General features: G+C 32.8%; 8 protein-coding genes and 1 long non-coding RNA gene across 12 annotated transcripts; 2 read left to right on the top strand and 7 right to left on the bottom strand.

The window, feature by feature from the left end:
• Positions 1-9,924: 9,924 nt before the first annotated feature.
• LOC108912520 (luciferin 4-monooxygenase-like) lies at positions 9,925-13,701 on the bottom strand. The gene is made up of 2 exons (XM_018717761.1): positions 13,108-13,701; positions 9,925-10,554 (listed from the first exon to the last, which is right to left on the bottom strand). Exons 1-2 carry the CDS (start codon positions 13,699-13,701, stop codon positions 10,039-10,041), a joined length of 1,110 nt encoding a protein of 369 aa, XP_018573277.1. The 3' UTR covers positions 9,925-10,038.
• Positions 13,702-37,404: 23,703 nt separating this feature from the next.
• On the top strand, positions 37,405-37,930 carry LOC108912526. The gene is made up of 3 exons (XR_001964551.1): positions 37,405-37,524; positions 37,642-37,730; positions 37,780-37,930. It is a non-coding gene; the product is annotated as an uncharacterized LOC108912526 (long non-coding RNA).
• Positions 37,931-42,774: 4,844 nt separating this feature from the next.
• Positions 42,775-61,953, bottom strand: LOC108912529 (4-coumarate--CoA ligase 1). 2 transcript variants are annotated; one of them, XM_018717772.1, is made up of 5 exons: positions 61,871-61,953; positions 55,446-55,589; positions 53,604-54,269; positions 51,277-51,573; positions 42,775-43,419 (listed from the first exon to the last, which is right to left on the bottom strand). In XM_018717772.1, exons 2-5 carry the CDS (start codon positions 55,563-55,565, stop codon positions 42,904-42,906), a joined length of 1,599 nt encoding a protein of 532 aa, XP_018573288.1. In that variant the 5' UTR covers positions 55,566-55,589; positions 61,871-61,953; the 3' UTR covers positions 42,775-42,903. The 2 variants fall into 2 exon arrangements, with proteins under 2 accessions (XP_018573288.1, XP_018573289.1); XM_018717773.2 differs by lacking the exon at positions 61,871-61,953 and adding an exon at positions 55,718-55,735.
• Positions 61,954-62,256: 303 nt separating this feature from the next.
• LOC108912522 (4-coumarate--CoA ligase 1-like) lies at positions 62,257-77,158 on the bottom strand. 2 transcript variants are annotated; one of them, XM_018717764.1, is made up of 5 exons: positions 76,895-77,158; positions 74,116-74,283; positions 68,236-68,904; positions 67,854-68,150; positions 62,257-62,882 (listed from the first exon to the last, which is right to left on the bottom strand). In XM_018717764.1, exons 2-5 carry the CDS (start codon positions 74,236-74,238, stop codon positions 62,367-62,369), a joined length of 1,605 nt encoding a protein of 534 aa, XP_018573280.1. In that variant the 5' UTR covers positions 74,239-74,283; positions 76,895-77,158; the 3' UTR covers positions 62,257-62,366. The 2 variants fall into 2 exon arrangements, with proteins under 2 accessions (XP_018573280.1, XP_018573279.1); XM_018717763.1 differs by having other exon boundaries at positions 74,116-74,289.
• Positions 77,159-81,536: 4,378 nt separating this feature from the next.
• On the bottom strand, positions 81,537-160,692 carry LOC108912527 (multidrug resistance protein 1-like). Of its 2 annotated transcripts, none has more exons than XM_018717768.2 (20): positions 160,653-160,692; positions 143,316-143,361; positions 131,262-131,558; positions 127,730-127,830; positions 121,343-121,514; positions 119,015-119,335; positions 118,328-118,552; positions 118,022-118,147; positions 114,896-115,270; positions 108,425-108,614; positions 108,280-108,368; positions 107,577-107,726; positions 101,857-101,961; positions 101,633-101,794; positions 95,625-95,828; positions 88,318-88,559; positions 87,811-87,970; positions 84,167-84,565; positions 81,958-82,104; positions 81,537-81,851 (listed from the first exon to the last, which is right to left on the bottom strand). In XM_018717768.2, exons 1-20 carry the CDS (start codon positions 160,667-160,669, stop codon positions 81,651-81,653), a joined length of 3,729 nt encoding a protein of 1,242 aa, XP_018573284.1. In that variant the 5' UTR covers positions 160,670-160,692; the 3' UTR covers positions 81,537-81,650. The 2 variants fall into 2 exon arrangements, with proteins under 2 accessions (XP_018573284.1, XP_018573283.1); XM_018717767.1 differs by lacking the exon at positions 160,653-160,692 and adding an exon at positions 151,237-151,440.
• A 4,173-nt stretch (positions 160,693-164,865) lies between these two features.
• On the bottom strand, positions 164,866-184,299 carry LOC108912528 (ubiquitin carboxyl-terminal hydrolase 5). The gene is made up of 10 exons (XM_018717771.1): positions 184,136-184,299; positions 183,957-184,082; positions 183,485-183,667; positions 182,999-183,413; positions 182,565-182,856; positions 176,207-176,561; positions 173,954-174,129; positions 173,029-173,267; positions 168,305-168,634; positions 164,866-165,100 (listed from the first exon to the last, which is right to left on the bottom strand). Exons 1-10 carry the CDS (start codon positions 184,229-184,231, stop codon positions 164,928-164,930), a joined length of 2,385 nt encoding a protein of 794 aa, XP_018573287.1. The 5' UTR covers positions 184,232-184,299; the 3' UTR covers positions 164,866-164,927.
• A 5,687-nt stretch (positions 184,300-189,986) lies between these two features.
• Positions 189,987-190,797, bottom strand: LOC108912523. Its single transcript, XM_018717765.1, has 3 exons — positions 190,652-190,797; positions 190,354-190,462; positions 189,987-190,173 (listed from the first exon to the last, which is right to left on the bottom strand). Exons 1-3 carry the CDS (start codon positions 190,744-190,746, stop codon positions 190,045-190,047), a joined length of 333 nt encoding a protein of 110 aa, XP_018573281.1. The 5' UTR covers positions 190,747-190,797; the 3' UTR covers positions 189,987-190,044.
• Positions 190,798-210,533: 19,736 nt separating this feature from the next.
• Positions 210,534-212,348, top strand: LOC108912525. Its single transcript, XM_018717766.1, has 3 exons — positions 210,534-210,676; positions 210,734-211,075; positions 211,331-212,348. The coding sequence occupies exons 2-3, from the start codon at positions 211,027-211,029 to the stop codon at positions 211,882-211,884; spliced, it is 603 nt and encodes a 200-aa protein (XP_018573282.1). The 5' UTR covers positions 210,534-210,676; positions 210,734-211,026; the 3' UTR covers positions 211,885-212,348.
• A 17,489-nt stretch (positions 212,349-229,837) lies between these two features.
• On the bottom strand, positions 229,838-230,623 carry LOC108912521. The gene is made up of 2 exons (XM_018717762.1): positions 230,603-230,623; positions 229,838-230,139 (listed from the first exon to the last, which is right to left on the bottom strand). Exons 1-2 carry the CDS (start codon positions 230,621-230,623, stop codon positions 229,840-229,842), a joined length of 321 nt encoding a protein of 106 aa, XP_018573278.1. The 3' UTR covers positions 229,838-229,839.
• Between the last annotated feature and the right edge of the window lie 40,187 nt (positions 230,624-270,810).

Raw genomic sequence — 270,810 nt, forward strand, 5'->3', positions numbered from 1 at the left:
TGATAATAAAATAAAATCCGCAATTCTTTGAAACGTATTATAATCTCACAGAAAAAGGACTAAATATTTCACTCATTTGAATGTTTATGTTTGTCTTGATCACAAACCGCTGTACTATAATGACAGATGAGTGCAATAAATATTTATTGCACTAGTGCAATAAAGATCCACTTTTTCTGGTAAATATAGTTCAATAAAGTTGTGTTTATTGCATGAACGTAGAAAAAAAATTTTTCCGGTGCCCTGGATAAAATAAAAATCGACGGGTCTCACCGTTTTTCAAAAAAAAAATTGTTTAACGAAAATATGAATTTTATGCAGAACTTTTTTGTCGTACTGATAAAAATTATGTAAATTCACATAGGTTTTTTATATATTTGTAATTATTTTTATACTCGAAAAATAGGGCGAGTGCGGCTTAGCGACATGACATTCATGTCATTGATAGAAAAATCAGGCAACGCGGCGGTTAGTACTTTGATGGGTGACGTGACCATCCTGGGAAGGCTCGCGATGCTCGTCCACCTTCTAATGGCCTGTATGTCGGTGTATTCACAGAAGCTATACAAATTTAGGCGAGATTTGTATAGGAAGACATACCATCCCTCGGAAAGAATGTAAAAACGTTGGTTCCTTGTCTAAACAATGTTAGGCAAGTAAAAGGTCATTACCCCACGACAAAGTGGGGGTGCGGCAAAGTTTCCAGATCGGGAGTTGCTCGTCTCCTTGCGTCGGTGTTTAGCCAAGGTAACAGAAATAGGCGGACGTAAAATAACCAGAAAGCTAAAGCTATACGCTAAAAATTGATATACATACTTGATATACTGTGTAGAATTATGGGTTTGAGTATACAGGGTGTTGAATCATTTATTTTAACAGCTGGTAGAATTCATGAAAAAAAGTCGATTTACCAAAAATCGTTTATATAAATGTTGTCAAATAAAGCGATTACTTATTAACAATTGTTTAAAAAAAATTAAATTTAAAAATTTTATAATACAAACCTGATTTATTGTCATTTTCGACCACTTCGTTGTAGAAACAGAAATTGTTTGCTTACTACTGATACTGGTTATGACTTTTTTTTTGTAGTTGAATACGCTTTTCAATTTGACAGTGCTAAATAATTCGTACAGTAGTGCGTGATATTATTTTTGATTTGTGGGTGTTTTGTGCAATAAAAATGGTACATGTTTTTGAAATAATATTAACTTACGGGGAGTGTCAACAAAATGCACCCGCAGCATGTCGCTTGTACGCGTAAAGGTTCCCTTTACGAAATCATCCGGGTCCGCGGATGTTTGTAAATTTACCGATATCATTATTTAATAAATTAAGCTGACTTCATAAAAATACATCCATTTTTGATTTCCGTTACGCCTATTTGCTTCAAAGCCTTGCCACACCACTGCGCTGTACAGTAGGTGTTTCTCTTCATTACACTTAAAGAACACAATGATTTATCGGTCGAATTTAATAGTTACACAGCCTTAAAAAAAAGTTCTGTACAAGAGGCATAAGTACATAGATCTTGTGTATTTAAAAAAAATATTTTTAGCATTGGAGAGAAATACAAGGTAGCCCATCGAAAACGTACCGCAAGGCATTACAGGGTAGTAAAGAACTTTCCGGAAAAATCCAAAAACAGGTCAAATTTGTTTCTGAGGGGGACAACTTTTGGCTCAAAAAGCATACCAAAATCTCCAACCCCCTAATTGGGGGTGCTATCTCCTAAATTTTTTCAAATGGGAATGGGGGTCAAGTGGGGGGTCATTAGAAAGGGCTTTTAATTCTCTATACATCGATTCTTACTTTTTGAAAATCGATTCATTATTTTAGAAAATATGCAGCTTTGAAAATACGAACAATATTTTTGACGAGAAATGCGAAAATCGATTTAATTTTACTTCAAAACTTACGGTATTAGTCAAGTAAATGCTGAAAATGTTGTCCGCCAACTTGCATACAATGATACAGGTTGTCTTCAAACCGTTGTCGAACATTCTGGAGCACTTGCGGTGTTACTTCGCGACATACATTAATGATTCGTCCTCGCAGATCTTCCAAGGTATCAGGTGGAGTGCTGTAAACTTTGCTTTTAATGTGCCCCCAGAGAAAGAAATCTAAAGGATTTAAGTCGGGTGACCGAGGGGGCCACTCAATTGCACCTCTTCGTCCTATCCAGCGTCCTGGAAACGTCTCATTTAGGTAATTGCGCACATTGAGCGAGTAATGTGGAGGAGCTCCGTCTTGCTGGAAAATCAGTTCGTGTTCATTGTAAGCAGGGTCGTCCTCTATGATATTTGTTAGAGCTGGGTCGATGACATTTTGTAGTAAATCCAAGTACATATCGCCTGTCAAATTTCCAGGAAGGAAAAAAGGACCTACAATGGAATTTCCAAAAATACCTGCCCATACATTCAACTTCTGGGGGTGTTGGGAGTGTGTCTCATGGAAAATCCTTGGATTGGTATCAGCCCAGTAACGACAATTATGGCGATTCACTAAACCATTCAAGAAGAACGTACACTCGTCCGAAAAACACACATTAAAGAGGAAATTATCGTTTATCGCTCGTTCAGTCATTATTTCGCAAAATTGCAAACGACGATCAAAATCGTCTTCATTTAGCTCTTGCACTAGCCGAATCTTATAAGGATGGAATTTGTATTTTTTTAATATTCGTTGGACACTTGTACGACTCACTCCTGTCGCAGTAGCCAATTGCATTGTACTCAGCGTACTATCCATTGCCACTTGCCCCAATACCGCTATTTCCGTAGGTTCATTTAGTACCGGATTTTCAACCTGCCTCTTTTTGTTATGAACGGAGCCAGTTTCGCGAAATTTGGCCACCAATTCGCGAACAATTTTTCCAGACGCATGTTTCTCAGGATGCCGTTGGTTGAACAGTTCGGCGACCCGATTTCCGCATTCATTGTTTTTGAAAAAAAGCTCAATAATTTCTACTCTTTCTGGAATTGAGTACACCATAATTAATCAATTTAAAAGACTCGGCAGTATTGGTACTCTTCAACTACAAGTCACAAGACAGTTATCTAGCAACTTCTTGTGGCCTATCTAAATACGAAACAAAAAGCGGACAATTTTTTGCTCACCAAAATCAGGCTAAAGAATTCGCAAATCAGAAAAAAAAAAGCGAATTCTTTTGAAGGAATTTACCAAGCTAATACCGTAAGTTTTGAAGTAAAATTAAATCGATTTTCGCATTTCTCGTCAAAAATATTGTTCGTATTTTCAAAGCTGCATATTTTCTAAAATAATGGATCGATTTTCAAAAAGTAAGAATCGATGCATAGAGAATTAAAAGCCCTTTCTAATGACCCCCCACTTGACCCCCATTCCCATTTAAAAAAATTTGGGGGATGGCACCCCCACTTAGGGGGTTGAAGATTTTGCTATGCTTTTTGTGCCAAAAGTTGTCCCCCTTAAAAGCAAACTTTACCTGTTTTTGGATTTTGCCGAAAAGTTCATTACTACCTTGTAATGCCTTGCGGTACGTTTTCGATGGGCTACCCTGTATATGCAAATTAAATCCATAGTGAATGTTAGTGCAAAACAATGTGAAACCCCCTACCAAAAAAATATAACATATCCAAAGGGTTGGAAACCACTTACAGACTAGGGTCCCACTAACCTCTTTAAATCACAAATTTTTCTATTCAATATTTTTGCCTGAATTTTGTTATCGCGAGTTCTTGGGATAGCTGATTACGAATCAGAGGTCCGAAACAGAAAATGTCTGATGAAAAGACGGGGGATCCAATATGGCGGTTGTAAAAACTGGAAAAGCTTTCAAAATTTGAGGGTTATGGCTGAAACTTGTTACTTGGTGGCTTTCAAAGTCACCAGTCACGAATATGGTTTTAATTCGAAAATTCTTAAAACAAAATAGCGGGCCCATTATAGCGGGTTAAAAAGTACCATAGAAATTAATATTTACCACTCGAAGAAATGCATTATGAATGTTTAAAATGTCTAAAAATTACTGAAATGTCTAACAAAGAATATAAATTAGATTTTCAGTGTGATGTCTTTTTCAAATACTTTTACCAATCCCAGCAGGGATAACATCATACGCTTAAATACGCTTAAATGGGAAATATATGACGCACAAAATGAGTAAGATTTTAGAGCTAAAATATAAATTTAATTATTCAAGTAGCAAATTGTCTCAACTAAATTGTAACTGACACTTGCAGGGATGACGCGCCTTTAGTTCCTCCATTCGTACTGCGCTGTATTTAGCTTTACTTTTTTTATTAGGGTTAAGGTGAAAAGCAGTTCTAGTGACACTTCGTACCATTTATTTGCTTTGTATTGTGTATTAAACAGTTCGTTGTTTGGAAATAAAGACAATGTATTATTATGATTATTCTTGTTGTTGGTGTTGTCATCGTTATAAATTTTTATTAGAAAACAATAATGTAGAGAAAAATACAAGCTACTTACGATTTTTTTATTTAAATGAAGGTAAGAAATAATATGTATGAGAAAATTTGAATTCTTGCAAATCTACACTAAAATGATAACTTTAACCAAGTATATAATATTGGTAAATACTCTTTGTGTATGTCATGGAGTAAATAAAGTAAATAAAAGAACAGAGTGTAAAGTATAATATTGCATTAAAAAATACATTAACTACTAATAAATCATAGCAGAAAAACAATCACGAAACGCTCAAAACATATGAATGCAAATATAAATTTTGAGGTATTCAAACTATTACTCAACTTTTAGAAGTAGTCAGTAATATAATTTCATTGTTGTAGAAAATTATTTCAATCCTACTCATATTTTTTAACGAAAGAAAACATCATTCATCCCCAATGTAAATTTTATTCTGTTGAAATCACATGGAAGTCAGAATAATTCATTGTTACTTTGCTATAGGTACACGTAGCATACGCCAAACAGTTTGCAATATGTTGGAAATATTTTTAGTACTGAGATTTTCAACACATGCATACAAAATTTAAGTAAAAAATAATATACTGACGAAACTGTCTTTTGTGCAATATCTGCCCCAGAAAAGTGTGTGTTTCTAGTTTGTCGTACAAAACAGTTTAACTAAAGGTGTCGATTTTAACAAAAAATATGAAGCGATATTATTTTGGCTAAAATGAGATAACAGGTACTAGTAGAATTATTTCCAGTGTATTTGAATTATTATCGATAGTTGTTGTCCCAGGTCGTGCGTAGCAAATAATTGCATAAACAGGCGATTAAATGGGGTATAAATATAGTTTTATTGATAGGAAAGGTTATGGTACCAACATGATTATATTTTCACGTAATAATATGATCATGACCAAGTAGAATTATCACTGATGATAACTTCTAGGTTACATTATTTCCCCATCTTCAAAAAAGATGGCATTTTCACGGTTACAATCAATAGTTTCCTAGTTGTGAGGTGGTATTTATTTTATATTGCAATGAAGCAGTGGTTTGTAGGATAATAATGCAAAAAATTATAACTTTCTTATAATGCTATTTCTTCAGAGCTAGCATTACGCTAGGTTATACAGGGTGTAACAAGTTTGACTGCCAATACTTTAGCATAATATAGAGTCACCATAAATGAACAAAAAGATGTATATTACAGGGGCGTAAGATTAATAGTTTTCAAAATATAGCGAGTATTAATATTGGGGAGTTTCATCACAACGTGCCAACAGTGCTTAACCTAACGCTACACAGCTGGTGCATACCACGTGTGCACGCGACAGACCTGTCCTATGGAAAAAATGTAAACAACTATTATTGTGAATCATTTCCAGTTTTTAAATAAATAAAATAAAAAGTATGAGTGTCTTAAAACAGGAACTTAACTTTTAATCAAATTATTAATTTGAAGAATATGTAATTAAAGTACCCAAAGATTCACGCCATCCAAATAATCATACGTATAAAAAATAATTTAGGTATTTACCAAAAAGCAAAATTCAGTAATTTTTAAACGCACAAGTACAAAACAAACTACAACATATGCTCAAAATGTCCATCACCGTTTTCATGCACGCACGACACCTTTTCCAATTTTCGCTGGAAAACAACTCAAGAAAATGAAACAGCGGTACGCAAAAAACACTCAGACACGGTCCAGTTCCAGATACCAACTGAACTGCGTATTGCTTGGCAGCTTAGTACCTCGTGTTATCCGCCGCGCCTTTGTCACATTGCTCGATATGAGTTTTATCGAATTTTAAATTTATTACAACGCTAATTATTTTTTTAGAATTAGGCATAAAAAAGTTCAAAAAAGTGATAAACATTGTATTTTATGGTATTCTATGCACGCAGTTATGTCAATATTCCTTAATTAATCGAACTTTTGTACGATCAAGTTGGAGATTTTGATAATTTTTTTCTCGGAAATGGTTGAGTTTAGGACCCATGTCATATAAGGTCTTTTTTGTTTATTTTAATGTATTCTATCGTCTGCTAAAATTAAGGCAGTCAAACTTCTAAAACCCTGTATACTGCTTGCATGGAGATCGACAAACGTGACGTTTATTCCTAAACCGAGGCGGTCTTCTTACGCCTAGGCAAAGGCATTACCGCCTGACAAGTTTAACGTGATTTCTCCTTAAAACGTTGAAGATAAAGTTGATAGGCATATTAGGGATGGGGTGCTGCGGTAAAATCCTCTACCAATATGCCTACCAGGCAGGCAGATCAGTCAACACAGCCCTTCATAACCTAGTCTCTACTATAGAGAAGACTATGGACAATAAAAAATCAGTTCTAGTCGCTTTTTTAGATATTAAAGGAGCATTTGATAATAACTCTTTGAATCTGTCAATTTGTCAGTTCACAGCAAGGGATTCGATGACACTCATTGAATAGATACCATGTTGAGAAATCGAACAGTAACAGCTACCCTTTCGGAAGAGACAACTGAGTGTAAGGTAAACTGGGGCTGCCCTCAGAGAAACATAGGTACTGTCTTCCTTATGATGGGGATTGGTGGTTAAAATATCTAGAAGTGACACTGGAATGTACACTTGAAAAAAGCAGTAAGTAAAGCAAAGCAAGGGATTGAAGCCAAATATGTCATACTGAATATGGTGGTAAAAAACACAAGATCACAGCGTGGGAAAAACCGAATAAAATCCAGAGGCTGTTCTGTTTGGGTATAACAGGTGCGATGGCATCGACCCCGACAGCTGCGCTAGAAATCATGCTAATTCTACCATTGCTTCATATAGTGGTGGAAAGAGGAAAGTGGTTAGTTGCATACTGACTCAGGAACAGTAACGACTGGAGAGGTAGTCTCTATTCCAGGATTATGGACACATCTATGGGGAACCAACTCTGGAGATGGGATCCGACCAGATGGTTCCAAGGTTTCACTTCCACAAGCTATTTGAGATTGGAATAAGGGATCAAAGCAAATAGGAGGAAAAGTTTGACACCCTGGAAAGATGGAGCCTGGTATGGTTATCGCACGGTTCCAAAATAGCCGGGGGAATGGGTGCAGGAATATATGCATTCAGATCCAGATGGAGTGCAAGCTACAATCTTGGGAGGTACTACTACTTGGCTACTATATTTCAACCAGAAATTTTCGCGGGTTTAGTAGAGAATATACGTAATGGTTATAAACATAGACTCATATATATGTATATTCTCCGACAGTCATGCTGCAATTAAGGCATTAGATACACACAAGGCAACTTTAAAACATGTGTGGGAATGTTTGCAAGTGCTCACTGAACCATCTACCGTTAATACAGCTAGACTGTGTTGAGTGCCAGGACGAGAAAGCGGATGAACCTGCTAGGACGGGATCTGAAACAAAGTTCAATGGTCCGGACACCTTCTATAGCACATCTTCCAGTGTGATCAGGGTGGCAAATGGACCAAGTCAGAACACAGAAAATACTGGGCTCCAAGGCTAGGGCAAAGTTACTGAGCTTGAAAGAAATTCGGCTCAGAAATGTAATGAGACTTATAACTGGACACTGTCACTTTAGGAAAGGAAGCTAAAGCTTGTAGACAGTCCGGTCTGCCGAGGATGCGACTCGGCGGATGAAACCTCTCTGCATATACTTGACGAGTGCCCAGTGCACGTAGTAGAATGACTCTCCTGGGAATTTGCTATCTTCGAACCCAAGGAGCTAAGAGAAAGTTTTTGGACTTTGTAAAAACACAAAACTACTTAGTGAATAGGATTGAGTAGTGGCACGCACAATATACCTGATAAGGCCCTGGTACTTTGGGACTTGATTAGAACCAACCACTACCAGAAGAAGAATAAGGAGAAGGTAATGCTATTTTGTCTATAGAAGAAAATAAACTGTCTGTTTATTTTACTTTGTAATAAAATAAAAAAATATATTATGTGTTCGCTTTCATAGTATTAATTTGCAATTTGTTCATTAACAAGTAAAGTTTGATAGTTTTCTTCTTTTAATAAAGTTCTAAAATAATTTCAACTAAAAAAGTATTTTTCGTAAGTATTGATCGTAATACAAATTGTATGTATTTGTTTAATATCAACAGTTCACTTTAATAAATATTAAAAAACTGTTTTATCTATTTATATCTGCAACTCCTTCAACGGATGGTTTTTATTTAACGCAATGTTGGTTGTCTATGTCCGACGGCCATGTAACATACATTGATGAAAGTTAGATATCAGTCTATTGAACTTTTATCTTAGTTTTTCAGATCAGCTGTTGCCTTTTGACAAACATTTCATTTATCATTTATGCCAATAGTATTGGTACTTTTTAGAACTGTTTTAAACTATTTCGCAGTGATTTAAATTAAAAAGAGAAGATAGGTACTGTAGTTGTAGCGGTACAATTACATTTAGTACCTACTCAATAAAATATATATTTTACTTTCTGGGCATTTACGAGCCATATGAAATTATACTTTGAATTATCCGAGATTGACCTAAATAAATGTATTTAGTAAATAAGTTTAAAATAAGTAGGCTATAAACATAGATTAGTTGTTGTTTATTAGGGTACATAAGCACAAACCGAGTAGGCAACGACCCGGATAAATGTTCCAGTATAGCTTCCTCAGTTTCAACAGTTTGGACATTACGCCTTCTTCCGGCACCCTCACGATTGGGCTGAATTTTAATAGTTCCGCGAAGCCTTCTTTCCACCGAGGCCAATGTTTGTCTATGAGGAATCGGTCGGTTTGGATATCTTTGGTGGTATAATCTTATTGCAGCGTTACTATTTTTTCTGGATTCGAAAAACACTTGGAGCTTGGAGCATGTCGACATATTCGTCATTGGTAGTCCTGTAGCCAGAGGGGTCCCAATTGCCTTTTTCATTTAGATGGAGTTACCCAAGTGTTTTTTATGTATTTTAAGCTGCAGAACACGAATTTTTTGGGTAGAATTTTGCCCGGATGTCGATAAGTTTTTTATTAACAAAAAACTTGCAAAATACTGAGAACTTTGTTTTGGCAAAATAAAAATATGTTCTTTGACCCATTTTAAGAAGAAAATGTCTCTTGCAATTTTTTTGTTAAACGCATAGTTTTAGAGATCAACACCGTTAAAAACTCGAAAAATGCAATTTTTGCGATTTTCAATTGTTAATAACTTTTGATTGAATAGGTATTTTGTAATTCTGATGGCGGCGTTTGAAAGTTCACGTTAAATACTACAAATAATTATGAATAATTGCAGTGTGAACGTTTGTTTTTTCCACTGTTATTTAAAGCTATAAACAAATAGCGATTGAGCGTTCAGAAGGGTGCGCCACCATGTATGTAAGAGAGCGGTTGCCTTCTTACAGGCGTTTAATACACGATCTTGACGCGTAGTCTTCATTTCTAGACCAAAGAAACGATGAAAACTGAACTAAACATTAACAATTTAATGAAAATTGCAATATTACAATAATTAAAAATTTTGTTTCTGCTACTTATGTAAATCTTGAAACTAAATATTTTTTCTTGTTTTGAAATACTAAAAATAAACAGAAATTAAATGGTAATAGTGTAGGTGGAAAATATTTCAACTGGGACTATATGGTTTTAAATTTTCCCAGTGAGAACCAGTTTCTTCAACAAATATCTTTTCACTTTCCTGGCACCTACAAAATACGAATCATCTATGAATTTTACACCTGCTTTTAAGTGAAATCGTTCTGGCATCCTTTCGGCTATGAATCTCTCCAAGTCTTTAGAAGTGACATTCTTAAAGTTGTCTTTTAGTACAATCAACGCCATGGGATGTTCTCCATCTACTTCATCGGGGATACCAATAACCGCTGCCCTTTTGACAGCAGGGTGAGTTAATAGCTCTTCCTCCAAAAAAGCTGGTGGTACGTGCCAACCTTGAAATGTTATCATGTCCTTAATTCTGTCAACAATAAAAAAACACAAATCTTCATCGTAAAACACTTCGTCACCAGTTTTGAACCAACCATCTTCATGGAACTGATCGCTGCTATCCATGTTGTGGTAGCCAGACATAACTATATCGCTTTTTACATGAAGCTCACCAGGTTTATTGGGACCTAAAGCTTCACCAGAATTTAGATCCACTACCTAAAATAATTGAAATTACAAAGATATATGTTCTGTAATAAAATTATTGGAAATAAATGTTGAAAAATTAGGAACCTAGCGAGTTTATTTATTTTAAGATTAGAAATGAAGCAAGGGTCAATAACAAAAAAACATCTGTAAAAATTCAGACATCTCTTGCAAATCATTCTTGAAACATTGGCAATAAATATAAATATAGTTTACCTTAAAGGAATTACCATAACCATTACAGGGTACACCTACACTACCAGGCTTTTTTCTGTTATATTCCCTATGCAAACCGCATTTACTAAACGCAGTAACGGGGCCAATTTCCGTTTGACCATATAGAAGGAAAACATCCACGCTGGGCAATAACTCTTGCAAATTTTGGTGATACTGTTTTGGTAATTTACATCCAGTAAGAATAATTGTTGTTAAGTTTGCCATGTCAAAATTTTTTGGTTTCCCAAAATAATACATTTCCATTATAAAATAAGGAATTAAACAAGCCACATTTACCTAAAAAAGGAGGAAAATATTTTTTAAGTATCTAAAGTTTCTAGATTGCAATGATCGTTTAATTATTACGATGCTATATTGTAGCAGTTACGTCTAACAGGTCGATGATGTCTAAGTTTAAAATAAAATTTTCAGAACATTTCAAGATCAACTTCGAGATAGCTTTCTATATAATTGTGAACAAAAATTTCACTGAATTTCGTTAAATAATTTACTGAGAGAATGTATAATTTTATTAACTGTTTATTATACTAAACGATAAAATAATATTTATCTGCTCCTACTATAGTAGACTATTAATAAATTGTTTTTAAAAAGGTAAGTGGATTTTACCGTAGAAGTGGAAGTTGCTATGGACAACGGGAGGTAAGTGAAGTAGGTAACTTACCCCCCTAGGGAAAAAGGCAATGTCGGGTTATATATGCATATTTTATGAATGAATATTCATAGTAGTTGTACAATTATTACATTTAGTAACATTTATAAAATCTGGATAATTATTCCTTTCGCGTTTACTAATTGTCACATTTTTCTCAAAATGATTTCTTTCATTTCAGTCACCGGGGGCTAATATTAACCGACTAATCCATTAAAACAGCATGATATGACGTACTACTAAAACCTGGAATTGAAGGGTCATTGTAAAGAATCCTGTTGGCTATTTCATTTTTGTTACTTAAACTGTCAGCAACATAACTCTGCAATTGTGGCTTATTTCTACCCACCAAGTCTCTTGATTGCTAATACATTAACTTTCGTATAAGCCAGTAACGTTGCCGATATTCTTCGGAATGTATGGCCTGTATATGCTTTAGGATGTTCTAGTTTAAAAAACTGTGCAATCTTATTAGGAATCATCTACCTGCATGATAGCGCATAAAAAAGCGTGAAATTTTAGTTTCGATTTCCAATCTTTATCGATTTAATCTTGATATATTTCTTGAGAATTTCTAGGTGAGAAACAGAACCCAGACGAGAAGTAATTGCAAATGTACGTGATATACCATTTTTAGAATCTAGAATTGTAACTACAATAATGTCAACGAAATTTTTGAAACTGAGGTTGTCCAAAGTAAGTTTGCACAACTCAACAGAACGGCATGCTCCTGCAATGCCTAAGGCCGTGACTACCTTCATTAGCAAATATATGTTATCGGGTGCCTGAACGAGAGAATCGTTGACTTGTTCTCTTATAAAAACGTTTGACTTTTTAGGTGTATAGCCGTCATTCTTATGTTTCAAAAATGCTCCCAGCTTGGGGTATTTTGATATATCCACGTTCTCCTCTGTGAAAATAGTTGACTTAATCATTGACTATTCACTCCACAAACTCGCCGGTGACTTTAAAGTTGGTGACTTCTCCATGAAATATGCTAGCAGTGATATTTCAGAAACGCCAGTATTTTTGTTCTGGCATCATTCTTTGAAATTTCTGTATGCTCGTCCGTAGCGCACTTTCGACTTCTCGGGCAATAAAAATTCGCATGCAGCATTTGCTGCACCTCACTCATCACTCATCAATCACTCATTTCGAAATAATAATAATTCAAAACCAGCAAAATTACAACTTTTATGTAGCTTTGTTTATAAACACCTTAGAAACGACAAAATCCAAACAACCAAGGCAACTTTGCAAACTTTTGTCAAAATTATTTTATAAAAATAGATAGATAAGAAATGTCAAAAAATCCATAAAACTTAATAGTTATTTTATGAACCATAAAGAACTGTGGGAGCAGATAAAATGTTATACACCACGCAGCAGTTAAGTATAATTTACCAGTCTCGGACTCTATTACCAGACTTCGCTACGCTCGGGCGCAAAATCGTCCTCGACTGGTAAATAATACTTATCTCCTTTATGGCGTAAATAACTATTTTAAAACTGACATTTAAATGTACTATTTTCTACCCTTGGTGTTAAAGTATTACTCTATCTATTCTCGCAGCTAAAATGCTACTTGATATGTCGATTTGAGTGTACACAGCATACTTGAATTTGCTATAAAAATTAATAACATATTCAGTTTATACGTCGACACCAATACGTACTTTGAACTTTTCTAGTAAATTCCAAGTCCTCTCTGCCTCGAACGGTTCAGGATCGATCAAGCGGCAAATTCCATCTCGAACTGAACATAGCAGGCGTACTGTTTCTATGCTCCAGTGGAAAGAGTCGTAACTGAATACTATTTTCGCTTGATCCGTTAGCCAAAGACGATCGTCGTTAATTATATTAGCACGTAGTAAGGCATAATGGCTTAGGCGTATTCCCTTCGGTAAACCTGTACTCCCGCTGCTAAAAGGAATCATTGCCGTTTCCTTTAAATCATTCACGTATATTGGTAGGAATTCTCTTTCATTTTCTTGTGGTTCATAAAATCCCTGATCGAAAACTAATATTTCGGTATTAACATGAATAACTTCTGTGTTAATAAGTTCTTTAACAGTTTCCAGCATTTCAGAAGTTGTTAGAATTAGTTTCGGATTTATTTGCTTGAGTATGTGAACAACCTCAAGTGAGGTCAATGCATCTTCCAAAAAAGTTGGAACAGCTCCAACAAAGAAGCACGATATTAACGGAACGCTTGCGTATAATTGGATCTTAGAATATATCGCTACCATGTCTCCTCTCTTTATACCCATATTTTGTAAGATTATACTTGTTCTTACGCACTTTTTTTAACAATAATTCATAAGTTTCTTCTTGTCCTGTAGATGCATCAATCTGAAATGTACAATTACATCAACTAAATCATACACGTATATTATTATTATAAATACGTTTAGTAAAAGTATGTGAAGACCCCAGGAGGTTGTTACTTAATACATTAAGGATTTAAAGCCAATATTTCGGAAGAACAGTTTAATTTATGACATATCCAGATTAATAAAACTTGACGCAGTGATTTTATTAGTTACAAGTAGAATTTCTCTAAATTAGGGTACAAAAATGTAAACAATTGTTAGAAATATCTGAAGTTAACGCCATTTTTCTTTGGGTAAAAATCATTATTTCCTGAACGGCATAAATTTTGGAAGTAAGTTATTCCATTTTATAGTCTTTATACAAAAGTGTCGTACAATATTACTGGCATCAGAAAAAAAAATTGGCCGTGAATAGAAAATATTGTCTATCATTTTTGCAATTTGGAAAATCCATTTAACACTACTATAGTACTATACAGGGTGTCCGGCAAGTCGTTACAATAATTTTAGGAGGTGATAGAATACATGATTTCGAGTCGATTAAAACAAACATATCTATATAGCAAGTGTTACAATACTTGTGATTAATAGTTTTTTAATATTTTTTAATTTAACCGCGCTTTTCTACAATTATTGAAGTGTAGAAGAAAAACAAACCTTTCTATAACAAAACTTTCTATACCTTTTTTAATGGAAATAAATGGATTATTTAATTTATTTAACCAATATAATCCAAAGTGGCTTCGTTACCTACCTAGAACTTCATAAACATGGTATTTCTACTTTGTAAAAGCGAAAAAAAGGAAAAGAAATGTTTCTATTAAATGGCTCGGTAGGCCATGATAAAACAATTGTCCTTAGTTTCCATAGCAACCGTAAATGTAGATTAACTGTCAAACTATACGTTCGAATCTCAGTTAAAGTGTAAGTACTATTCTTAGACGTTTATTAAAAACCTTTGATAATGACATCATTTTCAAATGCGGAGTATGCCGATGTTCTATTTATGTATGGAAGGGCTGATGGAAATGCTGCTGCTGCTCGTAGACTCTACCAAGACAGATTTCCTGAAAGAAGGCTTCCTAATATTCGAGTCTTCATGTACACATATCGTCGAATAAGTGAACATGGAAGTGTCACAATAAGTGAACACCACAGGCATTTCCTTGAAATTGACGAACAGGTATTGGACGCAATTGCAAAACATCATACATTAAGTATAAGGCAAGTCACCCGTCAGTTGAATTTATCTAAATGGAAAGTTTGGTCGGTATTAAGAAGCGAAAATAAATATCCATTTCATTATACACCCGTGCAGGGTTTAGAGGAAGGTGATCCTGCGCGAAGAATGAATTTTTTCGTTGTATCTTAAATGCTGATATGGAGGAGATACTTTTTTAAAAAACATATGAGTAATGAGTTCAAATTTTCTAGAGAGGGATTTACCAATTTCCACAATCTCCATTATTGGAGTAACATTGGAGAAAATCCTCATTTAAAACGAGAGACCAATTTTCAAAGAAAATTTAGCGTGAATGTTTGGGCAGCTGTTATAGGCAGAACGTTAATTGGACCGTATTACTTACCAGACCATTTAAATGGAGACAATTATTTGCATTTCTTAAGAACAACTCTTCCTGATATTTTAAACGAGATTCCGTTAAATGTTAGAAATAATATCATATTTCAAAATGATGGCTGCCCAGCACATTGTCGAATTACCGTAAGGGAGTTTCTAGATGAACAGTTTTCCAATCGTTGGATTGGGAGAAATGGACCAATTTTATGGCCCGCGAGATCTCCTGACTTAACTCCCCTCGATTATTATGTGTGGGAGACGAGCAAAGGAATTAGTCTATGCAGTACCAATTTTTACTCGGGAACAATTAATCGAAAAAATCAACGCTGCATTTACACAAATGAAACAAGAGATTTTATTAGGAGTTACTACAACTGAGATGAGAAGAAGAGCACGGCACTGTATTAGAAATAGAGGGTCACATTTTGAAAATGAAAGATAATTACAGTACTTATTATCTACATTAGACTTTTTTTCATTGTTTATAATCGTAAAATTAATAGGTACTCATAAATATTTCCTTTTTGCACTTTGAATTAGCTTTTAAGATTTGAGCAATTGAAATAAATATTTAGCTTTTTAAATCCTCCGGTATTTTAATAACTTCGATATTTTGTAAAGAGTTGCGTTCTTGTTAAATTAATTATCACAAATATTGTAACACTTGGTATATAGGTGTGTTTGTTTTAATCGACTTGAAATAACGTATTCTATCACCACCTAAAATTATTGTAACGACTTGCCGGACACCCTGTATATTTTCAATTTTATTACTGTGGATGCGGTCTATTTTTAATTTCAGGGTTTTCCATAATTAGTAGGGTTTTCCAAAGCATTTTCACTACATTATGAAATTATATATTCCTGTACGGTATTTACCCCATAACATGAACACCATCAAATGATAATAAAAAATTATATCGCCGTATATTTTTGGTGGAACATTCATCGAATGCTATAAAAAATATTTAAATAATTTAAAATTTAAATTTTACTATACTCAATAATTAACAATTCCTGTACGGCATTAATTGCAGATTATGAAGGGAGTTAAGTAATGATGAAAAATTATATTGCCGTTATATTTGCATGGAATATACAAATAATATAGGTATGCATAAATTGTATAAACAATAAAATCAAAAGATTCGTAAATTCCAAGTAGGTAGACCAATAAAGATGTAAAATTAAATTATGTTAATCAATATATCTGTACCTCAGAGCTAAACTGTATTAACTCCATTTTTTACGAAAATGGGATTATTTCACAGCCCAACACAGTTTCTTATGCTCTTTCACGTGCTAAATAGTAATAACTCCCACTGATGATACTTTCGAAGATAGACAGTGCTAAATAATAATAAGTCCCAACCTGTCTCCAAGCTAGACAATCGTATGTGTATTTAATATTAACCGTGTTTCATTACTACAGTATTAATTTCCTCGTTACATCAATTTAGTCCGAGCCAAACAGGTGTATATGGAGTTAATATTCTATTAGTTTGACTTCGGAGTATTAACTCCACAAATATCAAGATCATGTTGGTTTACTTTAGTATTATCTCCACATTCATCGTGTGTAGACGTGTTTTTGCAGTGTTGGTGATAACTGGTAAATTATTAGTTATTGAAAAAGTGACTCATGACATGTAAAGGCGACATTTCTGTTTAAAGAATAATAATTACATTTGTTTCTGTTTTTTCTATCCAGTTTATTAAAAATCAAAAGTGTTGTTGGTTTATTTAAACTTTAGTTTTTTTATGAATATTATCTGATGTTTATATTAAAATAGACGTATAACTTCACATCATACTAATTTTTTTTATCAAGGAGAAGTGAGAGTTCGAAGTTATGGAATGATAAGCAAAATTTAAATCTTTAAATCGCTCTCCTGTAAAATTTCATTTTTGGCACTTGATACAGTTTAGCTCTGAGATACAGATATGTTTTAGAATTTATCTTTTTCAATGCAAAAAATTTATAATAATTACCAAAAAATTGAACTGATATTTGAAAGAAAAAATTATTTTTAGAAAATTGTTTTATAAAATAGACTACTAAAATAATGAAATGAAAAGTTATGATATTTGATATATGATATTTTATTTTATTTGTTGTATTGGATTCAAAATATATACGCATAATTGAAAAATAAATAAATAAATTTTGTCAAAACAAACAAATTGAATTGTAGATGTGCATACACATATTAAAAGCTTTGGCATGGAAAAAATAAATTGCAGTTATATGCAAACGTTTTTTTGGAACTATGAGGCCTTTTTTCCCTTTAGTGCCACGATATTTATACGGCAATATTTTCTAAATAGTTAATTTTTAATGAATTCGAAAAGGGCACAAATGCCGTACAGGAACTTTTCACTAAAATATCCACCCCTTGAGCGGAAAATTAATTTCCCTACTGTGACCTCATGTGTCATAAAAAATGTACGGCATAATGACTTGAGGTATAGTTTTATATAGCGCTTTCTAAATTTTTTAATTTTAGGGTGCCTCTAATAATTTTCCTTATTCTACGTAAAAGGTTAGGGTTGAGCAAGGGTTAAAAGCCCTCAGAGCCAGTGCATTCGTACCGCATAGTAACTTTCAAATAAATTTTTATTTAAAATCAGGCACGCCGTACAGTTTTCTATAATTTTTACATTAGTGAAAATATTTGGAAAATAAAATTTTTTTATTCATTGTCTCCCTCTTCGTATTTCTTCTTAACATAAATTATTCCGGAAAATGTTTTCTTGGTCACGAATATTTAAAAAATATACCTATTAGTCGTCATCGTTAGCGATAATTTTCAAAATATTCGCTTCCTCAGAAAGATTTCGAATACAATTTAACTGATATTATAAGTAAAAGCAGTTCACATTCACATCTATCAAAAATGTGTGGAACATTATCGATATGAGACTTTGATTTTAGAGACAATTAATTAATTAATTTTACTCAATTATTTATTACGGTCCATTGAATATGTAGGCTCAAACTGATTGAAAATTCAAATCATAATTTTCTCTCATTTGTACAAAAAATGCATTACATAGGCAAGATGAAACAAGATTAATCCACTGCCTTTCTATTAGCACTGAAGTGGAGCTTTTCACATCCTTTTGTGTATTTATTTTGTTAAGAAATGGATATATGTATGTACGTAGTTACAAATTTTACAATCTATTAGTACTATGGTACTTACCTCAGCTATCTGATGACTGTGTCTTTTCATTGACTCAAAACAAAAATGTCCAACACCTCCTTCATACATTTGGTCTATAGCTACGTAATCAGTCGTAATTATATTATTCTCAACCTGCATTTTACTTATGTAAATGTTCTTTTCCTAATAAAACAAATTATAAAATTAAAGTGTAAATTAAAAAATGCACGGTGGATTTGATACACTACAGAATTGAATAATAAACGGTGTGTGATTAATGAACTGTAATTTTTATTATAGTTATACTTTCATCAAAAACAATAATTCAGTGTATTAAATTAAAAAGGTCGATGCTTTAAATAAACCCACCATACTCGTAGATTTTTCTGTGTTGAAATCAACAATTTCCAATTTACATAAGAACTGTTAACTTTGGGTATAGGGAACTATACAGAGATGGCCAGAAGTACGGAATAAAATTCATATCTTTTGAATGAGTTAATTTTTTTTAAAACGCCGAAACACGTTAACTGATTTTGATTTTCTCCCATCTTTCGGTTATATAATAATTAATTTTTCTTCAACCCCCTAAGCCCGAGCTACCCCAACTTTTTTTTTCAAATTGAAACATAAGGCATGAGGGGGCTCGTTGAAAAGCTTATAGAAAACCGATTCCAGCCATACCAAATAAACAAGTCTAATTTATTCAATAGCAAGGTTTTTAGGGTTGTATGAAACACCTACTTAACAAGTGAAATAAAATTTAATTATCTTCAGTGTTATCCTCCATGAATTTGCACAGAATAAAATAAAGAATTTGAAACTGTACCTATCGCTGCTAACGCAAAAAAGATATATTTTTTATGTTGCGTTTTTTGGCACCTCTTACTTGCCAGGCTTTCTGGTTAATTTGTCGCTTTAGTTGTAAATTGGAGTTCGAAACGTTACTATTGTGTCAAAATCAATTTATTTACTGAATTGCAATGGTATTGTTGGAAAGGCAACGCATCAAAATCTTGATATTGCTTGGATCTGGAGACAAAATAAGAAGTCAGGTTGAACTGCAATTCGAATGTTTCTGAAACAAGAGAAATACCACCCCTATAAGGTATGTTTTGTCCAACAGCTTTTGGAAGACGATTATGATAGGCGATTACAATTTTGTGAGGAAATGATGAGACGGTGTGACGACAATAATGGTTTTCAACGAGACGTACTTTATTCGGATGAAGCTACGTTTTATTTAAATGGAGTGGTTAACAGGCACAACTACCGCTTTTGGTCCCAGGAAAATCCACACTGGACATGCGAATCGCATACGCAGCATCCACAAAAAGTTAATGTATGGGCATCTTGGGCTCATTCTTTTTTGAAGAAAATCTTACTTCCGCACGCTACCTGGGACATTTGACCTGATACCTGCTCTAGCTGTGATTTTCCCTCATGAAATTGATCTAGAATCTAGATATACCGAATGAAAGAATTTGGTTCCAACAAGATGGCGCTCCCCCATATTTTGGGATTGATGATTGAAGATATTTAGATGAAATGTTTCCAAATCGCTGGATTGGTAGACGGGGTACAGTTGAATGGCCGCCAAGATCCCCCGATTTAACACCCCCGAATTATTTTCTTTGGGGATATATTTGAAAGAAAGAGTCTACCAGGACAGACCGGATAATATTGAGAATTTAAAGAACAAAATTAGGGCGGAGATGTATAATTGACCAGCTGAAGTCATTCAGAATGCTGTGGACAGCTTTTGCTATCGTCTTGGAGAATGCCAAATAGTGAATGGAATACATTTTCAGCATTTGAGACATTGAGTTTATTTTTGTTTTTTTATCTAGTTGTTTCAATTTCTAAATGAAAAAAAACTTGTTATTGAAAAAATAAAACTTGTTTATTTGATATGGCTGGATTCGGTTTTCTATAACCTTTTCAACGAGCCCCCTTATGTTTCCATTTGAAAAAAAAAGTTGGGGGTTAGGGGTTTGAAGAAAAATTAATTATTATATAACCGAAAGTTGGGAAAAAATCAAAATCAGTTAACGTGTTTCGGCGTTTTAAAAAAAATTAACTCATTCAAAAGATATGAATTTTATTCCGTACTTTTGGCCATCTCTGTAGTATAATTTTAAAGTAAATTTAATTCTGCATCCATGAATGTAATAATATACAGCGTGTACCATATGAAATTTTTGAGTAAATTCAACTTCAACGTCACATATTGGCCTCTTCTAGAGTACAATCCTGTTTCCTTATATCTTCTAATCATACGATTAATTGTGGAATGGTTAACATCTAACAGATTGGCCACATCATTCGTTAAATTACGTGGTCGATTCATGTTTCATTTTAAGGGTTTTAACTTAACTTATCTTACGATACTAATAAAGACTTCTGACTTTTCATTACCAGAAAAAGTTTTGAAACTGCCAAGCTTTAGTCCATCATGACATAAGCCATCTACGATTTGTTATAATATTGGAGTAAATCGGTCAATAATAAGGAAACTTGATTTAAACACGACTGTATGCGATAGCAAGATGAATAAAAACACATTGAGGTAAAAGGCGACGTATCTTCTTTAATAATAGAGATAATAAAGTGAATAAAAAAACAAAATGTTAAGGAAAGATGGGGCTACAATTTGATTTCAATTGTGATATGTCAGAGTTATTGGTATACCCCACAGGGTGTCACAAATTTGCGAAAAAAAAACACACTATTTTTATTACGCCGCCGCCGGTATAAACCGAAAATTAACGTTTTATCAAGAACAAGAAGTTTAGTGACATTGTCAAGAAATAAACCTACATTGCAAAAAAAAATCATTGACCCCAGGTTACGAAAAAAAAAGTAGCAACAAAATTTCGTTAAATTTATAGTGCAATCGTGCGTTAATGTTAACAGGAGTGTGTATCACTTTTGGCCAAAAATAGTTGATTTTTGGGATACGTACTTATTTCTAATGTGCAAAACAGCTGCCCATAACATATAAAGGGTGCACTAAATTTTAGAAAAAGGCCTCAGATTTTAAACAATGTTTACATGTGCCTAATTTCAAGTTATTTCACTTAACCTACCAGTTTATAAGTTATTTAAAACAGTTAAAAATATTCTGTTAAGTTTAACACCCCGTATCTTTTTAATGAAGTGTCCTAGATAAAAATTTTATACGAAAGACTCCCCTTAAAATTCACCAAAGAATACAAAGTCTCATTTTTGATCATCGTTTGTGAATCACCCTTTATAACATAGACAGATACTCTGTGTAAAAGTGTATTTACTATACCCTTTATAGTCTACATGTACGTAAATCTATACACGCAAAGTAAATTTTGAGGTATATTATGCAATAAGTGAGGTAAGTTGTCTATTGCCCACGAGAGCGGAGTTGAGCGCACGAACGAAGTGATTTTTTACTACGAATGTAATGAAATCTTCCAGTCCAGGCACAGACAAAATAGCTATCGCCACAGACCGCTACTGGAATAGGCCAGCAGTTTTAAATTTACAAATTGCCGATAGAGTACACCACCAGCAGAATTTTAGGAAGAATCAAATGCAGCGGCCCGCATTCCTACTCGTATCCTAGCAACATATAAACAAAACTTTGGTAATGTTGCCAGGTGTACTTACGGATTTCTTTTGTACACTTTTAATCATAATTTCGTTAATTAGCTACTATTTTCATTTTTTGGTATTGAAATACTGCAGAAAATATATTTCCAAATAAACAAAATTCATAATAATATTTTAAACAGCTTGTAATATAATTTTTTTAATATTTGATGATGATGATAAATTTATTTACTATCGGTGGGTTATTAGTACGTCGCGGAATGTAGGTACAGGTTTTTTTTCTGTATTTTGACATCCACTTATAGATAAAGATAGAAAAAAACTTTAAATATAAATGTACGACTTTTCCTTTATTTCTTTTGACATCAAAATCAGCTGGCATCATTAAAAAAAATTAAAATTCATCCTTATTGAAATAACAAACAACGATTTTTATAACTAACCTTTACAACAACACAAGGAGAATACCTAAAACCGAAATAACATTAAAATACCTACAATTTTTACAAATCAACATGCAAGTTCAGAATTATCAAACATTTTGTACTGTATTTTCTCTTTCAATACTTGCAAATTTTGACGTCTTTAATAATATATTTTGTTGAAGTGTCCTCACAAAAATATGTCTAATGGACTGAGATTGGGGCTGTTTTCTGGCCACATTTTTTACAGTGTTCGTTGACGGGATTCGTCCTCCAAAATAAACTTGCCGATATTCCTGAAGAACTTTTGCACATTATTGTTATTTGAATAGTACAGTTTAACTTTGTTTTATTTTTCATCATCAGAATAACCCATTTTATTTTTTTTTAAACTAAAAAGGATTATTCTGATAATGATAGATCTCATGTATTTTTAAAGGAAAGTTCGTTTCTGTTATTTTTGTCTGATTGTGTGTAAAAGAGATAGAGTTATACTGTGCGATAGATAGAGTGACTTTGTCCTCATAGAGGGCTTTTCTCTCTGTCTCTCTCTGCTGTCTTTAGAAGTCTCTGGGGCTTCCCCAGCATTTCAGGACACCTAGAGAGGCAGCGTAGGGTAGAGCGCGTGGTCTTTTAGCCTTCGTCATCAAGCTATGATGTTACAACGTATGAGAAAAAAAATGTTTTTGCTCGTAACTCGGAAATGGCTGGAAATATAAACAAATATCCCCTTGGTTGCTCTGAGGAGAGCACTCGGTGGGTGACACAAAGCGGGGTGTCACAATATATGAAAGAAAAAAAAAACAGTATTTGCTTGTACCTCGGAAATGACTCGAAGTATCAAAAAAACGGAAACGGTGCGTTGAATCGAAATAATAATTAAAAAAATCTCTACACCCCTGGTTCTGATTGTCCGTTTTGCGTTGAATGCAAAAGGTCCGAAGTCCGTATGTCGAAAATAAATTTTGGAATCAAGAGGTGTATGACGTCATATAGTAAAAAGGCCGTATAACTCAGAAACGGTGCGTTGAATCGAAAAAATAATTGAAGAAATCTCCCCTAGTTCTGATTGTCCCTTCTGCGTTGAATGTAAAAGGTCCGAAATCTGTATGTGGAAAATAAACGGAAACAAGAGGTGTGTGAGGTAATACAGTAAAACAAGTCTTATAACTCGGCAACGGTGCGTTGAATCGAAAAATTAATTAAAAAAATCTCCCCTCTGATTGTCCATTCTGCGTTGAATGGAAAAGGTCCGAAGTCCGTTTGTCGAAAAACAAAAAAGTTAGTCAAAAATTGCAATAGCAGTAGCGAATGCATTATCTTATCTCTCTGTAAGGGATCATTGATTGATGATTTGTTGTTTTTTTTAAATAAATTCCGTATTCCTTCCTACTCCTTAAGGTTCCAGCCATTCTACATTGTGTTAATTTTTTTAACACCTTGTGTCACAAATATGAGCACTACCAATGGCATCCATAATATGCAACACTTGTGTCAATAATTATTTTACCTATCTAGAGAAATAAGAGAGCGTTACCCATTTAAGGATAAACAACCTGTATAATGTATTTTTTTTAAACATAGGTGTTTTTATCGTACCAAACTGGAAGTCGACGCACAAATCCAAAAACATTAATTTCAAGTTTTTGAATTCTCCCATTCCAAGGTAATATAAAATAAATAATTAATTACGTAAATTCATAGTTTTAATTCTAACTTGATTTATTTCATTTAGCAGTTATCACAAATGTCATTTCCAAACAAAAGATAAGTTCCATATCTCTCAATATCTCTAATTACATAATGCATCAAATTTATTCGGCAGTTAATATTTGGCAACAAAGCTACCGCTCAAGCTGCCGCCTATTACCAAGTAGAAGAGTTACCGCTCCAAATTTTATAGCTGGACGTCGGCTAAGGAGAGCCTGCATCAATTTTAGGCTGCCAATTTCCAGCATTTAATACGCAGTCTGTGGCGATAAGCTATATTGTCTTTGGTCCAGGTGAGGTTCACATATTTTTATTCAGTTTAAGTTTACATAAACAACTGTCATTTAAATATCACTTTTTAAAAATAATATTATCGAGTGTGTAGGTATTTAAATTTTGCGTGTTTTATTGGCAACTCGCGTGCGACAAGTAAGATTACCGCACGCAAATATATGAAGTGGGCAAACAGCTAGTTACCGATCTAAAAAACATGCGAGAAGATAGGACTTATCCGTCTTGAGTAATAAAAAACATATTACTGACCTCTTAGAAGTAGTAATCTAATTTTATTATGGTAAAATATTATTGCAGCCTTGCTCACATTTTTTAGAGAAAGAAAACCTTATTCGACCACAACTAAATTTTATTCTGTTGAAAAAAAAATTAAACACAAAAGTCAAAACAGTTCATTGTTACTTTGCTGTAGGTATGCACGGTACACGCCGAACAGTTTGTCATACCGGGTGGATTAAAGTCTATTAGATTATTTCAAAACTTATTTCGACTTAAATTAAATAACAAATAAATTCATAGTAACTTCATGTCAGTTCAAATGTGTGTAATTGTTTTTATCCATTTTGTTTTAAACTTGACGACAAATAATGGTTGACCGCTTTGCCGTTTGTTTTGAAGTCGCGCTGAAATTTCCACAGCCACCCTCGCAGTTAAGTACGAATACGTAATAATAATATCAATCTATTTAAGTAGAGTACCCAAATAACTTCAAATAACACAAAAACCAGAACAGATAAATATAGGGAACCATAGTATTGATGGAAAGAGAATAAAATGACATCCAAATGTGAAAAAATATACGGGGTGTTCCATTACAAAAAATCAAGTTTAGATGGTTTCCAGTGGACCAAACTCGGTATTGAATTACCACCACCCTGTATAAGATTCGGTAACTCTGAAGATATGGTTATACAACTTATACAGGGTGGCCAGATGAAAACGAAACAGAGACATTTTCAGGAACTGCGTCAAGATTGTAGAAAAACGCTCAGACCCGTCGATTTTAGATTAAAGGGAGACATTCTTTGCTGGTATTTTTAACTCCGCCACTCTCACCCCCAATCAAGGGTAAGTATCGCCCCAATATATTTAAATAGCATTGGGGGTTGAGTAATATTTCATTTGAAAGCTCTTACAATTCTCTTTACAACAAACTTTCAATTTTATAATTCCACCAAAAAATAGGTACTTTAAAAATTTACATTTTAAAATTTAAATGATGTTTAGTTACTTACTTACTACTTAGTTGATTAAATGTTCAAACTGATGACCGCCCGCTTCCATACAAGAATAAAGATTTTGTTCGAAACGTTCGCGCACATTCCGAAGCATTTCCAGAGCGATTCGACGGCATTCGTCGACGATTCTTCGACCCAAGTCTTCCAGCGACGCTGGCTGTGTTTTATAGATTTTACTTTTTAGGTATCCTCACAAAAAGAAAGGCCACTCAATGCTGTCTCTTCTCCCAATCCAATTCCGTAGAAAACATTGGTCCAAATACTGACGGACAATTAACGCATAATGCGGAGGAGCACCGTCCTGTTGAAAAATCAAATGATCTTCATCATACTCTTTCAACAATATCAGTCAAGGCAGAGTCAATAGCCTCTTCCAGTAATTGCAAATACATTTGGCCAGTTAAATTACCAGGTAGAAAAAAAGGACCCACCAGCCGATCACCAAAAATTTCAGCCCATACATTTATTTTTTCCGGTTGCTGCGTATGCACCTCGTGAAAAACTCTTGGGTTTGAATCGGATCAATAGCGGCAATTGTGACGATTTACCGTCCCGTTCAAGAAAAAACTGCATTCATCAGAAAAACAGATGTTAAAAAGGAACTGTGGATCGTTCCCTGCTCGCTCACTCATTATTTCGCAAAATTGCAAACGGCGGTCATAATCATCCTCATGAAGTTCCTGGACTAAATGTATTTTGTATGGATGGAATTTATTCTTCTTCAAAATGGTTTGTATGCTAGTTCGATTGATCCCAGACACAGATGCCAGCTGCCTCGTACTTAATGTAGGATCAAGATGAACTTGTCCCAAAACTGCAACTTCACTAGCTTCATTAACTATAGGTTTTTCAATTTCTCGTTTTTTATTGGCTACGTTCCCTGTCTCTTGAAATTTTTTTACTAACTCTAGAACATACTTCCTCCTGACATGTCGATCTTGATGTTGTTCATTAAATAGCTGAGCTGTTCTATTCGCACATTTATTGTTCATAAAGTAAAGCGAAATGATATCTACCCTTTCCGCAATGGAATAAACCATAGTGTTTAATTTTCAAAAACACAATTAAATAAACTACCAACCAACGCTTCCAAATAATACTAGAAAATAATTTGGAATCCACTAATTTTACGTTCATTGTGTGTGTATAGCATTCATTTCTGTTTTTTACAATTGTGTTTTTTTTACGAAAGTGATAACAAATCGCCAAAAACCAATGTAACGCAAGAAATACTAAATTTATACCATTGGCGTACTTAACTCGAATGACTGACATTTTTACCGTTACTAATTGTTTGTACATAAGTTTCAACTTTAAAATCAAAATTCTTAATAAGTATTGGGCGGAATTATAAAATTTAAAGTCTGTTGTAAAGAGAATTGTAAGAGCTTTCAAAAGAAATATTACTCAACCCCCAATGCCATTTAAATATTTTGGGGTGATGCTTACCCTTGCTTGGGGGTGAAAGTGGCGGAGTCAAAAATACCAGCAAAGAATGTCCCCCTTTAATCTAAAATCGACGGGTCTGAGCGTTTTTCTACAATCTTGACGCAGTTCCTGAAAGTGGCTCTGTTTCGTTTTCATTTGGCCACCCTGTATATTTAGCTCCTGCTCCTGCAAATATTGTTGCTTTATCTGCCTAACTGTAGAATGCACACATCTTTAAAGTAGGTTCGGATTTTTTTTCCTAAAAAGATAAATAAAAAAACGGAAAATTTTAGGAATAGAGAAACTTGATAAAAATCACCTTAAAATGAAGCGTAGAATCCAAAAATGTAAAAATATACATAGTGTTCCATTTAAAATAACAAAGTTGACGACAAGTGTTACAGAAACAAAATTATTATATATTTGAAAAGAGCACACCCATAAACCCTAGTGTGCAAATTTTCAAAATTTAATTCGAAGTAGGTACTGAAATAATCTAATAGGCTGATCACTTGGAGCTATCCGGTATGTGGGAAATATTTTTTCTACTGAGATTTTCTGTACATTTTTTAACAAATTTAGGTAAAAAATAATAAACTGGCGAAGCTTTTTGTGGAATATCTCTCTCACAAAAGTTGGTGTTTCTATTGCGTCATTTAAAACAGTAAATAAATAAATAAATAAAGATAACTATTTTAACAAAAAATATTGAACCAATATTATTTTCGACAAATACTTAAATCAAAGGCGCTAATCAGGTGTGGCTAAAATTGATTTTTTTATATTAAATTAATGTACAGGGTGGGCAAATAAGCGAGGTAAGCGGCTGTATCTCAGAAACTAGTGATCGTAGAGAGCTACGGTAAAAAATTTTATAGGTAAAGTGGGCAAGGGAAAATGCTGGAAATTATTTTCAAGTTTCCAAGATGGCCGCCAGTGGGCGTTTCCACCATCTTGAATTACATAAAGTTACGTTTCTCGCGATTTTCCCCAATGAATGTAACAAAAAAGTATTTGCGTTTTAATGTTAACTTAAAGTCGAACATTTTTTGTAAAAACAATTTTTCTCTATCTTTCGAAATAAAGTGGTGGGGGGTATTTGAATGTTGTTTTAAATAAATGCCTGTAACTTCGAAACGGCTTAATGGATTTGGATAAATTTGGTATCATTGAAAAGAGCATTTCTTGGGCTTTTAGGTTTCTCGTAATCATGACAGTTGCGACCTACACGGCCGCCGATAGAGGGCGTTATTCGATATTATAACCAAAATATTGGATTTTCTCAAAAAATTTAAATGCGATGATATGACTTTTTTTAGACTAGAAAATAGACAAATGACCAACCAATAAGCCTGCGCAAACCGCATCTTAATATCTTTTTCCTAACTCAAATTATTAAAAAAAAATACTAAACCAGGAAAATTCATATATCCCCATTTAAAAATGCATCGGTTGCTTTCGATAAGAAGGCAAGTAGTAGGCCATGGAAATAAAAGACAAACTCCTCTCTAAAATATTCACAAGAAATGTCAGTTTATTTAGTGCTGTGATTTTAAGTCGCACGTTTTCGTATTTATAAGCGATTTTCCTTTTAAATAAAGTTGTGGTCCTGAAAAGGACCGATTTTGAAAAAAGATTAATGCCTTCTGTGTTCAAATTGCCTTCCGTCATATTCCACACATTGTTCCAGTCTTTCTTGAGTCGACAGAACCGCAGCCTCGATTTCTACCGCTGATAGTTGACGAATTGAGTTTCGAATTCTGTTTTCCATATCCATTCGTGTTGTTGGTGGAGTTTGAAAAACAATGTCTTTTAAGCGTCCCCACAAGTAAAAATCAAGACATGTCAAGTCCGGAGATCTTGCCGGCCAAGGAAATAGGCTTCCCCTTCCTATCCAGCGTTCTCGAAAGGTCCCGTTAATATGGTTTCGGACATTAATTGAATAATGTGCCGGACAACCATCTAATTGCAGAAACATAGTTCTCCTAGTTTCGAGTGGCACATCTTCCAACAAAATTGGCAAGTCGTTGATCAAAAACTCTAAGAAGCGGTTACCAGTTAAAGCTTGATCAAAAAAATAAGGTCCAATAATTCTGTCCCCAATGATACCGCACCACACATTTAGGCTCCAGCGTCCCTGGTGCTGCACTTCTCTTAACCAATGCGGATTTTCAGCGGACCAATAATGCATATTATGACGGTTTACTCTACCATCACTACTAAAGGTAGCCTCGTCGGTCCAGAGAATTTCCGTTAAGAAATTTCTGTTTTCCTCAAGCATGCCTAGCATCCATTGACAATAATTTAATCTATTATCGAAATCTTGTTCATTTAGCGCCTGGTGCAAAACTATGTGGTAAGGATGTAATCTAAAAGTAAAAAACAACATATGCGTAAAAATAATATAATCAGAATAACACTGAATTGTGTATTTGAGAGTATGTGCTAAGATACTTGGAATAAGATAAAATTATTTACCTATAATCTTTCAAAATATTTCTAACAGTTGTTCGTGCTATTCCCAAGTCTAGAGACAATGTTCTAGTTCCTACATGTCTATCAAATTCTATGTAAGCCAAGACATTGATAATGTTTTCTTCGGTCCTTCCATTGCGACGCCTGCGACGTTTAGGACGACGAAAACTTCCAGTATCGCGTAATCGCTGTACCAAGCGCGGAAACATTCTTCTCCCGTAATGACGGCGATCTGGATACCGTGCCGCGTACTGTCTTGCAGCTATAGCTGCATTTTGAAAACACTCGAAATAAATCGCAATCATGTCAACGGCTTCATTATTTGTGAGAGGCATTTTGATTAAAAAGTACTCAAATTATACGCAATCAACAATATTAGGCTGCGTGTGACAAAAGTTTGACGTTACTTGGCAATATTTTTGTTAGGCGATTGTCATGTCCATGGCCTACTACTTGCCTTCTTATCGAAAGCAACCGATGCATTTTTAAATGGGGATATATGAATTTTCCTGGTTTAGTATTTTTTTTAATAATTTGAGTTAGGAAAAAGATATTAAGATGCGGTTTGCGCAGGCTTATTGGTTGGTCATTTGTCTATTTTCTAGTCTAAAAAAAGTCATATCATCGCATTTAAATTTTTTGAGAAAATCCAATATTTTGGTTATAATATCGAATAACGCCCTCTATCGGCGGCCGTGTAGGTCGCAACTGTCATGATTACGAGAAACCTAAAAGCCCAAGAAATGCTCTTTTCAATGATACCAAATTTATCCAAATCCATTAAGCCGTTTCGAAGTTACAGGCATTTATTTAAAACAACATTCAAATACCCCCCACCACTTTATTTCGAAAGATAGAGAAAAATTGTTTTTACAAAAAATATTCGACTTTAAGTTAACATTAAAACGCAAATACTTTTTTGTTACATTCATTGGGGAAAATCGCGAGAAACGTAACTTTATGTAATTCAAGATGGTGGAAACGCCCACTGGCGGCCATCTTGGAAACTTGAAAATAATTTCCAGCATTTTCCCTTGCCCACTTTACCTATAAAATTTTTTACCGTAGCTCTCTACGATCATTAGTTTCTGAGATACAGCCGCTTACCTCGCTTATTTGCCCACCCTGTACATCAATTATGCGACTGTTAACTGAAAATAATGGGCTGGTACTTACTTGTATTTTTTGTATATAAATAAAACTTTTTGGTGTATATTATAAAATAGATATATCTACATAAATCAATTAACTTTTAACTTTTTTATTTTATTTTGTTTAATTACAGGTTAAGAAAAATAGATTTATACATACTACTAGAATTCTTTCACAGTGCCTCTGAATTATCAATGGTGAATGTCTCAACGAAGAACATGAAACAAAAAAAAAGTGTATTTATATCCCTATTTATACACTGATAATAATTCACCGTCATAATCTATGTCAACAAAGGTACGATATTTTTCCTTTAATGACTTTTATCAAACAATTGGAATAAACTTTTCATTGCAATTGTCTTAATGCACAGCTCAGGCAATAGGTATATTTGCCAATTAGGACATTAGTTGCTTTGTTAACCGTGTATATTTTTAACAAATAGGATTTAGCTCAATATCTGACGGTTTTTAGGTCCGAATTCTTGACACTTGCACCGATTGACGTGAAATTTTAACAGTAAGTAGAAAATTGCTCAAGAAACAAAAGTTGCATAGTGCCGATGTGTGCCTTCGCCCTGGGGGTGAATGCCACCCATTCACGGGGGTGGCAATGAAGGCATCCATTTTAATCGCAAAAATCAATAGAGGGATGAATTTTAAGCAAAAAATACTCTATAACGTTTTTTCCAAAAATTAATAGATTGAAAATGTTGATTTTTTATCTAAAAAGTGCATGTTTTTCAACCACTTTTGATAAATAACTCGAAAACCTTGCGTTTTATCGAAAAACCCATATAAAGCAAAAATAAAGATTTTGAAATAACGAATCGATTCATTATTGTTGATTACCGTAGATGTAATAATAGCTGAGTTATCACTCTCTAAAAGTGATTGTTTATTTTTCGAAATGTAAAATCGAATATTTTACCGTAAAATAATGGCGAAAGAACTAATTTTTCGAAGAAAATTAATATAACCTTTTTTAAAGTGCTTGGAAAAACCTTTAAAATGCTTTCTGAAAAAATTTCATTGCTCAAAAACTCGCGGAGTTATGACGAAAATAAAATGGTCATCTCATTTTTTCGGAGAAAAAATCAACAATAAAATCTATAGCTGAACCATAAAAATAGAAACTAAGCGTAATCCATGTTACAGTTGACTTTATTTAGGTACTAATAATAGGCTCTGCAAGTTTGACCGGTTTAGAATGACTAAATTTAAAAAAAGTTTGAAATAATGAACAATTTTTTTTTTTAATTTTTAAGAAATTTCCTTTTTTTTTCGAAATAACTCAAAAACTAAACAAGATACGTGAAAAATGCAAGGGTTCAAAATTAAAGGTCTTTTTTATAATATTTTTGTTCTCTTCCAATTTTTCTGTAGAGCAAAAATTAACTGAGATATTACGTTTTTAGTTTGCATTTGCGTGTAAGGACCACCTTCTTTCAGCCCTTAAAACCTAAAAATCTCGAAAACGAAGAGTTCAAGACCCTTCAACTATACAGGTTGATTTGTATATCTTGCAATTCCCTGCAAATTGTTTTTTGGAGCGATGAAAAATATTAAAAATTAAAAAAGTTACCATGAAAAAACGAATTGTATTATTCAGTGAAAATTGTCCGATCGTGTAAATGGCTTAATTTCTGATAGTTTCCGAGGCCAAACAAAGGAAGTCGACAGTGATGATAGTTCTTTAGATGATATGTAAATTTTTGATAATAAAGTATAATTGTATAATACACAAATAATTTTTATTTTTCTTTTCACTAATTACATAATTTAAGTTTCGAGATTTAAGTAATCTCGTTGAATTTAGTAATGTAGGTATCGTTGAGTGTTTTGAAACAGGTAAAAATTCTTCAATTCCTCATTATGGGTTGAAACGTTGCAATGAATCATCAGTAATATTTTAACCGGTGATGAGTCTTTCATTCATTATAAATGCTATGAAGATTTTTAAAGGTTGAAACGTTGCAATAAATAATGTATTATTTAATAAACAGTAAAAAATATTCAATTCTTCATTATTGCTCCGTCAAAATATTTCAGAGCCGCGAAAACTAATTTTTGTCTTTTGGAACACCCTGAATATTTTTGCGCAACCTGATGAACAATTTTGTTCTCCTTCGAATGATATAATGGTTCCCTATACCTTTATCTCCTGGTTTTTAAGGTATTTACTGTTTTCGTGTAGTCAACAGATATCGCATAATTTCTTGCGAGGATGGCTGTGAAATTTTTAGTGGAACTTCAAAACAAGAACTTAATCTGCCACCAGTTTATTGCTGTCGATTTAGCACATGCGGTGAATGTTTATTTGAGTATTATTTATTGTTAAAGAATGGAAAACGTTAACATTATGACGTTCCTACAGAATTACTCACCTAAGTATTACCACAGACAATATAGCTTGGTGATAGCTATTTTGTCTGTGGTATCACTAGTGTAGCCTGCCAGCTGCAGTGAAGACAAGCGGGGTGAAATAGGATAAATATTTGGAGCGCCACGTGGATTAGCAGTGCTGCTATACTATCCGGTTAAAACCAAGAAAACCCAGGGCGTCACTATTTTAAGGTAAGTAAATTATCAAATCAGTTCTTTTTTTTAAAGAAAAGTATCTCTTTATTTAGGTAAGTATCTATATATATAAGGTAATAAAATATATCCGTGTAGTATTATTTAGTATTTGGCGGGGGTTTTACCGACGACAGCGCACACTTATAACCGCTCTTATCAAAGTCAAGATAACATAGATATAAATTGTTCAACATAAATATAAATAAAAACTAATTATGTAAAAAAATGTGTCCTTGTGCAATTATACTTAAAATATATATATTGTTGTGTTGAATGTTGTTTTATGTGTTAGTTAAAATTTTATGTATGATTCTATCTTGGAAATTAATGTTTTGAGTAAGTAAATAAAAATTAATTATTTAAAAAAATGTGTCCTTGTGCGACTGGCAATTATACTTAAAAAATATATATATACTATACGAATTATAGGTAGTAAATTAAAATAAAATAAAACTAAGGAGACCTAAATCGGAATCCAAAAAAATATACTGCAGCAAATAAATACAATACTGACTTATTTACCTTGTTAAGCAAATACGTTTAAATTAATTATAGAGGCAAAGACGAATTTAAAGCTGTGACCAACTTAAAACTAAACGACTAAGTTAAACTAAGCAAATTAACTAAGGAAACTATGTCATACAACTAAGCTATTTATCTATTTATCCAACCTCAACTTAGCTTCCCCTAAAAACTAAACTTCGTAGCAGTTTTAATCTGCCTGGTGCATCCTGGTTTGATGATCTTAAGAATGAGAGGGATTATATTAGTTTCTTGAATGATATTTATAGTTTTGTCACTAATGATGTGATAAATTCCGTTAGGGGTAGATATAGCCGTGAAATTTCTAAAGCAAAAAAAAACTGCTAACGACTATTTTATCAATAATTCTAGTGATTCTCAGGCTGTCATGTGGAAAGTCATAAAAAACATGGTGCAAGTTATGAGGTGGAGTCACCTCCGGACCAAATTAATGCACATATATTTAATCAGTTCTTTGCTAATATTGCTCATAATATTATTAATAACCTGCCAAGTCCTAATGAGGATTATCTATGTCATGTTAATCCACGCATTAATTATTATTATGAAGTCATCTTCAATGAAATGAGAGACATTGTAAGTCAACTTAAAAACACGTCAAGTATGGATCCGTATAATATCAATACAAACATTATAAAAACTATTAAACATTTAATTGTTAGTCTCCTNTGTATGTCATGTTAATCCACGCATTAATTATTATTATGAAGTCATCTTCAATGAAATGAGAGACATTGTAAGTCAACTTAAAAACACGTCAAGTATGGATCCGTATAATATCAATACAAACATTATAAAAACTATTAAACATTTAATTGTTAGTCTCCTTACCTATTTAACTAACGAGTGTGTCAGGAATAATATGTTCCTTGGTGTTTTTAAACTTGCAAAAGTTATTCCTATTCATAAGAAGGGATCCATGGATGACCCGTCTAACTATAGACCCATCTCCTTAACTCCAATTATTTCCAAGATTTTGGAAAAGATCTTAAAGTATTAAATTAACTGTAACCTGAGGGATTATTTCTTCAATTATTTATCTACCGTTATGGCCAATATCATAACGAGTCTGGATTTCAAAAGAGTTTACTATTCAATTCTCGAAAGGGAGTTTATAATTATCATTATACTTTAATTAATACGTGGGAACTTAGAAATGTTGTAAGTTCAGAGAATAAATTTCAGGCCCTTACCATCTATTGCTTACGTAGAATGTAATCCAGTGGCTACAGGGTGACACTGAAGTTGAGAGAAACAAAAGGAAACACCAAAACTTCCAGGAAGGGTTTTAATAACAAAAAACAAAACAAACAAACAAAATAACAACACAACGGCTCGAACAACATTATTAATATATTTATTGACACGCGACAGCGTACCGAAATTCAGGGAATGCGAGATTCATAGCAAAATTTGGAAAAAATTGTATCCATTATTAAATTTAGTTAATTAGCCCGAGACTCAAAAACTTGATACCTAATATTCGTGATGATACCACGTCATATGCTGACGTCGGGTATTTGGCTAACTCAATGGAGAAGGGAGTGGTTCTAAATATTATAGGGCGCCAGACAATTTTCAATAGCCAGATAAATATCCTAATTAGTGGAAGTCAACTACCGAAAACAGTCAAAAGGACATTGACTACAAATAAAATAAAACAAATATAACACTAGATATATTCATATATTTACATTTATCATCATAGAACAATGGGCGCAATTAGTTGGAATATATTATTTATGAATCACCTGTAAATTATTAATTGATTAAGTCAACAGGATGTAACTCCATACACAAAACCAGAGATTAGGGGATATAGCAACAAATAATAAATAATAAGCAAGCCGGGGATAAGCAGTAAGCTCGAAATCGCAACGCTTGAGCTCAGGCGCATGCGCAGAGTACAGATAAGCGAGAGTAAGGTGTAAACCGTAAGCGAGTACCCTAGTTTCCGGAAGCGGCGTGCAATCTGCTGATGATAAATCGTAGTAACTAAGGCAATAGCACTATACTATCAGCAGCATTCATAAATAATCGAATACAAGTAACTTAGATTAACGAAATGGCGAGCAAATTAATATGCATGCATATGGCATAAGCCAGTCAGCTAAGCACATACTAAATAGTAGTTTGGTTTATGATTTAAGAACTAATTCTACTAAGCAGAGAAACAAGTATATACATATATACATATAAAAAAAACAGAAAAGAAAATGGTAAAGGGTTCAAAACTTGCGTGTTAATATCCTTGGACAGTGCAAGCAACTATTTCAAAGCAAGGAGCAAAATCAGGTCAGTGGTAGAGTTGTTGGACGCTCCGCCTCCAAGACGTGGACACGTTCAAATTGAAGTTGGCAACGGGAGTTTATCTGGCCAAGAACAGGTTCGTCCACAGTGCACCTAGCTTCGGTCAAAGGAAATTCGGCATTCAAAACGGAAAGCACAGCTTCCAGGAAATCACAGCACCGAACAAGTATGGTCCCAGTAAAAAAACCCTAATGGAAAATTAAAAAAGAACATTAATTTAATGCTATGATGGAATACATATGATATATATGGCCACAACGTGACGTATTATTTTAACAAATTAATATACCTAAATTTTTAGTAATAAAAATAAACTGGCAACGTCGTATGCCATTGCCTATATGGGTAAATTTTATTACAGCTACAAAAGTATAGAGCTTATTACAAAAGGCTAAATGTAAAACAAAAGAAAAATAACTATAATAAAAATACTTACCCTTAACTAAGGGGTTCTTTATAAAACTTGCCGCTTGTAGGCTATAGGCGTATGCGGACAGACGAATACGGACCTTATGGTACCTAATGATAAGGAAACAATTCTTACAATTTGCAATTTGAACTGAATTATTACTAAACATTATTGAATTACCGGTAAAAATAACTAATGACTAATGCCTACCTCAATTAGTTTTCCTGGGGATACGATTTTCACACGGCGTGGTGTCAGTGATCCTTCATAAGAAGTCAGAATAAGGGGTTTACACCAAAAATACTATAATCCACAGCACTATCTACCCCTAAATTCTTGATAAATGGCCACAAAAATTGCTCCTAGTTAAAGATGAGATCAGAAATCAAAGATTTTTTACTGGCCACTAATTCACACACACCCTCCAAAAAATCTAACCTTCTTCTGTTTTTCCACCCAGAAAGCGCGCGGAAAAACCCCCCTTGGAAACTAATCATAGTGTGATTGGACAATAGCTCTGCCAATCACAGTCAAGCATGTCGGAAATAATTGAAAATATTGGTTTTTCCTGATATAACAATGCAACGGAAGGCTGTAATACTATATTCTAAGTGTAAATTAAGTAACTAAAATGAGACGATGTCATAATCGGGAGTTTTCAACATTAAAAATGCTATGCACAATCGGGCAACATTGTAACGCGCAGACTCTACTTTACTTAATTTAAGTCGATCAATAATCACGGAAGAAGAAGGAGACAACATGGCGAGATGTCAAATTTGAATTAAAATAAACAAACAAGAAACAATGCCCAGTGGACTACATGAATTTTAAATTTAAGAAGCCTATAAGAGATACACTTTAAGGTAAGCTACGTTAGTTAATTGTTAGATACGTAAATAATCTCTAAAAACCATATCACGAAATGAATTAGGTTATACAAAACTTATATTTATAAACTATTATTTTAATCTTTATTTCAGGGTCCCAGCATTTTTGCGTTTCGAGATGCCACTTGCCGCCTACAAAACTCCAAGGAACGATAAACACTCCTGTCTACCGTTATAAAAAGGTACGTTTTTCAAAATGATATTTATTTTATTAATAAAATTACTTTTTAGCTAGGAATGCAAAGGGAATCTCTTCAAGGAAAACCCAATTGGTGGACTGAACGAATATCCTTTTCCTTTTAACATAAAAGATAAAATCTTATCTATACAGTGTGATGTTAATTTTAGAATGAAAATACCAATTTTAAATGGATAAAGATGTTTAAAGAAATAGCAAATAAAACCTTATAAATACTGGGTGTTTCAGTTTTCAGAATACGATACATGCCCTCGTTTAAGGTAAAAATTAAACGTTACAAACTAAGTACATTGCTCAATGTGAAACCCAAGGAAGAACTGACTTTTTTCGAATTTCTCCTGAATTCGACACTTCGCTTCGACACGCCCATTTCTTGGGTTCAGACGTTTCTGTTCTTATCTTACTGGCGGAAACCCTGGATACCGCGACGCTTTGGCATAACTATGCCATGTCAATAGTTATCTAATTGGCTGATTTTACATTTATCTAAATAATTTTTAGACTAAACTTACAAATAACCCTAGCCTTCCTCTAGTGACTCCGCATAGCAATACGGGACGGATTAGCCATCTCATTTAATATATTCTTAATAGCTTGGAAAATTCACCTAAAAACCAGCTACTTTACTTTCTTTTCCTCACAACATTCTAACAACTTATTCTTAGAATTCCTACGTTCTTTGGAATGCATTTCGCGCGTTATTTGAAATATCGATTCTTCTCTTTATACCTTCTGAATACATGGTTCCGACAGTTTAAGTAAACTTGTTAAAAAATATTGCTAAATTTCGTGAAGCCTTCCACGAAGGACGGTCTTGGCGACGTTAAGCCTACTTGAAAACCATTAACTTTCCGATAAATTAGTGTTGACTGAAATATTTTACTTTTTGGCCCATCCGTTCCGAGAACTAATAAATAATTACTACGCGTGCAGGCTTTTGTTACATAACGAATATTTTGAATCAAACAACTTATTTAACTCCTGCCAATTTGGCTTTTTTAATAAAAGGTCCACCTCACTAGCAATAAACAACTTAATGCACTCAGTTCTGAGTGGCTTTGAGAATAGAGACATTATTAATGGTACTTTATATGACCAAGGTTTTTGACTGCGTGAGCCACAACATTTTAATTCAAAATCCTTATTAAATCATCCCTGAGTGACAGATCTCAATTTGTCTCTTTTAATGGAAGTAAATCTTCATGCTTAACCATGAATCACGGAGTCCCACAAGGATCTGTCCTTGGGCCTGCACTATTTCTCATTTATATAAACGATCTACGCTACGCTAGTGATAGCATTTCCAAGTTTATCCTATTTGCGGATGATACTACGATCCTAAATAGTATAGGTCAAGCCAGCGTCCTTCGTAATAATGTTCAAACAACACAGGATAACGTTAAGCAGTGGTTTTTGGCAAATAAGATGTATCTCAATCAAGACAAAACAGTCTATTTTGTTTACTTTGCGTTATGTGCATGATGAGTTCACCAATTGCGCCTCGCAAGTGGAATTTCTCGAAGTGAACATTGATTGCCAAATGTCTTGGAAGCAACATATTGACGAGTTATCTAAAAAACTATCTAAAAAGATGTTCCTGATCAGAAGCCTTGTTAGTTCTGTTTCGATAAAAATATTGCTATCCGCCTATTATGTTTTTTTTTCACTCACATCTGTGTTAAGCTATTTTGAAATAGGGTCATTCTTCCCAAGGTGATAAAATTTTTAAATTACAACGCAAATGTATTCGCATTATTGCTGGGCTATGATATACTTCTTTATGTACTTTGTAATAATAGTGCCTCTTTTTGTATCTATAGATTTTATTTTTAGTATTTTTTTTATGATTTATCCACATATCTGTGCTTTAGTTTTGACCTATTTTTAATTACTGGTACAGGGTGATTCACTATATTTTGACCCCCCCTTTAACTTTACAAGATGAATTAATTTTTTTAATAAAAAAAACCTTTTCGTTTTTTAAAAGTATCTTACTTATTGTTAGAGATGGACCCAACAAACCCTATATGGCTATGCTCTACAGGGAACGTTCTATCCAAATATGTAAAAATATACGAGGTGTTCCATTTAACTTAACAAAGTTAACATCCGCGGCCATTTTGTTTGGACTTCGTTTGTTTTTCTATTATCATTTTCGAAAAATTCATAAAAAATCGTGCAACTTTTATATTTAATATTTTTAAAGTTAAAGGGGGGTCAAAATATAGTGAATCACCCTGTACTCTTGGTGTCATATTTCTTTTGTGACTTGTGTAAACATTTGTCTTATGTTCTGGCAGTAACCAAAAATATACAGATACATATATGTACACACCAAAATGAAAATACCAAATGAGGTAAGAAATTTTTAGCATGCAATTTAGCTGAAAATTGTATTTATAGGTGAGTCTCGGTCAAGCGGGCAAGTAGCCAAGTAAACAACAGGCGAGTGGGCAACCAGGTAAGGTAGATAGGCAAGCAGACAACTAAACAAGCAGGCAGGTAAGTAATTGCCACGTGGCAGTGTTGGGCATTAATCAATTAAATTTTCAATCAATTACTTAATTGATTAAAAAAGTAATTGCGATTAATTTAATTGCAGTCAAAATTAACTGCAATTGAACTATTAATTTGCACGTTGCAATTAATTTATTTTGAGTAATCTATACTAATTGCATCTTGCAACTAAATAAATTACAATTAACTTTTTCAATTGTTCTAAAAAACAATTAAATCTAACAATTATCCCGCACTATGTTAAATACCTCTGTTAAAAAATTACATTATACAGGTTGTGTAAAAATGTAGCGAATCACATATTTTTTTATTGAATATTGTGTTTAATAACGTAAAAGATTGCAATTTCTTGACACAAGTGTTGCATATAATGGATGCCATTGTCAGTGTTCATATTTGTGACAGGGTGTTCAAAAAAAGTTCCACAACATAAAATTTCTTTAAGAAAAGTTCCTTAATTTTGAATTTTCTTGAAAATTTAATAATTTTATAAAATTATTGGAACCTGCTGTTGCAATTTTTGACTAACTTTTTTGTTTTCCTACATATGGACTTTAGACTTTTTGAATTCAACGGAGAGCGGACAATCAGTACCAGGGGTGTTGGGGAGATTTTTTAAATTATTTTTTCGATTCAACGCACCGTTTCCGAATTATATGGCCTTTTTTACTGTATCACGTAATACATCTCTTGTTTTCAAAATTTTGCAAAGCGGACAATCAGGGCCTGGGGTGTGGGGAGATTTTTATAATTATTTTTTCGATTCAGCGCACCGTTTCCGATAACCACTATTTTATTCTATTTCTCACACCCTTGGTCCCGAATTTTTATTTTTTTTTTGAAATGTGGACTTCGGGCCTTTTGCACTCGATCACCAATCCCCACCATGGAAAATGTTCTGATATTTCGAGTCGCTTTTCTCATATGTTTTGACCCCTCGCCCTGCCTCACCTAATGAGCGCTCTACTCAGAAGCGGAAGGAATTTTTTTTTATATTTCCAACCAGTTCCGAGTTTCGAGCAAAAACTGTTTTTTTTCTCATACGTTGTGACGTCGGCGAAAAAAAGCCCTGCGCTCTACCTCACGCCCCCCTAGGTGTCTTGAAGATCCTGGGGAAGCCCCAAAAACTCCTGAAGACAACAAAGATAAAGAGTGACAGAAACCCTATAAGACGACACAACCACTCTATCTCTATCGCGCACTATAACTCGGTCTCTCTCGCACATCATCAGACAAAAATGACCGAAATAAACCTCCCTTTAAAAAAAGCTAGGATTTATCATTATCAGAATAACTCATTTTAATTAAAAAACCAACAAAATCGCTTACTACCAGACCAAAACTTCGTTAACTCCACAATAAAACCCTAAAAGTACGATGAGCAATCATACCGACCAACTTAGGTATAGAAAATGACTGGAATTATTCAGCGTCGAACCGTTAAGACACTTGATTGGATAATAAACAAGCCGTATTATAATGGAAAAACTGAATGAGTGTCTCTAAATTGTGTCGATTGGCATAATTTAGAGACATTGTTGGCGACAAAGAGGTTTCAGGAACTTGCTAACGCAACTCCAAAAATGTCCAAAAATAAATGCTAAAACGGGAACCACCAAACAGCAATGTGGAGACAATTCTCCCTTTGCTACGAAGAATGAGCAAACTCACTCACTATAAATACTTATTGGACCAGCACAAAGTTTACAACCCTTAGAAAATCCACGTGAGAATTACATTCCAATACGACTCGAAACTCTAGAAATTTCTTTTCTCTCCATTAAAAATGGATTTTTAACTTAATAAAAAAAAGCGTTAGAAAAAGTCACAAGCCACACCTTTCGATATTTAAAATACTTTTCAGAATAAGCCTTGAAAAAACGGACGCTAGATAAGAAATACAGAAAACTACCAAAAGATACGTGAAACGTCCGATAAAGCGGGCGATAAAACAACTACTGCAATACTGCCAGAATTAGTCAAAAACCTAGGAACAAACAAATTAAGGTAAGCACTACATTATTAAACTCTAGTTGGATTCCTAAATATTTAAGATACCTAAATCACAAAACAGAAGAATATAAAATCTTCGTTTACTCTAACAGTAATTCATTCTTTTCTTTTTCAGATACTAAGGACCTAAAGGATGTAACATGAAGTAGAGATAGTAAATCATCACCAATAATGCTGCGAAATTATAAACATGTTGCTTACCAAAATGAAATATAATAATACTAAAATAATTACGTTGTTTTAGAATATTTTGGTACATCACAAATATTTACTCAAATGCTATTCTAAATTTATTATTTATTCATGGAGAGTGTCACAATATAATAAATAGCAGAGTATTTAATGCACTCATTGACTACCAATCAGTGGGGACAAATTAAAAATAATTTTAATCAGATAACAGAATTAAACTACATAATACAAATAATTATTATTTTCAGAAATCTTATTAATTTGTTCCTTCTTCTTAAGATATTCGAAAATAATCGAAACCACAAAAATTTAAAATTTTATTACCACCAGTAATATATAAATCTTATAGCTAAATATTTTTTCTTGTCCTGAATAAGCAAAAATGAAAAAAAGTTAAATGGTAATAAGCCTCATGTAGATGAGAATATATAGTTTTAAATTTTCCCATTGAGGACCAATTTCTTCAACAAATATCTTTTCACTTTCCTGGCACCTGCAAAATACGAATCATCTATGAATTTTACACCTGCTTTTAAGTGAAATCGTTCTGGCATCCTTTCGGCTATGAATTTCTCTATGTCTTTAGAAGTGACATTCTTAATGTTGTCCTTTAGAACTACCAACGCCATGGGATGTTCTCCATCTGTTTCATGGGGAATACCAATAACCGCTGCTCTTTTGACAGCAGGGTGATTTAATAGCTCTTCCTCCAAAAAAGCTGGCGGTATATGCCAGCCTTTATGTATTATCATGTCCTTAATTCTGTCAATAATGAAAAAGCATAAATCTTCATCGTAAAGCACTTCATCGCCAGTCTTGAGCCAACCGTCCTCATCGAACTGATCGCTGCTATCCACGTTGTAATAGCCGGACATTACTGCATCGCTTTTTACATGAAGCTCACCAGGTTTATTGGGACCTAAAGCTTCGCCAGTATTTAGATCCACTACCTAAAGTAATTAAAAAAATATATTAATAAAATAAAATTAAAAAATAAAGTTTGGCGTAAATACAGGGTGTCATTAATAATGGTACACAGCTTAATGGCAGATTGTTAACGTGAAAATATAGCGATTGAGCCAAACATGACTTAATCAATTGTTGCTCCTTTTCGTTCTACAGGGTGTTAAAGTTGAAAAAATATTTTCTTTTTTTATCTATATTTTAAGTATGCATGGACCGATTGTTTTGAAAATTTGTAGTTTTACGTTTTTTGAGGTGGCAAATACGAATATACAAATAGTGTTGGGATCGCGTCTAGGGGGCACTAGTTGTACTGTCCTGTCAATATAAAAATATGTCCAACTTTTTATATTTTACAATTTTGAATTTTTTAACTACAAATTGTTGAACTACGTTCAATTATAAATAAAAAAGGTATACTTGTTACAAATCGATAAACTCAACTGTTTTCGAGATACAGACATTTGAAGTTTTTGAGATTCGACGGGAATTAAATTAGAAAATTATTTTTTCCAAAGTAGTTATAGCTGTGTTGACAATTTATTCATCAATAAATTGACGAAGTTCTTCATGAATCTTCATGAATTAATTCACGAATTTATTGGTAAACAGTGTGGTTTTACACTGCTACAGACTTTATCAAGTAAATCAGTTCTACCAATGAATCAAAGAAGCAAACAAATTTCAAAAATGTCACCTTTTCACTCATAATTGTATTGATACAACAGCGGTACCGTTCTGACACATATTATATAAATATTAGTTTTTGTAAAAACAATCCAAAACTACTACAACGCCACACAATTATTTACATATTCCAATAACATAACCTCATTACTGATCTGAGGCTGGAAATCTGTTGGGTTGGTACTTCTGAACTTCACGAAGAAATTGACGAAAATTAGAACATGCTCTAATTCGTCAAGAACTTGATGAATAAATTCATGAAGTTATTTGACAGCAGATTTGGTGCATTACACTTGTCCAATTTCTTGATGAAGCGACTTCATGAATTAATTGATCAATAAATTGTCAATGTAAAACAGCTATTAGGTACGNTACTTACTTACTTACTTACTTACTTACTTACTTACTTACTTACTTACTTACTTACTTACTTACTTACTTACTTACTTACTTACTTACTTACTTACTTACTTACTTACTTACTTACTTACTTACTTACTTACTTACTTACTTACTTACTTACTTACTTACTTACTTACTTACTTACTTACTTACTTACTTACTTACTTACTTACTTACTTACTTACTTACTTACTTACTTACTTACTTACTTACTTACTTACTTACTTACTTACTTACTTACTTACTTACTTACTTACTTACTTACTTACTTACTTACTTACTTACTTACTTACTTACTTACTTACTTACTTACTTACTTACTTACTTACTTACTTACTTACTTACTTACTTACTTACTTACTTACTTACTTACTTACTTACTTACTTACTTACTTACTTACTTACTTACTTACTTACTTACTTACTTACTTACTTACTTACTTACTTACTTACTTACTTACTTACTTACTTACTTACTTACTTACTTACTTACTTACTTACTTACTTACTTACTTACTTACTTACTTACTTACTTACTTACTTACTTACTTACTTACTTACTTACTTACTTACTTACTTACTTACTTACTTACTTACTTACTTACTTACTTACTTACTTACTTACTTACTTACTTACTTACTTACTTACTTACTTACTTACTTACTTACTTACTTACTTACTTACTTACTTACTTACTTACTTACTTACTTACTTACTTACTTACTTACTTACTTACTTACTTACTTACTTACTTACTTACTTACTTACTTACTTACTTACTTACTTACTTACTTACTTACTTACTTACTTACTTACTTACTTACTTACTTACTTACTTACTTACTTACTTACTTACTTACTTACTTACTTACTTACTTACTTACTTACTTACTTACTTACTTACTTACTTACTTACTTACTTACTTACTTACTTACTTACTTACTTACTTACTTACTTACTTACTTACTTACTTACTTACTTACTTACTTACTTACTTACTTACTTACTTACTTACTTACTTACTTACTTACTTACTTACTTACTTACTTACTTACTTACTTACTTACTTACTTACTTACTTACTTACTTACTTACTTACTTACTTACTTACTTACTTACTTACTTACTTACTTACTTACTTACTTACTTACTTACTTACTTACTTACTTACTTACTTACTTACTTACTTACTTACTTACTTACTTACTTACTTACTTACTTACTTACTTACTTACTTACTTACTTACTTACTTACTTACTTACTTACTTACTTACTTACTTACTTACTTACTTACTTACTTACTTACTTACTTACTTACTTACTTACTTACTTACTTACTTACTTACTTACTTACTTACTTACTTACTTACTTACTTACTTACTTACTTACTTACTTACTTACTTACTTACTTACTTACTTACTTACTTACTTACTTACTTACTTACTTACTTACTTACTTACTTACTTACTTACTTACTTACTTACTTACTTACTTACTTACTTACTTACTTACTTACTTACTTACTTACTTACTTACTTACTTACTTACTTACTTACTTACTTACTTACTTACTTACTTACTTACTTACTTACTTACTTACTTACTTACTTACTTACTTACTTACTTACTTACTTACTTACTTACTTACTTACTTACTTACTTACTTACTTACTTACTTACTTACTTACTTACTTACTTACTTACTTACTTACTTACTTACTTACTTACTTACTTACTTACTTACTTACTTACTTACTTACTTACTTACTTACTTACTTACTTACTTACTTACTTACTTACTTACTTACTTACTTACTTACTTACTTACTTACTTACTTACTTACTTACTTACTTACTTACTTACTTACTTACTTACTTACTTACTTACTTACTTACTTACTTACTTACTTACTTACTTACTTACTTACTTACTTACTTACTTACTTACTTACTTACTTACTTACTTACTTACTTACTTACTTACTTACTTACTTACTTACTTACTTACTTACTTACTTACTTACTTACTTACTTACTTACTTACTTACTTACTTACTTACTTACTTACTTACTTACTTACTTACTTACTTACTTACTTACTTACTTACTTACTTACTTACTTACTTACTTACTTACTTACTTACTTACTTACTTACTTACTTACTTACTTACTTACTTACTTACTTACTTACTTACTTACTTACTTACTTACTTACTTACTTACTTACTTACTTACTTACTTACTTACTTACTTACTTACTTACTTACTTACTTACTTACTTATGATGTGCTTCTCTTTGAATTGTATTTTAATTGTATGCTTTGGCCATGTTTTTCTTTGACGTGTGTAAACATTTTTCTTATGTAATAACACCAATAAATGCTTACTTACTTACTTACTTACTTACTTACTTACTTACTTACTTACTTACTTACTTAATTCTTAATTCAGGCTTGGTATCTTAAGACCTGCTGATTTTCTAATTTAATTCCCGGCGAATATCAAAAACTTTAAACGTCTGTATCTTGAAAACGGTTTAGTTTATCGATTTGTAACTAGTACACCTTTTTTATTTAGAATTGAACGTAGTTCAATAATTTGTAGTTAAAAAAATTCAAATTTGTAAAATACAAAAAGTTACAGATTTTTACATTGATAGGTATAGTATAGTATAACTAGCGCCCTCTAGACGTGACCTCAACACTGTTTGCATATTCGTATTTGCCTCCTCAAAAAACGTAAAACTACAAATTTTTAAAACAATCGGTCCATATATACTTAAAATATAGATAAAAAAAGAAAATATTTTTTCAACTTTAACACCCTGTAGAACGAAAAGGAGCAATAATTGATTAAGGCATGTTTGGCTCTATCACTATATTTTGACGTTAACAATAACCCAGTAAGATGTGTACCATTATTAATGACTCACCCTGTATAAATCTACAATAACATTGATTAGCATTTAAAAATTATCACAATTCAATAGTCAGTGATCTGTCCCAAAATCCTAAAATATTTTGGTCCCATATTAATTCAAGATCTAATTCTACCTCTATTTTGTCCTGTATGGGTTATAATAGTATTCAGTTAAATAATCGTTCTGATATTGTCAATGCTTTTGCCAATTATTTTTCTGATTCATTTTTACCTAATCACAGTCTTAACAGTTGTACGCCCACATTTCCCTCTGTTGGCTCTAATACTCTTTGTGTTTTTCTGACGTTACCGAAGATGACATAATAAATGCAATTAAGAGAATGAAGGGTAATTTTACAATGGGGCCTGATTTAATTCCTGCATTTTTAATAAAAGACTGTAAAACAATTTTTGCAAAACCTTTAAAAATCATATTTAAATCTATAATTAAGTATAAAGAATATCCACAAGTATGGCGAATATGCCGCGTTTGTAAAAAATGTACTAAGAACGACATAACTAACTACCGGTCCATAGCTATTATAAGTAACTTCTCAAAAATCCTAGAAATAATTTTACAATATATCCAACCATGGATTTATGAGTGGTCTTCCAACTACCTCAAATCTAGTTGAGAAAATCCAATTTATTACTGTAGCTTGAGATGCTGGCAGTCAGGTTGATGTTGTGTATACTGATTTTTCCAAAGCTTTCGATCGGCTTCATCATAATTTATTAACATTGAAATTGGAGTCATTTGGAATATAGGTACCAATTTGTGCCGTACCGGCAATCAGTCTTCAGGAGTTCCACAAGGGTCAATCCTGGGGCCACTGTTGTGTTAATTTTATTAATGACGTAGGTTACTGAATGCCTTGATGTCAACTATTTACTGTATGCGGACAACCTGAAATTGTTCTTGGAAGTTAAATCTTCTACTGATTGTAACATATTGCAAGATAATCTTGACAGATTACACAGTTGGTGTTTATATAATAATCTACCTCTGATTGTAAGCAAATGTAAAATTATGTCTTACGGTGGACTCAAAACTAATCTAGATTTTGATTATAAAATTGGTGAATCTTTTTTAAGTAGAATTACACAATTTACTGACCTTGGTGTTACATTTGATAGTAGATTATCGTTTGACGAGCACAATAGTTTAGTAACCAAATCTGCTTATAAGAATTTAGGCTTTATTTTGTGTAATTCTTAGGACTTTCAGAAGGTGAAGGTTCTAAATATATTGTATGCAGCATTTGTGCGTTGCAAACTTGAATATGTATCGGTTGTTTGGAGTCCAATTTACAATATTTATAATATTCGATTAGAGAAAGTACAACGGAGAGTTTTCAAGACTATTCCTTTTATTAGTTATGGATTTTATCCTCCTCGTAGTACACCTCAAGAAGTATTACTTTCTTGTTTTAATTTTAATAGTCTCTGTCGTAGGCTAATTATGTTTTCAATTATATTCCATTTTAAAATTATAAATAACACTTTAAATGCAGACTCGACTCTCAACGATTTATTATTATGTTCCTAGACTTAATTCTAGATTTCACTCTGCTTTACAATTACCCACACCTCGTACCAATTTACTAACAGTATCTCCCCTACATCTAATAAAATTTCCAGTTATCAAAAGTATGAAGATCGACTTCATATATTTTTTCATTCTATGAATGACATAAAAAATTGTTTGTCTAGCAAATGTAATCCTTATCTTATATATGTTAGTTAGCTTATTTGTTTTATTTGTCTGTTGTTTATAATTAAGTTCTATTGTCTGGATTTTATATTTTGATTGCTCTATTTTGTGTAGTAGGTACTTATATTTTTATATTTAATGTTAGTTTGTTTTTAAATTTAGTTAAGGTTTCCTGTTTTACCTTATCCTGTAATTGGGGCTTTGTCCCATTAGATGTTGTAATTCCTAAATAAATAAATAGTAACAAGGTTTTATTTGTTCAACTTAACTTACTTAAGTTACATAATAAAATTGACAGAATTAAGTGGTGAAAGATTAGAGACCTATACTCGACGGCCAAAATTATAGATAGTGATTCATCGCTAGCTCTTGNAGAAGGTGAAGGTTCTAAATATATTGTATGCAGCATTTGTGCGTTGCAAACTTGAATATGTATCGGTTGTTTGGAGTCCAATTTACAATATTTATAATATTCGATTAGAGAAAGTACAACGGAGAGTTTTCAAGACTATTCCTTTTATTAGTTATGGATTTTATCCTCCTCGTAGTACACCTCAAGAAGTATTACTTTCTTGTTTTAATTTTAATAGTCTCTGTCGTAGGCTAATTATGTTTTCAATTATATTCCATTTTAAAATTATAAATAACACTTTAAATGCAGACTCGACTCTCAACGATTTATTATTATGTTCCTAGACTTAATTCTAGATTTCACTCTGCTTTACAATTACCCACACCTCGTACCAATTTACTAACAGTATCTCCCCTACATCTAATAAAATTTCCAGTTATCAAAAGTATGAAGATCGACTTCATATATTTTTTCATTCTATGAATGACATAAAAAATTGTTTGTCTAGCAAATGTAATCCTTATCTTATATATGTTAGTTAGCTTATTTGTTTTATTTGTCTGTTGTTTATAATTAAGTTCTATTGTCTGGATTTTATATTTTGATTGCTCTATTTTGTGTAGTAGGTACTTATATTTTTATATTTAATGTTAGTTTGTTTTTAAATTTAGTTAAGGTTTCCTGTTTTACCTTATCCTGTAATTGGGGCTTTGTCCCATTAGATGTTGTAATTCCTAAATAAATAAATAGTAACAAGGTTTTATTTGTTCAACTTAACTTACTTAAGTTACATAATAAAATTGACAGAATTAAGTGGTGAAAGATTAGAGACCTATACTCGACGGCCAAAATTATAGATAGTGATTCATCGCTAGCTCTTGGACTAGTAAGGGGGATGAAGCGTGCCGGGAACGAAAATCCATTGGCGTGTCTGCGTAAAAGGCAACAAGATACAGAAAATATTGAAAAAACATAATAAAACATAACATCTAATATTTTTTACGGTTTGCTATAACCGGCACTTTGATCAATTTTAATTATTACAGCGTTTTAAAACGTCCCAGTTGTGTTTTTTTAATTTATAAATTTATTATAGCCATGAAATTAGACCCCTCGTCTACGCTTATGCTATGACGTTTCTCAGGTCGGACAAATCAAGTCCGTTTACCCCCACTAAAAAAGCATTTCCCTATTCCCTACCAAGTGCAAAAGACAGAGATAAAATATAGATCGACGTTCAGTGTAACTCAGTCTATACACGATTATAGATTCTACTGATGTGCATGGCGAGCGGCACAAAGATAAATAATACTGAACCGTATAGAAATCATTTTATATTTTATACGTGTTATGGTAATAGTGTTTTTATATTATGTATTAGTCACTCTTTATAATTTCGGCCGCCGAGTATAGGAAGTTTGTTTATTTAAGAATAGGTTACTGGAGACAAAACAGTCTCAGTAACTCCTAGAGACGACTCCAAAATGGCCAGGGGGAAGGGTGCTGGAATATATGGACATAGACCCGGATGGAGTGCAAGCTTATCAACGGTCAATACAAACAGTATTGTATTGACCGTTGCTAGGCGGTTGCTAGGAAAACTGTACTATTTTTTTACCGTACGTAATAGGAATCTTACATTGATCGCAGACGGTGTGTTTTAAGTATTTACTGTAGTGGTCGTAGGTAAAGGTTCATATTTATTGTCGGATGCAAATCATTTGTAAAAGTTAAACATTCGTAATAAATAAATTATATAGTTACTTTATAAGAATTACCAGAGCCACTGTAGGGTACACCTATACTACCAAGCTTTTTTCTGTTATATTCTCTATGTAAATCGCATTTACTAAATGCTGTGAGGGGACCAACCTCCGTTTGACCATATAGAAGGAAAACATCCACGCTGGGCAGTAACTCTTGAACATTTTGGTGATACTGTTTAGGTAGTTTACAGCCAGGAACAATAATTGTTGTTAAGTTCATCAAATCAAGATTTTTTGGTTTCCCAACATTATACATTTCCATTACGGCATAAGGAATTAAAAATACTACATTTACCTAAAAAAATAACAATTAAAACTATCTAGAATTCAATGCTTATTATTTAACGATTACGATGCTACATCGTAGCAGTTTTATCTAACACGATACAAAGGCATTGACGGAAACGAGAAATAGAATGAACTTGCTAGGAAGAGATCCATAATAGAATTAATTGGTCCGGAACCCTTCTGTGGCATATCTCTCGGTGTGCTCGGGGGGTTCTGGGTAAGTGAACTGAATTAGAACACAGAAACTGCTGGCCTTCAAGGCCAGGACATAGCCGTTCTAAGGAGGTCATGGTGTATCCTTTGAAGGAAACAGCACACAATCTACTGTGCTTGAATAAAATCCGGCTCAGGAGAGTGACGGGATTCATAACGGGACACTGTCACTTATTAGGAAGCTAAGGCTTGCAGACATTCCGGTCTATCGAAGATGTGTGTCGGTCGATGAAACTTCTCTGCAGGGGCAAGTGCCCAGGATTTACACTTAGTAGAATGATGCACCTGGGTAAAACCCCTTCTTGGAACCCAGGGAGCTGAGTGAGAAGTGTCGGCAAGGCAGTTTTTGAACTTTGTAAATAGGACAAAACTACTTACTGAATAGAATTGAGCAGTGGGATGCATAATAGGCCTGATAAGGCCGCGGTGGTACGGGACTTGAATAGAACGAACCACAGATAGTAGAAGAAGAAGAAGAACTGGTCGATATTTTCTCGTCAATATAGGGGAAGTAGGTCACAGATTAATGAGAATTTTTTGTGGGAAAAGTAGGTCAAATATCTTTTAATTGAGTGTTGCCCTTCTTCAGGTGATGTCAACATTTAAGAGGGGTTTTGGAAATATTTCAAGATTCATTCCAATAATTGATTTTTGGATTATTTGAAGTTGCAAAACTGAATTTATTTTGTGGTTTTAGAATATATTGCAAAATACAACTTGTTTGTGGCTTTAATGTTTTTTTCACAATTAAAAGTATTCGAAGAAGAAAAACCTTCTTCAGTCGTGGAAAAAAAATTATCAATGTTCCTGATAAATAAAAATTGTTCCATCAAATAACACTTCATAATGTTTTCAGATACAGCAAACTGACTTCATTGCTTATAAAATTAACTGATGGTTACAAACCAAAAAAACTGAAATCTCGGAACCAGATCAAGTTGTGAGATTTTTAAGAGATGCTTCAATGGTATTGCTTGGGACGTGACGGCCCAGTGAATTATGCAAGTTAAAAACTTCCAATGTTGATTATCGAAAACACAGCCCCACAAAATAAAAAAGTGGGAGGTTCGAAAGACAAGACCATTTTAGCTATATATTTTTGGGGTCGCTGAATCCGAACCCGGTGTCCGTTTGATCCCAAAGCATATAGATATGTAGGTTCACTTTGTTGGCAATTGATTCTCTACATTTGACCTTGAACTGACCTTCAACCAGAGCTAATCGGGTCAAACGGACACCGGATTCGTATTCAGCGACCCAAAAAACATATAAATACCATGGTCTTGCCTTTCGGACCTCCTGCTTTTTTGTTGTGGGGCTAAAAACGCGCCTCACAAGAAGTTCTTTATCAACTATCGACAAGAAAAGTGTACCATCTAATCTGTAGAAATAAATATCTTGTATAATATTCAGAAAAATGTAAGAAAATTTGCGATATTTTTAATTTACCGAGTTCAGAAATGTATATAACCTTTGTTTCCGTCGCTCTTCAAATATAATTCAGATTCGGTAGCAAGAAAGGTTGAAGCATTGCAGAAAATATTTAATGATAGTATAGACATTTGTTGCAACTCTACGCCTTGATTTGTTTCAACAATGAAATTCTGTTCCAAGATTAGAAATAGGTATCTGGAAATGTTATTTGTGCAATTAAAGATAATATTAATTTTAATGAAAAAATTCACTAAAAAAGTTGTATATAAATAAATGACAACAAAAACAGTACTTTATCTACCCTATGGCTAAAAATAGTTGAGTTTGAAGCACTGTAGCATTTGCTATAGCTAAAAATAACTTATACAATACACCAAAACTGATACCTACTTTGAACTTTTCTAGTAAATACCAAACTTTCTTGGCCTCAAACGGTTCAGGATCGATCAAGCGGCAAATTCCACTTCGAATTGAACATAGCAGGCGTGCTGCTTGTATGAGCCAGTGGAAAGAGCCGTAACTGAATAATACTTTCGTTTTATCTGCTGGGCAAAGACCATCGTAGTTACGACGTAATAAGGCATAATGACTTATGCATATTCCTTTCGGAAAACCTGTGGTTCCGCTACTGAAGGGAATCATTACCGTTTCCTTTAAATCATTCACGTATATGGGTTGGAATTCACCTTCATTTTCTTGTGGTTCATAAAATCCCTGGTCGAAAATTAATATTTCAGTATTAACATGATTACCTTCAGTTTTAATAAACTTTTGAATAGTTTCCAGCTTTTCAGATGTTGTTAGAATTAGTTTCGGATCTAGTTGTTTGAGTACATTAACAACTTCAATTGAAGTCAGTAAATCATCCAAATAGGTTGGAATAGCTCCGAGAAAAAAGCACGATATCAACGGAACGCATGCGTACAATTGGTTCTTAGAATATATCACTATCGTGTCTCCTTTCTGTACACCCTTATTTTGTAAGATTATACTTGTTCTTATGCTCTTTTTTAATAATGATTCATAAGTTTCTTCTTGTCCTGTGCGTGCATCAAGCTGGAATGTATAATTACTTTACCTAAATTATACACATTATAGGGGGTGCTAATGAACTTTTGTCAAAAATTTAAAGGGGTAAAAAAGGATCCAAAACTTAGTTAGCTGATGTCACAAACTTGTATAGGAAATTTAAGGTCATAGAAAAAAGCTTATTAAAAATGTGTTTAAAACTGTTTTGGTACTGCTGAAATAATGTATTTTATCGCAGCGAGTACTTACGAAAAATTCTGTAATACTCTTTACGAGTTTGTAGGTTTCTTATGAAGCCGGACTGTATTCGAAAGTTAGTTTGTAATACATTGTTGTAGTGATTGTTGTGCTGTTTTTGCGTGTACATTTAATGGCCATATTTCCAAGTTTTCGTTTGGAAATGGCGCATTTATTTAGCAAACGCGAATATTATGATATGCTCATAATTTATGGCGAAGCAAAAGAAAATGCCCACAGAGCTTGTCATGTGTAACGTGCGAAATATACTGAACGACAGCTCTCAGAAGGTGACTCCTTACAATCGTTAAGTTAAGGCAGATTTTAAAATTACGTTTCACTCACAACACAAATCCGTGTATTTACCTCATTGTGATATAACGGACATGTGGTTAAAATATTTGACATAAGTTCATTAACACCCTGTATATTATAGTTTTACAGTGTTTTTTCTATGTACAGTCTGTAACTTCAGGACACAATTTCTTATGGTATTTCAAGACAAAAAAGTTCTTATAAACATGTGAAGTTACGAACCGTATTTAGGAAAAGCGCTGTATATTGTTATAAATACGTTTATTATACGAAGGAATATACGAAGGATATGGTAATTTTTTATTTAGATTAATAAGACTTGATGAAGTGATTTAATAACTTACGAAACTTCTCTAAATGTGAGTAATATGTAAACTAGTGTTAGAAATAAAAAGTAACTAAGAATCTCCGCGCGCCATTGATTTTTCTTAAATTCTCTGACTTTAGCGATACTGAATATGTAGGCTCAAAATTATTAAAAATTTTAATATCAAAAGTTCTCTGTCATTTGTACAAATGCTTTACATAGGCAAGATAAAACAAAATAATCTTTCTGTTAGCACTGAAGTAGAGCTCCTCACATTCTTTTAAGGTTATTTTGTTAAGAAACGGATAAGATTGCAGTTTTTAAAATCTAACAATACTACTTACCTCGGCTATCTTGGGACTATGTCTTTTCATCAATTCAAAACAAAAATATCCAACACCTCCTTTATAAATATCGTCTAGAGGTGCGCCATCAGTCGTAATGATATTATTCTCCACCTGCATTTTTCTTATGATAGTATGATTTTCCTAATAACACAAATTATAAAAATAACGAACACATTTAGGTATGTACAGTACAGAACGAGTATTTAAATACGATCCGTTAACTTTTACGTTTTATTCTGTTGAATTATAAATTAGGAAAAACAACCTACTACTAGAATTCTTTCATAGTGATTGTCCCAACGAAGAACATTAAACACAAACAAGTATGATAATAGGTATACTTATACCCCTATTTACACTACTGATAATTCAGTACGTGTCAACAAAAGTGCTATACTTTTTGCTTTAAAATTTTTATCTAACTGCTGGGATAAAATTTTTATTGTAATTGCCTTAATATGGGGATCAGGCAACAGGTATATTTTTGCAAAATAGGGCATTAATTACATATTCAGCATGTATATATTTAACAAATAGGATTATGGCTCATATGGAACGATATTTAAAATACAAAAATAGAATTTTGATTAATATCTACTCTATACTTTTAATTCGTTTGGTAGTAGGCGTTAAGCAAATATTTTTAATTCTAAAAATTTTCCTAAATACTCATCAAATAAGTACCCTCAGTATTCGAATGCTAGTAATAAACAGGGTTTAGCTTTGCATGGAAGTAATATTTATACAGCGCCTAGCTTTAATCTTTAGAGAGTCCCTTACATAAGTTCGTTTTTTAAAATTCAGCGGTGAAAACTGATTTTTTTTTCATCTCTTCTCGTAATTTTCATACTCTGCCGCTGGACCAGTTAGTCTGATGTCAAACATCGGAGCGCGTTATTTTTTTTATATTTTTTCACATTGTGTGACATTGATCCTCCTCCATTTTTATAACTTGTTTGAATGTAAAATTGTTTTAAAAAAAGTGACAATACTAAGATGGTAAACTTCAAAAAATATATATATTTTTTTAAATAATTTAAAAACTAATCAGTGAAATAATTTGAAATTAGGCACATGTATTTATGTAAACATTGTCTACAGGGTATCGGTGACATATTTTTCTAAATTAAATAGTACGCCACTGCTTTACGGTGATATTTTCGAATTCATCTTTCAATTTTCTACAAATTACTACTCATGTTTTTCGAAAAAAGCCTGATTTTCGAGAAAAATTTTAAAAACCATCTGAAAACACTTACTTAAATTACATGACAAGCACAAGCACAAGCATCATTCGGTTATTTATTCGAATAATAGTCCATTGAAAAGTTACATTTGAGGTTGCAAAAGTCGGAGCACGCAATTTTATTTTTTGGATGTCAAGAGGGGGTTAGTGTAAAGTTAAATCCAGGTTTGTGGGGTCGCAACCCTAGAGCGTCGGCCGCAATCTTGTAAAAAGGGCTGCGAATGGTTTTTATACTACTACTTACTATATCGGGCAAACTATTCCTCGCACAGAAAATTTGTAAATACATTTCTGGTTGCAAATTAAATTCTCTACAACTTTAGTTCCGTAACTTTTAGTCGTAGAACCAAAAATAACAAAGTTATTAACGAAAATAGATAAAAATTTGGGAAGAAATTTTGTCTTGGTCGTTATAACTTTTTTTCTGGTCAGTTTACAAAAAAATACATGAGAGTATTTTGATAGAGGGGTTTTCAAGGAATAATTTCCATTACAAACTTTTTTCAAATTTTATTCATTTATTAGGATTTTATAGTGATGCGAAACTTACACTATTCTCCAGTACTAGTAAGTATACATTAATATGAATGATTAGGCATAGGAGGCGTCCTTCAAAGTTTTCTTGATAATGAGAAGAACAAGGCTAAGTTCATTGAACTTCTCAAAACTTCATTGTCGGAGGTGGGTTTCAGTGTCGACCAAGCAGAATCAGATGCAGATACCCTCATCGTTCGCTCCGCTCTTGCTGCATCCCAATCGTTCGACTCAGTCACTATTGTCGCCGAAGATATCGACATTCTTGTCTTGCTCGCGGCATTTGGAAGAACACATTCAAATATATATTTTTTTAAACCATCGAAAGGACGTACAGCCGAACAATTATAATGTCCGTCAAGTTTTATGTACGGAGAAGTCATTGCGGATAATCTGTTGTTTCTCCATGCCTTCTCAGGATGTGACACAACTTCAGCAGCTTACAACATCGGTAAAATGAAATTTCTCGCAACACTGGAGACACGTCCTGAGTTAGCTAGTGGAACAGCGTTATTCCTCAATGAGAGAGTCGACCCAACTTTGCTCACTGCCGTTGGTGAACGTTTTTTCATCTCTTTATATGGTGGCAATAAAGATGATGATTCTCTGGACAGTCTTAGATATAAACGATTCGCCAAGTCAGTGACAAAGAATACATTTAATTTGTCTTCACTTCCTCCAACACAAGACACAGCCCGCTTGCACAACCTCCGAGTCTATTGTCAGGTCCAGTCGTGGCTCGGGAATTACAACGACCCTCAAGACTGGGGCTGGAAAAAGTATGGACAAATATTGATGCCTATTCAAAGTTCAAAACCTCCAGCACCCCCTGAGCTTCTAAAGTTGATATTCTGCCGATGCAAAGGAAACTGTGGAGCAACGAGTGGATGTCGGAAGGCAGGCCTCAAATGTTCTGCAGTATGCCTGAATTGTTCTGGGGAGACATGCAGCAACATAATGGAGATATCAAAATTGATCGAGGAAAATTATTTTGAAGATGAACTGCCAACAATGACGCCACATCATTATCCATCCTTCCTCGACAATTCAATATCGGAAGCTCCACCAGATCCTGAGTCGCAGCCTGGCACATCAAAGAGACTGAGGACACAGTAGATTGGGAAATACATACTAGGGATACGACGTAAAAAAAAAACGCGCCACCAGACTCTACCCCTTAGGGGGTGGAGAAAAGAGTCAATAACTAATTAACAACATTGCAATATAAATCATTAAAATGTTTCTTATAAAAATAATGGAAAAATGAGAGAAAACTATGCCTAATCATTCTTATTAATGTATGTATACTTACTAGTACTGAAGAATAGTGGAAGTTTCGCATCGCTGTAAAACCCTAATTAATAAATAAAATTTGAAAAAAGTATGTAATGGAAATTATTCCTTGAAAACCCCTCTATCAAAATGCTCTGACGTAATTTTTTGTAAAATGACCAGAAAAAAGTTATAACGACCAAAAGAAAATTTCTTCCCAAATTATATGTTTTTGTTAATAACTTTGCTAATTTTGGTTCTACGACTAAAAGTTATGGAACTAAATTTGTAGAGAATTTAATTCGCAACAAGAAATGTGTTTACAAATTTTCTCTGCGAGGAATAGTTTGGCCGATATAGTAAGTACTAGTATAAAAACCATTCGCAGCCCTTTTTACAGATGGCGGCCGACGCTCAAGGGTTGCGACCCCACAAACATGGATTTAACTTTACACTAACCCCCTCTTGATATCCAAAAAATAAAATTGCGTGCTCTGACTTTTGCACGCTAAGCCCAAAAAAATGTAACATTTCAATGGACTATAAAGAAATTAATAACATTAGTCATCATTTAGTGATTTTATTTGAGTAAATGATCAAATATACCTCCATTTCCATGAAAATAAGCCCGACATCTTTTTTGTAACGAAAATTAATTTGTTCGAAAATTATTGTTGCTTGAATCTTATGAAAAGTATTATTTATTCTTTCTTTTAACTGCTCAGAATGTCAAAGTTGCTATCGCAGCCCACTATGTAATTTTAAAAGGCATTATATTCGAATATCAAAGTGTGCTCTCAGTTCGTTTTTTAAGTTGTACTCGAAAATCAGACTTTTTTCGAAAAACATAAGAGAGTAATAATTTGTAGAAAATTGAAAGACGAATTCGAAAATATTGTTACCATAAAGCAGTGGCGTACAATTTTATTTAACAAAATATACCCTGTATCTCCGCCACTGGAGCATGTAAATTTTAGGAAGAGCCCTCAGATTTTGGACAATGTTTACATAAATACATGTGCCCAATTTCAAATTATTTTACTAACTAGTTTTTAAATAGCCGAAGTTTAACAACCTATATCTTTTTAACGAAGTGTCCTAGATCAAAACTTTATAGGAGACTCCCCTTAAAATTCACCAAAGAATACGAGGTTTCATTTTTGGTCACCATTTGTGAATCACCCTGTATAATTGTTTTTTCTTGACTGGTCAGTCAGACTACCCTTTCCTGTTCCTGTTTTATATACAGGGTGCCCCAGAAAACGTGTACAATGAAAGGCCACAGACTCGTGGACTCAAAATAGGTAAATTTAGGCTAATTCATCTATATCCAAAATCGCTTCGTTTGGCCGCTAGATGGCCTCAAAATTTTTTGAACTTTGTAAATAACTGGAATATGTATTAATCGATTCTGATTATTTTTGGGTTGTTGACTTTTTCTTTCAATCTACAAATTATAATGTTGTACAGAGTATTTTTTAAAACGTAGAGTTACATAAATTATTAAATCGGCAAAATTGTGAAGAATGTGAGCATATTCTGGTATGGGAATATGGGATTTGGTGTTGTATGGGATAGCAGGATTACAGACGTATAAAAAGACAATCAAAGTTTCGATTATGTGGGTTTTGAAGCTTATGTGACTGTATGGTTATGGGGTTATGGGGCTTTGAGGGTTATAAGGTAAAGGGGTCATGGGTTTAATAGTTGATGAGGCTTTTAGGGCCAAACAGCTCAATTCAAGCGATTATTGACACGAGACAAGTCGTAGAAATCGTATTGTGAGACCACTTCATCAGGTTTTTGGGTTATTTTGCTAAAAGGAGTTTTTCAAAAAGACCATTCGAATTTCGAAAGTACTCATTTATACGAACATTTTAAGCCCAAACTCAATATTTTAAGTCGCTTCAATTTTTGGACATATACAGGGTGTTAATGAACCTATGTCAAAGATTTAAAGGGGTGAAAAAGGAGAAAAAACTGAGTTAAATGATGTCGCAAACTTGTATCGGAAGTTTAAGGTCATAGAGAAAAAGGCTAATTAAAAATATGTTTAAAACTGTTTTGGAACTGCTTAAATACATGTATTTTATCGTGGCGAGTATTTACTAAACATTCTGTAACGTTTTTTACGAGTTTGTAGGTTTCTTATGAAGCCGGACTGTATTCGAAAGTCAGTTTGTAATACATTGTTGGAGTGATTGCTGTGCTATTTTTCGAGAGTACCTACCTACATTTAATAGCCATATTTCCAAGTTTTCGTTTGAAAATGGCGCATTTATTTAGCAATCGCGAATATTATGATATGCTCATAATTTATGGCGAAGGGACGATGGCTCAGGGCGACCACTAAAAATCTTAAATGTCGAAGAGATGATTTCAGATCTCGTCGAAGAAGATCCGCATCGTAGCACCAGAAATATCGCAATGCGACAGTTTTCAGTGAACATGTGGGCCGATGCAAGCGAATTGGATACGTCGCGCTGAAGCTTGTGTGCAAGCAAATAGTGGATACGTCGAACATCTTCTATGAAAATCAGCAGTTCTCAAATGGTGGCTCCTGGCAATGTTGAGGTAAGTCAGATTTTAAAATTACATTTTACTCAACACAAATTCGTTTATTTACCTCATGTTGACAATAACGGACATGTGGCAAAAATATTTGACATAAGTTCATTAACACCCTGTATATACAGGGTGTTACAAATTAGTAGGTCCAGCAGCTAACCACATATTCTTTGGACTAAAAGAATGGGACTTTTCTAATGCCACTTTTCATTTCGGAGCCCCATTTGCAAAATATAGGGTGTCAAAATTAAAATTTAAAAAATTATTTTTATTAATAACTCCGGTAATTGTAGGGATATTTATTTGAAATTTAGCACACATTTTGATCTTAAGTCGCCACACTTTCTGTGTAATTTTGATTTAAAATATCAAAACGCAAACGGAGGGGAGGAGGGTTGCAGTACCCATGGACCCCTATTTCTTTTTTTGAGTAGGCTTTCGCATTATTTTTTTATATTCTATTTCTTCCACTCTTGTAAGATTTTTATTTGGTGCCTCATTTACAAGATATTGTAACTTAAGCGACATCGATTTATGAAATGAAAAGTGGCATAAGAAAAGTCCTATTATTTTAGTTTAAAGAATATGTAATTACCTGCTTGACCTACTAATTTGTAACACCCAGTATATCAACATAAACAAATATTGGGGATGGCGTCAATTGGTGATTGAAAGAAAACTCTTTTTAACTATGAACAAATCCTTCGATAAATAATCATTTATTATCTTTCTCAAGATTCAAAAAGGCTAAAATAAACAACAAAACATTAATCTATTTTATTTAAATTAAATAGGTACTTACCTTAGTTAACCGAGTTGCATTATAAAACTTAAACTGCGAATTAAATTTCCTATTTTCTTTATTGTGAACAGCTATCTGGTGAAAACTGAACAAAATTTTAAATGTAAAATAAGTCTGCTAAGTATTAATCTTATCACAAGGTTGTGATAAGTTATCGATGGTTTGTTCTTTAGATACGATCACGATGTCCATCTAACATGAGCCTATCAGTTTTTCCATTCCAATTAGTTGCTAGCACATTTCCACATTCTTTCGCTGTTCTAAGAGAAATAACCATTTATTCTTAGGTTGTTTTATTCAGTTAAAAATTTTCTTAATCTTTATTTGAATAATAATATTTAATAAAAAAAAAATAAACTTAGAATATGATTTTATTGAGCAAATTATCTTAATCAATATGAGAATTCTACATAAAGACCTATTTATATTCTAGTATCATAAAATAACCTGTCCCAGTCACTTATTTTATTTGTTATTGTTTATTTTTTAAAATAGCTCAAATTTCACCAAATAAAACTAATTGTTTTAACTTAAACCTCTTTATCTTATTCGTGGATTTTAGATAAGATTCTTTTATCATCTTTACACCTCCCCTTAATCGATACTTATCGGGAACTCTTTCTTCTACGTATTTTTCTATTTCTCCTGATGTTACAGAACTAAAATTATCATATAGAGCAACCAAACCCAAGGCATGTTCAGTATCTTTATCATCAGGAACACCAACCACTACCGCAAACTTCACAGCGGGATGAGTTAAGAGTTCTGCCTCTACCAAAGCTGGCACAATATGCAAACCTTGGAACAGAATCAGATCCTTAATTCTATCGACGATGAAAAAACAAAAATCTTCGTCATAATATACCATGTCTCCAGTTTTTATCCAACCGTCATCATCAAACTGATCAGAACTGTCTAAATTATGATAACCATTCATTAAAGCTCGACTTTTAACGCGAAGCTCTCCTGGTTTATTAGGCCCAACTGCTTCTCCGCTTTCTAAGTCAACCACCTAAAACAAAATAAGTATTTATTATATATATAAAATAGAATAAAATTTAAAATCATTAAAAAAAACAAAACAGAATAAGATCTTACAGAACACAGGGTAATGAAGAAGAAATTATTGTGTGGAAAGTAAATATTTTTTACAAATTTTCCGAAAGCTATTTACAAGCATATATTTAAAACTCATTTAAGTTGTTATATATACTTATAGCATTAAATGACTAAGATCTCTGAAACAAAGCTGTATGAAATCTTGGCAATTGAAGAAGACGGACATGCCTTAGATTAAGATTACGATAAGAAAGTTTATTCCTTAAATAAAGCGCCAAATTGTTTTTGAGTAATTTTTTCACAAAAATAGCCATATGATAATTATACAAATTGCTAATTTTAAGCCAACCGAGTTCTTTATATATTTGAGTAACATGATCATATTTCTTCATACCATAAACAAATCTGCAGCAGGCGTTCAAGACTTTTTGTAATCTAAATTCTGGGTAAATTTGTCTAAACAGGAAAAATAAACAATAAAACAATAATAATTAATAATAGGAATTACTAGAGATTCATACATTTTTTTACGTAACTTATAATTAAGTAAATATCTATTCATATATAACAATTTTAATGCCGTATAACATTTCTGTATCAAACATAAGCCCAACATTTTTGATATGGAACAACATATCTAACGACCTACCTCAATGTGCAAATTTAACCTAGGTGTAATTTCCTACAGCTTGGTTTTAGAACAGAATACCACAACCGCAAATTTGTTTGGATTAAGTTTCATATTATTGGAATAAGCATATTTATATATTGCTTGGGTGAAAATAAGTCGATTTAACCTAAAATACCTATATCCCAAATCGCATAATAAAAAAGATACAGCGTGTTAAAGTGAAAAATTAAAAATGATTTTCTTTAATAATTTCTATCATTTTGGTCAGAAATGTTTAAAATTTATGTATTGAATATATAGTAACTTTTTTGAAAACTCCCGTATACAGATTTAAGTAACAAAATATGAAATATTGGACTTTTTAACAAAAAAAGGTATACTTATTGAAAATGGCTAAAGCCAACCATTGAGGAGATATTTTTAATACGGATTTATGTATTTAATTATTTAATTATCTATCTATTTATCTATCTATCTATCTATCTATCTATCTATCTATCTATCTATCTATCTATCTATCTATCTATCTATCTATCTATCTATCTATCTATCTATCTATCTATCTATCTATCTATCTATCTATCTATCTATCTATCTATCTATCTATCTATCTATCTATCTATCTATCTATCTATCTATCTATCTATCTATCTATCTATCTATCTATCTATCTATCTATCTATCTATCTATCTATCTATCTATCTATCTATCTATCTATCTATCTATCTATCTATCTATCTATCTATCTATCTATCTATCTATCTATCTATCTATCTATCTATCTATCTATCTATCTATCTATCTATCTATCTATCTATCTATCTATCTATCTATCTATCTATCTATCTATCTATCTATCTATCTATCTATCTATCTATCTATCTATCTATCTATCTATCTATCTATCTATCTATCTATCTATCTATCTATCTATCTATCTATCTATCTATCTATCTATCTATCTATCTATCTATCTATCTATCTATCTATCTATCTATCTATCTATCTATCTATCTATCTATCTATCTATCTATCTATCTATCTATCTATCTATCTATCTATCTATCTATCTATCTATCTATCTATCTATCTATCTATCTATCTATCTATCTATCTATCTATCTATCTATCTATCTATCTATCTATCTATCTATCTATCTATCTATCTATCTATCTATCTATCTATCTATCTATCTATCTATCTATCTATCTATCTATCTATCTATCTATCTATCTATCTATCTATCTATCTATCTATCTATCTATCTATCTATCTATCTATCTATCTATCTATCTATCTATCTATCTATCTATCTATCTATCTATCTATCTATCTATCTATCTATCTATCTATCTATCTATCTATCTATCTATCTATCTATCTATCTATCTATCTATCTATCTATCTATCTATCTATCTATCTATCTATCTATCTATCTATCTATCTATCTATCTATCTATCTATCTATCTATCTATCTATCTATCTATCTATCTATCTATCTATCTATCTATCTATCTATCTATCTATCTATCTATCTATCTATCTATCTATCTATCTATCTATCTATCTATCTATCTATCTATCTATCTATCTATCTATCTATCTATCTATCTATCTATCTATCTATCTATCTATCTATCTATCTATCTATCTATCTATCTATCTATCTATCTATCTATCTATCTATCTATCTATCTATCTATCTATCTATCTATCTATCTATCTATCTATCTATCTATCTATCTATCTATCTATCTATCTATCTATCTATCTATCTATCTATCTATCTATCTATCTATCTATCTATCTATCTATCTATCTATCTATCTATCTATCTATCTATCTATCTATCTATCTATCTATCTATCTATCTATCTATCTATCTATCTATCTATCTATCTATCTATCTATCTATCTATCTATCTATCTATCTATCTATCTATCTATCTATCTATCTATCTATCTATCTATCTATCTATCTATCTATCTATCTATCTATCTATCTATCTATCTATCTATCTATCTATCTATCTATCTATCTATCTATCTATCTATCTATCTATCTATCTATCTATCTATCTATCTATCTATCTATCTATCTATCTATCTATCTATCTATCTATCTATCTATCTATCTATCTATCTATCTATCTATCTATCTATCTATCTATCTATCTATCNTTATTTATTTATTTATTTATTTAAGTTACACCACCTGACAGTTAAAACCAATTAATAGGTGGGAGAAATAGCTAATAAAAATAGATGCATTAACAAAATCAGATTACTAAGTACAAGAGTAAAAAAAACAGTTAACAATAATACAGATTATAAAAGTTATAAAAAATTATGAAAGATAACCACTACGTATATAGTATATAGACTAAATAAAAAAATACAGTCGACAAAGTTAAAATAAATGCTAACATAAATACCAACAAAACAATCATTTTAAAATTCAATTAAAACTAGTATACATATAATTATCCTAAAGCAGATTATATAAAGAATGATTAAAAATTAAATTAATTATATTAATATTGTAAGTTATGACTAGAGAAAACTCTCTTAATATGGGATATATTGTCATGAAAAATATCCACAAGGTTCGAGAGTGATTTTCAACCATTGTATACAACGGTGAAAACTTTAATAAATTTGTTCGAGGTGTGGGAAGATAGAACAAAGACGAAGACCGGGTTCCATAGCGGGGAACATGAAAACACAAGGCAGCTAGAAGATACGGACAATCAATTAATCCAGTAATGATTTTATACAGGGTTATTAGTGAGTTACACATACGTCGTGTAGCCAGGTCATTTATACCTCCACGAGGTTCGAGTTGCTTAAATAAATAAAAAAATGGAGTAGGTAAATGTCATTTGATAATACTCGTAAATTGCCAAATGACATTTACCTACTCCATTTTTTTATTTATTTAAGCAACTCGTCCTAGATATTAAATAGTTTTGGAATTGAATAAAATAACAAATTATGTATACTAATGTAGTATGTCGATGTATGTTGCAAGTATTTTTTGAAAGTTACAAGAACTGTGCTGCTGCTGTACGACTTTATCATGCCAGATATCCCAAACGTCGTCTTCCTGCTAGAAAATCTTTTGCGGCGGTAGAAAGAAGAAACGGACACATTCAGCCTCGTTCTGAAAGTACTGGCAGAAGACGTCTTATTCGCGATGTAGAACTTGAAGAAGTTGTCCTTGGCAATTTACAAGTTCAGAATTCTGAAACTAGAATCAGAAAATTGGCGACAGAGTATAACGTTTCACATACTACGATTTGGAAAATTGCGAATGATGATCTTTTATTGACTGCTGCGTATTTACCTAACAGGATAGATTTTTGTCAATGGTATATGAACATTTCAAGGGAAAACATAAATATATTTTGTTTGGTGATGAAGCGTCATTTCAAAGACATGGTTTAGTGAACCAACACAATAATCACTCATGGTCTGACGAAAATCCTTACCAAGTTTGTACATCCAAATTTCAACATAATTTTAGTTTAAATGTATGGGCAGGAATCGTATTGGTCCGTTTATTCTTCTTCGGCGTCCCGGCGGAGCCGAATATTTGAGATTTTTAAATGAGCAACTCCCAATATTGCTTGAAGAAGTGCCACTAGCTATCCGTGAAAACATGTGGTAAGCACATGACGGAGCTCCTTCTCATAGTACACTAGCTGTTAGACAATGGTTAAATTTAAATTTTCCTGAGAGATGAATAGGCCGAGGGAACGCACCAGTCAAATGGCCTGCGCGATGACTGGATCTCAGACCCATGGACTAATTTTTATAGGGTCACTTAAAAAATGTTGTTTATTCTAACCCTATTGATAGCGTGGAAAAGCTTCGTCAAAGAATTTTTACAGCAGCTGAGGAAGTAAAGAATGACATACATATTTTTTTAAGAGTTCGTCGTAGTATTAATCGTAGAATTCGGAAATATCCTTTAAACAATCTTGTTGTCAGCCAATTGTTTCTCTTAAATTATCTATTGACTGTTGTTAAGTGACTCTTGGTGGATATTATTAAATTAATAAATCTTAGTCAGCCCATATGGGCATGGGGGGGGGCGGCTTTCGGAAAGTTGCAAGCTCTTAATAACTTGCAAATCCATTAACAACTCGGAAATACACGGTACTTTAAGTAGGGGCCAAGTAAGTTCATATCATTTTTTTCTTCATACTTTCACGAGTACTTTCCCAATACCGAGTATTTTTAAAATTCATGTAACGTATATCACCAAGTTATTCTCATTAACTTACTTTCAAAGACATACCAAAACCTAGAATAGGTGTTCCGACGCATCCTGGTTTTGTTCTATTGTATTCTCTGTGCAAGTCATTCTTTCTAAATGTGGTGAGTCCTCCTGCCTCCGACTGTCCATACCAATGAAAAATATCTACATTCGGTAAGATTTTCTGAAGACCTTGATGATATTTTGCAGGCAGAAGGGATCCTTCTATATAAATTGTGGTTAAATCTCTAAAGTCCATATTGTTGGGTTTTCCATTTTCAAACATATTTACTAACGTCCAAGGAATTAGATACGCCAGATTTACCTAAAAATAAATGTAAACATAAATTGTTAGTACTGCGTTAATCTCATACTGTATATGATAAAATAAAACTAATAAACTAACTCACTTTATATTTATCTAGAAAAAACCATGCCTTTTTCATATCATCTTCATCTGGAACTATCAGTCTGCAAACACCTTCCTTAATCGAACATAATAGACGTAAAGATTCAATACTCCAGTGCAGAGAATCGAAAGTAAGTACAACTTTGGGTTGGTTTTCGATCCACAGGTTTTCAAAAGAGAAGGCTTTGTTGCAAACCAAACTATAATGGTTTATGTATATGCCCTTGGGATAACCTGTACTACCACTGCTAAAATGAATAATAGCCGTTTCTTGTAAGTCATCTACGAAAATTGGCATGAATTTTGCCTCTTCTTCCACTGGTGTAAAAAAATCTTCAGTAAAAGCAACTGTGCTCGTATTTTGCTGCTCCTCACCGATAAGACTCTTAATTGTCTCTAAGAAATCCGGAGTTACGAGAAACAGTTTCGGATTAATAGTCTTCATAAAGTGAACAATGTCAAATAAGGGAAAAGTCGTGTCTATGTATGACGGTATTGCTCCTATTAGAAAACTAGCAATCATTGGGACGCACGAATTTAAATTTCTCTTAGAAAAGAACGTTACCAAGTCACCTTTTTTTATTCCCATTTTTCGTAAGGCAATTCCTGTCCTTATGCTTTTGAGTAAAAGGGTGTTATAGGTTTCTTGTTCGTCTGTTGCTACGTTTATCTAAAATCCAAGAAACATGCACTAAATCATATTTAATATACATAAAAGGCTGTCTAAAACCATGCATGAAATAAATTCGATCTCATAGATCATCTAAAATGTACCCACCACAAAAAATCCATCTAATAAACTAATATATCCTAGGAATAATATGGAGAAAATAGTGTCATTTTAATTTCAGTATAAAATTTTTTAATTTTAATTAAGGTTATCATGTCATATTCAGGGAAGATGAAAAATAAGTCATTAGAAAAGAAATTGCTTCATAAAGTATTAGTAGATAACATAATAATTTGTTCAAATATAAAAGATCAATAAATTATAAGAATTTTTTTAAGTCATTCTTAACAGATTTAACAAACATTATTCAGTATTACAATGGATTTTCTTCAAGAACACCATTGGGAAAATTCTTACAATTCAACAAATACGAATTATTTACTGACAGCAATATGTATAACCTTTAGTTCTTTTGTGTATAAAGTGGATTTTATTTCATTAAGTTCAAATATTAATTATTTGTTTCATATTTATACAATATGTAGGATTGAATATCGCGTTATCCCGTATCGTACGATGTTTAGTCGTTACATCAGTATCATAATGGAACCGGTAGTTTTAAAAAAACGTACCGCTGTAAATTTGCACTCTCGAACAATTACTTTTCAGCTGGAAGAACAGGTGCTCCAGGCCATTTCAGTTTAGTTGCACAGTAAGATTTTGAATGTTGCGTATAGAGCAGGAACACAATTTTAGTTTTCGCGGTCTTCAGACTGATATCCTCTCGATTTATTCTTTCGAAGACAAACAATTAGTTTATACGACTCTAATTGAAAATTTGCAGGACTTACGTATTATCGCGTTTTGTGGGATAATTCGGCAGAGTCCAGAAATTTATGAACGTGTTTCCCAATAAAGGATACAAGCTCGTAATGAAGTTTGCAATATTCACCCCTTTTCGATTAAAATATCGGTGTAAAAAATATTTGATAACAAAAGTTACATCCAAATCTAAAATAAAACCTCCCTAACCAACTTCTAAGTTAACAGAGGTTTTTGGAAATAAGTTTAGGAGAGAGTGGTGAGTCAATAATGGTACACAGCTTACTGGCAGATTGTTAACGTCAAAATATAGTTAAAAGTTAAAAATATGTTTTTGATTTTTTGCTATATTTTAAGTATGTATTTACCGATTATTTTGAAAATTTGTAGTTTTACGTTTATTGATATGGCAAATACGAATATGTAAACAGGATTGGTATCACATCTAGGGGGCGCCAGTTATACTGTCCTATTAACATAAAAGTATGTGTAACTTTTTATATTTTACAATTTTGAATATTTGAACTAGATATTATTGGACAACGTGCAATTGTAAATAAAAATGGTACATTGGTTACAAATCGATAAACTCAACTATTTTCGAGATACAGATGTTTTAAGTTTTAGAAGTTCGGCGGGAATTAATTTAGAAAATTAGCAGATCATAAAATAACCAAGCAAGCTACAACCAGCGACTTCAATTTCTACGCACCTATTTAAATTTTGTCTGATGTTAAAAAGTAAAGTTCTATGTTGTTTGATAATATGAACTGATTCTTGAATATTTATCCACAGTTGTTCTTGACTATTAATAATGTCTTTGTAAACTAGAGAATTAAGATAGCTTCAAAAGAAAAATCCAGCGGACTTAAATCAGGGCTACATGCAGGTTAAGGTACTTCGCTACCGCGTCCAATCCTACAGTGCGGGAAATTTCTATAAAGATATACTCTGGGGTATAATGTGCTGTCAATTTATTATGTGAATGCCTAGTATTTTGAAAAAAATATTTTTTTTAGTTTAATTACCGCCAAATTCAAAAACTTTAAATGTCTGTATCTCGAAAACGGTCGAGTTATCGATTTGTAACAAATATACCTTTTTTAATTACAATTGAACATATTTTCTAGTTAAAAAATTCAAAATTGTAAAATACATGTTTTTACATTGATAGGGCAGTATAACTAGCGCCCCCTAGTTGCGACCCCAACACTGCTGCATATCCGTATTTGCCACTCCAAAAAAAGGAAAATCTGCAAATGCTCAAAACGATCAAATCATACGTACTTCAAATATAGCAAAAAAAATTTTCAACTTTAACAACCTGTAGAACGAAAAGGAGCAACAATTGATTAATGCATGTTTGGCTCAATTGCTATATTTTGACATTAATAATCTGCCATTAAGCTGGGTACCATTATTAATGACTCACCCTGTATAAAAGACCTCCGTCCTTACTTTTTAAAGTAAAGTTTTTCACAATGAAAAAATACCTTGTATATTCGATTTATACAAGTACCTATGTAATTTACACCGTTTACCGCGAAAGTTACCATGTATAGGGTAATGAGTATACAGGGTTATCCAAAAGTCCTGGTACGGCAGAAAAACTTTTGAAGAAAGCGTTTTGGGAAAAAAATGTTTCAGACAAATGTGTAAGGATTTTTCCCTGGCTATCTGATGGTGACCTTGAATTTGACCTTCAAGGTCATTTGAAGGTCAAGTTAAGTTTTTTTAATGGGAACCTCTATTTTTAATTGCGGATTTGGAAAAAGCAGTAAATTTTACGTCTAAATAAGGTCTTGACCATGACTAACAATGACCTTCAAGGTCATTCCAAGGTCAAAGTTGTTTTTCCATTGGTAACCTCTATTTTTTATTACGGATTTGGAAAGAGCTGAAATTTAACCTTCGAGTACGGCCTGGCCTACGACTTTGACAATGACCCGCAAGGTCATGTCAAAGTCAGATTAATTTATTATTAACTATTATTTTTTTGATAAGTTAGGAAGAACGGAAAAACAAATGTACGAATATGACCATAATCAAGCTCTTCAAAAAAAATTATTTCAAGGATTTTAAAAAATTTCAGTCACTGTAGGGTAGCTAGCGATCCCAGCCAGTTAAGGCATGGAGATAGCCCGGCCGGTTAAGGCAAAGCAAACGATCCCGGACAGTTAGGGAATGGCTTATCATATCAGGTGTAATATCAGCGCAAACATTGACTATTTTTTACTTTATTTTTATGTACCCCAAGAAAAAAGTCAAGTGGACACAGATTAGGGGACCTAACTGGCCCCTCAATAGTTCTTCTCCGACAGTATTATTAAATACTACATCTAGGTAGTTTATTTCAATCGCCCAAAAATGAGCAGGTGCACATTGTCTTGATTTGTCGGGTATACATACCACCTTGCCTTAATTGGTCGGGACTACACGCTACCTTGCCTTAATTGGTCGGTTATATACACCACATTGCCTTAATTGGTCGGGTAAACACACCACCTTGACTTAATTGCTCGGGAGTACTGCCACACCGGGACTTTTGGAAGTGGACCCATATTTGACCTTGAAGGCATTGTTAATGTCATGGTCAAGACCATCTTTGGACGTAAAATTTCCTGCTCTTTCCAAATCCGCAATAAAAAATAGGGGTTCCCGTTTAAAAAACTTAATTTGACATTCAAATGACTGAAGGTCAATGTCAAGGTCAAATCCAAGGTCACCATCAGATAGCCAGAGAAAAATCCTTACACTTTTATCTGAAACATTTTTTTCCCAAAATGCCTTCTTCGAAAGTTTTTCTGCCGTACCGGGACTTTTGGATAACCCTGTATAATATACAGTTTGTCCCCGGATGGACCTAACTATACTTGTAATTTTCCTTATTTCTGTAACCTGACGGGTTTTGATGTTACTAGATCCGTACGAACAGTATCGTACGGGATAGGCTAGAAAGGGAGAAATTTTGCCTGTTATTGATGAATCGCATGAGGTACGGGGGTTCTTGAAAATGTTGAATTTAATAGCTAGATTCTGTCACTTACTTTGGCTTGCCTCGACGACTGCCCCGGTGTAGCTGCAATGTTCCCGTCTCAGAGTGGTGTTTAGGCACAATTAAGCACAGATGGAATAAAACACCAAACTCGAGGAAGATATTGCTTTTATTTGCACACACAGAAACACTAGGTTCGACACAACGACAACGATAACCAAATACCAAGACCCAGGGTACACCGAAATATACTTGAACTAAATGGTAGGCAGTTAAGCTGGTACCACACACTTCTCTAAGTTACAAAAAGATAAAAGATTAATAAAATTCCGGAATGGAACCGATCTCCGAGAGTGAACTAGTCAGTTCGAGGATTAAGAAAAAACTGAATTCCGGGAGGTACTGACTTAACCTCTAGCCCTTCGGATTAACCCCCCTAATTGTCTCTAAGATAACTTCCCAATCTATATAGTGCATATTTTAGATCCTAATGGCAAAAGTGTGGTGTCCGCCTCCACGCTTTCAGTCGGACACCACCATATTAAATTAAGCTAACACCTTCCTCTAGTGACCTCGTACCGCACGCGGTACGAGACGGGCTGGTCAAACTTATTATTCTATCATTCTGCAGCTGGGAAAAGAGCCCGTCGGAAAAACCAGCTCGTCATATATCTTTTCCAATCATTATCAATCTAACATTATAACTTGATTCTAATTCGGAACCTTTACGTCTCTCGTGTTTCGCGCATTATTACAAACATGGGCTCCTTTGTTCTGTTCTGGATATGCTGGCGCCTCCCGGACGCAACACATGGCGATACGTTTTTAAGAAATTACTTTACCCGAAGTGTTTTGAGCTTGTTCTCATTATCGGTTTTTAAATTTATTAGTTCCTGTGACAAAAGTTCTTCAGACCACCCTCTGAATACTGAATATTGGTTAACCCTCGTCTGACCGGGGTCATTCTTAGAACTATTGAGCCCTTATTTTCTTGAAAACCGTCCCATAAATTACGCGGACTTGGTTTTTGTTACATTTCGCATTTTAAGGGAAAATGTCATTCTTTATAAAAAGTTTTGTTTATCGTGAAAAGTCATTCATCATACTCATACTTCAAAATAACATACAGGGTGGTTAGCAAATAAGGAAACGTGAAGATTACATAAGCTTGAAGAAGGGAATTTCGCCTTTCGTTTAGAATGTTATATGTTAATTGGGGAACAAATTATCTACGACATAATTTCGTTCATGCTTAAATTAACTACAATCAATCATACATGTATTCCTTTTCACAAAATATACAACCGTTATTTCCGTTATGTCATTAACTATGAATATTGCCATTTATTTGTAAAAAGATGGTGAGTATAATTTAATATGTGAATATAGCTTACCTGTGCAATTTTGTCTCCGTTCTTCTTCATAAAATTGAAACAATAACATCCAAGACCACCTACGTACTTCTCATCCAAAGGGTCATGGTCCGTTGTTATTATGTTATTTTCAAGGCGATACATAATTAGTAGATTAGTGATATAATTCTGATTAGATATTCCACACAGCTGAAACTTTTTGTATAAGAAAAGATATTTTGTATTTTTCGAGTAACTTTACAGTTCTAAGTCCAGATAATATTTAGAATTCGTTTTGTGATGAAGATTTTATAAAAAAGATTATTATGATAGAAGTCACAATAAATAATAAATATATATTTTTCTTTTATAAACCGTAATTGTAAACAAAAAAGAAATGGAACTGGTAAGGTTTATATACCAAAGTATAATTTATTAAATACCCAGAAGAACATACATACTTACAGTCTTTACTTTACTTTAAATTGAACAGTGCCGGTCAGATAAATGAGAATATCTATACCAACAAGGAGAGTAATTTAAGGTTCACTGACGTTAACATGTCAATATTTATGTAATTTTTATAATTGTATGTATGTATAATATTCCTAATATCCAGAGACGGACTATATTATGTTTCTTAAAACAAAAATTGACATTTCTTTATGATTTTTTTTGCTGGCTACAAACGCTCAAGAAAACCTATGGTCGCAATTTTTTATTAATTAAAGTACTAATAAATGGAAACGTAAACGAAAACTAAAATTAATCTTGATTGATCATTTTATGCGATTTTCAGTGGCTATCTTTTATGTTTAAACATTTTTTTTATTTCTTTCAGTTGTATTCAGTCTTCTCGGTCGAATGGAATTTGTTTCTTTGTTTAAGTCGATTGCACTTACGACGAAAGATTCTAGTTTTATGGTTTGATGAGATCATACAATGATGACCTTCACCATCAAGCTTGAAAGTTCTATGAAAATCAAATCAAGATACGAAGTAGGACGACCATGTTTGCAGTCCAATTAAGTTAAGGCAATATCGTTATGGTCGAGTTAGTCAAGGAGGATTGTACTAGTTGGGATTACTAATATCTGATCTTATTCTATAGCGGTAACGAGAGTTTTCCTGTTAAATATGTAGGGAATTTGACAGTTATTATGGTGTTCCTTGGTCTAGTCAACTATCGTCATAGAATTGACTTGGTTCGTTGCAAATAAATATTTTTGGATCTGCGATTAAGTAATAATAAGAATATATCTCATCTTTAACATAAAAATCTGTAGTATTGACAAAGACAGGCACAGGCTGCGATCTCCAAACACTTCAATCATTCTGGATCTATCTGTAGTTCCTACGAGTTCCTGCAATCCAATCTCCACAAGAAATTATATGGCCGCTTGTTCCTATTAGATCTCATCGAATGTGTTGATGGGTTAAATATTAAAATAAACGTATTATGATTCGTCAGGACAATTTAGAAACATACTATACACCAATTCTATGTATTCATAAAAAACTAAGTTACTGCCATCAGGAAATGGTACTGTATCAATATATAACTTCAAATTTTTAAAAGCTAAGTACTTCTAGAGTTCTATTCTAGAGTTTCTATTCGCGTTATTTACCCTTTGCCTATTTGTCATGGATTTGATACTAATGACTAATTAAGTCGCGGTTTCTTACAATCAAGTGACTAATTAAACCGTCTATTTGTTTGTTTGCCGATCGGACAATAAGCAATAAGGAATAAGGGTGTAAATGACAGGATTGAACAGAAAGTAGCTTAAATTTGTATGGCTGCTTATCACTAGTTCTTAGCATCCTGTGAAATGCCTAAATTTTACTCTGCGGCACGAGTTGAGGATTCTGGATGAATATTAAAATAGGCTGCACAAATTCGATCATACTCTAGTTGATTTGTTAAAATTCTTCTTAACGTTTTTCTGTTGATTGGTGGCAAATTTAGATATGTCTCATTAAAAACTGTACATGTTCTGCTTATAATTCCATTGCAACGTCAGTGAATGAATAATAAATTTAAAATATCAGCATTTGAATATGTATTGTTTTCCATTTCTTATAAACACTAAATTAAACTGTCACTGCAAGAGACTAACAACAAATTGACAGTTTAGTTGTTTGTTTTGAAGTTTTCTAAAAATTCCACAGCTATCCTCGCAAGAAATTACATGATTTTAGGTGATTACACAAAAAATAGTAGATAAAAAACTAGACGAGATAGGTATAGGGAACCCTGATACCGTTCGAAAGAGAAAAAAATTGTGTATCAGAATATAGAAAAACATACAGGATGTTCCATTAAAAAAAACCGACTTAACGAAGGTTTGAAGTTAACTAAACTCGGCATTAAATTTGTAGCACCTTGTATGCAATTAAGCCACATTGAAAGTATGGATGGAAAGCTTAGAGGTCTAGTTATCCCCCCTATAAATATTGTTGCTTTATCTTTTTTACTAGAAAATACAATTAAATATCTCGGAAACGGTTAATTTTGGGAATAGGGAAACTTCATAAAAGTCCACCTAAAATAATACGTAGAATGCAATATTGCAATAATATATAGGGTGTTCCATTTAAAATAAGCAAGTTGATGGAGACTTCCGGTATAACCGGAAGTGGTAGGTGGACGCCATTATTTTAGTTGAGAAGGGCATGCCCGAAAACCCGGTAGGTATCCCAAATTTTCAAAATTCAAATCGAAGTAGTCTCTGAATTATAATTCTAATGGGCCGTCATCGTGAGACAGCCTGTATAGTAATACTGATACAAATATATAAGAGAGATTAATATTACTCACCTTACAGGTTGTATTTATTAATATTGTACTTGGTTTTCGATCGAGAAAGAAATCAGTAATGTTTCTTGGCAGAAAATGTATTTTTCCGAATCCAAAATTCGCGTTTCCGCGATTCGAGATATTAGTAGTGTTTTTTAAGTTGATAACGCCAAATAAGCACCTAAATCAATGCTGTATCAAATATATAGGTATGCCCAAAACTGTTTTCGCTTTGCCAAAAGACTTTGACCTATACTGCAAATAATAGCAATTCTACTAGTAACAACTATTTACAGCAAAATGAAAGTAGTTCGTGTCGCTTTACATATCTTTAATTAGTATTATTAAGAAAATATTTATCATTACCTAGAAATAGATAAATAAGGCAGTTATGAAGTGACTTTATCGCCCATCGGCGAAAAAATTTACTCGTAAAGTAAATACACTTCAATGACTAATAATAATAAATTGTTTTTTAAATATCTTTTGTCAAGAAATGTTTGTTGTCGAAGTAATTCTTCAAACTTGGTGTTCCTTAATACAACAGCCAAATTTCTATAAATCCCATGGTCAAATGCGTGCAAAGAATTAAAATGAACTAGAGATAACTTCTAACTTCTTGCAAGGACATAGCAGCTTTAAGATGACGTGTTGACAAAATTTTTCTCTAATATTTTCTAAATCAATTGAAATATTAGCACCAAGTTTTGGTATTTACACGATGTTGGTTATTGATAACCATAAAAAAACTATGTTTAATGGAATCGTCTTTTTTACAGCCACCCTGATAAAAAAAAATGTCGAAATTTGTTTATCTTACGAACATACGAATTTAGGCCGTACATTATAAAAAATTCGATCAAAATGTGTACCGTCATTAGAAGACTGAGATTTAGTAACAGAAAGCGGGTAATATTTTTCGAAAAATATTTATAAAATAGATGTACCAAAATTAACGCAGGATTTGAATTGTACGCCAATTTAATTCCGAAGAGTTGGCAGCATTGCACAGAGTCACATGTTGTAGCAAACATGTTGCGATTAGATACAATGGAGCGCTATGACGGATGAGCGAATGAAGATTGTGAAAATTAATTACAAGTACGGAGGGTGTGTAGCTGAGACTGTGCGCAAATTACGTGGAATTTTCGGTAGAAGGAACGCACCGAATGAAACAACTATGAAAAGATTAGTTGCCAAACTTGAACAAGCAGATCCGGTTGCAGAAAATAAAAACAAGCCGGTGTCGTGTTGGCCGTTCAGCGGAAAATACTACTATGGTGAGTGATAGTGAGACGGAAATTCCCGTAACCCCAGTACGCCGTCGCTCACTGCAATCAAACATTCCTTGATTGGATGTTGGAGAATCAACAAGTGGACGGTAATTTTGCTGAAAAAAATATCTTTAGCGACGAGGTGCATTTCAAGCTTAATGGGTATGTAAACAATCAAAACTCTTAAAGGACCCGCACAATCTTTATGGAAAGTGGCTTTCGGCAAATTTTCAAGTCTAAAAGTTTAAAATATAAGCAAATGAGAAATTTACTCATTATATTACAAAATACAAAATTATAGTACAAAAATTCGACCAATGTTTAAACAAGCGCCAGAACTCTCCTAATTGACGGATTCGAATTTTTCAAAAAGCGTTTGAAAGCTTGAGAGCCCTTTTATATGTGATTAAATTTTCAAGTATCTGATGACCTTGGTTTTTGTTGTGCAAAATTTTGAAAATTTGCCATCAAAATCTGGATTGCAAATTTTGATGAAATTTGGTGTGATGATTCTACATAACATGAACTTTTCTTGAGCCATGATGGTCCTATACCTAACTTAAAGACCCCAAAATAATTCCCTAAAAAGTAATGTTTTTTAACCCCATTTTTGGCGATTTTTACGATAATAATCATGATTCATTCGACTTGTAACTAATCATATTATGTAAAACTTCCATTTTCGCCTAAAATCAACTCTTAAAAAGATACATAATTAAATAGGAAGAAAAATATTACATTTTTCGAATTTCTTTAACAAAAGTTAAGCCCACGTTTTTTTTTATGCGCATAGAAAAATTTTCATTTCTAGTGATATTTTAAAGCCAAAAAGCGAAAACTCTCCATGGATATACGATTCACCCAAATATGGACTCTGAAACAGATACCGTCTGGACTATTAAAGAGCTGTCGTAATTGGAACAGCTTAAATAGACATTTTTAGAACTCATTATTTTCCTTTACTTTCATAAAATTCTTTCTATTCCAAAAAATATTTCCCTGTTTTGTTTTCCCCCTGAATAATTTTTATAAATTTGTTTTTTTTTATCAGTATACGTATAGTATGAATTGTTTGCTGTTTTTAGCACTAACTATGCTCGACAGAATTACACACAATTATGCATCAAAAGACAACTAAAATCGTAAAATAGATCGTTCGATTACAGGAAAATCGGCGATTAAGCCGACAGCTAGGTAGCCCGAGTGGCTGACTGACGGAGCCAATGACTAGCGGACCGATTGTGACAGCTTTATTAATGATTTCATTTATTTATTTATTTATTTATTTATTTATTTATTTAAGAAGTTCTTGCCTTACAGGTATAAACCCAATTACAAAGCAAGATGACAAGAAAATACAAGAAAAAACACAGACACCTTACATAAATTAACAACACAAGAAAATAACAATAAAAAAGTTGAATAACACAGATTATGATGAAAATGGAAAGAAAATGCCAGAGTTTTCAATGAATCAATGCTCTGGAAACGGCTGACTTTTAGCAGAGTACTGCTAAAAATATCAAAATTTAATTGACTGTTACATACATCACACATTAAATACAACGGAGATAATTTTAAAGTGTTCGTTCTCGGTGTAGGTAAATAAAAGACATTAAAATGCCTTTGAATTGTTCTGGGTACATACAAATTTAATCTTGATAAAATATCAGGACAATCAATAAGATTGTTAATTATCTTATACAATGTGATTAGCATAAAGTATTCTCTGCGATTTTTTAATGAAGAAAAGTTAAACCTCCTTAACAAGTCATCATGTGGAAAACCCTGCTCGGGATAAAAACCAAAGCTTTTATATGTCAAATACTTCAAAAACTTCCGCTGTATTCCCTCCAATTTGGTATCGTAGACATCATAGCTCGGAGCCCAAACAACTGCCGCATATTCCAATTTAGATCTAACATATGATGTGTAAAGTATCTTAATTACATCACTATTTGAGAAATCACGTGTACATCGTACAATAAAACCAAATGATTTTAATGCCTCAGAAATTAGAGTATTTATGTGATGAGAAAAAGATAGTTTTGTGTCAAATAGGACACCTAGATCCCTAAACATATCTACTCTAGAAATACGATTGCCATTCAGTGAATAGTGATATGTAGTTGGCGTCTTTTTTTTAGTAAATGACATACTATTGCATTTTTTAATGTTTAATTGAAGCCAATTTGATATACACATATACACCATTCCCCAATCACCTCCAGATTTTTTTGAAGTTCAATACAATCCTGTACACATTCGACTCTTTTATACAATTTTACGTCGTCAGCATATAACAAAAATTTTGCATTGAGTTTATGGCGTATGTCATTAATAAAAATATTGAATAGCAGTGGACCTAACACGGAACCTAGTGGCACGCCTGATACTGCAACATATCGAGTTGATTTAAAGCCACGAATCTCAACATATTGAGTACGACAATTAAGATAAGACTTAAACAACGCAATTAAGTCATAAGAGAGACCAAAATGTAAAAGCTTATTGAGCAGAAGATGGTGATCTAAGCAGTCGAATGCTTTAGTGAAATCAAGATATATAACATCAGTTTGATGACCATTATCTATTGATTCAGCAATGTCTTGCGTAACAATCATGAGATTTGTTGCCGTAGATCTACCTTTGAAGAAACCATGCTGATACGGTGAGATTAGATTTTTTGTTAAAGAAAAAATTGAATCATGAAGTAAAAACTCGAATACCTTACAAAAATTACATATAATTGACACTGGTATATAATTATTAACATCAGATCTGTCACCTTTTTTATATATGAGACCAACTTTAGATATTTTCCAAATATTAGGTATTGTTTTGGATTTTAGACAGAGATTAAACAACATTTGTAGAGGTTTGCTAAAAACAAACCTACAGTCGCGAATTAAAAACGAAGGCACAAGATCCGGTCCAGCTGTTAATTTGGGTTTCAACTTTTTCATAGTGCTTACTATTTCTTGTTCTGAGAAAGACTGAATGTTAATAGTAGGCGCGTAACAAACTCCATTTTGAAAAATCAAATTTATCGAGGTATCATGCGAAAAGGACTGCATAAAAAAGTCCGCAAAAGAATTTACAATTTCAGGTAGAGACGTGATTGTGTTGGTATTATAATTCATAGTATTAGGTGTTTGACAAATTCTTCTTTTTCTTTATAAATGCCCAGAATTGTTTTGGGTCACTTTTGATATCGCATTTTAATTTGCACATTTGCATTTTAATATTCAAAATCTTGGAAATATCTTAACAAAAACTATTCAAATAAAGGATATTTAAAGAGAATTATTGGAATTATGTACAAATGATATGACAAATTATATAAATTGCAAATTTTATTTTAATTTATTTAAGTATAAATTCGAGTATATTTGGACAATACTTAATATTAAAAATTAAACTAGCCACCTACAAGAAAGATGACGGTAATATTTATATATTTAATAATAATTACTAGAGACTTGAATACTGATTTTGGTGTACTAATTCTGTCCTGACTGTAGTTTATAAAATTCATAGTACAATCCTCTCCTCTCCAATAATTCAGTATGCTTTCCCATTTCAGCAATGAAGCCTTCTTTTAATACGCAAATAACATCAGCATCCTGAATAGTAGTGAGTCTGTGAGCTATAGTTATACATGTTCGACCTATCTTTGCATTGTCCAAAGCTTCTTGCACAATCTGAAAAATAAAAAAAAAATATTTGTGGATACAGATTAATAAATATCAGAATGGGACTATAAGTCGAAAATTGATTTTCAAGCACTTATCCTCAAAATTTTCACACCTTTTCGCTTTCATTATCCAAAGCAGAAGTGGCTTCGTCCAACAATAAAATTTTGGGATTTCGTACAAGGGCCCTAGCGATAGCAATTCTTTGTTTCTGACCCCCTGAAAGTTGTGTTCCTCTGGTGCCTAGTCTAGTCTCATAGCCCTATAAAAGATGCATTAGTTAAAACTATAACATGATAAAATCAGTCATAGAAGACCAATGCTTTTATGGAGTACCAGCTAAGGTTATTATTTTTATATCATTATTTATTATTTTCCTAGAGATATTTCTTAACATTTTTTTTATTGTAACTACTACTAAACCAAACTAAATATGTTTAGAGGTACTTAATAGTTATTTGTTTAACTAGGCAGTAAGGTACAAGATTTAATAGACGAGGCGCAGCCGAGTCTATTAAAGCAGCCAGGGCATTAAATTTACTTTACTGACAAGTTAAACACATAATTTTTTCGCCGGTCTATTTTAATTTTATCATAATAGCAAACAAAGCTATTTATTTTATATTATTAAAATTGTATGATACTTCTTTCAGGAATAATAATAATTTCATCAGGTCGTCTGTGGTTGCTATGAGACGAGAGTTATTTTGTAAATAATTTAGGAACACAGTAATCGCCATATTGTTTCTATTTAAATCCATAAAAATAACTACTTATTATTAGAGATTGAAGAATTCAGATTATCTCCGCCAGAAATTATTGAATCAGTAAATAGAGATATATGTATAAATACTAGTCTTGTGTTTGTCTCTGTATGTACATTGACATGTCCTATACATTTTTATGTCTCAAAGGATTAATAAATATTAAAAAAAGCACATAGAATGTAATTTATTATGTACTATGCATTTTGGAAGAATATTGAAGAGGAAAAAGTTTTAGAATTGAATTTTGCACAATATACTGTAAGTTAAAAATGTTTAAATTTATTACCGATGTTGCAAAAGTTTTTTGGATAATTTTATAAAAATACTTTAATTGCTTCGAAGGATTCTAATTTTGGTAAAAAAACTTTAGAGTATAATAAAACAACACACCAAATTTCATTAAAATCGGTTCGATAGTTTTCGCAAATTAATTTTTTTTAAAAAAAATTGAAAAATGCCCGACAGCCTCAAATAAAGCATATAGATAAATTTTTTCACATAGAAAAGACCGCTCAACCTTTCAAATGGTTTTTGAAAAATTGAAATCGGTTGATTAGGACAGCCACAGTAAATTTTTGAAGTTAACAATTTTTTTTATTTTTAAACAATTAGATTGCATTTTGTTTAAAATTGTTTAAAAATAAAAAAAGTGTTAACTTTAAAAATTTTCTGTGGCCTTTGGAGGATTCAGTAGTTCATGAACCATTTACTAGTGAACAGACCCTACATGGACGAAGTAAATGTTTAAAAACAAATAGGACGAGGGATATCCCTTATAGGCTATTCTAATTTAACTATAAATGTTTACATTAAATGAAATTACTTTCATTAAAGACCATCGCTGTCACTAAAACTACGCCTTTAATGTCGATCGAGGATAAATACTTATTTATGTACCAAGGGAGATACAGAGATGATTATTATGTCCAATGGCGACAGGTAGTAGTATCCTAGTATCTCCCGTGGCACATATATCGTTTTATTTTTTACTTAGACATCTGATTTTATATTTATTTTAAATTTAATAAATAAATGTAAATGAGAATGAAAACAGTTTTTCTTTCATTTTTGTACAGGGTGAGTCATTAATAATGGTACACAGCTTAATGGTAGATTTTATTGATTTGTAACAAGAATATCTTTTTTATTTAGATCTGAACGTAGTTCAATAATTTCTAGTTAAAATATTCAATATTGTAAAATACAAAAAGTTAGTTATATTTTTACATTGAAATGAACAACATTTATTCGATGGCAAAGAAAATTTAGGTAGTTTTGGTGTTACTGCTAAAGGTTCCTTCTCAAATTAATTGTACTTTCGATTTTAAAATTAATGTTAATAAACTTTGTACTCTTATTTGTCTGCTTCATTTATACAAGGTACATTTACTATTCTACCCTTGCATGAAAGAAGGGTACAAACTAGGGTCAAAATGCGGGTGATATTTAGATCCGCTTATTTCGCTCTAGAGTGATATGACGTTGTTTTCCTATTTCGTTTCCTAGTAATAAACAAGCTATATCGCCTAAGAGAAAAATAAAGAAATATTTTATTACCATAGGTAAAGAACTTATAAAGTTATGAATGTTGGCAGACTTGGCAGCATCTATAATCTCATCCATATCCACCTTCCTGTCATTCGCACCATACGCAATGTTTTCAGCAACTGTCCTGTCAAATAGGTTGGGCTCCTGAGAGACTATTCCTAACTGAGATCTTAACATCCTCAGATCCATTACTTTTACGTCTTCGTCATCCACACTAACTTCGCCGTATGTGGGGTCGTAAAATCTTTCCAGCAGTTGAATAATTGTTGATTTTCCACAGCCACTCGAGCCCACTAAAGCCACAGTTGTTCCTTTCATAATGGATAAATTTAAACTATTTAATACTGATATAGATGGCCTAGTAGGGTAAGAAAAGTAGACTTGGGAATATTCCACATTTTCATTGTCCTGCAAAAATGATATATTTATTTCTGTTTAAAAAATTAGGTATCGAAGAAAAGTATTTGTATATATTGGAATATGTAATAATGCTAATGCGCGGAAATAACCAACGAGACACCACTCTTCAAAATTAGTTGAGTTGTTCTAACTACGGAGTTTTTGTTGTAAAAACTGGATATTTTAGATATTGAATCTTCTTCATAAAGTAACCTTTTTTTCATAACAATTACACATTTTGTTCTAATCTGAAAACAGAGCTTACAATTTTAGAAAAGGTGATTCTCCTAACGAATGATTTTAGCTGTTTGCTAGATATTGGGGGGTGTAATTGAATTTTGGATGAGGCATGTAGCTCGCAAAACTGTTGTTACTCACCTCACTAGTTAAATAGTATTCTCTTGTTCTGACTTTATGCTGATACACTTAGCTCTTAAATTGTTGGTCTTAACGCAAAACAAGGATAGCATTGCTGATCACAGGAATTGTCTCTCACCGTTCTGAAGAATATTGCCTTCTACACAAAGTCCAAAAAGTGGTTCCATTATGTAGACAGCTTGAAGGTGGATGATGTCTTTACTGACTTTTGCGTAAGAATTAGAAACTTTCCATTTTGTCATAAATTTTGTCTTCTCGGTCGTCAAGCATTTTCTGTTACCCAATAACTTTCCCTACTCAATCCGTTCATTTTGTTTCCTGTTCTTCGGGAACTCTTTGTTGCTTTCCAATAATTGCCTGTATTTGGTCATATTTTTATTTCCGATACAAAGTTAGTAAATTATATAAATATTTTACCAGTCTCCCTTAATATTTCGGACTCCGCCCCCATATCATTTGTATAACTTTATGCCATCGATATAAGGGAATAAAAAAACGCCATAAGAAGTGCGTAGAGCCTGCGGTTCTAAGCTCTCCTTGACTATTGATTTATTGTCTCTGTCTTGCATTAGGAATTTGAGAACAACGTAAGTCTAAGATACGTACATAGGGAAGATAGAATACTGGACAATAATTACGTTTTTGATTTATTGCGATGGCATAAAGAGTATATGGCCTGAAATTGACAGCAGTGTTGCCATACGTACAGTAATTACCCTATTTGTACGATATTTTTTTACAAGAATGATAAGATTCCAACTTTATTACAAATTATTTATAATCTTTAGTAAAAACTAAAACGGTATTGTAAAATAAAATGAGTGGTAATTCTTAAGCAAAATAATGATTTGTTTTCAAATGCTTATTAAATAAAGCTTATCATTAATTAATAAGGTGTTCAAACAAACCACCTGCTTGAGCTTCACAATACCCTAATCTGTCGTAAAATTCTTGCCGAACATTTGACAAAATTTCAGGAGTAACTGATCCTAAAATATTTCTAATTTTAAGCTGTAATTCGTTCAAATTTGCGACTTTTTCGTGTCGATGTTTGTAGAGAAGTTGCGTTAAATGACCCCATAAAAAGAAGTAGCAAGGTGTCAGATCTGGAGATCGAGGAGACCAATGTATGATACCTCTTGTGGAAATAAGCCTTTCAGGAAAAGTTTGTTCCAAATAATCTTGAACTGGCCTTACGTTGTGTGCAGGACATTCGTCTTGTTCGACACTGTACACCATTTTTATTTTCTTAATATTCCGTCTACTTCTTACCAAAGGTTTGAGTGGAATAATAATAAAAATAAAAGTAAACAAACAGCAAAGCGCTTTAGGTATTCGGTCGGTTCACAAAAAGTGCAACAGGGCACGTGCGCTCCCACCGCCAACCAATTACGAGAGTCCGAGTCGCAGCTTCGATGATTACATGTCATGTCCGACCCCTTCCAGGGAAGATGCGTGTAATTTACTTAGTCTATGCGAAAGAATGGCCTAGCCAGACCGGTATATTCTTCTTACCTTCTTCTTTCCTATTCTTGTTTCTCTCTGTCATCTTGTTTCCTCTTCCTGTTTCGTTGTTTATGTTTCACTTCTTTTATTTCTCTGCATGAGATCCTATTCTTTTTGTTTCATTTTTGTCTCTCTATTTATCTTCTAGTTTCTTTAGCCCAGTCGGGTTGTCATTTAACCGGGAAAAAATTAGGGTCCACAATTTTATTGTTCTAACTTTTAGGGGGGTCAATAGTAGTGTAAATTCAGAATCGCGACTGAATTCCACACCTGCGTCAGCCGCCATCTTGAATTTAAGGAAAAATCGTTTTTGCTCAAATCTCGGCCATTTTCAACTTTACAACAAAAATGGTAAGGACTTAATTTGTTGCAAATGCGATTTCCTACAACTTCTTTTATTACATATCGTGCGATCGATATTTTTCAAGTTAAGGGGGAAAATAGTGACAAAGTATAATTATTGAATTATCTCGTTTGTTATTGACTTTACGACATTAATGTACATAAACAAAGTTGGAAAGAATTATATTTTCTACAATTTTGATCACTTTGATTTTTTCGCTATAAGCAATATTTAAGGTCCTACGCTTGTGGTGAAGACGCGAGCGTAGGACCTTGCGGGAGTTGGTTTCAAAGGAATTGTTTTTGCTCAATATCTCGGCCATTTTCAATAGCGAAAAAATCAAAGAGATCAAAATTGTAGAAACTATAATTCTTTCCAACTTTGTTTATGTACATTTATGTCGTATTGTCAATAACAAACGAGATGATTCAATAATTATACTGTGTCACTATTTTCCCCCTTAACTTGAAAAATATTGATCGCACGATAAAATTTGTAATAAAAGAAGTTGTAGGAAATCGCATTTACAACAACTTAAGTCCTTACCATTTTTGTTGTAAACTTGAAAATGGCCGAGATATTGAGCAAAAACGATTTTTCCTTAAATTCAAGATGGCGGCAGACGCAGGGGTGGAATTCAGTCGCGATTCTGAATTTACACTACTATTGACCCCCCTAAAGGTTAGAACAATAAAATTGTGGTCCCTAATTTTTTCCCGGTTAAGCCCTTTTTTGTCTAACCCGACTGGAGTACTTGTTCTGAGATGATTCTCTATATTCTATTCTTCCTCTTTCTTAGTTTGCTTCCTTACTTGTTCAAACACTTTCCAACTGCTAGACTAACTTCCAATCAGTTTATCTATATTTATAACAGTAATAAAGAAATCTAGTACAACAAAAGCAAAAGCAAGAGCATCCTACAGTTATTTAAGCATTTCGCTATTCCCGCAATAAAAATCACCAGAACGTTAAATATTTCAAGTCGCGTCTCGTTGGAAGTTTCCGTATTAATATGTAGATACTATACCCATTTCTTTCTCAAGGGATGTGTAACATTTCTAACAGCAGGAACCCTTTCTAACAATGCAAATATTCTTCCTGCGGCAACCAGTCCTTTCTGGAAATTTGGAGAAAACGACAATGCGTTTCCTATGGACCAGGATCCAACAATGACCACTTCAGATACCCTTCAACAGATAATATTAATGTAGTTTTCAACAGCATGCATTGCAAATAAGTAGAAACAAATAAGATCTCAATAACAATTATTGGATTGGAGGTGACGATTGCAACAGGTTATTTTATAAATTGTTATTTAAATACAATTTACAGCAGACGTAAAAAAGGTATCGACGCGACACCAACTACTACAAGGTTCCGTAAATAACTGAACAGTTCAAAACGCTAGTCAGCTGTGAAGGCCACCGACCCCCGAGCCGGCTCTGTTAGACTCTGCACGTGCACTAAGCCTAATAATTATCATCTTTATTTTTATTGAATAAATAAATTTAGAAACCAAATTGGTTGTACTTACGTAAATACAGTCCCGTAATATACTACTCCATCAACTATCAATTGTGCACCATATGCCATCCCAGCGGCATAGGCAAATAATAAAAGACTTCTTGCCATTCCTAGAACAACACCCCTAAAATGTGACTTAATTTTTCCTGATTTTTGGTAAGGAACGAGCTCATCGACATAAAGCCTCTGAAAGACATCCTCACATCCCAAAGATGCGACAGTACGAATATTAGCAATAGCCTCCACTGCAATCTAATTTACATCATAAAGACAAATGCTGTACAGAATAAGACATGAAATAATTAAGCATAGGCACTATAGGCTATTGACTTTAGATGGGAACTACAACGTAACAGAAATTTTATTGTTTGATATGTTCAATTGACCCTAAAAAATGATAAAACCGCGGAGTGCTACCTTTTAAAGGGGTGCGTTTTTGAGAATGAAGTAAAAAGGTGGTATTTTCAGTTTTTTGAGTTTTACTCGAAAACTATGCATTTTTTCTATATAGTTGTCAACAGAAAAGTTGTAGCAAATTGAATTTCCAATCGAAATGAGACCTTTTGAATTAAAAAAATATTTTTAACAAAAATATGCTCAAAAAACGAGTAAAAAAACAGAAAAATGCGTTTTTTTTCTTTTTGGTTTTTGGCCCACAACTTTTTTCTGAGAGGAGTTAGGTATAGGCATTGCTTCACAGAAAAAAAAGTTAATGTTTTTTCCTTTAAAATAACTTTATAGAAGTATCTACGACTAATAGAAACCGAGATACATTGAATCAATGTTGGCTACTTTTTGGATTTTTGGCCAATTTTTGCCCTTTTTTGACGATTTTCGTCTTTTCTGAGTTTTTCTAACATTTTTCTGAGTTAGTTTAGGTATATGTAATGCCATAATCAAATGAAAGCTGGTTTCAAGACCTTTAAAATGGTGCTTGGTAGAAGTTTATACAATTAAAATCAGCCGAGATATGTCAATTTAACCAACAATACTTTTCCTTATTTTTATAAATTTTTTATTACTTTCGGTATTATTTTGTCTGATAAATTTATTTTTGTGAATGTGAAAGTTAAAATAAGTTTGTAGGTGATTGGATATTATTATTTATTTATTTAAACAACAGTTAATCATATATATCTTATAAATTTTCAGTTTCATTTAGTATATTTTCAATTTTAATATCAATTTCGTTGTCATCATTTTCATCAATGTCCTCTTCAGAAAAATCAGGCTCACAATTTATTCCCATACATTCTTTAATACATTGACAGACTATTTTTTCAAGTAAATTTTCAGGTGCAGGAGATTTATTATTAAAAATGGGAACTAGCCCATTTATGTAATTTTTCCAACCCCAATCAAGGGGATTTAGAGTACAACTATCTCACTGTTGCATCTGAAAATATACTCTGAACCCATGATGTTTGAGAGCATCAGTTGTTGAAGTAAATCGAGATAAGGTAAATTTTGCACTTGTTGAATACTTTTGAAATAATTTATATCGACAAGTTTTTAGGCTTTCAATTTTTTAACTATACATTATAGTCACAATGCATTCAGATGCAGCAGTGATACCCTCAAGACTAGCATTTTCAAATAAAAATACATCGAGGTAATTTTTTAATTTTGAAAAATTCTTATTTACAAAATTGAAAATTTTTTTTGAAATTGTAATTTTTTAATTAAAAGTACAAAAATAATTAAAAGAATTCGAAATTTTACAAGATAAATATGATTAATTATTGTTTAAATAAATAAATAATAATATTCAATCACCTAGAAACTTATTTTAACTTTCACATTCACAAAAATAAATTTATTAGACAAAATAATACCGAAAGTAATAAAAATTTTATAAAGAGAAAAAGTATCGTTGGTTAAATTGACATATCTCGGTTGATTTTAATTGTACAAACTTCTACCAGGCTTGAAACCAGCTTTCATTTGAATATGGCATTACATATACCTAAATTAACTCAGAAAAAGTTATAAGACGAAAATCGTCAAAAAAGGGCAAAAATTGGCCAAAAATCCAAAAAGTAGCCAACTTTGATCCAATGTATCTCGGTTTCTATTAGTCGTAGGTACTTCTATAAAGGCTTATTTTAAAGGAAAAAACATTAATTTTTTTTTCTGTGAAGCAATGCCTATACCTAACTCCTCTCAGAAAAAGGTTGTGGGCCAAAAACCAAAAAAAAACCGCATTTTTTCGTTTTTTTTACTCGTTTTCTGGGCATATTTTTGTTAAAAATAATTTTTCGACTTCAATAGGTCTCATTTCGATTGGAAATTCAGTTTGCTACAACTTTTCTGTTGACAACTATAGTGAAAAAATGTAGGTATAGTTTTCGAGTAAAATTCAAAAAACTGAAAATACCACCTTTTTACTTCGTTCTCAAAATCGCACCCCTTTAAAAGGTAGCACTCCGCGGTTTTATCATTTTTTAGAATCAATTGAACATATCAAACACTAAAATTTCTGTTACATTGTAGTTCCTTTGTACCCTCTTTTTTTTACATAGTCAATAGCCTACTATGCACACCAACGCAATAGACAACTAGCAACTGGAAACAAGTGTGCTATAGTATTCGATATGATACCAAAGCGATAAGCAACTAGGTATCAGCAATAAAAATAACATAGATTGGCAAAATTTTAAACTAAATACTGGTTTATACTTATCCGAAGCTTATGATGTGAAGAATGTAACCTCAAAACTTGGTATGAAAGTACAACTCTTGTTCCTTAATATCGATTTTAATTCTTTCGAGTATCTCTGCGATATAGGTTTGTACACTGAAATAAATGGGCTTATTAAACTGTTTATCTAGAATAATGTGTATAGCGCATATTAAAACTTTTATAACAACTATACAACTTTTATTAAAAAAAGCAATCATCTCCATACTCATTATTCAATGAGTTTAACTGGAATGTGTTTAATACGCCTTATGCATCTATGAAATAAAGGTTATAATGAATTACACATACAATATTATGTGTTATAGACTTTATGTTCCAATTATATAGTAGGGAAGATTTGTTGTATAAAGACCAGTATCCGAATTTGTATATAACAATTGTATTAACAGAATTATTCGTTCTTATACTGAATATGTTTCCGTTTTTAACGTGTAAAACGCGTCTTATAATGGTTAAGTGATCGTCACCTCTCGGTGCATAATCGGTTGTGATCGTAAAATTTCCGACAGTCCGCTGTGCATCGACTTACGACTATTACACGTCTAGTTTGATGAAAATAGTCAGTATAAGCACATGTGTTGTGGGATATATGATCATATGGCGTTGTGTGAAATGGATAATTATGTAAGCATCTAACTGTTTTATGGCTTATAGTTGTTTTGTTTTCTTAAATGTAAATCTTGTCTAAATCTTAAAAAATATTGTTTTGTATGCCCTATTAGAAACCGCTGATGTTATGTTTTACATAAGATGGAGGAACAGAAGGTTAACGGTGACAAAGAAGAGCATGGGTATAAACTCAATCAACCAGAGGAAATAGAATTAGATGGAAAGAAGCTCAACCTTTCAGGGGATGCTTCATTCTTAAGGTGGAAGAGTTATAGTGCAAATTCTCATGTAATACAAGAAAATACGAGTGCACCGTTACTAAGAAAATAAACTGGACAGTTTTGGGAGCGATTTGTCATAATTTTTAATACTTAAATGTATGTTTTATGATTACATTAGAACCTTAATTACAGTTATCTAATAAAATTTCTGAAAACTTAATGTCATATATTTTTAACTCATAATGAGTATACAACAGTTTAATACATTTATTATTATAAAACTTATAACCAGTACTAGGTGTTCTAATAACGATATGGAACACTTTAATAACAGTTATTGCTATTATTTCGTAAAGAGTATAAAAAACGTTCTATATATACTAGTTATACAATAATTTAATAAAGAATAAGGATTATAGTCACTATACAACTGTGCTAGCAGTACGCGTTTTATATTCAATATTCACCTGTTTAACTGTCACATATAGTATACAATGGTCTTATAATGGCATATAGAATTCTAATAAAGAATAAAGCACATTTCTTTCAGTGTACAAATTGATTAGTTCAGCGTAAAAAGAGAGAAGTATCAAATTACAAACACCTAAATTTCCAATTGAATCTTCTGATTTTCGCAGTCGCTGGTTACGAATCTGAAGTCAGAATTACGAAATTCAAAATGGCGGATCCAATATGGCGAATGAATTAAGAAAATGGAATTTAAAAACGAAAAAAATTCTTCAAAATTTCAAAAACCTGCCATTTGGTTCTTCTCATTTATTGAGTCTTCAGCTGATACTATTCATTTTCCGAATGTCGACTAAAATGCCAAAATATTAAATTATAATAAACGATTTCTCGGAATACGATTCAAATCGGATTTTGAAGAAAAGTACTTTCAGTTGAGTTTCGTCAAGAAAAATTACCCTCATTATTTAAAAACCATGTTTTCGCACATTTGGGTTAGGATGTCTCTAAAACCTGATGTGATGGGAGAATTCTGAAGTTGAATTCAGATTAAGCTTATCGAAAACCTTGGTATAGTAGGCATAATTTAGTTTGTGGTTACTACATTGTAAACAGTTAATCAGTTGACTAAGTGGGTGGACGTTGCAGAGTCGGCCTAAGTATTACGTAAAATCTTGATTAATTTTCTGGCATTCTTGTCATTTTAGACCATAGGTTGCTTAATTAAAATTATTTTTACGTCCTTTATCAATCCTTTGAAGAAATGCACTTATTTCAGAAACACCCTGCTAATTTATAAACCAAATACAAAATCCACAGCTTGAGATGTTTACAGTAAATTTAAAGTGACCAAGACTCGTAGTTCAGTGCTTGTGAAGCCCCAAGAAATCAACATGTACAGCAATGGTCGGCAACTGGCGGACCGCGGTCCAGGTCCGGACCGCGGAAGGTAAAATACTGGACCGCCAAAAATTTTTTGAAAGTATAAATTACTCAAATAAATTATTTAAAAAATGTTTTTTTACGTTTAAGTGCCAACCTTATCATTTTTTCTAGTATTTTACAATTGTGTGAGTGTTTTGAGTTCTTAATGGTTAGAAAATAGATTAAATTTGAGTTCAAATGAAAATTTGTAAGAAATATGAATTTTTTTTCTGGACCTCGTTAAAAATTTTTAAAAGTATCCGGACCCCACCTAAAATTACTTGCCGACCCCTGATGTACAGGGTTAGTCACTATAATCTGACAACTTATTGTGAGTTTATTATTGAAATTACAAAACAGTTTTTAATACAAAAGTTTCAGCTTTTTTATGAATTTTTATAATACAGTATTAGAAAACACAATTGAATAATGGAAATCACTAAATTAAAGAAAAAATTTTTCCATCGGAACACCCTATATATTAGTGCATACTTAGCTTCGTTAAATTTTTCTCTTTTCAGAAATATATAATATGTTACTGTTTGATTCAGGACTTTTAGACATATTTCAGTTTAAAACTATTTTTGAAAAAACAGGAGGAAAATTTATGTCTGACGGATCGCAGTGGCTATGGACGAGGCACGCGGAACAAACAAGTGACTTTGACAGAACTTTATTTATTATCATTAATTTATTTCCTATAACAAACTATTTTAACAAAGAAATAATGTTTAGTGAGAACGAAAAATTTGAAGTTATCCGTTTATTTTATGATAATTATAAAAATCATTCTTAACTTTAAGTCTTTAACATAATTTTAATAGCTAATTAATAAAAACCAACTAAAACACAAATGGTCGCAGATGCTCAATCTGACCGCCATTATTATTGATGCATTTCGTATAATCCTCATTAATTTTCAGAACTGCATTTAATATGAAATAGGAATTAAATTCACTTAAATTTTGTATACATTGAACAACTTTATGTCTTAGTTCATCTAAGTTTACACTAGTTTCCTTATAAACCCCGTTTTTTAAGTAACCCCACAGAAAACTGCCCAAGGATGTAAAGTCTGGGCTATTTGAAGGCCATAGAATATTTCCTCTATTATCAATCCACAAATCAAACCTATTATTTAAATAATTTCGTACTGCTCTGGTTCTATGCGGAGGCATCTTGGTACCAAATTAAATTGGTGGAGTCGATCAGCGGCAGGTCTTTCAATTTGTTTTCTATTTGATTTTCAAGAAAATGCAGGTATATTTCCCCAGTCAAAGCACCTTCATAAAATAGTGGGCCAATGATTTTATTTCTCAATATACCGCACCAAACATTAATTTCCCTATTACAGTGAGGATTTTCATTTGCCCAGGTAGGTATGAGTATTTTTTCTGTTATAAATGCCAGTTGTTGTAAAAGTCGCCTCATCAGTCAATCTTTTCAAAATAGTTTTTCTCTGCAGTACTCTAATCGCTGAATTTTTTGATTTTGTGTGAGATTTTGGACCGGCATAGTTTTATAGAGGCGGGAATTATATTTATGTAACGTTGTAATAATTTTACTTTGGATTATTTCTAACTATCTTGAAGCATTTACTGTGGACTCTTGTGGCCTTTCTTCAATAATTTAATATTTGAATTTACCATGGTAAACCTCGAATGAATATTTGCTTATCTTGAAAATATAGTAATATAGTTAATTCTAATTCTTCATTTGGAATAATTCTTCGTTTCTATCTTCCAAGAGATTTTGTTTCTCTAAAGCGTCGCTCAATGCCGTAAAATTATTATTCCTGTAAAATAATGGGATAACTTTAAATTTTTCGTTCTCATTAAACTTTTCTTCTTTGTTAAAATAGTTTGTTATGAGAAATAATGACCTATGAATTTAAAATGGTGGGTAATTTTATTAAAGTATCACTTCGTTTATTTAGATATTCAGTGCAATGATTTTGATAGTTTTTTTTTGCAAATAAAACCGTTTAAAGTTTAAAAAAATATTTAATCACTACTAGTTCTTGACAGCAGCTTCTGAAAAATTTATAATTTATCCTACATTTGAGTGACAACCTCCGAAATATACCACTGTCTTCAGAATTGAATTATTGTCAGTTGATTTTAAGAAAAACTAACTTTCCAAAATATATCCCTGTACATATTTTGTCATAGTCTACTATAGTCATAGGTTTCTACCATTTATACGAAGATACATTTTTTCTTCCGTTTTTAATAAAACTGCAACAATAAAACTTCGACTGTCAAGCGATTTGGCAATCGATGTTTCAAGATCTCTATCGATCTCACAATATTTCGATGAAAGCGATGTCGCATGTTGCTGATTGCCAGTTGCCTACCGCTTTAGTGGAATGCAGTTTTAAATTTAACCTACCTTAGCGGATTTATCTAGGATCTTTTGACTTTTCTTGGCATCGTTTTGTAAAGCTTTTTGTTCGAAATAAATGGAAAATAGTATAAGCGGGGAAAATGATAACAATATAAGTGAGAGCTTCCATTCGTAGATCAACGAAAATGTGCATGTTAAAATAAATGTTGATATAAAGTTTAGGCAAGAACCAATCTGTACCCCTGCGGCCTGAAAACAAAGATATTGATTTAAATTTAAAATTTATATATTAAAATCAATTAATTTAAACGTATAAGGTTGATTTAAATAAATTCTAAAATTTTCTATCAAATGAAGTGAGGATCTAGGTATACAAAGATTCTAACCTAAGATTCTTAACTGTTGATATTGCGGGAAACAACTATTCTACATCCTAACTAGCACTGAATTACGTCAGCTACATCTAATAAACAGTTAGAACCATTTAAAATAGTAATAGTCCAGTCGTCAGAGCCCGAAAAGTTACTGTTGGTGACATTTCTTTGATAACTCGGAAATAACTACACAGGAATACTTTAAATAATGAATAACAGGCTAATTTGCTGACAAACTATTTTATCAGGGAAAAAAGTTATTAACAATTTAATCGTGAAAAACATTTTTTTAGTAGTTTTCTTTAAATAACTCAGCGGGATGACTTTGTACGAAAAAATTCTAAGGGCATGATTTTGTTCGTAATAAAAATAGCTACAAAATGGCGGTGGTCCGATTACGAAATTTGCATGTGATGAAAATTATTGAACGAATCCTTCCTTTTTTGCAATTTTTCATCTAAAATGACCCTTTGAACTATTCATGCAATAAAACTGCTTGAACGTCATAGTTCCTTTTAACCCTGTTTTTTCGGATATAATCAATAGCCTATAACACCAAGATACTCCTTTAGAAAGAGTTTTTCGAAAATTCAAACTGACTTGGGTAATCAGCTATTGGAAAAACATGCGAATTCCCTATTTTATTGCACCATAACCCCTTAGTTTCTCAACCTTGCAATACCATAACCTGTAACCTCACATCCCAAGATACTTGAATTTTTGTGGTCTCGTTTCAATGGCATGGATTTGGATGACATGTGGTTCTAGCAGGATGGTGCCACCTGCCTTACAAGCTGATAATAACGCCGATGTCCTGATAATTGAAACAGCAATAGAACAATTCAACTCAACAAATGCAACTATTGTTGTTGGTTGATTTATTGGTATTACTTACTGCTGAAACTCAACTGAAAAAATTATCTATTATTTAATACCTCGGAAGGCTCAACAGCGATCGGAAATATATTCATCCAAAGTTTATCTGCTTCTTCAAAATGTCAAAGTCACGTACTATTTTTACACCCTCAATAACTGGCTGCGATAAGACATCAGCAATTTTCAGGAGGGGTAAAACAACAGTTTTTAAATTGAGAGTAACTGTAGTCCACAACCTGTAATCACCAACGAAATTCGCTTCCTTCTTTCTGTATATGGAGCTCCAAAAAAAAATTACCTGCTTAGATAAGTTTCGATACTTATCTTTTGTAAAAAGTACTCCTAACAATAAACGAGTGCAATTAGCTTGTCTTCCCCCAACCTTTGCTTCTGCTCATCAACGTCTATTTCGGGTATTAATATTTACTTTTGATAATTCAGGTTCAAGTGTGGCTTGGTAATCAACTGGACCCAGAAGACTGGGATTGGAAATTAATTGACAATATATTGGAACCAATCCAGACTTTACTTCCACCTGCACTCGAAAAACCCCTCAATACAATTTCTTGCTATTGCAAAAAGGGGTGTAGTGCTAAGTGCGGCTGCAAAAAAGTTGGTTCGTTTTGTTCATTAGCATGTACCAGCTGTCAAGACCAGTCGTGCTCCAATGTTGAAGCTCCATCAGAAGAGGATTCTTACGATCTCAGCGAGGAGACATTTGATGCATCACTGTTATAACAATTTAGTTGTACCCAGCAGGAAGAAGAAGAAAAAGAAGAAAAAAGGAAGAGACGAAGAATAAGAGAAGACATTACACTTGAAGTTCCATTAGATAATTATTAATCAGATGAATAGTTTTCCCCAATTACTCATAACTCACACCGCTTTCATCATTTCCAATAGTACCATTTTTTATTTAATAAAATATTATTTAATTAAACAAGACCACAATAGATTGGGGAATAGAACTACCGGAGAAACCACGTTCAAAGAAAACGCGCCACCTTACAGGTGGCGTGGAAACATGTGCATATTATGAAACACGACTTTTTCAACTATTTATATCGCTATATCTCAGAAATGGTGATTCTTAGGAAAGAAAGTGTGAGAACAATTTTTATAGATAATTGCATGATCTATTTTTATGGTAAATCTTACCGTTTGGCTGAAAAATGCAAAAAACAATATTTGCGAACTTTGACCTTTAATACATTTTTTTGCAGATGTGGGATCGATGTGGACTTTCACATTTATAATGGTGTTCCTAACAATCGTACCAATTTTTAGCTTTATGCGAATTATTGTTAGCTTATCCCTATTTATTGAGCTATTTTGAATGGGTTAATAAATTCGGAGAGTTATCAACGAAATTCAGCCGCAAGTACACAAAAGCGCATGTAGAATTTTTTTAAAAGAAATCGAGTATTCTAAATGAGTGACGGAGGACATCTGCCCGATATCCGTTTACATAACACAGGATCGCAAAAAAAAATGAGTGGAAGGTTCCTTGAAGACCATGTTTTTTGGGTCGCTGAAATCGAATCCGAAACCTGTTCTATCCCATCACGTCAGTGTTTTTTTCTAACCTCAAAAAACAGCTTGAAACTATGAAACCCAACAATACCAACCCTTAAACCATATAACCCTATACTTTCATAACTCAATAACCTTGAGATCTATAACCTATAACTCTAAAACCTATAACCTGAAAATCTATAACCTCAAAACTTATAAATCTCAAATCCTTATAAGCTGCAAACACAAAATGAGCAAAAAAAAAAACAAAAAACTGAAACCTCAATATCGGAGAGTTTTAATTTTATAATTCTATACATCCATCACTTCATAACCATAAACCCCATAAACCCCATGAACCCCATAACTCTGAACTCCCACAACCCTATAACCTCAACAGCCTATAACCCCAGTCACCCAAAACCTCTTAACCGTATAACCCAAAACCCCGTAACCCTACAACTCTTAAATACGACAAAAAAAATACTTTGAGGTGTACAGTGAAAACTTCACGACATCACATCTCTCCATCACTTTTAAACTTGTAACCCTATAACCTCATGACGCTACAACCCAAAAATACAATAGTAAATGTACTTGCACCTAAGACTTGAGTTTTGAGTGACAGTTTTTCCGCGTGTCGGCATCCAGAGCACCTCCACGCGGTGACGATGACGGTGGGCAACGGAGTTGTTCCGCTATCCGGCACGGTTATGGAGCTATAAGGTTATGAAATTTCTGGGTTATAGGATTGTAAAGTTTTGGGGTATAGGATTATGGACTTTTGGGATTATGGAGTTTTCAAGTATCAGGTTGTACGGAGTTATGGGGATGTGGAGTTATGATATTAAATTGTACATGATTCGGAGTTCTATTGTGACATGCAATTTTCTTATGTTACACTTCAAGGTTATGGAGTTTATGGATTATGACGTGATGGAGGTGTAGAATTATGGAGTTAAAACTCTCCGATATTGAGGTTTTAGTTTTGCATGTAAGTTTTTTTTGCTCATTTTGTTTTTGCAGTTCATTGGGATTTGAGATTTATGAGTTTTGAGGTTATAGATTTTCAGGTTATAGGTTTTACAGTTATAGGTTATCGATCTCAAGGTTATTGAGTTATGAAAGTATAGGGTTATACAGGGATGGCCAAAAGTACGGAATAAAATTCATATCTTTTGAATGAGTTAATTTTTTTAAAACGCCGAAACACGTTATCTGATTTTGATTTTTTCCCATCTTTCGGTTATATAATAATTAATTTTTCTTCAACACCCTAACCCCCAGCTACCTCTACTTTTTTTCAAATGGAAACATAAAGCATGAGGGGGCTCGTTGAAAAGCTTTTAGAAAACCGAATCCAGCCATACCAAATAAACAAGTTTTATTTTTTCAATAGCAAGTTTTTTTTCATTTAGAAATTGAAACAACTAGATAATTTACAAAAATAAACTCAATGTCGCAAATGCTGAAAATGTCCTCCATTCACTATTTGGCATTCTCCAAGACGATAGTAAAAGCTGTCCACAGCATTCTGAATGACTTCAGCTGGTAAATTATGCATCTCCGCCCTAATCTTGTTCTTTAAATTCTCAATATTATCCGGTCTGTCCTGGTAGACTCTTTCTTTCAAATATCCCCAAAGAAAATAATCCAGGGGTGTTAAGTCGGGGGATCTTGGCGGCCATTCAACTGTACCCCGTCTACCAATCCAGCGATTTGGAAACATTTCATCTAAGTATCTTCGAACATCAATACCAAAATGTGGGGGAGCGCCATCTTGTTGGAACCAAATTCTTTCATTCGGTATATCTGGATCAATTTCATGAGGGAAAATCACAGCTAGAGCAGGTATCAGGTCAAATGTTAGGAAATCCAGGTAGCGTGCGGCAGTAAGATTTTCTTCAAAAAAGAATGGGCCCAAGATTCTGTTGTTGATGATACCTGCCCAAACATTAACTTTTTGTGGATGCTGCGTGTGTGAATCGCATGTCCAGTGTAGATTTTCCTGGGACCAAAAACGATAGTTGTGCCTATTAACCACTTCACTTAAATAAAACGTAGCTTCATCCGAAAAAAGTACGTCTCGTTGAAAACCATTATTGTCGTAACACCGCTTATCATTTCATCACAAAATTGTAATCTCCTATCATAATCGTCATCCAAAAGCTCTTGGATAAGACATACCTTATAGGGGTGGTATTTCTCTTGTTTCAGAAACATTCGAATTGCAGTTCGAGAAGCATCGTGATTGCGGGCCAATGAAACAGTTGAAGTATGAGGATTTTCAACAAGTTCTAATGCAATGTCTAATTTCTTTTCTTCATTCAAAGCACGTGCCCGTCCAGTTTTGGGCAAAGTCTGTACTGTACCGTGTTCCTCAAATTTGTGAAATATTTTACTAACTGTCCCTTGCGAGATTTGGTTTTCGGGATATTTCGCATTAAATAAATCGCGCACTTCAGCCTGACTTCTTATTTTGTCTCCACATCCAAGCAATATCAAGATTTCGATGGGTTGCCTTTCCGACAATACCATTGCAATTCAGTAAATAAATTGATTTTGACACAATAGTAACGTTTCGAACTCCAATTTACAACTAAAGCGATAAATTAACCAGAAAGCCTGGCAAGTAAGAGGTGCCAAAAAAACGCAATATAAAAAATATATCTTTTTTGCGTTAGCAGCGATAGGTACTGGATTCGGTTTTCTATAAAAGCTTTTCAACGAGCCCCCTCATGCCTTATGTTTCCATTTGAAAAAAAACAGGGGTAGCTGGGGGTTAGGGAGTTGAAGAAAAATTAGTTATTATATAACCGAAAGATGGGAAAAAATCAAAATCAGTTAACGTGTTTCGGCGTTTTAAAAAAAAATTAACTCATTCAAAAGATATTAATTTTATTCCGTTCTTCTGGCCATCCCTGTATGGTTTAAGGTTTGATATTGTTGGGTTTCATAATTTCAAGCTGTTTTTTGAGGTTAGAAGAAAACGCTCACACAACGGGGCAAAAAAGGTTTCGGATTCGGTTTCAGTGGCCCAAAAAACATATGATCCACTTGGTCTGGTTCAAGGAACCATCCACTCATTTTTTTGTGGTCCTATGAATGGCAATGTCTACCCTTTAAAAACATGTAAAAACTTTTACGGTTTACATACAGAGAAACCTACCCTAACATCAATTTAAATTTCTTAATTAAGGATCCAGAAAAGCGCACATACCGAGAGCCTCGATGCAAAATCGATCTGGTGTCTCTAGTAGTGGAATGTTACGTGAATTGTACTCTTACCCCCTGTACGCTTGAAGCATCTCCAGCAAGTTGAGCGCATAAGGCGCCAACCCCATTCTCTTTCCTGTCATACCAGCCCATCTCTTGGCGAAGCATAGATTCGAATGCTTTCTTCCTCATTCTCAACGTCAACTTCTCGCCAGCAACGCAAAACGAAAACATCTAGAAAAAGAAACATATACACTTTAAGTGATATTCGAATACGGTTTTCGATCAATTGTTACCTGGAAAAACATTGCCAAACCTGTAACAACTCCCAACAATAAGAAATAGAGACAATACGCATTACTTTCAGCTCGAACCCGTTCGTCGTCTTGTTGAGCAAGGACCTGTAAATGCGAAAAATATATGAGTGACAAAGCTTGGATTTATTTATAGAGATATATGTACAACTTAATATTAAATGTGTACATATATTTTAAACAACAGTACAGTTTAATTAAAAAGAGGTATTAAAAATGTCAAATTTGAAACAATTACTGTGGTATTTACGCGTAACGTAATTTGTTTGTTCTGAACGGGAGATCAACTACGCAGTGTGGCCGGTTAACTTTTTATGTAAAATAGGAAGAGAAATAGAAAAAATAAACATTTTCATAAACAATACATCAAATCAATTTTGTTATATCTTCATAAAAACCGTTTTTGGACTCCTCTCTCTGCAATATTATCTGTATCTCAGTATTCACATCTAGATTATAAACTCAATGTTCACGGTTCACGCGATTTTCAAGATGAGCGTTGCGGTTTGCGACAAATAAGTCTGATGAATGTACTACAGTGGCGGCTCGTGGTATGACGCAACTGAGGGTGAGCCTCACAGTAAAATTTGGCTCTCACACTGAATATTATAATACCTACTATTCTACGGTTAACCTAAATAAACAGTTTTTCAATTACCTATTACATCTATCAAAAATCTAAATAACAGTATAAAGTAATTGTTTGAATAGGTATTGAATATAGGATCGGATACTGTTACTGTACTCCCCACTAGTACCCACCACAGTGAAGCCAGAATTTATTTGCTTGTAGGCCCGTCACACTTGTCTACAATATACTACAGTTCCCCCTCCATGCGAGGCGGTTAAAATTACGTTATTTACGGGGGAACTGAGGCTCGCTTAAAACGGCTTTTTAAGTTTCAGTCCGCGGTTAATGCACGCATCGACGCGTCGCATAATACGCCGGTAGTGTCTGATGTCACTGTAAGGAATAGTACAAAGTCTATAAGGATAAGTACAAGATAGATTAATTTCAAGGAAATAAAAAACAACTTTCTTACAACAAAACAAAATAGAACTAAATTTAACATAATTTAATAGATACTTATTATATTATCAAATACCTGCATAGGTAGCAAATAATGAATCTATCTCACAATATTGTTTTAACTCTTGAAACATCTTTTTCAAGACGGAATGACGTCTGCCCTAGATCAATAAAAATTACTAGTCAAAGAATTTCTGAATTAAGAAATGAAGAAAAATTTAAAAATATTTTTATTTATGCAAAAAATATTACTAGTCTACCAAGTAAACGCGGCAAATGTTGCGACAAATTAGAAATATTTTCGAAATATATTTCCCTTTAATTAAGTACCTACTTGTTTTGGGAATTGACATGATTTAAATTTTTTTGCTTTAAAAGATTCCTCAAAATTTCCCGAATATGCAAACAAATTTCCCGAAAAATCGTTTGAATGTTTATTACAAATGTATCCAAACATTTTAGAAATAGATAGGTTGAAAAACGAACTTAATATTTTGTACAGAGACGATCGATTTCATAATTTAAAAGTTCAAAAAACGATAGAAATATTACACAAGGGATTTAAAATGGTATTTTCGGAAAAATACAAATTGTTTTGCCCAGTTTAACAATTCCTGCAACAAGTGTCTCAGTAGAAAGAAACTTTTTGTGTCTTAAGCGCATTAATATTTAGAAATACGATGACACAAGAGCACTTAAACAACTTGAATACATATGTAAATTTGCAAATTTAAAAGACGGACGAATGAACCTGTTTTATAAAAACATTCACTATGTTTTTAAAATATTTTGTTAAGAACGGAAATTGAGGTCCCGTTTCATCTAACAAAGCACTACAATATTCATATAGATGTCGCTACAGGAAATACGTTTATAGTAAAAATACTACGATAATTTCATTCATTCAAATTCCGGCAAAACCCACCTAAAAAAACGAGAAAATGCCAGGTGCACGCACACGTGCACGATAATGAGTTGTCCGGCCTATACGTCCATCCCACTCTCTTGCTATCTCATAATTGCATATGAAAAGAGAAGGGTAATAAAATAATAAAGACTCCAATTTGAGGCCGCCGGTTTTTTGTTCTGAAAATATTTCTATTTTCTATCTTCTACATATTATTATGTACATATTTACAAAAAAGGAGGATGGCAAGTGGTTGTACAAATTTATAATATTTGCAGTCAACTAAAAGTTTTATTTTATATTATTTTCTACATTTTATTACTTATATGGATTCGGACCAGAGTAGGAGCGAATGTAATTATTTCCTGTATGGATCTTTGAGCTGTTATCTTTTATTGTTGCGTTGTGGCTGCGAAATATTTTATTTGTGGAGTTTACTATTTTTTATATGAAGAAAAAACATTAACTGAGTAAGTATTACAATTTGCTAGGCATAGCTGTACTTAGTACTAAATTCAAGTAAATAATAGGTATTAAAATAAATATGTAGATATTGTATTTGATTATTTGAAAATAAAAATTACATATGCGACAATGGACTTTCCGCTTACTTAGCCGTAATATAAATATGGCATATTGTCGTTGCAATGCACATACAGGCTGTTCCAATAGTGTGACAAAGTTTATAATTATTTTCAGTTATAGTTGTATAGGGCAAAATCTTCAGGCCAAAAACAAGATTTTCTGATCGTTTAATTCGGTCTGAAAATAATGAATAATGGAAATAATAATAAAATGTGAATCCGAGCAAATAACTTTTTTTGTATCACTACTACAGGCAGTTATACTAAACTTTATCGTACTATTGTGGTACCCTATATATGACTAGATATATCATTATGGTAAATCAAAAGCATAATAGGTAAAAATGTATAATTATCTATGTTTATAACAAATATTATCTGGTAAAATTCTTTTCTTACTTTCAGATACAGAGACAGTTAAATATAACCGGAAGAAGTCTATATGTTATTTCGTAATATACCTATAGTGATGAAAACAACCCTTTCTATATAGAACAATTTAAGAAAGATGAAGAATTGTGGAAAAAATCAATGGCAACAAATTTGGAACAATTTTATAAAAATTGTATACTACAGAAATAATAAGTATAAAAAAATATTCCACAGGGAAAAAGATGTATGGATCCAGAATATATTATAGAAGCTCAAATTAATAAAAAGAAATAATTTTATTTTATGATTTTTTAAATTTCTTCCTGTTCTACTGTACCTATTCTATTTATTTCTTTATTACTTTCGTTTATTTACATATTTATTAAACTACACTGTTCCACAGAATTTCTGTTTATATTAGAGGTATTAAAGTACCTACAACTATTTTTTCAAGTGAAGTGAACTGAATACCTATTTCTCATAAAAAAAATTAGTCTCAAATCGTCCTTTTGTACATAATTCTTTACACATTTTTTGGACAAAATAAGTATATCGTACATATTTTTTATATTTTCTCATTATTATGCATATTCACAATTAAAATTCTATTTATATTAATATGTGAATTTTTTTATCAAGAATTACTCAATAATAATTATTAAAAATATAATGTTTTCCATTTCTGTTTATACCAAAGTAAGCCGCTTTATTCACAAATCGTAATTATAACATAACTTTTCATTATGAACAACTTTTCTTATTAAAATTTTTTTAAATTATCAAAAACAAAAGCAGTTTATTCTTCAACGTTATTAATTTTGTTAAATTTCTGATCACCCTGTATATATAAATATAAAAATTACAGTTTTTCATAACAAACATATTCAATTAAAAAGCAAAATATTTTTTGTCACGAATTACTTTTTCTAGTAGAATAGAAAATAAAAATGTTTTCCCTCTTATCCACTAAACGTAGATACTAATATAGGTATATTAATTATAAATTATGGTTTTAAATAAACTAAAAATTGTTTATATTTCATATTTTCTAAAATTATATAATAGTATGGACTTGCACTGTTACTTATATACTTTTATACAAAAATATATCTAAAATGATCATGACATTCTTTAAATATTTACGTATCAATTAACAGAAACCATGACTACCAATTCAGAATCAGGTTATACCAAATTAACCACATACAACAGCTGTTCGTTAAAAATAACCCGAGTCCATTCATAAATAAATTTTTACTAGTGCGACATCTATTACAAATCAAGCGAATTAAAAGTCGGAGATAATGCTATTCATGAATGAATATTTTTTAATAATTTTATTCCAATATAACTTTTTAAATAATAAAGTGATGAACAAACTATGAAATAAAGTCTAATCAGTTTATTTATTTAAAGACAACTATATAAAAAATTGCATAATTCTATAATACTATGAAGAAATAATCGTTTCTTTGTAAAAGTCCAAAAAACCTTCATATTAAGAAATTAATTTCTCACGAATTATTTACCTATCCCAATTAATTTTTGCTTTACTGTCTTCATTTATACTTTGCAAATGTGATATGAAATTTTACTACTTTCTTCCATTGCTTTAAACAGATATATTGGAATAAAAAAAGGTCTGTTTTCTACCATTTTTCGGTATAATTTAGGCAACCAGTGATGCATCAGTTTCCATCCTTAAGTGGAGGCAAACGAAAAGCTGGCGGCGTTGTTTTATATGTAAATAGATAAGTTAGCTGGCTACCTTATGAAAATTTGTTTTTATATTTTTTTCATGTTTTTTAATATTATTAAACCAAGTAGGAACAATTTTGTTAATTATTAGGTAAATATATCACTTTGTTTTTTTTTTCTGGTTCTTAATTTTATTGTAAATACAATTTTTAAAGTTCTGGTATTATTATTAATAATATAATTTTTTAATTTACGGTTATAGTACAGCTATTGGCGAAGATCTCCATAATAAAAAATGACGTGGAAATTTATTCCTTTTTATTATTTGATAGCGGATTAATAAAAATATCCAAATAGTTGCGTATTATTTTTTAGAAAATCTGAATGAAAATCCTGCTCGCGAACATCAGTTTTTCTATAATATTGTAAATGCAACTAAAAATTTCCAAATGCATTTAGTCGTTTGACCTTGAAAGTTTAGAAATTTTTGCCTGTGGTGCTTTTTTTTTCTTTCCTGCCCACCTAGTAAAAAAGCAACGGGTCTCACCTATTCACAATGTCACTAGGCGCCACTGATGTACTAGTGGGAAGTGTTTTATTTTATTTAAAATACATGTACCTATACCAAACTTAAAATGCGTATTTCTCATTTCATATTTAATATTCCTTATTTGTGCATTCTAATGTATTATATGCCTTTTTAATGTGCTGTGGTTAGAGATTATACCTTTAATATGAAATTCAGTGCAATTAGTTGCTTTCTCAATTAATTAGTTGTAGTATACTATGAGTCTGAGTTTATACATGTGGATGAGAACATTATGACAACTTTAGCTTGACTAAACAAATATTCTATCAATTAACTGTGTATGTACTTTATTTTTCGATAATTCGATGTTTATTTCTTTAATTGATTGTTTGTGTAATTCGACAGATTGCTTTATAAATGGTGCAGTTTTAGATTTTATAATGGCATTTTGCTCGACTGTTTAGTGTATTCTATTGAATATTCACCAAAAATAACTCAGAATTTGAACCTAATGTTTCTGAAGAAAAAATGCAAATTAAAATTAAGACCACAATGGAGATAAAAATTCTTTTAAAAACATACCCCAACTATGCCACCAAAGACGATACCGTAAATTGGTAAAGAGGCCCCAGTAACTATTGATGCACAACAGCCTATTACGATAGGAAACCATTCAGGACTATTCATTTTCATAACCTTTAGAAGAGAACCTTTATTTTCTTTGCTTTCTTCCTGTAAAAAAGCATAGTCATAGAAAATGTGTAGTTTGAAATGTATAATCTGATTGAATTGAAAAATGCATGCATTAAGAATTGGCAATTACGTATTTTAGAAGTTATTTTTGTTGAAACATTCGTCAAAAACATGTATAATAAAATTTACGCCAAATTGTTAGTTTGTTATTGTAAATATAATACAATTCGTACAGATAATAATTGTCAACACTTAAATAAAATTAATTAAACTGAAATGCAGTGAAAATTTTCTGAAATTAAATTAATTCTTAAACACTTCTACCTAGAAAAGGTTTAGTAGAGGGTACGGTAGGATTTCCAGCCAAAATTTTACGAGAATATGAGTTTCTTTAGAAAGATTTATTAAGCACAGGGACATTTATACAATATTCTATTAGCTTATCTACAATTTCCTAAAGCTTTGGTTTTTACCATTATTTTCTAGATAAGAAATCACAGAAGATAAGGAATATAGTATATTATGTGAATTCTTCTTTTACATTAAGTCTCACATTCGTTGATACAATACTAAACAAAATTATATTACTTACCACTATTTCTTCTTGACCTTCTTCTTCTTTTCCCGGATCGTTGAAAGATTTATTAGAAAAACTTAAGCTACTCTTCAGTGTTTTATCTCCTAAATAACACATTTGTTAAACAATACGCATTGAAAAAATCACCATTATTTTATACCTTTAAGATCGGATGTTTCGGTGATGCCTTGGGAGGATACCAGGTTATAGTAAACTCCTTGAGCTGCCATTAATTCAGCATGTGAGCCCTTTTCAACAACACGGCCCTCCGAAACAACAACTATCACGTTTGCGTTTCTAATCGTTGACAGCCTATGTGCTACGATTATTGTTGTACACTCGCCGCTAATCTAAAATTAGAAATAATGATAATTACACAGACATAATAATTGCAAGTGTCATTACACATGCCATATCTGAGAGTACAGAGGATGTAGTACATGGAACAATAATATTGGTCTGTTTGGTGCTAGCACCTACTAACTATTTGCGAGAAAATGACCCCCAAATCCTCAAAAAAATGGGTTATTTGTGAATATGAATAAGGACTGTCCTTCTCCTTATCCATTTACTGGATTTCATAACCCTACCTCCATAATTTCGGAACTGAACTCGAATCTGAAGTCAGTCAGTCAACACCCACCATTTTGGAGAAAATGTCTACTCAGTTAATTTAAAAGATAGTTTCATGAACCAGGAAGCTATGCGATTAAGATAGTTGAGTTTTTTTAATCAACGCTATTTTTCTCCCAAAGAAAGTGGATCTCTCTTTATCTTTTTATCTCTTATCTGACATTATCTTTTCAACATGTGACAGTAATCCTCCGTCATATTCATTATCCACTAATAGACGGAGAGCTAGCTACATGTGGACTGCACTGATCGACTATAGTCATGATTTTTTGTTAAAAGTTTGTTATCACATTGACAAAGCCAGAGCCCATCAGTCAGAAGTCGCTGCAGAGGCGGAGAGCGTGAGCGGGCGGTTAAACGCGTAAAGTTTTGTCAATAAAAAAATAATCGAATATAGTCGTGAAAACTGGTACACTTATAGATTTTAAGTGGATAAACATAGAAAAAATATTGTCAGAAGGCTAGGTGGTGGCTTAAGAGCTCTCAGAAGCGATAAAGTAGTAAATTGTGAATTGAAAAATAAATCACAATATATAGTTCTGACATTTTGTTTATTATTAGTTTATAATGCAAATAGACTATCTGTAAAGTTACAGAAGTTAAAAGTGAGGCTAATAACCAAAAAAACAATACTGATCACCGCGAGTGCAAATTTTGCCCTGGCTGTTACGCCCGGTGTTTTTATTTTTTTATTGTTAAGAAATGAATAAATATAGTTCAGGCATTTTACATAACCACTCTTTACATATATATTTATGTTATAACGAAACAACAGAAGTTTAGTCAGAGGTTAAGACTATGCCAGAGTCAAGTATAGCGCGCAAGACAATAGCACGGGCCGACAAAAAAAATTGTTTGTTTTTGCGACATGACCTATCTTTAGAAAAATTTCCCGCTGAATCCGAAGCAGATAAAAAGAAAATTTTCTGACGTATGGATTTTTCTCACGTACTCTCAATTCTCATCAAAAATTAAAAAAATCCAAACTGGCTATCCAACCTACCGATCCTTAGTAAAATTTTTCGCTGAATCCGAAATTCATAAAAAAAGTTCGGACGTATGGATTGCCCCCACACCCTCAATTCCCCCTAAAAATGCAAAAAAATCCAAACTGGTCATACAATCTACTTATATTTAGTAAAATTCGCTGGATCCGAAAATGGCAAAAAAGTTGTTTGGACGTGAGGGATCCCTCTCACTTTCTTCTTTCAAAAATAAAAATAAATACAAATCAAACGTGGCAACCGTTATAACTAAAATCTGTCGATAAAACCAAAACTAAAAAATATTATTGAACTAAAATCTCCCTTTGCTCGTACACTTAACCTCACCTCCAGCTAGCATTTTCAAATTACGGTTAGCATCCTAGCATTGATGACATATTTCATTGAAAGCTTATTGTTTTCCAAAATGTTTCAAGCTCTTAAGTAACTTTAAGCTAGGTAGGTATTTTCTAAATCCAGGTTATAACTTACTCTGGGTTGGTAGACGCCTTGATGTGGCCCCAGGGCTTGAACTCGCATTTTAATTGAATGCGAAGTTAAAATGCTAAAACGTTTTAGAAAATACCTTCATGCTACTAGCTTAATGTTACTTAAGAGCTTTTGGAAAATAGTAAGCTTTTACTGAAAAATTTCATCAGTCCTAGGATGCTAACCGTAATTTGTAAATGATATCTGGGGGGCGAGGTTAAGTGTACGAGCAAAAGAAACTTAGTTCATCAATATTATTCAGTTTTGGTTTTAACGACAGATTTTATAAAAGTTATAACGGTTGCCACGTCTGATTTGTATTTATTTTTATTTTTGAAAGAAACAAGTGAGAGATACGGATGAGCAGGGGAGATCCCTCACGTCCACACAATTTTTTGCAATTTTCGGATTTAGCGAATTTTACTAAAGGTAAGTTGGATGAGCATTTAAATGTTTGGGGGGAATTGAGGGTGTGTGGGAGAGAGTCCATAAATTTTTCTTTTTATCATTTTCGGATTCAGTGGACAATTTTACTAAAGAAGGGTAGGTTCACGTCTCAAAAACACAGGATTTCTTTTGTCGGCCTGTGTAGTCAGACCGTTATTCTGGCATGGCTTTCAAAATAGTAACCAAGCGTCAACTCGCTTCTGATTTTCGCTCCAGTCACACCTCTAACAGCGTTCACTGCTTATGCATTAGATTTTTCGTGTATTGATAAATTTTTAAGCCACCAACAATGGCGAGTGTTAAAGTGTGTGTTTTCAATTGCAGTTACAATGACAAAAAAAATGACAGATGTAAAGTACAGCAGCGATGATGGTACTCAGGACGAATCATCAGATTGCGATTCAGAGTAAAATGCACTGTGCGTATTTCGGTAGAAAAACCAATTTAAAACCATTGTGAAAACAAATATTACCAAATAAAAAAAATATAGCAATTTATTCGATTGCACTTAAACTTATGTAGCTCTGGCATAGCCTTAACCTCTGAGTAAACTTCTGTTGTTTCGTTATAAGAAACATATATAATATAAAGATTGGCTACGTAAAATGCTAGAACTGTACTTAATCATTTATTAACAATAAAAGATCAAAAACGCTGGGCATAACAACCACGGCAAAATTTGCACGCGCAGTGATAAATAATGTTTTTTTAACTATTAGCCTCACTTTTGACTTAACAATAAACAAAATGTCAGAACTATATATTGTGATTTATTTTTCAATTCACAATTTACTATTTTATCGCTTCTGAGAGTGCTTAAGCCACCACCTAGCCTTCTGACGATATTTTTTCTGTGTTTATCCACTTAAAATCTATAAGTGTACCAGTTTTCAAGACTATATTCGATTATTTTTTTATTGACAAAACATTACGCGTTTAACCGCCCGTTCACGCTCTCCGCCTCTGGAGCGGCTTCTGACTGATGGGCTCTGGCTTTGTCAATGTGATAACAAACTTTTAACAAAAAATCATAACTATAGTCGATCAGTGCAGTCCACACGTAGCTAGCTCTTGGACTATAATCTTTTGCAGTTCCTTTTAATCTTGGTGTAATCATAGTCACCCAAGTTATCGCGGAAATAATCCATGTATTCCAAGTTCTCTGAAATTATGTACCATTTACGCGGTTAGTGTGTCACTTTTTTATTACCCAAAAAGTTTTCTGTCACATTTTTGAAACCTTGCCATGCAATCTTTCCAATTTCATTAATTTTCAATAAGAAACTTTCACACACAACAATGTACAAATATGAGGTCCGTAGAATAGGTTATACTCTGTTTAGCATTGTTGATTTGTTGAAATTTATTTCCGAAGCATCAGTAATATTCACCTTCTCTGTCCAAAATCTCAACTAATTATTTTATCATGTGCAGAACCTTGGATGGGTCTTATAAAGATTCTTGAGGAATGCTAAAAGATCCTGGATTCAGATCCTTTCAGTTATGCCAATCTTTTTGGTCGTAGCGATTCTTCTATCTGTTCAATAAACACAGGAACTAGGGATACTTAGAAAATTCCAGTTGCTATCCCAAGGTAATGATAATAATTATTTTAAAATCTGAATATCTTATTTTTTCTAAGGCGTACTTCATACTATCATAGTTCTTTTCAGTTTTGTCGAGTAGAACTACTTTCAAGTTTCATTTTGAGGAGTGAATAAAAACATCCACTCGTTGTCTTCGTAAACGATTTATTTTAATTTATTTGTTAGGCCTCTGAAGCAAAATATTTCCTAAAACTTGTTTCACATGATCGATACGCAAAAGATTTGGTTCCTTCAGACAGAAGATTTTTCTTTTTCATTTCTCTAGCTAAATATTTAGCTCAGTCATTGGTAAGTCTGACTAAACATTTACGGATTGTATATATTCATCTTCACTGTCATCATCTCTCTTCGTATTCCATCTCGTTTTCATCAGGTCCGAAAATATAGGAGTCCTCTCACTATGTTGCAATTTTTGGGCATATTCGTAAATAACCAATTTCTTGAGGATTTCTAAGGCATTTTTTTCGAAAATGGTGAGTGTTGAAGTCCGAGAACATACCAATGATCAAAAGAACATATCACTTTTTTGTTTTATATGCTTGCATTATCAGGTCTTGTACTTTTACGCCCTTAAAGATATTAACCTAATTCCAATTAATTATTATTAATTAATATTCGTAATCAGTTTTAATTTCATCATCATTATCATCTTCCTAAAAATTATAGAAAGACGTACATAAGTTCCGTTGATAGAAGTAAGTTAAAAAAATTACTTCGTATACAAGATAGTAAGCAATTTAACAGTAACATTATGTCCCACTATCTAATGAGTAATTGAGTATCGGTACCACGTCATTGGTTTAGAGGTCATGCGGTTTCGAGAAACATATGGTTTTCTTTAGTATTTGTATTGCTGTGTGTACTGACCCTTGATATATCGGCGCGTTATTTGAAGTTACTGTTGTATTTACTTAATTTTATGTTCAAATTCCAGAAAGTTCTAAGCTCTAGTTTCAACTTAAATGATTTTAATTCTTTTCGATGCTTATTGCTTCTTTCGTGGCAAATCTTCTCTCTCTTGGTAGAACTTTACTTTCACTAAGGTCAACTGATTTACCTGTATCTGACCTGTCCTTCACAACTTCCTCACTTTTTAGGTTGGACTTCTGCTTGTTTAACATCGTGCTGCAAACTTGTCTCTCTGTATGTCCAATATATACTTTATCTTGTTAGGGTATGCTCGTATAAAGAGTAGATAAGTTGTTGTCACATATTCCTCCTTTCCTTGATCATGGGTAGATTTCCTGTAGGCTTGTTCAATATTTTTATATATCCATTTCCTCTGAGTGTCGATCATAGATGATGAAGTTTTCGTCCAAGTGTTTTCGCTTGCAGATGGTGCATATTCGATGTACAATAGTGTTGGTGATGTCTATTTCTGCTAGCTATGTCCTGTCCAAATTTGGTTAGTGCAAGTCACCCGGTTTCAAAAATACATTGCTTTCAACCACAAAAATTGAATAATTTCAAATATTTCGAATTTTCACCACCAAGAACAGCGGTGACAGCATTTTTAACATTAAGGCGATGTTTCGCATTGTATTAGCTATGTTATGTCCAAAATTTTGTTAGTGCAACTCTCTCGGTTTTGAAAATACAATACCTACGTGTTTTGATCAGTACCCACTTTGCAGAGAAGCAATACAAATATACATATTATTATAAACAATTTGCACCGAGACGATAGCTCAGAACTACTTAGAATTTGGGAGCGTAAATAATCAAGCCAGTGGCTTGTAACTGGAATATTGTGGAAGAATACAGAAAATATAAATACAGACCAGAGGACATTATTTTTAGTTTCTTCTGACGAAAAGAACTGTAGAGAAATGTAAAAGCCACATTGAAAACTGTTTAAACGTTGACAACTACCACAAAAGCCTGCATATTAAATTAGTTTTTCTGACCATTTTGACAAAGGTTAACACAAAATTTAACCACGGCATATTAATTAATATATTTCTGAATTTAGGAATAATTATTTTCGGTAGTACCTACAATATTAAACAAAACATTATCTATAATTTTTATACAATTTCTTACTAGTTATTTTTAGTAAATTATCACAGAAGATAGATATATGCTTTCCTTTGATGGTGATGAGTTTAGAAGTGTTTTTTTACAAGCTTTTTACAAGCTTTTATTTAACTTACGGGTCAAATCTTGCACTGAATTTTAAAACAGTTAACCCTAACCGATAGAGCTGAAATTTTGCATATACGTATAGTTTGGATGGCAATGCATGGTTAGCTAAGTGACGTCTTTCTAAATCCAATATAGCGGACTCCCGAAGATGGCGGACCAGTTATTTTTTATGCACCCCCATGCACAAAAATAAGATAACGTCACTAAAAGCTTGTTTTTTTTTTAAATATACATGAACTTATTTTAAATTAGATTGACTTAATTGAGTAACTTTAAGGAAGCTTAAAGGAATAATTTTAATATATAATAATAATACTTTATACATACTGAATCTAATGCTGCTTGTACTTCCGCTTCACTTGTAGTGTCCAAAGCTGAAGTTGCCTCGTCCAGCAGTAATATATCCGGTTTTTTAATTAAAGCTCTAGCAATGGCTATTCTTTGCTTCTGTCCCCCAGACAGCTGTGCCCCTCTCTCCCCTATTAACGTTTCATAACCGTGAGGTAAGCTCAAAATGAATTTGTGTGCGTTTGATTTTTTTGCAGCTTCCTCTATTTCCTTCTGAGTGGCGGACAACTTGCCATATCTAATGTTCTCTGCAATCGTTGTCGCGAACAGGGCGGGTTCTTGGCTCACAACGGCTATTTTCTCTTTTAGCCACAATAAATTTATGTCTTTTATGTTGTTATTGTCGATAAAGATCTGTAATAATATATATAAGTACTAAAATAACAAACTGTTTGAAGCTCCAATAGTTAATTTTTCTTAGATTAGCAAACTATTCGTAATTTATGAAGTCTGCTGGAATTATTTAAAAAATATATTTGATTGTTTTGTTTTAAAATTTAAACACTCAACAAAATATTTTCATACTCAAACTCAAACATACTCAAAAAACTTTCTTGTTTCATATTTATTCTGCTGTTTTGTAGTAGATTTTAGATGGTATGAGTTCTCCATTTCTTGTTTTCATGAACAAAGCTTTTTACACTACTAGCCAATCAATAGAGCATTAAATCAGTGATTTTGTGACAAAAATACTAGTAGCAAACGGACTGTGCCATCATACAGTGTGTATCAGCCAAATGGAATAAATAAATAAACAAATGGGGGCGTGTTCGAAAAAACGCTTGGACACGGGGATTGGTATTTTTCGTTGCGTATTTTTTTTCAACAGAAACTTTTTATACAGGGTGTCATGTAATAGTGGTCAACAACAACTTTCTTATTTTAAAAACATCCTGTATATTATTCAATTTTTGGATTCAACAGAAAATTCTAGATATATTTCATGTACAATGTCCTGTACCTATCTTCAATTGTTTCAATAATATAAGTGTTTTCAGATTTATTGCAAAAATTAACATTAAAAACAGGAAATTATTTGATTACAGAAATTCGCTACAACACACTCAAAAAAAGTAAGCAAAAACCATTTTAGCGTTCCTTTTTACTGATATGAAATATAAAAAAATTATAAATAGTTTTGCTTACGTTTGTTTAAAATGCTTGGCCTTAGTAACGTGTTGTCTGCCTGCATGACAGTAGTTGTCAGTGTTATAGTCGTTTGAATTTCGTTAACTGCACATCAGAAAAATGGTTCATTTAACAGAAATGCACAAGCTAACAATTCTACAGATGATTGGTTATGGAGATAGCACACCGACACAAATGGAAGTTGCTCGCTTATTTCATGAAAGATTTCCAATAAGTGATGATACCAAATTGGATATTGTGCCTGAGTTTGAGGAAAATCCACATACTTCTAGTCGAAAAACAGCCCCAACGTTCGATGTTAGCCATTCATCGATTAATCGAATACTAAAAGAAAATAAAATGCATCCCTATAAAATGAAACCAACTCAGGAGCTCATGGAAGACGATTTTGATTGGAGAACGTATTTTTGTGAACAAATTGATGACAATGTTGGATAACAATGTGATCCTGTCCTGTGAGAACATGTTTTGTTTTCTGAAGAGTGCACCTTTACACTTCGGTCATGCTAATCGTCAAAATTGCCGCTATTGGTCTAGGGAAGATCCTCAATGGATTACAGAAGAACGTACGCAATACCCTGAAAAGGTTAATAATTGGGCAGGAATTGTTGAAGATCATATCATAGGTCCCTTTTTCATTAATGGCTATTTGAATGGCGATAATTATTTAGCATTGCTCCAAAATAATGTCGTGCTAACTTTGACAAACTTATATCCTGATCCAGCAAACACACAAGTTCCAGAGAATATGATATGGATTCAGCAAGATGGAGCACCGCCCTATTACCAAATCAATTTCCGGCAGTAAGTACCTCTACCGAATATTTCCAAATCGGTGGTATGGATAGGGAGGCGAGGATCGATGGAATGGTCAACACGATCCCCTGATCTGACACCATTAAACTTCCTCTTATGGGGATCTGTCAAAAGTATTGTATACAAAACTAAACACCTCGACTTCGCTGACTTAAGAAGACGAATAACGTTTGCGATTAGATCGATCACACCTGAGATAACGTTAGATTTCTATTTAAGATTAGAATGTTGCCAATACGTTCGCGGCGAGCATTTTGAACATCTACATTGACATTAAAGTTTTTTTGCTTTTTTACATTATCAATAAATAAATAGTATTACTTATTAGTTTTTGAGTGTGTTGTAGCGAATTTCTGTTATCAAATAATTTTCTTTATTTAATGTTAATTTTTGCAATAAATCTGAAAACAATTAGGTAATATTTCCGAAACAGTTGAAGATAGGTGTAGAACATTTTACATCAAATATGTCTAGAATTTTCTGAAGAATCCAAAAATTGAATAATATACGGGATATTGAATTTAAAATAAGAAAGTTGGTATTGACCACTATTACATGACACGCCCTGTATAAAAAGTTTTTGTTGAAAAAAGTGCGTAACTAAAAATACCAATCGATTTATTATTATGAATTTATTCCATTTGGCTGATACACACTGTATAAAAGACAGTCTGTTGATATATACTTATATGTTTCCTTCCCCAATTTACCATTGGTCAATTTTTTATAAACATTTTTATGCAAAAAACTCATTTTTTTTGTCTTATGCACCTAAACTAATGAAGCAATTATTAAAAAACGCTAAACTTTCCGATTTTTCCGGGTTTTCTTCGTTTCTAATTATCCGATCGGATCGATCGACCTCCCGTTTTATTTGTATTTCGATTATCTACAAATTGTCTCTTTATAGCATTTAGATTGCTTCGTTAGTTTAGGTTTTATAAGCAAAAACTAAAAAAATTTGTTGCTTGCATAAAAATGTTTATAGAAAATTAATTAATGGATATATCTACAGACTGTCTTTTATATGATGCCATAGTCCGTTTCTATAGTAGTATTTTTGTTACAAACAAAACCTCTATTTATTGGCCTATACTTTTTGACATTCCATGTATATAATTTTATTCATAGTGAACTTACACTCCCTGAGGTTGCATCATAAAATCGCTGAAGGAGTTGTATGCAAGTAGATTTTCCACATCCAGAGCTACCCACTAAAGCAACCGTTTGACCATAGTTAATCTTTAGATTGAAACCCTGTAATACCTACAAGTAAATATACAATACAGCATACATTAGGGTAGAAAGAAGAGGAAATATTTAATACAAGTTACTGACAATGAAAGTGTAAATTTCAAAAAGTATATTAGCCTTTTCCATCACAAAGGTAACTAGGGTCAAACACAGAATCCTAACATTTATTAAAATCGTTATAATGCTACATACCTTCACATCAGGTCTAGCAGGATATTTGAAGTAGACGTTATCAAACGTAATATTGGACCGAAATCTATCCGGTTGCTTACCACAATTCTTGTATTGGTTAATCTTCGGCTCGCTGTCCAATACAAAAAATATTTTTTGGGCTGCTCCTCTTGCAGCACCAAATACTTCTAGAAATGGGGCACCCATTCCGAAGTTCCATGTAGCTACTAGAGTAGCAAAAAATACCTGTAGGGAAGGCCAAATTTATTTGTATTTGCCTCGAATAAAGTTCACATCATCAAAATAAGTCCATAATTTATTTAAATAAGAAAACGAACCTTTACTCTGGTATAACATGTACCATGTGAAATCAGTAAATGTCACCATAATATCACATACCTTAGTGGTGGATAAATGTGGATTTCAAAAAATAATGTCGTTAGTTTATATCTTATTAAGTTATTTAGTTGTAGCATATCATAGTTTTCTGTTTTTCTTTATATATTCGGTGAGAGAAATAAAAAAATTAACTAAACAAACCCTTGCTTCAAAAGAATCAATCAAAGACAATAATACCACGCACCTTGACAAGTCGTTGACTGAACTTATTTTTATTTCAAATTACTTTCAAGGATCATTGTTTTATTGGAATCAAGGAAAATCCTAATGGCTACTATTTTGAAATGATTACATAAGGAGTCAACTTACAGAAACCATATTTCCAGGAGTATAAACTCTATCCTGAGGGGGTAAGTTTCTCTCTTCAATGATAAGCCCTACACCATACCAGAACGATAAAGCGTAACAACCGTATACGAAGAACCATAAGCAACCATTACTCAGTGAGTTGAATATACCCCGTTTGATGTTATTCTTCTTGGCTGAAACTAGATGTTTGTTATATCGACTTATTTCCTTCTCTTGCCCATCGAATGCTACAACAGTTCTTATGGCACTTAGAACTTCCTCGGCTATGGACCCTGAGGCTCCGTAAGATTCAAGTTCTTCACGAGAAAATTTATTTGATATCTGCAAAATTCGGATCAATGTAAAATTGATAATTGGACGAAAAAAATCATCTCTAAAGTGCGTTCACGATGAAAGGAACAAATTTTGTGAAAAAACGCTCGGATACGTAGATTAGTATTTTTAGATGCGGATTTATTGGCATGAGAAAATTGTATACAGGGTGACTCAAAAAGAACATACGCAGTCGTCATTGATTTTTTTTAATGGGACACACTGTATATTATGCCATTTTTAAGTTGTACGGTAAAACACTTTTTGTATAACATACCATATCTCTAAATTCATAGTTTTTTGTAATAATGACGTTTGAAACGTGATAAATGAAAAAAAAATGGTTAATCATAAAACATTATTTAAATAAAAATTGTTTTATAATAAATGTTCAATGTTTTGTCCGTTTACTTCAATACATTTTTGTAGTCGAAGGATTGTTTCCCGTTGAACAGTTTCAATTACCTCTGCTAGAATAAGTTTTATTTCCTTGCGAATTCCGTTTCAGGTCATCAAGATTATTTGGTTTATTCACATAAACTTTAGATTTCAAATAACCCCATTAGAAGAAATCTAAAGGGGTTAAATCCGGTGACCTTGGTGGTCACACAATAGGATTCAATCAATTTATTGGGAAAGTTAATCAAGTCGAACAGCAATTGCAAAATGAGGAGGTTCCCCATCGTGTTGGAACCATATGTCATTATGAAGAATAATCTGGATCTTGTGGATTAGGAAACACAACAGCTAAAGCGGGAATGAGTTTAAACTGAAGAAAGTCTAAGTAGCGTTCTCCATTTAAATTTTCTTCAAAAAAATAAAGTCTAAAAATTCGGTTTTCGAGAATACCCGTCCAATTTATTTTTTGACGATGCAGTGCGTGACAGACTTGTGTCCAACGAGGATTTTTAGTTGCCCAGTACCTGAAATTTTGTCTGTTTATATGTCCATTTAAAACAAAAGTAGTCTCATTAGAAAAAATAATCTTTCGGTTGAAATCTAAGTTTTGATTATTCGTCTCAATTATCTCCTCACAAAACTACGTTCTTCGGTCAAAATCGTCTTCTAATAGTTCATGTATCAATTGAACATTGTAAGGATGATATTTATTTTTTCGGAGTATTTATGACACATATCCCGATGACAAATGACAATTCCTGAAGATTATCCTAACGGCTACATGGGGATTATTTACAGTTTTTAGTAAAACGACTAGTTCTGATATTTCTGCTGGTCAAAATGACACTAACAAACTAAACGCCGGTGATAGTTTGTTTTTTTTGTCACAAAATACTACATTAAAAAAGATATAGGGGTCAAGGAATGAAAAACGATTAATACGAAGAAAATTGTGTTGTTTAAGATAAAATTTGGCATACCAGGTTGTTTTTGTTGGCTTTTAAAAAAATATGCTGAATTTAGAGATATGATACAAAACCTGTTCAGAATTTACCGTAGAAATCAAAAATGGCATAATATCCAGGGTGTTCCATTAAAAAAAATCAATGATGACTGATATGTTCTTCTTGGGATACTCTGTATACAATTTTCTTATGTCAAAAAGTCCGCAACTAAAAATACTAATCGACGTGTCTGAGCAGTATTCCACACAATAATTAGGTACCTGATTTTTAAACGAATTTGTTCCGTTCATCATAATTTATGACCTAAACATCTAAAACCTTTATAACAATCATCTCAGATATTCAATTTTTTAAAGTTTGGTCAAAATGTCTAAGAATTTACTATAAACGGATATTCAATTGTTTTGTCTATTGTGTACTTCACTGCAAATATTAATTTTGGTGAGAATAGTTTTCTTGCAACCATTTCTGTGTCTTGGGTTTTACACGTTCTTCTGTGACTGTCTGAATTTATGGCGATTCTTACATTTGAATTTTAGTTATTGTCTTCATTTTTACTTTTTTTTTTCTAGTGGGAACATCGAACAATATTTTTTCGTCACTCAAATAAATCGTTGTGTATTTCATAGATCTAGTTAAAGAGTATACTTACCCAAGCAATACCGCCCATTATAGTAGTCGATAGTGGCAACGATACCATACATACCAAAGCCAACTTCCACCCTTTAATCAAAGCCATAATTATACCAGATACAAATGTTGATTCGAAGTAAAGAAATATTCCGATTTTTTCACCTATACCGTCTTCAATTTTCGAAATGTTTCTGTAAAATATTCATGGGAAAATAGTTATTTAAAATAGTTTGATTTGAATAATACTTAACTAAACTATTTATTTAAAATGAATTAATTATTTGTAACATATTGCAAATATGAGCCCATTATATTTATATTAATTGTCGAGATAATATGATTTGAAAGACAGAGGTATGTCTGAAATTACTATTTTCGTAGTTAATATTTTCAGTTGTAAATACTGGAGCAACAAAGGAATAAACGCCAATATGCAAATTGTTCATGAAACCTTCTTTTAAGTTAACATTTTCTGTTATCATTCCATTTGGTTAAACATGTATAAGAATGGCGTCTGAGTTAGAGTAGTTAGATAGTTAGAGTGGTTACAGACATTTTCTTCTGGATTGCTCCAATTTCAGCTTTAATCACATAGTTGTATTGTATAGCACCTAAAGTGGTGCTCGAGACACATATATTATCAACATTTGCAGTAATAAACATTTGGTAGTCACTCCATAGGACCTCGGAGTCCAATCCATTTATTGGGAAAGTTAAGTCAAGAAATTGTCGAACAGCAATTGCAAAGTGAGGAGATACCCCATCGTGTTAGAACCATATGTCATTATGAGGAATATCTGGATCTTGTGGATTAGGAAACACAACAGCTAAAGCGGGGATGAGTTCAAACTGAAGAAAGTCTAAGTAGCGTTCTCCATTTAAATTTTCTTCAAAAAAATAAGGTTCATTATAAACATTTGCAGTAATAAACGTTTTTCAATGCAGAACATTGTTAAATAATTTTTGCAAGCGTATCACTCGGGACCTAGACCAACCATCTAGAGTCCAATCCTCTCCAGAATTTGCCCGTGTGCAGATCCTAAGAGATAAGGCCAAGTTTAAAGAGCAGTCCCAAAAGAGCATAAACACAGTGAAATAGATACAAAAAATAGTGAAGAGGTATCCAACTACAGCTCTCTGCAGAGCGTTTGAAGGCGAGATTTTATCTTATAATTCGGTTCCTTTTTTCATGTTTGGAAATTAAACATTACATACAAAATATAATAAACGAAAGAAGTATTCAGTCAAAGGAAAAAAAATAGTTGATAGTTGATGATTCCCTCACAGCACACCAGGCTTGAAGCAACGATTGGTTGCTTGAAAATGACAATAAAATCGGCCAACACCATCGTATTTGATGTCGATTATACATTAAAAAAATGCTTAGTTTAAAATCCTAGCTGATCCTGTTTTGAAGATATCGATATTTTTCATTTTTCAACCATGCTGTAAAATTTTATTTAGCATAATTTAAATAAAAAGTCATTGATACATAAATAAAAATATTTGTTATTTGTGTGGATATATATATATATCCTACTATCTTTAGCGCCTCAGATAGCATGCATCGCCCATACATTAAGGCCTCAGGCGATTTAGGGCACCAGTATATCTGACGCCTTAATGTCAACCCTGTTTTCTTCGTATGTATCAACATTATTTAGGTTTAGTTGACTGTGCGTGAAGCTCCCATTAAAGTTGCATAAGGTTAAATATTATAGTTTTCTTTTATTCAAGAGTTAGAGTTCTAATAGGCCGATACAAAAAAATTTACATGAGGTGGTAATGTTAGGAATATGATCAAAATTGTATATTTTAGTTCACGATTCTGCCGCTTGATGGAGAATTGTAGTATACGTTTACTGTATATTTTATCCGAATCAAGCATATTACAAACTCAATTGATGTGGCAACATTGCATGCCGTACAGCCAGCTATTGGGATGCATTATATTTACAATGCTTATCTTGGTTGACTCGTAGGTACTCTTCTACTAAATGCGCGCTAAATACAAAACGCTATTATTTCTTACGTAATGAAGATTTATTTATATCATTTAATATAGATTCCGCTTTACTTTTTTTATCTTAACTTTTTTAACTTTATATTTCACTATGGAATTTTGCCTTTTACCACAGTTATATTGAAATTTCAATGTCCGTTAAAATTNGGTCCGCCGAATACTTGCCATTAAACTCTGCGTATTATCAAACTCCAATTCTTGATGATTATCAACAAACGATATAGGCCTCTTATTGCCATAAACTAGAAAAAATAAATAAAACCTATAATTTTTACTTGTTATAGAAGTATCCTACTGAAAAATTTTCATTTTAAATTATCTCATCTTTTAATGTTTATAAAACCTTCAAAATTAACCCTAGAAAGATTGATAATTCTCTCATATCATATTGACATCATTTTTCAGCAGCTTCACGATCATTGCTGTCACATTAGAACATCCTCCTGGAGTTTCGTTCTTAATCCATGAACTAAAGGAGGAAATCTGGCAATAAATGTATTACAATAATAATTGTAGAAGATCTACTTGGGAGATCGTTTCCAGTATATCATACACAATATTTTCTTTAAAAATGACTTCTTACAACATCTATATATATATATATATATATAAATAATAAATGTTTTTATGTATCAATGACTTTCATTTAAATTATGCTAAATAAAATTTTACAGCATGGTTGAAAAATGAAAAATATCGATATCTTCAAAACAGGATCAGCTAGGATTTTAAACCAAGCATTTTTTTAATGTATAATCGATATCAAATACGATGGCGTTGGCCAATTTTATCGTCATTTTCAAGCAACCTATCGTTACTTCAAGCCTGGTGTGACAGTGGAAACATAAAGTATCGCCATAAATTTTAATTATCAGTGCCCCACTAGCTAACACGTTTTTTCACTGTAGTACTTAATTATCAATATTTATTTGATGATGCTGTTCCATAATTTGTAGCTTTTTATAGCCAAACGTGTAAACTAATGAATATAAAGTTGTTAACTGTTTTTATATGCGTCTGATTTTGCTAATATTTATAATAAGGCGAGATCCAGTTGCCAGGAGGCTAACAACGACCATACCCCGATTCCATTCTCGTAACGATAATTTCAGTACCAGTAGCAGGAGGGAAAAAGAAGGACAATCATAGCATCTTGACAATCGATACCTTGCTGGTAATATATTAATATGCTATTACTTACTCATTATTTAAATCCACCTAGCAACTAAGTTTTATAACAAAAATATCCGCAACAAAAAAATTTCAGCATAAAGGGAATTGAAATACCTTTAAAATGATGTGCCATTCAAGATTCTTGAAGGGGTTGCCACCCCGTTTAGGGGGTTAACCCTATATCCACGAATTTATGATCAAAAGATGTCCACCTTGAAAGCAAAGTCGACTTGTTTCGGGATTTTCCGGAAAAACCTGTTGTAGTGAAAATATTTCAGGTGGACTGTTTTAATTAGGCCACCATATATAAATGTAGGTTAATAGACAACATATCAAAAAAATATAGTATAACTTATCCCTCTAAGTGTTGGAAACCACCTACAGACCAGAGTCCCACTCGGAAAAGCATTCAAAATTTGAAAGTTATGACTGAAACTTGTTGTTTTCACAGTCCCTAATCACAAATAGGAGGTTTTAATTCGGAATTAAAAAAAAATGTAGAAAAAAATTCTAATAAGAAACAATCAGTAATGCAGGTTATTTTGAATACAATCATATTAATACTTATTAAATTGGGACTAAAATTAATTATATGATTAAATTGCTAAAATTAACGAATATTGAACAATATCCAATCCACCTTTACCCAATTAAGATATTTCCGAACTGGTGAAAGGAGAAATAAGGCAGGTGTTCTCTAAAACCTATTTACAAAATATTAGTCTAGATGACAGTCTTGTGCATTGAATGCTTGCACATGTTGGTTATGGTGCGGATACAGTGGTTATTTCCTGACGGTTCTCTAAACAAAAGGGTGGCTAGTAGCTACATGAGCCACTTCCTCCAAACATTGCTCTTCTACATTGGCTGTGGAAACAAATGTAGGTCTTCAACCGTCCGGAGCCGTTGACTAAGTCTGGTCAATACTCGGAGGGAACTGGACAACTGGAATAAGCCTCGTCATAGAGATGACGAGCGCTTTCTATTTCTACATTTATTTGAACATAAATTAAAAATATTTTCTTTTGTAAATACAACATACTCTTTATATAAAGAGTTAACTCGTATTTTTATAAAAATTTAAAGGATGATATTACTTTTTCGAGTAAAAAAACATAAAACACACCACAGAAATGAGACAACCCCCAAATCCAAAGCCAAAGGCTGTGCGGAAGGGGGCTACACTTGGAAAACGGAGAAACACCCATTATCCATCGACATTGCCAGCGCCGACGCCAGGGATAGAACCCGGACCAGAATAGGAAGCCTGGACGAGAAATGCTTGCCACCGCACTGTCAACCGACTACGCTACCATGGCGATAAATATTAATAAATCATATGTTATGAGGAAAAAGTAAAATTTTGTGTTAATTGTGTGTTATCAAATTTTATACTGTAATTTGCATTATGTCGTTTTAAAAAGTTCTTAAATTACATTTTGAAATTTTTTGGAAAAAATATAAGAGTTCTTTTCTGTATAATTTACTCTCTTTCAGAAAAAACTACTATTTATTATTACGCACCAAATTTAATTTGACTTGATCAACTCTTTTAGATGACTAAAAATATTATAATATTTTTTTCTTCTTGAAAATACTATATAGTTTCCCTGGTTCTTAGAAAAATTACACTTTAGGGACGTAAATGTACATTTTGGGTGAATTACACAAAAATTGTACTTATGATGTAACCTTATATTACCTACAATGACGTCAAAATAACCACTGACCTACGTAAAATTTTTATGAGTAGGTATACTTAGAAAATCAAATTCGCTCTTATTCTTCGTAATTCTTAATTGAGTTTACAAACAGAATTATCCAATAATAAGCAGAACACGCTGTAATTTCTCTAGATTTTAAAACAAAATTATTTTTAATTCACTTTAATATTAATATTTCGTGATTTCCGTGTATTCGCATATTGTATGACCAGCTCCTTCGCCATTTTTTTAAATCTTAAAAATGGAATAAATTACTATGAGTTATGAAAAAAATTAGTTACGTAGTTTACATGTGTACTCTGTAAAGATAGGATGAAACTTTTGCCATCGATTTTATTAAGCAGAGAAAGCGTGCAATAATTTCTAGTGAAGAGTTAATGAAAATGGTAAATATTAGACATGCAGGCTTATAACAATAAATCGGATTAAAGATAGCAGATAAGCTCTTGGTTTGAAACTCAAAAAATTAAATATCAGCTTTAATACAGATACGTTGTTACAAAAACAATATAATTTTATTGAAATATGAGGCCTAAACTTCTAAAAATAAATTGTTCCCTTTCGGAAACACGAATAATACAAGGTGATTCATAAATGCTGACAAAAAATGAAACCTCGTATTCTTTGGCGAATTTTAAGTCATTCGTATAAAGTTTTTATTTAGGACACTTCGTTAAACAGATACAGGGGGGTGTTAAACTTCAATAAAAAATTTTAATTTTTTTAATTAATTTAAAAACTAGTAAGTGAAATAATTTGAAATTGGGCATGTATGTAAACATTGTCCAAAATTTAAGGGCTTTTCCTAAAATTTACATGCTCCGATGGCGGAGATACAGGGTATTGGTGGTATATTTTTCTAAATAAAATATTACGCCACTGCTTTACGGTAACAACCATTATATTTTCGGATTCATCTTTCACTTTTCTACAAACTACTACTCTCTTATGTTTTTCGAAAAAAACTTGATTTTCGAGTAAAACTTAAAAAACGAACTGAGAACACACCCTTTATGTTTTTAACGAAACGGCCTAGATGAAAACATTACAGGAAAGGCCCCTTAAAATTCACAAAAGAATACGAGGTTTCATTTTTGGTCACCATGTGTGAATCACCCTATATTTATCTTTATTCAAAAAGGTGCACAGTTTGTACTTCAAAAAAACTAGGGGCCAAGTTGCTCTTGGAGAATGGGTATTAAATTTGTTACTTTGAAGAGCGTTTTTCTTAATTATCTTTAAATCGGGTGAAGATAAAGATATCAAAATTTGTTCACGATTAAATATTATGTCATAAGAAACAAATTTATTCCCAAAGCAGTGGTGTGGATGCGGATAGTTTGAGTGTTATGTTTAAAGGAAATACATGCTAAAAGTTTAAATTTCTTAAGTATTTACATTTTCTAAGTATATGCGTGTCATCTTGTATAAATGAAACACAAAAAACTTTAAATTTCTATTAAAAATATCCAGTACCTATACTTACTGTGTAAAAGATGTTGCGAAGTCTCCAGTTTGATTCATATCGAACCACTCTATATCCTGATTTAGTATTTTCATTAAAAACTTCTGCCGCATTTTGAATATCTAAAACAATAGGTGTTGATAATAATGCCTTATACATATAAAATATCTTTTTTAATCATATTTTTAAACAACTCAGTAGTATACTCCCCATAATAATGTACAAATAAGAATGCTAAATAAAAAAGTTATTAATAACAAATACATGTATCAAAAAGTTAAATATTTATATTCCTTGTTACATTCTCAGGAAATAAATGATGCAATATTTTGAATCTATAGATACTGAAATATTGATGCAGGGTGTAACTGAAATCTTTGGCCAAAGGCGTATTTTACATCGCATATAAACCAAAAAGTTCCTACATACGCGGTTTGCAGACGCTACAGGATATTATACATTTTTTTAACTGTTTTTTTAAATTACAGACTGAAGGATTTTGTACAAATTGGATATGCAGTTGTAGTTTTTTAATATACAGGGTCCCATAAGCACATGATCAAAAAGGTACTGCGATATTCTTTGGCTCAAAAGAAGACTATTTGACCTAACTTCCGTTAAGAAAAAATATCTGGTTCCTCTGCTATTGACTGTCAAAGTTCTTGAAAAAAAAAATGTTTTTTGTAATATCTGGAGAATGTTACGATGGATTTTAATTAAACTTGCTGGACTTGTTCCTAAGTAAAACTCATGTTTTAATGAAGCAGCCGCGTCCATCTGCCTTGGGCTAATGGTACAAGAATTACCAGAACTTTTTATTTGGTCGCTGGAATTAATTCATTTTATTTTTATTGATGCATCAGTCATTTTTCGAGATTTTCGTGCTCTTGGTAAAATCTTGTAGCATTCATAGTTTTTACGCAAATTTTTTTTTTAAATTATGAATTGTGTAACAAAAGCCAAAGGCGTACAGTTTATGGGGCGATTTTCAGAACGATTGGAACCCGACATTTTTATTGGCATCTTCCAGGAAACAACCACTGAAACTTCTTTTAAGGTTATCGCCATGTGGCCCTCAAGTGATACGCCTATAGGGGGCTAAGCTAGCCCTGGTCAAAGGAAAAATCAATATTTGATAAGCGGGAAACACGTTAGAAATGGCGTAGGAATTCCAGGAAAATATTGAATTGTTACGGTGTTATAAGGAAAAGAACAATAGATCAAATACGGTTGTTATACGGGGTCACGGTAGGGTTAAATGTAAATCGAGGCCATTAGTTACTTATTAACATGATAGGTGTATAGTATAATTTTTAAAACGTCGCGATATTCAAGGGCCAATAAGATGATAACAGAAACTTCTAATCTCAAGAAATGGGCAAAGCGAAGTGTCGAATCCAGGAAGACCTCCAAAGAAGGTTCAGTTTCTCTTTGGCTTCCACACTGGACAGTCTACTTAGGTTTAGTCTCGAGTTAATTTAATAAAGTCTTTCAGAATTCTGCTATGTATCTGCTGACCCTGAATCTCGGATTACGTTGTTGCGTGGAAACTAATTATGAAAAATGTTTATTCGAATCCGTTGTGTCATCCTTGTTTACTTGTTTTGCTTGTTATTGTTATTAAAAACCTTCCTTGAAAGTTCTGCTTCTTGGATTATACTCTGCGTGAGCAATTGCGGGTAAGTGACTGATATCATAGCCCCACAAAAACAAAAGTGTCAGGTCCGAAAAACAAGACCATGGTATCCATATGGTTTTGAGGTCGCTGAATCCAAATCCGGTGTCCGTTTGACACGATTAGCTCTGGTTTAAGGTCAGTTCAAGGTCAAATATAGAAAATCAATTGTCAACAAACTAAACCTATGTATCTATACGTTTTTGGAGTCGCTGAATCCGAATCAGGTGTCCGTTTGGCGCGATTAGCTCTGGTTTAAGGTGAGTTCAAGGTCAAATGCAGAAAATCAATAGGGTTGTACACTATAAAAACAAACCATATACAAATTGTTGTTGAGTCAAAGATTTTATATGTATAAAAGAACCTGCCTGTATGGTCAAATTTTAAATATATTACAAATTAGTGGTAGAAATCATTTATGAATTTTTGCGTTACTTAAAAACTAATCTGACGTCATAAGGGGCAATTGAACAAGATGCTAATAGCGATCCTATTGCGTAATTTTGAAGAAGTCAATGTCAAAATTGTCCATCAAACCCTGCTGCCCTGTTTCCTGTTTTTTAAACAAAAGTGACACTAGTGACAATTAAGAGTATTTGTGATAGTTATTATTAACTTCCTGATTGTAATGGATTCAACAAAATTTAAGTGGTGTTTTGTACCACATTCCACACAGCCAATTGCATTATCTCCATAAGACTCCCGAACTGCACTATAAATTTTCATAAATAAATAGGTATTTTATATAAATAAACACAATAAAATCATTCATTAAATATGTTGATCCTTACCTGACTGCTTAAATTATAAAAAATATTAAAACGCTCGTCCCTTTTTAAAAATTCAGTTCATGATCATAAAAATATCAATTTTCGATCAAATTTGCGAAGTAGCTTTCACAAATCCCAATTCACACATTCTACGTTAATTATAAGGGAAGCTATTAAATGATTATTACTAAATAATAATTTTACATAATAAAGGAATTTGAAGATTAAGGTAAATAACTCATAGAGCGTCTTGTTTTGTTTTCCTTTACGCAATTATTTACACATAATTTCACTACAAGGTGTCCCTTATGACGTCACAGCCGTTTTGAAATTAAAAAAAAAATCAGTTTTAAATAATTATTTTAAAACTGTTCTGACGCATTTCTCAATCTCTAATTGTGTATACACACTAGTTAGTACGTGTAGAATTATATTATCTCCTTTTTGAAATTTGGTCAACATTTGGTCTATTGTACAAACTAAATCTGTGTATCTATACGTTTTTGGGGTCGCCGATTCCGAATCCGGTCTCTGTTTGACGCTATTAGCTCTGGTTTAAGGTCAGTTCAAGGTCAAATGTAGAAAATCAATTGTCAACAAACTAAACTTACGTATCTATACGTTTTTGTAGTCACCGAATCCGAATCCTGTGTTAGTTTGACTCGATCAGATCTGGTTTAAGTTCAGTTCAAGGTCAACATTTCCCACGTATCATAATCAAAGTGTAAATGTCAATTTATGAGCACCCTTTGGCAAATTGATATAGGTAAATAAACAAATAACCCCTCAGGTTACAGGTGATTAATTCAACCGAAGGGGTATTTTTCACAGTTTTGTTAAAGCAATTACCTCGTTTACTACGCCATAATGTGACATTTATATGGAAGTATTACAGTACAAAATTTCAATAAAATCTTCTTTCAAAAAGGCTTTTCAAAGTTATTTGGGAAAATTCTTTTTTCGATCCTCTGCTTATTTGGATCTCAAGAAGCTGTAGTAGCTCCATCTACACGGAGTATCAGGCACCCTGTGGTTAACAAAATATAAATAATTTAATATACAATTGACCTATGTACTAATAACCCTTTTAAATTGAAAGCGTACTCGCCTGGTTTATAGCACTGTAGCTGAATAGGACTGCAGACACATAAGTACAAATTATAGTAACCACTGCAATGACTGTTGCATTAATGGCGAAAGTTTTCACATCTACCCACAGTGCTTCATCCAAAACGTATTTCTCTTCATCAGTCAGGGTCTCGTTCAACTGCGATACATAGGAAACTATGGATCCTGTTATGTCTCCAAATATTATTAACATATATGGTTGAGCTATTCCACAGACAATAGCACATACCGCTGCTATTAATATTCCCAATTTGTCTAAGGCGGTACAAAATGAGAACTGAAAAATAAAATTATTACCATTAGGTGTAAGTGTAAGTAAGTACAGTAGGCTATTGATTATGTCATATGGTATGGAACTACAACGTTGATGGGTTTTTATTGCATGAATCGTTCATATGGTTATTTAGAATGAAAAAACCGCGGAGTGCTATTTAATTAGAGGGTGAAAATTGGAGATAGGGATGAAAATGTAACCCTTACGGTTTGTTTGATTATATCTCGAAAACGAAGCAAAATTTGAGGGTATTGCATAGGAAAATTTTTGTAGATAATGAGATTTTCTATCGAAATAGCTTATTTAAAAAATTTAAAAAATTTATTTACTGCAAAATATATTAAAAACAATTTAACAAAAAAATGCAAAAAATTCAATTATTTGTTTTTTTTACTTTTATGCAAATAACTATTTTCTGAGCAGAGATAGGCATTGCTTTATAGAAAAAAAAAGTATATAAAATTTCCTACAAAATAATGGATTACAAAAGATTTTTCGATGAAAATAGACTATTATAGTCGTTCAAACTTTGCTTTTTTCGGTTTTTACTGAATTTATGACAATATTTTTTTAATACTTATTTTTGAGTACGTAATTCATTTTTATTTAATAAAGACGTATGTTAAATTAATTTATCAATAATAAATAAAAGTTATATGGTTTTATATACTATATTAAACAAATTAATAACTACTTTTTCTTAAAAATTGCTTTTTTGTGGATATAAAAAATATTTAATGCAAAGATTTTAAATCATAAAATTAGTTTATGCAAAAAACATTTTATTAAACTTAAATTAAATTTGTTACATTTCATAATTTTAATTATCATATTTCTTCAATAATATACAGGGTGATTCAGAACTTATCCAAAAAAAATTCTGGATGTACAGGGGACCCTTACAAATACAATTTTGTAAGGAAAAAATCAAAAAGGGCAGTTCGAAAATGATTTAAAAATACACTTTTGTACGGCACTGGAAACTGGTCCACTGCAAAACCTGACCTCGCACAATACGACCGGCATGGCGGTGTGATAAAAACGGACAAAAACTTTCGCAAGGAAAGAAATATGTAAATAGAATTTTATCACACCTATTTGATATCGGGAAATTCAACTGCTTTTGCCTTTATTAATTAATTCAATTAATTTGTGTTTTTAAATAATAAAATCATTTGACATACCCGATGTTACAACAATTGTTCAAAATTTTATCCACCAACGTGTAAACACATTTGGGTCCGTCTTACTCAGTTTCTACGAACTAACACAAATGTTGTCTTGCTTCACCATATCACAAATGCTTCACCATAAATTAAAACGATATCCATGAACTCCGAGTTGCTATACACGCAAACCATTTTTGACACTAACTACTAAAAAAACTATTGAACAGATAACAGGTAAATACTATTGCAATGCAACGACGATTGCAAAATCCGATTTGAGTATTCGGAGTCGCTGAGGCCACGTGGCTCTCCACGCGCATTACGAATGACGCTACAGACTACAGTTGTCCAGCCATGTAGTCGTTGAATGTACTATAACTTCAATAATTTTTCTCTCGGAAACTATAAGGATTTTACAAAAAATTTTTTTACGATATTGACTCCATTTCTCATGCCGCATCTATTCCCAAATTTTTTTGTATAAGTTCTGAATCACCCTGTATAAACTGCATATCAATTTCTTCGTCGACCTCTTGAAGAACATCGTCTTCTGATACCTTCGTTTGTTGAGCATTGTCACAATTGACAATACGTATATTTTAGTTGAACAAATAGAAATTTTTATAAATTAATATTTGTTAATTTGTTAAAATAAATAAAAACTATACACGTTCGTACAACATTTATTTATTATTGACAAATTAATTTAACATGTCTTTATTGATTAAAAATCAATTGTATATGCAAAATAAAGTATTAAATCAATATTGTCATAAATTCAGTAAAAACCGAAAAAAATGGCAAAGTTTGAACGACCATAACAGTCTATTTTTATCGAAAAAACTTTTATAGTTCATCATTTTGTAGGAAATTTTATATACTTTTTTTTCTATGAAGTAATGCCTACACATATCTCTGCTCAGAAAAAAGTTATTTGCAAAAAAGTAAAAAAAAACAAAAAATTGAATTTTTCGCATTTTTTGTTAAATTGTTTTTAATATATTTTGCAGTAAATCCACCCTCTAATTTAATAGCACTCCCACGGTTTTTTCTTTCTGAATAACCATTTGAACGATTCATGCAATAAAAACCCATCAACGTTGTAGTTCCTTAGTACTCTGCTTTTTAAGACATAATCAATAGCCTAACAGTTCTAATTAATTTAATTTTTTTTTTGATTTCAAACAAAATTTGCGAAATGTGTAAAGTAATAACTAATAGTAATGAATAAAGAAATACTTCTTTGTAGAAATAATTTTGTTTCTGTGCTGCTGTTCTAGAAAATCTACAAATTAGCGATTGAATATACAGCATCTGTTTCTTTTTTATGGGATATTGTTAAGATAGGTGTATTGCGCAAAGAATGGGAATCCATTCAATCGGAGACGTTGCCCAAAAAATAGCAACAATTCTGTTTTCGAAAAACGTCTCACATTTTACTGGCGGATGCTGAAGTCAATCTTTTGCTGCAAAACAGGGTACCTCGCATGATTCAAAGTGGGGAAACTTTTGTTGAAATGTTACAATAAACAAGGAAAAATGTATAAATAGTAACATAAATGAGTCCTACAACAAAATTCCAGATATCAACGTTAATGAAAATTGCAGCATTACTATTAATTTTAACTAATAAGATGTTTATATGTTTGTAATTAAAAATAAATTGTTGACTTTTTTGAAGAATTCATTTTAACATTATTCGAAATCTTGCAAAGTCGCCTTGGTTGTTTTGCCGTTTTTAAGGTGTTTATAAACAAAGCTACTAAAAGTTGCAATTTTGATGGTTTTGAATTATATATATAATCGAAATACCCTTTTACCACATTCTGGTGTAGGTAGTAATTTTACTTAATTATACACAAATTTCGCCCATTCCTGCCTGTTTCTTGCCAATTCCTTTGCTTCTGTCCATTTCTTTCCTATTTTCTTTAATATTTCTCCAATTACTTGAACCCATGTTGTTCTCGGTCGTCCTCTTCCTCTTTTCCGATGTGTCTTTGATGCCATATTTTTTTGGCCGGTGTTGCACTATCCATCCTTTGTGTCCCCACCAGCTCAGCTGTCTTTTTTCGATAAATTCTAATATGGACTGTATTTTCAAATCCTCTCTTACCTTAAGATTTCTTATTCTGTCTTCTCTTGTTATCCCCTTTATTCTTCGTAAATATTTCATTTCTATTGCTTGTATCTTGCTTTTTTGTCTTTGCGATAGAACCCATGATTCGCACCAAATGTCAGGATTGGACGATATATTGATTTAAAAATATTTAATTTTGTTTTCTGCGAGATTTCTTTTTTCCCTATAAAGTTCGTACTCATTGTATAATATAATTTTATGCTCTTATCTATTCGCCTATTTATTTCCGCATCTTGTTTTCCGTTATTTTCTACCTCTACTCCTAAGTACTGAAAGACATCAACTTGCTGAATATTTTCATTTCCTACTTTTATATTCACGATTTCTTGTTCACTCTCGTTTTCTTTTTATTCATTTTCATTCCATTCTCTTCAAGTACCAAGTTCCATATATTTAAATTGTGCTCTAAATCTTTCTTAGTTCCCGCCCTGATCATCAGCAAATGCTCCCTCTGAAATGTCTATCCTTTGTAAGTTCCTATATCCAACATTTAACTTTTTTATTGGTTTTGAATTATTATTTCTAAATGAGCGATTTTCAAATAGAAATGTTGCCTGTGAATTTTTATTGCCCGAGAAGTCGAAAGTGCGCTACGGAAGAGCATATAGAAATTTCAAAGAATGGTGCCAGAATAAAAATACTGGTGTTTCTGAAATATTACTGCTAGCATATTTCATGGAGAAGTCAAGAACTTTAAACTTACCGGCGGGTTTGTGGACTGAATACTCAATGATTAAGTCAACTAGTTTCATAGAGGAGAACATGGATATATCGAAATACCCCACGCTGAGAGCATTTTTAAAACGTAAGAATGACGGCTAAACACCTAAAAGTCAAACGATTTTCTCGTTCAGGCACCCGATAATGCATATTTGCTAATGAAGGTACTGACGGCCTTAGGTATTGCAGGAGCATGCCGTTCTGAAAAAATTTCAATGACATTGTAGTTACAATTCCAGATTCTAAAAATGGTATGTCACGTGCGTTTACAATTACTTCTCGTCTGGGTTCTGTTTCTCACCTAGAAATTCTCAAGAAATATATCAAGATTAGATTGGAAATTAAAACTGAAATTTCACGCTTTTTTATGCGTTATCAATCAGGTAGATGTTACAACCAACAAGTCGTCAAGAATACCCTTTCTATGATTTCTAATAAGATTGTACAGTTTTTGAAACTAGAACATCATGAAACATATACAGGCCAGTCATTCTGAAGAACATCGGCAACGTTACTGGCTAATACAGGAGTCGGTGTATTAGCAATCAAGAGACATGGTGGATGGAAATCAGCCACAATTGCAGAAAGTTATGTACTTACCTGCGCGGCGGTAGCCGAAGCGGCCAAGGCTTGCCTACAGAGGCGAGCCAGGGCTGTGCGGCAAAACCGTAGTGGGTTCGAATCCCGCACGCGGCAGGAAAATTCTTTCGAATTTTCCTGTCGTACCATGGATGTTTGTGATTGTTAAGGTGGAGGGTAGTGTAAGTTAGCAGGCAAAAAGGGCCAAGCATGGCCTAATTGCTGGTAAGCTTCATTATCTTTATCTTTTATGTACTTACCTCCTTAAAAACAATGTATTAACAGTCTATTTACTCTAGTGGGAGCAGATAAAAAAATTTTACAGGACTAATCCAGCAAATTTTTTCATTACGGTACATTGCGGTAAACCTGTACCTTTTCCCTCCAAATGTATAATGTAAATATTAAGCATAACACTAACTTTCTGTGACAGCAGCAACTCTTAAGTAGATCTGATATGGTAATTTCCCACTTTTTTTATACTTTTTCTCAAAAAAGTTTTTATTTCTCGATTTTCAACTTCCAGTAATTTATACATTTACCTTAAACAATTACGACACCCAATATTAGCCCGTGTTGACGCTGCCACTTTAATTTATGATAAAAAAGTAATCATACTATTTAATTGCCCCATTTGCGGTATCGCACGTACTCATGCAACGACTAATTTTTTTGCGTATAATAGGTAAGTCTAGACACAATTAGTGATATAAAAATTCATTCAATTCCTGCTTTGTCATGCACTTACCACTTATTTGTTAAGATATAAAGTTAATGGGGAAGTTTCACATTTTATTTTCTTTTCTTATTAAATTCCTTTCATCGTAAAAAGTCAATTGCCACATAAATTTTAAATTTTTAATTAATAGTTTTCCTATAAAAAAAATATATAAATTCAAAATAATTCTCTATGCACTAAAAAACGCAGTCTTAAACAAAGACGGCTGACTCTTACGTCACGATCCGGTATCGGTCCAAATTAAACGAGTCGTGTTCTGTAGTCTGTCTCACTCTTACTCATTTGTGTTTATGCAAACTACGTGTGCCGGATAGATTTTATATTATTTACTTTTACTTAACACAATATTGTTAATTATTTTAAAAATTGTACATTCTACGGCTACAGAAGCTGGATTTGTCCAAGAGCAATCTGATAATTTGTCAAAAATTGATGTTCTATAAAATATGTTTGCACGATTTCTTCCTCATTTTCTCATTCTTTGGTACAATAAATAGTTTGTTGGGGGCAGTTAGTGTTGTGGAACTACACATGGGTACTATAATATTTATGTTCAGACACTGTTATGTTTTTCACGTTCTCGTGTTGTAATTCTAATCCTGAAGCCGCCACGCATTAAAGCTGCTTGGGTAGATATTGTGAAAATGTTCGTAGACTCTATGAAAATTAACGAAACTTGTCTTTAAATTTATACACTAAAGCTAACTACTCAAAACTACTCAGAATTCATTGTCAGTCTTAACACTCATACTCATACAACGGATCCTGACGTCACAAATTGCTTGACCAATTAGGGACCGTTTTCGCCCACCTAATTATATTCAATATTTTAATAATTAATTACATATCAATAGTTAAGTTTAAAGGGGTTTTACATATAGAAACATACTTTTATAGTAATTTTCTGCACTTTAAATAAATTTTGCTTCAAAAGAAAATTTGATATAACTAACTTCCGCATTCAAGCCTGTCTAGTAGAGAGACTGAGACAATCTTTTTTTTATTAATTTCATAATATTTAGATAAAATGTTGCACAATCATGCTTCATATGTGACATTATACAGGTTTCCCGAATTACTATGCAAACTTACAGTAACATTTAAATTCGTAGACAGAATGAATGTGTATTGTCAAAGGTTATCGTGAATATGTTTGAATCCCAGCTGAGTGACTATATACAACAACGTGGGTTCTTTTAGTCAAGCCTCATTAAAGAAATGTTTAACATGTACTCAGGTGATATAATGCATTAAATTTGATTCAATACTGGTGTCTTTCAGTAGACAACCCCACGAAAAGTTTCTATAAGTCGTTCCTTCCGATGACGGCAGGCTCACTCGTAAAATTGCAAATTCTCTGTAAGCAAATCTATCAATTTCTAATTTGTTTAATATTTTAATTAGGTATTAATAAAATTATAAATTTGACGTTTTTTTTCAAGAGACGAAACTATTTTAATTTTTGAATACCAAACAACGTATATGTGTGAATCAGCGAGTAGTATCATAGTCCAGACGGTATCTGTTTCAAAAAGCCATATTTGGGTGATTCGTATATCCACGAAGATTTTTGGCTTTTTGGCTTTCAATGAAAATTTTTCTATGCGCATAAAAAAAACGTGGGCTTAACTTTTGGCGGCACTATATGTTAAAAAAATTCGAAAAATGTCATATTTTTCTTACTATTTCATTATGTATGTTTTCAAGAGTTGATTTTAGGCGAAAATGGAAGAGGAAAAAAAGTTTATAATTAAATTTTTTGCAAAACATGACTAGTTACAAATCGAATGGATCATGATTAATATGGCAAAAATCGAAAAAAATCGAAAAAATGGGGTTAAAAACAATACTTTTTAGGGATTTTTTTTGGGGCATTTAAATTGGGTATAGGACCTCTATACTTGGCTCAAGAAAACTTCATGTTATGTAGAATCATCACACCAAATTTCATCAAAATCGGTTTGATAGATTTTGCATAATAATTTTGCAATCGATTTTGAAAAAAAAAATTGCAAATTTTCAAAATTTTGCACAGCAAAAACGAAGGCCCTTAGATACTTGAAAACCACATATAGAAGGACTCTCAAGCTTTCAAACTCTTTTTGAAAAATTCGAATCCGTCAATTAGGAAAGCTCTGGCGCTTGTTTAAACATTGGTCGAATTTTTGTACTTATAAACAATTAGAATAACTTTGTGAATATTCCATCAAATCAAATTGTTTAAAGCAGGTTTTTAAAGTTCTTGGAAAGACGCTTGGAAAGACGGAAATTTGGTGTGATGATTCTACATAACATGAAGTTTTTTTAGGCCAAGTATAAAGGTCCTATACCCAATTTAAATACCCCAAAAAAATTCCCTAAAAAGTATTGGTTTTTAACCTCATTTTTGCGATTTTTTCGATTTTTACCATAATAATCATGATTCATTCGATTTGTAACTAGTCATGTTTTGTAAAAAAATTAATTACAAACTTTTTTTTCCTCTTCCATTTTCGCCTAAAATCAACTCTTGAAAACATACATAATAAAATAGGAACAAAAATATGATATTTTTCGAATTTTTTTAACATATTGTGCCGCCAAAAGTTAAGCCCACGTTTTTTTTTATGCGCATATAAAAATTTTCATTTCTAGTGATATTTGAAAGCCAAAAAGCCAAAAATCCCCGTTATACGATTCACCCAAACCAAAACAGATACCGCCTAGTATATCAGTAGTATTACAGATTGCTAACTCACAGACATTCATTGCTCGGGAAATACCGCATATGTGGTACCGTCTTATACCATGAGAAAGTCTTTATAATAATCCTTACTTTCGCAAATATGCGTAGACAAAATAAATCACACTAATATGAGTGTGAGAATTATGACTGCAATTATTATATTTGCTTTGCTCACGAGGAAATTTTGCACACACTTAAGAAATATAAAGTAATGAAACGATGGTTTATGTAATTTTCGTTGTATTTGTCTAAGTATATATAATAACTTTATTGTAGGCTAATATACATTATTGAGATTATATATTGGTATACTAAGTTGTTTCATTTAACATATTTTATTATTACTTTTGTTGTACAAAACAAGTGTTTAGTCACTTATTGTCTACTTATTTATTCACTATTATTCTTACTGCTGTATTTTATTATGTATAAAATTGTTTGTGTGAATAAATTAATTATGTACCTTAATTATTATAATTATGTATTACCGAAAGATAACATAATCACTTGCCTATGGTCGTATTTTAATAGACCCCTTAGTTGCTATTTTCTGCAAGATCCGAAATAAGATGAAACTGAAAAATGGGACTGTTCTTGGATAATTTCTCATAAAGATAAACCACGAAGATACGTATTGTACTTCATTATTTCTTCCAATACATAAAAAAATACGAAACTGCTCAACGAACATAAAAAAATCTCAAATGTACAGAACTGACATCATTTGAGGAATACTAGCTCGAAAACTTGTCTGAAAATTTAAAAATAAAAAATGAATAATGATTTATTTCATTCTTTCATATGTCAATTTCCTTAATTTTCACCCCTTGTAAGGGTATTAACGCAATATTAATATTTTTATCCATATAATTTCCAACAATTGATTTTACTATCTGCCACATATCTGCCAAACTTAACATTAAAAAAAATATCGAAAATTACAGTATTTGTGAAGATTATATTATATTATATTATATTATTATATTATATTTGTGAAGATTTCCAAGAGCATCAATGAAATAATTTGATTAATTTTTTCATTTATACAAATATATCAATTTACCAAAAATCCGCTTGATATAACGCTCCTGAAAAGAGTTACTAGCATCTCAGCGAACCCATGCGTCTGTCAAATGTTTTCTTTAAAAATTAATATCTCAAAATCTATAACTCCTAAGTATAAGGAATATTTAATAAAGTGACCCTCAAATGTTACGTAGAATAAGAAAATGTAATAATATACAGGGTGTTTCAGAAAGCCCTCCCGTAAATACAGGGGGTGATAGTACGGCGAAAAAAAATAAGATTTTTTTGTCATGTGAACTATATGTCTATCTCCTCTTGTTTTCGAGATACAGAGCAATAAAATAAAATTTTTTAAATAGAATTTAATTTCCAAACGGTGCGAAATATTTTTATGAAATTTGATATTCCGGGGTTTTTAAGGACGCCAAATACGCAAATTTTTTAGATATTTCATAAAGGGCGCAAGTTATGCTATATTCCTATTACATTTTAAGTTCTAATTTTTTAAAGTTAGGTTTTTTACCATTCGAGCTCCAATTTCTGATGTACAGTTTTATTTTCTAAAAATAATGTACTTTTGTTAGAACATATGCTGGACACTTTTCGTGATCTGAGAGATTTTGATGTAAACACTTGCCAAATCCATTGTGTCTTATCTCTTTGCTTAATGATTTTAACAATAAATGCGAAACAAACTGTTTGTTAAAAATAACTGCAAATCTGTACCTCGGAGCCAGACCATGTTAATTTGTTCATGGAGTTTTATTATGTTTATCTTGTACTTAGATTATAGAAGAGAAGAATTTTGAAAAATTCTATTCAGCAGAAAATTTACCTATGTTTTGAGATTTTTCGGTTAATATTTTTTATAATAAATAAAAGTTCTATATTCATATAAATATATTAACAACAAAAATGAGCCTAGGAACTTGATATAGGCAAAATATACCAGAAAGTATTGAAACTGAGTCTATAAGCAAGCTTGCTGATCATTCTTTGTATCAGGCAGTTTTTCTTAGGTTCAGTGCCTCGTCATGCATCGACGTCATCTTAAACAATCTGTGCTTAATAAATATTTAAGAGGTTAAAAACATTTAACTGTAGACAGCTGAATTATCAATTAAAGATTGCACAACAAAATTATTTCCAGTGATTCTACTTCATTGAGATCTAATAGTAATCAAAGGAACAATTATATAACATATAACAATGAATATATATTCTATAATTAGCTATCGTATTACTTTTTTACTCTATTTTAAAGCAAATTTTGAATAAATTCAAAAGGTTTTTCTAAAAATTCTTATCAAATGAAGTTAAACAATGTTCTTCGATACCAGAGACCTAGGTATGCAAAAGATATCTAGCCCCAAAGACCCAAAGACAAGATGTATTTGGATTAAGCTTTAGGCTATTCCCTCCTGCATATTTCGATGTAGCATGATAAGTTATGATTTTATCAGGAATTTTTATGTTTTTAGAATCAAAATAATAAATTAATTGAGTATCATCTTCAAAAGCAATGGATTTAGTTGTGGTGTAATGTGTCTACAATATAATTCTAAAATAACGTTGGACCCAACACGAACCCCTGGGGCATTCCCAATATAATAACGGCGATCATTTAATACTTCTTTTTGAGAACAATTAGTCAAATAAGAATCAATAAATCTCACAAACAAGCTGACAAATCCATATAGTTATTTATGTACCAAGGGAGATACAGGGATAATTACTTTCTTTCCTAAAGGCATAATTATCTTAGGTGGTGCATACAACGTTTTATTTTTTACTTAGACATATGATTTTATATTTATTTTAAATTTAATAATTAAATGTAAATGAGAATGAAAACAATTTTTCAATATATAAACGATGTATTCAAGATGTATCTATGACACCCGCAAGTGTGTTGATTTTGATAGTTTGATGTTTGATTCTGAGGAGACATTGAAAAGACAGAATGGATAATATTCCAGCAATAGTTGCTGCTAGAGCCAATAAAGCCAATGAAGAATTACTGCCTAAGAAATCTAAATTACTTTATGATAAAGAATATAAACGTTTTGAGACTCGGACAAGCAGAAATTCAGTGACAGCTGTTAGTGAAACTATATTAATGGGATATTTCCAAGAACTTCCTTCTATCACTTTCACTATCACTAAAATAAACATTTTAATTCTGAACCTGTAGCAAACCGTGATCCACAGTATTAAAATTTTTTGAGATCCAGTTGCGCAAACATTCCCTGTGACAAAAAAAACAAAATCTCAGGTGTATGAAATAACAAAATTTATACTATAACCTTTTCTGAAACCTGACTACAAAGTATTTAATATTATTTTTAGTGAAGTAGGTGGTATACATAAAATTGAGAGCAAATAAAATTTTGTAATATTGAGGATCTTTTAGATGTCGATTTCATCATAAGTTACTAAATTAAAATGAAATGAAATCTTGTTCTTAAAAGTATCATCACCAACATTGAAGTGGATTAAATGCAGATAAAAAATACTTGTTAGTATACATGCAGCATCCCTCAAATTTAGCAGTGTTGGATGTACCTAATATTTAAAATGGTCCACCTTTTATCTCGCCTAATAGCAGTGTCAGTAAGATTACGCAGATTTTTATAATGGTAATAACTAATATTATAATACATACCAAGCGATAATAAGGAACTGCCTGAGTTTTCACTTTTAACGTCTTTCTGAAAATTAAAAGAAATGTACCAATTAGTTGAATAATATCAGTAGTCGACATAAACAAATCAATAATAAAAAATTCGTAATTATTGTACTTTTTTAGATAATGGAGATATACACAGTCCGTACGACGTTTGTTGAGAATTCCAAGAAGAACTCTGCGTCACTTTTTCAATTTCAAGGCACGCTCTTGCCGCCTTATTCTGCACTACAGGTAGAAAGATATTGGGGGAAAATTTCAAGACACGCCCTGTTGTGATAAATTGTTACAGTAGTTTCCATAACAGACCTTTATTGGCTTATTCTCTTTTTGCAATTCAGTCTCAACAGACTGTACTTAAATAGCTTTTGACGTCCATTGTATTTATTTCTATATTCTTTTTCTGTTTTTTTGTATTTTCATTTTTGTATTTGTGTTTTATAGTATGTATACAAGGGTTAAGCAAGTAGCGGAAGCTAAACTTCGCCCTTGCCTAAGTATTGTAATTTTTTCATTATACAATACCCAATAAAGACATTTTATTAATATTATTAATTATGTCATAAGCTATTATACAGGGTGTCTCACATTTAAATAGCAGGACTTCAGGAATCAGTAGAAGACCTCATTTTGAGTCTAAAAGTTCCTATATACAGGGTGTCTCACATTTAAATAGCAGGACTTCAGGAATCAGTAGAAGACCTCATTTTGAGTCTAAAAGTTCCTATATATATGGGTCCTGAAACGCTTCGTTTCTGAGATACTGGGCGTTCAATTTTATTTTTGTTTTATTTATTTATTTTTTAACTAAATAACCGCTGACAAAAAAAATCATCATGTTGCGGCGAAAGACTTAGTATTTGAGGGCAAATAATTTGACACAGAAAATCATCGCATATTAGTTCCAGTGGTGGAGATAGAGGGGTCTCTATGCATATTTTTATAAAAAAAAGTATAGCCGATTTGATATTTTGCAAATGTTTTCGAAAAATATGAAAGAGCATTCAATTTTACCCAGAAAAGGCCCTCTTGTCCAAAGTCGATAGGAGGTGGCGTTTTCAAGAAAAACCGAAAATACTGTTTAGAAGTCAAATTAAGAAAAACCGAAAATACTGTTTAGAAATCAAATCAGACTTGAAATGTCATTCTAATATTGACATTTGCGCTTATTTTATTATAGTTTCTAATTGTGTGTAGAGTATTAAAAAAAATTGCAACAAATTCAAAATGCCGTTTAAGTTTACGAACCAAGAATACGCAGATATTCACTTCATATACGGGTTTGCCAATGGGAACTCGGCAGAAGCTGCTAGGGAATATCGGAGACGATTTCCTAATAGAAGACAGCCGCATCCACACGTTTTTATTAATGTTCATCAACGTTTCGCTAATGACGGATTGAATCTGGTCCATAGGGATCGCAACATAATTAACGTTAATATTGGCAGAAATAGGAGGAATCAGCGAATCTTGCACGAATTTGACAGAGATCCCACGACGAGTACCAGAAAAATTTCCAGGATTATTGGTGTTTCCAGGTGCACTATTTCTAGAACATTAAGACGAGATCATAGACATCCCTACCACTTACAACCTGTTCAGGGTTTACGTCCGGGTGACGAGGAACATAGAATAGCTTTTTCTCGGTGGATTCTTAACTCAATTGAAAACGACGGAAATTTTTTATCACACATATTATGGACCGACGAGTCATGTTTTACTCGTCGAGGTGTGACAAATTTACACAATCAGCATGAGTGGGCACATGAAAACCCGCATGCAATCAGACCACGAAATTTTCAGCACGAATTTAGTGTTAATATTTGGCTCGGCGTTTATAACAATTGTCTTTTCGGCCCTTACATCTTACCTCAACGACTGAATTCTGCGAATTTCTTAGAGTTCTTAGAGACCGAGAGTGCCAACATGTGGGAGGAAATTCCTCTGAATTTAAGAATGCGAGCATGGTTTCAACTTGATGGCTGTCCAGCTCATTTTGGCCGAAATGTCAGGAACTGGTTGAACACCCACTTTCCCGAAAAATGGATTGGCCGCGGGGGTATCGTTGCATGGCCTCCCCGATCCCCTGATCTGACACCCCTAGATTTTTTCCTCTGGGGTTTTATTAAAGAGAGAGTTTATACCACTACTGTGGACACAAGGGATGAACTTATTCGTCGGATTCGGAACGCATGCAGTGAAATCAGAGACAATAACTTAATTCAAATGAGACGTTCTATTCAGCGTCGGTGTCAGTTATGTATCGAAGAAAATGGTTTACATTTCGAACATTTGCTTTGATGTAATATGGTTTTCGTTATTTATTTTTGTATTTATTTTCATTTAATTAATTAAAAATAATTTTAACCGAATTTTTGAACTACATATTTAATTTAGTTGTAACACAATGTTTAAAAATTATTATTTGACTTCTAAACAGTATTTTCGGTGTTTCTTGAAAACGCCACCTCCTATCGACTTTGGACAAGAGGGCCTTTTCTGGGTAAAATTGAATTTTTTAGAAAACATTTGCAAAATATCAAATCGGCTATACTTTTTTTTATAAAAATATGCATAGAGACCCACTATCTCCCCTCTATCTCCACCACTGGAACTAATATGCGATGATTTTATGTGTCAAATTATTTGCCCTCAAATACTAAGTCTTTCGCCGCAACATGATGATTTTTTTTGTCAGCGGTTATTTAGTTAAAAAATAAATAAATAAAACAAAAATAAAATTGAACGCCCTGTATCTCAGAAACGAAGCGTTTTAGGACCCATATATATATATAGGAACTTTTAGACTCAAAATGAGGTCTTCTACTGATTCCTGAAGTCCTGCGATTTAAATGTGAGACACCCTGTATAACAATTGCTATATGTCTTCTTTTTTTAAAATTTGAAATATATAGCTATTTTTATTGCTCATGATAAATATGGTGAATGAAATTTTCTTAATTAATAAAGTAAAAACGAAATCTTATGCCTATTTATTATGTATCTATTTACCTGAATTGTGTAACAGGGCTTGACGCAAAATTTGTAATTTTAAAAAAATCCATAATTTTATTACAAGAGATTAAAATTAAATAAATGATGAAACAATAATAAAAGGTTCATACAGACCATACCAGAGATACCGCTTTAGTACCTTATCATAATTTTTGTTTTCTAAGTGTCATGGTTATTCAAAAAATGTATTCATTTTTTGTAAATCTGTTACCTCTTAGATATTTCAATAAATTTTAATTAAAATTAAATAAAAAGAACATTATATCAGTCGAAAAGGCATTCAATTTTGCATTCACCCATGACAATTAATATGGGTCGTTCCATTTGAAAAAAAAAAAGATTTTCAGCTCGTAAGATTATTAAATGCAGGGCTCAGTATTTCCGGGTCTGAGTAACGTACACGTTTTGCTCACAGATGACAAGGTACAGTAATTTATGCCAAAATGAATTGTGAAAACTGCAGGTTTCTAGTTCCTACGGTATAGACACCATCTAGCCTCATTTAGAGAATTGAAATCGTGAACACCATGTACATTTAATAAACTCTACCTAATATTAATCAAGGAATTCAAAAACGCAATAATATACAGGCTGTTCCATTTAAAATAACAAAATTATGTAGCGCCGACGCGAAATGAAACACCCTGTAAAACTAAAAATATATTTTTTTACATGGCCCACATGATTCCAGACAACATTTATTAAAACCTTTTTTATAAATTTTACAGTTCCATCTGTTCTATCTAAATTTGTGTCAACAACATAAAAAGTCTGGTTACTATTGGTTCAGGGTTAGTTTTCTCTACTAATCCGCCTTTCTTTTGCACAGAATATTAATATTCCATTTTATGAAATGTCATCATGATAACACAGATTTTAAATTGTGTTTGTAATCGGATAAAATTACTGCTATGCAAATGTGTTGTATTGTACAGACATTACAGATTAGACGGATTTAGTTTTAAATCGCAGAGAAACATAAAAACAAGATTTGAACAAAATCTAGCCCATGGCATGTGAATTAGAAGAGTCTGAGGGTTTTTGACTAACAAAAAAAAAATATTTGACACTGAAGAGAATTTTTCTACACAGAATTTTTTGAAGACATATCCACGAATCAATTTAAATTATCTGCAATTTACTATAGGTATTTATATTTTAGTTTTAATAATAGCAATCAAAACAAGGTTGATGTGATATACACAGATTTTTTGTAAAGCATTTGACAGGCTCGACCATGGTATCCTCCTTCGAAAGCTGAAAATATTTGATATTTTAATTTTACTTTCCACTTTCTACCTATCCAATATAGAGCAATATGTTGAAGATCACAGTTTTAAGTCTGGTCCGTTTTTGGCTTGATATGGTATGCCGCAAGGGTCAATAGTATTTTGTTTATTTATAAATAAAAAAAAATCACTGTTGATCTTGATAAAATTAATAAATGATGTTGCCTGAATAAGCTTCGTCTAAAAAAGTATAGGTAAGGTAATATTTTGTCTTTCAGTAAGAGAAATGTTCCAATTCACTTCGATTACAAGATAAATAATATTGCTTTAACTAGGGTGGTTGAATTCAATGATCTGGGGGTTCTGTTTGATATACTTCAGTCTTTAATTTTACTTTCAACTTTCTACCTATCCAATATAGAGCAATATGTTGAACATCACGGTTTTAAGTCTGGTCTGTTTTTGGCTTGATATGGTATGCCGCAAGGGTCAATACTAGGGCCACTAGTATTTAGTTTATTTATAAATGATATCACTTGTTGATCTTGATAAAATTAATAAATGGTTTTGCCTGAATAAGCTTCGTCTAAAAAGTATAGCCAAGGTAATATTTTGTCTTTCAGTAAGAGAAATGTTCCAATTCACCTCGATTACAAGATAAATAATATTGCTTTAACTAGGGTGGTTGAATTCAATGATCTGGGGGTTCTGTTTGATATACTTCAGTCTCTAATTTTACTTTCCACTTTCTACCTATCCAATATAGAGCAATATGTTGAATATCACGGTTTTAAGTCTGGTCTGTTTTTGGCTTGATATGGTATGCCGCAAGGGTCAATACTAGAGCCACTAGTATTTAGTTTATTTATAAATGATATCACTTGTTGATCTTGATAAAATTAATAAATGGTTTTGCCTGAATAAGCTTCGTCTAAAAAGTATAGCTAAGGTAATATTTTGTCTTTTAGTAAGAGAAATGTTCCAATTCACTTCGATTACAAGATAAATAATATTGCTTTAACTAGGGTGGTTGAATTCAATGATCTGGGGGTTGTGTTTGACTATACTTCAGTCATTTGGAACCCTAGCTATAATAATAATAATTATAATGCAGTCCAAACAGTACAACGCCATTATTTAAAATTTCTATCCTTCAAATTATATAGGCAATTTCGCAACAGAAACTGTTTCTTTTATTAGACTACAAGATCTGCGAATTTTTTTTTCCATATAGTACAGTCATTGAAACTTTTCACCTCCGAATTCTTTGAAACTGAACCGATCGACTTGAAATTTGGCACATAGTTAGAGAAAAGGCCAATGAACATTAGTGACACAGCACCGATTGATGCTTCCACCCTGTTAGGGGTTGACACCCCTCCTCAGGGGGTTAAGAAATGTTGTACGTCCTATACAAAGCCAAGTATGGTTAGTGGAAGGGGACTTTTTTTGAGGGGAATACTCGAATCGATGTATTCAACGTCAAATAACGGAAAAAGGATTAATTTTACGTGTATAACGCTCCAGGAGTTTTTGGTAGTACTCAAAAAGACCTTCAAAATGAGTATTTATAAATGTTAATTAGAGCAAAATTGTAGGAGTTATCGTCAAAACAGATGGGTTGCTCATATTTTTTAAGGAAAAATGAGCAGTACCATTTCCATCAGAATTAAAATTAATCGTATACCCTTTGCAATTAGTTTTGTTTTAGTGTTTTTCATACGATCCTGAAGTTAGACCGTTTTAGAATGCGTATTTTTGAATAATATACGGTAAAAGTTAAAAACGTATTTTTCATTATTCAAAAAAAATTGCCTTATTTATAATAATTCTGAAACTATGAAAGATACGTAAAAAATTATAGATAACAAAAATGTAGAATTTTTCCAACAAATATTTTGCTTTTTTTATTCTTATAGCATAAAAAATAAAGGAGATATCGCCACTTGAAGTATCCATTTTAGTGAAAAAACGACCTGTCTTGAGCCCTTCGACCCTTTCCCTTTAAAAAACGAAGGACTTAAAAGGTTTTATATGCAAACGATCTTGCAACTCTTGAAATTATCTTTAAAATGCTTTTTGTAGGATACTATAGCTTTTTCACCGCGAAATTCTACTTTTCAGAGGGAAATTAATTTTCCTATAGTAAGCACATGTTTCATGAAAAATTTGTCCGCTCGGTTCCACTTAAACGCCATTTTTGACATGTATTGTCAAGATAATCACTATTAGACAAAAGAACGACGCGGCGTTGTTCTGAAACTAGAAACTTTCAAAGGTAACTTGATGGACTATAAACTTAATGGACTAAAATATTTTTGTATAATTTAAGTATAAGAAAATGATTTTCAAAGTTCGATATCTCGAAAACAGCTGATTTAGGTACATGATATGCCGTATGAATTTTGTTTAGAATTTCGAGAAGAATTGAAATATGGGATAGTTTATAAGGGCCTCGTGCCCTTTTTTGACATCAGATTTGTATTTGTCCAAAAATACATCTTACACTTATTTTTTCAATATAATTGTGTTTTTGCCCTTTTTGTCTTAAAAAGGGCCGTTCGCCAAGTTTAGACAGATTCGTGTTTAGCACCCAAAAACACATAGGAAATCAGTCATCTAGGTTAAAATCGAGATAAGAGTCGGTATTCTTCATATTTATCAAAGGTGGTATTGAGATAACTGCATTTTCAATATTTAAGAGACTGCGATTATAAAAAATCTAAACGATGAAATTTTTTTACTCTTAAAATTTGGTTTCAGCACATCAAAATCTATAAGAAATGACAGGTCTTATCTAAAGACCAAAAAATTTCTTTTTGTCGGCCTGTGTTACATTTGCATTTAATTCACATGATTACAACTAAGAAATATTCAAGGTGGCTGTCCTGTTAATTTCCGACATTTAAAGAAAAATGGGAATATCATTTTTGTTTTCAACTTCAAAGCACTGTAAAAAATTTCAAATTATTCTAAAAATTTGGCAATATAAGATTTTTTTAAATTTCACAAAGCAGATTCATTAGGAAGCTTGTTTTATGTATACAAGTATAATGTGAAAATGAGTATTAGCAAAATACTTACAGATAATTTTGGAGGTTCAGAACATATCTAAGTATCTATGGCATAATAAGATCTATTTTATTAATGAACAAAACTAAAATAATTTGTCAGATTTTGTTTCAGTGCATTTAATTTGAATTGGAAGTAAACAAACATTAAACTTTAAAAACTCGAATTTAGCTCAAAAATAAAAAACTCAGATAAATAAAACTAAAAATTTTTGGTCTTTACGTGCATATTTTATTGATTATTGTTTCTTCTGAACACGATCCGCCTTCTTAAAATCGTCGTTTATTCTTCACGTAAGCAGCTAATTACAAGCACATTAGAAAATGTGTTAAAAATAGACAACTGTAACACATGTTCATTTAGTTTTACTTGGCAAAACATTAAGTGAATAATAATACTTTGCACATGTTACATTTAAGTTAAGGATTGGCATTCAATTTTACTTATTTTATTTTGTCATTGTCACTCTAAAATATATCAAAAACACAACAGAAAATAATCCGAATCAGTGAAAAATTTTATATCGCTACTACCGATTTAACTCCATGCAAAATGTATACTTCTACTATCTTATTTTTACTCACTCTTTTCCCGACTTTTCGGCATTTTTCTCATCCCCATCGTTATAAGCCAATACCTTTTCGCCCATTGCAGCCGTTGAAACGGATGGGTTTAGTTTGCAACAACTTAGCTCGTAAAAGCCATACTAACAGAATAAATAAAATTTCAATGCAATTTCTAACGCATCCCCATATTAATGAAAAGTAATTCACACTGTTTTCAGTTAGTTAAACTCTATACTATACTGTCAGTCCTTGAACTTAAATACTAAACTCGATAAAAAGCATGTCGTGACGCTGATATCGAAGTGGTCAATTGATAAAATTAAATAGTAGGTATTAAAATAGTTAACTCTGATATATTACTATATAAAGGCATTTCAATTCAAAACGATTCCTTCAATGACGAATTAATTGTAAGTAAAACATAAATGTAGCACGTGCTGAAACTTATGACGTAGCAACACGAATTCATGTGCGAATTGACTGACCAGTTTAATCACTACTTGTAAGTTATTTATAAAATATTATTTAGAGTAGTTTCTCGGATGCAAGGTTTTTATTTTTTGGCAACAGACCTCCTGCATACGTCAACTGCACGACAAAAACGCCTTTTGGTGGTCAAAATTTGCTAAAAACAGTTTCATCGAAGTAAATTAGCAATTAAAATGGCAAATAGGAGAAATAATTTATAAAGTTTAAAAAATTTGGATGCAGACAATAGACATCCAAATACAGATCAAAAGGGGTCCCACCTATCCGGAGGGTGCTTCATCCCCTTTTGCTTCATAAACCACCCTCTAATGTAACCTCGCGCCAGTTTTTTAATTTTTTCTCAAAAACTGCTGCTCTGACGACGAAAATTAGTAGGACCTAAAACATTCAGCATAAAATTCTACATCATTTGTGTCCCATACATTTTTTCGTATACCCAGCCTTAATCTCACAAATGACGTTTGAAATAGGTAAAGATAAGACAGACTCCTTAAAATTACGATGACTTTCGAGAAAAATTAATATGGGTGCTTAAAACTAAACAGCGGATTTTGGACTACATAACAAAATGACATAACATAACAAGATAAAGCTTTGCCAAATAGCTTTACGATAAACTATTAATATAATCCTTTTCGTTTTTAAAATTTAATGTAAATTGTATCCATAAAACGTAAAACATATGTTTAAACATGTTTAGTATGTATATCATATAGTTCACTCGATTGACAGAATTCGGAAGTCCTTCATAACTGTAAAAGAAATATATTATTTGCTCACGCATTCAGACGATGCTGCATATAACGAGTGTTCAAATAAAAACGTGGTCAAGTTGGTTCTGAAAATTTGGACGTAGGGCGTAGCGTATAGCAAATGAACTTAAACGTCATCTGTCAAAGCGCTATATCGCCGCTATCAATTTGAATATTTTCGTTTTAAAAAGCGTTTAAAATGGTGTTTTCTCAAGAACAAAAAGTGTTTATCATAGAGTCCTACTTTAGAAATGGACGCAAGATTGATGGAATATGGAAGTATTCTATTGAGGAATGTTTCATAGAATTTCAAAATCAATTTCCCGGCGTTGTCGAGTACAAAATTTTTCAAAGTGCAGTTCAGCGTTGTGTTAATGTTTTTCGTGAAACGGGCAGTGTAACAAGAAAAGAAGGAAGCGGCCGACCTAAAAAGCGGACTGAAGAATTAAAAGAAAATGTCCAACAAATAATGGAAAATGCGCCAAGAACTTCTGTACGTGTTTTATCACAAATGGTGGGAGTATCAGTCGGTACCTGCCACGCAGTGTTAAAAAAGATTTGCGTTTGTTCTCCTATCGTTTAACTTGTCAGCAAGAACTTCATGAAGTTGATTTTCCGCGACGGGCTGTATTTTGTGAATGCTTTTTAAACAACTACGGTGAACTTCATAATATCACCTTTTTTTCTGATGAAGCCTGGTTTCATTTAAGTTGTTACGTAAACTCACAGAGTATGAGAATGTGGTCTTCTGAAAAACCAGATAACTTTTTTGTCGAGGTCCCTCTACACGCTCAAAAAACTGGAGTTTGGTGTGCTCTCAATCGAAGGAGGATTTATGGACCTATTTTTTTAATGGTACTCTTACTGCGCAAAGGTATAGAGAAGAAATTATCGCTCCTTTTGTTAACCAGCTGGAAGAAAACGAAATTACAAACTTTTACTTTCAACAAGATGGCGCAAGGGCACATACGGCAGGCGAGACGATGAATATGTTGAGGGAAGTTTTCCAAAATCGACTAATAAGTCTCAATGCTGAACATGAATTTCCACCGAGGTCATGTGATATTACGCCGTGTGATTTCTTTTTGTGGCCTTACCTTAAAAACACTATTTTTGAACTGCCTATTCCTGATTTACACCATCTGCAGGCTCGACTTATAGACAAGATTCGTGAAATTAACAATACCCCGAGCATCTTAGAAAATGTCTTTAATTCTTTGAGGAACAGGTGTGAAAAATGCTTGGAACAAGGAGGGGGACAATTTCCGCAGCTCCTTTAATTGTTTGTTAGTTAACAAGGAGGGGGACAATTTCCGCAGCTCCTTTAATTGTTTGTTATTGTTATCACAATTATTCTTTAAAATAAAGTCATATAGTCATTAACGTTATTGAAACTGACAGCTGCTATACAGCTCGTTGAGAAGTGAGGTTAAGTTGGTCGCTATAAGCTACTCCCTACGTCCAATTTGTCAGAGCCAACTTCGACCACGTTTTTATTTGAACGCTCGTTATTTAATAATCCATCATCGATCTAATCAGACATTGTATGAGCTGGAGAGAAAATCACATTAGTTTTATACAAGGCACCTCGAAGTGTCACATCATTAAATCAATTTAGATTCATTTCATTTAACAAATTTGTTGGTCAATCTAATCAAGCAGTGATATTATCAAGACTACCACCTACATATGCTGCTTTAGAACAACATTCTCATCGCGTTTTACAACAAATTAATTCGTAGCGCGGAGAAAATTTGAAACCTAATGAATGCGGATGGAAAACAATTAGCCAATTTTTGATGCCAATTCCTACAATTGAGATACCAGCTCCTACTTCTATTCTTCAATTAATGTCATGCCGTTGTAAAAAAGGGTTGCGGAAAACGATGCGGTTGTGCTAAGATTGGATAGAAGTGTTCAACAATGTGTTCATGGTCAAGGATGTCATAATTCAGTGGTAGGGGAAGAATTAACTGAAGATAATTCAATTAATGAATAAACAGCAGTTAGTTTTTAGTGGATTAGGCCTCCAGGGGAAACTACTTACAAAAAAAACGCGCCGGGAGCTCTATCTCAACGGTAATAACCTAGTAATAATAAAATTTTCTGTAGTCATATTTGTTTGTCCTTATAGCCAGGTTTGTGTAGAAAAATCTGCTTTGCATGCAACATTTTTCCATGGACAATGTATTTCAAGATACAAATATCTTGAACTTTACTCGTTTTTGCCTAACTTTAGCAACATATCCTAATTTTGCAAATCATATTTGTGAGAGTATAGTTAACGATAGAAAAAAGTTTATACGACATAAATGATGTAGAATTTTATGCCCAATATTTTAGGTTCCATTCATTTTTCTCGTCAGAGCAGCAGTTTTTGAGAAAAATTTAAAAAAATGGCACGAGGTCACATTACAGGGTGGTTTCTGAAGAAAAAGGGGATGAAGCACCCTCCGGATAGGTGGGAACTCTGTTGATCTGTATTTGCATGTACGTAAGGAGTTCGTACCCAAATTTTAAAAACTTTATAAATTATTTCTCCTAAAAAACCTAATTTACTTCGACTAGTTACAAGCAACGAAAGGAGGTTTGTACAGATGCGTTCCACACTATAAAGGACTTTTAAAAAATAGGTATTTCTAGTGAGACCATCTATTGGCAATTAAGTACATGCGAAAAGTAGATCGTTCACGGATGTACTGTCAAAATTTCATGAAATTTGGACGAATAGAAACGAAGTTATTGCGTCTCAAGTGACAGTATGTTTGTGTCATTGGCAAAAAAGTGAGCATCGATAAAGAGCTAATATTAAGTTTTGTTTTAAACTTAGTAAAACTTTTACCGAAAAATTGCTCAGATTTCAACATTCGCAGAACATAGGTAATGAAGGAGGCTAAAAGGGAAAAAACTTCCTTTACAATTTTACTGATGATGAAACGTGGTGTTTGACGGAAACCAAGCACCAAAGTGCCGAGTGGAAGACGCCAAACGAGCTAAAATACCCCAAAAAATCTTGATCGGAGAAATCAAAAGTGAGGACAATGTTGATTTCCTTTCACAAAGATTGCGTTCCACCGGTCCAAACCGTTAATGTAATTCTATCTTGACGTTTTGAAGCGTTTGCGTATTCAACCAGAATATCGCGCAGCATCAAGTTGGCGTTTGTTGCACAATAATGCGCCATCTCGTCTACAGGCTTTCAGATCGCGCAAATCGCTGTATTGAGTTGGAAGGGAGCTATTTTGAATAAAATAAATCAACTGTTTTCGCGAAATCATTAACATAAAGCAAAAACAATATGGGACCCAAAATCGAACCCTGTGGGACCCCCAAATTAACAGAAGCACGCTCCGAATTTATGATGATAATTTTAATAATAATATTTTATGATCAACGTAGTCGAATGCCCTGCTGAGGTCACAAAATACCCCAACAGGGCACTCGCCAACCTCAATACATTCCAACACTTTCCTGTAAAAATTTGTCATAGCAGTGGTAGTAGACCTTCTATAAACCCATGCTGGTTATCCAATAAGTTCAATTCATGACCAAAATGTAACAGAAGATAACACTAAAACAGAAAATAGCGAGGTGCTATAATAACCTATAATAACTGAAATTTCAATGTTACTAATAATTACACAGGTCCACAAAAAAAAGTGGAATGTCCAAAAGACAAAACCATATGTTTTTGAGGTCGCTGAAACAGAATCCGGTGTCGTTTGGCCCTATCAAGTCTGAATTAAGGCCAGTTCAGGATCAAATATAGAGAATCCATTGCCAACAAAGTAAACCTATATATTTATACGTATTTGGGGTCGCTAAATCCGAATCCGGGGCCCGTTTTCAATACAACAAAATATAGGTGTGAAATTTTCGTGTAAATTTGTTATTAATATATTTTTTATAAAATGGTAAAAGTAGATAAGTAACAACCAAACCGTTGTTTCGTATACAGAATTATTATATGCATATTTATTTCTTACAAAATGATAATATTTAAGACAAACATCCAAAACATATACCAACTACAGAAAACATATGTGGGATAAAAACAGAAAACATAAGTAGGTACCTATGTTTTCAAAATATTGCACCAGGTTGCATTAAATTTTTTTAACCTTATCTTATCTCTCTTACATCAGGACCTTCTTCAACTATTATCATAACTCATCAAACATTATTGCATCCAGATAATAAAAATTTAGATGATGTTTTTGGAGGTTTAAGTTTATTATATTTGTTCAAATTGAAATGAAATCTTATCAACTGAGAGAACTTAGCAAAGAAAACGTGTACCTATACCAAAGATATAGGCATTACAGTTTTGAGTGAGAAATTTTAGAAACATGTTTTTATACTAACATAATAAAGAATGAGATATTGTGAAATACATGCATGATATAACTTGTTTTATTTTTAACCAATTTTGAGAAAATGCCTATGTTACAAACATATAGTAACATAATAATCCGCATTATGCATTTCTTTGCAAAGTAACCAGTACTAAGGTTACTAAAAATAATACCCAAATTTATAAGTATGTAATAGCAAATGCAGAATGTCACAATTATTATGAACATACCTACTTTTTGTAAAATTAGACTAGAAGTCTGTTTATGTTCAATTGCAATCAAAATTAAAGAAAATACATTTGTACTGACTGAGCAATATTCTAATTTTGACACATCTTCAGAAATTTTCAATTGTCACCATGAAAGGCGCCTATTATAGTATATTATGATGTTAGGAGAATAAATAATACTTTATGTGCTAATAATGGAAAGCACATAAAGTACATATCTTATTCTCCGAACATCATATACTATTTTTTCTTCAAACGTTATAAATTCTAGGTAAAATGATTTAAATAACTAAATTTCGAAAAAAAATTATATCTGCAACACTTTATCGTAGAAGAACCAAATTTAGTACAAGATTAAGATTTATTACTGGTCTTCTTTGACTACGATTTAAAGTTAATTGAAACATTACAAGGTGTTCATTGGGGATGACTCACCCCTAAAATTGTTCGGAACTTTTTTCTCATTGACCGAATTGAAAAATAGTAGATAATATTAATTCGCACAGAATTGGATTTTAATTTTTTTTTCTCTTGTTAAATTAAAAAAATATATATGGTTTTCAAGAAAACACGTATTAACTGACACGAAGATTTTAACAGTGGTCATTAGAAAATAATCAAAAAGTCAGTAATAGACAATGAATTTATCTTTCAAACTTGTCAGTTAGTAAGAAAATTATTTTATTTCAACAATTGCCTCTGATTGTTGTTGAAAATGTCTGGAAAATTTAGATTTAGCGAACAAGTTGATATTCTACTTGTGCTGGGTTTCTGCGAAGGAAACTGTAGAAGTGTGGAAGAATATCGTAGGAGTTTTCCTAATCGTGTGGTCCCTTATAGAGAAACATTTTCTAATGTTGAAAGACGAGCTCGAGAGACAATAAAGTTTTTCAGCAACATCCGAGAATGTCCTAATGTAATAGGTACAAGATGAAGAAATTATTTTGCAAACAATTGAAGATGAACCACAAGAAAGTACTAGACATTTATCTCAACAGACTGGGTTATCAAGGACTACTGTAAACCAAATTCTTAAACGTAATCTACTGCATCCATATTGTGTCAAAAATTTTCAAGAAAATTCTTTTTACTGATGAGATTTGTTTTACTTGCCGAGGAAATTCAAATGGTCAAATTTTCATGAATATTCCGAAGTAAACCCTTATGCAACAACTCCTCGACATTTTCAACGCGAGTTTAAGATAAATATTTGGGCCGGTATTATTGATCGTTATTTGATCGGACCAGTTATTTAGCCAAATCGACTAAATGGCGAAAGTTATTTGGAATTTCTACAAAATACCTTCCCTGATCTAATGGAAGATTTACCGTTGCAACTTAGACTGGAGCTTTGGTTTATGCACGATGGAGCACCGCCTCATTTTAGTGCTGTTAGAGATTTTTTGAACCTTAAGTTTCCAAATAAATGGATAGGACGAGGAAATAATTGTCCTCAAAATTGGCCACCACGATCACCAGACCTCAACAAATGTGATTATTTCCTTTGAGGAACACTGAAGGATTTTGTTTATTATTCGCCAGTTGAATCCCGAGAAAATTTGTGGAATCATATTACAAATAAATGTAACCTTATAAGAAACGATCATCATTTGTTAGACAGTAAACTTCAATTTTCGGGGAAGAATAAATGTATATATCGGAGGGAAAATAGGGCCCATCTTGAACAATTCCTTTAGTATTAGTTATTATTACATATTTTTTCAAACTGCATTGTATTGTACTTAACACTCTTTAAAATAATTGTGTCTATCCCGATGTTTTCAATCATTATTTTTATTATTTATTTGTTTTTTACTTAATATAATATTCGCTTATTTAAAAACTACCTAGGTACTTGTTTTCTTTTTGTAGAATTGTAGAGAAGTGAAGTAAAATTTATTTGGCCAATTGTCAAATTTGAAAGATAAAGCCTACTACTGACTTTTCGATTATTTTCTAATAAACACTGTTAAAATCTGGTGTCAGTTAATACGGTTTTTCTTGAAAACCATAAAGTTTTTTAAAATTTAACAAGAGTAAAAAATTGTTTAAATTAAATTCTGCAGTGAATTAATATTATTATTTTTCAATACGGTCAATGAAAAAAAAGTTCTGAACGATTTTAGGGGCGAGTCATCCTCAATGAACACCTTGTAGTGCTTCAATTAACTTTAAATCATAGTCAGAGATGACCAGTAATAAACCTAAACCATGTACCAAATTTGGTTCTTGCGCGATTTTTTTCGAAATTTAGGGCGCCACTTTGGAGACTAATAACTCCTCAGGGGTGCAACTTTGTATACAGGGTGTCCGGTAACTACGGGGAAAAAATAAAGGGTTATATAGAGCAGGTCAAAAGAGTGCTAGTTCTTCCTTAGAGTAATTCATTTCACTATTATTACTGTCGCTTTTCTATTAAACCTTATGTGAATCGAAAATTTTCCAAATTATCCTTTGACAGGAGCCTACTACGTTATTTTACATATAAGCTATTTGTAAACTTCGCATTTTTTCATAGAAATAAGATTTCATGAAAAACTAATGAATTTTGTTATAGGAGCGGGTATAGCACAGCTGTAGAGAATTTAATTCTGCATCTCATGGTATGAAAATATACAGGGGGTTGCATTTAAAAAATTCGAGATTTTTCAATTTTTCAATTGGCAATGTTGACATAATGTTTTGGTCACCCTGTATAGCGCAGGCCAGTTTTTGTAGCATGATTCGGAAGAGTCATCCTTACTAAACATCTGATAAAAAATGGGCTTAGTAGCTATTAGTATAACCTGTCAGTATCAGAAAATGTAAGCAACCAATATCGACTAGAAAAACCTTTCAAGCGAGATATCTCAAAAACTGTGAATATTTGAATAGAACTATTCTACACAAAGTACCCTTTATTTTTGATGCAGAATCCGAAAAAAATATAAAAAAATTTGTGTTTCCATTTAAAAAACCAAAGTTGGTGTCGGCCAGGAAAAGTGGAACACCCTGTATAGTTGAATATATTTTTAATTTGTACATTCCGAGAAATGTGACAACACAGTAAAAAGAAAAATTCATATATTCCTCATTTTAACAGATATTGGACTTTCCCGCACTAGTGTTACACGCTGTATAACGTTTGAAGAAAAAAAAGTTACTGTTCTGAGCCATAGATACATTATTTGAAAAATTATTATTGCTTACTGAACTACTAAATATTCGAAAAAAAGTTGACATTTTTTCTTCAAAAAAGTCTAATTAATTAAAAAATATTTGCTTGATAATTCAAAGAAATAAAAAAAAATCGAAATTCGTTATTTATTTGTTGAAACTTACTTATGATATGATTATTACATACCTAATTTTCATTCCATTATCTTAATCAAAAAGAAAGTTATTTCAAAAAATATTCAAAGGATAAGACCCCTTTGGAGAGCCATATCGCAGTAACGGCGCTCCAGAGGACCAATGTTTATAGGAACTTTTTTTACTATTTACGGCTCTACTTTCACCTCATTAAATTTTGTACCAACTTTTCCAAATACCCTGGATATTTTTATGAGAGAACTGTATCAGGTTAAATTTTAAGAAAATATGTTTATGTAATGTATAGTGTTACTTACAGAATATCTATTTTCATTTTTTCGCGACGAAAATAAATGCGTACTACACACTAATTATGTATATTGTACAGGTATAGCTAATGCCGTAATTAGCACTAAATTATCTATGCATATACATATTATATAGGTATCTAATGTGTGATAAAGTAGAGATAACAGTTACATATTATGATGATTCCAGAACTATTATTTTTTGTTTACTCTAATCGTATAAAATTTCTTGTTCAACAAAACAAAAAGTAATACTTCAATTTTACCAGATCTTCAGCATATTTTTAGAAAATATGTTGCGTTATTCAATATTATTTCAGAAAGCATATCTTTTCACATTGGTTACAATTTTACAAAAGTGAACCAACACGTTTGACGTACCTAATTTATGATGCAGAACGTGAACAAAAATAAAATTTGGTAAAAAAATAATAGAATGTTTCTGTAATAAGAAGACAGTTCGTCTTAGAATTAATGCGAAAGTAATTTTGCGAAATCACATAAATTTCGTAATTCGTATAAGAACGGATGAACAATTTTAGAAAATATTTTAATCTTAGTTGTCGTTCCGTTTTATCCTTCATAAATAGACTTCGGATACTTTATAGCAACATTGAAATAAATAAATAGTACATCAGTATTATGCATTGTAGTAGCAGACATAGGGTAAATCTATCAAGCCGTGTGCCGCTCTATGCTCACGATACGCAATGCTAGTGACTACCACAAAAACACGTACCATACACTCGAACAAACAAATCGCCAAACTCACACACGCATTTATATATTATGCTAGTAGGCGGTAGTAGCAGAAATGGGCTAAATCTATGGTCAAGCCGCGCTCTATGCTCACGATACACAGTGCTACTGACTGTCACAGAAACACGTGCCATACACTCGACCAAGCGTCAAACTCAGTCACACAAGCACAAACGACAATAAAATGCACGATCAACGTCTCCGCAAAAAAAAAACGGGATTGTTCAAGGGCACATTAGGCCGACAGGGCAGGCAATAGGGTGCCGCTAGATACGTATCGAATAAATTGATCGATGCGAAGCTTCAGATCACAGGCAGATATGTACATGTTATTGTACAACGACGCGGATAGTGGGAAATTTACATCATGCTGAAGTTAATAGTTTAGAGACTAAATATAAATAACTTAAATTTTCACCTTTGATGGCCCGTAACTTGTTAACGAAGGCCCGTGTGAAAAAAAAATTATATGAAGAACTGATATTATTTTGACCTCATCTATTTGTACATGACATTTATGTATCACGTACCGGGACACCCTGTATATTGATGGGATATTGTCGCGGATTTTGGTAAGTCGACGGTGTATCCCAGGTGATAGCCTCACGTTGGGCGCCATGTCCCGGATTTGAACAGGTCGTTAGCTCTGGTTGTGGATTTTGATTGGTCTGACTAACTTGCGGTGGAGTTGACATACCCTCATCTCCCCCTAACATATTGAGAGGGTTGTAAATCCTCATAATGGGTCCGGACGAAGCATTTTTGTCTGGTTCCGTTTTCAGTTTAGTGATTTTTAGGAGAATTATAACTCGAAATGCAATTTCTTTAAAAATTCGTGAGCTTTATTGAACTATTTTAGTTTGGATACAATGTAAGCAATACGGTAATCGCTTATACAAGATGAATATTGAAGATAGGGATCGTATACATACTCCGTACTCTGGTTACTAACCTACGGGAAATCTGAGTTGGTGTTCGCACTGATAGTCCAAGCATTATAGAGAAATGCTTACAGAAATTATTACCTGGACCAAAAAAATATGACCGTATAGAAAATAAAATTTTAAATTGAGTTTCTTGTTCTTTAAACTCGTTCCAATATGGCGAACATGGTTTAAAAAAATCGCAAAGTTGAAAAAAACGGTTTTTCTAAAATAACTACAAAAATATAGCACGGATTGAAAAATTTTAAATGAGAAAGTTGTAGGTTTTAAAAAGATCTATCGACTAATTTTTTGAAAGTATCGATTGCTTTGTTACTTTTCGAGATATATCGAAAAAACCGTTAAAAATCTTCCCTTCTCATATAAAATTTTTCAATCCGTGCTATATTTTTGTAGTTATTTTAGAAAAACCGTTTTTTTTTTCAACTTTGCGATTTTTTTTAACCATGTTCGCCATATTAGAACGACTTTAAAGTACAAGAAACTCAATTTAAAATTTAATTTTCTATACGGTCATATTTTTTTTGTCCAGGTAATAATTTCTGCAAATTTAACATTAATCCGTGACAGAATGCTTGGACGATGAGTGGATTTCGCTAGGCCTGATATATATAAATTATTTTGGTTAATTTGAAGTCCCTTGAATGTTTTTATGTTCGCCATTTTTTAGAAAGTGGGACGAAAAATTCTTGCGCTCGTTGCACTAGTGAACGACCTCGAGGAGAGATCGGCATATGTTGTCGTCGTCGTTCGAGGAAACGGAAGACTCTTGTCGGCAATAGTCTCATCCGGGTAGTTTGTCCGGTATATCTTCGAAACGTCGGTGAAAATTTTTCGATCGGAGGAACACAGCGCTGTCGCTATCGTGACAGCACCATTGCGGGTGTCTCTCTCACGATTCTAGCGCAAGGGAATTCTGCGGCACTTCGCGAAAACTATTAGAAAGATCGGTGAAAAAATGAAAAATTGGCGAACTCTCCTTATTTTAGCGGAATTGCTCTGTGCTTTATTACATTTCCCACTTGTTGACAATTATTTTGACAGTTGGCAGTTGTCAAAATCCCCTTTTGACTTCGTGATCATAATCAGCAGCCCAGAAACATGAATGTAGGTGTTTAGATTTTATCATCACCATGCAGAATTGCATAAGGAAATATAGTAAAAAATCCCATGAAAATGGTTTCATGAATACCCACAGACTATTGAATGGCAAAAATAAACTTAGAACGAAACATAAAAGGTGGCACATATATGCTTAAAAGCCCTCAAATGGTTAAAGGGGTTTATTTTGACATTGGGCGTTTAATAATCACATCAACACAATTGTTAATTCGGCATTTCGTACACTTATCAAAAATTGTAGAAATTTTCAAAACGTATCTCTTAAACCCTTATATTTTAGTCTGGTTTGAACTAAGTTCAACAACAACAATGCAACTTTCATACGGAATCCTATTTGTATTCAATATTGTTATCTAATTACTGAAAGAATCCAAAAGTCGTTCTTGGATTGGAAATATCGGTGAAATTCTGACTTCTCCGATGTTCTACGCTGCTGCGTAGGCTCGGCGGTCTTCGGCGACCGTAGTGCGATTAGAGATTAGAGTATCTGTGGCGGCTCCACGTTTGGATTGGAAACATCATTGAAATTCGCACGGCTCGTACGACAATACGCAATTATAAAAATAGTTGTAGTGTGAACCTAGAGAAATTTATGATCAAAATTCACCCATGTTCCGAATAATCATAAAAATCCTTCAAGGAGAGCCTCCATGGCGCAGTTTCGACCAAAATAATAGAAATCCAAACGACATAGTGAAGCCCGCACAAAAAAGAATTCGCAAACATAAATTTTCGACGTTTCAAATATTCTAGTCATGCGAAGAGAACGCATCACGCAGGACACAGTTCCCGCCAAATAGCATCTAGTCATGCATAAAACATGACAGACAAACCACTACGCCGCTCCGAGGTCGCAGAGCGGGATAATTTCACGCATCTTTCCAATATTTCCTGCCCAGGTTCCGCAGATGTCTCCATTGCCGCCAACATAGTTCCAAATCAAGATTACTAAAGGGACTTTAGTAGTCTCAGCCCTTACAACGATGCAACCACGCATGCGACCGAGCGCTGCGTTCCTACGACCACGCAGAGACAACAAACCCGTAAAACGGAGCCCAACGAACGGCGATGTTGCCATATAAGCAGTGAACCTACGAATACCCCATGACAAGACCACTTGGGAATACTTGCATTGTTTGATTTACAGTTACTTAAAATGCTAAAGACATTACAGAAGTTCGAACTTGCTTGAACCGCTTTACTTGGTGTAGATAGGTTAGATAGATCCGAGAATAGAACGGACCTTTGAAGTACAATAATTTTCTGCTTCACGCTCTTGGTATCGACAGTTATCACTCCTGTTTTATTAATGAGAAGTATTTTCGTTCTATTCGGGTATCAAGAATTTGTTTTGGCCTTACCTTAGAATTTCCACGGTATTAAAAAAAAACTCAATCTGATCACTAAAAAACTGTATTAAATTCATTTTATTAATATAAAATTACAATAAAAATTAAACTTAAATTCTTTCATAAACGTACACATAGCCTAAATCTTTTGGCGGATGCTCAGAGAGGGCAACTTTATTGTCATTGAATATAACCCACTGGTCATTCTTCAACAAATGGGCAACATAATGGCCCACCATGGTTGAGGTTCCCATATGAGAAATGAACCCAATTAGTTTGTATTCTGAAAAGAAAAAGAATATAGTATAACTGGGTGTCTGCAAAAGGTTGGGAAATCTCGAAGCTGGAGATACCGGCGGACAAAATAAGTCAATTAAGCCAATATGTCTTATGCAAATGTTGCTGGTTTCAAAGATACAGGGTGTTCAAAGTTTGAATTTTATTTTAAAATTTCTCAATTTTGAAAACTGTCAGAGTATGAACAAAAAAATTTGGTTCAGTGTATGAACCAAATTATTTAGTTTTCTAAAAGCGAAAGTAAAAATTGGTTAAATCATTTGAATTAGGTTCAAATTGTAGAAAATTGAAAGACAAATTACAATAAAGCAGTGGCGTAGTATTTTATTTAGAAAAATATGCTACCGATACCCTGTATCTCCGTCATTGGAGCATCTAAATTTTAGAAAAAGGACTCAAATTTTGGACAATGTTTACATAAATACATGTGCCCAATTTCAAATTATTTCATGTACTAGTTTCTAAATTATTTTAAAAAATTTAAAATATCCGCAAGTAACCCATTGTATTACGTCAATAGCGCCAGCCTGATGCCGCCTGGACCGGTCTACCCGTTGCAAGCGACAAAAAACAATGTGCAAAGTGGGATATGGGTCCCGGAAGAGGACCACGGCAGGTTGGCGCCAAGGACCAGATGCTTATACCTGCGAACGACTGCACACCACGACGACTCTCCAGGGAACGCTCGCCCCGACAGCACTTCTTTTTCTCTACACTTAGTTTTCAATAAAAATACTTTTATTTACCGTTAAGAGGGAGTTTTATTTTGTTGCACACGAAAAACAACCCTCACGTTTAATACCCTGCATATTTTTAACGAAGCGTCCTAGATAAAAATTGTACACGAAACACTCCCTTTAAAATTTACCAAAGAATATGAGGTTTCATTTTTGGTCACCGTTTGTGTATCATCCTGTATAATAGTGCCAACTTTTTTCTTCATACTCTGACAAAGTTTTCAAAATTATCGAGAAATTTCAAAATAAAATTCAAACATTGAACGGCCTGTATCTTTGAAACCAGCAACATTTGCATGAGGCATATTTGGTTTAATCGACTTATTCTGGCCACCAGTTCGATTAATTAAGGAATATTGACATAACCGCATGCATTGAATACCATAAAATACAATGTTTATCACTTTTTTTTAACTTAATTAACTTAATAAAAATAATTAGTGTTTAATTAAATTTAAATTTCGATAAAATTTATATCGAGCAATTTGACAACGGCGCGGCGGATAACACGAGGTACTAAGCTGTCAAGCAATACGCAACTCAGTTGGTATCTGGAATTGGACTGTGTCTAAGTGTTTTTTGCGTACTACTATTTTCCTTTCCTTGAGGTATTTTCCAGCGAGTGCGCGAAAATTGGATTTGAGGTGTCGTGCCTGCATCGAAAATGGTAGTGGACGTTTTGAGCAATGTTGTAGTTTGTTTGTACTTTGTGCATTTAAAAATTACTGAATTTTGCTTTTTAGTAAGTACCTAAATTATTTTTAATACGTATAATTATTTGGATGACGTGAATCTTTGGGTACTTTAATAATTACATATTTTTCAAATTCATAATTTGATTAAAAGTTAAGTTCCCATTTTAAGAGATACATAATTACTAAAATTCCAGCTAAAATTTAAGCACAACACTATCTTCGTACTACAAAATCTATACATTCTATTTTATTTTATTTAAAAACTGGAAAACAATTGTCTTGAAAACTAAATGTTTCACAATAATAGTTGTTTACATTTTTGTTATTCCGTAGGACAAGTCTACCGCGTGCACACGTGGTATGCACCAGCTGTGTAGCATTAGGTTAAGCGCTGTTGTCACGTGGTGATGAAACTCTCCCAATATTAATACTCACTGTATTTTGAAAACTGTTAATCTTACACCCCTGTATTATACAACTTTTTTTGTTCATTTATGATTACTCTATCTCATGCTGAAGAATGGCAGTCAAACTTCTTAATTGATATAGATAAGTAAAGATTTAAACAGAGTAGAAATTTTTAGAGATGTGCCGCCGACATGTCAGCTGGACATGTCCATCGGACATGTCGTGAAAAGTGGTCATGTCCTGAGGACAGTTTTCAAGATTGAAAAGTTGTATGCGCATGATCAGTATTATTTGTTGCATTCATAATTCCCGCAAAAAAATTTTTAGGTTGGTACATGTAGAATTAAAAATATTTAGCTATTTTCTTGTAATTTTGTTGTTAATTGTTAATTAAAACTGACATTTTAAAAATATAATCTCTTTTATATGTCCATATTTTATTATTTTTGGCAAAGTTAACAATTAGCAATTAGTAAACAGTAGCCAGTTGATTCTTAATTTAATATATTATACACAAATAGTTTATAAATGAAGTATGACGCCAAAATCAACAGTTTGCTAATATTTTTCTGAATTGAGTAAAAATCATTATAAATGTAACTTCTGCTCAAAAACAATTTTTAAGAATTCCAGAAGGATGGAAAAACATTTAAATAAGTGTATTGGCTGTCCGGGGAAAAGTAGAAACCAGTTTATAAAAAAAGTCTAAAGGTAGGTAATAAGTAAAATATATCGACACATATTCATTAGAATAAAAGTAATATTTTGCTTTGTGTACCCCCAAGCAGTGACCTGTGAAAACATGACATCACTCATAGGTACCTTATTAGATTCAAGGTCAAAAGTACTTTTCCCGACATGTCCGGACATTTCATCGACATGTCCGTAACACACTTTTCCGTAAAGTGCCCATCTCTAGAAATTTTAATTAAAAATAATTTAATTACGGCATGTCAAACAAAGGTTTTAATGAAATATGTTCCATGTTATTGCACTACATCAACAATTTTTTGGGTAAAGATATTCAAAAACTATATTATTTGTTCTCTGACAACTGTCATTGACAAAATAAATTATCAAACACATATCGTTTGCTCAAAATTAAGCATTACTTTCCAATTCATAGCCATTCTCCTATTTTACCGAATAATCAGATTTTAAGAAACTAGCTCAGTTTCATCAAAATATTTCACAACTTTTGTAAATCCACTAATTTTAATTCGTACACTAATATATCCAAAGTTTGGCATAAACTAGTTTTTAAAATATTTTAAATTTAAAAAAACACTGATAATTTTAAAACTTGTATCATCGAATCATACAGAAATTATAATTTTTTAAAATACTTACTCCCTTCTCCGTCTCTGAACAAAGGCGGGGGTGGTGAGGTAATGTTATCCAATTCCTCTTGGTGGGAGAAGATCCAGTCCATTGCTCTCTCGACATTGTTATCGGTGGCCTTAAGAGCTTTCGTTGCTTGTTCTGGAGTGAAACCCATCGACACGATCATAGCCAACGAATCTTGATTCGGTGTAAACTGCGTAATCTGGGTACCTGGTATTACGAATGGATCGGTAAAGTCCGAATCTGCAATGTGTTCCATTATCCACGCCGTGGCGGCCTCCAAGCCCGAATTCCCAGTATGGAATACGGCTCTCTTACAGGCTTCTGGTGGAAATCCTACAATCCAAAATGCATCTTTTATTTCCAATGAAATTGAGAGTTGAGGGGTCAACATAAAATAATATTTCAAATGTTAAGTGAAACACAACTGATTTATTAGAAACAATGAGGATAGGGAAAATAAATACATTTATTGAAACAAATACTAGCTGTAAAGGTCAAATATCAAATGACAACATTTAAGTTGAGGTCATTAAAATATTACATCGTGAACGTAACAATATAATTGCTATTGCATAAAATGCAGATTTGGTGTGAATATTAAAAGCTGTAGGTTACTCTCGCTCCCACACTCGGCCGCGATAAGAGGCGTGCGGTATTATCAAAGGCTTCCTTCACGAGCCGTGCAGCCCGAAGGACTCCTCGGTCCTTCCTTTATCCGAACGTCGTATTTTGAAGGCGATCTGTTCGCGCCTTCTATGTGAAATTTTCACTTTAAAAAGAGTCCTCGCCGAAAATTGACTTTTTTCGGTGGGAGCGAGATACCCGAAGTATATTCGATATTTCAAGAGAGATGAAGACAAACGTCAGTGAAGCCGTCAAAATAAATTTGGCCGATTGGGCCACGATGAGTCGTTACAATGCCGTTAGGCATGGGTTCCGATCTTTTAGAGACGCAACTTTGGCGACAAAACTTGATTTGAATATTTTCAATTTTCTGCTTACATTCGCGGAGAACCAACGTTTCAAATAGCCTATGCAAGCTCCACCCAACGTTAGATCGTCGTAGCTCATTTCGTAAACTCACGACTGCGAAGCGAAAGATCCAGTAGACCAGTCATTATAGAAATTTTTTGCGGAATATTGTTCAGAAACGTGTTATAAACAAAATATCAAAAAATCAACTCGAGAGTAGTTGGGAAACTTTGTTAAAACAATGGTCAAAGTTATGGAAAAGTGGTTTTTTAACTCGCGTAAAAAAACTATTAATCATAGAGAAAAAAGGTTTATACAAAAAAGGTAGGTATTAAATAAATCTGTAAAATAAGACAAGTCCCATTAAATTCCGATAATTTGTTTATGGGCAAGAGCTCAAAAATGGTCGAAAATGGCCGTTTTCTCCAATTGCTAATAATTAATGCAATTTTCATCGCAGACACTTACAATTCAGGATTTTTGAGGGCTTTTTGCACCCTTAATAAGTGGTAAAAATTTCAGCCCGAAAGCTTCATTAGTATGGCGTTGGCGGAATTTGTTATCTAAGAAGCTATTTTCAAGTGAGTTTTCCCAAGCTTAAAGGCGTTGTAGAGTTTCGATCATTAGTTGTTTTTGTACCTAAATAGTTGTATTGACATATGCAATTACTGAGAATTTAATTTTTCAAATTTAATTTGTTCAAAAATGACTGAAAAAATGTCAATATTTATTAAATTGTTAAGATAGGTAATTATTATAAAACGAAATACTAACATCTATAGTTTAGTTAGTACTATTTTTCTTCAAATTAAAAAAAATCGTTGTTCTAAGTTGACTAGAAGTTGAAACATTTTTTTTTATTTAATCGCAGTGCAGTGTGAATTATTAAGAGCCGAAATTTGGAGAGAGTATACATTAAGAGCTATATTTTCATGTCCTACATTAACATTAAGGTGAATTCAACTATTTAATTGCAAAAAAGAAGATAGCGGCGATACGTTATATTACTCAGTCTAGCAAACGAGTGAGAAGAGCGAGGATAAATAAAAAATTAAATCTCGGGTTGAAATAATGTTAATGCCATAGCTTCAATGCTCATAAATTTTCGCGCTACCACTAATTAAAAAAAGAATCATCTCGATAGGTTCATTATTAACCAAGATATGGCTAATTTTTCCAGCTCCATCGATTTGAAGCCGCTTGATCATTTTCCTGCGCGCTACCAGGCGCGTAGGGCGCATGCTTACCTATTAAGGGTGTAAAAAGCCTCAAATATCCTAAATTACAAGTGTCTGCGAAAAAATTGCATTAATAATTAGCAATTGAAAAAAAGTCAATTTTTGACCATTTTTGAGCTCTTGCGCATAAACAAGTTATCGGAATGTAATCGGACTTGTCTCATTTTATAGGCTTATTTAATACCTACCTTTTCTGTATAAACTTTTTTTCGCTATGAATAATAGTTTTTTTTTACACGAGTCAAAAAACCACTTTTCCATAACTTTGACCATTGTTTAAACAAAGTTTCCCAACTAGCATCGAGTAGATTTTTTGATATTTTGTTTATAACACGTTTCCGAACAATATTCCGCAGAGAAACTTCTAATAGTATTTTTTTTTCCGAAACAGGCTGTTTCATGTCTATAATGACTGGACTACAGGGTTCGAAGCACGGGCGGGTCGCATTTTTCTTTTTTTTTGGAAAATTTTATATCCCACACAGAACGCACCGCGGAGCGGTGCCCAAGACGCGCGCAGCGCGGCCTGAGGGCCGAAGGCCCGAGTGAAAGGTCAAGTCTAACTTTCTAGTTTGATGTGAAAATATGACAGAAAGTGGAGAATAGTGAAATTTAAAATGGTTATATTTTGAAATCGAAGCCTGGGACTTTTATCAGATACACTTAATTGACCAGAGGTATAATTGGATTCCAGAGCTGATACTGAAGTTTCTGAAAAACATTATATTTACATACTCCAATGCTCAGAAGTATGATTTCGATCGGTGAAACTTGGATTAGAGCCTTTGTTCACGATCCGGAAGTGGTTAGTTCTGACGTTGCCCCACGTTGGGCGCCATGTTCTCGTTCATAAGGCGGCTTTTTGTGGGCATAGCTCGGTTGTGATGTTCAAGTTCTTATTTTTATTTCACGTAGACCCCTTTCTATCCAGAAAAGTTGGGAGGTAATCGCAAGAAGATCAAAATGTGTGAAAGAAAAATGTATTGCTCATTTTATTTTTTCATTTTCTGATTTGTTTCTCAGAGTTTGGATTTCTTTCTTTTAGCATGTGAAATTTTGATTAAAAATTTGATTTTGAAAAAAACTATCACAAATAATTAGGTTGTCTAATAAAGGATAAGGTTAATATTTAAATATAAGTAAATACAGATAATGAATAATATAGGGTCTACAATAACTTAAGCTCTAACAAATATATTCGCGATGCAATTTTTAGAGGAGCCTTTCATTTGAGCAATTGCAATTAGGAATTAAGTGAAAATTCCAACAGAAATCGTTATGATTCACATTCATCTTTTGACAGATTATTTAATTTTTTAGTTCAGCTAACTTTTTGGATTACAATGATATATTTAGCAGAAATACCAAATCCACTATTTAAAAGACTGCTTCGAAAAAACAGTATCCACTTGATAGTGATGGACAGTACGACTCATTATTAGGATTGGAGACTCATGACTCATTTCAGTATTGAAATATCGAATCCCGGAGTCGACTCATATTACTCCTAACAATAAACCGAATCCAATACACCCAGCTATTATAACTCAGCTAGTCACCATCTCCTTTTGACTTAGATTTTAGTTTAAACACCTACACTTTTTAGTTTTGATAGATTCGCTTGACTTTTTTGTTCAGAATAAAAAGACATAACAGGTAACAAAAATAAATATAAAATACTCTCTTCCCCCCTCTCTCTCTTTCCCCCTCTTTCCCCCTCTTCCTCCTACTTGCCTCCATATCATCTCCCTCTCTTGGTCTCTCCTTCCCCTTCTCCTCTTTCCCCTTTTCCCCCTCTCTCGCTTCCTCCTTCTCCCTCCTCCCTCACTCTCCCCCTTCTCTCGCTCGTTCTTCCTCCCCTCTCTCTTTCTCCCTCCTTTCTGACTCAACTGATTCAATTTCTGCAGTCAGAATTTGGAACCGTCGACTAATTTTGAACAACTGTGCACAAGATATGCATGTACCATACATGAATTGGGAGACGAATCTTTTGGATCCGATTCATTTCATTTACAAGCAACAACCGACTTTTTGTTTCAAATCGCTTACCCTCGAGGCACCTCTACACCACTCCAAACAAAATTTTGACAGTTACTTAATAAATATTTTTTACATCAACTTTAGGAGTTAAATTAATTTTCATATGAAAGAAAAAGATATAGTTGAACAATTTCCTGGCTGGTTGTTACGCTGGCCAAGAACGAAGTTGTTCAACTGCTATAAAAGCCTGAAAACCAAGGTAATTTGAAACACATCTGGCTCTTTTTCGTGTGAATTTTGCAATTTAAATTTGACATCGATGGAAATTTGATTGATTGTACCTACCGACACAAAGTGACCTGCTAATCTATGGCTGTTATGAAACCTTTGTTTTGTTTCATTGTGCCAGTAAACTTTAAGTTGCAATAAAATTTAAGATACAGCATATGACATAGGTACCCTTATTTTTCTATGTACTATACACCCTGAAAATATCGAGAGACAATTTAGGACAGGCTGGCACATGCATTAACTTACCCATATCAGCTAACTGTGAAAGAACATTCTGGTCCATGACAGGCGCTGGTGGTTGAACTTCAGGTTCTGGTAAGAGCTCCTCTTCTGGCTGTGGCCCAGCACCACGTAGCGGAGAAATATCCAATATGTCGGGCATTTCTATCGAAACGTCTAATTTAATTGGCACCCAATCCTCCCGCAAGGTGAATTTTTTTAATTGTATTATTAAATAATCAGGGAATGAAGCCAATCTGGTAGTTCTGGAAATACATGTACTTTTGCATATCAAAATAATAATAATAATATGGGAGTTTGAGAAAATATTAAATCAGAAACTGTTTTTATTTAATTGGGTAAGTCCAATTAAATGGGCCTCTAAAACGCAGTTTTGGTCAACTTGCCTGAATTTTTGATACGAGTTAGTTTAAGGTATATTATAACAATAAGTGACAGTAATTTTTTTTTTCAACGCCCAGACAGGGGTGAAAAAAGATAAAGGGGTTTTTCAACTCAAAAGGGGTAAGAGTTACAAAAAATCTTATAAAAGTTAGAGCATAAAATTTTACATAAAAATGGTCTATCGACTTTTTCTTGTACTATTAAAATTAACAGGAGGAGAAGACTAGAAGTTAAGGGATGATTTCAGAAATTTAAAAAATCATAACAAGCAGCAAAATGAATGAATTTTATATTTTGTTTTTTTCAATCTATTCTAAAAAACGTAAACTTTCTTTTCAGAGAAATAGATGATTTTTAATTTTTAATAAAAAAGTTATAAGAATATATTGGTCACATGGCTAGAACACTGTATTTATGGATTGAATATTTTCTGTATTTATACCCAGTTCTGGAGTACATTAAAAAAAATTGATATACTCCATCAACTCATCGTATCTTCAAAATATTTAACTTAAATTTAAATTTAACTTATTTGAATTGCACTTACTTTCGAGCCGTTACGTTGTTACCAACCGCTGTACTATAAAAGTTATTTATCACTTCGGACTGTGTGAAGGATTCCAAGCAAGAGAAAAATTTTATTCTTGGCCGTACAACCGAATCGGGTGCCAAATGTTTTCCGAGACTTTCAGCTTCGGTTTTCCTCGCTTCATATGCAGCTACCTAAAAATATTATAGTGCAACGGGGTGTTCTCCAACTTTTTAACCACATCACAAAATGAAAATAAGTTAAGAGCAAATAGGCAACCAATAATACATTTTTATAGATGTATACACAGTTTTACATTTTATGATGTTTACACAGTCAATATGAATTGATTTACAAATAACAGACTCTCCCCCATTTTAACGCAGATTTTTTAATAAAATGAACTTAATTTGAAACTCAAATTACTTTTTGGTATAAAGAAATTTGTAATTTACGATGCTGCATGTTCAAATGTGGCAAATTACAAATTTCTTTACAACAAAAAGTACTTCAAGTTTCAAACAAAGTCCATTTTATAGAAAATTTGCGTTAGAATGGAAAAAAATCCGTTTTTTGTGCATTAATTCATATTTAGACAAAGTGTGCAATAAAATCTATAAAAATGTATTACTGATTGCCCATTTGCTATAAAGCCCTCTTATACCGGGTGTCCAAAACGTCTGGAAACACCAGAATAATTTCCCAGGTAAATTTTTTTTGGAAAAATTTTCTTGTAGTAACTTTTGACGAGAAATTCAATGGTGACCTTGGACTTGACCTTGACCTTGAAGATTATTTCAAGGTCACCTCCATTTTTTAAATGGAAATCCCCTTTTCCGACGTCGCCAATCGAAAGAACAGGAAATTCTAAGTCCAAAACCTCTAATGTCATAAATCAGCGTTGACCTTGAAGGTCATTCAAAGGTTATTTAAATTTGAGGGCTGGATATCTCCGAAGGACGCAGTTGATGAAAATAGTACAAAGCTCACTTTAGTTATTTTGTTTAATTGCAATTAGTGGTGACCACAAACTCGACCTTCTAGGTGTCCATCAAGGTCAAAATTTTTTTTTCACGATAATCAAGCACCCTAAAGGGAACAGAAATTACTACGTCCACGTCGTTGTTCCTGGGTAACGCTAAAAGTAAAAGTATGAAAACTTCCGCTCTTTCGATTGCCAATGTCACGTGATTTTCAGTTAAAAAAAATTGACCAAAAATCAAATTGTATTTAACTTTCATATTTATTACATCAAACAGCTTGGAAATGTTTAGCTGTTTAGATTTTTCTTCGGCGGTATTATTAGTAAATCTAATATGTGGACCTTTAACAAACAGTGACAGCAATACATAACACAAAGGAGGCGAGATTTTTAATAGTGAATTAAAAGGTATTTCTCTCTTTTCCGGCGCGATTCTACTATGGATGGGTTAGATGCCATTACTAATTCATTTCAGCACCGCTCGAAACGTTCAAAAGGGCATCCGTTTGTCAAAATGAGTTGGAAAGCGAGAGCAACGTTCAACAAACTTGAAAAAGTGATTGTACAGTTGTTTAAGAGTCATACCACTCTGCGCTTGCGCGAAGTCAAGGTCAAACTTGCCAAGAAGGAAATTCATGTTAACGTAAACACGATCACGTGACGTTTGCACACGGCAAAATTATTATATCGTCATATGAGCTCGAAACCACTGCATAGCGCAACCCATCTGCAGAAACGCCTAAGCTGTGGAGGGAAAATAAAGATCGCTATTGGTCGAAGGTGGTTTTCTCGAACGAAGCAACTTTCTGGGCATGGGTTCGGGTGAAGCATGCCTGGTTAGCGAATAGTACCGATTTCATTCAACGCCCTGTGAAAGTTGTGAAAGTGAATGACTGAGTGTGCTTCTCAAAGCGTAAATTTGAATATTTGGAGCTGGATTTGGTAAAAAAAAAGCTCAAAACTTATAAATGTGGCCTTTTCAAGTCAGCCAAGATGTTTGGACCTAACAACGAAAATTGTGTCTTACAAGAAGACAACGACCCGAAGCATCGGAGCCGTCATTGCTGAGGCTGGAAGGAGGAAAATGGCACTGTCACTATGGATTGGCCCTCCCAATCTCCTGACAGAAACCCTATCAAATATGTTTGGCCATTATGAAGAGCCAGCTTGTAGGAGAGCCTGTTTACAATTTAAAGCAGCTTTCAAGGGAAAAATTAATGGAAATGATTGTACAATACCTGAGAAGGGAAAATTTTATGAACTATTACAAAGACCGTATTTAAACTTACTTCGTCCTTATTTACAGCTGCATCGAGAGGTATCGAAAGAGGTAAAATAACTTCTGACCGAGTGAGATATTTTACTTTCTTACTGGTACTGCACTGAAACCTTTCTTCTACTTGAAATTTGAAGCATTCACCTGGGTTTTCATGGTTCTTCGAATTGCGTTCTAACAAAGTTAAAAGGTGAAGTAAAAACTCGTGGACGTCTTGTTGTTTCTTTGTCGAAAACTCTGGATGACCTTTACCGATCAAGGTCTTGAACATTCGAGGGCAAATTCCTGGAGGATCTGCATCCACTGGAGAACCTGGAGGAGGAGGAACTGAATACTTCCCGGACAAAAGGCCGTAACCCAATTTAGCCCTAAAAATATTTGAATATTAATTTTTATACTGGGTGATATAATCTATGTCGTCGCCCCTATAGTTTATTACACATTAGAGTCAGTACAGTAATTGGGAGTGATGGTCTATGATGTACTAGTTCAAATGATTTTTAAATAATGATATTAGGCATTAAAACATTAAAAACCTGAACTTTATTAACCTTGTTTATATTAGAAAAAATTGGAAATGTAATGATTATTGTCAATCAACATAAGTTTTCCAGTAATTTTAGAACAATAACATAATTATTATACTGACAAAAACTTGAGTTTAGTGAACTGATAAAATCACGGGTTTTTATTAAAGTCCTTGAATTGAGACAATTCATTGATCCACTACTTTGGAGTTAAAATAGCAGTGGATCACATTTGTTATCAAAGCATTCCAAGGGGTGTTTCACTATCAAGAAAATGGACATGTATTGCGGCAATTTTTTAAAGAATCCTGGGATTTCTGTGCAATCTTCCAGACTATTAAGATTCCTTACAATATCCAAAGACTGCGGATTTTGTTCTGATTTTTGGATTTTTTACAAACCTCTGATGATTTCTAGACTGGATTGCTTCAGACTTTATTAACAAAATCTATTTAAAGGCAGCAATAATTCCTTTACAGCAGTTTTAACGTACATAAAAGGGATTAACGTAAAAGACTAAAATAATTACAGGTTCATGTTATAGGATAAAACCACCTGAAATCTTACATTGAAGACTTTAACATAAAAAATTGAGCCCTACAGTAAAAGAAATTAAAAAGTTATTGATGAAATTTAGAGCATAATTCATACTATTTAAATAATTTAGGTTCCTACTAATAACTAGTAATTACTATTGAAAGCTAATTCATGTCCAATATTTCATTTCAATAATTACATACCAAGATCCGGGCGAATTAAACCAAACACATGCCTGTTTCAAAAATCGGGCCTATCTCGAATTTTATGGGCTTAAAATTAAGCAAAACATACATAGAATATAAGCCTAAATTTGTGTATTTGTAGAGGTCGAGCGTCATATTGTTTATAACAAAAGAAAAAAAAATAATTGCTCTTTTTTCAGTTTTTCGCTTATTTCTCCAGAAATAAGCGTTTAATCGACATGAGTTATACTCATCGATTTTGTTCCTGAGGAAATTTGTTACAAGAATAGGCTTTTGCGGAAGCTCTCCAATTTTTTTTTATATCGCTAAATTAGCGGTGAAAAATAATGTGCAAAATTTTCAGCATTAAATAAAAATAACGAATTTGACTGAAATTAGATGAAACCACAGGAAAAGATAACTGTTGGGGTGCTCAACAAATACCCGCAATCCGGACCCCCAATTTCAAAATGGTGGCCTAATGCAAAATTATAAAGTCGAAAATGCGAGCATGTGTATCGTCTGCCCAAGTGAAGATATCGAAATTCGGTAAAAAAGTATCGAAAGGTGATTACATTGTCTCATTTTTGCCTAAATTTCAGATTTTTAAGTTGCAAAATAAAAACGTTATTAACAAAAAATTAAAAAAAACAGTAAATAGGGTCCATATCTTGTCGATTTTTTAATATACGGGGTGGTCGCGATGTAATGGGCCAAAATTCATGACTAGATTCCTGACGAGAAAATATTGCGATTTAGACAAACTCACCTTAGTCCAAAAGTTGATACTTACAGAGATACAGGGTGTTTAATGCAAAATATTATTTTAGTTTTTTCTTATTTATTTCATAACAAATGCTCATATCGAGATGAAATTTTGGTGTTAGGGATTTTCTGGGGTGAGAGATTGAAATATATCCATGGTTTGCTTGTAGCTCATAGAGAGCGCCACCTGCGCTAGGTCGAATGCGTTGAAAACGACAGAACTTTTTTATCTTTCAAAAATCTAATTCTCAGGTAGCAAATTCTGATTTTACAACTTCTTTTACACAAAAAAGCTATACTTTTTGATAGTCGCTATCTTGCACCGTTCTCAAGATATTTAGCTTTGGTAATTCGAGTAATCAAAATAAGGTACGAATGTCAAAAAGAACAAGAGTTTATTTCAAATTATAAATTGTGATGAACAATTGAATATCGAATATTACAATAAATGTTCAACATGTCCGCCTCCAACTTCAATACATTTATTAACGCGTTTGTTCAAAGACTGCCGTATTTTAAAATAGAGATTCTTGTTACGAAATGATTCGGCGGCATTTACAATTTTCTGCCATAGCTCTTCGCGGGTGTTTATAGTTTCTCTATAGACAACTGATTTCATGTAGCCCCAGAAACAAAAATCCATAGGATTAAAGTCAGGACTACGAGGAGGCCATAATATTCGACTCCCACGACCGATCCAACGATCCGGAAAAATGTGGTCAAGATAGTTCCGTACTCTGACAGAATAATGAGGGGGAGCTCCATCTTGCATGAAAAATAGATTTTGCCGTGTATTCAGTGGTAAATCGTCGAGGTAGTCAACTAAATGGTGCTGCAGGAAATCTAAATACAAGTCACCATTTAGATTTGGAGGAAGCTCATGTGGACCCAAAAGGTGATTTCCTATGATTCCGCACCAAACATTTATCTTAAATTCATGTTGGAAGTGACGCTCACTGACTACGTGAGGATTTTCATTATCCCATATGTGCTTGTTTCTAAAATTGAAAATTCCTCGACGAGTAAAGGTCGCTTCATCAGTGAATAGTACATTATCCAAAAATTCCTGGTCAAGGTTTTGCTGATTGCGCATAAAATGAGCAAATTGTAATCTAGCTGGTAAGTCTGCTGCTAAAAGATTTTGCACAGGTGTAAAATGGTAGGGATATAAATTTTCCTTGTGAAAGATTTTGAGAACTGTTGTTTTACTAACACCGGTTTCTCTAGCTACCTGCCTGCTGCTAACTTCTGGATTTCCGGCCACTCTTACTAAAATTTCTTCTTCTTGGTGAACTGTAACAGTACGCCCTGCGTTGTCTCTTTTAGGACGAAAACTACCAGTTTCTCCAAATCTATTAAAAAGTTCTTGAAATAGTTTCCGATTTGGTTGCCTTCTATTCGGATACAACTCTGAATACCGACGAAGCGCTCAATGTCCAACATAATCTGATTGCGCATAAACACAAACCATATCGCGCATTTCTCCATTTGAAAATAAATTATGGCGTGGCATGTTATCTCGCACTATGATTTAGATCATAAAGTAAAGAATACTTTTAATAAGGCACAAATAATACTGTAATATTACTGACAGCACTAAGATAAATGGAAAATGTCAAAATTGGATTTTAACATAAGACTACTTGAAAATTTTTGCCGATTTGTAATTGAATGCAAATACATTGGAATTTTCAATGGCAAATTTTACGAGAACGGTGCAAGATAGCGACTATCAAAAAGTATAGCTTTTTTGTGTAAAGAAGTTGTAAAATCAGAATTTGCTACCTGAGAATTAGATTTTTGAAAGATAAAAAAGTTGTCGTTTTCAACGCATTCGACCTAGCGCAGGTGGCGCTCTCTATGAGCTACAAGCAAACCATGGATATATTTTAATCTCTCGCCCCAGAAAACCCCTAACACCAAAATTTCATCTCGATATGAGCATTTATTATGAAATAAATAAGAAAAAACTAAAATAACATTTTGCATTAAACGCCCTGTATCTCTGTAAGTATCAACTTTTGGACTAAGGTGAGTTTGTCTAAATAGCAATATTTTCAAGTCAGGAAGCTAGTCATGAATTTTGGCCCATTACATCGCGACCACCCTGTATAGGTTTCAAACGAATTATATTAAATAGTGCCTAAAAGAAACATGAATCTAAAAAAAACCGTCTCGATCTGACCAATAGGAGCCGAGATAATTTTTTTTCTTAAAAACAGTATTCTGGTTGTTCTATTTAATATTTTGTAAAAGACTTCCTTTATATGCCGAATTTTTTTTTAATGGATTCCACCAAGTAATGACCAAGTAAACTTGCGTTAAAGACAGAGTGATCCGCGTGGCAGCCCGTGCAGCTGAGCGGTAACCAGGAGAGGGGAGTGCTGTGACGTCATAGCTGCACACGATTTCTCAAAATTCTTAGTTGGATTGTGGCATTTAGAAAGTAGCTACCGGAATGCTTTTTTTTAAATCAACTTTTTTCCGCTCTTTCGAATGGTGTAAGCAAAAGTCTGTGAAAGTCATCACCAGACCTCAAAAAATATATTTTTATTGTCTTCACGTTTTCTTTTGTAATTTCATTATGTTTCGATATTTTGAAAAGTAAGATCTTTTTACGTATTTAAAAACAAGTCAATTATTTCTTTGAACAAAATGATCAGTATTCTATTTGCCATGCTGAGAAGAGGTCGACGTATCCAATATTGTCTTAAAATTAACTGTTACAGTTATTGCATAAATTGTCTAGAATATTATTGAATGTTACAATATCAACTGTTACATTCAATTTTACCATATTTAATGAATTGTATTGCAAGAGAAAGTTGTCTTTTTTAATTTTTAAAAGTAAAATAAATATTTAATATATATATTTTAGACTTCGATGAATTTTTCAAGTTTACGTTGTAGAGCACGTGATTTGAATGTGGCAAAATGTTATATTCACTATTTGCACATTTTTTCTCACCACTAATTTTGCAATGTAAAAAAAATGTAGCAAGCTTCTGCAAAAGCCTATCCTGGTAGCAAATTTCCTCAGGAACAAAATCGATAAGTATACCTCATGTCAATTAGAGGCCTATTTTCGGAGATATAAGCGAAAAACTGAAAAATGAGCATTTATTTTTTTTCTTTTGTTATAAACAATATGACGCTCGACCTCTACAAATACACAAATTTAGGTTTTTATTCTGTGTATTTTTTACTTAATTTTAAGCCCATAAAGTTCAAGGTCATATCAGAACTTCTATTAGTTTAATACATCTGTCAAAATAAATTATTGTCACTGCGACAGTAAGTAAAAATCGTCATTTTCTACCTTTGTTTATGTCAGTGACTGCTTTTGTTCACCACTGAATTGATGTCATGATGTTTATTTCTGTTTATTTAAGTTTTTACAGAACTTTTTAACTAATAAGAGTCTTCATACAATTTTACAAAATATCATGTTTTGATTGTTTTAATTCGACCAAACTTGGTATAAAATTTTCACCACCCTGTATGATGCCTTCAATTTTGACGGCATTATTAGAAATTACTAGAAATTTTAAAGCATTGCCTTTTTCTGACAGTTGAACAAAGAAGCTATTTTTATATAAAATTATTACGACTAACTGAAAACATCAAATTTCATTTGATCATCCTGTATTTTTGGAATTAAGACCCGTATTACAGCAAATGTCACTATATTAAATAGAAAATAATGACGTTTGTCTTACTTGAGGCTGAGTAGTCTTGAGAACCGTAATAATAAATACGCAGTTACGGACATAAGAAATTTTTTGCGAACAATAATGTTTTCAATATTCTCAATCTGGCATGATATTTTCGGAATATCCTGTATATTTTAATAAAAATGAGTAACACGGGTTAAAAAAATATAACTTAAAAAACCTAACCTTTGTATAAACCTATTGGAGATTTCCACAGGCGTCTTTTGTAAAAAAAAACCTATTTTTTGGTTCACCATTTGATGCACAGGGGTGTACTCTGAGTGAACAATGCCACGAATATTGAAAAAACATCAATGTTGTCTTCACGGCCAATTTAACTTGCTGCGCCTTTTTCGAGCGAGGAGAATTCGTTCTTCCCACTGAGAAGATTGTAGTTTTGTCACAGGGTGGTACCGATAACACAACAATTCACCCCCAGTGAAGATTTTTGTCAAATAAGGTCTCGTCCACTTCCAAGTGGTCCAAAAGGTTACAGCAAACCGCGATACAAACCGTCTTTTAATCAGAAGTCAACAACTGGAGGATGAATATTGCCGCGATTTGTTTCATTGGAAAATTATTTTGTTTGTGAATACCTATTATAATTTTATATTAAACACAAATTAAAAAAAAAATAAACTTACATTTGAATATTAAAATCCTCTGCTGGATCTCCCGTAGCATTAGAAAAAATAGATTCAGCACCATCAAAGTACTTGTGAATAAAATCTGGTATTTTAAATAGCGTTTGCATTACGCTATTAAGATAACACGAGTTTCCCATATTGGTCATTCCGGTATATCCGGGACCGTATATAGGTTTCAAAGATCCAGTGCTCTCTTGTAAGGCAGCCCATTCATTTGTCTTTTGATTTAATTCTAGCTCCAGTTCCACCATAGATTTTTCCGTTTTTTCCATATTTGCAATGTTTATCCCTGAAATTAAATACATCCTGTTCTCTAATCGTAATTTTGTGCTAAAAAATTCTTAAGCAGTTTATGTTACTTACAACATATTTTGCTATTAGTTTAGCATCAAGTTTAATATAAAAAATGTAAGAATAAGATTGATACTTACCCCAGTGAGCTAAGTGTTGTATTAGATTAGGATCCTCGACCATGTCGTCTTCACTGTAACTGAACACATCACCCTTTCCTTCCTTTGTGATCGTTCCCAATTTAACCGCAAGGGGATAGCTTGTTGTACTATAATGTTCGATAGCATGATTATTACCTCCCGTCCCATCATAAAACTTCCTTCCACAAAGAATAGTTCCATCGGTAAGATTTAACCACAGATTGTCAGTTTTATCACATTTTTCACACTTCCAACCTGTGGGTGGTATCTTCTTTCCATTATTTAACTGTACCAAATTGTGCGCGTGTTTGGACACTATACGAGTCTCTCCATCCCAAGTACCACTGAGAGCTTCAAGTTCTGCCAATTTACTAGCAGAAGGCAAGTCTATTGTACCCTGTACCGATGCTTTAACCTAATAACATTTAATATAAAAAGAAATTTCTTTAATATATTCACTTCAAATCATTTAAAAAAAAACCTTACTATTTCGGGTAAATTTTCATTTGGCCAATTAATAGATGTGAAGTCAGGTAGAATGACAATACTGTAAATATCTTCATATTCAAATCGCTTTTTTCCTGAGTCAGGATCAAATCCGCCCTCAACTCCTATAGCTAGACGAGTAATTTTCTTTTCTGGACCATCACCCTGTTGTGGAGATGAAACCTAATGAATTAAAATTCCTAATTTTTAAAGTAACCTTAGTGGGAAGTCGTTATTAAAATATATATAGAGTAGATAACAATACATTAATATGATTTATGGAAATACTAATAAATCAATTTTTAAGGTTTTTATTCACAGAATGAACATCATTCATTATAATAAATTTGGGCAATTAAGATATTGATTTTGTGAAAAGTTCATTCTCTGAAATAGTAATTGTTACAATAAATTTGAAATAGCAACGGGATAATTTTAAAGCAAAAACACTTGTTTCTTGTATTGATTTTACCTCATGTTTTTCTCTCCTAAGGTGCAAATATACGGCTTGACCTGTCTTCCTAAAATATCTTTCAAGATGATCTCGTCCTAAACCAATAAAGCTGGACAAACTAACGTATAAGCCGGTATCAGTTTCCTAAATTTAGATTATTAGAAAACATAACCTGTTTTTTGTATATTTGTACTTACAGGATTATCGAAGGAAAATACACACTCATCTTTATATACCTTGTCTAAAGAACTTGGAATTTTAATGCTTTTTAGATGTTGTGCCAGTATTTCCATTATATATTTAATATTTTAATTACGTCTTTTAAAACAGGTAGAGATGACTATTCACTCCACTACAAACATTAGAGACAGTGAGTGTTGCCAACATCTTCTGTCAAAAGTCTAAACATTAAAGATGAAAAGTCACTAAAAGTCACTAACATTTAAATGTGCTTTTTTTCGGTATAATTTATTGCCATGAAATAAATAAACAATATATATTTTCTAGTATAGATAGGTAAATAAATATACTTTACAAATAATAAACACTTAGGAATGTCAATAGATATCGATACTTACAAATCGTACCTAACCAGATTGAAGTGATATCGCAATACAGGGTGTTTCAGTTCGAGTGAATCACTTTAACCATAAATAGAACTCAATAAATAATTTAGAATTGCCTTATAAAGTAAGAGTCTAAGTCTCACCGTTTTCACTGTACAGGGCCGTATTAGTCGGTTGTTAAAATCATATTATTTACGAAATGTTTGGTATGCTTATAACAATAAATTGATTCAAATTTTGTGTGATGTTAATATTTATACACATGCATAATTTATTGTAAAATTTAGAAATTTTTGCAGGTCAGTGGCGTAGGAACGGGTAATAAAACTGCACTGGGACTGCACGAAAATTGAATCATAGACTTAAATTTAATTTTTTAATTTGGAACTGCACATTTTAAGGAAAACAAATTAGGAACATCTCATTTATTTGTCTAATTTATTTATGATCCCGTAGGTTATTTATCCTGTTTAAGAAGAACGGAAACGAGAAATGTTTAGGTAATATTAATTTCAAAATAACCAACGAACATTTTTCTTGAAATTCGGTACAAACCACATTGAAAGGGTGCATATTTAAGCAGCGTAGTCAGATTTTATATAAAAATATCGCTAATACATTTTTGCCAAAGAGATAAAAAGAAGGTTTTGATAACTAAAAATATTAGCGAAAGTTATGTGATATATAAAAGCTTGATCTTTCAAGAAGAGTTTCCATTTGAAATGGGTAACATTGTAAATAGATTAACTGAAGGTAAAAAATCCTTGAACTAATTTACAAATCCACTAGCCAGTGGCGGAGTTACTGGGGCGGAGGTTAAGGGGAGCAATGTCAATCACATAATCTCAAGGTCACTGAATCTTTTTGAAATTCGATAAATGCTTTAATTGATAATAATATTTCTAACACATAATGTACTTCTTTTTCACTTCATTCGGAAGAAAAACGCTATTTTCCAATTAATGTTTATTTTTTAAATACCTGTGCAAAATATAAAATAATGTACGAATAACAAATTTATAATTAGTTTAATTATAATTTAAATTTATATAGAGTTGTTTCGCCGAAAAACGTATCCATAAGAATTTTACCATCGAGACTCCATGAAAGAAAAAAAATCATTAATGAAGAAATTTAAAATTATCTAAGTGATAGTGAGGAAGCACAGTTCCCATAAAATGTTTCAGCAGCATTTATTTTTTAACATTCTTTTATAAAAATCTACACTGAGAGAATTTCTTTGCTAAAGTTAGTAAAAAGTTGCGTTCTTACCACAAGAAAAACTGCTTTGCTGGAAGGAACTCACTGGCAGTAATTAGACAATTTTGCTATAATCTCTTTGCTACCTCAAGCAAGTCAACTCATTAACCCCAAAAGAGTCAACCCATTAACCCCAAGCGAGTCCTTATTAATCCCAAGTGAGTCAACTCATTAGCCCCAAGCGAGTCAACTCATTAGCCCCTAAGCGAGAAAACTCATTAACCCCAAGCGAGTCCTCATTAATCCCAAGCGAGTCAACTCATTAACCCCAAATGAGTCAACTCATTAATCCCAAGCGAGTAAACTCATTAACCCTAATAGAGTCAACTCATTAACTTCAAGTGAGTCAACTCCGTATTTACTATTTTTCGGTGTTGTTGGGTCTCCTCACTCTTCGTGCACCATGCAATGCAACTAAAAATGTTGTACATATCTTCAAACGAGCATAAATAATCTTGAAATCCCCATTCGAGATGTAAGAGTTTGTATTCAGCCTGCATTGTGTGCATGTAATCATGCATGCATATAAGTACTATTATTGGATACCTACGCAAATACCCAAATTGAAAACTATCTGGCGGTTGTTAGACAACTGAAAACTGACTCAACATTAGATGACAAAACATCTATTTATCATAAAGGACCCAACAACTAACGATTGACGAACGTATATCCCGTGTTACGTGTTACAGCAAAATGGCGAAACTTCTAACTTCTCTATGGGCGAAACCATGGTCAGCATAATAAGGCACGCGTAATCGCGCATGCGCACTGAGCCGAATTCCGGTTTATTCTGGAAATTATTAAGTGAGGCCTCAGTTACAGTAAGTGAGCCCTAATTTGCTACCACTAAGGACTGACTAACCCCAATTGGATCAATAAAAAAGTACATTAACTTACCCGAGCAAAGCAACTCACTTGGGACATATAGACAGTCGACTAAAACAAAATTCTAACTGAACCATCATATGGCGACAAGACTTTTTTTATGGTAGCAAACACGTGTCAGCAAAACGTACTAACTGTAGCACGATGAAGTTAAAACTTTATTATACTCCGCGGTCGAAATTATAGAGAGTGATTCATCGCTAGCTTTTGGACTAATAAGGGGAATGAAGCGTGCCGGGAACGAAAATCCATTGCCGTGTCTGCGTAAAAGGCAACAAGATATAGAAAATAATGAAAAAAGATAATAAAACATAACATCTAATATTTTTTTACGGTTTGCTATAACAGGCACTTTAATCCATTTTAATTATTACAGCATTTTAAAACGTCCCAAATGTGTTTTTTTAATTTATAAATTTATTATAGCCATGGAATTAGACCCCTCGTCTAGGCTTATGCTATGACGTTTCTCAGGACGGGTTAAGTCAAGTCCGTTTACACCCACTAAAAAAGCATTTCCCTATTCCCTACCAAGTGAAAAAGACAGAGATAGAATATAGATCGACGTTCAGTGTTACTCGGTCTCTAGATGATTATAGATTCTATCGATGTGCGTAGCGAGCGGCACAAAGATAAATAATATTGAACCGTATAAAACTCATTTTATATTTTATACGCATTATGGTAATAGTGTTTTTATATTATGCCTTAGTCACTCTCTATAATTTCGACCGCGGAGTATAGATGTTAATAATGCGGGAATCCTAAATTGGATTGTGTTACAGTTTTAGTTTATTATACTTTATTTGTTTCCTCTTAGCAGTCATATATTTCCTTTGTTAATTAATTCTGTATTGATTCGGATATAAGACTGAACATTTTTTCAGTATTTCAATCAGCTGTCGCTGAGCGCATGGCAGATACAAGACACACGACAGATCTAATAACATCAGACTTCTGGTGATCGAGAGAGAAGAATTTTATCTAAAACTCTAAATGGAGGCAACAGAAATCCAGAAATATTGCAATAATTTCAATCCAGACAAGGGGTTACAACTATTTTCGGAATTTGGAAGCGATTCATCCGCAAAAATCAAGGATCGGAATGGCACGGGCCAATGACTTCAAGCCACGCACCAAAACGCCACGGACCAGTGTCTTTAAAGCTTTTTAGTAGTGACGTCACATACGCCAAATAATAGGCAAGGTCGTGAAGAATTTCTCAATATTTTTATTAGATCGATTTTCGACCTTATGTACTTTGGACATAAGTGCTAAAAGAATGGCTATTAGTTGTCATGACCTTAGATATTGCGATATCCTGGCAATATTAGAAATATTTAAGAAGTTTCAAACCCCAAGTGACAAACTATAATAGAATTATATAATTTATATACCTATTGAAATTTATAGAAAAATATCGACTTGTATGATAATTAATTTAAAGATGTTCATTTTTATAGTATCTATGTAAATAGTACATTCGGTCTGTACAATTTCAACTATGACAATTTGTTGCGGGTTGCCTAAATATGTGATGTCACACTAAAAGAATCTATTGCAAATATTAGCCAGAGGACTTTAATCTCTGATTTAATAGTATAGGACGAAATTAACGTCGAGAATTTTTCGTATGTTCAGAAATGATATTGTTTTTCATCTAAAATGTATTTTTAACTATTTATGATATTCGTATACAGGGTGATTCAGAACTTATCTAAACAAAAATTCTGGATGTACAGAGGACCCTTACAAATACAATTTTGTAAAGAAAAAATCAAAAAGAGCAGTTCGAAAATGATTTAAAAATACACTTCTGCACGGCACTGGAAACTGTAAAACCTGACCTCGCACAATGCGACCGGCATAGCGGTGTGATAAAAACGGACAAAAATTTTCGCAAAGAAAGAAATATGTAAATAGAATTTTATCGCACCTATTTTATATCGGCAAATTCAACTGCTTTTGCCTTTATTAATTAATACAATTAATTTGTGTTTTTAAATAATAAAATCATTTGACATACCCGATTTTACAACAATTATTCAAAATCCACCAACGTGTAAAGACATTTGGGTCCGTCTTACTCAGTTTCTATGAACTAATACAAATGCTGTCTTGCTTCACCATAACACAAATGCTTCACCATAAATTAAAACGATATCCATCAACTCCGAGTTGCTATACCTACACGCAAACCATTTTTGACACTAACTACCCATTTTTGACACTAACTACTAAAAAAAATATTGTAAACACCACAGAGAACAGGTAAATACTGTTGCAACGACGATTGCAAAATACGATTTCAGTATTCGGAGTCACTGAGGCCACGTGGCTCTCCACGCGCATTGCAAATGACGCTAGAGACTACAGTTGTCCAGCTATGTAGTCGTTGAATGTACTATAACTTCAATATTTTTTTTCTCGGAAACTATAACGATTTTACAAAAATTTTTTTACGATATTGACTCCATTTCTCATGCCGCATCTATTCCCAAATTTTTTTGGATAAGTTCTGAATCACCCTGTATAGAACAGAGGTCCCCAAACTTTTTTGTCGTGTTAGACCACGTGCCATTTTTTCCTGTTTTGGGCAGAACCCCCTCCCACCTTTCTAATATTGTATTATTACAAATTCATCAGCTTCAAATGTGTTTTTGATAGCTGACACAGTGCTGCTCACTTTTATAGATCTAACTGTAGAGTGAAAACCACATGTCAAGTTTTATACATTTATTAATTAAAACGACAGAATGCAAATCTTGAATATTATAACATAAAATAATTACACAAAAAATGAATGTTTTTAACGTTCAATCTGCTCGATCTGTTTCTTTTTTTTTGTAAGAAAATTGGCAACCGCGCTGATGTCCCGTTCCACAAGGTATGAGCACAGCATATAATTGTTTTATTTGCTGTGGTATGAGGATGGAAAGGCTTATCAATAATGTTCTCGCAATAGTCCATAATAATAATAATAATAATAATAATAATAATAATTAAATTTTTGTATGTAATTCATATGTCTATTATAAGAAAGTATTATTTATTCCATTTATGGAAATTTCGGTCAACGACCTACTTAAATCGGTTCCTTTCTCGTATAGGTACCTCCGTTTACATCTCATGCACCCCCAATTTTTGTTTTCGCTAACATGGACCCTTTGCAATTCGTAGTCGACCCCTAGGGGTCAATAAGACCAGTTTAGGGATCGTTGGTATAGAAATATATTGAACCAGCAAATTATTGTCGATATTCATTCCGTTTGCGTCTATTTCTCTCGTGGAAAGTTGTGTAAATGTTATAACAAATGATTTAGTACAAGAAAAATTAAACAAAGAAATAAAAATTATTATTTATATAAAAATAATAATACAAAATATATAGTTTACTCTTCTTTGGTGTAGACTTCAATCACAGCGTCAAAACCTTTTTTGATTTCGGAAACCAATCTAACTTTTATACCTTCATCTGAAAATCCAACGGAGGCGATAGAACCAGTAGCAGATCCAGATAGCTGCAAAAAAATAGGTAACTTAGTTATACATATATTCATTTGCAAGAATCACAAAGAATTAAAAGGAAATATTTTAACCTGTTACTATGCTATGAGAAAGTATACTAAATTGTAATTTTTTAATAGTTGTTGACTAATACGTTATTTTAAACGTGTGTCGAAGAAAAGGTGAACACTTACGATTATACAACTAACAGTTTTCTCGAGGGGTGGAATAACATAATCCTTTTCGGTCCTTCCAAATAAAGGAGCATCCTCATGAACGTTTTGCTTGTAGACGAGTTGTTTCCTGCAACAAATTATTTTAAACTTTACTAAAAAATACGTGTTACCTCGAAATATGATCACAACAATCGTTTTTAAATGAACATTAAACCACTTTATTGATATGTAGCAGACATTTTAGCATTTTTTCCGAGTGAAAAATTATGAAATGCACTTAATTTGAAAAATTTTATATATGTAATGTAAAACTTACGCTTCTGATGGTTCAGGGCAGAGTTCAGGATCTGCTAAGGCCACCTGAGCGACAAGCAAAGCAACGAAAGCGGAAAGTACTACTTTGGAAATCATCTTTGACAATTAATGTTTTGCTCTTGTAGATTACAAAATGTACTACTATCAATGCAGAACTCATCCTGGGCTTATATAGTAAACGGACTGTTCGTTATCTCTATTAATTAAATACCGATTAATTAAATTAATATGTACCGGATGGCACTTCAAGTACTCTTTGAAATGATAAATATATTAACGTTATCTTACAAGTACAATTATATTTTCCTACTTCAAATTAAGAATATATGAAGACCAAGGCCATATCTAAGTTACAGAATTCTTTATATTTAAGTCATTTTCTTTTCTTTGTAAGTAAATAAATATTCGTTGAGCATGCGATCTAGACTTTATCTTATTTCAACAATTTATTCCAGAATTCCCTTTTATCATCTTCAGAATACAGAGTGTTCATCCAGTAGCTCCTTATTCTATAATAGGTGTACTCTGTGTTAAAGGGAAAAATGTAGTTTTGGGAATAAGGTTGATATGCATATTTTAATATTTTATTTTGGGGACTGATTCAAACATTCCTTTTATGGAATGCTATGCAATTCCTTGTTCCATTGAAGGCTTCTTCAAACTTCTCTCTGCAACTCTAAGTTTACTTCGGATATCTATGCATTACAAGAGCCGAATTGTTCATAAAATTTTAAGATACTTTGTACAATCTGTTTTGTACCACCAAAATAGTGTTAACACAAAAATATTCCATATAAACCATTTGAAATGTAGCTTCAATAAAAAGAACAACTGAAACAAGAGAAAATTGAGATTTCATTAAAAAATACAACTAGTCTCTTTTTTTTATTTGAACAGTATCGTTAGGGATACGGTGGATAAAGGAGGTTCAACATTGTTATGATTTTATAGAAGACATTGCTCCATCACATATAACTTATTTCAATTCCTGTTGCACACTGCAAGTTTCAAAAAGTACATTATTACTGGCCATTTAATCTGTTCAAGATAACATAAAAATTTAAACAAAAATGAGTATACACTTCTTCTTTAATATTTGTAAACCTGCCTGAATATAATTTATCCTATTAATTATAAAAAACTATTCCCATTTTATTCATTCGAAATTGTAAATATGACAATTACTTTTCTTACCGCATTCCAAAAAAAAAATTATATACAAGGTGTCCAGAAAGGTTATGTCAAAAATGAAGGGGTGTACAGGGAAGTTCAAAATAGTTGTAGTACTTCTTAAAAAATAAATTCCTATCGGGCTTCGTTGTGTTATTTGCCTTCAACAAAGAACTCATGGTAATGTTTATTTTCATGTTTAAACTGATATTCTATATGCCAGGATTATACAGGAGCAAACGAAATTAGCCATTTAAATTTGTACATCTTTGACAGTGTCGCCAAATTTGACAACTTTCACAGTTCGATTTCACTTTCACTTTGTTAAAAAAAAGGTATACCGTATATCAGTCGATATATTGTACCGTTTTTGAGAGAATCGAATTTTATTAACAACATACAGTAGTTATTGTATCAAAAATGTGATAGGTACTAACGTTTTTATAAAATCTTGGTTTCTATAGAATTAAAAGAAAAGAGAGAACAATATAGGCACCTTGAACTTCAATGCATTTTCTGAAATTGCTCAAATACTTCTGCTGTACTCGAAATAACATGTGATCATTTCTAATGATGTCGGCGTATGTAATCATGCGATTTAATAATCTTCCCTTCTGGGAGTTTGATAAACAAGATAAACAAGACTTTTAAGATGGCCTCAAAGAAAAAAATCGAGAGGATTAAGATTTGGAGATCGAGGCAGCCACGGAAAAAGAGAAGTGGTATTTAAATATGCCTTTACGGCCCTGCTAAAATAGGGTGGTGCACCATCAGGCATAAGCCAGCCATCCATGACAAATATCTAACTGTTAATTATACGTACTTGGTGACAGTTATCTCAATTTCCAAGATTTTTGCAAACATATTAATATTGAATTTTTGATACTGTACATATATGTTAATAAAATTCGATATTCTCAAAAACGGTACAAGATATCGACTGATGTAGGGTATACCTTTTTTTAGCAAAGTGAGAGAGGAATTGAATTATGAAAGAAACATACCAAATTTGGCAACGCTGTCAACGATGTATAAATTTAAATGGATAATTTCGTCTGCTCCTGCATAATCCAGGTACATTGAATATCAGTTTGCCTAAATTTCATTGTTGTCATGGCAACGACTTAGAAGTTATAATTGGAATTTATTTTCGAACTTCTTTCTTTGAAGCCCGATAGGAAGAAATTTTTTATGAACTACTGCAACTATTTTGAGCTCCCCTGTATACCCTCTCATTTTTGACATGACCTCTCCGAACACCCTGTATTTAAGATGAACTTAATAAAATATATTCTATGATCTGCGAGGCCTACCACACAAGATGAAAAAAGTAATGTTTTTAACATAATATTTTATTAACAAAAATTAGTCGTTACGTCTTAAGAACCATACTTTATGTATAAGTGTAAAATAACAAAAATTTGTTGCAGCTTAAATCGTATGTGTATTAACCATTTGCAAAGAATATTTATTACCAATCGCTTTTCTATTGCAGATGCGGTCAATACTCAATTATCTCTAAATTGGTCTGCACCGCTGAAAGGAAATAACTTTAACAACAGTTTGATTGACCCAAACGATCGCATTGTTCAGTCTGCATTATTTACTAAACAAATACTCCTCGCAGGTCCTCCACGGTCAATCCATCTCCTGGTATAATTAATGTTTAACCACTCCCTAGGACCTCTACCAAAATGGGCCGGACAACCATCTAGTTAAAACCAACTGTTCATTCGAGTATTAAGCGGAACATCTTCTAACTGATCTTGAAAACCATTTTCAAAGAATACGGTAAACATGTCAGCATTTAACTGATGCGGAAGGAAGTAGGGACCAACACACCCAACCATACGTTACATTGGAATTCATGCTGAAAACTATGTTCCCTTACCGCCCGTGGATTCTCGTACGACCAAATACGGTTGTTCCTTTGGTTTAAAATTCCCCTTCGAGTAAATGTTGCCTCATCTGTCTACATTACTTTTTGCGTAAGTAAATCATCATTCTCTGCTTGGTTTAACATCCAGTCACAAAATAAATGTTGCACACGCTGGATATGGTACGCATGGCGTCCATCAGCCCGAAGAGTCCTCCAAATGGAACTTGACGAAATACCTAGCTCATAGCTAGATCTTCTGACACTCGTGAATGGATTTTCATCGAAATGGTTTAAAATAGTATTCGATCTTACTTCGTCCTGAAGTAAGACAAAATGTCCATCAGCATAAGTTGGAATACCGAAAGAGCCAGTTTGTCTGAGACCACTGAATGTCGTTGAAAATGTTTCCTTTGCTGGGAGTCTGCGATGAGGAAATCTTACTGTATACTCACGGCGAGCCGCCGTGGCATTTCCATCACAAAAACCATATCATGATATTCATTGTTCAGAAATATGGACGGTATTATTTAACTTATTTTTATTAATAGTTTGAACGCTTTATCTAATGGATAATTTATGCAACAATTCGCAAAATAACATTTAAAACGTCACATTAACATTGCTTGACAGCAGCCTACTCGAAAATTTCTGTTGAGGTTCATTTTAAAGTTTATCGACAGAATCCAGAAGCACCCTTCCGAAAAATCAATTTTGCCATGAAATTATAAGAGTTAGGAAAAAAAGTGAATGTACACTTTTTGTAAATAACAAACTGTTCTATCTAAAAACAGCATCATTTTTTATTTTCAGTAGGGCCGTATTAATTTTTTTTATAATTTAATGAGTCTGAGTCCCCATAACTCCTGGTTGCTTGCGGGACTTCTACTTCTATGGAAAAAATGGTATCTTATAAGAAGATGTGTCTATGAAGTTACTACAAACCACCTGAAAAAATTTAGGAGTATTGCAAGGGTTGTTACGTTGTCGCATTACGACATAGTCACATTAGATGTTAGGTACTTAAATATTTCTATTGTTTTCATCAACATTATTTTTTTTCTAAAAAAAAACACCCTATATCTCAAAAACGAAGCATCTCCTAAATAATTTTAATACTATTGGTTAAACCCAAGGAAAGGGGAGGCAAAAAGGCTTATTTGACTCACACATACTCGAGATAAGACCAATTTTAATAAGTACTATATTTTTGTAGGTTTTATGAGGAACGTCTTCCTAAAGTTTATCGACAGAATCCAGAAGCACCCTTCCGAAAAATCAATTTTGCCATGAAACTATAAGAGTTAGGAAAAAAAAGTGAATGTACACTTTTTGTCGATAACAAACTGTTCTATCTAAAAACAGCATCATTTTTTATTTTCAGTAGGGTCGTATTAATTTTTTTTATAATTTAATTAATCTTGAGTCCCCATAACTCCGCCACTGGTTGCTTGCGGGACTTCTACTTCTATGGAAAAATGGTATATTACAAAAAGATGTGTGATGCCAAATTTGGCTTAAATAGCCTTCTTCATTTAGAAATTATTTAAATTATTCGAATTTTTTTAAAAATCTTTAACGCCCTATATTTCGAAAATGAAGCGTCCCTGGAAAAAAATGTATAAGTACTTGATTTTTTTGTTATTTTTTGTGAGGAATATCTCCTTAAAGTTTGTGGACTTAATCCTGAAACACCCTGTACATAATATGTACGTAAAAAATCCATTAACAATAATAATTATTATTGAAATTTATTATCAACTTTTCGTGAAAGTTCTGTATCTAAAGTATATCAAATAAATCAACAATTATGATAATGGCGATGATGTCTTTATAAGTGTAGGAGCATATAAAAATCTCGGAAATATGAGTACACATCTACTTATTCAGATAATCAAGATAATTAACATTGAAAATGCTTACATTTTTATGAATGCTTAATTTTTAAAATTGTAGATTCTCTTTTCCTTAGGACATATGCTTGGCCTTTATGTTGTGTCTTTAAAGCTGAAGACAGACCCTTCATAAATCGTTAAGTCACGTGACCAACGCTTAATACAACTGTTTTAATAATTTATTATTTTATCAAAGTTTAATTATTGCCGACGCGAAGGAAATTAAATGTTTTTATTCCAAACAAAATTATTGGTTCTATGGTTATTGACGTGACAGATGAATGACGTGCATCGCTTTCGGTGCCCTACTGATGACAAACGAATTAAAGATAAGAATCATTTAATGTTCCAATCTCAGTTCTTGAAGTAGATTAAATGTATAAAAATTTGCCGATTTAAAAATCATTCTTTATAGTGCAGCTGATGGCGTTACGATATTTCATTTTCCTCGATTCTACATCATTAATTATAAAAGCGCACGCCACTTTGAAGCTTCTAATTAATCGTCACTCATCAACATTGTGGCCAAAACTAAGGAAAAATACTTGCGTGCGTTTACAGAAATCTTACGCTTTGATTAATATGCATTTAGGACTTGAGGAAACGTTTGAGAAATGAAATTCACCACTACATGGTGATACTTTAGTCTTGAACAATAGGGATATTCGCAAAAAATAAAATTTTGTTTAAACATCAGAAAATGAAGATGTTTTGCAGAATTTGAAGCGTTCTAAAGACACTTTTACAATGGACGTTGATGGAATTCCCAGCTTTTTACTTAAAGATTGTGCATTTGCTCTAGCTGAGCCTTTGGTCATTTTATTCAAATTAATTTTAAGGGATTCATCTTTCCCAATGATATGGAAAAAAGCATTTACCTACGACCACTACTGTAAATACTTAAAAACACACCGTCTGCGATCAATGTAAGATTCCTATTACTAGTCCAAGCATTATAGAGAAATGCTTACAGAAATTATTACCTGGACAAAAAAAATATGACCGTATAGAAAATTAAATTTTAAATTGAGTTTCTTGTTCTTTAAACTCGATCCAATATGGCGAACATGGTTAAAAAAAATCGCAAAGTTGAAAAAAACGGTTTTTCTAAAATAACTAAAAAAATATAGCACGGATTGAAAAATTTTAAATGAGAAAGTTGTAGGTTTTAAAAAGATCTATCGACTGATTTTTTGAAAGTATCGATTGCTTTGTTACTTTTCGAGATATATCGAAAAAACCGTTAAAAATCTTCTCTTTTCTCTTCTTCTATAACTCGTTTACATTTACGTGCCCATATTTGCTATTTACTGCAAGCATAGCCCGCGGCAAGCCAAAAAAGTACATTTTTGAAAAATTTAAAAATATTAATTATTTTTCGAGATATATCGATTTTTTGAAAAAAAGGCGCTCTCGAAAATTGGCTAGATCTTCTCAGCGGATAGCCCTACAGTAACGATTTTCGGTTTATTTTCTTCGTAAAGAGTTATATTATCATGCTGTTAAAAAATGTTGACGATTTTATTAATTTTAAGGATCAAAAAATGACTTTGAATAAGTTGCACTTTTTTGGGTATGTTTTTTTCAAATTACTATTTCAATTTTTATTTTATGAAAATGACTTTTAAAGAAAGAAAACTAAACATTTACGGGTCTATTTTGCTTCTAAGGCGAAAATGCTATAATATTCGTGTTTAGCTACCCCAGATTAAGTACAAAAAAATAATAAAAATTGAAATAGTTATTTGAAAAAAACATACCCAAAAAAAGTGCAACTTTTTCAGTCATTTTTTGATCCTTAAAATTAATAAAATCGTCAACATTTTTTAACAGCATGATAATATAACTCTTTACGAAGAAAATAAACCGAAAATCGTTACTGTAGGGCTATCCGCTGAGAAGATCTAGCCAATTTTCGAGAGCGCCTTTTTTTCAAAAAATCGATATATCTCGAAAAATAATTAATATTTTTAAATTTTTCAAAAATGTACTTTTTTGGCTTGCCGCGGGCTATGCTTGCAGTAAATAGCAAATATGGGCACGTAAATGTAAACGAGTTATAGAAGAAGAGAAAAGAGAAGATTTTTAACGGTTTTTTCGATATATCTCGAAAAGTAACAAAGCAATCGATACTTTCAAAAAATCAGTCGATAGATCTTTTTAAAACCTACAACTTTCTCATTTAAAATTTTTCAATCCGTGCTATATTTTTTTAGTTATTTTAGAAAAACCGTTTTTTTCAACTTTGCGATTTTTTTTAACCATGTTCGCCATATTGGATCGAGTTTAAAGAACAAGAAACTCAATTTAAAATTTAATTTTCTATACGGTCATATTTTATTTGTCCAGGTAATAATTTCTGCAAATTTAACATTAATCCGTGACAGAATGCTTGGACTATACATACGGTAAAAAAATCGCACAGTTTTCCTAGTAATCGCCTAGCAACGGCCAATACAATACTGTTTGTATTGACCGTTGCTAGGCGGTTGCTAGGAAAACTGTACGATTTTTTTACCAAGCTGTGCGTTTTTTTTACCGTACGACGTAATAGGAATCTTGCATTGATCGCAGACGGTGTGTTTTTAAGTATTTAAAGTAGTGGTCGTAGGTAAAGAATAGTACGTAATACGTAGTGTAATGCAATTACGCACTCATAGAATTACGCACTCGCCGCTACGCGGCGTCGTGTGTAACTTTTCCATTCGTGCGTAAAATACTTTTTACAACACTTATTACGTAATATACTATTATTTGTCCCATTCTGAAAAAAGGTGATCAGAGTGACATCACTAATTACAGAGGTATTTCCTTATTATGTAACTTTTCTAAAATATTTGAGACTACCTTGTACAGTAATATATATTACGCAACCGAGCAGATGATATCTACTAGACAACATGGATTTATGCGAAGGAAGTTACTGTCTCTAATCTTGCTGTTTCTTCTCAGTATACCTCGGAAGTCATGGATAGTAGTGGGCAAGTTGACGCAATTTATACTGATTTTCAAAAAGCTTTTGATCAAATAAATCACAAGATTCTGCTATTAAAATTAGAAAGGTTTGGTTTTTCTAATACCTTATTGAAACTATTTTCATCTTACTTGTCACACAGACAAGTTATGGTTAGATACCAAAACTTTTCTTCCGATCCATTTTTTCTAACGTCGGGTGTGCCCCAGGGTTCTAACTTGGGGCCGCTATTGTTTTTGTTCTTTATTAACCGTCTTCCGGATACGGTTTCTTGTGAACGCTTGCGTTTTGCTGATGGTTTTAAATTGTTTTCTAAGATTAACTCCCTCTCTGACTGCCTTCACCTGCAGCATTGCATAAATCACATGACGACGTGGTGTAACTTATCTTCCTATCTTATCTTCTTATCCCTATTCATCTCAATCTCGTTATCTCAAAATGTAAGAGCATGACTTATACACGTAAACCGAATTTTATTAGTCATGATTATCTTATTAGTGATCATGCCATAACTTTTGAGTTTACTTTTTCTGAACACATTAATAATATAGTATCTAGTGCCTTTAAAACTTACGGTTTTCTGTATAGGAATTGCAGGCACTTTTTTAATATTCGAACACTCAAGTCTATTTTGTGCCCTCGTTAGGTCTAAACTTGAATACGGTTCCATTATATGGTATCCTATCTACGAAGTTCATCGTCAGAGATTGGAATCTGTTCAACGGCAGTTTGTAAAATTTCTTTGTTTTCATCAAGATGGTTTTTATCCACCTCGAGGATGCAGTCATCCAGATTTACTAAATAGATTCAATTTTGATTCGTTGAAGATTCGTCGTGATATTTCTTTGGTGCGTTTTGTGAATAATCTCCTGCATGGTAAAATTGATTGCCCAGCTCTTCTGTGTAAGATTAATTTTATTGTACCACGGGTTACAGAAGACAACATGAAACCTTTTATTGTTCTTCCCCCAGATCTAACATCTTAGTCAAAATCCCCATCTCCTGTATTTGTGATTTATATAATAAGATCGCGGCAAATTGTGATATATTTTACGATAGTCTGAATAGTATGTGTGAACTTGTTCGTTAAATTAGCTTTAATCACTTTTTGTGTCTTATTTTAATTCTTTCTTTGAATGTATTTAATAGGTATTGCATTACATATTTACAGTTATTGTAATTTTTATATCGTACAGTACTTGTATCGGAATTTTCAAAAAAATTTCAATCAAAGTTTCCACATTAAAAACGACTAAACTAATTTATCAGTACATCATTTCAGTGAACAATATAATATTTTTAAATAAAGACAATAGATATTTATTATACAAGGGAAAAAAGTACTAGATTTTACCGAGAGGTAAAATCTACTTTTTTCCCGTGTATAATTCACTATTTTTTTTCTGTGACGGGAAAAACAACGATTTAATATTGAAAAAACATTATTACAATATATTAGTCACTAAAGTTTTAAATTGGTAGGCTGTTATACTTATAGCGACAATTACATCCGCGTTGATAAGGAAACGTTTAAAGTAATCAAATATCTGTCAATTTAATTCTGTGATTTGATTTAAAAATTGCAAACTTAGTGGTTGTTTAGTAGTTATTTTGAATAATATAAAGTTAAAAAATGTCTGATTCCGAGTTTTCTCTGACTCTACCGGAGTTAGTAGAAGCAGCAAAAGTAGCGTCACAAAAATTATTGCCAGCTAAATCGCGGAAAATTTACGTAACCGCGTATTCAAGATTTATGGAATGGAAGATGAAAAAGATATGCAGTTCTTTTTCGGAGACGGTGTTATTGGCTTTTTTTGTGGAACTGGCACAACAACAAAAGCCATCAACAGTGTGGTCGAATTATTCAAGGATTAAAAGTATGTTAAAATCCAATAATAATATAGACATTTCAAAATATTTCAAACTAATTACATTTCTGAAACAAAATGGGAAAGGTTATACGCCCAAGAAATCTGCGATTTTTACGATTATACAAATTAATGATTTTTTAAATAATGTTCCCGATGAAGTTTATTTAATGGCCAAGGTTGTTGTTGTATTTGGGATTGCACGAGCTTGTCGAATTTGTGAAATCAGCCAGGTAAGATTAGATGATATTGAAGATTCGGGAACGCTATTAATTGTGAAACTTAAGCAAACAAAGAATGATATAAACAGGAGATTTGTAGTTACTGAAGAATATGTCAAATTTTACCGTTATGTACATAGCCCTTCGTCCAGCAGCAGCAAAAGATCGTCGCCTGTTTTATGCATATCGCAATGGGAAATGTATCAATCAACTTGTGGGTAAAAATCAGTTTTATAAGGTACCTGAAACAGTAGCTAATTTTCTTCAACTTGACAATGCTAACTCATATACAGGTCATTCATTTCGGAGATCGTCTGCTTTATTTTTAGTTGAATCTGGGGGAAGACTTGATGACACTAAAGAAACATGGCGGTTGGAAGTCATCAACGGTCGCTGAAGGATATATTGATGAATCAGTAGCACACAGGACAGAAATAGCTAATATAGTGTTTAGAACGTGTGGCAATGCTGAAATAACATCCGATTTGCGACCAGGTACATCAACGGCTGTTGTGTCCATGACAGAAAAAAATACACAAGAAAGTTCGACTGTTATACCGAATAGTTTAAGAAACATGTCATTTATGCAATGTACATTTAATAATTGTACTTTTGGTGTAAAGGAAATGTAACTTCTATATAATAAAATATTCTAAAATTAAATATCTAACTTTACTTATGTATATTGTATATATCCAGGAAAAAAGTACTCACTTTTTTCCCGGGGAAAACAGCAATTTCATAAAAAGTGACATTTTGTTACCTGTCAACAGAGATAAAATGTCAAACTTTGTTCCGTTACAGACAAAAATAATTTTAGTGAGGGTAATACATGAACTATGAAGTTTTTCAATAAAAGAAAAGAATTTGGAAATGTATTTATCAAATTTGTTAAAAAATAGTTATTTATACAGGATTCTTCAGGGTAAATGGCCTATTAGACGTTTCAGAGGAACCAAAGACAATATGACTGAAATTTTGTTTAGGGGGGTTATAGATATGTTCTCTTCAATGAAAATAATGCCATCAATGTAGCACATCCGGTTATACCGGAAGTAACTGTCAACTTCGTTATTTTAAATCGAACACCCTGTATATTATTGCATTATCGACAAGATAAATTAAAATTAAGTTAAAAATGTTAAAGCTTCCCTGTACCTAAATCTAGCCGTTTTCGATATAATCGTCAAAATTTCAATAAAAAATCTGTCAAAATTTGACAGATGCAAGCGTTTTGAAAATTCCTTATATCTTTTTTCACGTTACATTTTGGAAACTTAATACCGACAAAACTTTTTAAATTCATATGGAACACCCTATATTTTTCTGCATCATATTGTATAAAATCAAATTCTGTTTTTACCGATGTAGGCAATGTAGGGGTTACAGTTTAAATTTTTTCAAATATTTGCGCTTTACTTACATTTTCAAGAATATTACGTTAAAATATCATCAAATGTGCCTTGAAATATTAATATTGTCATTCAGTATTCTACAAGTAGATATCAAATACTTTCTCGACAAGAAAAATGCATGAATTTATTTTATATCCATGGGACATTCACCATGAATCAGTATTAGCAGCATTTCTATGATTTGGTATTGGAACGCAAGTACAATAAAGAGCAAATAAGCATCCTTTGATTAAGAAAACAATGAAATGTAAAGTAACCAAAATTTTATATTGTAGTATCCTCTCAACTTCATTCCAAACATCATTAAATTATAATAATGCATTTATTAGGTATTTGAAATTATCTTATTTATTGTCTTTGCAATTCTTTAAAAACTTTTAAGTTTTCAAAATGTAACGTGAGAAATGGGACTCTTAGTATAATTTTCTTCAGGTAATTTTGATAGCGGAAGGTAGTGCGTCTTATGTTCTTTGTGTATTCCGAAAAGAAAGTGAAAGCTCCCAGAACGAAGAAAGATATAAGGAATTTTCAAAACACTTACATCTGTCAAAATTTTTACATAATGTCGATTATCTCGAAAACGGTTAGATTTGGGTAAAAGGATGATTTAACAATTTTGACTTATTTTTAATTTATCTTGTCGATAATGCAATAATATATAGGGTGTTCCCTTTAAAATAACGAAGTTTACAGCTACTTCCGGTATAACCGGAAATGATTCGTTGATGGCATTATTTTCATTGAAGAGAACATATTTGGTAACCCCCGTAAACAAAATTTCAGTCATATTGTCTTTGGTATCTCTGAAACTTTTAATAGTCCACTTACTGTGAAGAACCCTGTATAATCTTGCTAAAATGATTAAGACGTTGATGCCTGAATCGATATCTTTACTAAATTAAACATATTTTAAAAATATCTATAGTGGACCAATATACAATGTCAAAATAATATACGTTATGCATATTATTTTTAATATACATAGCGCTCCATGAGACCCCAGCTTAAGCAGTACGAAAGGACGGGGAATAATGAAACAAAAAGCCCTGGATATGATGGTACTATGCACGATTAAGACATAGTTTATGAGTATGTTTAATATATCCGCATTTCCTGCATTTTATGTCCACTATAATGAGAAGATAGAAAACCATATAACCGTATAAGATAGTATTTATAATATTATGCCCACTGTTGAAATGAATGAGAAGAAAAACTTTCTTATTTTGAATTAAACGAAGAACATTTTATAAAAAGCAAGTCGCCTAAGGGCATAATCATCCTAGTATCTCCCATGGTGCATACAACGTTCTATTTTTTACTTAAACATCTGATTTTATATTTATTTTATTTTTAATAATTAATGTAAATGAGAAAAAAAACTGTTTTTCAATATACAGGGTGTCCCGCATAAGAACCAACACAGGGCAGGTGCATGTAGGGGTGTCCAAAATATTGTAATTTAACCAAACTTACCTATACACAAGGTTGCACAATTGAGGAGTTATTAGCCCCCAATGTGATGCCCAAAATTTCGAAAAAAATTAATATATCTGCAACACTTTACCGTAGGAGAACCAAATTTGGTACATGATTTGGGTTTATTACTGGTCTTCTTTGACTATGATTTAAAGTTAATGGAAGCACAACAAGGTGTTCATAAGGGATGACTCACCCCTAAAATTGTACCGAACTTTTTTTTAGTTTTAGTTCAATAAAATTTTGTAAAAATTTGCTATAATCAGTTCACCTATGGCTTTTCGAGACTTTGGCGGATGCGCGGGGGGAAATAATTTTTTTATATTATCGCATTAAGGGGAAAAAACGCACGTACTGTATTGTCAATAACAGAAAAAAACAGTTTTGTTTGAGCCATTTTAAGGGCATATAACTTCCTACGGGTGCGTTTTAGGGCACATGTTAATAGGACCTTTTGGCTTATTTTAATGAGATATAAACGCAGCAGAAGTTTGGAGCCCTATTTTAGAAACACCCTGTATAAACAAACATACATGTGATGTTTAATAAAAGCTTTTAAAAAATAGCAGCATTTTCGGTTCTTCCACAATTTCACACCCTGTTCACTCCATTGACACTGAATTTTGTAAATTATCAAACTGGGCTAATTTTGCCACAAATTCTTTCGTGCCATTTAATTTCGCACAATTTTTCCTGTGACACTTTCGAGAGAGTAAAAATAAAAGTACTTCTGCGACATTTTCATATTTTTTTGATTTTCTGGACACCTCGTAAACGAAATGTTAATTTTTTCGTGGCTACCTCATTTTAAATATAAACAAAACTATTTATCAAGTATGGTTTTGTTCCGTAGACTAAAATAAAACAGTTTCTCCATTTACTCATTCTATCCGTGGACTGTTGTTTTAGAAACAGATTTTATTAGCATTATACATTTCTTATTCCTTTGTGAAATGCTCTTAATAAACGGACACTATTAAAAAATAATAGAAATAATACCTAAGCAAGAGAAAATTTACGGAATGGCATAAATACAATAAGTATTTATGTTACCAAAAGGCGATAATTTTGTAGTTAAAAATATGTCAATATAAACGTCTATTAATTTATCACATTTAAAATCGAAAATAAGCTAAACGAATACAATCCTCACCTAAGTTCAGTATCTACGTACATTTCATTGCAAACAAATAAAATTTCAGTTATTTTGTAGAAATGTGGATATGTTTAAAAATTAATCAAATTCCTTTCATTCTACTAAAAATATTTTAACTTAGGCTGAGTTTCTTGGACATTTATTTAGACGACGAAAAGTTGTACCACAACTGTCAAGGTATCAATGGACTAGTTAGAAACTTTCGTTAAAACACACTATACACATACTAAATTTATTGATATATAAATGCGTTTTTTAACCGTAGTTCTCACTAGTTTCCTCTGTTCGAGGCTGCTGTTTCCAACAGAAACACGCTCTCATGCTGTGGCCTATAATGCCTATACTCTCTAATGGAACCCCCATCTGTTCCAACCAATTAAGAAATTCTCTGAAATAATGGCCTGCATGTGTCACTTCTCTTGTGAAAGATAAATACCCAACTTCACACAATACTAACCAGTTCGTTTCAATTACATTTATTATACCAAATTTCTATGTAAACTAATGAATATAAAATTTAAACTCAATATATTACTTTACAGTAAAACAGTTTAATTTGTCACATGATAGAAGGGGAAATAGAAGTAAGTTAACATATTTTGAGAGAATTAATGCAGTAAAATATTCCACACAGTGAATAGAATACATCAATAGTGCCACAAAAAAGATAATTTTACTCTTTTTAGTCGAATTTATGTGTCACTTGATGATCCAGAGCTCATGATTGACCGCCACGGAAAGAGCTGCTAGGAAAACCACAAGTGGGTATTTTTATGGCATGGTGAAGTAAGTATTTAATTTAAAAATCCACTTTAATAACTTTCCTCTACAACTTTTATTAAACACGTTTTTCGATATCTCTTCCCTTCCAAAAGGTATACAATTATGAGTATAGAGAAAACAAAGTTTAGTCAAGTCTATTAAGTACTGGTTTTATCACTATAAAACCGCACTGCTAATTTGGAAGTTTTCCGGCCTGTCCCAAATATCAGAATCATATCTACTTGTTCATTGAGTATTAATTTTTTAAATAAATGTAGTAAACATCCACGAAAATAAGTGATATATATCATTAATCATCAAAAGTATAAGTGTTTTAAAAAATCAGTAAAGACTTGACCTGCTATCTGATATCTGATACCATCTTACATTTATTAAAAGGATGGAAAGAGAGATTTCCCATAATATAATAGTTATTTATTGTATAAGTGTTTTAATGCGAGAACGTAGTCCGAGCATTTAATATTCTTAAGTGGATAAAAGGCAATTAAAACACGAATGCAATACAACGTTTTATCCATAATCACATCACAATAATATATGTGGAGTCAGAATTATTGGAATTTAGTAAAAAAATATTCGCACGACTTTATATTTCTTACTAGTATTCAATGAAACGTGGTAGGTACTGTTATACCTACTGGTTGCTATGGTACGTTGTTTATTATCAATTATTTAATAAATATTTCTAACTGAATTCGGTAAAATTGGGTTTTTCGATACCTTGACTTGGGCAGAAAATATACGCGCTCGCGTTTTCGACTTTATAATTTTGCAATGGGCCGCCATTTTGGAATTGGGGTCCGGATTGCGGGTATTTGCTGAGTCCCTCTTGTCCCGTAGATTCATCCAATTTCAGTCAAATTCGTTCTATTTATTTAATGCTGAAAGTTTTGCACATTTTTATTCACCACCAATTTTGCAATGTAAAAAAACATTTGCGAGCTTTCGCAAATACTTACTCTTGTCGCAAATTTCCTCAGGAACAAAATCGATAAGTATACCTCATGTCGATTATAGGCTTATTTTCGAAGATATAAGCGAAAAACTGAAAAAAAGCAATTATTACTTTTTTCTTTTATTATAAACAATATGACGCTCGACCTCTACAAATACACAAATTTAGGCTTTTATTATGTGTATTTTTTACTTAATTTTAAGCCCATAAAATTCTACCTAGGCCCCATTTTTTAAACAGGCTTGTGTTTGGACTAATTCGCCCGGATTACATTAACATTCCCATTATAAAAACCATAAACAAACACCATACTTGCACACTCTAAATATGAATAAGTTTTTGGCATTTTGTAATATCTACATTGATCGTACAAACTGTACGCAAATTGTACTGCAGAGACGGGCGGTATACACTGATTTAAACAATAGTAAAAGCTAAGTAAAGATAAAGTTTTTTTGGGGAAACGCCGAGCGACGAAGGGTCTGGCGAAATCGCGAGAACAGAAGATCTAAGCTACCTGGTAGAATATATGAAAGGCAATAATTAATGTATAATAATATATTTTACAACAAGAAGGCCAAATAACAACTAAGGTAATTAAACCCATTTAAATTAACAAATATTTAAGATTTTTATAAACCGTTTTAATTAATTTATATTTTATTGTAAAAAAAAATTAAATAAAAAAGTTTTTCGATACTTATGTTAAGCTACTAGAATAATTTCAACTCGATTCATTTCTTATGTATTACCATCTACAAAACTAAATTCGGTGTGTTATTTATTTAGAAATATTAAACCGATCTTATCTAAAGAACAACTAATATGTTTATACCATGCGCAGTTAGGATCACGACTGGGTTATAGAGTAATCTTTTGGGGTAACTCCTCCCTGGCTTCGGATATGTTTATAGCACAAAAAAGAATTTTAAAATGTGTAGCTGACGTTTCTAGATATTACTAATGTATGCATGATTTTAAGAATATTGGTGACTATAAATTAAGTAAAGATGTTTATAATGTGAATACTAGGCAAAAAAATGAATTTTATTTACCATTTTGTAAATATACTTTATCTCGCAATTCACCAGACTACATGGGTGTACAAATTTTTAATAAACTTCCATGGTATTTAAGGGAGATAAAATATATAAATTATTTTAAATATAAACTAAAAAAATACCTTGTCGACAGATGCTTTTATGGTATAAATGAATTCTATGCTGAAGACTAAATTGGTGACAAGAGTGTTTCCAATTTTTATTATTATTGTTAGAGTTACTTTTAATGTAATTTGAATTTAATACCTATGTTGTATTTATACCTGACTATTCCTATACAGTTATTGTAATTGTCTAACGGAAAATAAATTTATTATTATTATTATTATTATTATTATTATTATTATTATTATTATTATTATTATGTTCTTTTACATCAGGTACTACATAATGCATTTATTTTAGGCCTTTCTTTCTTCTTTTTATGATTTTTCCTCTTTAATCCACAAAACAGCAAACATTTTTTGGTAAAACTATATTGTTAAAACTCCAACTTGGAAGTCTGGGATTCGTGCTGTTTACTATTGCATAGCGAAGTGGTTTGGCTGAACAATAGAAAAAAAAACGAAACTCTAATAAGGAATAGGGTCATCTTACACCTAAGAAGTACTTAAGGTTGTATGGTGCCAGTAGATGATTTGTGCCACATTAATGTCAAACGCCATCATCTTGTTAAAAAGCACGCATATATCTTCAAATTATAATTACTATTACTTATTTTTCAATTGCCACACATGTATTATTTTATAAGCATTACTTGGAAGACAGCTGTTGCTCGAGTACCTAATTATCATATCATTTTTTGCTAATCTAATATACTTATTTCATGTAATTTGTTCTAAACTAAATCCTACTTTACTCAAATTATCATTAATCAAATTATTGCTGAATTAATTTATATTGATATTAAAAATTTATGCTTTTTACATTTGGCGCAAATAATTTATAATAGATATTTATATTGCATTGTGTTATCTACTATTTGTGTTGTTTTGTAATCCTCCAACCCTTGTCAATTTTAATTGACTGGCGCTCATGCCTACTATACTCTGAACAAATTAAAAAAAAAAAGAAAATCTCAATGAACCCACGGCCAGCCTCCGATAATGGAATAACCGTTAGCAAAATTATTTCTAACAAAAATGAAAAAAGTAGAGAGTAATAAGGTTGCAAAATGTTTAATCAAATGTTATTGCAACATAAAATGACACTGACAAATATCTTACTTTTGAACTTGGAACACGACATACTCATTTCAAAATTTGTAATTACGCTGTAACTTGAAAACAAATGAAAATCGCGTAACAGCATTTGAGCTTTCTCTTATAATATTGACTTATTCTTCTTACTCATCCTGTATACTTCTAAACATCTTCGAACAAACGAAGATATTGAAACAAAATTTTGTGTACACAATATATGAATAAAATGACATTTAACGTGAAAAAATTAAGTGTCAACTCAAACAGTGACGTTCAACTAAATATTTTCAAGTGCACAATTTTGTTGAAACGGAAATGATCTATTGATATTTTTTGATAAGGTTCACACTTTTCAATACGCCCTTTCACATATCTGTCCACTCTCTTAAATATTCCTATCGTAATGATAAATGTAATAAACGAGACTTTCAAGTCCAATTTTTTATAGAAAAAATATCTCTGTTTATACGAATTGTTAATTTATGCTAAAAAGGCTGCACAAGAAAGTCAAGAGACTATTTTCTTTCAAAAATATTCACTTTCCAATGGCGTGCCTTAGTTCTGATGATTACGCAACCAGATATGCTACTTCATTTCGAACACTGTAAAATTTTATTTTGTTCAGAAGATATTTGTCGGTCGATAGCCGCACGGTTTAAGGCGTCAGTACTTAAATCTATGTGTCGAACTGCCCGGGTTTCGAATCCCGCGGCCGGTGACCGTAGATTATCTATACTTGTACGGACGATTGGCGCCCTCTGTGCAGGTATGGTAGGGTGGAAGAATGTTGGCTTGGGTCAATGTGAGAGATTGACACCGGTTGGCATTTGACCACCCCCCTAATTAATGAGGTTTTCCAGGTTTCCCTCATTCCTGCACTAAATGGTGGTTAGGGGAGCATAAGTCGTTCCTGGGAGCAAATGCGGCCTGCGTAATAGTAATATGCCGCTTCCTCTCCCGCACAAGTCTCAGACTTCTGGGCTAATTCTCGTAATTAGAATGAGGAGTAGAGATATTATTATTATTATTATGTATAATTTTTGTTATCGATCTGTGGGGTTTGAAAATAAATTTATACAGGGTGTCCGGAAAGGTCATGTCAAAAATGAAGGGGTGTACAGGGGAGCTCAAAATAGTTGTAGTACTTCATATTTTTTTTTTCCTATCGGGCTTCGTTGTGGAGTTATTCGCCTTCAAAGAAAGAAGCTTGACAACAAATTCCAATTATAATTTCTAAGTCGTTACCATGACAATAATGAAATTTGGGCAATTAAAGTAACTCAGGGTAATGTTCATTTCCAAGTTTAAACTGATATTCAATATGCCTTGATTATACAGGAGCAGACAAAATTATCCATTTAAATTTAGACTTCTTTGACAGCGTTGCCAAATTTGGCATTTTCCTTTCATAGTTCGATTCCTCTTTCAATTCGTTAAAAAAAAGGTATACCATATATCAATCGATATCTTGTACCGTTTTTGAGAAATTCGAATTTTATTAACAACATACATGTATTCTATCAAAAATGCGATATTAACATTTTTGCAAAAATGTTGGAAATTAAGATGTTTAGTTTAGTTCAGTGTTTATTGACCATGTTAAATTGCATACAATTTTTATGGCAAGTCATATACAAAAACAAAAATGTACAGATATACACGAAAAATGACTATCAACAAGTACAGGGCTTTCATTAATGTCCGAGACCAACGTGTCCAAATTGGTTGTCACTATCAATAAATTTGATTTTCTTAAGTTGGCTATTACGAAAAATTTCAAGTTTAGGGACCCTAAACCAGCTGTCAGTCCAGAGGCGTCCACGGTACCGCGGCCGATAGTTTACGTCATTACTTTCTTATGCCAGTACGTTTTTCCCTGATTGTTTTTCTGATGTACCAACATTTTTACGTTTATTTACTTTACTGACAACAGTTCTTTTGAGAACTACATAATTTATTTGTGTTTTTTACGTAAGTAAATAATGTATTTTAAGGTTATGTTTACTTATATCTGTTTCATATTTTTAGACTTCAAGTGTTTAAAAATGCCTTTTACACCTGAGCAAGATGCCTATATATTATAGGTACATTTTCGGAGTGCCACGCGAAATCCAGATGGAATTTGGTCATATTCATTACAATCCTGTATTGATCAATTCACTGAAGCTTTCCCTGATGTAGACGTTGATTTTGACGTTTTTAGGAAGCACAAATCAATACTTGTCAAGAGATATGATGAAAAACATTGTATTTGTAAGGGGAAATCAACAGGCAGGCCAACAGTTTTAACTGAAAATGCAGTTGACGATATTCGAGAACGTATGGAGCAGAGCCCTAAAAAATCTATCCCCCAGTTGTCTGCCCAAACAGGTATGCAGGTAGTTTTTATGTTACACACATTAAATACTTGAAACTACATTTATAATTAACTTAAAAGCCTTAAAATTAATTTCTGTGTGTATTTATATGAAATTCTCATAAGACGTTGTGAGAATGTGAGTGAGATTCATGTAGACAAAATGAAGCGGCACAAATTTCAGACTGTTATATGTTGTAAAAAAATAAAAATTTTATATCGTTTAAAGATAACGTATGTACATTTCTGAATATTTGTTTTGTCGATAGGGTTCTCGGTGGGAACGTGTCACAAGGCTTTAAAAAAGGAATTGCACATGCATCTATACAAAGTCTCTATTGTTCAGCAGTTGCATCCACCAGACTACTACCAACGAATACGGTATTGTGAATGGTTCAATGAAAATCTGAACAACAATGATTTATTGAATTTGACGTTTTTTTCTGACCAGGCATGGGTTCATCTATCAGGTTACATTAACAGCCAAAATTACAGAACGTGGGCTACAGAAAACCCACATGAGTTTATTAAAACTTCGCTACATCCTCAAAAAATTGGTATATGTGTAGCCGTTTCAAGGAGGCGGATAATAGGACCAATTTTCTTTCAAGAAGTGATAAATGGTGAAAGGTATAGGTGGATTTTACGACAAGCTTTAGAGCAAATGCATGATGACGAATTACGGTTTGGATATTTTCAACAAGATGGGGCACCAGCACACACACTGCAGCAGAAACGGTTAGATATTTGGAAGAATTTTATGGGGATCGAATTATTAGTAGGGGATTGTGGCCTAGTCGAACCCCTGATCTTACACCTTTAGATTATTATCTCTTTGGACGTATAAAAAATATTTTCAAGCAGCGAGTTCACACACTTGAAGACCTAGAAGTAACGATTCGCCATGAAATCGAATCCATTACGCAAAATGAATTGGAACGTGTTTTCGAATGCATGAAACGGAGGGTAAATTTATGTCTAGAAAATGAAGGAGGACATTTTGAACACCTTTTATAATAAAAACTAAACAAAATACCACTCAGCAAAACACTTTTTAATTGTGCGTTGAGAATGTTAACTTTGTTAACAAAACGCAGCATCGGAAAAAGTAGAAGTGTTTTGGTGAGTGGTAAAATTATTTTCTGTTTTGTATCGACATCAAACGTTCCAAACCTATCCTAAGATAAACAAAACTATTGTGACTTATTTATATTCTCTACCTGTTAAAACTTCTAGTTTAAATTTGAACAAGTGTAAACATAACTAATTTTTTACATGGAACATAAAAATTTTATGGCAAGATGTATGCAATATGTAATAAATAAAATTTTTAATAAATATTAAATGTTCAACAATCAATTGTAAATAGTTTTTTTGAATTTGACTTATCCAGGTATAAGTCGGATATCTTCATTTCAGTTCTGAGTTAAAGTAAATTTCTAAATTAATCATCATCACATCAAAATAAACGGCTAAAATGACATATTTCCTTTGATAAAAATAAAATATCTACACCACTGGTGTTATAGACTGATTCAGTGTTTTAATTTTTATGGAATACAAATTTGTATTGGGAAATGTAATGTTGGTTGCCTATCGTCGCGGTCACGTGGGTCTCGGACATTAATGAAAGCCCTGTATGTATAATTAGCAGTTCATTAGCAGTATGTATAATTGACAGTATATGTCATAAATCATTTTGATGCCACTTGTTGATTCAACATCATGGAGAATTTTAGCTATGAAGAATATTTGCAGATATGCATCTAATGTACGAACCTGAGAATGTAATGCTTTTGAAGCTGTTCGGATTTACGCCAACTGCTTTCCAAATAGAATAGAATTTGCATATTTTAAGTGACGAAAACCCCCATGCTATTATTCAGGCAAAACACTAACAAAAATTTATCATTAATATATGGATGGAAATAATTGAAAACTACTTAGTGGGACAACATATTATTGATGACGCTTTAAATGGGGATAAATACCTACATTTACTGCAAGAACACCTTAACCCGTTATTGGAAGACGTCCCTTTAAATATTTGAAACAACATGTGGCTTATGCCGGATGGTGCACCACCCCATTTTAGCAGGCCAGTAAGGACTTATTTAGATACCACATTTTCCGATCGATGGATCGGTCGAGGCAGTCTTTTTCCGTGGCTGCCTCGGTGTCCCGATCTTAATTCTCTGGATTTTTGTCTTTGGGGCCATCTTAAAAGTATTGTTTATCAAAATCCTACAAATTATTAAAGAAGAATTATTAAATCGCATAATTACTTACGCCGACATCATTAGAAATGATCACATGTTATTTTGAGCCTACAGCAGAAGTGTTTGAGCAATTTCCGAAAATGCATTGAAGTTTAAGGTGTACATATTGAACATCTTACTTAACAGTTCTTTTTATTTTAATTCTATAGCAATCAAAATTTTTACAAAAATGTATCACATACATCAGTACAATAAATGTACCTATGTTGTTAATAAAATTCGAGTTTCTAAAAAAAGGTACAAGATATCGTCTGATACGGTAGGTATACCTTTTTTTAATAAAGTGAGAGGGGAATAGAACTATGAAACAAAAAAGGCATATTTGGCAACATTGTCAAAGATGTATAAATTTAAATGGATCATTTTGTCTTTTCCTTGAATATCAGTTTAAACTTGGCAATGAACATTACAATGAATTACTTTAATTGCCCAAATTTCATTGTTGTCTTGGTTAACGACTTAGAAGCTATAATTGAATTTGTTTTTCAAACTTCTTTCTTTGAAGGTGAATAACTTTTTTAGCTCCTCTGTACACCCCTGCATTTTTGACATGACCTTTCCGGACACCCTGTATAGCAAAGATTATTTTTACAAAAATCTGTAGGATCTAGAATTTTCAAGGTTAAAGCTCGGGACACTCCGTAAGTAATATATTTGCGTTCTGACAGATCGTAATCGTCGTAAGTATGACTTTTGATGCATTATAGATACCTACATAACTGTAATCAATATAAACTGATATTCGGAAATTATATCAGGCTAATACAATTGCAATTGAAATGGGACAATTGACTAAATTAAGGGAATTAAATATTTCTGTTCAATAAAACTCTTGTGACATAGCTTGCTTTTAACGTGCTATTAAATTGTTGGATTTCCTCATTCACTTCTTATGTTGCTAAAGTTTCGTTATAAATCTGTTTAGATAAAAAGTTTACGACGTTAGATACGGTTGTAACTTTGGATCAGTTTTAGTTCCATGGAGCTTTCAATAGCATTTCCTTAGTATTATGACAGTGGTAACATTTTATAATTTAACTAGCTGATCTGTTTCATTCAAATAATAATTTAATAAATACTATATATAAATTGTTAACTACTTGTTGCAACAGTTTCATAAAAACCGGCTCCCGCGCCAAATTTTAAAAAAATTAGTTCCAAATGGATATTTTTGAAAAAATGCCTTGCGTTTTTTATTCATTCATTTTTGAAGAAATTCCAACATCAAGAAAATATATAAATTTAACGAGAATTTTTAAAAGTAATTTGAATTTAAAAAAAATATCTTACTTCTATTCACAAAAAAGAGTTTTTTGGTCTTATGTACAGGATGTCCCACTAAGGTCGGCGAGGTACAATACTAGAGCCTAGCCTAGAACTTCGGGAAAAAAGTTTATTTACATAAATCGACCAAGAGAAATCGTTAGAAATAGTTTTCAGTTCGTAGCTCGGCCGCTAAGGAGACTACATACCTAAACATACAGTTAAATTTTTCTCAGAAATGTTCCCTCTTCAGGTATATTAAATAGTATAAATATAGATAGCCGGGTTCATTGCCCACAACTTTTATTATTGACATTTTGTTCTATCTCTCTACACAAAGGGTGGGGGAAGTCCCTAATGTCTGATCAGAAAAATGCATTTTTTTAAGGATTGTCTCATCAAAAGTCCATAGTGTTATACCTCGTTGGAAAGGTCTTTTCATGCTTTATCTCGTGGTGGATGCTTAATGTCATTTACCTCAATATGGAAACCTATAGATGGCGTTATTTCAAAAGAATACCGTTTTATGGATTTTTCTGAATAATTTTAAATGTAATGCTATAGTTTTCTTAGTTTTCTTTACATAAATGAATTCAGCACAAAAAATTGATGAATATAGGATAAGTTTGAAATTTCTAACGAAAGTGTCGTTTATTCATTGAAGCTATTTATCTAAATTTAGGTTATTCCACGTTTTCTTAAAGAAGTGAAATAGCAGGATAAAACTTTTTATAGGTTAGTTTGAAGAGCATAAAATAGCTACATTTTGACGCCAAAAAGGCTTCGATATCTTTTTTTGTTATCAAGTTATTCGCAAATTAGTAAGCAAAAAATAAATAATGATAATGAATTGAGGAACACGACGCTAACGAAAAGATATTTAATTGCCAAAACAAAAGGCGTTTATAAAAGAACCTACTTAAACACACCGCATAGGTTAAATTCCTTAATTGAAAATAACTGTAAGCAATTCGAACATTTATGTCACCTTTATTTTTGTTAAAATGTAATTGTTCTTTCGTTACATAATATCAATATCAATTATTTTTGTTATTATTTTCAGGATTGTTATTGACACTCATTTGCGTGGATTTAGGTGCATGATTTTTTAATGTTTTTCTGTAATGACAATAATGTTTTGAAATACGCCCCCATTTTTGCTGCAATAACATCTTAATAAATTATGGAACAAAATGACTTCTGATCTAGATGAAATTCCTTTTTATTGTGAAAGATTGTACTGCAATATTAGCCCTCCCTTTTTGTGGACTATTCCTTGCTTTAAAAATTAAGACATTTCAAAATGGCTGGAAAGGAGGAATCAAAGTTTGTAGAGCATTTAAAAAAAGTTCAGAACTATAGACTAAAATCATTTGCAATTCCTCAAAGGTCTTTGAAAGAGCTCTGTACAATCGTTTGTACTTTTCCGTACAAAACCACACTCCATTTCATCATAGATTTGTTAGCGGTAGGTCAATTATTACCAATTTAGCTGTCTTTGATGAATATATTAGGCATGTTTTAGATAATAGAGACAGGATAGAATAGATCACAAGGTTTTTTTCTTTACAAATCGCCAAATTTTGGTTTCCATAAGTCTTTATTGATTCTAACTTATATAACAGAATGCAGTATGTCACAACGGGATTCTATTACTTGCGTAGCAACTTCTGGAGTACCTCAGGGTTCTCTGCTTGGACCGTTGCTGTTAATTTTGTTCGTTAATGATCAGCTGTTGCAAATTATTGTACGTTTTGATGATTGTAACAACCTACAGAAGGAATTACATATCAATCTTGGTGTGTAGAAAATACCCATTTAAATGCAAAGCCAAAACCATATTTTTTTCTGATAAATTTCCTTAAATTTAACTGTGCCATTGATAATAATGTCCCAATGTGTCATGTAAAAAACTAGGTGTCCTGTTTGATACAAATTTTTTCCTTTACAGATGGTTTAGTCCTTAAAATAAACGAAGAATTAAAATTTTATGGATTTATAGTAAGAAACTGTAGCAGTTTACTGACGTAAGTGATATTAAAACATCGCACTTTGTGTATCTACGTTCTGGGCTAAAGTACGTAGTGTGTGTTTCGTATCCTTTTTGTAGTATACAAAAGACAGTTGTGGAACGTGTTCAGAGAAAGTTTTTGAAGTACCTAGTTTTTAATGATGTTATTGGACTAGATTAAAGGTTTGTATACAAGCTTCTCACAATCTTATTGATTGCTTTGAGTTTCTTTCTTCTATAAATTGTATGTACCTAGGATAAATTCAGATCATCATAAATTCTAGGTGTCAAGATAAGGCTTGGCAACTTGATTTATGGGTGAGTGTACTCGTTGAACTTGGACTAATGACTCTTAATTCATTAAATGTTTAAATTTGTTTGTCTTTGTAGAAAACACTGGTGGTATATTTAAAGAAGACGAAATAAAATTGACGCTTTATTTTCTTAAATAAATGGTATGACAATTTAATAATACATTAATTGATTATACCAAACAAATTGATCTGCCAATTGTTTTAACAATGTCAATAAAACACCAAAATCTTAGGCTGATAGTGACATACATAAAACACAAATTATAATACAAAAATCAAGTTGATATAAAATGTTAATATTATACATCCAACTCAAAACAATAATGGGTTTAAAAAAGAGCACACCAAGTACATTTTTATCCTACTCCATACGACTAAATCAATATGTGCCTCCAATTATGGAAGCGCAGATACATTTATCGACTTAATCTAGTTAGATAATACACAGATTGTCAAGTGGTATATTAAACTAAAAAGTAAATGGTAAAAATACAATGACAATTGAACATTTAAAATTAATTCAGATTCTAGAATTTTTTTATTTAAAGATCAATTTTAAACTCGTGGATAAAATTATAATAAAAAATGATACAGTTAGAACATTGATATACATTTAAATTATAGGTATAGGATGCCTATTTACAATTTTGATTTGGTTTTGCCTTAAAAATAATCACAAATACTGCTTAACTTAGTGAAATTGGATTATAAAATATCCTATACAAGGTACGTTCCAAAGTAAACAGGACTTTTCAAAATTAAATATTTCTAGCGAGGCCATCTATCGGCGATTACATGTATCGGAAAAGAGCTAATGTTAAGTTTTGTTTCAAACTTGATGACATTTTTATTGAAACGTTTCAATTGATGAGCTAAAGTTTATGGTCATGATTGTTTGACTTAAATGATGATCAATATGTTGGCCAACCGAAATCCATGATCACCGTAGATTCCATCAAAACTGTGAGTGAATTCATCAAAGATCAGCCAAGATCTGCATTGAAATTCATGGAATTGGATTTGAGTATCTCAAACACATCAATTTATCATATTTTAACTGTCAACCACTCGACGATTTTGCGCCCGAGGGGAGCGAGGGCTGGCAATATAGTCCGAGACTGGTAAATTATACTTAACTGCTGCGTGGTGTATAACATTTTATCTGTTCCCACAGTTCCTTATGGTTCATGAATGAAGATTAAGTGTTATTTTTTGACATTTCTTAATCAATTCATTTTGACATTATTCGAAATCTTGCAAAGTCGCCTTAGCTGTTTGGATTTTGTCGTTTATAAACAAAGCCACATAAAAGTTGCAATTTCGCTGGTTTTGAATTATTATTTCTAAATGAGTGATTTTCAAATAGAAAGTACAGCAAATGCTGCCGAGAAGTCGAAAGTGCGCTCCGGACGAGCATAGAGAAATTTCAAAGAATGGTGCCAAAAAAAAACTGGTGTTTTTGAAATGTCACTGATAGCATACTTCATGGAGAAATCAAGAACTTTAAAGTCACCGGCGAGTTTGTGGAGGGAATAAACAATGACTAAGTCAACTATTTTCATGGAAGAGAACGTGGATATATCAAAATACCCCAAACTGAGAGCATTTTTGAAACTTAAGAATGACTGCTATACACCTGAAATATCAAACGTTTTTACAAGAGAACAAGTCAACGATTTTCTCGTTCAGGCACCCGATTACACATATTTGCCAATGAAGGTAGTGACGGTCTTAGGCACTGCAGGTGCTTGCCGTTCTGATGAGTTATGCAAACTTTCTTTGGACAACGCCAATTTCAAAAATTTCGATGACATTATTGTAGTTACAATTCCAGATTCTAAAAATGGTATGTCATGTACGTCTACAATTACTTCTCGTCTGGGTTCTGTTTCTCACCCAGCAATTTTCAAGAAATATATCAGGAATAGATTGGAAATTAAAACTGAAATTTTACGCTTTTTTATGCGCTATCAAGTAGGTAGATGCTACAACCAACAAGTCGGCAAAAAAAACCTTTCTATGATTCCTAATAAATAAGATTGCATCGTTTTTAAAACTAGAACATCCTGAAACATATACAGGCCATTCATTCCGAAGAACATCGGTAACATTACTGGCTAATACAGAAGTTGATGTATAAGCCATAAAGAGACATGGTGGGTGGAAATCAACCACAATTGCAGAAAGTTATGTTGCTGACAGTTTAAATAACAAAAATGAAATAGCCAACAGGATTCTTCACAATGTCACTTCAATTCTAAGTTCTAGTAGTACGTCGCACCTTGCTACTTTGATGAATCAGTCAGATAATATTGAGCCTCCGGTGACTGAAATAAAGCGGTCAAAAGGGAGGTAAGTTACCTCACTTACCTCCCGATGTCCATAGCAACTTCCACTTTTACGGTAAAATCCACTTACCTCCTTAAAAATAATGTATTAATAGTTTATTTACTATAGTGGGAGCAGATAAACACTTTATTTTACTGTAAAAATCAAGCATTTTACCTGACGCAAATATTTATCAGAATAGCTATTACTCTATGACATTAATCAGAAATCGTTTGTCGCTGTCACAGCCCCAACAGTAAAAGTTTTGTCGCGAAATATTTATGGAAAATGTTGGAAGAGTAGAATTTCAGTGCACGCCGCCTGAAATTTGGGAAATGTCGTTAGAAACGTATTTCGAAAGTCTACTAGAAAAATCAGTCGAAAAATACAGTCGCCAGTGTTTTTAAAACAAAAAGGAAGATATTATATTCCAAAAAAGTTCAAAACTCTTTCACAAGTAGAAATACTTAAATATTTACTAAATGCACAGGATAAAATCTACTTGATGAAGAAGGTAATTTGTGCTAACTTTTCCAAAATAATTTGATGTAAATAGTAGTAGTAATTATTTTAGATTTCTGTTTTGTTTGGCATTGCTGGGACTTTACGAAATGAAGAACTTTTGAATTTAAATGTAAGTGACACAGAGCACAAAGAAACAGTTCTGGTTATTCATGTAACTAAAGCAAAGACCAACAGGCCTCGAATATTTGTGATCACTTCAGAATTTGAAGAAAAAGCAAAATCTATAGAAATAATTAACAAATATTTAGCTCTGTCTCTTAAACAGACGCCCCATGACCAATTCTTCCAATAAAGAAATAGTAAATGGTCCAGCCAGTTGGAAGTGTACCAAGCAAAATTGCCAATTATCTGCATTTGCCAGAACCATCACTTTATACGGGACATTGTTTTTCTCGCACTTCTGCCACTCTCTTTGCCAACGCAGGCAGCAGTGAGGAAAATTTAAAATGTCACCGAAGGTGGAAACGCAACGCGATTGCAGAATCCTATGTTGAGGAATATGTGTTCAACCAAACGAAAATCGCAAAGACGATTTTAGCCGAAGGCCAAACTGAGAACACAATTATTACCAATGATAATTCTACTAAAGATTTACAAATTGTTAACATAGAAATTTTTACGGTTGGTGATAAAATTTTGTATACACCACGTCAGTAAAGTGTCTTCATCGAACTCGCCTGTTACTCGCCTCGCTCGCTTCGCTCGTGCTGCTGATAATTTCAGGCTCGCTCAATAAGGAATCACTTTACTGACTGTTGTCCTTGTTGTTAGAAAGTCCTGTTTACTTTGAAACGCACCTTGTATAATCCTTACAGACACATAACGTTACATTTAGCGTATTAGGTACACCAGTCATCAAATATGCCTTTAGCAGTCTTAAATATAAAAAGATCTATTAGAATACCACCCTATACAATATACGATTACATTTTATTATTGGAATTGATCATATAATATGTTTATTTCATCGATTCAGTCTACCAAGTTAATTACTACACTTCAATGTATTGAACTCTGAGTCAAGAGGTAATTGAAGTGCATTAACGTCATTCAAGTTAATCGACAACATTTATTTATTAAATATGGAAGAAGTTCTGTGCCCGTAGACAGTACTTGCTCGGTCCTTGGTGTTCAAAGATCAGATTTTGTGAAGACAGAAACGTATATGGGTAACGCTCCCATAATTTTACCTTTTCGGTAGAAGAAAGTGAAAACATAATCTGGTTTTAAACTTTTCCAGACCGCCCTCTCATTACTTACCACTTCATTTAAAAATTTCATTGACTTTTTCATGTTTTAATTTGGAACTAAAAAATTTAGAGTCACATATTTTCAATAGTGTGTAAGATTGTAATTTTTTGGTTTTGATTAATGTTTCATAAATTTTGCTTAAAAAATAGAACTATTGATGATCTTGAAAGGTAAAATTTTAGAAGAATTATTCATATAGACCGTGATCAAGTAGCGGATAAAATCGATATCTTTGAAGAAACATTTTTTTTTGAAAAACATTCGAACAAGTTAACTGAAATAAAAAACCTGTCCTTTAGCGCCTTTGAATTGGTGAACGCAACTGAGGCCGCGTTTCTCTGCAAAAGTTGGCTCTCACATCGTATATTTTAATTCTTACTATTCTACTATTAACCAAAATAGAGGTTAAATTAGGTAAACTAACTTCCAATTACCTATTACACTTGTCAAAAATCTAAATAACGGTATAAAATAATTGTATGAATATTGAATATCTAGCCGTTCGCCGTTTCCATACTGTTACTGTACTCCCCACCACAGTGAGGTCAGAATTTCTTTGTTTGTAGGCCCGTCACACTAGCCTACAATATACTATAGTTCCCCCTCCACGCGAGGCGGTTAAAACAACGTGATTTACGGGGGAACTGAGGCCTGCTTAAAGCGGATTGTTATGTTTCAGTTCACGGTTAATGTATGCGCCGCATAGTACGCGGGTAGTGTCGAATGTCAGTGCGAGGGTTAGTATAAAGGCTTTAAGGATAAAGACATGGCAGGTATTAATTTAAAGTAAATAATAGCAAACGGTAGAAGATACAGGGTGGCTCATATTAGAAACAAATTTTGTTTTTTTTTATACCTAACAATATGCCGTTTAGAAAGTTTTAAAATTCCGGGTAGTTTCGGAGATATCCGGAAAAACCGAAATTTTGCAAAATCGTTATATTTTTTCTGGCTACACTAACTACTAAAAAACTGATGTAAATACCACAGATAACAGGTAAAAACTACCGCAGCGTCGGATTTCAGTATTAGGAGTCACATGGCTCTCCACGCGTAATGCGAATGACGCTAGAGACTACAGTTGTCCAGCTGTGTAGTGGTTTAATATGGTATAACTTCAATAATTTTTTTCTCAGAAACTATAAGGATTTTACAAAAATTTTTTTACAATATTGACTCCATTTCTCATGCCGCATCTATTCCCAAATTTTTTTGGATAAGTTGTGAATCACCCTGTATACAGCCGCTCGATACCGTTAATGGATCACCCTATATATACATATATATTCTTCCTAACCATATAATTTCTTGATTAATAATGGGAAGATGGTAAAACTATCGTAATAAAAAATATTTTATAAAAAATTTGTTTTACAACAAATTGTGACCTGTTCTCCAAGTAAATTAATTATTATTCAAGCGTTTACAATAGTAATATGTTATATATGTATGTATAATATGTAAAAAATTATATCTTATACAAAAAAAGGGTAAAATGACTTTATGAAGAGAAGTTTGTCTTCTATCCTTATTATATTCCTTTTTAATAGAGTCAAAATATCTTGTAGACAAACAACATTTGGAAAATCGTCTGTTCGTAGAACAGCCAAATCCAGTGTGCTTTTATTGAACTGAATGTTAATGAAAACCATGTTTATTGAATATGTGGCACGTACTCGAATATTAAATATTTATTGATTGATACAACTACCATTATAATATTCAAATTAGAAAAGAAGTAATACGTGTTCGACTTAACAAAATGTGGATTACTTTATGAATAAATAATAATAAAATGATCAGTTAGACAGGTTTTTTAGGCAATTTAATTGTTTCAAGAATATCGAATTTATTCCCTACTTTATCACAATCCCGTATAGAAAACAAGCATAATAAAAATAAATTTTATGGAATGAAGGAAAAATATATTATTGCTTTCAAAAAAATAGGAATGCTGTAATATGGAGGAGGTGGAGAACACTGAAACTTTTAAGCTGAAATATATCCTACAAGCTTTATAAACATCTCACTTATTGGAAAAGTTTGGACAATTGCTTTTTACTCAGTTATTTTTGGAACAAAGTTAAATATATCTAAAAGCAATACTTTTCGTTGTTCTAAATATGTTTTCATCATATATGCGCCCCATTTTTTATGTCATTACAATAAAAATACCGAAAGTAATATTAATATAAAATAATTTTACATCAAAATAACATATAATCGATTTTAGAGAATAAAACAATAGCGAAAATCTTAGCCTGCTGTTTCGTTTCGTTTTAAGGATAAAGAATATTTATCGGAAAATGATACTAAATAACTAAACACTGTATCTTAGTTAACACTGTATCTCAGATACTAAGTGTCTGGCGAAAATTTTCTGAATGTAGGTACTTTTTTGCTGGTTGTATATTCAAATAAAACTTGCTCTCGAGTCCCATTAAGTTTGATCCACCCTGTATCTACATATTTTGGAATAACCACTATGAAAACTATAATAATAGCAAGAATTAGCATTTCTTTACGTGATATACAGGAAATGATTGACGATGATATTCCACAAACAATTATTTTTTAATTTTATTTTATAAAATATCTTAAATTTCAATAACACAAGTGACCATCTAATTATTAATAAACATGTAACATTGTTATTTTTTTCAAATTTCAGAATGTTCTTTACCAACATATAAAATTTTATGAGCTGTTATTTAATCAATTATGTCTCTAATTAATATCACAGCCACATAAAAAAAGAGACATGAGTATATAGATCTTTTTGCCTGAATTTTGTTACCACGGGTTTTTGTGGTCGCTGATTACGAGTCTGAAGTCCGAATCTAAAAATTCCTGAATAAAAGACGATGGTGGATATGAAAACCGGAAAAGAATTCAAAATTTGAATATTATGGTTGAAACTTGTTACTTAATTTAAATAACTATTGAGAACTGGCCACGTTAAAATACATAGTTGCTGCACTGCTGCAACATAAGTACTAAAACTGAAATATTTCTCATTATTTTCGGTTTAACAACCAACTGAAGATGACAAATTACTCTTTAAATGATTTTCTAAAACGCCATCTGCTGTTTAAGATTAATATCTAACAAAGGAAACAATATTTTCCAAAATTAATATGGCCATTTATTTTTAAAAAGTTTCATAAAACTTAAAGCGAAATGCCATCGTAAAATTTTACTTCAAGAGAAGCGTAATAAATTTTTATGGCGATCTCATGCTTCACATTAACTGAAAATATTTCTGGGTAATGGCGTTAAAGATTTTATAGGTCCCCTTTATTCTTTTTACTTTGATACTCTTAAGCTTTCTGAATAAATATCAAAGGCAGCACAGACACTGAAGGGGTGTAAAAGTAGATTAAATAAATACATTTGCAGTAATTACTTTTCTACTCCATTTATCTACACAATTTTTAAAATCGGCTGACAACGAGAACTTTTTTTACAAAGATGGGATGGTATTTTGACATTTTGTTTGAGAGTGTCTGACAATGTCTGATAATAAATTCGAGTAATATAATAGTATATTGTTATATTAGGATTGACAGTGTTACTGTTGTGGCAGCGGATGCAAAATTGCGAGACAAGAAAGGCACTTTTAATCCGAATAAACATGGTATTTTCTCTCCAACCGATATCCCCCATATGGATTCTCTGTCAATCATTAGTCGCCATATTGCTAATTAAGTTCATTTGGTGATTATTTGTGGTTCAATTTGCAGGAAATTCTGTAAATATGGAATCTAATGAAAATATAAGTGTACCTAAGGAGATACTGGAGTGTGCGAGAGAGGTTTCTTTGAATCTTTTCCCAAAGAAATCTCGAGAAATTTACGAAAGTGTCTTCCAACTTTTTATGGATAAGTGCAAAGAAAAAAACATTAAGTTGTATTCAGAAAATGTATTGATGGTGTATTTCTCAAACTTAGCAAATAAAATGAAGCCATCAACGCTTAGGTCACAATATTCAATGTTGTGGTCAACGTTCGATATAAAGAAGAGGATTGATATAAGAAAATATTCGAAATTACGTGCTTTTCTCAAGCGACTAAATGAGGGATATATACCGAAAAAATCGGGAGTATTTACAAAGGAGCAAGTAAAAAGCATCTTTATAGATAGTCCTAATATTACGGTTTGCAGGCGCATGCCGTTCTCATGAGTTAGTCAGTTTAACAATTGACAATATTAGATTAGGAATGTTCAATGAAGATTTGAAATTTGCCTTAATTATACAAATTCCCAATGCCAAAACCAAGAGACCACGTTCTTTTACTCTGTTGGGAGACAATTAAAGTTTTCATCGAAAATATGTTGCTTTACGTCCACCCGGATTGGTAGAACGTGGATTATTTCTCAGATATGTTAGTGGAAAGTGTCATCGAATGGTGGTCGCTATTCATAAAATCAGTGCCGTCTCGCAAGAAGTGGCAAAATTTTTAAAGCTGGACAACTGGAAAGAGTATAGTGGACACGCATTACAACGAATGTCTACTACCCTTTTAGTTGACGGCGGTGGTGATCTCATTTGTCTGAAAAGACACGGAAGATGGAGATCGAACACAATGGCGGAAGGCTACATTGAAGACACGCTTTTAAATAAAGAAAATATTGCGAAAAGAATATTGAAAGTTGATAGTGGTAATGCTAAACCAAGAGAGAGAATTGCTCCAAGAATGGGGGTAGTTGCAGTTTCAGTGGTTTATTTAATTTTAATATTTGTTCATTTAATATAAATGTGGATATAGAAAAATTATTCTAAATATTGTTGAATAAACTTTTATAAATTAACACTCGATTAATACTTTTAATCTAAGGATTAAAAATGTTCACTTTAGCTCTTAGGGTTAAAAGTGAATATTTGTGTTGCTAAGATACCATTTTTTTCTCTGTAAGGAAGATGTCAACCTTAAAGACTTAGAGACAAAAAATGTTATAATTTTGTGACGGTTGGAGAAAAAATTATTTATTTTCTTATAAATCAAGTTTATTTGTGAATTTTCAAATTGCCAGCGCGTCTCAATGGAGAATATTACTTGCATTTTTTAAAAAGTTTTCCACAACTCCTCGAAGGTATTCTATTGTATGATGTAACATGTGGATTATCTACAATGGATTCATACTCCTAGAGGAGGCTAACCCCAAATAAAAAAGAAATTCGCCCGAATTTCGCTTAGGTACATACAATTATCCCAAATCTTGAACTCTGGCTGGTCAGAGCGAAAACGACAAACACCCCTATAGGCCAGCATCATTGCCACCACCAAAACCAATTAGTCAGTATTGTTTATTTTCCACCCAATTTTGGTTCCAAGAAATCAGTGAAGCCAACCAAGTATATCCAAGATTTTGTTAAATCAAACAACATTTTTTACAAAACTTTAGAGCGATATTTATTTTTGAGTTAAAAAATCCATATTTCGAAACCTAGTTTTCCAATAGGTATTATCATTTCAGTTCATTTCACAAAACTGAGTCAAATTTTAAAGCAAAATTGTGAACAAAATTTTGCTGTCCTGCATTTCTCTACATTTTTGAGTAATAGAAAATTCCTCTATGTGTTTCCAAATGAGAGATTAAATTTTGAAATATCTACTAATAATCAATTCTTAGTCACAAATTTTACTCAATACTTACCTTACTTATATATCGTTTTCTAGAATTTATTAATAATATCATAAATTTAACTTTTTTTAAATAAATTCTCATAAGAAAATACATTGTGGCACTTCTACTGAAGTAAATCTGATCAAAATTGAAAAGAAAAACAATTCCAAAATTTCTCTAATTTGTCTCCGGACATACAAACAACTAAATTTTCATACTCACTATCATTTGACTCTCTGGATGTAGAAGCCGATGAAAATAAACAAAAAATAAAATATATTCTCTTAATTCGAAATCTAATCGGCGAACCAAAGGAAGCCAGGGAAAGTGTTCTTTGTTCCAATGTTACAGTCTGTGACATCTGGGAGAAAAGCAGAAGAAGAAACTATTTATAAGACAATCGGCTGGAGTGGATTCAATGGCCACTACGTAGTCCTGATCTCAACCTACTAGACTTCTTTTTATGAGAATACCTGAAGAAATATACAGCGTTGAAAAGAGGTGCCATCGAAGATACAGATAACTTGCACAAGTGTCGGGAAATTGAATTCGACGCGCTCTACCGTATGTTGAAAAGAGAGGCAGCATTTTGAACAATTTTTGTGATTTCGTTGAATTTTTATACATAATATACATGGTGTCCCGCATAAGAACCGATACAGGCAGGTGCATTTAGGGGTGTCCAACATATTGTAATTTAACCAAACTTACCTATATACAAAGTTGCACCCCTGAAGAGTTATTAGCCCCCAAAGTGGGGCCCTAAACTTGGAAAAAAATAATATCTCTGCAACACTTTACCGTAGAAGAACCAAATTTGGCACACGATTTCGGTTTATTACTGGTCTTCTTTGACTATGATTTGAAGTTAATAGAAGCACTACAAGATGTTCATTGGGGAAGTCTCACCCCTAAAATTGTACCCAACATTTTTTTCATTGACCGAATTGAAAAATAGTAATATTGAGGGTTGCTTTCGCTGTACAGCAAGAATAAAACGCTCTCTCAACGGTAATAATAAAGTGTTTTATTGAAAACTAAGTTGTATAGAAAAAGACGTGTTGACGGGGTGAGTGTTCGTTGGAGAATCCCTGTGTGTGGAGTCGGTCGTAGGTATATGGTATATGGATCACTTGCAACATGTTGTGCAAATCATTACTTGTCTTATCAATTTCGACGTCACCTGTTACATGGGTGTTGTATAACAATGAAAAAGTAATATTAACGGTCGGTAGAAGGAAGCACAAAAAACAAGCACTTAGGGGGGAATTCTGGAAGGAAGCCAAATTAGTTGAAGATAGTTAGTTGAAGTGAGAACAGTGTGCAGATAGGTAGCAAGACGATCGGCGGGAAGTGTGTCAAATGAGTGAAAAGTGAATTGTTTAAAGTGTTATTAGTTAGCAGGTAATATTCTTTAAGTTTCTATATAATCTTATGATTGTGATGATTATAGATGTTTCATGATAATAATTCTTTGTAAGTTTAGCTTCCATTTCTTTATGCTCAAGGGCATATATTTTTCTAAGGTAAAATTGTGATAATTATACTTAAAGATTGCCCATTATTTATTTCATGTTAAATATATATATATATATTGTCCTGATTGCCAGCCATTACAATAACGACTTCTTTGTTTCACATTTAACTTGTTTTTGAATGATAACGTTGTTCGAAAAACCTAGATGTTTCATGATAATAATTCTGTGTATGTTTAGCCTTCATTGTCTTACGCTTAGGGGCGTATATTTTCCTAATATAAAATTGTTACAATTATTATTTAAGGTTGTTTATTATTTATGACATGTTCAAATATGTATTTTGTCGAGACCGCCCAGAGAGTGCAATAACGACTTCTTTATTTCACATTTAACTTGTTTTAAACAAGATCATATTGTTCTTTGATTTCTTGTGTCCACTTTATGTCACACGTCTATACGAGCCTTGTTGCAGTTACTAACATTTTCGCCCGTGCGGAACGAATCTGGATTACGCTGGATAGCGTCCCGTATGGGACTCCAGTGTTAAGAAGGATCTTTCGAAATCTCAACTTTAGCTGAGTAGCCTCCCGTATTATGGGACCTCAGTACCTTCCGGCTCTGCCGGCTAACTAACGCCAAATCTCTCCAGTTTTACTTGGAAGTGTATATGACTAATATGGGGTTAACAGATGACATTTAGTGACACATTAAATGAAACAGGACTTATTTATCATTAGCAAAGGTTCTTAATTTATGCCTTTGATTAGCGGTTGTTTTGTATTTATATTTGGATGGTAAGAGCAAAGATCGTGGGTTTCTCTGCCATGCTCTTTCCCCACAGGAGCTCTAGGTGAGCCTGGCACTCTCATTTGCGGTTAAATGGTTGTTAATGTTTTCGTGGTTCTTTCTATTTGTCACATGTTTAATTTGAATTGTATGTAAATAAAGGTTAGGTGTATTTACTCTGCTTTTGTTTTATATAATTAAATCATACATCCCCCCTACAAAGTTAGTAGCCAGCGCCTTCCGGTCAATATAACAATAGATACACACAACGTAGGGATTCCTTATGACGATCACATATTTTTGGCCACAACTACGTTTACTTATTTTTTGTCGAACCTAGGGTTGTTATACTACAATGTGTACCCACAATATTAATTCGCAGCAGAATTTAATTTAAAATTTTTTTTACTCTTGTTAAATTTTAAAAAATGTTATGATTTTCAAGAAAAACCGTATTAACTGAAACAAGATTTTAACAGTGTTTATTGGAAAATAGTCGAAAAGTCAGTAAACTTTTACCAAGACCTTTATCAATAAATAGTGTTTATTTCGAACCCTTAAATTTTCCTCTCTACTTTATAAATTATCTGTATATATTGATTGAATGCAGCGAAGTGATGAAGTGTTATTGGCAAAAAATATGCTTGCATTATCAGTTTAATTTTTATAAACTATCCAGGTTATATTCCGGAACAATATATTCCATTTAAATTATATTTTAAAATTAAGATAAGATTCAATGTTCTCCAATTACTCCAAAATAGTACCACAACAACTTAAAATTTATTAGGAACATCATGAATAAAGTGAACATGGATGATTATAATAATAATGTACATGCGTATATTTGTGTGGACTTGCAGACTGTTACATTACACATGTAAGATATACTTGAAAAAGGTTAGAAATATATATTTACGAGATAATACAAGAATTTCTTTTACCGTGGCGGTCTCTTATTTGCTGAAGATGTTGCAACTGGACGGCTGAAGGGATCATAGCAGCTTGAGAAGGAGTTTGCGGTGGACCCGAGTGTAAAGGCAAGGACTGCCGACGGCGACGTCGAAGGGCAGGACTTAAATTGTACTTCACTTTCGCCTGCGTCAGGAGCTCCTTGAAGACTTGCGTTACGTTGACGTTCTCTTTGGCCGACGTTTCTACGAAACCGTTCTCCCAGTCGACAGTCACTACTGATTCCGTCGTGGCCGTATCCACCTGCGGAAATTAATGTTATTTGTGCTTATTTAACTCATTTTTAAGTCTAAAATGTTTGACTTTTAAATAAATTTGAGTCGGGGCAACTTAACTAAATAATAGGCCAGGAAAAAGAGCTTTGAAATGACTATTTCGCGACTTTTTGTTTCGGCAAGCTGAATTATTACTGTAGATGCTAAATATTATGTACAATAACATATTAGTTTCCATAGTCATAAAAATGGGGGGAAGATTGTTTACAGGCTGGTTAATTGTATAATTTTTACGTAAAAAGGTTTTCCGCTTATAACTTTTTTCCGTTCTTTTCCGCGAGAAAACTATAAAGTACTTTTTTTTCGTCTTCAAAAGACCTACAAAACTAGCCCTCGAGCGTCAAAAAATATTGATTAGATCAAAAGTTATAAACAGAAGAAATTTATTTATGACTTTTGAATTAAACATTTATAAACTGCGTTGTTTTTACCAAAACGTTTTGGAATCGCATCCTCTCATTCCTTATCACTGTCTAATAACTCACACGAAATCTGGAATCGGTAAGTTGAATCGTTTACAAGTTATGGCCTTATAAACAAATTGACTAATTATTAATCTGGACGACTCCGAGTATCTTCCACATTCGCACTGATTTTTTCGTGGTAGATTTCATAACGATACATTGAAATCGCCGAAAAATCAAGCGACCCACTGACTTGACAATAGGCCGTCAACTTTAACAGTATGTAACTCCGTTGTTCTTCAACGAATTTTTTTTAACTTAAAGCTCTTTTCATAAGCTTTCCGGATATGCAATAATATACAGGGTGATTCACAACTTATCCAAAAAAAAATTGGGGATACATGCAGCATGAGAAATGGAATCAATATCGTAAAAAAAAAATTTCTAAGAAAAAAATATTGAAGTTATAGTACATTCAACCACTACATAGCTGGACAACTCTAGTCTCTAGCGTCATTCGCCACGTGGCCTCAGCGACTCCGAATACTGAATTCGGATTTTGCAATCGTCGTTGCGATATTTACCTTTTATCTGTGGTGTTTACAATAGGTTTTTAGTAGTTAGTGTCAAGAATGGGTAGTTCGTGTCAAAAATGGTTTGCGTGTACTCGGAGTTGATGGATATCGTTTTAATTTATGGTGAAGCATTTGTGTTATGGTGAAACAAGACAACATTTGTGTTAGTTCGCAGAAACTGAGTACAACGGACCCAAGTGTGTTTACACATTGGTGGATAAAATTTTGAACAATTGTTGTAACATCGGGTATGTCAAATAATTTTATTATTTAAAAACACAAATTAATTTTATTAATTAATAAAGGCAAAAGCAGTTTACATATTTCTTTCCTTGCGAAAGTTTTTGTCCGTTTTTATCACGCCGCCATGCCGGTCGCATTGTGCGAGGTCAGGTTTTACAGTGGACCAGTTTCCAGTGCCGTGCAGCAGAAGTGTATTTTTAAATCATTTTCGAACTGCCCTTTTTGATTTTTTCTTTACAAAATTGCATTTGTAAGGGTCCCCTGTATATCCAGATTTTTCTTGGATAAGTTCTGAATCACCCTGTATAGCTAGTTGTAATTTCAACGTTGCTCATAGAGGGCACCACTTACAACCAATTTTACCGAAAATTCAGTTAATAACTTTTTACCCTGTATGTTCAACATGAAACTTGATTCAAAACCTGAAAGAGCAATTATTTTTCCATTAATTATGTATTCTTGTTTCATTTCGGTATCTCGATCCGTTTTCGAGAAAAATCGATTTACCGAACACTATGTTTTGATGATGAACAAGTGTTTCTTTGTGTTATTACAACAATTAACAATAAAACAAATAAGATACGTAATTATGATTTAAAGTAATTGTTCGAAGAATCCACCGTTGATACTGATACACTTTACACGTTTTCTGTGAGATCTTCGAGTTTGAAACAACATATTGGGATTGCGTCTGACTTCGTTGGCAGCGATTTATATTCTTTGTCACAACTCTTCGGGCGAGCCAATAGATTCTTTGTATACTATATCTTTCATTCGAGATCAAATAGAAAAATTAAGAGGATTGAAGTGCGGACTTCTGGGTAGCCAACCACAAATACTTACATGGCCAATCCAGCGACTTGGAAAAACTGCATCTAAATATGCACGCACTGGCCGAGTAAAGTGCGGTGGAGCTCCGTCGTGCATGAACCACATGTCTCTTCTTAAATAAAGTGGAACTTCTTCAAGCGGTGGAAGTATTTTTGCTTGGCCACTCAGAAGTCCGGACTTCGATCCTCTTGATTTTTCTATTTGGTCTCGAATGAAAGATAGAGTTTACAAAGAATCTATTGGTTCGCGTGAAGAGTTGATGCAAAGAATACAAATCGCTGACAACGAAGTCAAATGCAATCCCAATACTATGTTTCAAACTCGAAAATCTCTCGGAAAACGTTGTACAAAGTGTATCAGTGTCAACGGTGGATTCTTTGAAGAATTACTTTTGATCATTATTACAAATTTCATTTGTTTTATTGTTAATTGTTGCAATAACACGAAAAAACACTTGGTTTGTTTCGCTTTTAATTTCTCGTATTATCAAAACACAGTGTTCGTTAAATCAATTTTTCTCGAGATACCGAAATGAAACAAGAATACATAATTAATGAAAAAATGATTGCTCTTTCAAGTTTTGAATCAAATTTCATGTTAGACAAACAGGGTAAAAAGTTATTAACTAAATTTTCGATAAAATTGGTCGTAAGTGGCGCCCTCTATGAGCAACGCTGAATTTACAACACGCATCTTATTCGTCGCTTAAAAAAATATAGTTTCACAAATTTTCAAATTCCTAACCTACATATTTTCAGAATAATCGCAAAAAAACGATTTAAAATTTTAACTTTCAACACCCTGTATTTCCGAAACTATCAACTTTCGGATAAGGCATGTTTGTGCCAATGGTCACCATTTCACGTGTAGTATCTTCAGCTTTCGGTTTTCCCATTGTTAATGAATCACCCTGTATATCACCCGCGTGATTCCAGATTTCGTGTGAGTTATTAGACAGTGATAAGGAATGAGAGGATGCGATGCCAAAACGTTCTGGTAATAATAACGCAGTTTATAAGTGTTTAATTCAAAAGTCATAAATAAATTTCTTCTGTTTATAACTTTTGATCTAATCAATATTTTTTGACGCTGAAGGGCTAGTTTTGTAGGTCTTTTGAAGACGAAGAAAAACTACTTAACTGTTTTCTCGGGGAAACGAATGGAAAAAAGTTATAAGCGAAAAACGTGAATTTACGTAAAAATTATACAATTAACCACCCTGTAAACAATCTTCCCCCCATTTTTATGACTGTGGAAACCAATATGTTATTGTACACAATATTTAGCATCTATAATGATAAATTCAGCTTGTTGAAACAAAAAGTCGCATCCAACTCTATATTTCCTGGCCTAATAAGTGTAAAGTAGAAGAAACTCTTTAAGAATCCAAAAACTGTGACGCCACTAAGTATTTTAAAATGAAACAGATCTCTTCTATTTTGACCCGTAAAGCAAGTAATTTTTTAAGTTACCGTTTTTTAGCCTAACTTATGACACTTTTCAATAAATAGAAAATAGGTAAGTATCCTAAAACCATCCAGTTAAAAAAAGTGTAGGAATTTTTTATTGAATATACAGAGTATCCTAAAAGTTCTTTACAACGCTACAAGAAATACTCTTAGAGGCGACGAAGAAATTATGCAAAGAGTATATTTCAATTTTCTTCGTCGTGTAAATTTTTGTGCAAATGGTGGCCACTTTCAAAAGCTACTATAATATCTTTTTTATTTGCATTCAAGTTTTCCTAATTTAATTTTTGTGTTAAAATTGCTTACAATAATTAAAATTACAAATTTCGAATAAACCATGAGAGTAATCGAGTCTTATCAAGAGTAACTTTTTTGTAGTTAATAATTTACTTAATCTAAGTTTTATACTTAAAATTATTTTCTTTCATTGGCATAGAATTATGGAAGGATTTACTAAAAAAACCCAAGTTATACGCTAATGGATTGATATTACTCATAAAATTGATATGGGGTTTACTGTCCTATAGAGTGGTGTAAACTTACCAAATTTTAGCAAAATTGCATAAGGCGTTTTAAATTTATTAAAAAAAAGATTTCAAAATTGTAATTTCAGTTCCGTATACCGCCCAAACGGAGCAACTTTGAACTAAGATAAGTTTAGCTAAATCGACTTATTTTGAGCCGCATTATCTGGTGCAGAGTTGTAAGGACCTTTTAGGAACACCCTGTATAACTAAAAAAAAGTCTAAAAATTTATAGGCCCAGAAATTTGTCTACTGCGGCCCTTCAGAAAATTTAATATTTTACACAAATGCCTTTTTTTAAATTTCCATGCCAGAGTTTTTAAAATTCCTAATAATTACATTATATTTCAAGCCGAACCAACATAAAAGTTTATAATTTTTTTGTGAAATATAATAATTTTCTATTTACTCAACTTACTTACTTTAGACTAAAAAAGTAATAGCTCAAATTACTTGTTTTACGAATTAAACAGATCGAAAGAAGAATTAAGAAGATATTCATATGAAATACAATTGGGAATCGAATAAGTTTTAAAAATTGCCAAAATACCCAGTGTCGTCGAAATTCTGTTTATGTATTAACACAGTTGTATACTAATTAAAACATTTTTTATTTTTATTTAATTTAGTTGGCAGCTGAAATGATATTTATACAGGGTGTTTCAGCTCGAGTGAATCAAACTTTAACCACAAATAGAACTCAATAATAATATTAATTTAAAATTTATTTCCTATTCTTAAGAAATTAAATTTCTTATCAGAAGAACGATCTCCCATTCAAGAGAGATTTTCGGTAAAACGATACCCTGTATCGATTTTCAATAGGTATACCTTTTTCATGTAAAATTGTCGACCGAATCTAAAAATGAATGCCAAATGATTATTAGGTCATTGGCGTAGAAGTTGGGGTAAAAAATCCCGCTTTACTACCCATTCCTACGCCACTGACCTACAAAAATTTGTAAATTTTCCAGTAAATTATGCACATGTGTAAATGTTAACGCTGCACCAAATTTGAATCAATTTGTTACAAACCTAGCAAAGATTTCATAAATACCTAATATGATTTTAAAAATCAACCAATACAGTGAAAACGGTGAGACTTAGACCATTGCTTTATAAGGCAAATTTGAATTATTTATTGAGTTCTATTTGTGGTTAAAGTTTGATTCACTAGAACTAAACTGTATACGTGTATCCCGAAATTAATGCTACAAAATTTGGTCACAGATTCTTAAGACAAATTTAAGGGACCCGTATTTTTTATTTTTGCCCCTCTTTCGGAGTTACAGCCCCCTGAAATTTGCCCCTAGGATTAATTTTTTTATATCTCAGATCCCTGTGGCACGAGAATCACTAAATTTGGTACACAGGGGTTTTATGACATGTGAAATTTGATGGTGCTACGCTTTTTGCCGGGGAACCCCCTTAAGACAATTTTTCGTGGGCCTCCTTGTTTTTGGGGCAAAAAAACTTTGGTCGCATATTTAAATTTCTCAAAAATTATTCCGCTAGAAAGCCATTAAATTTAGAAACTTTTTGGTCTCTTGATACTTTCTCCATAAAACGCAATGTTTTCGAGAAAAATCAAAATGTGATCGAATGCATATCGTGATTCGCCATAGCTAACTAATAATTTTTAAGAAATTCAAATTTGCGACCAAATTTTTTTGATTCCAAATACAAGGGGACCCATTAAAAAGTGTCTTAAGGGGGTTCCCCGCCAAAAAGTATAGCAGTATCAGATTCCGCATGTCATAAAACCCGTGTGTACCAAATTTAGTGATTCTCGTACAACAGGGTTTCGAAATATAAAAAAGATTTTTTCTTAGGGACAGCTTTCAAGGGGCTGTAACTCCGAAAGAGGGAGCCACTTGGCAAAAAATATAAATACGGGTCCCCTAAATTTGTCCTAAGAATCGGGAATTCGGGACACCCTGTATATTCCTTTTCGAGATATTTGCTATTTGTGATATTGTTAAAAAGTTTAAGCACCCCCCCATGTTATATTTATTTTAACTTCTAGATTATTAGGTGGCATTTGTATCCTTTAGTTAAATACAGTGTATAGTTATTTGGATGAAACTAGAAGTATCTGTTATACAGGGTATAGCAAAAGTACCGGAACGGCAGAATAACTCGGCGGGAGAGCATTTTAGAAAAAATACAAAAGTTTCAGGATTTCGCCCTGGCTATCCGATGGTGACCTTGACATTGACATTGGGATTGACCTTGAAGATCATTTCAAGGTCAAATGGGACCCTACACTTTTGACCCCAGAAATGATAGGAGCGGAAAATTGTACGTTCAGATATGACCTCGAGTGACCCCTCCCTTTTGACCTTGGGGCCCCCACAAGGTCAAACTAACAAAAGTACAGGAACGGCAGAATAACTCGGCAGGAGAGCTTATTAGAGAAAATTGTTAAATATAAAAGTTTCAGGATTTCTCCCTGGTTACCCGATGGCAACCTTGACCTTGACCTTGACCTTGAAGATCATTTCAAGGGAGAAATAATGAAACTTTTGTATTTAACATTTTTCTATAAAATGCTCTCCCGACGAGTTATTCTGCCGTTCCTGTACTTTTGTTAGTTTGACCTTGTGGAGGCCCCAAGGTCAAAAGGGAGAGGTCACTCAAGGTCATATCTGAACGTAAAATTTTCCGCTCTTTTCATTTCTGGGGTCAAAAGTGTAGGGTCCAATTTGAAAAATCACATATGACCTTGAAATGATCTTAAAGGTCAAGGTCAATGTCAAGGTCACCATCGGACAGCCAGGGAGAAATCCTGAAACTTTTGTATTTAACATTTTTCTCTAAAATGCTCTGCCGCCGAGTTATTCTGCCGTTCCTGTATACCCTGTATATTAAAATTTTAAGGGTCAGTTTCTTCACTGTCTAGTAAATTTAACTGTCAGTTAAATCTAAGTCTGTTACTTTCTTAAGCACATGTGTTTTATGAGACAGATATAAATATGTAGATTTAACTAGAAGATACATTTATCAGGAGCTGAAAAAACCCGACATAAGTTAATGTCTCAATATAAAGGAATAGTTTTCCATAGAAAAGTACTTAATAAAAATGCGTAGTTGCCACTAAAGCACTGTGGAGGCCATTTATGTGATATATTATTGCATACATAACGCTATACTGTATGAATCAATAAAAACTTTTCAATTTTTAATTAAAAACCTGTTTTTTTTTTAAAATTATATCTGGCGTGAATTTTGGGACACCCTTTATCTATTTCTAATATGACTGTTTAGTGTAAGGTCGCACAGAACGGTATGATTGTTATGTTCGCAACGTTAGAGACGTCAATATTACGATTGCACAGAGGACTATGTTAGCTATCTTTGCAATGTTTGACATGTATACATGGGCGTTCGCATGGAAGGAGGAGATGCGTTTGTCCCTACCTGGTTCTTGCACCTATATTCAAATGGCATCAAATCACAAAATTTTATTATTTATTACTATTTTTTAATAGTTTTCATGTCATCCACTTAGCAAGTTTTCCGCCACATAAATGTTCTTTTTAATTTTTATTATCGCCACGTACCTTTGCTCCATCCTCCCTTGCAAATTTCCTGGCAAATTATGAACCTATGTCGCAAAAGAATTAGTATTCTGAGACAATCAAATACTAACTATTTCTTATGTTCTTGCGAATATAGAACGCAGAAACATACTGTACTTGTACTTGTTTTTATAATTGCTAAATTATTTATTGCAGAGGTAACGCCCATTTATTATTTGTAGAGATAAGGATTATTAAATTTAATGAGACAGATCTTTTAGTTAACAGAGCACTAACGACAACATTTAATCCACATCAAATAAGGTTTAAGAAAGCTTAATATTAAATCAACTTTTATTAAAACAAAATTTCCTAGGCTGAAATATCATTTTAAAATAACAAAGGTAAAACAGTGTAGCTTGGTAGACTGGCATTTGAATAATTTCTTGGGACATTTACAGTAACAACGGTACGATTAGTATCTAAAATGAAGTGTTTCAGTCAATGCTTGCCAGTTTGTGGACAACCCTTGTTTAAATTTGTTCACGAAATAACTTCATTTACCTATTTAAATACATATATGTTAAATGTAAAAAGATTACTTGATTTACGTACATTTTTTAATAGTTTAATAGTATTAATACTGAAAAAGATGAAAAGAAATTATGTACGCAACTGTCTTTTAATTGGTACCGTATGTAGGAAAGATATACATTTCTCGTTATTCAAAGAATTTTTTAGAACCCATTGGCTTCACGATAGTTTTTTGTGAGGTTCTTTTTACATTACATAATTTAAGAGAGTTCTAGGGGTTCTGATAGCTGCTCCGCACCCACAAAGCCTAGCCCAAGAACAACAAAGGCAGGTCAAGATTCCTTGCTAAGGCTAAGGAGAAGAAAGGTAACCCTATAACTACCTTAAAACCACTATCAGATAAGCAAATAGATATTTATTACACGTTAGGTCATTTGCTGTGCTGTGACAGACACTGATATTGTTATTCTTGACTTGAAAGAAGATCACAAAAACAATTGCGTATAAGTAAAATAATTTTTGTACAACCACAAAAGGAATTGCCAAATTGATTGTACAGGGGTATACAGGGTGTTCGGTAAGTATATGGCATACTGGGGTTATTTCAACCTCCCCTATAGGGGAGGTCAAAATAACCCTAGTTTGTCATAAAAAAAATTCCTAAAGTTCCCCTTAACGGAGATACAGAGCCCCAAATTTACCTTTTCGGTTCTAAGTTTTGAACCGACTTGTATAATTTAATGCAATTTTAATATTTAATAATAAGGAATTGAGTGGAAATTTATTCCTCCCCATTTGTGTTCATTTTGCGGAATCCTTAAGACTTACCAAAACGGAATCACATTAAATATAAAGCCGGTTTCATTTCTTTATTTGCGGTATAAACTCGTTATACATATACTTTTCAAGTTCTTAATTGAGAAACGTAGCTTGTCAGTCGAATATTTGGGAATTTTTTAATAATTACCCTTTTCGCTAGCTTTGATGATGTCGCGGTTCGTCGGTCAAAGAATTATTTACGCAGACATAATTTGTTGCCACGGAAAATATTTTTTATTTGGTATAGAGTAAAATATCTAACACGACATTATCCCACTGTTTTGTAACGTTTATGAAAAAACAGTAAATTGAATAAGTGAAGTATACAGGGTGTTTCTAAAATAGGGTTCCAAACTTCTGCTGCGTTTATAACTCATTAGCCAAAAAGTTCCTATTAACATGTGCCCTAAAACGCACCCTTCTTAAGTTATATGCCCTTAATAAATAATTTAGAACATAAACTAAGACTATTTAAATTTAGAGTTACACTTACTAATTAAAGAACTAATTACTACTGCAGACAATAGCTAAATGTGAAATAGAAAATAATGGGATTAAAATTAGTAATAATAAGTTAAATTACAAGAACTGCTCGAAGTGACCACCTTGCATTTCGATGCATAATGTAGCTCGACGCTTCAATGATTTGCGAACTCTTTGGAAAATTCTAGGTATTTGCCTTATTTCCATGCACGTGGTTTCAATTTCCTCCCGTAGTTGCTGAATGGTCTCAATTGGAATTTTATAAACCTTTGCCTTAAGTTGCCCCACAAAAAAAGATAGTTCAGGAGGTTAAGGTCAGGGGAACGTGGAGGCCAGGAAACAGGACCTCCTCGGCTTATCCATTTTTCTCCATACAACTCATATAAGTGTTGTCTTATATTATGTAGGTAATGAGGTGGCGCTCCGTCCTGCATAAACCATATGCTTTGGCGTTCAATTAAAGTGACATCTTCCAAAAGTCGTTAACTAAAAAATTGTAATAATCCTCACCATTCAATCGATTAGGCAACACAAACGGTCCGATTAGCCGATCGCCTAAAATGCCTGCCCAAACGTTGACGGAAAACCGAATCTGATGTCTGGGCTGAAATATGCTGTGTGGGTTTTTATCAGCCCATTCATGAGCGTTATGAAAATTGACATAACCATCTTTACTGAAGCTTGCCTCATCCGTAAACAAAATAAGAGATGCAAAATTCGGAATCCGCCTCGATTTTCGCAAAACCATTGGCAGAATTGCCGAAGTGGTTCGTAGTCATTCGGATTTAAAGCTTGATTACGCTGGATATAAAAAGGATGAAGTAGTTGTTCGCAAAGAATTCGCCAAACTACGGAAAAACTTATGTTATGCATACGTGTGACACTTCTTACACTAACCCTTGGATTGTCCTGCACAGCTCTCAATACATTTTCTTCCATCACCGGTGTTCTTACAAATCTGTCTCCGCCACGATCATTTACTCTTGGTTGGAACGAACCATTTTCTCTTAAACGTTGATGGATCCTCTGAAATACCTGTCGAGAAGGAAGTCTTCTATTCGGGTATGCTGCCGCATACAGACGCCTCGCTTCTGATGCATTTCCAGCCGCACGGCCGTACATAAAGTGCATATCTGCCATTTCCGTGTTTGAATATGACTCCATTTTATGAGTTGCAATAATGTTGTATACTTAAATTTTCCACTCACCACTTTTACTAATTAAACACTGCAAAGCTCAATTGACAGTTTATCAATAACTTAAATTGTTAAGCGTTGTGGCAACGTCAGTCTTTTATTTGCCATGGTAAACAGATTTTTGTAATTTTTGGCCTAATAACTTAAAGAGCAGAGTAATTTTCAAACTCAATTTACTCGAAAACCATTGGAAATATCGATTTGGACAAAGATAATATTTTTTACGTAAAATTGTTAAGATTTTATAAATCTGTAGAGAAAATTGTAAAAAAATTGAAATAAAAAAAATTACGGGCCGAAAACCCCCTTCACCAACCTAAATGGGACGCATATGATTTGCATGTCGAAAAACGGAGTAGCCCATGTTATTTAACGTAAAAAGTTATGTAAGACCCATAAATTTTTTTCTATTTATTTGCGACCGTTTTGTCAATAACAAAAAAAACAGTTTTGTTTGAGCCCTTTTAAGGGCATATAACTTCCTAAGGGTGTGTTTTAGGGCACATGTTAATAGGAACTTTTTGGCTCATTTTAATGAGTTATAAACGCAGCAGAAGTTTGGAACCCTATTTTAGAAACACCCTGTATAGAAAGTTTTCCACCAGAAGAATCAATAATAACCAGAAGTATTCTTGCTAGATCCGACTACAATAAATATTTAATTTTTTTTAGAAAATCAGACAACTGAAAATAACTTAAGATATCCACCTATCATAGAACATGTGAGAAAATTATTATGATGTTGGAAATAGCAAATATAAGATTTGTGAGAAAATTATGTTATAAGGTGTGTAGATATAATATAAATTTCACTCAATAATGTATCAATTTCTATCCACACCCGATTGAGTGAAATTTTCACTCTATTAATATGAGTACAACTGAGTGAAACTATTATCAGAAATCAGTAAGTTTTACTCAAATCCGAGTTACTATCAATTGAGTGACTTTTGACTATTCTGAGCATACCGGGTGTTAAAAAAAGAGTGTAAAATATTTCAGGAGGTAATAGTATGAACCAAAATAAGCAGAAAAGTCTTAATAAACATGGGTCCGCAAAGTAACGATTGCGGAGATATGGACCACTATTCTTTTTTCAAACATTTTATTTTATTAGGAATAAACCGACAAAGGAAGGTTTTAACAAACAAAAAACAAAGTTACAGAAGATGTTCAAAGTGCCCTCCGTCCATTTCCAAGCAGGAACGACATCTTCGTCTCAACGATATTCGAAAACACCCTCCTTGGTTTGGATTTCTTGACACTTTTGATTAATCCGTAATTGCAGCTCTTCCAGGCTATTTACAGGAGTACCATATACTAATGTCTTCAAATACCCCCAAACAAAGAAATCTAGAGGGTTCAGATCAGGCGGTCTTGGAGGCCATAAAACAGGTCCGGCCCTTCCTACCCATCTATGTGGAAAAGTTTGGTGTATATGCTTTCTAACGGCCATGGAAAAATGAGCTGGAGCACTATCATGCTGGAACCACATTTGTTGCCTCTGATTCAAAGGAATGTCTTCCAAAAACTCATACAGTGTGTTCTGCAGAAAGTTGAGGTAAGCAGCGCCTGTTAATAGGTTTGGTAAAACAACAGGACCTAGAAACCTGTCACCTACCATACCCATCCAAATGTTTAATGAAAAACGTGCCTGATGTCCAGATTCTATTAGAGCATGAGGATTTTCGTCGGCCCAAATATGCGTATTGTGAAAATTAAACACTCCATTTCTTGTGAACCCGGCCTCATCAGTAAAAAGAATGTTTGCAAGAAAACGAGAATCTTCAGCATAATGACGTAGAAACCAGCGACAAAAAACCAAACGTGCTTGATGATCATTTATTGGATTTAAGGCCTGTACTCGTTACACATGGTATGGATAAAGCAGTTGCTCGTGAAGGATTCTCCAAACAAGAGGACACTAATTCCTACCTCGGCTGATATTCTCCGCACACTCGAACCTGGATTCTGCTCTACCAGTGCTAGAATTTCTTCTTCTGCTCTAGGAGTGGATACCGACCTAGGTCTTCCGGATAAATGGCACTGTTTGCTCAAGGAACCGGTATCACGCAATCTTTGGTGAATTCTTCCAAACATGCATTGTGAAGGAATCTGACGATTTGGATAAGCGTCAACATGAAGACGTCGCGCTTCGGTGGCGTTCCCATTAGCACGACCATACATGAAATGCATGTCTGTTAATTCTGCGTTAGAGTAACCAGCCATAGCGAAAGAAAACTTGTGCACTGGGAACAACTGTCAAATACGTACTGTTTATTTCACTAAACATCAACCAACTATTATAAGAAAATACACAACGTTTTTGCAAAATAAAAAAAGGGGCTAAAAAACATAAAACATTCCATATCTCCGCAACCGTTACTTTGCGGACCCATGTTTATTGAGACTTTTCTGCTTATTTTGGTTCATACTAATACCTCCTTAAATATTTTAGACCCTTTTTTTAACATCCTGTATAAAACCAATTTAGAGTAGACTTTTTCTCTAATAAGATTTTTTACTCAGACTTGGCTTATATTCCCTTTAAATTTTAATTTAAATATCATTGTATTAAAGTCATAAACTACTAAGCAGCCAGAGTGGTTTCTACACAGATCTGTTTTAGAGACAATATTTTATGTCTCGATTAAAGGAATTGGTGAACTGATCGGACGAATAGGTTGCCATAACCTATATTGTGCGTTATAAATACGTAATTATAGATAACAATTTAACTATCCGTTTATTTAACCAAATATTAATCGAGACTTAATATATTGTCTTTAATTATTGTAATTAAATCACTGCATTTAAATACAATTTTCAGTAGAATAACCAGATAAACCGATACTTGTCAAACTTCAAAGCACAACCATTCGCCATACTGCCATCCACCATGCCACGGTTATGAGATAGACTAATGGAACGATGGGAACGGACAAAGACCATCTGGATATGAAAAAGGGTGGGATCATTCAGTAATGAGGACATTTACTCTGATTTAGGTAGAAGTGCACCAAATACGAGTTTTAGTACAATCAAATTACTTTTTCAGGTGCCAAAATATAGTTCAGTAATTAAAAATATGTAAAAATTAGGAAAAATTCCGTAGAATTCAATGAACTACTTTACCCCACCTGAATTTTTGGGCTTCATTTTCAAAATGGCGTCCAAAGTTCGCAAAAAACAGTTTTTTTCATTTATAAAAAAAACTAAACATTTTAGAAAAAAATGTTTTAAACTAAATGTATAGGAATTATTAATACGGATCGAATTAGCCCAAACCGGTTTTGATCGATAAATATATTAGTTATTGCAACAAAACCGCTAAAAATCGCTATTTTTTCAAATACAAAATTTTAAAAATAAATATTTTTTTATGAAACTTTGTGAAAGGATAGCTCTTGGCGAACAAAATAAAATGAGTTCTTCAAAATTGAATAATATTTAAAAGTTTTTGCAAAATTCGAATTTTTTGAAAAAAGAAAATCCTCATAATTACGAGGCTGCCACATCTTTAGGAACGGGGTTTTCTTTAATAATAACTTCCGCACCGAAGTGTAGTTCCTACAGTGACGTAGTGAAAAAGAGTTCTGTATTACTTAAACCTAAGAATAGTGGCCAACGGAATGCAGTTACCAAGTCTGAGCTATTTCAAAATATCAATCCGTTACAAGAAAACATCGCTATCTCGAAAGTAAAAAATATTAGTAAGGGGGGGGTTGGTTATCAGTTGCAATTCTGAGGAGGATTCGACCAAATTCAAATCATTAGCAACCCGAAAACTGTCCGATAGATACGAGGTCAAGGAGGCTAGCAAGTTGCACCCGAGAATCAAAATCGTGGGAATAACAGAGAAGCATGATGAGGATACTATGTTGAACTTACTATTCAGCCAGAATAAGCATGTATTTAAGGATTGTGACAAAATCTCAATAGTAAATGTTAGTTGTACGAAAAAAAATAAGGACATTTATCAAGCAGTACTACAAGTGGACGAACACTCGTACCATTTAGCAATCGAGGCGGGTAATCTGGCCTTGGGTTACGACTTTTGTACAGTTTTTGATGCATTGGAGGTGAGGATGTGTTTTAAGTGTTGTGGTTTCAACCATACGTCAAAAAATTGTAAAAAAGCGATGCACTGCCCTAAGTGTGCCGAGGGTCATTGTATTCAGGACTGTCCAAGTATGTCTATCAAATGCGTCAATTGCGTTAATGCAGGCGGTTCCGGATCAGGTGGTAATGTTGATCATTCTGCATGGGATAGGTGTTGTCCTATTTCTAGGGAAAGACTAATAAAGCTAAAACACGATTTATTCAGTACGATATAGCAATTACCTCAAACTGGTTCCGCCACATTGAAGCCTTGCGTCGTTAGCGGTGATATATCATTGAATGTGTACTATCGGAATGTACGTGGTCTTAACACAAAAATTGACTCTGTCTATAACCATACTGCACTTCTACATCCCGTTTTCAATATTATTGCGCTAACAGAGACATGGTTGACTCCTGAGGTCCTCAGTTCCGAATTATTTAATCCAAATCTTTTTAATGTATTTAGATGCGACCGGAGATCAACTTATAAAAGTAGGGGAGGTGGGGTCTTAATTGCGATTAATTCAGATTTAGATACTTCTCAAATCTACGATAACGATTTTGCTGTTAAGCTTGATCATATTCAATGTATCGATATTGTTGGTATTCGAGTCTCTCTACGAAATAAATATATCAATTTCTTCGTCATATATGCTCCTCCCAGTACACCTCTGGAATCATTTGAGTATATGTTTGAGTATCTTGAATCTTTGGAGAGCAATCTTACTTGTGATGAGCTCATTATTGTTGGCGATTTTAATGTCCCCGAGTTCCTTAGTTCACAAAAAAGCGGTGAGCATACGTCTAAGGTTAGTTCGATTCTACAATTTAGCAATTTCTTATCATTAAGACAGCAGAATACAATACCCAATTTTAATGGTCGTTTGTTGGATTTGGTGTTGACCAGTAATAATTGTACGATAACTCAATGTGATTCACCTATTGTAACTATAGACCAGTATCATCCCCCACTTGAAATTGACTTACTCGCGGATATCTCTATAGGTAAAACTGAATATGCCGAAAGCCCCTCATATAATTTTCGACGAGTGGATTTGGTTTTTCTGTATCAAAATTTGGCACTGATCGATTGGTCGGATTTATATGCAACCGTTGACATTAATAAGGCTTGTGACTGTTTTTATCGACTTATTTACAAGGTGTTCGACGACTGTGTCCCTAAAACCAAGCCTTATGTCAGTAAGTATCATCCTTGGTTCAACTTTAATATCAAGAAACTTATTAGAGAGAAAACTATTTGTTGGCGCAAATTTAAAAAACATGGTTGTATGGAGTCGAAAAATAAATTTGAGGAATTGAGATCAAGAATTAAAATAGATATTAGAACCTCGTATTCAAATTTTATCAGGAATATCGAATCCAATATTTCCTCCAACACTAATAAATTCTGGTCTTATATAAATAACAAGAAGAAAAACTCTTGTATACCTTCTAGAATGAATCTGGATGGAGAGTCTTATGAAAATTTGCAGGATATTGTAAATGCTTTTAGTAGATTCTTTTCTAGTAACTATTCATCTGCTGCAGCCCAAAACAATCGTTGTAATGATGGCAATTCTAACATTTTATATATTGAAAATATTTCTGAAAGCGAAACCTACCTTGCACTTAAATCGTTGAAACCTAAAATGACAACCGGGCCAGATTTCATTCCATCTTTCCTTCCTAAAGATTGTGCTTCTGTGCTATGTAAGCAAGTAAATTTTCTTTTTAACTTAATTCTTAGTACATCGACTTTTCCCAACAACTGGAAACTATCCCGAATATGTCCAATTTTTAAAAGTGGAGACAGATGTGACATCTCTAATTATCGTCCAATTACGATAATTTCTAATTTGGCCAAAGCTTTTGAAACTATAATCCACTCCTCTATATACAATCATGTAAGTAATATCATTAGCCCATGTCAACATGGGTTTATGAAGGGCAGATCTACCAATACTAACCTACTCTCAATAACACAATATATATCAGAAACCCTTGATAATCAAGGTCAAGTAGATGTCATTTATACGTCTACACCATAAGATTCTTATAGACAAACTTGATCACGTAGGTGTTTCTGGTAAGTTGTGTCAACTATTTAAGTCTTACCTTCACGGCAGACTTCAATTTGTACAATGTCAAGGATTTAGCTCATCTCAATTTATAGCACTATCTGGGTTCCTCAGGGGTCAATCTTGGGTCCTTTGTTATTTAACATTTATATAAACGATATATCTTCCTGTCTCGATGTTAAGTACCTACTATATGCTGATGACATGAAAATCTACCGGTCAGTATCTAACGTTGATCATGGTGAATTGTTGCAGAATAATTTAGAATGAATTAATGACTGGTGCAAGTTGAATCATCTCAATTTAAACATTAAAAAATGCAACGTTCTGTCATTTTCTCGCAAGCAGAGCACACTGGTCTTTCCTTATAACTTGGATGGCATCCTTCTTTCAAGACCCCTAACATTCAGTGATCTAGGAGTTACCTTTGATCCTAGACTCTCATTTACCGCTCATATAAGTGCAATCGTTATGAAAGCCAGCAAGAATATGGGTTTTATTATACGCAATTCGAGAGAATTCCAATCGGTGGATGCATTACTTTGCCTGTACTATGCTTTTGTTCGCTCCAAACTGGAATACTGTTCTTCAGTTTGGTATCCTAAATATGGCAATCAGAAGTATATGATTGAATATGTACAGAGAAAGTTCTTGAAACACGTATATTTTAAGCTGCATGGATTTTATCCACCTATAGGTTATCCCCATGATATGTTATTGGCAGAGTACAAAGTTAACAGCCTAGATTCCCGTAGACTCTGTATTGCTATGATTATATTGTTTAAGATCGTTAATAATTTGATGGACTGTCCTGAAATCCTAAACAGACTAGAATTCAATGTACCTCGCTTGAACTCTCGGCATCGTGACACCTTTAGATTGCCTTTTCCGAAAATGCATATGTTATCATCATCTCCATTGTATCGGATGTGCATGAGTTATACGTCGCTCCAAGGTTCAATAGACTTGTTTTTTTCATCTGTTTCCAAAATCAAGACTATAATATTGGGATCTTAGTATTCCTTTTTCTTGTTTTAATTTGTGCTATTTATGTGTTTTAAATCTTTTACTTAACTTAACTTGTTTAGTTTGTCCATTTGCTTGCTTTTTACGATTGTTTTTGTTTTATTATCTTAACTTTATATATGCAAATAATATGTGTGTAATTAGCCTGCCTGGTAATTGGTATTTAGCTGTTGGGCAGACGTATCTTAAAATAATAATAAAATAAATAAAATAATCACACTATTATGTGCAAATCGATTTCAAATATCGCAAAAAAAGATCGAAAAATCGTTTTTTTTTTTCGGGGCCATAAAACTGATTAACTTTTTGATTTCAATTCGTACAAAAATGTCGATACTGCCATTCGGAAGCTCACATTGTTTCATGAATTTTCAAAGAAAAGTCTGTCCTACGACCAACAGGGGCCGAGAAAAATTTTTTTAGAAAGTCTGACTCATCGTTTTCAGGATACATCTACAATTACTCTGTCGTCCCTCTACTCAGGCACAACAATGGGGATTGAAAATCGTGAACAATACTTTGCTGCCTGTATATAGTTCTGATCAGATTCCCGGATTCTGATTCCCGAAGATATTAAAAAATTGCATGTTTGGATATTCGATCCGTATTAAAAATTCCTACAACTTTTGTTTGAAACATTTTTTTTTCTAAAATGTTTAGTTTTTTATTGTAAATGAAAAAAACTGTTTTTTGCGAACTTTGGCCGCCATTTTGGAAATGAAGCCCAAAAATTCGAGTGGGATGAAGTAGCTCATTGTGTTCTACGGAATTTTTCCTAATTTTTACATATTTTCAATTACTGAACTATTTTTTGGCAAAAAAATTTTTTTTTCGACAATTTGATTGGCCTATTTACGTGAAGAATTTATTTAAGAGTACCTATACAGTGTGGTCCCGAGGTAATGGGCCAACATTCATGGGTAGATTCCCGAAACAAAAATATTGCGATTTAGCCGAACTTACCTTAGTCCAAAAGTTGATAGTTAAAGAGTTACAGGGTGTTAAATGTAAAATATTATTTTAGTTTATTTCCACTTATTTCTTAACAAATGCAAATATCTACAAAAAATTTTGGTGTTTGGGGTTCTTTGGGTAGAGGAATTGAAATTTGTTCACATATTGGTAATACTTCATAGAGGGCGGCAGCTGCCATAGATTGAATATACTGAAAGCGACATAACTTTTTTGTACTTTAAAGTATCTAATCTTTGGTATCAAATTCTTATTTTCCAACTTTTTTTACACAAAAAAGGTAAACTTTATGAAAGTAGCTGTCTCGCACCGTTTCCGAGATATTTGGCTTTGCAACTTCCAATGCTAATAGTTGAAACAATTAAAATAATTTAGAAATGTCAAAAACAAGGGTTTATTTAGAATTAAAAATTGTAATGAACAGTAAAATAGTAAACATTAGTAGAAAATATGCCTTTTTGACAATAATTGCTTAAAATATCCACCTCTAACTTCAATACATTTATGTATACGCTTATTAAAAGATTGTCTCATTTTTAAGTATAAATCCTAAACGCGAAATGACTTTGCAGCATTTAAAACCTGCTGGTAAAGTTCGTCTCAGGTGTTTATAGTTTCTCCATAAACAACTGATTTCATGTAACTCCAAAAACGAAAATTTCGTCATTCTATCGCACATTTTTGTATACGAGTATACAATTTAAATTGTAAGGTAAGATGTAATTTTAATTAGGTACGAATAATACTTAATAGAAACGAGCATACAAATGACAATAAGGCAACTGAAAAACGTCAATTATTTGATTTTCGTCCAAATCCTACTTAAGAAACTTTACCGCCAAATTAATAATACCTGTGGGTACTTAATTGTAATTTAATGCAATAGCATTGGAATCTTTTTTGTGTAAAAAAAGTTGGAAAATAAGAATTTGATACCAAAGATGAGATACCTCAAAGTACAAAAAAGTTACGTCATTTTTAACACATTCAATCTACTGCAGCTAGCGCCCTCTATGAACTTTAACCAAAATCTGAACAGATTTCAATTCCTCTACCCAAAGAACTCCAAACCCCAAAATTTTATGAGGATATTTGCATTTGTTAAGGAATAAATGAAAAAAAAAACTGAAATAATATTTTACATTTAACACGCTGTATCTCTTTAACTATCAACTTTTGGACTAAGGTAAGTTCGGCTAAATCGCAATATTTTTGTTTGGGGAATCTATCCATGAATTTTGGCCCATTACCTCGGGACCACCCTGTATTTGAGTGAAAGTACTCAGTATTAGTTTATAATCACAAATAAGTAAAATGTTCGAAATACCCAATATTGAGTGAACATGTGATCAATAATTTCACTCAATGAAATCACTCCGAACCTTTATTGCTTTCAGTCCCACCGATTTTTTTACAGTGTTAAGTCACGTCTTAAAATCTCAATGGGGTTATTAAGGAGAATTCATGGCAACAGATTAAATAACAATTGTTTTATTCTGCTCTAATAACCCGTTTGTTTAATTAAAAAAAGTAATTTGTATTGGGTAGGCACTTCAATTCGACAAAGAAGTGCATCATGGTATTTTAAGTAGGTACCTATTTAGGAGACCGAAAAAGAATTTAGTTTCTTGAAACTTCGTTAATGTGGACATACACAACAAATAGTCCTAAAAAAGTATGCAATTTTAAGAAATACTTGCATTTACTCCTAATCAAACAATACGCTGCCACGAATTTTGTGTGCGCACCTGTATATTCGTATCCCCTAATGTACTACGTTCGTCTACATCTTTGGGGAAATACCTACGCGTTTAATTATTAGCTTAGGACATTCCGCATTAACCCAAGATGATCTGAACGCTGGGTTTAATTTCGCATTCTTGGTCATTAAAATCACGGACTTTAGCACGTTTAGACAATAATTTGAAGCCCGTTTTATTAGATGGCGATTACGTGGCTTTGCGTGGTAAATTATATCAATTTTAGTTATCGCAGCTCGCTTTTTGCGATTCGTCTTGAGAAGGGTACCCCGAGGATAATAGGATGTCGGTAAAATTAGTTCCGTGAAATTTGTGGGGCAGTATGTAGGTTATATAGGTATGCCCCATTTGCCATAAAAAACTGTCATCACATCAGCTATCGGACAGATTTATGTGTCTTCCATTTTCGATCTTCTCACCGTATGTCCCATGGGGATAATGGAGAGAAAAACTTCTCACGTCTTTCTAATATTTTTTGTAAAGTTTAACTTGAAACCGTGTTCCTTCTTGAGGCTTATATTTATTACACTTTAGCTCATTCTGATTTATATTCATATTTGAAGTATAAATGTGTTTAGCAACATGAACATATTTCATATCAGGAGAACGTGGGTGATTTATTTTGTCATCATTCAGAATAATGAACTTGACCTTTCAGTGGGGTGATACAACGTATTATACCAGTATGGATTTACATTAGGTACCAAATATGTTCAGATTTTCCGCAGTTCTCGTTAACAAAGCAGAAAATACGTATGTTTCACTTATTTGTAATGTAAATTTTGTACTAATTTTGTTGCTGCGTGAAGTAAATGTACTACATCCAACATTCCATACAGGATGTCTAGATATGAAAGGAAGAAGAAAATAAATCGACTAAATCCAGTTAGCTTATTACAATTTATTCTAAAATAGTTTTGCTTAATCAAAAATCTCGTACTGAAAAGAACAATTACAAAATATATTCCTACTCACCGGGAAAAAAAACCGTCCACCCTAAAATATTTCATAAAAGCACCTCAATATATTAATTAATGTAACTTAGAATTGATATTTGGTTGCAGAACCTTTCATTATCGATTTAAGTTGCAACGAATAACAAAAATATTTAAGACAAAATTAAATTTAACTAAAACAATAACAGAAACGGAACAAAAATACACTTTTTTCTAGTGTCTAAAAAATTATGGTGGGTGTGAATTCCAACATTCAACCGTCGTGACATTTTAACAAAAGCCGGGACGCGTAGTAATTTATTTGTTAGTTCTCGGACCGGATGGGCCAAAAAGTTAAATATTTCAGTCAACACTAATTTTATCGAAAAGTTAAGGGCTCTCAAGTAGGTTAGCGTCGCCACAAAGCCGTCCTTCGGAGAAATTTAGCAATATTTTTTAAGAAGTTCACTTTGACTATCGTATAAAGCGAAAAATCGATATTTCAAATAACGCGCAAAATGCATTCCAAAGAACGTAGGAATTCCTAGAATAAGTTGTTAGAATGTTGTCAGGAAAATAATAATAGGTCAAATAGCTGGTTTTTAGCCGGATTTTCCAAGCTATAACAATAGATTCAATGAGATGGACTAATCCGTCCCGTATTGCTACACGGAGTCACTAGAGGAAGGCTAGGGTTATTTATAAGTGTTCTCAAAATTAGATAAATGTAGAATCAGTCAATTATATAACTATTGCAATGGCATAGTTATGCCAAAGCGTTCCGATATTCAGGGTTCCCGCCAGTAAGATAAGAACATAAACGTCTGGACCCAAGAAATGGGCGTGTCGAAGCGAGGTGTCGAATTCAGGAGCGATCTCCGAAAAAAACGGGCAGTTTTTCCTTGGGTTCCACATTGAGCAGTCTACTTAGTTTAGAGTCTCGGGTTAATTTAATAATGTATAAAGTCATTCCAACTTTTACTATGGATCGCGCATTCCCTGAATCTCGGTACGCTGTCGCGTGTCAATAAATTAATTAATAATGTTTTTCGAGCCCGTTGTGTCGTTATTTTGTTTGTTTGTTTTGTTTTTATTGTTATTAAAACCCTTCCTAAAGTTTTGGTGTTTTCTTGTTCTTCCAACTTAAGTGTCACCCTATACAACCAACCACTGGATTACCTTGTACATGAGCGACATACGGTAAGTGTCTGATATTCATCCTCTGAACGTACAACATTTCTAAGTTCCCACGTATTAATTAAAGTGTAATGATAATTATAAACCCCCTTTCGAGAAGTTAATAGTAAACTATTTTATCAGTCAATACCGTTATGATACTGGTCATAGCGGTGGATAGATAAATAAAGAAATAATCCCTCAGGTTACAACATTGAGTCAACCAAATTTCTTAAGCGTATTTGGGAAATTGCTTCATATTCTTCTTGAAGGGCTAGTCTTAGCTCTTGAAGAGTCTGTGGCACGATTGACCGACGACGAATTGCCATCTGAAGTTCATCCCAAAGATGTTCAATTGGGCTAAGGTCCGGGCTGCATGCGGGCCAATCAAGTCTACGAATACCGACCTCGTTTAAGTATTCAGTTACGATTCGTGCAGTGTGTGGTCTGGCGTTATCGTGCATTAAAACGAAGCCATCTCCAATAAAACACAAAAATGGAACGACAGCTTTTTAAAGAATATCTTCCACATATCTTCGGGCGTTCAAAGCTCCATTATTCACAACCATAACAGAACCTCCTTTAAAAGATACTCGTTCAGAGATGGTGCAGTCTGAATATCGTTCATTTTGTTTTCTCCTCATCATTTTCCGACCATCAGGTGATCACAGACAAAAACGAGACTCGCCAGTAAAAAGAACTTCACTCCATTGCCGAGGAATCCAATTTACATGTAATCGCGCAAACTGAAGACGTGCCCTTCGATGTAATTGTGGGATTGTCGCCGGCCTCCGTGAAGATAAACCATAAAGCCTCCTCTTAATCGTTCTCTTACTTACTTGAACCCCTCTCACTGTTAGAAGGCGATGCTGAAGTTGAACTGCCGTTGACCTACGATCCCTCAGTGTGTTGAGCACAACGAAACTACAATCAAGCGCCGTTGTTACTCTTTTTCTTCCGGACTCTAATCGTCTCGTGAATCTGCCAGTCTCCAGATACCGATTCCACGCATCCTGAAGTACGAGATATTCTCAATGAACGAGACACATAACGCTGACTACGTCCATCTTCAGTCAATGCAACAACTTGAGAAGCGTCAGCAACAGTTAACGGCATTGTTATCGGGTGAAAACTTCCATTGACTGTCAGATTTAATTCCACTAAATATACGATATACTTTATGCATAAATAATAAACTTTCTTTATAACAAAATATGTGCAAATCAGAAAGTTGGCATTATGATATTCGAATTCCTTGGCTCGCGGACTAAAAAAAGATCAAAATTGGTCCATTAGAAGCCAAGATTATGCAATTTTTTTCGTACCTTTGCATTTTGAACCTCCGAATTCAGTCTTGGAGCAAAAGCTCCCTCTCGCTCTTTTCGTATTTTGAGACACTTTTCGCGCGTGCGAGCGACAGCTTTTCCGATGATTTACCTATGTTGTCAATAACTTATGGATATGAAAATTTTTTCCAGCATAGAACTCGGAAAAACGAAGCCACTGGATTAAAGATTATTGCTAAATTGTTTATAAATTAACGGTAAATGCCGATAAACTTTGACGGCTTATATCTCGAGGACCAATAAACCGAATTTAACTTATTTAAAAAAAAAGAAGCGTCCGAGTTCTTTAAAATTATAATTTTTGAAAAAAAAAACTAAATTGCAATTGATAAATGTAATCAAATTGTTTACACATAAAAAAGAGTGTTAACTTTAAAAATTTACTGTGGCAGTCCTAATCAACCGATTTAAATTTTTCAAAAACCATTTGAAAGGTTGAGCGGTCATTTCTATGTGAAAAAGTTTTCAAGTATCTAGATGCTTTATTTGAGGGTGTGCAACATTTTGAAAAGTCGAAAATTGTTTTTCAAATTTTTTTTCAAATGAAGGGGGTCAGTGGTTGTCACGCTTTTGAAGACATTACATCAACAACTGCGAATTTGAACGTTTTTCATCGCTGTAAGCCATCAACAGGTTGCGGTAGTGTAGTTACTATCCTGTAGACAGGTCTGTTGTTTAATTAGCGAGCATTACTCAGAGAGAAGCGAAGGCGAAGGTGGTATATTGTGTCTGTAAGAACTATTAAAGGTGGCAGGTTAGAAAGGTAATTTGAAACACATATTTGACAGTTCAACAGAAAAGAATCGTGGTCTCATTTAAATTTCTTTAAAATTCTGACCATTGAATTATATGATCGTGATCACACATTTTTTGTCTCAACTTCTCATTGTATGTAATCTTTGTGTCCATATGTTCTAATTTTAACAGGTCAAGAGGTATCTCCAATAATGTTTTTACAGGATATGCTAAATGCAATTTTGTGAAATTGAGAAACCAAATTTGCTATCACGCTTGGGAAAATGATCATCAATAGTGGCAGCGTATATAAAAAATTCATTTCCAAAGTTTTGTAAACTATTTCTTCTATTCGTCTATCCATTTTGTCAAACTTGACTAGGGCTAGGTATTAGTATCATTAAGGCAATGGTAATTAGGTTTATGTGCTATAAGCGATTGATCTAAAGCTGTTATACAAGGTGTTAACGAAATAAGTACTCAAAATTAGAGAGTATGTAATACATGTCGAAATATGATGAAAAACTTAGTAGAGTTTTTGTCAGTGGCGGCCCCTAAGGGAGATACAGCCCCTTGAAGGGGTAACTCAGGAAACAGTTTTTATTTCATAACATCAAAATCACGAAATTTTGGAGTTGTATTACTATTTATATGCTTAGTACTCGGTATAATATACAAATCAAAATTGGCTACAGGGGCCTAAGAAAATACGGGATCATGGGGCAAATTTTACAATTTTTTTTGTGCGCAATTTTTTCTACTTCCTGAACCGAAATTATGAAAATTTATCATGTTTTGCATAAAAAAGGTACTCTTATTAGATTTTAATAGTATGAACCATTTTCTAGTAAAATCCATTTCAACACTTTGTATAAAATATTTTTTTAAGATACCAATGTACTGTTAAACTTGAAATGCTCCAGAACATTGCAGAGATTCACCGTGACAAATCTCTCAGAGAGCCTGTAGAACTACTTTCATACTTATCTTTAAGTTACGGTGGATTTTCCGCCTCCTCACATCATTAATCCTTTTAATCATCGTAAAGAAATTCCCACCGGTATCGGCTAACTACTATTTTACTATTAAAGTCGTGTTCCAACTCTCCAGCCTGACGAAATACCATGAAATCCTTCATAATACCCTCCCTTCCTACCCTTCCCTCATTGTATCACTCCGGTTGACATATTTTAATACTAATGTTCATACTGATATGCGAGTTTATGTTGGGTCGCGTATAAACGGGGTTCCAATGTAAGCCAATCCCAACAGCGGCATACAGGAGAGTTTCAAAGAGCTTGGAGCCAGAGATGTTCTTAAGCGTACAACTGTACCAAATTCGTACAATTCAGTTTCAAAGAGTAGTATAGCATCTCTCTGCAATTTATAGTAAAATTTAAAATTTTCTTGAAATGATACTTTGGCTTCAGTGAATCACAATTTATTCCTTTCATCCTTTCTAACATTTGTATATCCATGACTTTATTTTAAATTTATCGTCCTATTCCCTAATCTATTTGTCTGTTGTTGTACTCGGTGCTAACGCTTTACCAGGAAATTGATTTGTCTTAGGCTGCATATAAACCGGCTTCCAGTGCAAACCAGTGCCAACGTCAGCAATGTGGTGTGAGAAGAAAGGATAATATAGACCAAAACTAACGATACAGAACGTACTTTGGTCTATGTTGCTTTGGAATCTCAATTTGTATACAAAAGAAAGACAGGCATTTCCCTTAAAACATCTTCAAAGACATTGGAAAGCATTCGAATGACAGCAGTAATGGTAGCAGACTACAGTCCGAACCCAACAATTAAAAATCTTCGAATATGTGCACTTGCCTACGTTGAAATCTTCGTCAGAACGTAGCCTCGGGACAATCTCGCTTACTTTAATGTCAATAGTCTGTTTCCTAAATTTTCTATGATATCACCCTGCTCATTGACATATGAGAATGCAGATTTTCTCATATGCTTATAAGAATGTTATACATCAATACATCAATATGAGTCAGACTATGTCAATTTTAATTATTGAGTATTACTGTTTAAGTCATGATGAAAATGCAATAATTTGTTACCTTAAAATTGAGCCGGCAAATCATATCAGTAACAGATACAAAGTTTGCCTAAAAAATAAACCCCTTTCTATTATTTTGTGTTTTATTAAAGGAAAAGAACGGAATCAAACTTTTTATATGCAATTCAAATAATTTTCACCCAGCTCGACTAAGATATTTAATACTTTTTGTTGGCTATACTTATTTTTGAGTTGTTTTAAAAAAGTTATTTGAAAAACTAGTTTATTTTAAAGAAGTTCTATAAACAGTTATACAATAAACGACTTAGGAATAACGACTTAGTGTCTGAAACATCCTAAAAACTTAGTTCTTTAACTCTGTAAGTGTTGCACAAGGATAAAAGAATGCAGTCTGCAATGCAACATAACACAAGTAATAAAGTTTCTTTCGTGTCTTCCTGAAATCTAAGTTGAAAGTAGCTTTCAGATTGCATAATTTAAAACTAACAAAAGTTCAGAATATATTACTTCCTTAAAGTAATCTCCAAGATTCCCAAGAGTGTAATATATTATGATTTATGATCCTAGATTTATTTAGTTCGGATAGAGTAATGAATGAATGTTCGTTCTATAATTCTTCTTTATTTGCTTCTACGTCTTGGCTTTAATCACCCAGTGGTGTATACATATACTATTATATCTGCTATCTATTGTTCTTTTATGAAGGAAAGTACAATAATTATTTTGCGTTCGTTTGCGTTTACGTTTCGGATATGTTATAGCCTCATCAGAACTGTTTTAAATTTTTTTAAATATGACAATTTATTTATGTAAATAAACAGGCATTGTAGAAATGCAGGTACTTAATTTGTTGTTACAAATATGTTTGTCTTAACGACGTCCAGAGACGTATAAAAGCACTGAAATGATACGAAGAAGTTGAAGGTTGTAAAATGAAAGTCATTGCATTCTTTCATGATGTATTTTTAGACGTATTTTTTAACAAAAAAATATAAATCAGTTCATAACATTTCATTCCTCCTGGAATAAATACAACCGCGAGTGGAGATTACCATGTCGGACCAGCTTGGAAGTGGATTATTTAATTATACAGGGTGTTTTTGAATGGAGTAACATAAATGATACCAGTGAATCTACATTTCAAAATAACACGATCTGCAAAAAATTGCCTTAGTAAAATGTGACATGTGAAGAGATGTGGGCCATCAATTTCCAAAAAAATGTTCAACTATTTTTCGAAAATTTTAACCCCTCGAAAAGGGTTGAAATAACCACCCCTCAAGCCATTTTTTGCCATAACTTTTATATTTCGTAAAAACTCGATTTCCAAAAATACGCATTAGATAAACTGGTTCTTTTAGAAACTTTTACCTCTCTAGCAATTTTCCTTTAAAACTTTTCGTTTATTAATAAAAATATAAAATGTATTACCATTCACCTCACACCGTATATGATTGCAATCAATCAAAGAAAAACTAAGTGTGCTGCTGTCATGCCAGTTGTCACAATTAACTCTTCTGTAAGTTGTCACTGTTATCAGCTAAATACTTTTTGGGTGTAAATTAACAAGAATTATGCCAAATTTTACTAATGATGAATATGTGGACATGCTACAAGTGTTTTTTTCTACGATCGTGCAAAATTTACTACTTATTGCACTACCTACTGTGCCAAAAGTTTAACTTTTTTTACAGTAGTACAAAAAAAATATTGATTACAAGTTTAATCTAAGCATATCCATAAGTACCTAACGTCTGACATTGACAATTTGCGCAATTAATTTCCAGTTGTCAGTTAAAATTTTAATATTATGTAAAATACTGTTAAATAAAATTTGAAATAAAAACAATCGTAGAAAAAATGTTGCGTGCAACATGTGCAAAAAGCATATTTGTTGCACTTAACATGATTGCAGCTCTCAACTTCGTCTCGAGCTGCAAACTTCATGCATCGTACAACAAATACACACTCTTTACAGTAGTTGCACAAATAACTGTTTGAATGTCGCAGAAACTTTTATTAAATAGAAGTACAATGAAAACGAAACTAAGAAATAATTTATTATCAAAAAGAGAAAAAACAAAAAACTTAGTTAAAGGACATTTTCAAAATAATTGCCATTTCTTTCTAAACACAACCTAACACGTTTATCAAAGTTGTTACGGACTCGAGCAAAAATTATGGGATTGTTGCGAATCTCATCAGCCGCCGCGAATATTCTTTCCTGTAACTCTTCAACACTGTCAACTGGGATCGCATAAACAATACTTTTTATATGTCCCCAAAAGAAAAAATCCATGGGCGTTAGATCGGGAGAACGTGCAGGCCAAGAGATAGGTGCCTCATTGCCGCGACCTATCCAACGATTCGGGTAATTTAAATTAAGCCACCACCGTTTAACTACCACAGTGCTGTGAGCAGGAGCCCCGTCATGCATGCACCACGTGGCCTGACGTACATTTAATGGTACTTCCTCCAGAAGTCGTGTTAGATGCTCATTTAAGAACTGCAAATATTCAACAGCACCAAGTCGATGAGGTAAAACAAAAGGGCCGACAAGCACATTTCCTACAATTCCTGCCCAAATGTTTAAACTAAAATTATGTTGAAATGTTGTCATAGATACTTCGTCAGGATTTTCAAGAGCCCAGGAATGAAGATTGTACATATTGGTTAAACCATGTCTTTGAAAAGTTGCTTCATCTGTGAAAAGTATCTTTGAGGCAAAATTCAAATTATTTCTTAGAATATTAAGATACGATTCGCAAAAAACAACTCGCTTATGCATGTCTGGTTCAAGTAGAGCTTGAACTGGCCGGTGGTGAAAAGGATATAATAAATTATCATGAACAATATTCCAAACAACACTATGGGACACATTTAAGTGCATGCTGACGATGTAAAATTTGGCATAATTCTTGTTAATTTACACCCAAAAAGTATTTAGCTGATAACAGTGACAACTTACAGAAGAGTTAATTGTGACAACTGGCATGACAGCAGCACACTTAGTTTTTCTTTGATTGATTGCAATCATATACGGTGTGAGGTGAATGGTAATACATTTTATTTTTTTATTAATAAACGAAAAGTTTTAAAGGAAAATTGCTAGAGAGGTAAAAGTTTCTAAAAGAACCAGTTTATCTAATGCGTATTTTTGGATATCGAGTTTTTACGAAATATAAAAGTTATGGCAAAAAATGGCTTGAGGGGTGGTTATTTCAACCCCTTTCGAGGGGTTAAAATTTTCGAAAAATAGTTGAAAACTCGCATCTGTATTAGTAAACAACCTGTAAAAAATTTGTTATTTGTACCTCGTTCGGTTTTCAAATTACAGCCAATTTTCATAATTTTTTTGGAAACTTTGATGGCCCATATCTCTTCAGGGGTGAACATTTTACTAAGGCGATTTTTTGCAGATCGTGTTCTTAGATTCACTGGTATCATTTATGCTACTCCATTCAAAAACACCCTGTATACATCATTTTGACGCAATTATAATAAACGCAGCACAAACCATCAATACGTCTTCGTCTTCGTATATTTTGCTGTCGACTGATTTACCAAAATTTGTCTACTCAGTGTGGACGTGGCAAATTTTTTAACTTGTCGATCGACGGTGTCAAACGACTGAGTCGATCGACAGGATCCACGCAATGAGGACGCAGCTTAATGGATCCCATCCAGGTTGTGGAATCGATAGTAGCGATGCGTAAAACAATTTACGTGTTTTACATTACAATGATACAATGACATAAATCTTATAATCGTCCACTTTATTTTATGTTGTTGATCCGTACGCCTTTAGTGCGCGGCCAATTATGGCAGCTCTAGTTACAACCAACAATTTATTTTCTTACGATGTGTCCATTTTCAAAAAAAGACGACAAAGTGATAATTCCCTTATTTATTTATGAATTCTCCATCCTGGAAAGATCGGGACTGAATTTAGAGTCATCCAGTCATCCAATATTCAACAATATTCAAAGTTGTTGAAAATAATATTTGATAATTAGTACCACAGTCTTTAAAATAGTAAAAATATCTCGGGTAAAGAAGTAAAAGACTAATAAATGTAGTAATTAACTAATTGAATAGAATCACAAGACAAATATTTTCACAAAATTCAAAGTATTATTAATTCAATTAATACATAAAATAATAATTTCGAGTTGGAAATGGTACTGACGCTCATGTTTGCACATATTCTATTCAAAATTGCCGCTCTTACATAGAAAATTACTTTTAGATACCTTCAGAACACGTTTTGTTGAAATTAAGTTAAATCATAAGAAGGTAAATGCAAATTTAGTTAATTTAATGTTTTTCTTTAATTAGGCTTGTCAAGATCGACATCTTAAGAGATGAAGGTTAGCATTTTCGGCTTAAATGAAAAAAAATGGTCCTTACGATTACATGAGCGGAAACATTATTTTTTTTCAGCTTTATATGTGGAAACCAATTAACCTTGAACTAACTCACATTAATTATAACTTTATGAGCGGCTTCCATTAGAATATTGTCGCTTAAGGGTATTTTTACACATTTTTAAATTAATATATAAGAGCGCGAAAAGGGGATATAAAAAATCTGCTTATTCAAGGTAATCTCTGAAGAATAATGATTTCAGCCAGTCTCCAGGTTGAATTGCTGAACGACAATGCTGTCTCTGTTGAGAGTAATGGTTATTAATGAAGAGTGTGTCTGACCCTCTATATAATTTATTACGGTTGTCCACCGGCTGAATAAAGGATTGTTCTTTTTCAGGACGGAAGCTTACAAGAATAGAAAAGTAGACAAATGTGTTGTTCAGTTTACGAGGCAAATAACTCATATGAATTTATCATTTTCTGTTCTATTTTGCATGCGGATAGGGCGAATAGGATTGACAACATTTTTCAGGTGGATATATATAAGGTATAGGACGGGGGCAGTATATTTCGCAACCCCTTTTATCCACTACGGAAAGAAAAATGTTTGAGTTTAATACTATTCTCACTCCAAATTCTAAAATGCATTTATTTGATTAAATTAAAAAATAGTTATATTGTTACTAGAACTGGTAATAAACTGGTAAAAATTAAGTTATGTAATAAATATTTAGTTCCTATAACTAAATGAAGTTAATATTTACTACACAGTTTGATTAGCAGACTTCCATGACAGTTATTTCGATTATTCCAGATTTCTATTGCCATAATATTCGCACTCTTACTCCTAGATAGATCACGTCGTTTGTATCTAATTTGTTCTTTGCAACTACAGATTTTTTTTTAGGTTGGGTTGCTATTCTTCAAGTGACACTTACGTTTCCTTGTATTGATGTGTACTGTTTGTCCAATGAAAACTTTTCCGCGCATATAAGGATGTTGTATAGGTACACAAGGACCCTGGAGTAGATCGTTCTTAGACCTCGTCTTGGGAAAGGATACGACATATCTATTTTGTCAGGACCTCCCTGTATACAGGGTGTTAGAAGCTTGACTGCCTTAATTTTCACACAATAGAATACATTAAAATAAACAAAAAAACCTTATATAGATGGGTCCTACACACAACCATTTCCGAGGAAAAAATTATCAAAATCTCCAACTTGATTTTCAAAAGTTCGATTAATTAAAGAATATTAACATAACTGAGTGAATAGAACATCATAAAATACAATGTTTATCACGTTTTTGAACTTTTTTATGCTCAATTCTAAAAAATAATTAGCGTTGTAATAAATTTTAAATTCGTTAAAATTCATATCGAGCAATGTGACAACGGCGCGGCGGTTAACACGAGGTACTAAGCTGTCCAACAACCAGCAACACGCAATTCAGTTGGTATCTGGAATTCGACCGTGTCGTAGTGTTTTTTTGCGTACCACTATTTACTTTTCTTGAGGCGTTTCTCCTTGCTATTTTAAATGTTTACCATACGGTAGGTCTTAATTTATGAGGACGCTCGCAGCAATTCTGCTAGAGCTCGATGCATTTACCGTCGACGTTTTCCCCACCGGCACGTCCCTAACAGAAGAACATTCGTTCAAGTTTCACAACGTCTTCTTGAAACTGGTAATGTAATTTCTCGTCCTGAAAATCGTGGCCCAGACCGACAAGTGGGTGCCGATAAGGAAAAATAAATATTTGACGTTGTTCAATTCATAATTCATAATTTGATTAAAAGTTAAGTTCCTTTTTTAAGAGATTCATAATTACGAAAATTCGAGCTAAAATTTAAGCACAACACTATCTTCGTACTACAAAATCGATACATTGTATTTTTTGTATTTTATTTATTTAAAAACTGAAAAACAATTGTCTTGTTTACTAAATGTTTCACAATAATAGTTATTAACATTTTTGTTATTCCATAGGACAATCTGCCGCATTTACACGTGGTGTACATCAGCTGTGTAGTATTATGTTAAGCGCTGTTGTCACGTCGTGATGAAACTCCCCAATATGAATATGAATATATGAATATACTCGCTGTATTTTGAAAATTGTTAATCTTACGCCTCTGTAATATACAACTTTTTTGTTCATTTATGATTACTCTATCTCACGCTGAAGTAATGTCAGTCAAACTTTTTACACCCTGTATATAGATCAGATAAGTCTCTGCTAGATATTCTTTTCCCTTGTCTTTATATATTTTAATGGTTGTTCCTTTTCGTGTATTCATTTCCTCTAGCTTGGACTTATTTCTAGACAGACTCGACAGTAGTTCGTGCTGCCTCAGACCTTAGGTACTTCTTCTCGACTTTTTGGGAGACAAGGTAGTTTCCAAGACGCTGATAATTTCCTCTTTTGGAATTGTCTTAGGTGCTCGGCAAGATTTAAGCATTTGTCAAACACGCGTTATTATCTAGTTGAATAGAGCCTAGATTAACGACGATTCAAGACTAAATAGTTTTGGCTTGGCATGTCTTTAGAGAAGCAGTTTTTCAATTTTCCTTTCGTCTTATCTGCATAACGCTTATTCTTTTCTGACTTGTCTGCTCAATAGATCCCATGTGTTCCTGTTTCATTTGCTGATAAACTGAAAATAATGTTTTCATTCTCCTCTAGTTGCTTGCTGTAGGATTTTTAAAGCTGTGTACGTGAGTTTATTCTTCAAAAACCCTTTTACTCATCACCGATCACGACACCGATCGTTGGCTCTACAAGTTCTTTTTCCTCATCATTTATTTCTTCAGTTTTACTTGAAGAATGATAACATGGAAAATCAGGCATAGCATGTACTTAAATTCTAGTGAGACAGAGAGAAAGATAAAGAAGAATTTAGCATTGACTCTACAGGGAGGTAATAGAAATCCTGCAGAATGTAAGTAACTTCAATCGAGACGAAGGAAGCTTCCAGAATTTGGAAAGAACTTTTCCAAAAGTCAAAAACTAGTACGATACGAGCCAGTAACTATAAACTAGCATAAGAACACCATGGAGCAGTGGACAAGCATATATAAATACCAGTAGGGTGACATATAAATTGAATACACCTGAATATTTAACGTATAAGATGAATGATACTCCTCTTACTAGGAATTATGAAATAATAGATTTAGGGATAGTATTTCAGCCCGACTAATATTTTGGGAGTCATATTAAGACTACGTGTGCAGAGGCTTATAAAGTATTAGGATTTGTTAAAAGAACGACTTTAGAAATATTAGATCTATTCTTATTTAATTCATTAGTTCGTAGTAAGCTTGAGTTTCGTTCACGAATTTGGAATCCTGGCTTTAAAAAATTACATAGTTTAGTTGAAACTGTACAAAATAAGTTTATAAAATATTTATTCTACAAAAAATATAACAGAAATCCCGACTTTGTTTCGTACGATTCCTATCGCACTGAATTCAATATTCTCTAAAAAACAGAAGATACAGGAGATACCACCATCAGTTGATGTTTTTGTACAAATTGCTTAATAATAAATTAGATAGCCCCTACTTGTCTCAAATAAATCGTAATGTTCCTAATCACCGAGTACGTCCTATAGATATTACTTTTCATATAACAAAAAGCAATAGTTTGCTAAATCGTATGTATATTATCTTTAATAAGTATCAACAGCAAATTTCGAAAGGAATTTTTGATGTTACTGAAAAACAATTTAGGATTTGTATTTACAAGTTACTGCTTTTGTAGGATTCTGTGAGTTGTGGAACTTCTTGGTTTCATTTATTAAGTAATTCTGATATAAAATCAATTATGTAAGTAACGAGCGTTCAAATAAAAACGTGGTCAAGTTGGTTCTGATTTGGACGTAGGGCGTAGCGTATAGCAAATGAACTTAAACGTCATCTGTAAAAGCGCTATATCGCCGCTATCAATTTGAATATTTTCGTTTTAAAAAGCATTTAAAATGGTGTTTTCTCAAGAACAAAAAGTGTTTATCATAGAGTCCTACTTTAGAAATGGACGCAAGATTGATGGAATATGGAAGTATTCTATTGAGGAATGTTTCATAGAATTTCAAAATCAATTTCCCGGCGTTGTTGAGTACAAAATTTTTCAAAGTGCAGTTCAGCGTTGTGTTAATGTTTTTCGTGAAACGGGCAGTGTAACAAGAAAAGAAGGAAGCGGCCGACCTAAAAAGCGGACTGAAGAATTAAAAGAAAATGTCCAACAAATAATGGAAAATGCGCCAAGAACTTCTGTACGTGTTTTATCACAAATGGTGGGAGTATCAGTCGGTACCTGCCACACAGTGTTAAAAAAAGATTTGCGTTTGTTCTCCTATCGTTTAACTTGTCAGCAAGAACTTCATGAAGTTGATTTTCCGCGACGGGCTGTATTTTGTGAATGGTTTTTAAACAACTACGGTGAACTTCATAATATCACCTTTTTTTCTGATGAAGCCTGGTTTCATTTAAGTGGTTACGTAAACTCACAGAATATGAGAATGTGGTCTTCTGAAAAACCAGATAACTTTTTTGTCGAGGGCCCTCTACACGCTCAAAAAATTGGAGTTTGGTGTGCTCTCAATCGAAGGAGGATTTATGGACCTATTTTTTTTAATGGTACTCTTACTGCGCAAAGGTATAGAGAAGAAATTATCGCTCCTTTTGTTAACCAGCTGGAAGAAAACGAAATTACAAACTTTTACTTTCAACAAGATGGCGCAAGGGCACATACGGCAGGCGAGACGATGAATATGTTGAGGGAAGTTTTCCAAAATCGACTAATAAGTCTCAATGCTGAACATGAATTTCCACCGAGGTCATGTGATATTACGCCGTGTGATTTCTTTTTGTGGCCTTACCTTAAAAACACTATTTTTGAACTGCCTATTCCTGATTTAAACCATCTGCAGGCTCGACTTATAGACAAGATTCGTGAAATTAACAATACCCCGAGCATCTTAGAAAATGTCTTTAATTCTTTGAGGAACAGGTGTGAAAAGTGCTTGGAACAAGGAGGGGGACACTTTCCGCAGCTCCTCTAATTGTTTGTTTTTGTTATCACGATAATTCTTTAAAATAAAGTTATATAGTCATTAACGTTATTGAAACTGACAGCTGCTATACAGCTCGTTGAGAAATGAGGTTAAGTTGGTCGCTATAAGCTACTACCTACGTCCAATGTGTCAGAGCCAACTTCGACCACGTTTTTATTTGAACACTCGTTATATGGCACAACATTTAGTGTAACAAGAAACATGTAATTAGGTTGCGACCTGTTTGTTTCTTCAATAAATAAATAAATAAATATTTAGTTTTAGAGTTTATTTTGAAGAAGGAAGCGATATGTATTTTCAGCTATGAAGACGTCGAAATTGTTCAACCATTTAGTATACACAGGGTATCCTGATAGTAGGATTTCAAACAGAACATTGCAGATTCTGTAAATATCTGAGTAACATTGGCCCGTAAGAGATGTAGCTTCTGTCAGGAGAAACAGGAGACCATATATTGTTTGAAAGTGAAGATCTAGCAAGGGTGCAATCCATTGTTCCGAAAAAATAAATCGAATGCTGATATCTAGCTGAAGGAGCCAATGTCAATTAGGAGTTACATGAAAAACTCCAAGGGCATGGAGATACACAAAACTCCTATAGTTTTTACAGTCTACAATCTAAAATCTAGCGTGATGATTCCGCAAGAGTTTGGTTCATTTATTGCACAATTCATCATTACAAAACTAATAAAAAAAAACAATTCTTCGTTATACAAGGTGTTGTTCAATGATGTAGCAAAAATGGTAGCAGTGAATGTAGAACCAAAAATAAGAGGATTGGGGTAAAAATACCATATATGAAAAATGTACCCCTTAGGCGATATACCCTCTTAAAAGAGTGGATTGAAATTCACATTTTAATTTTTTTCTTTAACGGAATGCTATAAACACGAATCTTGGTATGAGAATCCGACTAATAAAGAGACAACTTTTCAATATTTGTTAGATCATTGGCGCATTTTATTATAAAGGAGTGAAACAGTCAACCCCATTGCAACATTTTATTAGAAACTTTTTATATGAAGCAAATTATTCATTTATATTTATTGGGAAGACTGATTTATTGCGCAACTTTTTTACCTCTTGTAATTTTTCGATAAAACTGATAGTTTTCTAGTAAAAAAAATTTGATGCGTCATTGTTCACTAAAGGGGTAATTGCGAAAATTTGTAAAAATAAAGTAGGCGGATGTCATAACAAATAAATTGTTATTTATCATATTAATAAATTGACACTTTCTGTCAATAAACTGATAATTTAATAATAACATTAAGAATAATTTGCTATTAATTAATGAAAAATGTTTGATAACTTATGACTATGGGACATGTATTAGGTAGAGTTATTTATCTGAAATAAAATTTAATACAAACGAAAAACAAGAAATGCAAAATTAAATTTAAAGAATATTCTCGAAATAATTTCCATTTTGCTGAAAGCATAACCTAATAGGTCTGTTGAAGTTATAACGCAGTGGCACAAACAGTACTTGGTTATTGCGAAGGTCATCTGCTGCCTGAAATATTCTTAAGCGTAGTTCTTCTAAGAAGGCAACTGTAAACAATACTTTTTATGTGTCCCTACAAAAAGAAATCCATAGGCGTTAGGTCAGGTGAACGTACATTGCAACAAACAGGAGCATCACGACCACGAGTAATCCAGCGATTCGGATAATTTAAATTTAACCATTCTCTAACGGCAAGTGTAGGCGCCCCATCGTGCATATACCACATCACCTGACGTGTAGCCAGAGGTACATTCTCAAGTAGAGTTGGAAGATTTTCGTTCAAAAATCTAAGATACTCGGCCGCTCCAAGCCTATGTGGAAGAATAAAAGGACCTAGAAGAGTATTTCCTACAATTCCCATCCAAACCAAAAATAAAATATTGCAATGAGGTTGACTGTTTCACTCCTTTATAAAATACGCCAATAATCGAACAAATATTGAAAAGTTGTCTCTTTATTAGTAGAATGCTCATACCAAGTTTCGTGTATCTAGCATTCCTCATGTCAAAGAAAAAAATTAAAATGTGAATTTCAATCCCCTCCTATGAGAGGGTATATCGCCTCAAGGTTGCAACTTTCATTTAAGTTACTTTTACTTCAATCCTCTTATTTTTGGCTCTACATTCACTGCTACCATTTTTGCTACTTCACTTAAAAACACCCTGTATTTCTAATAAAAAATGTAAAAAAAATCGGCATCTGTCCATAATGCATGGCATATGCATAATCCATTTTGTCATTCAGTCTAGTTGAAAAAGGAAACATTGGCAGTTTTCTTTTAGTTATCTGAAGTTCCAAGGCTTGTCAATGATTTAAAAAAGGTGACGTAAAACTTATTAAATGTGATGTTCAAAAAAATTCTGGTGCTTACTTGATACCGGTGAGTGAAGTACAGTAATTAAAAATTAATAGTTAGGTTACAATTTGCTGAAAAAATAACGACACAAGACACCTAATGCGAGTTTTTGGAAAAAATACTGAATCATCCTATGGAAACCACTTGATTTGTTTTATCAGGATTATGAGAAAACGCCTTTTTTCTGAACGTTGTGAGGTGTTTATCATTGAACGAAATTTAAAATTTAATTGTGTAAAATCCATTTAGAACAGAAACCATAGTAACCAAACCGGCACCCCACCGCACTCCAAACAAAACCTGCTTCTAATGACGGCAGTTAATTATCAACACTTGAGTTTGTGTTTACGTAAAATATATTCGCAAAAATTAAATACATGTAAATAGAATAATATGAGTAACCCAGACAAATAATTATTTTTAAAACATGAAATGCTTCCGATAATTTTTATAAATCTGCACTTTTTGAGAATTGACAAAATCTTTCAAAATAATTATTTTTGAAATTATTGCTTTAAACAAAAACATTGATATTTGTTTTTTAAAACTTCGACATCCTGTAGATTGAAAAGGTGCAACGTTTCATCTTTCTATTTTGACCTCATGAATCTCCCATTACGCTGCGCCCTTTTCTTAATGAAAATTTTAAATTCATTTCGAATCGTGATGCTACTGCTTCCTCTACCTCAACTAAAAAGAAAATGAATAATTTTTCATTATAATATGAGAGTGCCTCTTACGTAAAACGACGTAATATTTTATTTATAACTGGTAGAAAAATGCTGTATATAAAAATTTAACATTAAAATTCTGTTATGAGAGACATGGAATAAAATGTTTAAATTATTTATAGTTGCAGCTTTCTTTTTACGATAATGGAACCTGCAAACGGTTTAAAACAATATTTTTCCTTAGAGACAAAACTCTACTAAACCGCATTGCTGTGGGCAAACAATAGTTTCTAGTATCCGCCAACTTGTGAAGAGCAATTTTGTAACTTGCCTAATTAAAGAAATTAAAATAATGGCTCTACGTTTAGTCTCTGTGGTCATCTAACACATACAGGGTGTCTCACGGTGACGGTACATTAGAATTATTTCAGAGACTACTTCGATCTGAATTTTGAAAATTTGGGATACCAGCTTTTCGGGCATTCCCTTCTCAACTAAAATAATGGCGTCCACGTACCACTTCCGGTTATACCGGAAGTCGCCATCAACTTGCTTATTTTAAATGGAACACCCTATATATTATTCCAATTTTGGATTCTACGTGTTATTTTAGGTGGACTTTTATGAAAATTAACCGTTTTCGAGATATTTAATTTTTTTCAAAAAAATGGAGAGAAACAGTGACTAGCTTCAAACCATGTCTATTTTATAGTAAGAAAGATAAAGCAACAATATTTATAGGGGGGATAGCTACACACCTAAGCTTCCCATCCATACTTTCAAAGTGGCTTAATAGCATACAGGGTGTTAGAAATTTAATGCAGAGGTTAGTTAACTTCAAACCTTCATAAGTCGTTTTTTTTTAAATGAAACACCCTGTATATTTTTCTATATTCTGACACAATTTTATTCTCTTTCGAACGGTATCAGGGTTCCCTATACCTATTCTAGTTTTTAAGTTATCTACTATTTTTTGTGTAATCACCACAGACCACCTAGACTGGCTTATAGAGCGACTTTGGTGAAAACACTTTGGAGCCTGATTTGGAGCCCAGCGCTCAGTCGTGTCCTAGCATTTGACGTGTACGCATCGCTGTGATTTCGACAATTAGACGTTTTATCATGGGCAAGTGTATTGTAAAACATTGTATAAATAGAAGTGATCGAGTTGGTGAAGAGAGGCGAAAAGTTTCCTTCTTTAGGTAAGTAAAAGAAAGGAATATATAAAAGGTAAATATGAACGCCATTTTTCGGTTAATGTCACAAGTTTCCAGGGTTAGCTTTATAATTTTGTTCGCCCACATAGTGTAGTGATTAACGTGATATTGTTATTATAAAATAATGAATGAATTACTGTAAAATATTTTTAGTAATTATTTACTTTATG

The sequence above is a fragment of the Anoplophora glabripennis genome, unplaced genomic scaffold (assembly GCF_000390285.2).
Source record: "Anoplophora glabripennis isolate ALB-LARVAE unplaced genomic scaffold, Agla_2.0 scaffold646, whole genome shotgun sequence".
Lineage (NCBI taxonomy): Eukaryota > Metazoa > Arthropoda > Insecta > Coleoptera > Cerambycidae > Anoplophora > Anoplophora glabripennis.

What these genes read in the sequence shown, in the direction of transcription:
- LOC108912529 (XM_018717772.1), bottom strand. Translation starts at nt 55,565, where the DNA reads ATGCAGGTGGAGAATAATATCATTACGACTGATGGCGCACCTCTAGAC. An exon ending in ATAGTCCCAAGATAGCCGAG is followed by an intron (nt 54,270 to 55,445) that starts GTAAGTAGTATT and finishes TATACATTCCAG; the next exon opens with CTTGATGCACGCACAGGACA. An exon ending in GCTCTGGTAATTCTTATAAA is followed by an intron (nt 43,420 to 51,276) that starts GTAACTATATAA and finishes TAATTACTTTAG; the next exon opens with GTAGTGGATCTAAATACTGG.
- LOC108912528 (XM_018717771.1), bottom strand. Translation starts at nt 184,231, where the DNA reads ATGGAAATACTGGCACAACATCTAAAAAGCATTAAAATTCCAAGTTCT. An exon ending in CAGCTGTAAATAAGGACGAA is followed by an intron (nt 174,130 to 176,206) that starts GTAAGTTTAAAT and finishes TAATATTTTTAG; the next exon opens with GTAGCTGCATATGAAGCGAG. An exon ending in TTCACAGTTAGCTGATATGG is followed by an intron (nt 168,635 to 173,028) that starts GTAAGTTAATGC and finishes TTTGGATTGTAG; the next exon opens with GATTTCCACCAGAAGCCTGT.
- LOC108912525 (XM_018717766.1), top strand. Translation starts at nt 211,027, where the DNA reads ATGGAGCAGAGCCCTAAAAAATCTATCCCCCAGTTGTCTGCCCAAACA. An exon ending in CCAGTTGTCTGCCCAAACAG is followed by an intron (nt 211,076 to 211,330) that starts GTATGCAGGTAG and finishes TTTTGTCGATAG; the next exon opens with GGTTCTCGGTGGGAACGTGT.
- LOC108912521 (XM_018717762.1), bottom strand. Translation starts at nt 230,623, where the DNA reads ATGCGATTCCAAAACGTTTTG. An exon ending in TGCGATTCCAAAACGTTTTG is followed by an intron (nt 230,140 to 230,602) that starts GTAAAAACAACG and finishes TAATTTCCGCAG; the next exon opens with GTGGATACGGCCACGACGGA.
- LOC108912522 (XM_018717764.1), bottom strand. Translation starts at nt 74,238, where the DNA reads ATGTATCGCCTTGAAAATAACATAATAACAACGGACCATGACCCTTTG. An exon ending in TTTTTCTAGATAAATATAAA is followed by an intron (nt 68,151 to 68,235) that starts GTGAGTTAGTTT and finishes ATTTATTTTTAG; the next exon opens with GTAAATCTGGCGTATCTAAT. An exon ending in GTTTTGGTATGTCTTTGAAA is followed by an intron (nt 62,883 to 67,853) that starts GTAAGTTAATGA and finishes ATTTTGTTTTAG; the next exon opens with GTGGTTGACTTAGAAAGCGG.
- LOC108912527 (XM_018717767.1), bottom strand. Translation starts at nt 151,301, where the DNA reads ATGGGCGAAAAGGTATTGGCTTATAACGATGGGGATGAGAAAAATGCC. An exon ending in ATGCTTCAAGCGTACAGGGG is followed by an intron (nt 95,829 to 101,632) that starts GTAAGAGTACAA and finishes CTTTGTTTTCAG; the next exon opens with GCCGCAGGGGTACAGATTGG. An exon ending in TTATAAGTTCTTTACCTATG is followed by an intron (nt 82,105 to 84,166) that starts GTAATAAAATAT and finishes CATCTTTTATAG; the next exon opens with GGCTATGAGACTAGACTAGG.
- LOC108912520 (XM_018717761.1), bottom strand. Translation starts at nt 13,701, where the DNA reads ATGGGTATAAAGAGAGGAGACATGGTAGCGATATATTCTAAGATCCAA. An exon ending in ATTTACTAGAAAAGTTCAAA is followed by an intron (nt 10,555 to 13,107) that starts GTACGTATTGGT and finishes CAATTATTTTAG; the next exon opens with GTAGTGGATCTAAATTCTGG.
- LOC108912523 (XM_018717765.1), bottom strand. Translation starts at nt 190,746, where the DNA reads ATGATTTCCAAAGTAGTACTTTCCGCTTTCGTTGCTTTGCTTGTCGCT. An exon ending in TGCCCTGAACCATCAGAAGC is followed by an intron (nt 190,463 to 190,651) that starts GTAAGTTTTACA and finishes AATTTGTTGCAG; the next exon opens with GAAACAACTCGTCTACAAGC. An exon ending in AAACTGTTAGTTGTATAATC is followed by an intron (nt 190,174 to 190,353) that starts GTAAGTGTTCAC and finishes ATTTTTTTGCAG; the next exon opens with CTATCTGGATCTGCTACTGG.